This window comes from Phyllobates terribilis, unplaced genomic scaffold (genome assembly GCF_046119375.1).
Source record: "Phyllobates terribilis strain yellow unplaced genomic scaffold, ASM4611937v1 Scaffold_12__6_contigs__length_324123572, whole genome shotgun sequence".
Classification (NCBI taxonomy): domain Eukaryota; kingdom Metazoa; phylum Chordata; class Amphibia; order Anura; family Dendrobatidae; genus Phyllobates; species Phyllobates terribilis.
The window spans coordinates 293,388,758-293,677,115 of NW_027362772.1; the positions used below are offsets into that span (position 1 = coordinate 293,388,758).

The 288,358-nt window shown below is 45.6% G+C and overlaps 3 protein-coding genes and 1 long non-coding RNA gene across 4 annotated transcripts; all 4 read left to right on the forward strand.

The window, feature by feature from the left end:
- Positions 1 to 9,948: 9,948 nt before the first annotated feature.
- On the forward strand, positions 9,949 to 124,937 carry LOC141171632 (indolethylamine N-methyltransferase-like). Its single transcript, XM_073655303.1, has 4 exons — positions 9,949 to 10,166; positions 10,659 to 10,866; positions 124,439 to 124,597; positions 124,809 to 124,937. Exons 1-3 carry the CDS (start codon positions 9,998 to 10,000, stop codon positions 124,476 to 124,478), a joined length of 417 nt encoding a protein of 138 aa, XP_073511404.1. The 5' UTR covers positions 9,949 to 9,997; the 3' UTR covers positions 124,479 to 124,597; positions 124,809 to 124,937.
- Positions 124,813 to 128,870, forward strand: LOC141171631 (indolethylamine N-methyltransferase-like). The gene is made up of 2 exons (XM_073655302.1): positions 124,813 to 125,016; positions 126,580 to 128,870. The coding sequence occupies exons 1-2, from the start codon at positions 124,928 to 124,930 to the stop codon at positions 127,001 to 127,003; spliced, it is 513 nt and encodes a 170-aa protein (XP_073511403.1). The 5' UTR covers positions 124,813 to 124,927; the 3' UTR covers positions 127,004 to 128,870.
- A 12,073-nt stretch (positions 128,871 to 140,943) lies between these two features.
- On the forward strand, positions 140,944 to 181,610 carry LOC141171633 (uncharacterized). The gene is made up of 2 exons (XR_012252365.1): positions 140,944 to 141,222; positions 180,589 to 181,610. It is a non-coding gene; the product is annotated as an uncharacterized lncRNA (long non-coding RNA).
- A 1,327-nt stretch (positions 181,611 to 182,937) lies between these two features.
- Positions 182,938 to 221,030, forward strand: LOC141172727 (indolethylamine N-methyltransferase-like). Its single transcript, XM_073657197.1, has 3 exons — positions 182,938 to 183,175; positions 206,259 to 206,466; positions 219,791 to 221,030. Exons 1-3 carry the CDS (start codon positions 183,025 to 183,027, stop codon positions 220,218 to 220,220), a joined length of 789 nt encoding a protein of 262 aa, XP_073513298.1. The 5' UTR covers positions 182,938 to 183,024; the 3' UTR covers positions 220,221 to 221,030.
- Positions 221,031 to 288,358: the final 67,328 nt, after the last annotated feature.

Below are 288,358 nucleotides of genomic sequence, written 5' to 3' on the forward strand. Positions count from 1 at the left end.
TTCAGGAAAGATTCCTTGGCTACACTTCTATGCTTGTACTGTGGAAACTCAATTCAGCTCAGACATATTTCCAGAAGGTGAAGGGGGAAGCAAAATTGTCATCTTGCAAGAAATTGCGCAAAATTTGCTTTCATCCTTGGTCTAGTTATAAACCATTCATAATATTTGGTTGGAATTATCTCTGCTAAAAAAGATTTCTGCTCAACATAAGAAAATTAAAATAGATTAGAAAATCAGTTGGATATGCAATTGGGCATGAAATTTTGTCTACAACTAGTGTTGAGCGACTAGGTTTCATTAACCCTTTCTGCGAGCACTCAAACATGCTCATGTTCGCTCATCTCTAGTAATAATATCATCCCCAAGAAAATATAAAAAATATTTCAAGGTGCAAATAAAAGGTTGTGGATAGTCTTTAGAGAGTAGGTTTTATTAACCCTTTCTGTGAGCACGCTCGGGTGCTCGCCGAGTATTTTGGCATTCTCGGCATTTCTTTTACTGTCTCGTCGGCTGCAAGTGTCACTGCAGTTAAACAGCTGTGAAACATGCAGAGATTGACTATTGGACAGTCCAACAGTCAATATCTGCATGTGTCACAGCTGTCTAACAGCCGTGACACTTACAGCCGCTGCAACAGTGAAAGAAATGCAGAGCAAACCAAAATACTCGGCGAGCAATCGAGCGTGCTCACCAAAAGGGTTAATAAAACCTACTCTTTAAACACTATCCATAACCTTTTATTTGCACCTTGAAATATTTTTTATACTTTATTGGGGATGATATTATTACTAGAGATGAGCGAACATTTTAATGTTCGGTTAGAAAAAGTTTGCCGAATAGATATTCGCCGAATTTGTTAGTTGAACATTCCCGAACACCATAGGAGTCAATGGGGGGACCAAAAAACTTCATATACAACACCTAAAAAATGGGACCAAAAGCTGCCAAGACACATCAAATTAGGTGTAGACAGCAGGTAAGTGCCATCAATTGACCAAAAGTACAAGTACTGTAATTATTATTACTATGACAGCTTTGTAAATGTTTTTTCCCAGCAATATGCGCTCCTGAAGGATGATGATGGAACTTGATATTCGGATTCAAAGAATTTTTATTTCAAACTAAAATACAACCGGTTTCGACTTCTTTGAGTCTTCCTCAGGTATAACATCATGCATATAAACAGATCTATCTACACACTTTTTATAGCAGATATCCTTGCTTGTCATTTTGGGTGGAGACTGAAAGATCTGTTTTTCAGACACACCCAGATACTCAGATATGCAGGATTTTGCACTCTGAGGAATCTAACAAAACCCATATACTAAATGACTTTCATACAGTTTAAAAAAAAAAAAAAAAAAAAAATTTTTTACACACAAATTTTTTCTTTTTTTTCTCCTTTCCTTCCTTCCTTCACACAGAAAGTATTTTCTTTTCTAAAAAAACTATAAATATAATTATAATTTTACCATATATAAAATGTCTTCTAAAATGTTATTGAACATACTAAAAGTTTGATTTCATACAGAAATGTAAAATCCTGCAAAAATGTACATTATGACAAAATTTAAAACCTTTTCTTTCTTCATATTAAAACCATTATCAAATACAATTTAGTAGAAAAAAAAAAATATATATATATATATATACACATACATACACATATATATATATACATACATACACACATATACACATACATGCACACATGCACATATACACACGAAAAAATATATATATATATGCATGCACATGCATACCTGTCGACATTTGCATGTCAAATACCCTCTATAATATCATTTAATCCATCTGGGTATAATGTACTCAGACGGAAGATCCAATATGATTCTTTCCGGTTTAAATTTTGTACCCTATTAGTACAATTCTCAGGTATTTGCTCCAACGGGGTCACGGAAATATTAAATATTTTATTATGCTTCAAACATAAGTGCCGAGATAAGCTCTGTTTTAAAAACCCATTTTTGGTATTGTGCCTGTGGCCATTCATACGGGATCGTAGGGACTGGATGGTCCGACCCACGTATTGCAGGCCACAGGTACAGGTAATGACATATATTACAAAATCACTATCACATGTTAATTTTTGTGTGATTGCTATAGTTTCACCCGTACTGTACGATGTAATGTACTGAGTCATATGATTGATGATTTTGCAGGTACAACATTTTCGGGAGCCACATCGATGGACCCCCGATTTGAAAGCATCCGTTTTATTTGTCCTAGTTTTTTCTTTTTTCTTAATACATTCCTGTTCCCCATCTTTGGTCATTCTGAGATTACTAGGGGCAATTATACCCTTCACTGTTTGGCCCCTACGAAAGGTAATATTGGGTCTATCTGGTAGAAGTTTTTTCAAAAATGTATCCTTTTTCAACAAGTACCAGTATTTATTTAAAATGTTTCTTATCTCCGTATTACTACGATTGAAAGCGGTAATAAAGTTATACTGCCACCCATCTTTTTTTCTTTCCTTATTCTTATTAATTATCTGCTTGGGCTTTTCTCCTCCTTCCTTCGTTATCCCCTCCTCCACATCCTTATTTTTGTTATTCTCTCTAGATAAGCACTCCTGCTGAGTTCTTGCTAGATTAGTTCTGTATGCTGCCATAATTAATCGTTTTGGATATTTCTTATCTGTAAACCTATTGATCAGAATTTTTGATTGTTCCACATAATCTTCCTTATTTGTATTATTTCTCCTAATTCGACGAAATTGGCTATAAGGAATGTTTTGCTTCCATTTTTGATGGTGTGCGCTCCGAAAATCAAGGAAGCCATTAGTATCAGTTTTCTTAAAGTACGTTTTAGTGCTGATTTTTTTATTTTTATGGGATATTTCTAAATCGAGGAAATTTATTTTTTCTTTATTGACCTGTGCAGAAAACGTGATCCCCCAGTCATTCCTATTTAATGTCGTGATGAATTCTCGAGCTTCAACCTCAGTACCTTTCCAAAAAATGATTAGATCGTCAATATAGCGACGATAATATAATATGTTGTTACAGTGGGGGTGCTGACACAAGGGCGATGAGGACTCAAAGCATCCCATGAAAAGATTTGCAAAACTTGGGGCTACCCGAGTCCCCATCGCTGTGCCAAGCCGCTGTATATACAATTGCCCCTGGAAAGTGAAAAGGTTATGTTCCAATATAAATTTTAGACCCATTATTAAAAATCGTTTCTGATTTTCTGGCATATCTACTATCCCATTCAAATAATGTGAAACTGAATTGATTCCCAATATGTGTTCAATATTGGAGTAGAGAGCATGTACGTCTAAGGTTATGAACATGTAATCTTCTTCCCATGCAAAATGTTCACATTCTTTTATTAATTGACTGGAGTCTAGGAGAAAAGAGGGTAATTTTCTAACTAGATCCTGTAAGTGCAGATCGATGTAATGTGACAGTTGACTGGTTAGTGACCCTATACCCGAAATAATCGGTCGTCCGGGAGGTTTCACAGGGTCTTTATGCACCTTTGGCAGGTGATAAAAGAGGGCTGTATTTGGATTTTTGTTAGTCAGGAATCGTTTTTCCCTTTTATTTATGATGTCTTGTTTGAAGGCAGTGTCTATCAACCTATGATATTCTTCAATACGTTTTTTGGAAGGGTCAACATCTAATTTTTTATAATATTTTGCGTCTGATAATATATTGTATGCTTCCTCCAAATAGTCATCTCGGTCCTGAATGACAATACCCCCTCCTTTATCTGCCCCTCTAATCACGATTTTTTCATTGTCCTTTAGTTTTATTAAGGCTTCTTTTTCTTCCTTTGAAATATTCGTTTTTTGAATAAATCTTTTATTCCTGGTTCTTACTCCAGAACTCATGTTTTCTGTTTTCCCTTTTTGTATGTTTTTCTCTCCAGTCCTATTTAATCCCCGAAATTCCTCGGATACCAAAGCATAAAAAGTATCCAAATGGCTGCCCCGGTGGTGAGTGGGGTTAAAATTGGATTTGGGGCGGACATTTTTATGTATACTATTACTGGGTTGTATGGTATCAGCTTTTTCAATAGTTTTTCCTTCATTCGTATCTTTACACCCTGCTGTTCGATCCATTATAGCAAAATGTCTAATAAGTGTTAATTTGCGGACATATTTATTTAGATCTAGGAATAAATCAAAAGGCCTGGCTCTCTGTGTGGGACAGAAGCCCAGACCTTTAGATAGAATTGCTTCTTCAGCCTTAGAGAGTTGGTATTTAGATAAATTAAATAATTTTATCGTACTGTTCTCTACATTCCCTTCAATATTATTCTTTTTTATACACCTCCTTCTTATGGGGAGACCAGAGTTTTTTTCTTTTCTCCCTCCTCTAGAACCTCTGGTCCTCCTTTTCTTTTTGAGGATTGCAACGGTGTTGGAGGAAAATACTTTGTGATCAGATTCTTCTTTTGTACCTGTATTGGAGACGCTACCAGCGAGCCAGTCTCCAGACTGGGTAAAATGATCTCCGTGGGTGGTCGTGTTGGTCTTGGTACAATCTCTAAAAAAGATATATTTGAATTTGCTGGAGAAGGAGATGGTGCTTGCACTACTGTGGTGTAAAGATTAGGTGATTCAGTGGTGTTATGTGTTGTGAAAATACTATAGTTAGAGCATAATTCAGATATGTGATTCTGTGGTCGTATTATTACCTGTGATTTTGTATTAGACTCTACTAAATTGGGAGAAAGAAAGGAGAAGAGTGAATTGTTGAATTCCTCTTCCTCCATAATTGATATATCTCCCTCAGAATTATGTGTACTAGTCTCCTCGCTAGCTGCCCCATAAATTCTTTTCTTATGTAACGGTAGAGAAATCGCACCTGGAGTGGAAGATATGACCCTAGTATTTTGTTTCTCTGGTTCCAAAATATTATTATTTTTATTCATGTTATTTTTGATATTCATTTTTGGAATAGCCCCTGCTTCCAACGCAGTAAAGGTTCTTTGGGGTTTAAATGAACCCTCCATACGGGCAGAATTAGTCTTAGAATTATAAAAGGTACGCAAACCCTTTACTATTTCATTTTGTTTTTTCAAAAACCTATTATTATCTACCTCTAATGCGGTTCCTATGGAGTTTACCTGACCAGATGTATGATGTTATACCTGAGGAAGACTCAAAGAAGTCGAAACCGGTTGTATTTTAGTTTGAAATAAAAATTCTTTGAATCCGAATATCAAGTTCCATCATCATCCTTCAGGAGCGCATATTGCTGGGAAAAAACATTTACAAAGTGGTATTGCCTATGAAAGCTCTGTCCAGTGCTCTCATCAGCTCCCAGATTTCTGCAGCAAACTGAATGGAAAGAGGAATGGAGTGATCCACTGATTGGATTTACATGCTTTACCTCAAGATACCAAATAGGTGAGTGGATTTATACTGAGTATATACCCTTGGAATCTAACTACTACACTTAGAAGCCTGCGCTTCCTATTTTCTCTCCCTACAATCCCCTCTTGTTTCATTACTATGACAGCGACATTTATTCTGTGGCACTTTAAATGTCAAAAGGGGTCACCGACTGGTACAAGAGGAGAGAGGACCCTGCCTGCGAGGGTGCACAAACATTCTGCAAGGGGTGGGGGAGGATACAGTATGTCAGGGTACAGCTAGTCATTCAGCGGTATGATGGAGAGAGGGTTACTGCAGATTGTACGCTTGTCACAAGACGTGGGTCTTCAGCTTCCTTTTCAAGGTTTCCATGGTAGGTGACAGTCTGATGTTTTGGGGTACAGATTTACACAGTAGCGGAGATGCACCGGACAAATCTTGTATGCGATTGTGACAGGAAGAGATAAGAGGGAAGTAGAGAAGGAGATCATGGAAGGATGGGAGGTTACGTGCAGCTAACTAGTACAGGGAGACTAGGTCACACATTTATGGAGGAAACAGGTTTTCGATAGCTTGGTATGCGAAAGTTAGGCTTTTCAACTGGAATGTCTGGGCAACAGGGAGCCCGCACAGGGATCGACAGAGGGGAGAAGCCTAGGAATAGCGGGGTGACAGATGGATTAATCGGCCAGCACACTTTAGGATAGATTGGAGGGGTGCGAGAGTGGTAGAAGGGAGGCCACAAAGGAGGAGCTTGTAGTAAAAGAGGCGGGAGATGATGAGGGCATGCACTGTTGTTTTTCTAGATGCATTGTTGAGGATTGTGCTGATCCCCGAGATACTTTAAAGTTGGAGTTAGCAGCAAGTGGAAAGGGCTTGGATCTGACGTTTGAAGGACAGATCAGATTCAAGCTTGCGGGACTGGGGAGAGTGGGCAGCCATTCACTTTGATGGATAGGTCAGTTGGGGGGGATGAATGAGATGGTGGAAAGACAATGCATTTGGTATTATCCATGTTAACTTTTTCAAATCTAGCAGAGAAGAAAGATAAAATACAGGGCACACATTGTGAGATTCTGGTTAGTAAGGAGGTGATATCAGGTGCAGAGAGGTAGATCTGTGTGTCATCAGCATAGAGGTGATAATGAAAGCCTTGAGACCATGAGCTGTCCTAGGCTGAAGGTGTAGATGGAGAAGAGCCTGTGTCCAAGAACATTACTTGTGCCCTCCCCAATGCACTTACTGGGAAGGACCACTTAACCACAAACATGTGGACAAGTGAATGTGGCCAGGGACGGTACAGAGCCAGTTCACAGCTTGTCGGTGAGAGTTGTATTTCACCACAGCCATATTCTTTAGTTCAGTGAAAGGACTTGGGAAACCGTATATACTCCAGCTGTCATTTCTCCCAGGAAGTCTCTATTGCAGCTTCTTGCATAAGCAATGGCAGCCCTTCCAACATCAACTCACACTTCTCGTTAGTGCTTAGCCCCAGACAAAGATCTTTCTTTATGCCTTGAATTTAATCACTACAGAGTTGGACAATGGCCTGATCTTCAATGCGTTTTGAGAAATAATGTGAATAAGCAAAGCCACGGTTTAGGCCATTGTAGGTCATTAAGAGAAACTCATACAGCTTTCCCACAGACTGAAAGAGGGGTATCAAGACTTCGAAGACAGGCAAGACTTCCCTGTCCTCCCCAAGAGGACGACTGTCCATGTTCTCCTCCTCATCCTCCTCCGCCTCATTATCACCCAATCCGCATTGAGATGAGATGAGGCTGGGCTGCATAGTTCCTTGCTCCACCTGCAATGCTTTTAATGTCTTTAAATTCTTAGTGGGGTTTTTCCTAAATTTGGTCAGCCGTTCAACTCACTGCATACCCTATAACTGTATAGCAGACTCTCTCCTTTCTAATGGGAACATGTCATACTCGTTACAATTGCCCTGCTCTATGTGTCTTTAAATTGTTAGTGGGGTTTTTCCTAAATTTGGTCAGCCGTTAAACTCACTTGTTAATAATGGGAACAACAAAGCATAGTCGGCTGATGGCTCTCCAACAATAGCGAGGGCCGAGTGCTGGCCTTTTAAGAATAGTAAGGGCCGCCTGATGGCCCTATAAAAAAAGGCTTTGTGACTTTCAGAGTCCCTCCTTCATAAATGAAACAAGATTTGTCTGAAGATATGTCACACACCACATTGCCAGATAAGGTTGTAAAATGTTAAAATTACATTTCCTGGTGAATGCATTTGTCTTAAAAAATAACGTAAAAAAACACAGTAGGATCTTTCTTTAGTATAAAAAACAGAGTCGCCAATGTAAACTCAATGTAATCACAATGTACAGCTCCTGCACCTTCTCCTCCATCTCCAAAATGACCACATCAGTCACAAGCTGACAGCACTGCCTTGGCCAAGCGGCAACAGGCTGTGCTGAAGATAACATGCTTAATGCTTAGGTGACAAACCGCCCAGCGCTGCAGAGTTGTTATAGCTGTAACACAGCAGCCTAATCTGTGGCTCTCACCGCTGAACCTACAGCCAGGCATGGTCAGGTGTGACAATGGGCAGAACCTGGTGACGGAGAAATGACAGCCGGAGTAGATACAGTTTCCCTCTATGCCAGTCCTTTCACAGAGCTAAAGAATATGGCTGTGGTGAAATACAGCTCCCACTGAGAAGCTGTTTCAGATTAAAAAACATTGGACCCACCAGAGGATTTGATTCTGAGGGCTCACCTTTCTCCCCGCTCAAGAGCCCCATTGCAGCTGCAAAGTTAGCGCTATCATGAATTCTCGTGATGTAGAAGCCAGGGCACACCAGAGGTCCTCTGGTGGGACCGTTCAACCCTGCCGAGAAGCAGTCCTGGCTAAGAAAAGTGTGGGGGAAGGTTCCCGGACACTCTATGGCTGCTTTTTTAATGTGGATTGGACGTGCTTATGCATGTTATTTCTAAAACCGCATTGCAGATCAGGCCATTGCCCAACTCTGTATTCATGAAATTAAAGGAGCAAAGAAAGATGTTTATGTATCAAAGCACCACCGACAAGTGCGAGCTGATGTTGGACGGGCTGCCATTGCTTCTGCAACAAGCTGTATTAGAGGGCTTCTGCAACCACCGACATTAGAGGACTTCCTGGGAAAAATGACACCCACGTTTTTGTGGGTAAGCGGTCCTTCCCAGTAAGTTCACTGGGGAGGGCACGGGTAATGTTGTAGGACCCGTGCTTGTGGAAGGCGGAGACGACATCGGGACAAATAGTGGCTGCTGGGGCCAGAGTATGGATACCCGGTCGCCGCCACCATAAGATTGTGAACAGCTTCTGCCTCCACGAGCCTAAAAGGCCACATTTCAAATGTAAGAAGCTGTCAAAAATTTGGCAGTATAGTATTGCAGCCTGTGGGTGGCTGGCGGCATACTTGCGCTTGCATTCCAAGGAATGGGGTAGGGACAACTGAATGCTGCACTGGGATAAGGACGTGGACTGTGATTGTTGCAAGTCTGCAATGACAGTTGCATGGCAGGAGGCATCTTCGCATGCGCCAAGGATTACTTATTATGGGCACACTTTTAGGCAGTGACCTGGGAGTCAGAGATGCTTCCAGGGGTCTTCTTCATGCTGTTTCCATGTCTTTTCAGCACTGTATGCATGTGTCTGATTATGTGTCACACACCACATGGCCAGATAAGGTTGTAAAATGTTAAAATGACATTTCCCAGTGAATTCATTTGTTTTGGTTGAAAGCAATGCAAAAGTGCAAAAACGCATAAAAAATGCTACGTGTGAACATAGCCCAAGGTGTGGAGGAGTATTTTTGGTTTTGGTTATTTATTTTGTCTTATATACAAGTCAGTACCCTGGAAAGGATGTTCCTTAACATATTTCACAGGAAAATCCATTTTGGTTTCATTTTTGTATGTTTTATTGTGAGTCCGTAAAAGTGCCGTAATATTCTGACAACGTTGTTAACAGCAGTGACCTTGGAGTCATAAATGCTTCCACGGGTCTTCCCCATGCTGTTCCCATGTCATTTGAGCACTGTTCCCATCGATTTGGGCAATTTTTAGGCCCTATGCAGGCCACCGGGGGAGCCGTCTGAAAAATGCCCGAGTTTCCCAAAGACTTACATTGGGCTCGTTGCTCAGGTCATGCACCCGAGTATTCCAATTTGCTCGACCCGAGCATCGAGCACCCAAGCATTTTAGTGCTCACCCATCACTCATAGACATATAATTCAGTTAATTGTACGCTATGTTTACTGACCAACCCATCAGCTAGTGTTTATGGTGGTGCTCCGACCACTGTTTTCCAATAAACTGTGCTCTCTGGAAAGGAAAATGGTAAAACATAATAATAAGTATTAACAAACCAGATTACAGGTAAACCTGGCTACAATTCCTGCTTCATTGCTAATCATATTTTATTTTTGAGAAACCCATTGCAATCTAGCTCAACATGCTACAGGGGATTTTTATGTGTATTCTGTAGATCATTTGATTACAATGTTATTGTCTGATCTCATGACTCACTAAATTAATTAATTCATAACCTTTTAACTAATTCTTATTAAGACTCATTGGAGATTAAATCCTGGTAACTATATAAAGATCTTTATCATTGATATAGAAGGAATCACCCTGTCTGATGGTACAAGATTGGACAATGGATTCCAGTACCTACAAACTCTATGATGTACATGGCTTTGATTCCAGAGAAAGTCTTGAGAGTTACTTTTCAGATAAAGATGACATGGTTTTTGGAGAGGATTCCATCAAATTTCCCATTGAAAACCTTGCAAAAACTTTCAAAGAGGGTATGTATCTTAATTTTTCTATCTTAATCTATATATATTGATTACAATTGTAAATAACTAGATACAAATTGAATACATTTCTTTTTTGGAGGATTTTTAAAATTCTGCTACAGTCGCATAAATTATAAATGGAGCTGGGGTTGAATGTGAACATCTGCTTAATTCTGTACAGGGCTACAGATTCCCAGTCTCAGGGATCCAGAGCCTTAATCTCAGGATTAGTGAGGGTCCCAGTTGTCGAACCCCCGGCAGCTAGCAAGTTATCACTTAACCAATTGAAAGAAGATAACTTGCTTTTTGGCACCAAAAAATAAAAATATAAAAAACACTATAAGGTTTAATTTTCTTCCCAGACAAGAGATCTAGTTATTAGTGAGAAAAAATGTATTTAGACAATGACTATTTATAAAGACTATTTAGACAATTTAGACTATTTTTGGGACATTTTAGCTTTCGTTTGCATGTTTTAATGTTTAAAGAATTTTCTTGCAGGTCATGTTAATGGAGATATCTTGATTGATTTCAGTTCTGGTTCTGCGATTCATCAATTGTTTGCAGCCTGTGAGTTTTTCAAACACATCATAGTGCTGAAGATCAGAGACAGATGCATCATGGAGCTGAAGAGATGGGTGGACGAACGTACAGGAGCATTTGACTGGAACCATGCCATAAAACTTCATGCTGTCATAGAAAAAAGCAGGTGAGGTATTTGTCCAAAAATTAGGAATACCAATATCTTTGTCATGGTTGCTTCCAAATTAGGGATATGGCGAGTTTATGAGATATCTAACAGTTTAATGCTGTTTACATTATTTATATTCTATTTAAAATTTTAATTCAGATGTTTGTACTTTTAGCCACCAAAATTAGCCATCATGGTGTTTAAAGTGTAATAAAACCTCCAATTAAGCACCAAAGGTACTCACAAACCACCCACAAATATAAAATTCAAATGTAATTTTATTAGACAAAATTGATAAAAATACATACATTGTAAATTAAGACTTTTAAGGTGTATTAAGAAAGTAGTGGATAGACCACAAAATGAGTATATTTCTCAGATGGATAGCAACATGTAATCAATCTGCTCCAGCATGTGCCAAGGTAAGGTATCTGTACATGTAAAAGTAAAGTTCAAATGCACACACTCCCCTTGAGAAAGCAATACTGCGAAACGCGCGTTAGGGTGTTTTGGTTGGACCCTTCAATATTCATTAATATGGGTAAGCACTAGTGTTGATCGAGCTCTAAAATGCTCGGGTGCTCAAAGCTCGGCCGAGCTCACCTTAATACTCGGATGCTCGACCCGAGCAACGAGCCCAATGTTAGTCTATGGGAGTCCCGAGCATTTTTGCGGCGGCACCCCCGGCAGTCTGTAAAAAGCATAAAAAGTGCCCAAAACGATAGTGGCAGCGAAATTGCTCAACTGACATGGGGACAACATGGGGATTGACCCAGGAAGCATTTCTGACCCCCAGGTCATTGCTGTCAACAAAGTGGTCAGAGGTATTAAGCCACTTTTACGGGCTCACAATAAAACGTTCGAAAACAAAACTGAAACTGTTTTCCTGTGAAATATGTTAAGGAACATCCTTTCCAGGGTAAAGACTTGTGTATAAGGTAAAATAAATAACCAAAAACAAAAATAATCCTCCAAACCTTGGGCTATGTTCACAAGTAGCAAATTTTATGCGTTTTTGCACTTTTGTATTGCTTTCAACCGTGACAAATGCATTCACCAGGAATTGTCATTTTAACATTTTACAACCTTATTTGGCCATGTGCTGTGTGACACATGCATACAGTGCTGAAAACACATGGGAACATCATAAGGAAGACCCCTGGAAGCATCTCTGACACCCAGGTAACTGCCTAAAAGTGTGACCATCCGAAGTGATCCTTGCCGCATCAGAAGATGCAGACTTGCAACTATCCCCGTGCAAGTACTTGTCCCAGGGCAGTGTTCAATTGTACCTCCCCAATTCCTTGCAATGCAAGCGCAAGTATGCAGCCTGCCACCCACCCACCCCCAGGCTGCAATATCATACTGCTTGCTTGCTTGCACTTGAAATTGGGCCTTTTGGGCATGTGGAGGCGGAATCTGGCCACCACGTCATGGCTGCGTCGGCTGCCTCGTATCCATACTCAGTCCCCAGCCGCCCTGCAGCAGAGTGTCCACGCTTGGTCCCCAGCTGCCATGGGGCGACCGGGTGTCCATAGTCGGTCCCCAGCCGCCCCTATTTGTCTCGGTGCGCCTTATACACAAGCGTGCATACCAAAACATTACCTGTGCCCCCCCCAGTGCATTTAGTGGGAAGGATAGCCTAACCACAAACACGTGGACAAGTGAATGTGGCCAGGGATGGTCCATCTCACTGATGCCTTCACACTGGGTTAATATTGTGGAAGACGGGACACAGTTGGACACTGGTATGCAACACGTCCTTCAGACATAGAAGATAGCGGGTCCTGGGTCAATCAGGCTTCAACACAAAGTTCAGAAGGTAGACAGCTGCAGTGGTCGGCCTCCTACACAATGAGTAAATTATTCATGATCATGAGGCCATCCATCTCCTTAGCTTTCTGTTCCTTGGAATGCAAGCGCATGTATGTAGTAGCGGCTAGGCCTGAGGTGGTCAGCGTTTTGGCGCATATCCTACCTCCTCCAAAGATTGCTGGATGTTTTCCTGCTACTATCCCAGTTCTATGACTCTCGTTAAAACAAAGCTTCAGGTGATGAATGATGGATGAGGTGGTGGCAAAGGAGAAAGAGCCGGAGGAACAGGGACCATTCACATCAATCTCAGGCCAGTCAACCACACATGTCTTGTAGGATATGTTTCTGTACCAAAAGGAGCGGTTCGGCTACACAGTTATAGGGCATACAGTGAGTGCAATGCCTACCAAAAATTTCGAGGCACTCCAATGCCCCTTGAAAGTGACATGGAGGTCAGAGGGCCTTAACTAAACAGTTTTTTCCATTTATTGCAACTGGGTCTCCTGTACACTGTTGGCCTAAGCAGTGAATGGAAGGCTTTCCAAAAATTATGAGGAACTACAATGCCCCTTGAAACAGACGTGGATTACAGCGTACTAAAAACCTTCTACCCATTATTGGGGAGTGGGTCTCCCTTAGTGTTCGCCTATGCATTGAAAAGCAAAGGCTGACTAAAATTAGGAGGAAATGCAATGCCCGTTGGAAGAGTCGTGAAGGTTAGAGGTAATTAAAAGCAACATTTCAATGCCCCTTGGAAGAGCTGTGGAGTTCAGAGTGGTTTAACAAGACTGTTTTAATGCCACTTGGAAGAGACGTGGATGTCACAGTAGCTTAAAAAGACTGCTTTAATGCCCCTTGGAAGAGACGTGGAGTTCAGAGTGGTTTATCAAGACGGTTTTAATGCCCCTTGGAGGAGACGTGGAGGTCCCATTGGAATTAAAAGACAATATCAATGCCCATTGGAAGAGTGGTGGAGGTCACAGTGGAATAAAAAGACAATATAAATGCCCCTTGGAAGAGACGTGGAGGTCCCAGTGGAATAAAAAGACAATATCAATGACCCTTGGAAAAGTGGTGGAGGTCCCAGTGGAATAAAAAGACAATATCAGTGACCCTTGGAAGAGACGTGGAGGTCACAGTAGCTTAACAAGACGATTTTAATGCCCCTTGGAAGAGATGTGGAGTTCAGAGTTGTTTAACAAGATGGTTTTAATGCCTCTTGGAAGAGACATGGAGGTCACAGTAGCTTAACAAGACGGTTTTAATGCACCTTGGAAGAGACGTGCAGTTCAGAGTTGTTTAACAAGACGGTTTTAATGCCCCTTGGAAGAGACGTGGAAGTCCCAGTGGAACAAAAAGACAATATCAATGCCCCTTGGAAGAGTGGTGGAGGTCGCAGTGGAAAAAGAAGACAATATAAATGCACCTTGGAAGCGTGGTTTAACAAGACGGTTTTAATGCCCTTGGAAGAGACGTGGAGTTCACATTGGAATAAAAAGACAATATCAATGCCCCTTGGAAGAGACGTGGAGGTCCCAGTGGAATAAAAAGACAATATCAATTCCCCTTGGAAGAGACGTGGAGGTCCCAGTGGAATAAAAAGACAATATCAATGACCCTTGGAAGAGACGTGGAGGTCACAGTAGCTTAACAAGACTATTTTAATGCACCTTACAAGAGCCATGCAGTACAGCATATTAAAAACATTATTCCCATTATTGGGGAGTGGGTCTCCGATAGTCTTTGCCTATGCCTTTCAAACAAAAGCTGCCAAAAGTTAGGATGGAGGAACTTGCAGTGCCCCTTACAAGAGCCATGCAGTACAGCATATTAAAAACATTATTCCCATTATTGGGGAGTGGGTCTCCCATAGTCTTTGCCTATGCCTTCCAAGCAAAACCTGCCAAAAATTAGGACGGAGGAACTTCCAATGCCCCTTACAAGAGCCATGCAGTACAGCATGTTAAAAACACTATTCCCATTATTGGGGAGTGGGTCTCCCATAGTCTTTGCCTATGCCTTCCAAGCAAAAGCTGCCAAAAACTAGGATGGAGGAACTTGCAATGCTCCTTACAAGAGTCATGCAGTACAGCATATTAAAAACATTATTCCCATTATTGGGGAGTGGGTCTCCCATAGTCTTTGCCTATGCCTTTCAAGCAAAACCTGCCAAAAATTAGGAAGGAGGAACTTGCAATGCCCCTTAACAAGAGCCATCCAGTACAGCATATTAAAAACATTATTCCCATTATTGGGGAGTGGGTCTTCCATAGTCTTTGCCTATGCCTTCCAAGCAAAAGCTGCCAAAAATTATGATGGCGGAACTTGCAATACCGCTTACAAGAGCCATGCAGTACAGCATATTAAAAACATTATTCCCATTATTGGGGAGTGGGTCTCCCATATTCTTTGCCTATGCCTTCCAAGCAAAAGCTGCCAAAATTTAGGACGGAGGAACTTGCAATGCCCCTTACAAGAGCCATGCAGTACAGAATATTAAAAACATTATTCCCATTATTGGGGAGTGGGTCTCCAATAGTCTTTGCCTATGCCTTCCAAACAAAAGATGCCAAAAATTAGGACGGAGGAACTTGCAATGCTGGCAACATGGACCAGGGTCACCCTGGTGGTATAGTGGTGGTGGAGGCTAAGAATAAAGAGAAGAGCAAAAAACTGCCAAAATTAGGAAGTGTATACCCATGTGTGGGTGTGAAGTGGTGCATGGGAATACACCTCCCGAAATAACACAGTGGATTTGGCTTTAGGTTACTCTGTTGTCATTTGCTGGTGATGAGAAGTCTGGCCCAATCCAGCCCTTGATAATTTTGATAAGGGATGCTTGTCAGCATTGTCAGTTGACAGGCGAGTGCGCTTATCCGTTATAATTCCCCCAGCAGCACTAAAAACATGCTCCGAAAACACGCTAGCGGCAGGGAAGGCCAGGACCTCCAAGGAATACAGAGTAAGTTCATTACAAGTGTCCAGCTTGGATAAACAATAATTAAAAGGCACACAGGAATCATGGAGGACACTGATACGGTCGGCAAGGTACTCCCTCACCATTTTTTGAAATTTTCCACTCCTTGAGAGAGTTCCCCACGCCTCAGGGTCTGTAAGCTTGGTGGGTCTCAGAAAACTGTCCCAGAATATTGACAGTGTTCCCCTGGCTCTGCTGGATTGGAGTTGCGTCTCTCTTTCCCTGTACGCCTTGGTTGGGCAACGAACTGTGACCTCTGCCACTAGCATGTTCAGATTGGAACTTTTTTAACAGTTCTGCAGCTAGGGCTGGTACTGCCCCATTTTTGTAGACCACTCCACCTCAGGAATAAGAGAGTGAAAGTTCTCCTTGTAGCGGAGGGTCAAAAAGTGTCACCAACCAGTAATGACTGTCACCCAACATTTTGACAATGAGAGAGTCATCATTAAGGCAGCGTAAAATAATGTCAGCCATGCGTGCCAGACTGGTAATGGGCAAGACTTCCGTGTCCTCACCAAGATGACGACAGACCATGCTCTCCTCCTCCACCTCCTCCTCCCCCCTGTCCTCAGGCCACCCACGCTGAACCGACGATATGACAGTTGTACAGGTACTATTGTCTACAGCGCATGATACCAGCTCCTGTACTACCTCCTCCTCCTCCTCCTCTCCTTCATTGTCCCCCAATGCACATTGGAATGAGATGAGGCAGGGCTGTGTGTAATCGCCCGCTACTGCTTCCTAATCCTACTCATCATACTCTGGCTGCAATACTTCCTCTTTAATTCTCTGCAGAGAGCATTGCAAATGACAGACAAGTGGGATGCTGATGCTAATGATGGTATCATCGCCACTCACCATCTTGGTGGACTCCTCAAAGTTTGTCAGGATGGTACATATGTCAGACATCCAGGTCCACTCCTGAGGTCTTATGTGTGGAGTCTGACTTGAATATCGACGGCCTTGTTGCAGCTGGTACTCCACAACTGCTCTCTTCTGCTCACAAATCCTTTGCAACATGTGGAGGGTAGAGTTCTAATGTGTGGGGACATCACACACCAGTCGGTGTGCCGGAAGCTGCAAACGCTGCTGCAACTCAGCAAGGGCGGCGGAAGCTGTAGCCGACTTGCGAAAATGAGCTGACAGGCGGCGTACTTTGACGAGCAGATCTGGCAACTGGGGGTACGATTTAAGAAACCGCTGAACCACGAGGTTAAGCACATGAGCCAGGCATGGTACGTGTGTGATCTCGCCTCGCCTCAGAGCCGCCACCAGGTTACAGCCATTGTCACACATGACCATGCCTGGATGTAGGGTCAGTGGTCTCAGCCACAGATCTGCCTGCTCTTTCATAGCTGTCCACAACTCACAAGCAGTGTGAGGTTTCTCACCTAAGCTTATGAGTTTCAGCACAGCCTGTTGCCGCTTGGCTGAGGCAGTACTGCAGTGCTTGCAGCTTGTAACTAATGTGGTGATATCTGAGATGGAGGCTGAACATGAGTAGGAGGAGGAGGATGCGCAGGAGCTGTACACTGTGGGGGCAACTCTGACTGACATAGAGCCAGCAATCCTCATTGTGGGGAGGATTTGTTCCATCCCAAGGTCTGACTGGGTCCCGGCTTCCACTATGTTTTCCCAGTGTGCCGTCAGGGAGATGTACCGTCCCTGGCCACAAGCACTTGTCCACGTGTCCGTTGTCAGGTGGACTCTCCCAGTAACTGCGTTGTTGAGGGCACGGCAGATGTTTTGGTACACGTGCTTGTGTACTGCGTGAATAGCACACCGGGCAAAACAGTGTCGGCTGGGGACATAAGGTTGCGGAAGGATTCTGTCTCCACCAGCCTAAAATGCAGCATTTCCAACACAAGCAGTCTTGAAATGTGCGAATTTAGGACTGTGGCCTGTGGGGCGTTGTCTGCGTATTTGCGCTTTCGTTCAAAGGTCTGAGATATGGACAATTGAACGCTGCGGTGGGACGTGGATGTGGACGTTGATGCTGTTTCTTGAGAAACTGCCATAACAAGTGAAGACTGAGAGGAGGGGGCATCTTTGCATGCAGTATGGACAGGGGATTGCCTTGCACGCACAACAGGGGGTTCTCTTACACGCACAACAGCGGAAGTAGCAGTGATGAAACCCGCTGACACTGGTCGTTGCCATGTGCCTAATCATGCTGATGTTGGTCAGGCTGGTAATTTTGTCACCCCTGCTGATGCTGGCCTGGCAGGTGGTACAAATGGCCTTTTTTGGGATTATCAGCAGAGTCTTTAAAAATATTCCAGACTCTGGAAGACCTACCGGTTGTACTGGCAACGTCCCTCGTGTTGGTGTTACGGGTAGTGGTTGCCCACCTTCTGTCTACGGGCCACCACACTGCTTCTTCCTGCCTGTTGGGGTACTCTGCCTCGCTCCCCCTGTGTGCTGCTGGCCTTGCTCTGCGTGTCCTCCTGCCACGTTCTGTCAGTTACTAGGTCATCCACCACCTCCTCCTCTTCCACTTGTGCACCACGATCCTCCTCCTCACTTCGTGGCAATTGTGTCTTGTCATCGTCCACCTCTTGTGACAAATTGCCAGCATCGCCTTCCTGTGGCAGTGTCTGTTCAAATATTTGGCCATCGCTACATGTGATCTCCTCTTCCACCACTTCAAGCGGAGCAGGCGAGGGGCCCAGATATGGAAATGGACCAGTGAACAGCTCTTCAGAGTGTCCAACTGTGGGATCAGCTGCTCTCTGACGACACTCGGCATGGTGGGATGAAGAAGCATCAGGGTGAGGGGGAGTATGCTGTCGAGACTCACGGCTACTAACACTTGACCGTGTGGAAGACAGAATGGAGGTGGTGGTGCCCAGGTGACTGGAAGTATTATCTGCTATCCAATTAATAACCTGTTCACACAGATCAGTTCGCAATAGTGGTGTTGTGTGCTTCCCTAGTAATTCGGTTAAGAACTGGGAGCGAGAAGATGTGGCTGTTGGTTGTGGCACATTTTCACCTTGGCCACGGCCCCATCCTCTGCACGCACCATCACCAGACCGTCCAGTCCCACGTCCCTTGCCACGCGCCTTGCCCATTGTAAATGAAGTAAAATAGCTTACACTCGTACTCAATGGCAAAAGTAATAAAAAGGAGATTTGAACCGTTCAACTGCAAAACCACAGTTCTACTTATCTGGCCGAAAACAGACTCTTTTTAACAGATATAACACTGAACACTCACAGACACACTCAATTTTTTTTTTTTGGGGGGGGGGGAATACCAAAAGGTTAATAAGATGGGTATTTGTACAATTTGACTGAGGAAAAAAAAAAAAGAATTTAGATGAAAAAAAAAGATTTTTCCTGGCCCCTGAGTCCTTGGGCTAAGTCTAGCAATTTGAGAAGCAGCACACAGGACTGTAATGCAGTGTTTGTTGGTGTAACCACTGCGTCTCCTATACAGCCTGCCTGCCTGCCTGATATCTAGGATTGATATTAGTCCTGAGAAGGACTGTTTGTTTGATTTTGCAGGCTTTGACCCTACACTACCTATTTCGCAGTATAAATCTCTCCCTATCTCAGCAGCACTCTCCCTACTCTGTCTGATCCGGAGCGACTGTGTCCAAGATGGCGGTGCCCGGTTTTAAATACTCGAGGTGACGCTGTGTGGCCAGCCAATCACTGTAATGCCCACAACCAACATGGCTGCAGCATTACAGTGACCGGCTGGCAGTCCCTGCATGTTCATTGCCTCTGTAAAGAGCGCCAAACATGCAGGGCGGAGACCAGAACTCCCGCCCGAGTAACCCGAAAATGTTCGGTGCTCGCCAAACATCCCGAGTAGTGAGATGCTCGGGCGAGTACCGAGCAGTGTCGAGCATGCTCGCTCAACACTAGTAAGCACTAATGATACCTTGTAAGGATATCACAAGATGTTTGCCTGCCTCTTGCTTGCATTTGCTCTTTACTTTTATATGTACCATTAAATTGCCTCGGTACATGCTGGAGCTGATCGATTCTATGCTGTTATTGATCTGAAAAATATACTTATTTTGTGGTCCATTTTCGATGTATGTTTTTTTTTTCTCTTTTGCTGTATAAAATTAGATTTGAATTTTATATTTATGGGTGGTTTATGAGCATGTTTGGTGCTCAATTGGAGGTTTAATCCCTTAGTGAACATTAATATGTATTTCTATTAACCTGAGAATAGCATCCCCCCATGGGTGAAAATGCAGCAGGTGTTAGCTGTACACAATAGCTGACATATACCCTGCTGTATCAGTCACGATCAGTGTTGACACTAACCATTGCAGTTTAACCCCCCTAGATGCTGCTGTCAACAATGACTATGGCATCTAGATGATTAACAGATTGTGGGGGCTTCCGCTTTAACATCATCGACATCCTGAGTTCATGATTGTGTAGCCCTGATGGTTGCCAAGGCAATTTACGGCCAAATAACGGCTTTAGCGACTGTCAGCTATAGGGGCATGTTCAGATATTAGCAAAATTTAGGTGGTAAAATTAAATATTTTCATTCCTGTCATGTCTTTTTGCATTCATTCCTGAAAAGCACATGATGGGTTAATCAACTACCTAACAGCAGTTTTGAATATGTTGAGGGGTGTTGTATTTAAAATAGTATCACTTTTGGGGTTTTTCCAATGTATACCGTATTTTTTGGACTATTAGAGGCACTTTTTTCCCCCAATATTTCGGAGGAAAATAGGGGTTGCGTCTTATGGTCTGGTGGGGGTAATGTGGGATTGCAGGGCCCTCCAGGAATGCGGCGGTGGTGGTAGCGGCGGCAGCGGTAGCAGCGGCGACATCAGCGGAGGTGAGCGGCTGGGACAGGCACCTGTACCTGGCCGGTACTGGGCCTGGGGCCGATGTCAGGCTGTGAGCGCCGTGCGGCCTGCGCAGGTTTCTGGTGTGCACGGCCATCTTCCTAGAGCTGTGATCTACAGGAAAATGGCCGCCCGAGTCGGCGAATGCACGGATCGGTAACTCCGGCGGCCATTTTCCTGAAGATCACAGCTCTAGGAAGATGGCCACACACACCGGAAATCTGCGCAGTCCGCACGGCTTTGCCGCTCACAGCCCGGCACCGACCGCAGCCCGGTACATCCCCGTCCCCAACCAGAGGCCCCAGCCCAAGACCCCAGCCCCAGCCAGAGTCCCCGGCCTCAACCCCAGCCAGAGGCCCCGGCCTCGACCCCAGACAGAGGCCTTGGCCCCAGCCCCAGCCCGAGGCCTCGGCCCCAGCCCCAGCCAGTGGCCTTGGCCTTGGCCCCTGCTAGAGGCCCCAGCCCCAGCCAGAGGCCTCGGTCCCAGCCAGAGGCCCCGGCCTCGGCCTTGGCCCCAGACCCAGCCAGAGGCCCCATCCCCAGCCAGAGTCCCCAGCCCCAGCCAGAGGCCTCGGCCCCAGCCAGAGGCCTCCGCACAGGAACTGGCCAGGCTAAGGGCATCAGCCGGACACAGGCCCCGGCCTGGCACAGGCTCCACAACATCTGACCTCTTCTGCTGCAGCCACCGACTTACTGAGGGACCCTGCTTCTTGTGACCCTCGCTTCACTGCCCCCCAGGTAAGATACCGTATCTATTCAGACTATAAGATAGACCCCCATCTTATAAAAAATATTTTTTTCTATTTTCCACCCCAAAATTTGGGGTGCGTCTTATGGTCGGGCGCGTCTTATAGTCCGAAAAATACAGTAGGTTCCACAAAGTCACTTTAAAACTGAATAGGTCCCTAGAAAATAAGTTTTGTAAATTTCCCTGAAAAAAGTGAAAAATTGCTGATAAAATTTTAAACCTTCTAACATCCTAAAAAAATGAAAGGATATTTTACAGATGGTGCTGAGGGCTGATATAAAGCAGATATGAGGTGACTGTTATTTATGATCCATTTTGTGTGGTATAACTATCTGGATTAAAGGGATAAACATTCAATATTTGAAAAATGCTTACTTTTTGAATTTTTTGTTACATTTCAGATATCTACTATATAATCGCCTTATCCTGTCTGTCTGTCCGTCCAGGAAATCCCACGTCGCTGATTGGTCCACCATCGGGAGATAAGCGGCGACGCAGCCGGGAGATGACCGGTGCCAACCGATCATCTCCCGGCTGCTCGCAGCAGAAGTACCCCGACCGGCGGTCATCTCCCGGCTTCTTGCAGCGGAAGTACCTGCACAGGCAGCGCCGCTCCCCGGTCCTCACTAACATGGTTCGCTAATTGGTGGCGGCCGGCGGCCGTGTTGGCGCGAAATTTAAAACACCGCTGTCCTGATTGGTCGTGGCCGGTGGCAGCCACCAATCAGCAACGAGCGCAGTCCGGCCGCGAATTGGCGCCGGATTTGAAACACGCTTCGCTGATTGGTCGCACCCACCCGGCCGCGACAAATCAGCGATATTGGCGCGAAATTTAAAACACCGCTTCTCCGATTGGTCGTGGCCAGCCGGCCGTGACCAATCAGCGACTGGCGCAGCCCGGCCATGAATTGGCACCAGATTTGAAACACGCAGGCCACCGTCTGGAGATCAGCGGCGACGCAGCCGGGAGATGACCGGCGCCAGCCGGTCATCTCCCGGCTGCTGGCAGCAGAAGTACCCTGACCGGCGGCCTTGATCTCCAGTCCTCCTTTCACACTTACCGTTGGGAGATCAGTGGCCCTAGCCGCTGATCTCCCGACGGTAGCCGCATGGAGGTCAGCGACGATGCAGCCGGGAGATGACCGGCGCCAGCCGATCATCTCCCGGCTGCTCGCAGCGGAAGTACCCACACAGGCAGCGCCGCTCCCCGGTCCTCACTAACACGGTTCACCAGCCGCGGCCAATCAGCGATATTGACGCCAAATTTAAACACTCTGCTGATTGGTCGTGGCCAACAGGCGCAGCCCGGCAGCAAATTGGCGCCGGATTTGAAACACGCAGGTCACCGTCGGGAGATCAGCGGCGACGCAGCCAGGAGATAACCGGTGCCAGCCGGTCATCTCCCGGCTGGTCGCAGCAGAAGTACCCCGACCGGCGGCCTTATTCCCCGGTCCTCCCTTCACACTTGCCGTCGGGAGATCAGCGGCCCTAGCCGCATGGAGGTCAGCGGCGATGCAGCCGGGAGATGATCGGCGCTAGCCGGTCATCTCCCGGCTGCTCGCAGCGGAAGTACCCGCACAGGCAGCGCCGCTCCCCGGTCCTCACTAACATGGTTCGCTGATTGGTCACGGCCAGCGCGAAATTTAAAACACCGCTGTCCTGATTGGTCGCGGCTGGCGGCCACCACCAATCAGCAACGAGAGGAGTCCGGCCGCGAATTGGCGCCGGATTTGAAACACGCTTCGCTGATTGGTCGCACCTGCCCGGCCGCGACCAATCAGCAATATTGGCGCGAAATTTAAAACACCGACTGGCGCAGCCCGCCGTGAATTGGCACCGGATTTGAAACACGCAGGCCACCGTCGGGAGATCAGCGGCGACGCAGCCGGGAGATGGCCGGTGCTAGCCGGTTATCTCCCGGCTGCTCGCAGCAAAAGTACTTCGACCGGCGGCCTCGCTCCCCGGTCCTCCCTTTACACTTGCCGTCGGGAGATCAGCGGCCCGGAAGTACCAGCACAGGCAGCACCGCTCCCCTGTCCTCACTAACACGGTTCATGACTATTTGTGGCTGCAGCAAGGGTCTCCTGTTCCGCGTACCACGGTGAATGACAGGCTGTGGGCGGGGTTATCCCCCATCCCGTCACACCCGGCATCCACCACACGCGCATTCATTGACAGAGCTGAAGATAAATGGAACTGTAGCACCCTGAGGGCTCGGTTACTACAGACGTATTGCACCTCACCCAGAGGTGTGATATCACACTCTCAGGTAAGGATGGAGTGTGGATCAGGACCCGACACCTGCATGCATTACACCACATTGCCGTGGGGCAGGGCGACCAATGTGCCCCTGAGATGGGCACCACAGTCCTTTTCCCTGGCTGGAGTGGGGGGAGGGAACACTGAGGAAGGGGAACCCTGTGTAACAGGTCTGGGAGGCGAAACCTCTGAGCAACTATACAAGGGGGCGGTCCTTGTAAGGAAGCGGGTGGCTCCCAGGGAAGACGGGCAGGTAGTCACGGCAAGTGACAGGGGCAGTCTCTGGGTAAAAGGGCAGGTAGTCACGGCAAGTGACAGGGACAGTCTCTGGGTAGAAGGGCAGGTAGTCATGGCAAGTGACAGGGACAGTATCTGGGTAGAAGGCGGGTACTCACGGCAAGTGACAGGGACAGTCTCTGGGTAGAAGGACAGCAGGCAGGTGACTGGTGAGCGCTCCCAGGTGAGCGGGCGAGAGTCTCTGGACAGGCAGGTGGTCACGGCAAGTGACGGCAGAGCCTCCAGGTAGGCTAGCAGGCAGGTAGCAGGTGAGCGCTCCCAGGTGAGCAGGCAAGAGTCTCTCTACAGGCAGGTGGTCACGGCAAGTGACGGCGGAGCCTCCAGGTAGGCTAGCAGGCAGGTAGCAGATGAGCGCTCCCAGGTGAGCAGACAAGAGTTTCTGTAGAGGCAGGTGGTCACGGCAAGTGACGGCGGAGCCTCCAGGCAGGCTAGCAAGCAGGTAGCAGATGAGCGCTCCCAGGTGAGCAGACAAGAGTCTCTTGACAGGCAGGTGGTCACGACAAGTGACGGCGGAGCCTCCAGGCAGGCTAGCAGGCAGGTAGCAGATGAGCGCTCCCAGGTGATCGGGCAGACTGGTCCATAGACAGACTGACAGGTGTCGGAAGGCAGACCGTCGGACCGCAGGCTTGCAAGCAGGTAAATTGATATCAGGCAGGTATCAAGCAGGAATCTGACAGGTGACTGGCAGGTAACTGGTAACGGGACCTGAGGGCTGAAGCAGAGTGAAGGCTTTGCAACAACATTGCTCGGGCACCTCCATTTTGGAGGAGGTGCCTTATATATGGTGAAGTCCTCCGGCCATTGGCCGGGGACTCCTTAGGACGGCGCGCGCGGCCCTTTTAAGAGAGGGGGAGCGCGCGCGCGCCCTAAGCACCGTGGCCGGGAAGCAGCGGGCGCTGCCAGCAGAGCGGGAGGAAGACGCCGGGCACGGAGCGGAGAGGTGAGGGGAACAGCGTCCCTGCCTAGCAGGAGGCAGAGACGCCGACGCTACAGTACCCCCCCCTTTAGGCCCCCCTTTTTTAGGCCAGACAGAAATTTATCAAGGATGAGAGGGGCACAGATGTTCTCCCGGGGCTCCCACGTTCTCTCCTCAGGACCAAACCCCCTCCAATCTACCAGAAAAAAGGTTTTTCCTCTTACCCTTTTGGTGACCAGAATGTTCTCTACCTCAAACTCGTTCTCAGCGGAAACCGGAGCAGGAGGCGTACCTGTAGACTTGGAAAAAGAGTTAAGTACCACGGGTTTGAGGAGAGATACATGGAAGGAGTTAGGGATCCGTAAGTTGGCCGGGAGTTTTAATTTATAGGCCACCGGGTTGATGTGTTTGGTAACTTCCAGTGGGCCGATGAACCGAGGCCCTAACTTGTAGGAAGGAATCTTGAGCCGGACATATTTGGACGAGAGCCAGACTTTATCTCCAGGACGGAATTGTGGAGGATCCAGGTGTTTCTTGTCAGCGTGTTTTTTCATCCGCTCGGACGACTGAAGGAGTGCGGATCGGGAACTCTCCCAAATGGAGGAGAATTCGCTAACGAGAGATTCCGCAGCTGGATTGTCCACCGAGGTGGAGACGGGAAATGGGATCCGAGGATGCTGACCAAAGACTTCAAAAAACGGGGATTTGGAGGAAGATTCGCTCTCGTGATTATTGTAAGAGAACTCCGCCCATGGTAGGAGATCCACCCAGTCCGAATGGTGGGCATTAACGAAGTGCCGGAGGAAACTGGTCAGGTTCTGATTGATCCGCTCCACTTGACCATTGGACTGTGGATGGTAAGCGGAAGAGAAGTCCACAGTGACGTCAAGCAACTTACATGTGGCTCTCCAGAAGCGTGAGGTGAACTGAACCCCACGATCTGACACGATGTGGAGGGGCAGGCCATGGAGACGGAAGATGTGGCGGATAAAGTCTTTAGCCAGTTCGGGTGCAGACGGGAGACCCGGCAGGGGAATGAAGTGCGCCATCTTGGAGAAGCGATCAGCGACCACCCAAATGACCGTACAACCGGCAGAGACAGGAAGATCCGTTATAAAGTCCATAGCAATATGCTGCCACGGGGCAGCAGGTACTGGAAGAGGAAGAAGGCGACCGGCTGGCAGGTGTCTCGGAACTTTGTTGCGGGCGCAGGACACACAGGCAGAAACAAAGTCTATTACATCCTTGTGCAGGGTAGGCCACCAGTAATGCCGGGTAATGAGCTGGAGGGTCTTTTTCTGACCGACGTGGCCAGCTAGCTTAGACGAGTGACCCTAGTGTAGGACCTTCTTCCGATCAGGTACTGTTACGAACGTCTTACCGGGAGGGAGACGATTTAGATTCACGGGAGCCACTTGCATTACTCTGGCGGGATCAATGATGTGCTTAGGTTCCTCCTCTAGATCAGATACCAGGAAGGATCGGGACAAGGCATCAGCTTTGATGTTTTAGTCTGCCGGGCGAAAATGAAGAACAAAATCAAAGCGGGCAAAAAGCAAGGACCACCGGGCTTGGCGCGGGTTATGTCTCTGGGCGCTCTGAAGGTAAGCCAAGTTCTTGTGGTCCGTGTAAATTATTACCGGGTGAAGAGCCCCCTCAAGCAGGTAATGCCACTCCTCCAGTGCCAGCTTAATGGCTAACAATTCTCGGTCTCCAATAGAATAGTTGCGCTCAGAAGAGGAGAAGAGTTTGGAGAAAAAAACGCAGGTTACCATTCTTCCGGAAGATGACTTTTGGGTAAGTACCGCCCCGGCTCCGGAGGAGGAAGCGTCAACCTCTAGGAAGAATTGTTTGTTGCCATCCGGACGATGCAGCACCAGGGCGGAGGAGAAGGCCTGTTTTAAGGAAAGAAAGGCCTCCTCAGCTTCGGGCTGCCATCTTCTGGGATTAGTACCCTTACGGGTGAGCGCAGAGATAGGGGCAGTCCGGGAAGAGAAGTGCGGTATGAAGAGGCGGTAATAGTTGGCGAAGCCCAGGAACCGCTGAACAGCCTTCAACCCCTCTGGTCGGGGCCACTTCTGGATGGCAGACAGTTTCTCAGGATCCATTTGTTGGCCGGTCTGAGAGATTATGTAGCCCAGAAATGGAAGAGAGGTCTGCTCAAAGATGCACTTCTCATATTTAGCGTAGAGGTGGTTCTGCCTGAGCCTGAGCAGGACCTGACGAACATCCCTCCGGTGAGTAGGAAGGTCCGGAGAGAAGACCAAGATCTCGTCCAGGTACACCACCACGCAGGAGTAGAGAAGGTCACGGAAGATGTCATTGACCAACTCTTGAAAGACGGCAGGAGCATTACAGAGACCGAAGGGCATTACAAGGTACTCATAGTGGCCGTCCTGGGTGTTGAATGCCGTCTTCCACTCATCTCCCTGACGGATACGGACCAGGTTATACGCCCCACGGAGATCCAGTTTGGTGAAGATTCTAGCCCCCCTCAGGCAGTCAAATAATTCAGGAATGAGCGGGAGGGGGTATTTATTCTTCACTGTAATCTGGTTAAGGCTTCTATAATCTATACATGGACGGAGTGAGCCGTCCTTCTTTTTGACGAAGAAGAAGCCTGCTCCCGCCGGGGAGGTAGATTTCCGGATAAATCCCCGGGCCAGATTCTCCTCAATATATTCTGACATGGACCGGGTCTCCGCTGCGGACAAAGGGTAGATACGCCCACGAGGAGGAGTAGAGCCGGGTATCAGGTCGATTGGACAATCGTATGGTCTATGAGGGGGTAATGTCTCTGCTTCTTTTATATTGAAGACATCCGCATAAGACCAATAGGGAACCGGTAGACCGGGTAGATTGACTGGGGTAGGAGAAGGACGAGCAGGATGAACGTGAACTAGACAAGTCCTATTGCAGTCCTGTCCCCAGCGAAGGACGTCTCTGGTCTGCCAGTCAAGCACGGGTGCATGTTTCTGGAGCCAAGGTAGGCCTAACAAGAGTGCGTGAGAGAGTCCAGGCAGAACATGAAAGGAGATGCTCTCAGAATGCAGCATTCCCACCTGCAGAGTTATGGATTCGGTGATGAGTTGGATGGGATGTGGTAAGAGGCCCCCATCCACGGCGGCGACAGATAAGGGTACAGCTAGAGGTTTGGCGGGAATGCGGTATTTCTCTACCAGAGACTGAGAAATGAGATTTCCAGCAGCTCCTGAGTCAAGTTGAGCCAGTTCGAAATAGCGGTTCTCTCCGCAGGTGAAAGAGACTGACAGCATCAGAGATGGAGAGGGTTTACTTTTGTCTAGGGCGACCTCTCTGAGCGATCCTAGACACAGGCGTTTCCCGACCTCTCTGGGCAGGAACGGATCCGGTGCTCCTTACTGCCACAGTAGAAGCAGCTCCCCTCGGCACGGCGTAAGTCTTGACGGGTTTTGACCATCTTGGTCTGGTCGACCTGCATAGGCTCAGGTGAGTGTGCCTGGGGAGTAACGGAGGGAGTGACGGGTTTCTGGAAGGTGGGGGCTAGACGTGGAAACCTCCTCTCACGGGTGACCTCTTTGGCGCGCTCCTGGAATCGGATGTCAATCCGGGTGGCAAGTCTTATTAAGTCGTCGAGAGTGGTAGGAATGTCCCGACCGGCGAGTTCATCTTTAATACGGCCGGACAGACCCTCCCAGAAGACAGACACCAGAGCATCGTTATCCCAGGCCAGCTCCGAAGCAAGGGTACGGAACCGTATGGCATATTGGCCCTCGGTGAGATCTCCTTGACGGAGGCGTAGAAGAGACGATGCGGATGAGGTCTTCCGTCCGGGTTCGTCGAAGACTTTCCGGAAAGTCATGAGAAATGCTGGCAGGTCGGACACCAAGGGATCTCCTCTCTCCCACAGAGGATTTAGCCAAGCCAGAGCCTCCCCCGTGAGGTGGGACATGATAAAGGCTACTTTGGACCGGTCGGAGATAAACTGGTGGGACAAGAGTTCAAAGAGCAGAGTGCACTGGTTTATGAAGCCCCGAGCTTGAGCTGAGTCACCTCCGAAACGAGGAGGTGCAGAAAACCGGGGTCCAGGACAGGATACCATGGTATTGGTGGGCAGCGGCGCTGCCGGGTTGCGAGTCATGACACTAGCGGTGGTTGCTGGTGGGGCAGACAGAGTGTCCAGGCGAGAGTTGACACTCCGCAGGTGACTCAGGATGGACTCCTGTTGGGACCTCTGACGGGACAGTTCATGACATAGGTCCGAGAGAGAGGGAGCTTTGGTGCCACCGGATTCCATGTCCCGAGCAAACTGTAACGGGTCTGGGAGGCGGAACCTCTGAGCAACTATACAAGGGGGCCGTCCTTGTAAGGAAGCGGGTGGCTCCCAGGGAAGACGGGCAGGTAGTCACGGCAAGTGACAGGGACAGTCTCTGGGTAAAAGGGCAGGTAGTCACGGCAAGTGACAGGGACAGTCTCTGGGTAGAAGGGCAGGTAGTCATGGCAAGTGACAGGGACAGTCTCTGGGTAGAAGGACGGGTACTCACGGCAAGTGACAGGGACAGTCTCTGGGTAGAAGGACAGCAGGCAGGTGACTGGTGAGCGCTCCCAGGTGAGCGGGCTAGAGTCTCTGGACAGGCAGGTGGTCACGGCAAGTGACGGCAGAGCCTCCAGGTAGGCTAGCAGTCAGGTAGTAGGTGAGCGCTCCCAGGTGAGCAGGCAAGAGTCTCTGGACAGGCAGGTGGTCACGGCAAGTGACGGCGGAGCCTCCAGGTAGGCTAGCAGGCAGGTAGCAGATGAGCGCTCCCAGGTGAGCAGACAAGAGTCTCTGGACAGGCAGGTGGTCACGGCAAGTGACGGCGGAGCCTCCAGGCAGGCTAGCAGGCAGGTAGCAGATGAGCGCTCCCAGGTGAGCAGACAAGAGTCTCTGGACAGGCAGGTGGTCACGGCAAGTGACGGCGGAGCCTCCAGGCAGGCTAGCAGGCAGGTAGCAGAAGAGCGCTCCCAGGTGAGCGGGCAGGCTGGTCCATAGACAGACTGACAGGTGTCGGAAGGCAGACCGTCGGACCGCAGGCTTGCAAGCAGGTAAATTGATATCAGGCAGGTATCAAGCAGGAATCTGACAGGTGACTGGCAAGTAACTGGTAACGGGACCTGAGGGCTGAAGCAGAGCGAAGGCTTTGCAACAACATTGCTCGGGCACCTCCATTTCGCCTTATATATGGTGAAGTCCTCCGGCCATTGGCCGGGGACTCCTTAGGACGGCGCGCGCAGCCCCTTTAAGAGAGGGGGAGCGCGCGCGCGCCCTAAGCACCGTGGCCGGGAAGCAGATCGGGAGGAAGACGCCGGGCACGGAGCGGAAGGGTGAGGGGAACAGCGTCCCTGCCTACAGGAGGCAGGGACGCCGATGCTACACCCTGTAGTGCAGGTGCAGGGAGGAAGCAGTTCCTGGGTGCATTGAGAAGGGAGTATAAAAGGTGGGCATCATCTTAGTTCAGTGCAGAGAAGTCTGAGCAGAAGTGACAGGGAGCAGGGGCTCTGCATGAGCTCTGCTCCGGAGGCGGGCCTAGTAACAGAGGCCCAGGCCTGGAAGTGGGAGAAGGAAGGAAGAGGAGCGGAGAAGGCTCCAGGAACGAAGAACGAAGGGATCCCAGTGGTGCGGATGGGCGAGTCGCCACCGCACGCCCGAATCCACCTGCGTGGAGGGGTCAGACAAAAGGGGGAGACCGGTCCCCAAAACTAGTGGAGGCGGAAAACGACCCTCAGCTAGAAACCGGAGGCTGTGACATTTTATGTGGCGCAGCCCCTCGCTACACCCGCTAGGAATGCACCACATAGGGTCAGGGAAACTGGCACCAAGTTTACCAAGAGGAGGCCCGAGGCAGCCGGACAGAAGGGTTGGTAAGAAAGGCCAGACAAAGGACACACAAAGGGGGTCCTGTGAAGCGCTCCAAAGTTATCTGGGAGTCGTCTGAGCCCCTCACCTGGTGAGCACAGTACGACATGGGCAGCCGTTACCTGCAGAAGTGGTTTGGTTAATAAGAACTGTGAGTAAAGGCCCTGGACTGCATCACTGACTCTGTGTCGTTACTGCTGCTGCCCTGCACCATCACCCCTATCCTCCACATACACTGCCCTGAGGCTATACTCCTCCCTTGGGGAGTTATGCTACGCTCTGCTGCACCCACAACACCAGCCTCAGCGGTCTGCCCTGCAGCGGCGGTTCACTCTGACCGCAGTCCACGGGTGGCGTAGTCGGATATTTAAACATCAAAACCACATAAATAGTTCCTCCACTGGTTTGACAGCCCTGAGCCACGGAACCGGGTCGCCGCCACGGAGACTACAACCACCAGCATCCACCAAAAAGGTTCCGGCTCCGGGTGTCTCAAGGCCCAGGGGGCGCATCAGATCATTTTCATCACCTTTCATAATCACCAATGGGACAAGGCAGGGATGTCCTCTGTCCCCTCTCTTATACATCCTAGTGACGGAGCACCTGCTCTCATCAATTCGCCATAACCCCAATATTAGGTGGATTGAGGTGGGAGGCACCGAGTACAAGTGCTCTCTATTTGCTGATGATGTCCTAGTATATATCACTCAATCACATATATCCATCCCTGCTGTTATGGCTGAAATAGATCACTTTGTTACATGGTCAAATTTTAAAATCAATGCAGCGAAGTCTGAGGCCCTCGATGTCTCCCTCCCCAAATCCATACAGGATTCCATCCAGTCCAACTTTCCCTTTGCCTGGCCCTCACAGGGTATCAAATACTTAGGAATTCCTATTCATAGAGACCTCTCCCGTCTATGTTATCTTAATTTTGGGCTCTTTATTGAACAACTCCATACAGACCACGGTTGGCAAGTTAGAACTGTAAGATTCACTACATGAACCACTGGTGTTTTGTGGAAAAGCAAATGTACAATGTGTTCCAAATTATTATGCAAAAAGTGTTTAGTAGAGATGAGCGTTGTTCTACTCGAACTGTTCGCCAATCTCAAATTCGAGCTGTTTTGGGCGGTGTTCGAGCCGGTCGGCGAACACGAACAATTTGAGAAAAATTCGGCTGTTCGAGGTTATGTTCGATAACTGTGCGTGCACCAAAATCATAACTGGATTTTTTCTCAGTAATGATGAAAATTAATGTTAATACGCAGTTTGAGTGTACAGCGGGGCGGGGGGAGGGGCAGGGGATGGATCTCTGCAGGAACAATGAAGATCTCCATTTTTTTTTCTCTTTCCCGCATTTGCAGTGGGGAGGTGCAATCTGTCAGCCTATCAGCAGCGCACACACGGAGCGAAGTGCTTTTTTTCACACAAGCAAGGGCATGTGTGATTGGCAGTGTATGTCACATGTCCTTGCCCTATAAGACCAAGCCATTTTCCCCGTCGCCACTATTTTCTCACTGCTGCAGCTGCGTGTTAGACGGCACCGCTGTTGCTGTGTGCGCTATACCTTGTTAATTTCAAGCCAATTTTCGCACAAATATACAGATAGCTTGGGAGTAGGGAATAGTTGTGATTGCAGTCCTTTTAAGGACTAGGTTACAGCATTTCCTACGACTTTTATCAGGCAGGTCTGTGCTCTTAAATAGATAGATTGTGGGAGTAAAGACTAATTGTAATTGGAGTCCTTTTCAGGACTAGGTTACATCAGTTCCTATCAGTTTTTGCCAGGCAGGTCTGTGCCAGTGCTGTGCAAGTTTTTTTCACAGCATTTGGCTGAATCTAGCAAAGCTAATCCTTTTTGGCCTATTGCAGAGTGTGTTAGTCAGTGGAGTAGCCTATCTGTGTTGCAAGATATACCACCTGTGTATAGAATACCAATTTTTTTACTGCACCTAGTGAAGTAAAATCTTTTGGGCATAGCATCATTCTATTAGTCCATCTATACTGACCTCCATCAGGTTGCAAACTGAATATAATTTTTTTCTGCATCTAGCTCTGAAAAAATATTTGGGCTTCTAGCAGTGTGTGGGACTTGGTCTATTAGTCCATCTATACTGACCTCCATCAGGTTGCAAATTAAAAATAATTTTTTTCTTCATTTAGCTCTGAAAAAATATTTGGGCTTCTAGCAGTGTGTGGGACTTGTTCTATTAGTCCTTCTATACTGACCTCCAGCAGGTTGCAAATTGAATATAATTTTTTTCTGCATCTAGCTCTGAAAAAATATTTGGGCTTCTAGCGGTGTGTGGGACTTGGTCTATTAGTCCATCTATACTGACCTCCATCAGGTTGCAAATTGAATAAAAAAATTTTCTGCATCTAGCTCTGAAAAAATATTTGGGCTTCTAGCGGTGTGTGGGACTTGGTCTATTAGTCCATCTATACTGACCTCCATCAGGTTGCAAATTGAATAAAAAAATTTTCTGCATCTAGCTCTGAAAAAATATTTGGGCTTCTAGCGGTGTGTGGGACTTGGTCTATTAGTCCATCTATACTGACCTCCATCAGGTTGCAAATTAAAAATAATTTTTTTCTGCATCTAGCTCTGAAAAAATATTTGGGCTTCTAGCAGTGTGTGGGACTTGGTCTATTAGTCCATCTATACTGACCTCCATCAGGTTGCAAATTGAATAAAAAAAATTTCTGCATCTAGCTCTGAAAAAATATTTGGGCTTCTAGCGGTGTGTGGGACTTGGTCTATTAGTCCATCTATACTGACCTCCATCAGGTTGCAAATTAAAAATAATTTTTTTCTGCATCTAGCTCTGAAAAAATATTTGGGCTTCTAGCAGTGTGTGGGACTTGGTCTATTAGTCCATCTATACTGACCTCCATCAGGTTGCAAATTGAATTAAAAAATTTTCTGCATCTAGCTCTGAAAAAATATTTGGGCTTCTAGCGGTGTGTGGGACTTGGTCTATTAGTCCATCTATACTGACCTCCATCAGGTTGCAAATTAAAAATAATTTTTTTCTGCATCTAGCTCTGAAAAAATATTTGGGCTTCTAGCAGTGTGTGGGACTTGGTCTATTAGTCCATCTATACTGACCTCCATCAGGTTGCAAATTAAAAATATTTTTTTTCTGCATCTAGCTCTGAAAAAATATTTGGGCTTCTAGCAGTGTGTGGGACTTGGTCTATTAGTCCATCTATACTGACCTCCATCAGGTTGCAAATTGAATAAAAAAATTTTCTGCATCTAGCTCTGAAAAAATATTTGGGCTTCTAGCGGTGTGTGGGACTTGGTCTATTAGTCCATCTATACTGACCTCCATCAGGTTGCAAATTAAAAATAATTTTTTTCTACATCTAGCTCTGAAAAAATATTTGGGCTTCTAGCAGTGTGTGGGACTTGGTCTATTAGTCCATCTATACTGACCTCCATCAGGTTGCAAATTAAAAATAATTTTTTTCTTCATTTAGCTCTGAAAAAATATTTGGGCTTCTAGCAGTGTGTGGGACTTGTTCTATTAGTCCTTCTATACTGACGTCCAGCAGGTTGCAAATTGAATATAATTTTTTTCTGCATCTAGCTCTGAAAAAATATTTGGGCTTCTAGCGGTGTGTGGGACTTGGTCTATTAGTCCATCTATACTGACCTCCATCAGGTTGCAAATTAAAAATAATTTTTTTCTGCATCTAGCTCTGAAAAAATATTTGGGCTTCTAGCGGTGTGTGGGACTTGGTCTATTAGTCCATCTATACTGACCTCCATCAGGTTGCAAATTAAAAATAATTTTTTTCTGCATCTAGCTCTGAAAAAATATTTGGGCTTCTAGCAGTGTGTGGGACTTGGTCTATTAGTCCATCTATACTGACCTCCATCAGGTTGCAAATTGAATAAAAAAATTTTCTGCATCTAGCTCTGAAAAAATATTTGGGCTTCTAGCGGTGTGTGGGACTTGGTCTATTAGTCCATCTATACTGACCTCCATCAGGTTGCAAATTAAAAATAATTTTTTCTGCATCTAACCCAGCCAATAGTTTTGGCCTAATACCACAGTTTGGCCACTCAGCTCTGCTCGTTACCATCCATTGTTTTTTTGTGCAAACAACTCCAGAGTTGTGAATTAGTTAACCACCAAAATGAGTGGAAAAAGGCCTGCTGCTGGTGGAAAGGGGAATAGGCGTGTTGGGAAGAGGAAAAAAGGTTGTGTCCGTGGGGTAGGTGCAGAAGAAAGACCATCTTGCAGCCAAACTAAAATGTCTACTTCTTTTAGCGGACAATGTGATAAGATCCCTCTCTTACGGCCACGCCAATCGCTACAAATTCCAGATGAGGCACAAAAACAGCAGGTGCTTCAACGGATATCAAGTGCTCCTTTAAGTGGGCTCTCCTCCACATCAACTTCAACATCACAAATACTCCAGTCCTCAAAGGTGTCACCCAAATCGCACTTGCTTCCTCACAGCTCCCAAATCTCCAGCTGCCCGTCTGAGTATGAGGTAGAACAGATGGTTGAGTCTGCAGAGCTGTTTACTCATACTATAGCCTGGGAATCAGAGGTCGACTCCAGCGCTTCTGTGAATCCAGACGAGGAAATGATCTGCACTGATGCCCAGAATCTTTATGAGTCGGATCCAGGACCAGACGCAGAAGGTTCTGACCATAATGTAGACCCTCATTCCCAAACTGTAACTCCTGTTGGTGGAGACAATGAGGAAGACGATGATAAGACTCAAATACCTGATTGGAGCGACAACTTTAGTTTTTTGTCAGGGCAGGAACAGGTTGGCTCTGAGGACGACGGGTGTGATAACGCACAGGGTGATGATGATGAGGTCGGAGATCCCACTTACTGTCAACCCACAGTCAGCCAAGAGATGAGGTCAGCAGAGGAGGTGGAGGAAGATGCTAGTGACGACGAGGTCAGGTTGCGCCTTCCTGGACAGAGACGTAGTACTGGAAGCACGTCAACAACTGCATCCTCAAACACAACTCTGCCTCTCACCACAAGTCGTGGTGGCTCTTCAGGTCGCATGGGTGCTAAGCCTTGCATAGCCTGGGCATTTTTTCAGATCGATAAAGATGACCCAACTCGTGTTATTTGTAACATTTGTCAGCAAAAGCTAAGTAGAGGCCAACCACCGTCTGCCATATCTTGTGCATCCGCGGCCTCTTCATCCTCTGTGACTGGGGGGACAGCAGTCACACCTGTTTTGGGGCGCAGACCTGCCACCTCTTTACCCGCAACAGCCAGCGTGATTGGCAGGTCATCATTTTCTTTGGAGGTGGTAACACCAGCTGGTCTTGAGCGCTGTCCGACATCGATAGCACCACCTTTGGATCAAGGCAACCTAACATGTCCGCCTGCATCTTCCTCACAGACCGGCAGTTTGCCGGGGACACCCTTATCAACCCCGTCTAAGCACAATAGCCAGCCCTCGGTCCCTCAGATGTGGACAAGTAAAAGACCATTTCCTCCTAGCCATGAGAAAGCTAAGAGGTTGAATTTCACCATCTGCAAGCTCTTGGCTACAGAAATGCTGCCTTTCCGCCTGGTGGACACAGAGGATTTTCGAGACCTTATGTCCGTCGCAGTGCCCCAGTACCAGATGCCCAGTCGGCACTACTTCTCAAAGAAAGGTGTGCCTGCACTCCACCAGCATGTCGCACACAACATCACCGCATCTTTGAGAAACTCTGTGTGTGACAGGGTGCATTTCACCACAGACACTTGGACGAGTAGGCATGGACAGGGGCGTTACATGTCGCTGACTGGGCACTGGGTAACTATGGTGACAGCAGGACAAGGGGCTGCTGTCCAAGTCTTGCCGTCCCCACGAGTTGTGCGTCAATCCTCTTTATGTCATTTTTCCTCCACTGCTTCTGCCTCCTCAACCTCCTCTCGGTCTTCCACCTGCACCCAAAGCCTGTCTGGTCATGCCACAAGTTTTCTAACTGCGCAGAAGGGATCCTGCACACCTCCTTACTATGCTGGCAGTAGGGCTCAACGTCATCAGGCGGTTTTTACATTGAAATGTCTCGGAAATGTGAGTCACACAGCTGAGGAGTTGTGGTCAGCTCTGGAGAACCAATTTCATGAATGGTTGTCTCCACTGGACCTGAAACCAGGGAAGGCCGTGTGCGACAATGCTGCAAACCTGGGTGCGGCCCTTCGCCGGGGCAATGTCACACACGTGCCTTGTATGGCTCACGTGTTGAACCTGGTTGTCCAGCAATTTTTAGCCCACTATCCCAGACTAGATGGCCTTCTGCAGAGGGCACGGTCGCTGTGTGCTCACTTCCGCCGTTCGCATCCCGCAGCTCAGCGACTTACATCTCTACAGAAGTCGTTGGGCCTGCCACTTCACCGGCTAAAATGCGATGTGCCTACCCGGTGGAATTCAACTCAGCACATGTTGCAGCGACTGTGGCAGCACCGACAAGCCCTGGTGCAATACGTTCTGACGTATAGCCTGGGCCAACGAGATTCAGAGGTGGGGCAAATCACGCTGTAGGAGTGGTCTCAGATCAGGGATCTATGCACCCTTCTGCACAGTGTTGAAATGGCGACGAAGATGTTTAGTGCTGACGATGCCATTATCAGCATGACTATTCCGGTGATTTACATGCTGGAGCACATGTTAAACAGAATTCGGAGTCAGGTGGTGGCACAAGAGGAGGTGGAGGAAGTAGAGGAGGAGAAGTTGTATGCGGAAGGGCTAACATCTGCAAGGTCCAGACGGTCGGCAGCACCAGGGCGGCAGGCATGTGAGGGTGGGGGAGATGATTTTACCAGGGCGCATGGTAGCAGCCAAACTAGTGAGGAAGGTGCAGGAGCCCAGGAAGAAGTGGAGGACGAACTGATGGAAGACTCATCAGATGAGGGAGACCTTGATCACATTTCTGTTGTGCGAGGTTGGGGGGAGAGGACAGAGGAAGGAAGCATGATTGTTACCTCGCCACCAACACAACAGGGACTTGGTGCTCCTGGATGCGCAACACACATGAGTGCCTTCTTGCTGCACTACCTGCAACATGACCCTCGAATTGTGAGAATTAGAAATAATCCTGACTACTGGGTTGCCACACTGTTAGATCCCCGGTACAAAAGTAAATTTGCAGAAATTATTCCTGCCATAGAAAGGGATGCACGCATGCAGGAGTATCAGCAGAGACTGTTGGAGAATCTTACATGTGCTTTTCCACAAAATACCAGTGGTGCACGTAGTGAATCTCACAGTTCCAACTTGGCAACCGTGGGACCGTCAAGTGTTCAGCACTCAAACCGTAACAGAACCACAGTATCTGCTGGTAACATCAATTTTGCGGAATCATTTCACCACTTTTTTAGCCCATCCTTTGCAAGGCCACAGGAGACAAGAAGTCTGACACATAGTCAATGCCTAGAGACGATGGTACAGGAGTATCTCCAAGTAAACATTGAAGCCACGACTGTGTCACTGGACCCTTGCTCTTTTTGGGCTTCCAATCTGGATAAATGGCCGGAGCTCGCCACTTACGTCTTGGAGATCTTGTCATGCCCCGCAGCCAGCGTTCTGTCTGAACGTGTGTTCAGCGCTGCTGGTGGTGTGCTGACAGATAAGCGCACGCGGCTCTCCACTGATAATGTAGACAGACTCACGTTCATAAAGGTGAACAAATCATGGATCCGAAATGACATTTCTACCCCTGTGTCATCCTGGGGAGAGTAAAAGCTTGATGATTGGTTAAAATCACCCTACCAACCGTTTTAAGCTTTCAAATTACTAATCATGTTTATCTGTATCTTGACTGGAAAATAATTTGGGCTTTGTAGCAGTGTGCAGCACTGATCCTATTAGGCCATCTATACTAAAGCTTCACCAGATTTAAAATTAAAAATAATTTTTAGCTGCATCTAGCCCGGAAAATAATTTTGGGGCTCCGAGATGCGCAAGACACATAAGTGCCTTCTTGCTGCACTACCTGCAGCATGACCCTCATATTGTCAGAATTCGAAGTAATCATGACTACTGGGTTGCCACACTCTTAGATCCCCCAAACTTTTCGATCAACCTTTTCATTTTAATAAAGACCAAAAAAATGGTCATTTTTGAAATTATAAGCATTAGCAGGTTGTTCGAAACTGAAATCAAACAGTTTTCAACTCAAAACTTTATTCTAGGTGATGTTACATTTTCACATAGGACCCCTTGTTCGAAAGGAGCTTCTGAACTCTCTCGTCCATTGAATTTGTCAGGTTTTGGATGGTTTCTGCTTCAATTGTTTTGCATGAGGACAGAATACCCTCCCAGAGCTGTTGCTTAGATGTGAACTGCCTCCCGCCATCATAGACACTCCTTTTAATGATGCTCCAAAGGTTCTGAATGGGGTAGAGGTCAGGGGAGCATGGGGGTCACACCATAAGTTTGTCCCCTTTTATGCCCATATCAGCCAGAGATGCAGATGTTTTATGTGCAGCATGAGATGGTGCATTATCATGCAGAAAAATGATCTTGCTGTGAAATACACGGTTCTTCTTCTTGAACCATGGCAGGAAGTGCTGTTTGAGAAAATCCACATACATTATGGAGTTCATCTTTAGCGCCTTCAGGGATCCTAAAGGGGCCGACAATCTCTCTCCCCATGATTCCAGCCCAAAACATTACTCCACCTCCTCCTTGTTGGCGCTGTAGCCGTGTTTGCGTGGGGTGTCCATCAACCAGCCATCCTCCACTCCATCCATCTGGACCATCGAGCGCTGCACGGCACTCATCCGTGAACAAAACTGTTTTGAAATCAGTCTTCATGTAATGTTTGGCCCACTGGAGCCGTTTCTGCTTGTGTGAAGTGGATAGAGGAGGTCGACAGGATGGCGTATGCACAGCTGCAAACCTCTGAAGGACCCTGCATCTTGTTGTTCGGGGGACGTTGGAGGCACAAGCAGCTTCAAAAACTTGTCTGCTGCTATGACAAGGCTTTTTGGCCGCTGCTCTTTCAACCTGACGTAATTGCCTGTAGGAAAGAGTCCCCAATTTGCCCTTATCAGCACGCACACGTGTGTACTGTGAATCAGCTACATACTTCTTGATTGCCAAGACACTTTATCCTGATCATCGCACAATGTTGATTGTAGTCATGCCTTGACCTAAACACTCCACAATTTGTTGCTTCTCAGCAGCCGACACATCCTTTTTCTTTCCCATTTTGGCAGAAAATGTAGGCTGCTTAATAATGTGAGAGAGCCTTCTTAAGTAGTCTTGCCTTTCATTGGACACACCTGCCAAACTAATTAGCACAGGTGTCTGCAATTGCTTACAGTGATATAAAGAGCCCTGACACACATCACCATCAATGAGTTTAACTGACAAACAAACAAATTCTTCCCTTATCACTCCTAAACACTTTTTGCATAATAATTTGGAACGCAGTGTACATGTGCTTTTCCACAAAACACCAGCGGTTCACGTAGTGAATCTTACAGTTCTAACTTGCCAACCGTGCTCTGTATGGAGTTGTTCAATAAAGGGCCCAAAATTAAGATAACATAGATGGGAGAGGTCTCTATGAATAGGAATTCCTAAGTATTTAATACCCTGTGAGGGACAGGCAAAGGGAAAGTTGGACTGGATGGAATCCTATATGGATTTGGGGAGGGAGACGTCGAGGGCCTCAGACTTCGCTGCATTGATTTTAAAATTTGACCATGTAACAAAGTGATCTATTTCAGCCATAACAGCAGGGATGGATATATGTGATTGAGTGATATATACTAGGACATCATCAGCAAATAGAGAGCACTTGTACTCGGTGCCTCCCACCTCAATCCACCTAATATTGGGGTTATGGCGAATTGATGAGAGCAGGTGCTCCGTCACTAGCATGTATAAGAGAGGGGACAGAGGACATCCCTGCCTTGTCCCATTGGTGATTGTGAAAGGTGATGAAAATGTTCTGACGCAACCCCTGGGTCTTGGGACACCCGGAGCCGGACCCTTTTTGGTGGATGCTGGTGGTTGTAGTCTTCGTGGCGGCGACCCGGTTCCGTGGCTCAGGGCGGTCAAACCAGTGGCGGAACTATTTATGTGGTTTTGATGTTTAAATGTCCGACTACGCCACCCGTGGATTGCGGTCAGAGTGAACCTCTGCTACAGGGCAGACCGCTGAGGCTGGTGTTGTGGGTGCAGCAGAGCGTAGCATAACTCCCCACGGGAGGAGTATAGCCTCAGGGCAGTGTATGCGGAGGATGGGGGTGATGGTGCAGGGCAGCAGCAGTAACGACACGGAGTCAGTGATGCAGTCCAGGGCCTTTACTCACAGTTCTTATTATCCAGACCACGTCTGCAGGTAACGGCTGCCCACGTCGTACTGTGCTCACCAGGTGAGGGGCTCAGACAACTCCCAGATAACTTTGGAGCACTTCACAGGACCCCCTTTGTGTGTCCTTTGTCTGGCCTTTCTTACCAACACTTCTGTCCGGCTGCCTCGGGCCTCCTCTTGGTAAACTTGGCGCCAGTTTCCCTGACCCTATGTGTTGCCTTCCTAGCGGGTGTAGCGAGGGGCTGCGCCACATAAAATGTCAGAGCCTCCGGTTTCTAGCTGAGGGTCGTTTTCTGCCTCCACTAGTTCAGGGACCGGTCTCCCCCTTTGGCCTGACCCCTCCACGCAGGTGGATTCGGGCGTGCGGTGGCGACTCGCCCGTCCGCACCCCTGGGATCCCTTCATTCCTCATTCCTGGAGCCTTCTCCACTCCTCTTCCTTCCTTCTCCCTCTTCCAGGCCTGGGCCTCTGTTACTAGGCCCGCCTCCGGAGCAGAGCTCATGCAGAGCCCCTGCTCCCTGCCACTTCTGCTCAGACTTCTCTGCACTGAACTAAGATGGTGCCCACCTTTTATACTCCCTTCTCAATGCACCCAGGAACTGCTTCCTCCCTGCTCCTGCACTACAGGGTTCCCCTTCCTCAGTGTTCCCTTCCCCCACTCCAGCCAGGGACAGGGACTGTCGTGCCCATCTCAGGGGCATATTGGTCGCCCTGCCCCACGGCAATGTGGTGTAATGCATGCAGGTGTCGGGTCCTGATCCATACTCCATCCTTACCTGAGAGTGAGATATCACACCTCTGGGTGAGGTGCAATACGTCTGTAGCAACCGAGCCCTCAGGGTGCTACAGTTCCATTTATCTTCAGCCTAGGTGACGTATTGCGATACAGGGCTGTGATTTTGGCTATAAAAGGGTCCCCTAGACCCCTACCCCAAGCTTTTTAAGAGAATCATATATGGCGTGCCAGGAGACTTTATGGAATGCTTTCTCAGCATCCAACGAGAGTATCTAATTACAAATTTTTAACTGCATCTAGCCCAGGAAATACTTTGTGCCTAGTAGCAGTGTCTGCTAGTCAGCGGATTATCCCGGCTGTTAAGCAAGCTACACCACCTGTAGTTTAGACACTTAATTTTTTCAAAGGAAATGATTCGGGACCATGAGATACTTAGTGAAGAGCATCAGGAGGCACCCCAAGGCATAGGGGCTGGGACTGGCATTAGGATGCCTTGCGGTGGACAGCCGAGCTCGATCCTTATAAAAGCTTTTTAACTGCAGCAGCTTTAGTGGACGCTACTGGAGCTGGAATTACGCGGCTGCTGGCATGAGACTTGCCCTCCAATAGATCCTTGTAAATGGATTTAAAGTGTATTCATTCAAATTAGAGAGACAATTTAAATTAAAAAGCTTAGAGCTGCCTCCACCACAGGGGGGCTCGCTCGACCCACCAGCGGACAGGCACCAGTATTGGGAGAGGGGGGCTGGCCGTCAGGGTTCACCGCGGTTCTGGCACAAACCCGGCGACACGGAGGTGGCACGGGCAGGAGCGGACTGGCCGTGTCGGCTTCTCACTTTTTGGATTTTAGAAGGGCATGACATGCCTATATCTGTGTCTCCCCCTCCTTTTACTCCTCCACCTCTTTTATTTTCGCATGACTATATGTTAGTTATGTCTTCTGAGCAGTTTGTCAGCTTTTGGACACCTTTGAAGGTGTATTCTATGTGTTTCTTTGTGTTTTTGTTTGCCTGCCATTGTTTTTAACGGTGTTCGAAGGTGTTAGACGAACAGTTCGACGAAAAGTTCGGCAAACACACGGGTGTTCGGCGAACCGAACCGAACTCGAACACTACGGGGGTGGCTCAACACTATTGGTAATTTTAAATCTGGTGGAGCTTAGTATAGATGGCCTAATAGAATCAGTACTGCACACTGCTACAATGCCCAAATTATTTCCCAGCCAAGATAAAGATAAACATGATTAGACATTTTAAATCTGGTGGAGCTTAGTATAGATGGCCTAATAGAATCAGTACTGCTCACAGTGGAGAGCCGCGTGCGCTTATCTGTCAGCACACCACCAGCAGCGCTGAACACACGTTCAGAAAGAACGCTGGCTGCAGGACATGACAAGATCTCCAAGGCGTAAGTGGCGAGCTCCGGCCATTTATCCAGATTGGAAGCCCAAAAAGAGCAAGGGTCTAGTGACACAGTCATGGCTTCAATGTTTACTTGGAGATACTCCTGTACCATCATCTCTAGGCGTTGACTATGTGTCAGACTTCATGTCTCCTGTGGCCTTGCAAAGGATGGGCTAAAAATGTTGTGAAATGATTCCGCAAAATTGATGTTACCAGCAGATACTGTGTTTCTGTTATGGTTTGAGTGCTGAACACTAGACGGTCCCACGGTTGGCAAGTTGGAACTGTGAGATTCACTACGTGCACCACTGGTGTTTTGTGGAAAAGCACATGTAAGATTCTGCAATAGTCTCTGCTAATACTCCTGCATGCGTGCATCCCTTTCTATGGCAGGAATAATTTCTGCAAATTTTCTTTTGTACCGGGGATCTAACAGTGTGGCAACCCAGTAGTCAGGATTATTCCTAATTCTCACAATTCGAGGGTCATGTTGAAGGTAGTGCAGCAAGAAGGCACTCATGTGTCTTGCGCATCCAGGAGCACCAAGTCCTGTTGTATTGGTGACGAGGTAACAATCATGCTTCCTTCCTCTGTCCTCTCCCCCAACCTCGCACAACAGAAAAGTGATCAAGGTCTCCCTTATCTGATGAGTCTTCCATCAGTTCGTCCTCCACTTCTTCCTGGGCTCCTGCACCTTCCTCACTAGTTTGGCTGCTACCATGCGCCCTGGTAAAACCATCTACCCCACCCTCACATGCCTGCCTCCTTGGTGCTGCCGACCGCCTGGACCTTGCAGATGTTATCCCTTCCGCATACAACTTCTCCTCTACTTCCTCCACCTCCTCTTGTGCCACCACCTGACTCAGAATTCTGTTTAACATGTGCTCCAGCATGTAAATCACCGGAATAGTCATGCTGATAATGGCATCGTCAGCACTAAACATCTTCGTCGCCATTTCAAAACTGTGCAGAAGGGTGCATAGGTCTCTGATCTGAGACCACTCCTCCAGCGTGTTTTGCCCGACCTCTGGATCTCGTTGGCCCAGGCTATATGTCAGAACGTATTGCACCAGGGCTTGTCGGTTCTGCCACAGTCGCTGCAACATGTGCAGAGTTGAATTCCACCGGGTAGGCACATCGCATTTTAGCCGGTGAAGTGGCAGGCACAACGACTTCTGTAGAGATGTAAGTCGCTGAGCTGCGGGATGCGAACGGCAGAACTGAGCACACAGCGACCGTGCCCTCTGCAGAAGGCCATCTAGTCCGGGATAGTGGGCTAAAAATTGCTGGACAACCGGGTTCAGCACGTGAGCCATACAAGGCACGTGTGTGACATTGCCCCGGCGAAGTACCGCACCCAGGTTTGCAGCATTGTCGCACACGGCCTTCCCTGGTTTCAGGTCCAGTGGAGACAATCATTCATGAAACTGGCTCTCCAGAGCTGACCACAATTCCTCAGCTGTGTGACTCACATTTCCCAGACATTTCAAAGTAAAATCTGCCTGATGACGTTGAGCCCTGCTGCCAGCATAGTAAGGAGGTCTGCAGGATCCCTTCTGCGCAGTTAGAAAGCTTCTGGCATGACCAGACAGGCTTTGGGTGTAGGTGGAGGATGGAGAGGTGGTTGAGGAGGCAGAAGCAGTGGAGGAACTTTGAGATAAAGAGGATTGACGCACAACTCGTGGGAACGGCAAGACTTGGACAGCAGCCCCTTGTCCTGCTCTCACCATAGTTTCCCAGTGCCCAGTCAGCGACATGTAACGCCCCTGTCCATGCCTACTCATCCAAGTGTCTGTGGTGAAATGCACCCTGTCACACACAGAGATTCTCAAAGAAGCGGTGATGTTGTGTGCGACATGCTGGTGGAGCGCAGGCACACCTTTCTTTGAGAAGTAGTGCCGACTGGGCATTTTGTACTGGGGCACTGCGACGGACATAAGGTCTCGAAAATCCTCTGTGTCCACCAGGCGGAAAGGAAGCATTTCTGTAGCCAAGAGCTTGCAGATGGTGAAATTCAACCTCTTAGCTTTCTCATGGCTAGGAGGAAATGGTCTTTTACTTGTCCACATCTGAGGGACCGAGGGCTGGCTGTTGTGCTTAGACGGGGTTGAGAAGGGTGTCCCTGGCAAACTGCCGGTCTGTGAGGAAGATGCAGGTTGACATGTTAGGTTTCCTTGATCCAAAGGTGGTGCTATCGATGTCGGACAGCGCTCAACACCAGCTGGTGTTACCACCTCCAAAGAAAATGATGACCTGCCAATCACGCTGGCTGTTGCGGGTAAAGAGGTGGCAGGTCTGCGTCCCAAAACTGGTGTTACTGCTGTCCCCCCAGTCACAGAGGATGAAGAGGCCACAGATGCACAATATGTGGCAGACGGTTGTTGGCCTGGCCAGCTAGGCCGCATTGTAGCACAGTGAGCTTCCCACTGCAACTTATGCTTCATGTCCATGTGCCGGTTCATGCATGAAGTACTCAAACTATGTATTTTTTGGCCTCTACTTAGCTTTTGCTGACAAATGTTACAGATAACACGAGTTGGGTCATCTTTATCGATCTGAAAATATGCCCAGGCTATGCAAGGCTTAGCACCCATGCGACCTGAAGTGCCACCACGACTTGTGGACAGAGGCAGAGTTGTGTTTGAGGATTCCGTTGTTGACGTGCTTCCAGTACTATGTCTCTGTCCAGGAAGGCGCAACCTGACCTCGTCGTCACTAGCATCCTCCTCCACCTCCTCTGCTGACCTCATCACTTGGCTGACTGTGGGTTGACAGTAAGTGGGATCTCCAACCTCATCATCATCACACTGTGTGTTATCACACCCGTCGTCCTCAGAGCCAACCTGTTCCTGCCCTGACAAAAAACTAAAGTTGTCGCTCCAATCAGGTATTTGAGTCTCATCAACGTCTTCCTCATTGTCTCCACCAACAGGAGTTACAGTTTGGGAACGAGGGTCTACATTATGGTCAGAACCTTCTGCGTCTGGTCCTGGATCCGACTCATAAAGATTCTGGGCATCAGTGCAGATAATTTCCTCGTCTGGATTCACAGAAGCTCTGGAGCCGACCTCTGATTCCCAGGCTATAGTATGAGTAAACAGCTCTGCAGACTCAACCATCTGTTCTACCTCATACTCAGACGGGCAGCTGGAGACTTGGGAGCTGTGAGGAAGCAAGTGCGATTGGGGTGACACCTCTGAGGACTGGAGTATTTGTGATGTTGAAGTTGAGGTGGAGGAGAGCCCACTTAAAGGAGCACTTGATATCCGTTGAAGCACCTGCTGTTTTTGTGCCTCATCTGGAATTTGTAGCGATTGGCGTGGCCGTAAGAAAGGGATCTTACCACATTGTCCGCTAAAAGAAGTAGACATTTTAGTTTGGCTGGAAGATGGTCTTTCTTCTGCAGATGTTACTGTTGCTTTAACACCTACCCCACGGACACAACCTTTTTTCCCCTTCCCAACACGCCTATTCCCCTTTCCACCAGCAGCAGGCTTTTTTCCACTCATTTTGGTGGTTAACTAATTCACAACTCTGGAGTTGTTTGCACAAAAAATCAATGGATGGGAACCGAGCAGAGCTGAGTGACCAAACTGTGGTATTAGGCCAAAAGTATTGGCTGGGTTAGATGCAGATAAAAATTATATTGAATTTGCAAACTGATGGAAGTCAGTATAGAAGGACAAATAGAACAAGTCCCACACACTGCTAGAAGCCTAAATATGTTTCAGAGCTAGATGCAGAAAAATTTTTTTTTTAATTTGCAACCTGGTGGAGGTTAGTATAGATGGACTAATAGAACAAGTCCCACACACTGCTAGAAGCCTACATATTTTTTCAGAGCTAGATGCAGACTAAAATGATAATGAATTTGCAACCTGATGGAGGTTAGTATAGATGGACTAATAGACCAAGTCCCACACACTGCTAGAAGCCTAAATATGTTTCAGAGCTAGATGCAGAAAAATTTATATTGAATTTGCAACCTGATGGAGGTCAGTATAGATGGACTAATAGAACAAGTCCCACACACTGCTAGAAGCCTAAATATTTTTTCATTGCAAGATGCAGATAAAAATTATATTCAATTTGCAACCTGGTGGAGGTTAGTATAGATGGACTAATAGACCAAGTACCACACACTGCTACAAGCCTAAATATTTTTTCAGAGCTAGATGCAGAAAAAATTACATTGAATTTGCAACCTGATGGAGGTCAGTATAGATGGACTAATAGAACAAGTCCCACACACTGCTAGAAGCTGAAATATTTTTTCAGAGCTAGATGCAGAAAAAAATTATATTGAATTTGCAACCTTATGGAGGTCAGTATAGATGGACTAATAGAACAAGTCCCACACACTGCTAGAAGCCAAAATATTTTTTCAGAGCTAGATGCAGAAAAAAATTATATTGAATTTGCAACCTGGTGGAGGTTAGTATAGATGGACTAATAGACCAAGTCCCACACACTGCTAGAAGCCTAAATATTCTTTCAGAGCTAGATTCATAAAAAAATATATTGAATTTGCAACCTGATGGAGGTTAGTATAGATGGACTAATAGACCAAGTCCCACACACTGCTAGAAGCCTAAATATTCTTTCAGAGCTAGATTCATAAAAAAATATATTGAATTTGCAACCTGATGGAGGTTAGTATAGATGGACTAATAGACCAAGTCCCACACACGGCTAGAAGCCTAAATATTTTTTCAGAGCTAGATGCAGAAAAAAATTTATATTGAATTTGCAACCTGATGGAGGTCAGTATAGATGGACTAATAGAAAAAGTTCCACATACTGCTAGAAGCTGAAATATTTTTTCAGAGCTAGATGCAGAAAAAAATTATATTGAATTTGCAACCTGATGGAGGTCAGTATAGGCGGACTAATAGAAGAAGTCCCACACACTGCTAGAAGCCGAAATATTTTTTCAGAGCTAGATGCAGAAAAAAATTATATTGAATTTGCAACCACCTGATGGAGGTCAGTATAACTGGACTAATAGCGCAAGTCCCACACACTGCTAGAAGCCTAAATATGTTTTCAGAGCTAGATGCAGAAAAATTTTTTTTTTAATTTGCAACCTGGTGGAGGTTAGTATAGATGGACTAATAGAACAAGTCCCACACACTGCTAGAAGCCTACATATTTTTTCAGAGCTAGATGCAGACTAAAATGATAATGAATTTGCAACCTGATGGAGGTTAGTATAGATGGACTAATAGACCAAGTCCCACACACTGCTAGAAGCCTAAATATGTTTCAGAGCTAGATGCAGAAAAATTTATATTGAATTTGCAACCTGATGGAGGTCAGTATAGATGGACTAATAGAACAAGTCCCACACACTGCTAGAAGCCTAAATATTTTTTCATTGCAAGATGCAGATAAAAATTATATTCAATTTGCAACCTGGTGGAGGTTAGTATAGATGGACTAATAGACCAAGTCCCACACACTGCTACAAGCCTAAATATTTTTTCAGAGCTAGATGCAGAAAAAATTACATTGAATTTGCAACCTGATGGAGGTCAGTATAGATGGACTAATAGAACAAGTCCCACACACTGCTAGAAGCTGAAATATTTTTTCAGAGCTAGATGCAGAAAAAAATTATATTGAATTTGCAACCTTATGGAGGTCAGTATAGATGGACTAATAGAACAAGTCCCACACACTGCTAGAAGCCAAAATATTTTTTCAGAGCTAGATGCAGAAAAAAATTATATTGAATTTGCAACCACCTGATGGAGGTCAGTATAGATGGACTAATAGAACAAGTCCCACACACTGCTAGAAGCTGAAATATTTTTTCAGAGCTAGATGCAGAAAAAAATTATATTGAATTTGCAACCTGATGGAGGTCAGTATAGATGGACTAATAGACCAAGTCCCACACACTGCTAGAAGCCTACATATTTTTTCAGAACTAGATGCAGACTAAAATGATACTGAATTTGCAACCTGATGGAGGTCAGTATAGATGGACTAATAGAACAAGTCCCACACACTGCTAGAAGCTGAAATATTTTTTCAGCGCTAGATGCAGAAAAAAATTATATTGAATTTGCAACCTGATGGAGGTCAGTATAGATGGACTAATACAACAAGTCCCACACACTGCTAGAAGCTGAAATATTTTTTCAGAGCTAGATGCAGAAAAAATTTATATTGAATTTGCAACCGGATGGAGGTTAGTATAGATGGACTAATAGACCTAGTCCCACACACTGCTAGAAGCCTAAATATTTTTTCAGAACTCGATGCAGAAAAATATTATATTGAATTTGCAACCAGATGGAGGTTAGTATAGATGGACTAATAGACCTAGTCCCACACACTGCTAGAAGCCTAAATATGTTTCAGAGCTAGATGCAGAAAAAATTTATATTGAATTTGCAACCTGATGGAGGTCAGTATAGATGGACTAATAGAACAAGTCCCACACACTGCTAGAAGCCTAAATATTTTTTCAGAGCTAGATGCAGAAAAAAATTATATTGAATTTGCAACCTGGTGGAGGTTAGTATAGATGGACTAATAGACCTAGTCCCACACACTGCTAGAAGCCTAAATATGTTTCAGAGCTAGATGCAGAAAAAATTTATATTGAATTTGCAACCTGATGGAGGTCAGTATAGATGGACTAATAGAACAAGTCCCACACACTGCTAGAAGCCTAAATATTTTTTCATTGCAAGATGCAGATAAAAATTATATTCAATTTGCAACCTGGTGGAGGTTAGTATAGATGGACTAATAGACCAAGTCCCACAGACTGCTACAAGCCTAAATATTTTTTCAGAGCTAGATGCAGAAAAAAATTATATTGAATTTGCAACCTGATGGAGGTCAGTATAGATGGACTAATAGAACAAGTCCCACACACTGCTAGAAGCTGAAATATTTTTTCAGAGCTAGATGCAGAAAAAAATTATATTGAATTTGCAACCTGATGGAGGTCAGTATAGATGGACTTATAGAACAAGTCCCACACACTGCTAGAAGCCAAAATATTTTTTCAGAGCTAGATGCAGAAAAAAATTATATTGAATTTGCAACCACCTGATGGAGGTCAGTATAGATGGACTAATAGAACAAGTCCCACACACTGCTAGAAGCTGAAATATTTTTTCAGAGCTAGATGCAGAAAAAAATTATATTGAATTTGCAACCTGATGGAGGTCAGTATAGATGGACTAATAGACCAAGTCCCACACACTGCTAGAAGCCTACATATTTTTTCAGAGCTAGATGCAGACTAAAATAATACTGAATTTGCAACCTGATGGAGGTCAGTATAGATGGACTAATAGAACAAGTCCCACACACTGCTAGAAGCTGAAATATTTTTTCAGCGCTAGATGCAGAAAAAAATTATATTGAATTTGCAACCTGATGGAGGTCAGTATAGATGGACTAATACAACATGTCCCACACACTGCTAGAAGCTGAAATATTTTTTCAGAGCTAGATGCAGAAAAAAATTATATTGAATTTGCAACCGGATGGAGGTTAGTATATATGGACTAATAGACCTAGTCCCACACACTGCTAGAAGTATAAATATTTTTTCAGAACTCGATGCAGAAAAATATTATATTGAATTTGCAACCTGGTGGAGGTTAGTATTGATGGACTAATAGATTGATGTTATGCCCAAAAGGTTTTACTTCACTAGGTGCAGTAAAAAAAATTGTATTCTATACACAGATGGTGTAGCTTGCAACACAGATAGGCTACTCCACTGACTAACACACTCTGCAATAGGCCAAAAAGGATTTGCTTTGCTAGATTTAGCCAAATGCTGTGAAAAAAACTTTCACAGCACTGGCACCGACCTGCCTGGCAAAAAGTGATAGGAACTGATGTAACCTAGCCCTGAAAAGGACTGCAATTACAATTAGTCTTTACTCCCAACTTATCTATTTAAGAACACAGACCTGCATGATAAAAGTGATAGGAACTGATGTAACCTAGCCCTGAAAAGGACTGCAATTACAATTAGTCTTTACTCCCACAACCTATCTATTTAAGAGCACAGACCTGCCTGATAAAAGTCGTAGGAAATGATGTAACCTTGTCCTTAAAAGGACTGCAATCACAACTCTTCCCTACTCCCAAGCTATCTATAGATTTGTGCGAAAATTGGCTTGAAATTAACAAAGTATAGCGCACAGAGCAACAGCGGTGCCATCTAACACGCAGCTGCAGCAGTGAGAAAATGGTGGCGACGGGGAAAATGGCTGGGTCTTATAGGGCAAGTACATGTGACATACACTGCCAATGACACATGCCCTTGCTTGTGTGACAAAAAGCAGTTCGCTCCGTGTGTGCGCTGCTGATAGGCTGACAGACTGCACCTCCCCACTGTAAATACGGGAAAGAGAAAAAAAAATGGAGATCTTCATTATTCCTGCAGAGATCCATCCCCTGCCCCTCCCCCCACCCCGCTGTACACTCAAACTGCGTATTAACATTAATTTTCAGCCGAATTTTTTTCAAATCGTTCGTGTTCGCCGAACTGCTCGAACGGCTCGAACACCGCCCAAAACAGCTCGAATTTAAGATTGACGAACAGTTCGAGTCTTACACCGCTCATCTCTAATCACAATGTAAAATATCCTTAAAAAAGCTAAAAAGTCTTCCTTTGAACCAATTGAAGCCTGTGGTTGTTTTAGCAGACATTTAATGTATTCAATCAATATTGTTTGAATTCATATTTTTCTCTTTATTTTGTTAATACAAATGGCATTAGACTAATCTCTAATGCCATCAATTACAATTAGCTAATGGTATTCATCCTTTTTCCCACTTCTTTCAGGGGTCAGTTACTAGACAAAGAAGGAAAAGTGAGATCCGCCCTTCAACATGTTGTGTGTAACGGGTCTGGGAGGCGGAACCTCTGAGCTACTATACAAGGGGCGGTCCTTGTAAGGGAGCGGGTGGCGACCAGGCAGGCAGTCACAGCAGGTGACCGGGACAGTCTCTAGAAGAACGGGCAGGAGGTCACGGCAAGTGACCGGGGCAGTCTCTGGATGAACGGGCAGATGGTCACGGCAAGTGACCGGGGCAGTCTCTGGGTGAACGGGCAGATGGTCACGGCAAGTGACCGGGGCAGTCTCTGGGTGAACGGGCAGATGGTCACGGGAAGTGACCGGGGCAGTCTCTGGGTAAAGGGTTGGTACGACCTGTGGCAGCTGATGGTAGACGTGAGCTCCCAGGTGAGTGGGCAGAAGTCTCTGGACAGGCGGGTGGTCACAGCATGTGACGGCGGAGCCTCCAGGTAGGCTAGCAGACAGGCAGCAGATGAGCGCTCCCAGGTGAGCGGGCAGGAGTCACTGGACAGGCATGTGGTCACAGCACGTGACGGCGGAGCCTCCAGGTAGGCTAGCAGGCAGGTAGCAGATGTGCGCTCCCAGGTGAGCGGGCAAGCTGGTCCATAGACAGACTGACAAGAGTTGGAAGGCAGACCGTCGGACCTCAGGCAAGCAGGCAGGTAGTTGATGTGCGCTCCCAGGTGAGCGGGCAAGCTGGTCCTTAGACAGACTGACAGGAGTAGTAAGGCAGACCGTCGGACCTCAGGCTAGCAGGCAGGTAGCAGGATATCAGGCAGGAATAAGACAGCAGACTGGCAGGAATCTGGCAGGTAACTGGCAACGGGACCTGAGGGCTGAAGCAGAGTAGTGAACAGTGCTAGAACATTGCTCGGGCACCTCCATTTTGGAGGAGGTGCCTTTTATATGGGAGGTCCTCCGGCAATTGGCCGGGGACTCCTTAGGACGGCGCGCGCGGTCCCTTTAAGAGAGGGGGAGCGCGCGCGCCCTAAGCACACTGCCGGGGAAGGAGCGCGTGCCGGAAGCAGCGGGGAGAGCAGCGCTGGAGGACGCCGCGCCAGGAGCGGGGAGGTGAGAGGGACGGCGTCTCTGCCTAGAACGGGGCAGAGACGCCGATGCTACAGTACCCCCCCTTTTAGGCCCCCTCTTTTTTTGGCCAGAAAGAAATTTCTCAAGGAGAAGCGGGGCGTTGATGTTCTCCCTGGGTTCCCAAGTTCTCTCCTCAGGACCAAACCCCTTCCAATCTACCAGAAAAAAGGTCTTTCCTCTTACCCTCTTGGAGGCCAGAATACTCTCTACCTCAAAGACGTCATCAGCGGAAACCGGAGCAGGAGGGGCACCTGGATTATTGGAAAAAGAGTTAAAGACAGCGGGTTTGAGGAGAGACACATGGAAGGAGTTAGGAATCCGTAAGGTGGCCGGGAGTTTTAGTTTGTAGGCCACCGGATTTATTTGCCTGAGGATTTCAAATGGGCCGATGAAGCGAGGACCTAACTTGTAGGAGGGTATCTTGAGCCGTACATGTTTGGAGGAGAGCCAAACCTTGTCTCCCGGACGGAATTGAGGCGGATCCAGACGTCTCTTATCAGCATATCTCTTCATCCGCTCGGAGGACAGAAGAAGTGCGGATCTAGTACTCTCCCAAATGGTAGAAAACTCGCTGACAAGAGACTGCGCGGCAGGGTTGTCCACAGAGGCGGAGACGGGAAACGGAATCCGGGGGTGCTGGCCAAAGACAACAAAGAACGGGGATTTGGAAGAGGACTCGCTCTCGTGGTTATTGTAAGAGAACTCGGCCCAAGGGAGGAGGTCCACCCAATCAGAATGGTGGGCATTAACAAAGTGCCGGAGATAGCTGGTAAGGATCTGATTGATCCGCTCCACTTGACCATTGGACTGAGGGTGGTAAGCGGAGGAGAAGTCCAGGGTGGTAGGAATATCCCGACCGGCGAGCTCATCTTTAATCCGACCGGAAAGGCCCTCCCAGAAGACGGACACCAGGGCCTCATTATCCCAGGCAAGCTCAGAAGCGAGGGTGCGGAACCGTATGGCATATTGGCCCACGGTGAGACTCCCTTGACGGAGACGTAGCAAAGAGGAGGCAGATGAGGTCTTTCGTCCCGGTTCATCGAAGACTCTCCGGAAAGCAATGAGGAAAGACGACAGGTCGGACACCAGGGGATCCCCTCTCTCCCACAGGGGGTTAAGCCATGCCAGTGCCTCCCCAGTGAGATGGGACATGATGAATGCCACTTTGGCCCGGTCGGAGATAAACTGGTGAGTCAAGAGTTCAAAGTGCAGGGTGCACTGGTTTATGAAGCCCCGAACTTGAGCGGGGTCCCCTCCGAAGCGAGGAGGTGCAGACAGCCGGGGTCCGAGACAGGATGCCATGGTATTGGTGGGCAACGGTGCTGCCGGGGTGCGAGTCGTGACACTAGCGGTGGTTGCTGGTGGAGCAGACAGTGTGTCCAGGCGGGAGTTGACACTCCGCAGGTGGTTCAGGATGGACTCCTGCTGGGATCTCTGACGGGAGAGTTCATGGTATAGGTCAGAGAGCGAGGGAGCTTGGGTGCCACCGGGTTCCATGGCCCGAGCAAACTGTAACGGGTCTGGGAGGCGGAACCTCTGAGCTACTATACAAGGGGCGGTCCTTGTAAGGGAGCGGGTGGCGACCAGGCAGGCAGTCACAGCAGGTGACCGGGACAGTCTCTAGAAGAACGGGCAGGAGGTCACGGCAAGTGACCGGGGCAGTCTCTGGATGAACGGGCAGATGGTCACGGCAAGTGACCGGGGCAGTCTCTGGGTGAACGGGCAGATGGTCACGGCAAGTGACCGGGGCAGTCTCTGGGTGAACGGGCAGATGGTCACGGGAAGTGACCGGGGCAGTCTCTGGGTAAAGGGTTGGTACGACCTGTGGCGGCTGATGGTAGACGTGAGCTCCCAGGTGAGCGGGCAGAAGTCTCTGGACAGGCGGGTGGTCACAGCATGTGACGGCGGAGCCTCCAGGTAGGCTAGCAGACAGGCAGCAGATGAGCGCTCCCAGGTGAGCGGGCAGGAGTCACTGGACAGGCAGGTGGTCACAGCACGTGACGGTGGAGCCTCCAGGTAGGCTAGCAGGCAGGTAGCAGATGTGCGCTCCCAGGTGAGCGGGCAAGCTGGTCCATAGACAGACTGACAAGAGTTGGAAGGCAGACCGTCGGACCTCAGGCAAGCAGGCAGGTAGTTGATGTGCGCTCCCAGGTGAGCGGGCAAGCTGGTCCTTAGACAGACTGACAGGAGTAGTAAGGCAGACCGTCGGACCTCAGGCTAGCAGGCAGGTAGCAGGATATCAGGCAGGAATTAGACAGCAGACTGGCAGGAATCTGGCAGGTAACTGGCAACGGGACCTGAGGGCTGAAGCAGAGTAGTGAACAGTGCTACAACATTGCTCGGGCACCTCCATTTTGGAGGCGGTGCCTTTTATATGGGAGGTCCTCCGGCAATTGGCCGGGGACTTCTTAGGACGGCGCGCGCGGTCCCTTTAAGAGAGGGGGAGCGCGCGCGCCCTAAGCACACTGCCGGGGAAGGAGCGCGTGCCGGAAGCAGCGGGGAGAGCAGCGCTGGAGGACGCCGCGCCAGGAGCGGGGAGGTGAGAGGGACGGCGTCTCTGCCTAGAACGGGGCAGAGACGCCAATGCTACAGTGTGAAATGTGACCTCGAGAAAGAAGATATGATGGATCCAATAGTCTTACCACCAGCAGATTGTATCATCAGCGCTTGGCTCCTAGATTATATTTGCAGAGATCAGAATGATTGCTTGAGATATCTAAGGAAGCTCTCAAAATTGCTGAAACCTGGAGGAAACATTATATTAATTGGCTGCTTAGATACAACATTTGTAACAATTGGGAAAGACAAGCTATATTTTTTCACATATGATGAGGATTTGATCAGGAATGCTATAGTTGAAGCAGGTTTTGCTATTGACAATTGTAAGGTTAAGAAGAGAACTGCTGTTAGTGACCTTATTGACTATAAGGCCGTCATATTTATTGCAGCTCACAAAGAGAAATAAATCAAAGTACAGTTTAAAAAAACTAAAAGTTGAGTCTGCATGTCAAGATTTGTATGTAACAGTTTAAAACAGAATATATCATACATATATAGCAGGGCTTTATTATATTATTTGCTCAAATGCTGAGAATCCTGGTATTTTCTGTAATTTGTGCTTAGTGCAAGGTACCAGTATATAATAATACTATTGCTCCATTTACAGTATAAAGTGTGTTGTTTATTATGTCTCCCAGTAAATATTTTTCATGTTAATACTTGCAAGGATCTCTATTTAAAAATAAGTCTTCTAGATCTTATGTCATTAATAAATTCAGATTCCTTATTTGTATGAAATAAAGGGGCACCACACACAGTAGACAGCTTTCGGCCAAGTGGTTCAGCTAATAGTTCTTCTGACAGCTATGTTTCCTGACTTATCCATACACAGGAAAACTTTTCCTGTTTTTGTTACAAGAAAGACACTGTCAGATTCCCTTGGTGTTGGCATATCTTATTGAGATAAAAAGGATCCAAAGCTCAAAATAGGATATGCTGGATCCTTATTTTCCTCAGCATCATTTTTTGGGGAGAGTGGGGAGGCTTCATACACTTTAAACTGTTTGCCAAGCCCACAAATATCAGCGGGTTCGGATGACTTTAGTATTTTTTTTAATGTTTTCTTCAGATGATTCTTCTAATCAAATGTAAAATTATTCAATAAGAAATCAGCAACAAAGTACAAGAGATGTTCTGAGACACCCCTTTTATCTCCCATTTTTACTTTTAACATCAAAATGAGGAAAATAGGCATGATCATGGTACCCATGGCGGTACCACAAGTACTATAACAGAATAAAGGAAATAGCTGTGGTTGAAAATGAGATGAAAATCATATTTAATCTCCAAAAATGGTGTTTTCTTTTATCTCAGCCAATTAAATTAAGTGGTTGCTGCTAATAATAGCTGCTCTCTAGTGTGGTTATGCAATTCACCTATTCTTCTAATAACATTTAAAATTATTCAACAAGAAATCTGCAACAAAGTACAAGAAATGTTCTGAGACACCCTTTTTATCTCCGATTTTAACTTTTAATATCAAAATGAGGAAAATAGGCATGACCATGGTACCCATGGTGGTACCACAAGTAGTATAAAAGAATAAAGGAAATTGCTGCTTTGAAAATGAGATTAAAATCATATTTCATTTAAAAAAATGGTGTTTTCTTTAATCTCAGCCAATGACATGAAGTGGTTGCTTCTAATCATAGCTGCTCCCCAGTGTGGTTCATGCAATTCAGCTGTTCTTCTCATACAATCATATTCAGAGTGCCAGGAACAGAATTAAAGGGGTGATCTGAAATCCAAATACATTTTCCTCCTAAATCCTTTTCCATTTAATGTTATAAGCTAAACTATTTTCTAATATACTTAAATTAAAAATTCCCTATCCTTCCCTAACTACACTATCTAACTGCATTTTTTCCTACTTCCATTTTGATGATGCTTTGTTTGAGATCAGCAGTAATGTCCTTAAAGATGATTTCAGGAAATTAGGCTGCAAGCTGAAAGCAAGGACCTCCAAGGTGGTATTCTCTGAAATACTACCGTTACCACGTGCCACGCCAGAGAGGCAACGGGAGATTAGGGAGATAAATAAGTGGCTCAAGAATTGGTGTAGGAAGCAGGGATTTGGGTTCCTGGAGAACTGGGCCGACTTCTCAGTTGGCTACAGACTCTACGCTAGGGACCCACTGCACCTTAATGGGGAGGGTGCAGCTGTGCTGGGGGAGAAAATGACTAGAAGGTTGGAGGAGTGTTTAAACTAGGAATTGGGAGGGAGAGTATTCATTTTATAGGTGGGGAAGATAGTGCAGATGGTGACCTGGGCACAAATAAAGAAATTGGTGGTGGGGTTAGAACAGTCAATAAAGTAAGAAGGAATAGCGGTACAGAGAGATACATAAAATGCATGTACACTAATGCCAGAAGCCTCACCAACAAAATGGAGGAATTAGAATTAATTTTGTTGGAAAATAATTATGACATGGTGGGTATATCTGAGACATGGCTCGACGAGAGCCATGACTGGGCAGTTAATTTACAGGGCTATAGTCTGTTCAGAAATGACCGTACAAACAAGCGAAGGGGTGTGTGTGTTTATATGTAAAATCATCCTTAATACCCATCTTGCGTGAGAATATATGTCAATCTAATGAAAATGTAGAGTCCCTGTGGGTGGAGATAAGGGGAGGTGGAAAAAAAATAAATTACTGATAGGGGTTTATTATAAGTCTCCAAAAATAATGTAAGCAGCGGAGAATATCCTCATAAAGCAAATAGATGAAACAGCGACGCAAGGAGAAGTCATTATTATGGGGGACTTGAACTACAGGTTTCTGTCCCCCAATGTATTTCAGGGTAGTTAAAGCAAAGGTAATAGGTTTTTGACAACTATGAGAGACAATTACCTTCCACAAATGGTTCAGGACCCAACAAGAAGGGGGCACTGCTAGACCTAATATTAACCAATAGGCCAGACCGCATATCAAATATACGAGTTGGGGGTCACTTGGGTAATAGTGATCACAAAATAATAAGTTTTCATGTAAGCTTTAATAAGATGTGTAGTAGAGGGGTTACAAGGACACTAAACTTCAGGAAGGCAAATTTCCAACGGTTGAGAGATGATCTTAGTGCAATAAACTGGGAGGATATCCTGAGACATAAAGCTACACAAAGCAAATGGGAGACATTTATTAACATCCTGAATAGGACCTGTGCACAATATATACCCTTTGGGAATAAACATGCTAGAAATAGGAGGAAACCACTATGGCTAAATAGAGCTGTAAGGGGCACAATAAGTGACAAAAAGAAAGCATTTAGAGAACTAAAGCAAGTAGGTAGTGATGAGGCATTAAATAAATATAGAAAATTAAATAAATTATGTAAAAAAACAAATCAAGGCAGCAAAGATTGAGGCAGAGCAAATCATTGCCAGAGAAAGTAAAAATAACCCCAAAATATTTTTTAACTACTTAAATAAAAAAAAAACTAAAAAATGATAGTGTTGGCCCCCTTAAAAATAGTCTGGGTGAAATGGTGGATGAGGATGAGGAAAAAGCCAATATACAAAATGATTTTTTTTCAACCGTATTTACACAAGAAAATCGCATGACAGAAAACATGATTAGTGATAACAAAAATTCTCCATTAAATGTCACTTGCTTAACCCAGCAGGAAGTACGGCGGCGTCTAAAAATCACTAAAGTTGACAAATCCCCGGGCCCGGATGGGATCCACTCGCGAGTACTGCAGGAATTAAGTAACGTCATAGATAGACCATTATTTTTAATCTTTAAAGATTCCATAATAACAGGGCCTGTACCACAGGACTGGCATATAGCAAATGTGGTGCCAATATTCAAAAAGGGGACAAAAACTGAACTTGGAAATTATAGGCCGGTAAGCTTAACCTCTACTGTGGGTAAAATCCTGGAGGGTTTCCTAAGAGATGCTATAATAGAGTATCTGAAGAAGAATAACCTCATGACCCAATATCAACATGGGTTTACGAGGGACCGTTCCTGTCAAACTAATCTGATCAGCTTTTATGAGGAGGCAAGTTCTGGACTGGACCAAGGAAATGCAGTGGATGTTGTGTATATGGACTTTTCAAAAGCTTTTGATATGGTTCCACACAAAAGGTTGATACATAAAATGAGAACAATGGGGATAGGGGAAAATATATGTCTGTGGGTTAAGAATTGGCTCAGTGATAGGAAACAAAGGGTGGTTATTAATGGAAAACACTCAGACTGGGTCTCAGTTAACAGTGGGGTACCACAGGGGTCAGTATTGGGCCCCCTTCTTTTTAACATATTTATTAATGACTTTGTAGGGGGCATACAGAGTAATATTTCAATATTTGCAGATGACACTAAACTCTGCAGGGTAATCAATACAGAGGAGGACAATTTTATATTACAGGAGGATCTATGTAAACTTGAAGCTTGGGCTGATAAATGGCAAATGAGCTTTAATGGGGATAAATATAAGGTAATGCACTTGGGCAGAGGAAATAAAATGTATAATTATATGCTTAATTGTAAAACACTGGGCAAAACTGTAACTGAAAAAGACCTGGGTGTATTGGTGGACGACAAGCTCACGTTTAGTGGCCAGTGTCAAGCAGCCGCTGCAAAGGCAAATAAAATAATGGGATGCATTAAAAGAGGCATAGATGCTCAAGAGGAGAATATAATTTTACCTCTATACAAGTCATTAGTGCGCCCACACTTAGAATACTGTGTACAGTTCTGGTCTCCGGTGTAAAAGAAAGACATAGCTGAACTAGAGCGGGTGCAGAGAAGAGCGACCAAGGTTATTAGAGGACTGGGGGTCTGCAATACCAAGACAGGTTATTACACTTGGGGTTATTTACTGTGGAAAAAAGAAGGCTTAGGGGTGATCTTATTACTATGTACAAGTATATGAGGGGACAGTACAAAGACCTTTCTACTGATCTTTTTACTCTGAGGCCTGAGACGGGGACAAGGGGGCATCTTCTACGTCTGGAGGAAAGAAGGTTTAATCATAATCACAGACGGGGATTCTTTACTGTAAGAGCAGTGAGACTATGGAACTCTCTGCCGCATGATGTTGTAATGAGTGATTCACTGTTAAAATTTAAGAAGGGCATGGATGCCTTTCTTGAAAAGTATAATATTACCGGTTATAAATACTAGATTCCTTGATAGGGTGTTGATCCAGGGAACTAGTCTGATTGTCGTATGGAGTCGGGAAGGAATTTTTTTCCCCAATGTGGAGCTTAGTGTTTGCCACATGGGTTTTTTGCCTTCCTCTGGATCAACATGTAAGGCTATGGGTTGAACTAGATGGACTTAGTCTTCCTTCAACCTTAAAAACTATGTTACTATGTTAGTAATGAGCCGTCAACAGAGCACACTGTCAGTGTGTAGTGTCAGAATGCCAACCACCTTCTCTTGGGAAAGCGTCTCTGGTCTCTGCATGCCTGATATTCTGACGCCACACACTGACAGTGTGCTCTGCTGCCGTCTCATTACTGCTAATGTGAGTAGATGAAGACAACCATAAGGCAAAAGCCCCCTAAAAAATACCTTTTAATAATAGAATCTAAAAAGGACTATAAACAATCCATAGACAAACAACAAGGATACTCATAATATTAGGACATCAAAAAACAGGTAATGCACCAAAAAGGTGGGAATACAAGATAATCCTGTCCCTATTTTGTCCCTAATCCCTTTCCCTTCCTAGCAGCGGAGGTTGGCACCCTAATTTGTACTTCGTGGCGCCCCCGCTCAACGTCGGTGTCCCTAATGTCCCTACAAAAACCCTTATTTAAATAAACCAAAACTACAATGGTGAGAAAGGGTAAGAAAAAAAGTGAACGTATAGATAAAGAAGCCGATAAGCCTTATTCACCAGTTATAGATGGTCGAATACATATAGTAGGATATACACTGCTCAAAAAAAAAAGGGAACACTGAAATAGCTCATCCTAGATCTGAATGAATGAAATATTCTCATTCAATACTTTGTTCTGTACAAAGTTGAATGTGCTGACACCAAAATCACAGAAAAATCATCAAAGGAAATCAAATTTATTAACCAAAGGAGGCCTGGATTTGGAGTCACCCCCAAATTAAAGTGGAAAAACACACTACAGGCTGATCTAACTTTGATGTAATGTTCTTAAAACAAGTCAAAATGAGGCTCAGTATTGTGTGTTGCCTCCACGTGCCTGTATGACCTCTTTACAACACCTGGGCATGCTCCTGATGAGGTTGCGGATGGTCTCCTGTGGGATCTCCTCCCAGACCTGGACTAAAGCATCCTCCAACTCCTGGACAGTCTGTGGTGCAACGTGACATTGGTGGATGGAGCGAGACATGATGTCCCAGATGTGCTCAATCGGATTCAGGTCTGTGGAACGGGCGGGCCAGTCCATAGCTTCAATGCCTTCATCTTGCAGGAACTGCTGACGCACTCCAGCCACATGAGGTCTGGCATTGTCCTGCATTAGGAGGAACCCAGGGCCAACTGCACCAGCATATGGTCTCACAAGGGGTCTGAGGATCTCATATCGGTACCTAATGGCAGTCAGGCTTCCTCTGGCGAGCACATGGAGGGCTCCAAGGAAATTCCACCCCACACCATTACTTACCCACTGCCAAACTGGTCATGCTGAAGGATGTTACAGGCTGCTGATCGCTCTCCACAGCGTCTCCAGACTCTGTCACGTCTGTCACATGTGCTCAGTGTGAACCTGCTTTCATCTGTGAAGAGCAAAGAGCACAGAGCACCAGTGGCGACTTTGCCAATCCTGGTGTTCTGTGGCAAATGCCTAGCGTCCTGCATGTTGTTGGGCTGTGATCACAACCCCCATCTGTGGACGTTGGGCCCTCATACCACCCTCATGGAGTCGGTTTCTAACCGTTTGTGCAGACACATGCACATTTGTGGCCTGCTGGAGATCATTTTGCAGGGCTCTGGCAGTGCTCCTACTGTTCCTCCTTGCACAAAAGGTGGAGGTAGCGGTCCTGCTGCTTATTTGTTGCCCTCCTATGGCCCCCTCCACGTTTCCTGGTGTACTAGCCTGTCTTCTGGTAGCGCCTCCAGCCTCTGGACACTACGCTGACAGACACAGCAAGCCTTCTTGCCACAGCTTGCATTGATGTGCCATCCTGGATGAGCTGCACTACCTGAGCAACTTCTGTGGGTTGTAGAGTTCGTCTGATGCTACCACGAGTGTGAAAGCACAACCAACATTCAAAAGTGATCAAAACATCAGCATTGGTACTGAGATGTGGTCTGTGGTCTTCACCTGCAGAACCACTCCTTTATTGAGTGTGACTTGATAATTGCCAATAATTTCCATCTATTGTCTATTCCATTTGCACAACAGTATGTGAAATTGTTTGTCAATCAGTGTTGCTTCCTAAGTGGACAGTTTAATTTCACAGAAGTTTGATTTACTTGGAGTTATATTCTGTTGTTTAAGTGTTCCCTTTATTTTTTTAAGCAGTGTATATCAGTGCTCATAAATTTAGGAGCACAATCTATTCCTTGCCATAGCCAGATCCATCAATTTATAGCCAGAACAGTTAATCAGTTTTTAGACACATACTTAGTAGTGTTGAGCGAGCATGCTCGACACTGCTCGGTACTCGCCCGAGCATGACGCTACTTGGGATGTTCGGCGAGCACCGAGCATTTCCGGGTTACTCGGGCGGGAGCTCGGGTCTCCGCCCTGCATGTTTGGCTCTCTTTACAGAGCCAATAAACATGCAGAGATTGCCAGCCAGTCACTGTAATGCCGCAGCCATGTTGGTTGTGGGCATTACAGTGATTGGCTGACCGCACAGCGTCACCTCGAGTATTTAAAATCAGGTGCCGCCATCTTGGACACAGATGGCTGGGATCAGACAGAGTAGGGACAGCGCTGCTAATTTAGGGAGAGATATATAATGCGAAATAGTTAGTGTAGGGTCTGTAAAGGCTGCCAGATCAAACAAACAGTCCTTCTCAAGACTAATATCCATCCCAGATATCAGGCAGGCAGGCTGTATAGGAGACACAGTGGTTATACCAGCAAACGCTGCATTACAGTCCTGTGTGCTCCTGTTGCTGAAATTGCTGGACTTAGCTCCAGGTCTCGGGGGCCAGGAAAAATCCTTTTTTTTAATCTAAATCCTCTTTTTTTTTTCCTCCTTCACACTGTACAAATACCCGTCTTATTAACCTTTTGGTGTCCCCCCCCCCCCTAAAAAAAAAAAAAGGTATATCTCTGATTTTTCAGACACAAATATATCTGTTGAAAATAGTCTGGTGTAGGCCAGAGAAACAGAAGTGTGGTTTTGCAGCTCCATGGTTCAAACCTCTGTATTATCCACATGGGCCATTTAAATCTAAAAAAAAAAACAGTTTGAGTGTGTCGCTCACTGCTCAGCAGCAAACATATATGTTTAAAAAAGTCTGATATACACCAGTAAATTATAACTGTGGTTTGCTGTTCCACGGTAAAAATCTCTATTATCCTGCTTTTGGCTTTTTTTGCCGTAAAAAAAAAAAACTAATAGTGTCTCCCTGATTTTTCAGACACAAATATATCTGTTGAAAATAGTCTGGTGTAGGCCCGAGAAATAGAAGTGTTGTTTTGCAGTTCCACGGGTCAAATCTCTGTATTATCCTGCTTTTGTCATTTTTTGCCGTAAAGAAAAACTAATAGTGTCTCCCTGATTTTTCAGACACAAATATATCTGTTGAAAATAGTCTGGTGTAGGCCAGAGAAACAGAAGTGTGGTTTTGCAGCTCCATGGTTCAAACCTCTGTATTATCCACTTTTGGGCCATTTAAATCTAAAAAAAAACAGTTTGAGTGTGTCGCTCACTGCTCAGCAGGAAACATATATATTTAAAAAAGTCTGATATACACCAATAAATTATAACTGTGGTTTGCTATTCCACGGTAAAAAATCTCTATTATCCTGCTTTTGGCTTTTTTTGCCGTAAAAAAAAAAAACTAATAGTGTCTCCCTGATTTTCAGACACAAATATATCTGTTGAAAATAGTCTGGTGTAGGCCCGAGAAATAGAAGTGTGGTTTTGCAGTTCCACGGGTCAAATCTCTGTATTATCCTGCTTTTGGCTTTTTTTGCCGTAAATAAAAACAGTAATAGTGTCTCCTGATTGTTCAGACACAAATATATCTGTTGAAAATAGTCTGGTGTAGGCCGAGAAATAGAAGTGTGGTTTTGCAGTTCCACGGGTCAAATCTGTGTATTATCCTGCTTTAGGCATTTTTTGCCGTAAAGAAAAACTAAAAGTGTCTCCCTGATTTTTCAGACACAAATTTATCTGTTGAAAATAGTCTGGTGTAGGCCAGAGAAACAGAAGTGTGGTTTTTCAGTTCCACGGTTCAAACCTCTGTATTATCCACTTTTGGGCCATTTGTATCTAAAAAAAAACAGTTTGAGTGTGTCGCTCACTGTTCAGCCGCAAATATATCTATTTGAAATTGTCTGGTATACCCCAGTAAACAATAACTGTGGTTTTGCCATTCCACGGTAAAAAATCTCTATTATTCTGCTTTTGGTATTTTTTCCGTAAAGAAAAACAGTAATAGTTTCTCCCTGATTGTTCAGATTGTTTAAAAGAGTCAGGTGTAGGCCAGAGAAATAGAACTGTGGTTTCCTCTTCCATGGTTCTAATCTTCTTTTTATTACCCTTTTTCCATTGATAGTGCGGGTGTAAGCTATTTTACTTCCTTTACAATGGGCAAGGCGCGTGGCAAGGGACGTGGAACTGGACATTCTGGTGATGGTGCGTGCAGAGGACGGGGCCGTGGCCAAGGTGAAATTGTGCCACAACCAATAGCCACATCTTCTCACTCCCACTTCTTGACCGAATTGCTAGGGAAGCAAAGAACAACACCACAATTGCGAACTGATCAGTGTGATCAGGTTATTAATTGGAAAGCAGGTAATACTTCCAGTTACCTGGGCACCACCACCTCCGGTCTGTCTTCCACATGGTCAACTTTTAGTAGCCGTGAGTCTCGACTGCATACTCCTCCTCACCCTGATGCTCCTTCCTCCCACCATGCCGAGTGTCGTCAGACAGCAACTGATCCCACACTTGGACACTCTGAAGAGCTGTTCACTGGTCCATTTCCAGATTTGTGCCCCTCGCCTGCTCCGCTTGAAGTGGTGGAAGAGGAGATCCCATGTAGCGATGCCCAAATATTTGAACAGCCACTGCCACAGGAAGGCCACGCTGGCAATTTGTCACAAGAGGTGGACGATGACGAGACACAATTGCCACGTAGTGAGGAGGAGGATCGTGGTGTGCAAGTGGAAGAGGAGGAGGTGGTGGATGATCTAGTAACTGACCCAACATGGCAGGAGGACATGAAGAGTGAGGCCAGCAGCACACAGGCTGAGGGAGGCAGAGTACTCCAACAGGCAGGAAGAAGCAGTGTGGTTGCCGCAGAAAGAAGGAGGGCAACCGTTCCCCGTAGCACCAACACGAGGGACGTTGCCAGTACAACCTGCAGGTCTTCCAGAGTCTGGAATTTTTTTAAAGACTCTGCTGATAACCCCAAAAAGGCCATTTGTACCACCTGCTATGCCAGCATCAGTAGGGGTGAAAAAACTACCAGCCTGACCACCACCAGCATGATCAGGCACATGGTAGCAAAGCACCCGACTTTGTGGGGTGAACCACAGGGTCCACGACCAGTGTCAGCCGGTGTCACCGCTGCTTCTTCCGCTGTTGTGCGTGCAATAGAACCCCTGTTGTGTGTGCAAGGCAATCCTCTGTTCATACTGCATGCAAAGATGCCCCCTCCTCTCAGTCTTCACTTGTTATGGCAGTTTCTCAAGAAACAGCATCAACGTCCACGTCCAAGTCCCACCGCAGCGTTCATCTACCGTGTCCTCAACAATGCAGTTACGGGGAGAGTCCACCTGACAACGGACACGTGGACAAGTGCTTGTGGCCAGGGACGGTACATCTCCCTGACGGCACACTGGGTAAACATAGTGGAAGCCAGGACCCAGTCGGATCTTGGGACGGAACACATCCTCCCCACACCGAGGATTGTGGGCCCTATGTCAGTCAGAGTTGCCCCCACAGTGTACAGTTCCTGCACATCATCCTCCTCCTCATGTTCAGCCTCCATCTCAGATATTACCACATCAATTACAAGCTGGTAGCACTGCAGTACTGCCTCAGCCAAACGGCAACAGGCTGTGCTGAAACTCATAAGCTTAGGTGAGAAACCTCACACTGCTTGTGAGTTGTGGACAGCTGTGAAAGAGCAGGCAGATCTGTGGCTGACACCGCTGAACCTACATCCAGGCATGGCCGTGTGTGACAATGGCCGTAACCTGGTGGCGGATCTGAGGCGAGGCGAGATCACACACGTACCATGCCTGGCTCATGTGCTTAACCGCATGGTTTAGCGGTTTCTTAAATCGTACCCCGAGTTGCCAGATCTGCTCGTCAAAGTACGTCGCCTGTCAGCTCATTTTCACAAGTCGGCTACAGCTTCCACCGCCCTTGCTGTGTTGCAGCAGCGCTTGCAGCTTCCGTCACACCGACTGGTGTGTGATGTCCCCACACGTTGGAACTCTACCCTCCACATGTTGCAAAGGATTTGTGAGCAAAAGAGAGCAGTTGTGGAGTACCAGCTGCAACAAGGCTGTCGATATTCAAGTCAGACTCCACACATAAGACCTGAGGAGTGGTCCTTGATGTCTGTCATTTGTACCATCTTGACAAACTTTGAGGAGTCCACTAAGATGGTGAGTGGCGATGACGCCATCATTAGCGTCAGTATTCCACTTGTCTGTCTTTTGCAACGCTGTCTGTAGAGAATTAGAGAGGAGAAATTGCAGCCAGAGTATGACGAGATGGAACAAGAAGCCGTAGCGGACGATTACACACAACCGAGCCTCATCTCATCCCAACGTGCATTGGGGGACAATGAGGGAGAGGAGGAGGAGGAGGAAGAACAGGAGCTTGTATCATGCACTGTAGACGGTAGTACCTGTACAACTGTCATACCTTCGGTTCAGCGTGGGTGGCTTGAGGACAAGGGGGAGGAGGAGGAGGAGGAGGAGGAGGAGAGCATGGTTAGTCATCATCTTGGTGAGGACACCGAAGTCTTGCCTGTTACCAGTCTGGCACGCATGGCTGACTTTGTTACGCTGCCTTAACCGTGACCCTCGCGTTGTCAAAAGTTTGGGTGACAGTCATTACTGGTTGGTGACACTTTTAGACCCCCGCTACAAGGAGAACTTTCACTCTCTTATTCCTGAGGTGGAGAGGTCTACAAAAATGGGACAGTACCAGAAGGCCCTTGCTGCAGAACTATTAAAAAAATTCCCATTTGAACACGCTAGCGGCAGAGGTCACAGTTCGTTGCCCAACCAAGGCATACAGGCGAGAGAGACGCAACTCCAATCCAGCAGAGGCAGGGGAACACTGTCAACGTTATGGGACAGTTTTCTCAGACTCTCCCTTCGAACAGACCCTGAGGCGCGGGGTACTCTCACAAGGAGTGGAAAGTTTCAAAAGATGGTGAGGGAGTACCTTGCCGACCGTACCAGCATCCTCTGTGATTCCTCTGTGCCTTTTAATTATTGGGTATCCAAGCTGGACACTTGGATTGAACTCACTCTGTACGCCTTGAAGGTCCTGGCCTGCCCTGCCGCTAACGTGTTATCGGAGCATGTTTTTAGTGCTGCTGGGGGAATTATAACTGATAAGCGCACTCGCCTGTCGACTGACAATGCTGACAAGCTGACCCTTATCAAAATGACCAAGGGCTGGATTGGGCCAGACTTCTCATCACCACCAAATAACAGCAGAGTAACATAAAGTCAAATCCACTGTGTTATTTCGCGAGGTGTATTCACATGCTCCGCTTCACACCCACACACGGGTATATGCTTCCTCATTTCGGCTGTTTTATGTTCTTCTCCTTATCCTCAGCCTCCACCACCACTATACCACCAGGGTGACCGTGGTCCGTGTTGCCATTATTGAAAGTTCCTCCGTCCTAATTTTTGTCAGCTTTTGCTTGGAAGGCATAAGCAAAGACTGTGGGAGACCCACTCCCAAATTAAGGGAATAATATTTTTAAGATGCTGTACTGTCTGGCTCTTTTAAGGGGCATTAAAACCGTCTTGTTAAGCTACTGTGACCTCCACCACTTTTCCAAGGGGCATTAAAACCGTCTTCTTAAGCTACTGGGACCTCCACGTCTCTTCCAAGGGGCATTCAAACCATCTTGTTAAGCTACTGGGACCTCCACGTCTCTTCCAAGGGGCATTTAAACCGTCTTGTTAAGCTACTGGTACCTCCACGTCTCTTCCAAGGGGCATTCAAACCGCCTTGTTAAGCTACTGCGACCTCCACCACTTTTCCAAGGGGCATTAAAACCGTCTTGTTAAGTTACTGGGAACTCCACATCTCTTTTGAGAGGCATTAAAAGTGTCTTGTTAAGCTACTGCGACCTCCACCACTTTTCCGAGGGGCATTAAAACCGTCTTGTTAAGCTACTGTGACCTCCACGTCTCTTCAAAGGGGCATTAAAAGATTCTTCTTAAGCCACTTTGAACTCCACAGCTCTTCCAAGGGGCATTGAAATGTTGTTTTTAATTACCTCTAACCTCCACGACTCTTCAAACGGGCATTGCATTTCCTCCTAATTTTAGTCAGCTTTTGCTTTCCAATGCAAAGGCGAAAACTAAGGGAGACCCACTCCCCAATAATGGGTAGAAGGTTTTTAGTACGCTGTAATCCACGTCTGTTTCAAGGGGTATTGCATTTCCTCATAATTTTTGGAAAGCCTTCCATTCACTGCTTAGGCCAACAGTGTACAGGAGACCCAGTTGCTATAAATGGAAAAAACGGTTTAGTTAAGGCCCTCTGACCTCATGTCATTTCCAAGGGGCATTGGAGTGCTTCGAAATTTTTGGTAGGCATTGCACTCACTGTATGCCCTATAACTGTGTAGCCAAACCGCTCCTTTTGTTACAGAAACATATCCTACAAGGCATATGTGGTTGACTGGCCTGATATTGATGTGAATGGTCCCTGTTCCTCCTGCTCTTTCTGCTTTGTCACCACCTCATCCATCATTTATTACCTGAAGCTTTGTTTTAACGGGAGTCATAGAACTGGGATAGTAGCAGGAAAACATCCAGCAATCCTCGGAGGAGGTAGGATATGCGCCAAAACGCTGACCACCTCAGGCCTAGCCGCTGCTACATACATGCGCTTGCATTCCAAGAAAACAAAGCAGATGCTAACTTCTATCATCATCATCATGCTCCTCACCTTGGCACTCTCAACTCCCCTGATGGAGAAGCCAAGGCCCACCGGAGGAGTCTGGTTCTCTGGTGGGCTCGTCCAATGCTGCCCTAAAGTAGGCCAGGCTAGGAAAAGTGTGTGGCGGGAAGTTGACAGGAGAAATACGGGTGGCTGGGGACCGTTTATAGACACCCGGCTGCCCCCAGGTGGCTGGGGACCATGTGTGGACACCCGGCCGCGGGGCGGCTGGGGACCGAGTATGGACACCCGGCCGCGGGGTGGCTGGGGACCGAGTGTGGACACCCGGCCGCCGGGCGGCTGGGGACTGAGTATGGATACCAGGCCGCCAACGCAGCCATGACGTGGTGGCCAGATTCCGCCTCCACATGCCTAAAAGGCCCACTTTCAAGTGCAAGCAAGCAGTATGGTATTGCAGCCTGGGGGTGGGTGGGTGGCAGGCTGCATACTTGTGCTTGCATTGCAAGGAATGGGAGAGGTACAATTGAACACTGCTGTGGGACAAGGACTTTAACGGGGATAGTTGCAAGTCGGCAACGACAGGTGCATGGTGGGAGGCATATTCACATGTACCATGAACAGGGGTTTGGCATGCACACAATACAGTGGAATAGGCTGTCCTTCCCACTAAATGCACTGGGGAGGGCACAGGTAATGTTTTGGTATGCGTGCTTAATCCTATGTATAAGGCACACCGGGACAAATAGGGGCGGCTGGGGACTGAGTATGGATACCTCGGTGCCGAAGCTGCCTTGAGGTAGTTGCCAGCTTTGGCTTCCTCCAAACTAAAAGGCCCCATTTCAAGTGCAAGCTAGCAGTATTGTATTGCAGCCTGTGGGTGGGTGGGTGGCAGGCTGCACACTTACGCTTGCATTCCAAGAAAACAAAGCAGATGCTAATTTCTATCATCATCATCATGCTCCTCACCTTGGCACTCTCAACTCTCCTAATGGAGAAGCCAGGGCCTACTGGAGGAGTCTGGTTCTCTGGTGGGCTCGTCCAATGCTGCCCTAAAGCAGGCTGGGCTAAGAAAAGTGTGTGGGGGGAGTTGACAGGAAAAATAGGTGCAGCTGGGGACCGTTTATGGACACCTGGCTGCCCCCAGGCGGCTGGGGACCGTGTGTGGACACACGGCCGCGGGGTGGCTGGGGACCGAGTATGGACACCCGGTCACCACCTGGAGGCTGGGGACCAAGTATGAACACCTGGCAGCCGGGCGGCCGGGGACTGAGTATGGATACCAGGCCGCCAATGCAGCTATGACGTGGTGGCCAGATTCGCCTCCACATGCCTAAAAGGCCCAATTTCAAGTGCAAGCAAGCAGTATGGTAATGCAGCCTGGGGGTGGGTGGGTGGCAGGCTGCATACTTGTGCTTGCATTGCAAGGAATTGGGGAGGTACAATTGAACACTGCTCTGGTAGAAGGACTTGCATGGGGATAGTTGCAAGTCTGCATCTTCTGATGCGGCAAGGATGAATTCTGATGGGCACACTTTTAGGCAGTGACCTGGGTGTCAGAGATGCTTCCAGAGGTCTTCCCCATGCTGTTCCCATGTCTTTTAAGCACTGTATGCATGTGTCACACAGCACATGGCCAGATAAGGTTGTAAAATGTTAAAATGACATTTCCCGGTGAATGCATTTGTCACGGTTGAAAGCAATGCAAAAGTGCAAAAACGCATAAAAATGCTACTTGTGAACATAGCCCAAGGTGTGGAGGAGTATATTTTTGGGGGGTTATTTATTTTATCTTATACACAAGTCTTTACCCTGGAAAGGAAGTTCCTTAACATATTTCACAGGAAAGCAGTTTCAGTATCGTTTTTGAACGTTTTATTGTGAGCCCTTAAAAGTGGCTTAATACCTCTGACCACGTTGTTGACAGCAGTGACCTGGGTGTCAGAAATGCTTCCTGGGGCGATCCCCATGCTGTCTCCATGTCATTTGGGCACTGTCACTATCGTTTTGGGCACTTGTTAGGCTTTTAAAAGACTTCCGGGGATGCCGCCGCAAAAATGCTCGGGTCTCCCATAGACTAACATTGCGCTCGTTGCTCGGGTCGAGCACCCGAGTATCACGGCGAACTCGGCCAGAGCTTCGAGCACCCGAGCATTTTAGTGCTCAACACTAATACTTAGCATTTGCTGTCTAGCTAAATATGGTACCACATGTACAAGACCTCACATCTATAACATAATATGAAAACTAAATGTTCTGACAAAGACATAGCAGTCAAACATAGATATTCATTAGCAGATATTCATTAGTAAGTAAAAAATGACACTCATCATCGATAATCCCTGGTCCCTTACAGACAGTTAGAGATAACAGTCACAAATAAATATTCATTCATAGATAGAGAGTGACACTTATCGTTAGTAGTCCCTAGTCCCAACGCGTTTCCCCCTAGTTTCCACCAGGGTTCATCAGGGGACATGGGGAGGACATCAATCCCTCTCCCCAGATTGCCAGTCAATGCTGCATGTATAAGAATTTGACCGTATACGCTCCTTATATCGAAAAAACGTAACCCCCAAAGATGTTATTAATTAAATTAGCACATGTCTTGCTGCCATCATATGCATATCCGGCATCTACAACCGAATACAGGTCCGTGAACCGCCCGTGGAACACACAGATACGGAAGTGACAATACACTAATGACACCCACTTGAAGTGACGTTGCCGGAATGCATATAAACCCGTGGAACGCACATGGAACGCATGCACCCCGTAGTGACAATGCACTAATTACACCAAACGGAAATGACGTTACCGAAGTAAAGCAGCACATAGCTAAAGATCAGAATTGACGCCCATGCACACACACAACTGCTGATAGTTATCATGATAGCCAGTAAATGTTAACACCAGCCCAAGAAATCCATCCCACATCAGGATGCATCACACAATACGCGCCATATGCTAAAAAATTCAGAAATTATTCAGAGCAAATGAATATAGACGCTGTGTATCAAGGAGTAGAGATGAGCGTTGTTCTACTCGAACTGTTCGCCAATCTCAAATTCGAGCTGTTTTGGACGGTGTTCGAGCCGTTCGGCGAACACGAACAATTTGAGAAAAATTCGGCTGTTCGAGGTTATGTTCGATAACTGTTCGTGCACCAAAATCATAACTGGATTTTTTCTCAGTAATGATGAAAATTAATGTTAATACGCAGTTTGAGTGTACAGCGGGGTGGGGGGAGGGGCAGGGGATGGATCTCTGCAGGAACAATGAAGATCTCCATTTTTTTTTCTCTTTCCCGCATTTGCAGTGGGGAGGTGCAATCTGTCAGCCTATCAGCAGCGCACACACGGAGCGAAGTGCTTTTTTTCACACAAGCAAGTGCATGTGTCATTGGCAGTGTATGTCACATGTCCTTGCCCTATAAGACCCAGCCATTTTCCCCGTCGCCACCATTTTCTCACTGCTGCAGCTGCGTGTTAGACGGCACCGCTGTTGCTGTGTGCGCTATACCTTGTTAATTTCAAGCCAATTTTCGCACAAATCTACAGATAGCTTGGGAGTAGGGAATAGTTGTGATTGCAGTCCTTTTAAGGACTAGGTTACAGCATTTCCTACGACTTTTATCAGGCAGGTCTGTGCTCTTAAATAGATAGATTGTGGGAGTAAAGACTAATTGTAATTGGAGTCCTTTTCAGGACTAGGTTACATCAGTTCCTATCAGTTTTTGCCAGGCAGGTCTGTGCCAGTGCTGTGCAAGTTTTTTTGACAGCATTTGGCTGAATCTAGCAAAGCTAATCCTTTTTGGCCTATTGCAGAGTGTGTTAGTCAGTGGAGTAGCCTATCTGTGTTGCAAGATATACCACCTGTGTATAGAATACCAATTTTTTTACTGCACCTAGTGAAGTAAAATCTTTTGGGCATAGCATCATTCTATTAGTCCATCTATACTGACCTCCATCAGGTTGCAAATTGAATATAATTTTTTTCTGCATCTAGCTCTGAAAAAATATTGGGCTTCTAGCTGTGTGTGGGACTTGTTCTATTAATCAATCTATACAGACCTCCATCAGGTTGCAAACTGAATATATTTTTTTCTGCATCTACCTCTGAAAAAATATTGGGCTTCTAGCTGTGTGTGGGACTTGTTCTAATAATCCATCTATACAGACCTCCATCAGGTTGCAAACTGAATATATTTTTTCTGCATCTACCTCTGAAAAAATATTGGGCTTCTAGCTGTGTGTGGGACTTGTTCTATTAATCCATCTATACAGACCTCCATCAGGTTGCAAACTGAATATATTTTTTTCTGCATCTACCTCTGAAAAAATATTGGGCTTCTAGCTGTGTGTGGGACTTGTTCTATTAATCCATCTATACAGACCTCCATCAGGTTGCAAACTGAATATATTTTTTTCTGCATCTAGCTCTGAAAAAATATTGGGCTTCTAGCTATGTGTGGGACTTGTTCTATTAATCCATCTATACAGACCTCCATCAGGTTGCAAACTGAATATATTTTTTTCTGCATCTACCTCTGAAAAAATATTGGGATTCTAGCTGTGTGTGGGACTTGTTGTATTAGTCCATCTATACTGACCTCCATCAGGTTGCAAACTGAATATATTTTTTCTGCATCTACCTCTGAAAAAATATTGGGCTTCTAGCTGTGTGTGGGACTTGTTCTATTAATCCATCTATACAGACCTCCATCAGGTTGCAAACTGAATATATTTTTTTCTGCATCTACCTCTGAAAAAATATTGGGCTTCTAGCTGTGTGTGGGACTTGTTCTATTAATCCATCTATACAGACCTCCATCAGGTTGCAAACTGAATATATTGTTTTCTGCATCTACCTCTGAAAAAATATTCGGCTTCTAGCTGTGTGTGGGACTTGATCTATTAATCCATCTATACAGACCTCCATCAGGTTGCAAACTGAATATATTTTTTTCTGCATCTACCTCTGAAAAAATATTGGGCTTCTAGCTGTGTGTGGGACTTGTTCTATTAATCCATCTATACAGACCTCCATCAGATTGCAAACTGAATATATTTTTTTCTGCATCTACCTCTGAAAAAATATTGGGCTTCTAGCTGTGTGTGGGACTTGTTCTATTAATCCATCTATACAGACCTCCATCAGGTTGCAAACTGAATATATTTTTTTCTTCATCTACCTCTGAAAAAATATTGGGCTTCTAGCTGTGTGTGGGACTTGTTGTATTAGTCCATCTATACTGACCTCCATCAGGTTGCAAACTGAATATATTTTTTTCTGCATCTACCTCTGAAAAAATATTGGGCTTCTAGCTGTGTGGGACTTGTTCTATTAATCCATCTATACAGACCTCCATCAGGTTGCAAATTGAATATAATTTTTTTCTGCATCTAACCCAGCCAATAGTTTTGGCCTAATACCACAGTTTGGCCACTCAGCTCTGCTCGGTTCCCATCCATTGTTTTTTTGTGCAAACAACTCCAGAGTTGTGAATTACTTAACCACCAAAATGAGTGGAAAAAGGCCTGCTGCTGGTGGAAAGGGGAATAGGCGTGTTGGGAGGGGGAAAAAAGGTTGTGTCCGTGGGGTAGGTGTTAAAGCAACAGTAACATCTGCAGAAGAAAGACCATCTTCCAGCCAAACTAAAATGTCTACTTCTTTTAGCGGACAATGTGATAAGATCCCTTTCTTACGGCCACGCCAATCGCTACAAATTCCAGATGAGGCACAACAACAGCAGGTGCTTCAACGGATATCAAGTGCTCCTTTAAGTGGGCTCTCCTCCACATCAACTTCAACATCACAAATACTCCAGTCCTCAAAGGTGTCACCCCAATCGCACTTGCTTCCTCACAGCTCCCAAATCTCCAGCTGCCCGTCTGAGTATGAGGTAGAACAGATGGTTGAGTCTGCAGAGCTGTTTACTCATACTATAGCCTGGGAATCAGAGGTCGACTCCAGCGCTTCTGTGAATCCAGACGAGGAAATGATCTGCACTGATGCCCAGAATCTTTATGAGTCGGATCCAGGACCAGACGCAGAAGGTTCTGACCATAATGTAGACCCTCATTCCCAAACTGTAACTCCTGTTGGTGGAGACAATGAGGAAGACGATGATAAGACTCAAATACCTGATTGGAGCGACAACGTTAGTTTTTTGTCAGGGCAGGAACAGGTTGGCTCTGAGGACGACGGGTGTGATAACGCACAGGGTGATGATGATGAGGTCGGAGATCCCACTTACTGTCAACCCACAGTCAGCCAAGAGATGAGGTCAGCAGAGGAGGTGGAGGAAGATGCTAGTGACGACGAGGTCAGGTTGCGCCTTCCTGGACAGAGACGTAGTACTGGAAGCACGTCAACAACTGCATCCTCAAACACAACTCTGCCTCTCACCACAAGTCGTGGTGGCTCTTCATGCATGAACCGGCACATGGACATGAAGCATAAGTTGCAGTGGGAAGCTCAGTGTGCTACAATGCGGCCTAGCCGGCCGGGCCAACCGCCGTCTGCCATATCTTGTGCATCCGCGGCCTCTTCATCCTCTGTGACTGGGGGGACAGCAGTCACACCTGTTTTGGGGCGCAAACCTGCCACCTCTTTACCCGCAACAGCCAGCGTGATTGGCAGGTCATCATTTTCTTTGGAGGTGGTAACACCAGCTGGTGTTGAGCGCTGTCCGACATCAATAGCACCACCTTTGGATCAAGGCAACCTAACATGTCCGCCTGCATCTTCCTCACAGACCGGCAGTTTGCCGGGGACACCCTTATCAACCCCGTCTAAGCACAATAGCCAGCCATCGGTCCCTCAGATGTGGACAAGTAAAAGACCATTTCCTCCTAGCCATGAGAAAGCTAAGAGGTTGAATTTCACCATCTGCAAGCTCTTGGCTACAGAAATGCTGCCTTTCCGCCTGGTGGACACAGAGGATTTTCGAGACCTTATGTCCGTCGCAGTGCCCCAGTACCAGATGCCCAGTCGGCACTACTTCTCAAAGAAAGGTGTGCCTGCACTCCACCAGCATGTCGCACACAACATCACCGCTTCTTTGAGAAACTCTGTGTGTGACAGGGTGCATTTCACCACAGACACTTGGATGAGTAGGCATGGACAGGGGCGTTACATGTCGCTGACTGGGCACTGGGTAACTATGGTGACAGCAGGACAAGGGGCTGCTGTCCAAGTCTTGCCGTCCCCACGAGTTGTGCGTCAATCCTCTTTATGTCAAAGTTCCTCCACTGCTTCTGCCTCCTCAACCTCCTCTCGGTCTTCCACCTGCACCCAAAGCCTGTCTGGTCATGCCACAAGCTTTCTAACTGCGCAGAAGGGATCCTGCACACCTCCTTACTATGCTGGCAGTAGGGCTCAACGTCATCAGGCGGTTTTTACATTGAAATGTCTGGGAAATGTGAGTCACACAGCTGAGGAGTTGTGGTCAGCTCTGGAGAACCAATTTCATGAATGGTTGTCTCCACTGGACATGAAACCAGGGAAGGCCGTGTGCGACAATGCTGCAAACCTGGGTGCGGCCCTTCGCCGGGGCAATGTCACACACGTGCCTTGTATGGCTCACGTGTTGAACCTGGTTGTCCAGCAATTTTTAGCCCACTATCCCAGACTAGATGGCCTTCTGCAGAGGGCACGGTCGCTGTGTGCTCACTTCCGCCGTTCGCATCCCGCAGCTCAGCGACTTACATCTCTACAGAAGTCGTTGGGCCTGCCACTTCACCGGCTAAAATGCGATGTGCCTACCCGGTGGAATTCAACTCTGCACATGTTGCAGCGACTGTGGCAGCACCGACAAGCCCTGGTGCAATACGTTCTGACGTATAGCCTGGGCCAACGAGATTCAGAGGTGGGGCAAATCATGCTGGAGGAGTGGTCTCAGATCAGGGACCTATGCACCCTTCTGCACAGTTTTGAAATGGCGACGAAGATGTTTAGTGCTGACGATGCCATTATCAGCATGACTATTCCGGTGATTTACATGCTGGAGCACATGTTAAACAGAATTCGGAGTCAGGTGGTGGCACAAGAGGAGGTGGAGGAAGTAGAGGAGGAGGAGTTGTATGCAGAAGGGCTAACATCTGCAAGGTCCAGACGGTCGGCAGCACCAAGGCGGCAGGCATGTGAGGGTGGGGGAGCTGGTTTTACCAGGGCGCATGGTAGCAGCCAAACTAGTGAGGAAGGTGCAGGAGCCCAGGAAGAAGTGGAGGACGAACTGATGGAAGACTCATCAGATGAGGAAGACCTTGATCACATTTCTGTTGTGCGAGGTTGGGGGGAGAGGACAGAGGAAAGAAGCATGATTGTTACCTCGCCACTAGTGTTGAGCCACCCCCGTAGTGTTCGAGTTCGGTTCGGTTCGTCGAACACCCGTGTGTTCGCCAAACTGTTTGTCGAACACCTTCGAACACCGTTAAAACCAATGGCAGGCAAACAAAAACACAAAGAAACACATAGAAAACACCTTCAAAGGTGTCCAAAAGCTGACAAACTGCTCAGAAGACACAACTAACACATGGAAAAGTGACAAGTACATATAGTCATGCGAAAAGAAAAGAGGTGGAGGAGTAAAAGGAGGGGGAGACACAGATATAGGCATGTCATGCCCTTCTAAAATCCAAAAAGTGAGAAGCCGACACGTTCAGTCCGCTCCTGCCCGTGCCACCTCCGCGTCGCCGGGTTTGTGCCAGAGCCGCGGTGAACCCTGACGGCCAGCCCCCCTCTCCCAATACTGGTGCCTGTCCGCTGGTGGGTCGAGCGAGCCCCCCTGTGGTGGAGGCAGCTCTAAGCTTTTTAATTTAAATTGTCTCTCTAATTTGAATGAATACACTTTAAATCCATTTACAAGGATCTATTGGAGGGCAAGTCTCATGCCAGCAGCCGCGTAATTCCAGCTCCAGTAGCGTCCACTAAAGCTGCTGCAGTTAAAAAGCTTTTATAAGGATCGAGCTCGGCTGTCCACCGCAAGGCATCCTACTGCCAGTCCCAGCCCCTATGCCTTGGGCTGCCTCCTGATGCTCTTCACTGAGTATCCCATGGTCCCGAAGCATTTCCTTTGAAAAAATTAAGTGTCTAAACTACAGGTGGTGTAGCTTGCTTAACAGCCGGGATAATCCGCTGACTAGCAGACACTGCTACTAGGCACAAAGTATTTCCTGGGCTAGATGCAGTTAAAAATTTGTAATTAGATACTCTCGTTGGATGCTGAGAAAGCATTCCATAGAGTCTCCTGGCACGCCATATATGATTCTCTTAAATAGCTTAGGGTAGGGGTCTAGGGGACCCTTTTATAGCCAAAATCACGGCCCTGTATCACAATACGTCACCTAGGCTGAAGATAAATGGAACTGTAGCAAACTGAGGGCTCGGTTGCTACAGAGGTATTGCACCTCACCCAGAGGTGTGATATCTCACTCTCAGGTAAGGATGGAGTGTGGATCAGGACCCGACACCTGCATGCATTACACCACATTGCCGTGGGGCAGGGCGACCAATATGCCTCTGAGATGGGCATGACAGTCCCTGTCCCTGGCTGGAGTGGGGGGAGGGAACACTGAGGAAGGGGAACCCTGTAGTGCAGGAGCAGGGAGGAAGCAGTTCCTGGGTGCATTGAGAAGGGAGTATAAAAGGTGGGCACCATCTTAGTTCAGTGCAGAGAAGTCTGAGCAGAAGTGGCAGGGAGCAGGGGCTCTGCATGAGCTCTGCTCCGGAGGCGGGCCTAGTAACAGAGGCCCAGGCCTGGAAGAGGGAGAAGGAAGGAAGAGGAGCGGAGAAGGCTCCAGGAACGAGGAATGAAGGGATCCCAGGGGTGCGGACGGGCGAGTCGCCACCGCACGCCCGAATCCACCTGCGTGGAGGGGTCAGGCCAAAGGGGGAGACCGGTCCCCGAAACTAGTGGAGGCAGGAAACGACCCTCAGCTAGAAACCGGAGGCTGTGACATTTTATGTGGCGCAGCCCCTCCCTACACCCGCTAGGAAGGCACCACATAGGGTCAGGGAAACTGGCGCCAAGTTTACCAAGAGGAGGCCCGAGGCAGCCGGACAGAAGGGTTGGTAAGAAAGGCCAGACAAAGGACACACAAAGGGGGTCCTGTGAAGCGCTCCAAAGTTATCTGGGAGTTGTCTGAGCCCCTCACCTGGTGAGCACAGTACGACGTGGGCAGCCGTTACCTGCAGACGTGGTCTGGATAATAAGAACTGTGAGTAAAGGCCCTGGACTGCATCACTGACTCCGTGTCGTTACTGCTGCTGCCCTGCACCATCACCCCCATCCTCCGCATACACTGCCCTGAGGCTATACTCCTCCCGTGGGGAGTTATGCTACGCTCTGCTGCACCCACAACACCAGCCTCAGCGGTCTGCCCTGTAGCGGCGGTTCACTCTGACCGCAATCCACGGGTGGCGTAGTCGGACATTTAAACATCAAAACCACATAAATAGTTCCGCCACTGGTTTGACCGCCCTGAGCCACGGTACCGGGTCGCCGCCACGAAGACTACAACCACCAGCATCCACCAAAAAGGGTCCGGCTCCGGGTGTCCCAAGGCCCAGGGGGTGCGTCAGAACATTTTCATCACCTTTCACAATCACCAATGGGACAAGGCAGGGATGTCCTCTGTCCCCTCTCTTATACATCCTAGTGACGGGGCACCTGCTCTCATCAATTCGCCATAACCCCAATATTAGGTGGATTGAGGTGGGAGGCACCGAGTACAAGTGCTCTCTATTTGCTGATGATGTCCTAGTATATATCACTCAATCACATATATCCATCCCTGCTGTTATGGCTGAAATAGATCACTTTGTTACATGGTCAAATTTTAAAATCAATGCAGCGAAGTCTGAGGCCCTCGATGTCTCCCTCCCCAAATCCATATAGGATTCCATCCAGTCCAACTTTCCCTTTGCCTGGCCCTCACAGGGTATCAAATACTTAGGAATTCCTATTCATAGAGACCTCTCCCATCTATGTTATCTTAATTTTGGGCCCTTTATTGAACAATTCCATACAGACCACGGTTGGCAAGTTAGAACTGTAAGATTCACTACGTGAACCACTGGTGTTTTGTGGAAAAGCACATGTACACTGCGTTCCAAAGTATTATGCAAAAAGTGTTTAGGAGTGATAAGGGAAGAATTTGTTTGTTTGTCAGTTAAACTCATTGATGGTGATGTGTGTCAGGGCTCTTTATATCACTGTAAGCAATTGCAGACACCTGTGCTAATTAGTTTGGCAGGTGTGTCCAATGAAAGGCAAGACTACTTAAGAAGGCTCTCTCACATTATTAAGCAGCCTACATTTTCTGCCAAAATGGGAAAGAAAAAGGATGTGTCGGCTGCTGAGAAGCAACAAATTGTGGAGTGTTTAGGTCAAGGCATGACTACAATCAACATTGTGCGATGATCAGGATGAAGTGTCTTGGCAATCAAGAAGTATGTAGCTGATTCACAGTACACACGTGTGCGTGCTGATAAGGGCAAATTGAGGACTCTTTCCTACAGGCAATTACGTCAGGTTGAAAGAGCAGCGGCAAAAAAGCCTTGTCATAGCAGCAGACAAGTTTTTGAAGCTGCTTGTGCCTCCAACGTCCCCCGAACAACAAGATGCAGGGTCCTTCAGAGGTTTGCAGCTGTGCATACGCCATCCTGTCGACCTCCTCTATCCACTTCACACAAGCAGAAACGGCTCCAGTGGGCCAAACATTACATGAAGACTGATTTCAAAACTGTTTTGTTCACGGATGAGTGCCGTGCAGCGCTCGATGGTCCAGATGGATGGAGTGGAGGATGGCTGGTTGATGGACACCCCACGCAAACACGGCTACAGCGCCAACAAGGAGGAGGTGGAGTAATGTTTTGGGCTGGAATCATGGGGAGAGAGATTGTTGGCCCCTTTAGGATCCCTGAAGGCGCTAAAGATGAACTCCATAATGTATGTGGATTTTCTCAAACAGCACTTCCTGCCATGGTTCAAGAAGAAGAACCGTGTATTTCACAGCAAGATCATTTTTCTGCATGATAATGCACCATCTCATGCTGCACATAAAACATCTGCATCTCTGGCTGATATGGGCATAAAAGGGGACAAACTTATGGTGTGACCCCCATGCTCCCCTGACCTCTACCCCATTCAGAACCTTTGGAGCATCATTAAAAGGAGTGTCTATGATGGCGGGAGGCAGTTCACATCTAAGCAACAGCTCTGGGAGGGTATTCTGTCCTCATGCAAAACAATTGAAGCAGAAACCATCCAAAACCTGACAAATTCAATGGACGAGAGAGTTCAGAAGCTCCTTTCGAACAAGGGGTCCTATGTGAAAATGTAACATCACCTAGAATAAAGTTTTGAGTTGAAAACTGTTTGATTTCAGTTTCTAACAACCTGCTAATGCTTATAATTTCAAAAATGACCATTTTTTTGGTCTTTATTAAAATGAAAAGGTTGATCGAAAAGTTTGGGGGATCTAAGAGTGTGGCAACCCAGTAGTCATGATTACTTCGAATTCTGACAATATGAGGGTCATGCTGCAGGTAGTGCAGCAAGAAGGCACTTATGTGTCTTGCGCATCTCGGAGCCCCAAAATTATTTTCCAGGCTAGATGCAGCTAAAAATTATTTTTAATTTTAAATCTGGTGGAGCTTATTATAGATGGCCTAATAGGATCAGTGCTGCACACTGCTACAAAGCCCAAATTATTTTCCAGTCAAGATACAGATAAACATGATTAGTAATTTGAAAGCTTAAAACGGTTGGTAGGGTGATTTTAACCAATCATCAAGCTTTTACTCTCCCCAGGATGACACAGGGGTAGAAAAGTCGTTTCGGATCCATGATTTGTTCATCTCTATGAACGTGAGTCTGTCTACATTATCAGTGGAGAGCCGCGTGCGCTTATCTGTCAGCACACCACCAGCAGCGCTGAACACACGTTCAGACAGAACGCTGGCTGCGGGGCATGACAAGATCTCCAAGGCGTAAGTGGCTAGCTCCGGCCATTTATCCAGATTGGAAGCCCAAAAAGAGCAAGGGTCCAGTGACACAGTCGTGGCTTCAATGTTTACTTGGAGATACTCCTGTACCATCGTCTCTAGGCGTTGACTATGTGTCAGACTTCTTGTCTCCTGTGGCCTTGCAAAGGATGGGCTAAAAAAGTGGTGAAATGATTCCGAAAAATTGATGTTACCAGCAGATACTGTGGTTCTGTTACGGTTTGAGTGCTGAACACTTGACGGTCCCACGGTTGGCAAGTTGGAACTGTGAGATTCACTACGTGCACCACTGGTGTTTTGTGGAAAAGCACATGTAAGATTCTGCAACAGTCTCTGCTGATACTCCTGCATGCGTGCATCCCTTTCTATGGCAGGAATAATTTCGGCAAATTTACTTTTGTACCGGGGATCTAACAGTGTGGCAACCCAGCAGTCAGGATAATTTCTAATTCTCACAATTCGAGGGTCATGTTGCAGGTAGTGCAGCAAGAAGGCACTCATGTGTGTTGCGCATCCAGGAGCACCAAGTCCCTGTTGTGTTGGTGGCGAGGTAACAATCATGCTTCCTTCCTCTGTCTCTCCCCCCAACCTCGCACAACAGAAATGTGATCAAGGTCTCCCTCATCTGATGAGTCTTCCATCAGTTCGTCCTCCACTTCTTCCTGGGCTCCTGCACCTTCCTCACTAGTTTGGCTGCTACCATGCGCCCTGGTAAAACCATCTCCCCCACCCTCACATGCCTGCCGCCTCGGTGCTGCCGACCGTCTGGACCTTGCAGATGTTAGCCCTTCCGCATACAACTCCTCCTCCTCTACTTCCTCCACCTCCTCTTGTGCCACCACCTGACTCCGAATTCTGTTTAACATGTGCTCCAGCATGTAAATCACCGGAATAGTCATGCTGATAATGGCATCATCAGCACTAAAGATCTTCGTCGCCATTTCAAAACTGTGCAGAAGGGTGCATAGGTCCCTGATCTGAGACCACTCCTCCAGCGTGATTTGCCCCACCTCTGGATCTCGTTGGCCCAGGCTATACGTCAGAACGTATTGCACCAGGGCTTGTCGGTGCTGCCACAGTCGCTGCAACATGTGCAGAGTTGAATTCCACCGGGTAGGCACATCGCATTTTAGCCGGTGAAGTGGCAGGCCCAACGACTTCTGTAGAGATGTAAGTCGCTGAGCTGCGGGATGCGAACGGCGGAAGTGAGCACACAGCGACCGTGCCCTCTGCAGAAAGCCATCTAGTCTGGGATAGTGGGCTAAAAATTGCTGGACAACCAGGTTCAACACGTGAGCCATACAAGGCACGTGTGTGACATTGCCCCGGCGAAGGGCCGCACCCAGGTTTGCAGCATTGTCGCACACGGCCTTCCCTGGTTTCAGGTCCAGTGGAGACAGCCATTCATGAATTGGTTCTCCAGAGCTGACCACAACTCCTCAGCTGTGTGACTCACATTTCCCAGACATTTCAAAGTAAAAACCGCCTGATGATGTTGAGCCCTACTGCCAGCATAGTAAGGAGGTGTGCAGGATCCCTTCTGCGCAGTTAGAAAGCTTGACCAGACAGGCTTTGGGTGCAGGTGGAAGACCGAGAGGAGGTTGAGGAGGCAGAAGCAGTGGAGGAACTTTGACATAAAGAGGATTGACGCACAACTCGTGGGGACGGCAAGACTTAGACAGCAGCCCCTTGTCCTGCTGTCACCATAGTTACCCAGTGCCCAGTCATCGACATGTAACGCCCCTGTCCATGCCTACTCGTCCAAGTGTCTGTGGTGAAATGCACCCTGTCACACACAGAGTTTCTCAAAGAAGCGGTGATGTTGTGTGCGACATGCTGGTGGAGCGCAGGGACACCTTTCTTTGAGAAGTAGTGCCGACTGGGCATCTGGTACTGGGGCACTGCGACGGACATAAGGTCTCGAAAATCCTCTGTGTCCACCAGGCGGAAAGGCAGCATTTCTGTAGCCAAGAGATTGCAGATGGTGAAATTCAACCTCTTAGCTTTCTCATGGCTAGGAGGAAATGGTCTTTTACTTCTTCACATCTGAGGGACCGAGGGCTGGCTATTGTGCTTAGACGGGGTTGATAAGGGTGTCCCCGGCAAACTGCCGGTCTGTGAGGAAGATGCAGGCGGACATGTTAGGTTGCTTTGATCCAAAGGTGGTGCTATCGATGTCGGACAGCGCTCAACACCAGCTGGTGTTACCACCTCCAAAGAAAATGATGACCTGCCAATCACGCTGGCTGTTGCGGGTAAAGAGGTGGCAGGTCTGCGCCCCAAAACAGGTGTGACTGCTGTCCCCCCAGTCACAGAGGATGAAGAGGCCGCGGATGCACAAGATATGGCAGACGGTGGTTGGCCCGGCCGGCTAGGCCGCATTGTAGCACACTGAGCTTCCCACTGCAACTTATGCTTCATGTCCATGTGCCGGTTCATGCATGAAGTACTCAAACTATGTATTTTTTGGCCTCTACTTAGCTTTTGCTGACAAATGTTACAGATAACACGAGTTGGGTCATCTTTATCGATCTGAAAAAATGCCCAGGCTATGCAAGGCTTAGCACCCATGCGACCTGAAGAGCCACCACGACTTGTGGTGAGAGGCAGAGTTGTGTTTGAGGATGCAGTTGTTGACGTGCTTCCAGTACTACGTCTCTGTCCAGGAAGGCGCAACCTGACCTCGTCGTCACTAGCATCTTCCTCCACCTCCTCTGCTGACCTCATCTCTTGGCTGACTGTGGGTTGACAGTAAGTGGGATCTCCAACCTCATCATCATCACCCTGTGTGTTATCACACCCGTCGTCCTCAGAGCCAACCTGTTCCTGCCCTGACAAAAAACTAAAGTTGTCGCTCCAATCAGGTATTTGAGTCTTATCATCGTCTTCCTCATTGTCTCCACCAACAGGAGTTACAGTTTGGGAATGAGGGTCTACATTATGGTCAGAACCTTCTGCGTCTGGTCCTGGATCTGACTCATAAAGATTCTGGGCATCAGTGCAGATCATTTCCTCGTCTGGATTCACAGAAGCGCTGGAGTCGACCTCTGATTCCCAGGCTATAGTATGAGTAAACAGCTCTGCAGACTCAACCATCTGTTCTACCTCATACTCAGACGGGCAGCTGGAGATTTGGGAGCTGTGAGGAAGCAAGTGCGATTTGGGTGACACCTTTGAGGACTGGAGTATTTGTGATGTTGAAGTTGATGTGGAGGAGAGCCCACTTAAAGGAGCACTTGATATCCGTTGAAGCACCTGCTGTTTTTGTGCCTCATCTGGAATTTGTAGCGATTGGCATGGCCGTAAGAAAGGGATCTTATCACATTGTCCGCTAAAAGAAGTAGACATTTTAGTTTGGCTGGAAGATGGTCTTTCTTCTGCAGATGTTACTGTTGCTTTAACACCTACCCCACGGACACAACCTTTTTTCCCCTTCCCAACACGCCTATTCCCCTTTCCACCAGCAGCAGGCCTTTTTCCACTCATTTTGGTGGTTAACTAATTCACAACTCTGGAGTTGTTTGCACAAAAAAACAATGGATGGTAACCGAGCAGAGCTGAGTGGCCAAACTGTGGTATTAGGCCAAAACTATTGGCTGGGTTAGATGCAGAAAAAAATTATATTCAATTTGCAACCTGATGGAGGTCAGTATAGATGGACTAATACAACAAGTCCCACACACAGCTAGAAGCCCAATATTTTTTCAGAGGTAGATGCAGAAAAAAATATATTCAGTTTGCAACCTGATGGAGGTAAGTATAGATGGACTAATACAACAAGTCCCACACACAGCTAGAAGCCCAATATTTTTTCAGAGGTAGATGCAGAAAAAAATATATTCAGTTTGCAACCTGATGGAGGTCTGTATAGATGGATTAATAGAACAAGTCCCACACACAGCTAGAAGCCCAATATTTTTTCAGAGGTAGATGCAGAAAAAAATATATTCAGTTTGCAACCTGATGGAGGTCAGTATAGATGGACTAATACAACAAGTCCCACATACAGCTAGAAGCCCAAATATTTTTTCAGAGGTACTGTAGATGCAAATAAAAATTATTTTTAATTTGCAACCTGATGGAGGTCAGTATAGATGGACTAATAGAGAAAGTCCGACACACTGCTAGAAGGCCAAATATTTTTTCAGAGCTAGATGCAGAAAAAAATTAGATTCAGTTTGCAACCTAATGGAGGTCAGTATAGATGGACTAACAGAGAAAGTCCCACACACTGCTAGAAGGCCAAATATTTTTTCAGAGCTAGATGCATACAAAAAATTATTTTGAATTTGCAACCTGATGGAGGTCAGTATAGGTGGACTAATAGAACAAGTCCCACACACTGCTAGAAGGCCAAATATTTTTTCAGAGCTAGATGCAGAAAAAAATTATATTCAGTTTGCAACCTGATGGAGGCCAGTATAGATGGACTAATACAACAAGTCCCACACACAGCTAGAAGCCCAATATTTTTTCAGAGGTAGATGCAGAAAAAAATATATTCAGTTTGCAACCTGATGGAGGTCTGTATAGATGGATTAATAGAACAAGTCCCACACACAGCTAGAAGCCCAATATTTTTTCAGAGGTAGATGCAGAAAAAAATATATTCAGTTTGCAACCTGATGGAGGTCAGTATAGATGGACTAATACAACAAGTCCCACACACAGCTAGAAGCCCAAATATTTTTTCAGAGGTACTGTAGATGCAGATAAAAATTATTTTTAATTTGCAACCTGATGGAGGTCAGTATAGTTGGACTAATAGAGAAAGTCCGACACACTGCTAGAAGGCCAAATATTTTTTCAGAGCTAGATGCAGAAAAAAATTATATTCAGTTTGCAACCTGATGGAGGTCAGTATAGATGGATTAATAGAACAAGACCCACACACAGCTAGAAGCCCAATATTTTTTCAGAGGTAGATGCAGAAAAAAATATATTCAGTTTGCAACCTGATGGAGGTCAGTATAGATGGACTAACAGAGAAAGTCCCACACACTACTAGAAGGCCAAATATTTTTTCAGAGCTAGATGCAGAAAAAAATTATATTCAGTTTGCAACCTGATGGAGGTCTGTATAGATGGATTAATAGAACAAGACCCACACACAGCTAGAAGCCCAATATTTTTTCAGAGGTAGATGCAGAAAAAAATATATTCAGTTTGCAACCTGATGGAGGTCAGTATAGATGGACTAATACAACAAGTCCCACACACAGCTAGAAGCCCAAATATTTTTTCAGAGGTACTGTAGATGCAGATAAAAATTATTTTTAATTTGCAACCTGATGGAGGTCAGTATAGATGGACTAATAGAGAAAGTCCGACACACTACTAGAAGGCCAAATATTTTTCAGAGCTAGATGCAGAAAAAAATTATATTCAGTTTGCAACCTGATGGAGGTCAGTATCGATGGATTAATAGAACAAGACCCACACACAGCTAGAAGCCCAATATTTTTTCAGAGGTAGATGCAGAAAAAAATATATTCAGTTTGCAACCTGATGGAGGTCAGTATAGATGGACTAACAGAGAAAGTCCCACAAACTACTAGAAGGCCAAATATTTTTTCAGAGCTAGATGCAGAAAAAAATTATATTCAGTTTGCAACCAGATGGAGGTCTGTATAGATGGATTAATAGAACAAGACCCACACACAGCTAGAAGCCCAATATTTTTTCAGAGGTAGATGCAGAAAAAAATATATTCAGTTTGCAACCTTATGGAGGTCAGTATAGATGGACTAATACAACAAGTCCCACACACAGCTAGAAGCCCAATATTTTTTCAGAGGTAGATGCAGAAAAAAATATATTCAGTTTGCAACCTGATGGAGGTCTGTATAGATGGATTAATAGAACAAGTCCCACACACAGCTAGAAGCCCAATATTTTTTCAGAGGTAGATGCAGAAAAAAATATATTCAGTTTGCAACCTGATGGAGGTCAGTATAGATGGACTAATACAACAAGTCCCACACACAGCTAGAAGCCCAAATATTTTTTCAGAGGTACTGTAGATGCAGATAAAAATTATTTTTAATTTGCAACCTGATGGAGGTCAGTATAGTTGGACTAATAGAGAAAGTCCGACACACTGCTAGAAGGCCAAATATTTTTTCAGAGCTAGATGCAGAAAAAAATTATATTCAGTTTGCAACCTGATGGAGGTCAGTATAGATGGATTAATAGAACAAGACCCACACACAGCTAGAAGCCCAATATTTTTTCAGAGGTAGATGCAGAAAAAAATATATTCAGTTTGCAACCTGATGGAGGTCAGTATAGATGGACTAACAGAGAAAGTCCCACACACTACTAGAAGGCCAAATATTTTTTCAGAGCTAGATGCAGAAAAAAATTATATTCAGTTTGCAACCTGATGGAGGTCTGTATAGATGGATTAATAGAACAAGACCCACACACAGCTAGAAGCCCAATATTTTTTCAGAGGTAGATGCAGAAAAAAATATATTCAGTTTGCAACCTGATGGAGGTCAGTATAGATGGACTAATACAACAAGTCCCACACACAGCTAGAAGCCCAAATATTTTTTCAGAGGTACTGTAGATGCAGATAAAAATTATTTTTAATTTGCAACCTGATGGAGGTCAGTATAGATGGACTAATAGAGAAAGTCCGACACACTACTAGAAGGCCAAATATTTTTCAGAGCTAGATGCAGAAAAAAATTATATTCAGTTTGCAACCTGATGGAGGTCAGTATAGATGGATTAATAGAACAAGACCCACACACAGCTAGAAGCCCAATATTTTTTCAGAGGTAGATGCAGAAAAAAATATATTCAGTTTGCAACCTGATGGAGGTCAGTATAGATGGACTAACAGAGAAAGTCCCACAAACTACTAGAAGGCCAAATATTTTTTCAGAGCTAGATGCAGAAAAAAATTATATTCAGTTTGCAACCTGATGGAGGTCTGTATAGATGGATTAATAGAACAAGACCCACACACAGCTAGAAGCCCAATATTTTTTCAGAGGTAGATGCAGAAAAAAATATATTCAGTTTGCAACCTGATGGAGGTCAGTATAGATGGACTAATACAACAAGTCCCACACACAGCTAGAAGCCCAATATTTTTTCAGAGGTAGATGCAGAAAAAAATATATTCAGTTTGCAACCTGATGGAGGTCAGTATAGGTGGACTAATAGAACAAGTCCCACACACTGCTAGAAGGCCAAATATTTTTTCAGAGCTAGATGCAGAAAAAAATTAGATTCAGTTTGCAACCTGATGGAGGTAAGTATAGATGGACTAATAGAATGATGCTATGCCCAAAAGATTTTACTTCACTAGGTGCAGTAAAAAAATTGGTATTCTATACACAGGTGGTATATCTTGCAACACAGATAGGCTGCTCCACTGACTAACACACTCTGCAATAGGCCAAAAAGGATTAGCTTTGCTAGATTCAGCCAAATGCTGTGAAAAAAACTTGCACAGCACTGGCACAGACCTGCCTGGCAAAAACTGATAGGAACTGATGTAACCTAGTCCTGAAAAGGACTCCAATTACAATTAGTCTTTACTCCCACAACCTATCTATTTAAGAGCACAGACCTTCCTGATAAAAGTCGTAGGAAATGCTGTAACCTAGTCCTTAAAAGGACTGCAATCACAACTATTCCCTACTCCCAAGCTATCTGTATATTTGTGCGAAAATTGGCTTGAAATTAACAAGGTATAGCGCACACAGCAACAGCGGTGCCGTCTAACACGCAGCTGCAGCAGTGAGAAAATGGTGGCGACGGGGAAAATGGCTTGGTCTTATAGGGCAAGGACATGTGACATACACTGCCAATGACACATGCCCTTGCTTGTGTGAAAAAAAGCACTTCGCTCCGTGTGTGCGCTGCTGATAGGCTGACAGATTGCACCTCCCCACTGTAAATGCGGGAAAGAGAAAAAAAAATGGAGATCTTCATTGTTCCTGCAGAGATCCATCCCCTGCCCCTCCCCCCACCCCGCTGTACACTCAAACTGCGTATTAACATTAATTTTCATCATTACTGAGAAAAAATACAGTTATGATTTTGGTGCACGAACAGTTATCGAACATAACCTCGAATTGCCGAATTTTTCTCAAATTGTCCGTGTTCGCCGAACGGCTCGAACACCGCCCAAAACAGCTCGAATTTGAGATTGGCGAACAGTTCGAGTAGAACAATGCTCATCTCTACTCGCCACCAACACAACAGGGACTTGGTGCTCCTGGATGCGCAACACACATGAGTGCCTTCTTGCTGCACTACCTGCAACATGACCCTCGAATTGTGAGAATTAGAAATAATCCTGACTACTGGGTTGCCACACTGTTAGATCCCCGGTACAAAAGTAAATTTGCAGAAATTATTCCTGCCATAGAAAGGGATGCACGCATGCAGGAGTATCAGCAGAGACTGTTGCAGAATCTTACATGTGCTTTTCCACAAAATACCAGTCGTGCACGTAGTGAATCTCACAGTTCCAACTTGCCAACCGTGGGACCGTCAAGTGTTCAGCACTCAAACCGTAACAGAACCACAGTATCTGCTGGTAACATCAATTTTGCGGAATCATTTCACCACTTTTTTAACCCATCCTTTGCAAGGCCACAGGAGACAAGAAGTCTGACACATAGTCAACGCCTAGAGACGATGGTACAGGAGTATCTCCAAGTAAACATTGAAGCCACGACTGTGTCACTGGACCCTTGCTCTTTTTGGGCTTCCAATCTGGATAAATGGCCGGAGCTAGCCACTTACGCCTTGGAGATCTTGTCATGCCCCGCAGCCAGCGTTCTGTCTGAACGTGTGTTCAGCGCTGCTGGTGGTGTGCTGACAGATAAGCGCACGCGGCTCTCCACTGATAATGTAGACAGACTCACGTTCATAAAGATGAACAAATCATGGATCCGAAACGACTTTTCTACCCCTGTGTCATCCTGGGGAGAGTAAAAGCTTGATGATTGGTTAAAATCACCCTACCAACCGTTTTAAGCTTTCAAATTACTAATCATGTTTATCTGTATCTTGGCTGGAAAATAATTTGGGCTTTGTAGGAGTGTGCAGCACTGATTCTATTAGGCCATCTATAATAAGCTCCACCAGATTTAAAATTACTAATCATGTTTATCTGTATCTTGACTGGAAAATAATTTGGGCTTTGTAGCAGTGTGCAGCACTGATCCTATTAGGCCATCTATACTAAAGCTTCACCAGATTTAAAATTAATAATAATTTTTAGCTGCATCTAGCCCGGAAAATAATTTTGGGGCTCCAAGATGCGCAAGACACATAAGTGCCTTCTTGCTGCACTACCTGCAGCATGACCCTCATATTGTCAGAATTCGAAGTAATCATGACTACTGGGTTGCCACACTCTTAGATCCCCCAAACTTTTCGATCAACCTTTTCATTTTAATAAAGACCAAAAAAATGGTCATTTTTGAAATTATAAGCATTAGCAGGTTGTTAGAAACTGAAATCAAACAGTTTTCAACTCAAAACTTTATTCTAGGTGATGTTACATTTTCACATAGGACCCCTTGTTCGAAAGGAGCTTCTGAACTCTCTCGTCCATTGAATTTGTCAAGTTTTGGATGGTTTCTGCTTCAATTGTTTTGCATGAGGACAGAATACCCTCCCAGAGCTGTTGCTTAGATGTGAACTGCCTCCCGCCATCATAGACACTCCTTTTAATGATGCTCCAAAGGTTCTGAATGGGGTAGAGGTCAGGGGAGCATGGGGGTCACACCATAAGTTTGTCCCCTTTTATGCCCATATCAGCCAGAGATGCAGATGTTTTATGTGCAGCATGAGATGGTGCATTATCATGCAGAAAAATGATCTTGCTGTGAAATACACGGTTCTTCTTCTTGAACCATGGCAGGAAGTGCTGTTTGAGAAAATCCACATACATTATGGAGTTCATCTTTAGCGCCTTCAGGGATCCTAAAGGGGCCGACAATCTCTCTCCCCATGATTCCAGCCCAAAACATTACTCCACCTCCTCCTTGTTGGCGCTGTAGCCGTGTTTGCGTGGGGTGTTCATCAACCAGCCATCCTCCACTCCATCCATCTGGACCATCGAGCGCTGCACGGCACTCATCCGTGAACAAAACAGTTTTGAAATCAGTCTTCATGTAATGTTTGGCCCACTGGAGCCGTTTCTGCTTGTGTGAAGTGGATAGAGGAGGTCGACAGGATGGCGTATGCACAGCTGCAAACCTCTGAAGGACCCTGCATCTTGTTGTTCGGGGGACGTTGGAGGCACAAGCAGCTTCAATAACTTGTCTGCTGCTATGACAAGGCTTTTTTGCCGCTGCTCTTTCAACCTGACGTAATTGCCTGTAGGAAAGAGTCCTCAATTTGCCCTTATCAGCACGCACACGTGTGTACTGTGAATCAGCTACATACTTCTTGATTGCCAAGACACTTCATCCTGATCATCGCACAATGTTGATTGTAGTCATGCCTTGACCTAAACACTCCACAATTTGTTGCTTCTCAGCAGCCGACACATCCTTTTTCTTTCCCATTTTGGCAGAAAATGTAGGCTGCTTAATAATGTGAGACAGCCTTCTTAAGTAGTCTTGCCTTTCATTGGACACACCTGCCAAACTAATTAGCACAGGTGTCTGCAATTGCTTACAGTGATATAAAGAGCCCTGACACACATCACCATCAATGAGTTTAACTGACAAACAAACAAATTCTTCCCTTATCACTCCTAAACACTTTTTGCATAATAATTTGGAACGCAGTGTACATATGCTTTTCCACAAAACACCAGTGGTTCACGTAGTGAATCTTACAGTTCTAACTTGTCAACCGTGGTCTGTATGGAATTGTTCAATAAAGGGCCCAAAATTAAGATAACATAGATGGGAGAGGTCTCTATGAATAGGAATTCCTAAGTATTTGATACCCTGTGAGGGCCAGGCAAAGGGAAAGTTGGACTGGATGGAATCCTATATGGATTTGGGGAGGGAGACATCGAGGGCCTCAGACTTCGCTGCATTGATTTTAAAATTTGACCATGTAACAAAGTGATCTATTTCAGCCATAACAGTATGGATGGATATATGTGATTGAGTGATATATACTAGGACATCATCAGCAAATAGAGAGCACTTGTACTCGGTGCCTCCCACCTCAATCCACCTAATATTGGGGTTATGGCGAATTGATGAGAGCAGGTGCTCCGTCACTAGGATGTATAAGAGAGGGGACAGAGGACATCCCTGCCTTGTCCCATTGGTGATTGTGAAAGGTGATGAAAATGTTCTGATGCACCCCCTGGGCCTTGGGACACCCGGAGCCGGACCCTTTTTGGTGGATGCTGGTGGTTGTAGTCTTCGTGGTGGCGACCCGGTTCCGTGGCTCAGGGTGGTCAAACCAGTGGAGGAACTATTTATGTGGTTTTGATGTTTAAATGTCCGACTACGCCACCCGTGGATTGCGGTCAGAGTGAACCGCCGCTGCAGGGCAGACCGCTGAGGCTGGTGTTGTGGGTGCAGCAGAGCGTAGCATAACTCCCACGGGAGGAGTATAGCCTCAGGGCAGTGTATGCGGAGGATGGGGGTGATGGTGCAGGGCAGCAGCAGTAACGACACGGAGTCAGTGATGCAGTCCAGGGCCTTTACTCACAGTTCTTATTATCCAGACCACGTCTGCAGGTAACGGCTGCCCACGTCGTACTGTGCTCACCAGGTGAGGGGCTCAGACAACTCCCAGATAACTTTGGAGCGCTTCACAGGACCCCCTTTGTGTGTCCTTTGTCTGGCCTTTCTTACCAACCCTTCTGTCCGGCTGCCTCGGGCCTCCTCTTGGTAAACTTGGCGCCAGTTTCCCTGACCCTATGTGGTGCCTTCCTAGCAGGTGTAGCGAGGGGCTGCGCCACATAAAATGTCACAGCCTCCAGTTTCTAGCTGAGGGTCGTTTCCTGCCTCCACTAGTTTCGGGGACCGGTCTCCCCCTTTGGCCTGACCCCTCCACGCAGGTGGATTCGGGCGTGCGGTGGCGACTCGCCCGTCCGCACCCCTGGGATCCCTTCATTCCTTGTTCCTGGAGCCTTCTCCGCTCCTCTTCCTTCCTTCTCCCTCTTCCAGGCCTGGGCCTCTGTTACTTGGCCCACCTCCGGAGCAGAGCTCATGCAGAGCCCCTGCTCCCTGCCACTTCTGCTCAGACTTCTCTACACTGAACTAAGATGGTGCCCACCTTTTATACTCCCTTCTCAATGCACCCAGGAACTGCTTCCTCCCTACTCCTGCACTACAGGGTTCCCCTTACTCAGTGTTCCCTCACCCCACTCCAGCCAGGGACAGGGACTGTCGTGCCCATCTCAGAGGCATATTGGTCGCCCTGCCCCACGGCAATGTGGTGTAATGCATGCAGGTGTCGGGTCCTGATCCACACTCCATCCTTACCTGAGAGTGAGATATCACACCTCTGGGTGAGGTGCAATACCTCTGTAGCAACCGAGCCCTCAGGGTGCTACAGTTCCATTTATCTTCAGCCTAGGTGACGTATTGTGATACAGGGCCGTGATTTTGGCTATAAAAGGGTCCCCTAGACCCCTACCCCAAGCTTTTTAAGAGAATCATATATGGCGTGCCAGGAGACTCTATGGAATGCTTTCTCAGCATCCAACGAGAGTATCTAATTACAAATTTTTAACTGCATCTAGCCCAGGAAATACTTTGTGCCTAGTAGCAGTGTCTGCTAGTCAGCGGATTATCCCAGCTGTTAAGCAAGCTACACCACCTGTAGTTTAGACACTTAATTTTTTCAAAGGAAATGCTTCGGGACCATGGGATACTCAGTGAAGAGCATCAGGAGGCACCCCAAGGCATAGGGGCTGGGACTGGCAGTAGGATGCCTTGCGGTGGACAGCCGAGCTCGATCCTTATAAAAGCTTTTTAACTGCAGCAGCTTTAGTGGACGCTACTGGAGCTGGAATTACGCGGCTGCTGGCATGAGACTTGCCCTCCAATAGATCCTTGTAAATGGATTTAAAGTGTATTCATTCAAATTAGAGAGACAATTTAAATTAAAAAGCTTAGAGCTGCCTCCACCACAGGGGGGCTCGCTCGACCCACAAGCGGACAGGCACCAGTATTGGGAGAGGGGGGCTGGCCATCAGGGTTCACCGCGGCTCTGGCACAAACCCGGCGACACGGAGGTGGCACGGGCAGGAGCGGACTGGCCGTGTCAGCTTCTCACTTTTTGGATTTTAGAAGGGCATGACATGCCTATATCTGTGTCTCCCCCTCCTTTTACTCCTCCACCTCTTTTATTTTCGCATGACTATATGTACTTGTCACTTTTCCATGTGTTAGTTATGTCTTCTGAGCAGTTTGTCAGCTTTTGGACACCTTTGAAGGTGTTTTCTATGTGTTTCTATGTGTTTTTGTTTGCCTGCCATTGGTTTTAACGGTGTTCGAAGGTGTTCGACGAACAGTTCGACGAACAGTTCGGCGAACACACGGGTGTTCGACGAACCGAACCGAACTCGAACACTACGGGGGTGGCTTAACACTATCAAGGAGGTAATGCAAGATATCAATGTAAATGGTAAGGGGGAATTAGGTATCTGATCATAGTATAACTAAAGTGATATCCACATAATTCACTGTCTTTCATCATTCACAGAGCATTCAAAGCAGTTTAGAATAGGGATTAAAAAGTCCCCAAGAAAAAACAAATACACAATTCACCACAATGGGCATATATGCATGGTGGTCCATAGACCAGTACCATAGAAGCTGGTTCTAATTTGGCCCTTAATATCACATTACGGATTCAGACGAAGCTCGAGAAGCTCAACTGTTCATTAATGCCCCCAGGGGCCATTTATTCCATCCAAAAGCTCCATCTGGCTTCCCGTTGGAGTATTTTTTTATTCCAGTCCCGCTGTCTGACTGACTGTGCCACCACTTCAAGGACCCTAAATGACATGCATCCCACATCACCTCCATGTTTAGATAATATATGCCTGGCGAGTGGTGTATCTCTGTTATGTCTCATGTCTCCAAGATGCTAACCTATCGGAACACGCAGTTCGCGTTTCGTTTTTCCTATATAGTCCATTGGACATGTGCAGGTGCAGAGTTACACCACTCCTGACGTTCTGCAATTGGCAAAGTCTCTCATTTCATATGTGCGTTTGGTCACTGCACTTACAAAGTTTTTCAATGGTGTAACAAATTTACAAAAAGAGCAGTGACCACATCTAAACATACCCTTGGACCTATTCCGTAGCCATGTGGTGTCCTTCCTCTGCGGAGTGAAGTGGCTGTGGAATACTATATCCTTCACAGACCTCCCCCTCCTAAATGTAACTGAAGGTGTTTTAGAGACCAAGCCTGCCACATCCGGATCCGCTAGGAGGATCCCCCAGTGTTTTTCAAGAATTCCCATAACTTTATTTGACTGATCATCATAGGTTCCTATCAATCGCGTAAGAGATTCAAAGCTAGATCTGTCTCTAGGGGTGAGGAGGGATGATCTATTATCCTAGCGTGTTGATATGCCTTGTCTATAACTCCTTCAGGGTATCCCCTACTCAGAAACCTGTGAGACAAATCACACGACTCGGACTGGAAATCATTCCACGAGGAGCAGTTCCTCTGCACCATAAGGAACTGTCCCTTAGGGATGCCTCTTTTTAAAGGTGGAGGATGGAAACTCCCCCAATCTAGAAGGCTATTGGTTGCAGAAGTTTTGGGATTCAGTGAAGTTTTTAAAGTACCATCGCCATTTCTCGAGATCTTTAAGTCAAGGAAGGAGATCTCTTCCACTCCCACCTCACATGTAAAGGATAGTCCAATGAGGTTAGTATTCAGATGTGGTACAAATGTCCGAAAGGATGCCTCGTCCCCTGCCCATAGGACCAGGATGTCGTCAATATATCTACCTCAGAAAAGTATTCGTGGGGCCCATGAGTCATCCTCGTCCCTAAACACAATAGTATCTTCCCAACAACCCAGGAGCAAATTAGTGGAAGTGGGGGCACACGGGCTCCCCATCGCTGTGCCCCTGAGTTGGTGGTAATATTTTCCATTGTACAGGAAGAAATTGTGTCGCAGGACAAAATGCAAGAGTTCTAGGAGAACTTTGTTGTGTGGCCCTAAATGTGTCCCTCAACTTTTCAGATAATATTCAGCAGCTGCTAGACCCACCTCATGTCGAATGCTACTATATAGGGCCTCAACGTCAATTGAGGCCAGGATATTATTAAAGTCAATGGACACGCCTTCCAATTTATACAGAAGATCCATCGTATCTCTCAAATACGATGAAAGGGCCAAAACAAAAGGTCTCAGGACTTTGTCCAAATATACACTAGAATTCTGACATAGGGCATCGATCCCTGCAACAATGGGTCGTCCCTTAAGGGGGTTAATGCCCTTATGTATCTTTGGAAGTGCATAAAATGTAGCTGTAACGGGCCATTTTGGTAGGAGAAAATCATATTTATTTTTCGAAAGCAGATTCATTGCCAATGCACACGACAAAATCTTAGATACTCCCACCATATATTCCTTGGTGGGATCTTTCCGTAAAGCTTCATATGTAGACACATCTGATAGGAGTCCCTGGCACATTTCAATGTGCTGAGTGTCATCCAAAACGACAATGTTACCGCCCTTATCCGAGGGCTTCAAAACTATTGCATTATTTATATTCAGTGATTCCAAAGCCCTTTTCTCAGTCAGAGACAGATTGGAACGTGCTGGTTCATATCTTGGGTTAATATTACGGATCTCTTCTGAGACTAATTTCAGAAATATATCGATGCCCCATATGTCACCGACCGGGGGCATCTTACTACTCCTAGGTTTGAGATCAGAGAAGGGTCCAAGGCCAACACCCCTCCATCCCTCCTCTGATAATTCTGATAGTGTTATTACGTCTGGGAGATCTTCCAAAGATTTGCCCAATTGTTGGCACTTAAATCTGTCGTTGTTCAGAAAAAACTTTCTCAATTTTAATTTTCTGGTGAAGAGGTTAATATCCTTTATCCAAGAGAAATGATCAAACCTCGTTGTTGGAACAAACGTGAGCCCTTTCCGAAGAACAGACCTCTCACAGAGGTCCGTAATATTAACCCAAGATATGAACCAGCACGTTCCAATCTGTCTCTGACTGAGAAAAGGGCTTTGGAATCACTGAATGTAAATAATGCAATAGTTTTGAAGCCCTCGGATAAGGGCGGTAACATTGTCGTTTTGGATGACACTCAGTACATTGAAAAGTGCCAGGGACTCCTGTCAGATGTGTCTACATATGAAGCTTTACGGAAAGATCTCACCAGAGTGGTGTTGGCTTTGGACCCTTCTCTGATTTCAAACCTAGGAGTATTAAGATGCCGCCAGTCGGTGACATAGGGGGCATCGATATATTTCTGAAATTAGTCTCCGAAGAGATCCGTAATATTAACCCAAGATATGAACCAGCACGTTCCAATCTGTCTCTGACTGAGAAAAGGGCTTTGGAATCACTGAATGTAAATAATGCAATAGTTTTGAAGCCCTCGGATAGGGGCGGTAACATTGTCGTTTTGGATGACACTCAGTACATTGAAAAGTGCCAGGGACTCCTGTCAGATGTGTCTACATATGAAGCTTTACGGAAAGATCTCACCAAGGAATATATGGTGGGATTATCTAAGATTCTGTCGTGTGCATTGGCAATGAATCTGCTTTTGAAAAAGGAATATGATTTTCTCCTCCCGAAATGGCCCGTTGCAGGTACATTTTATGCACTTCCAAAGATACATAACAGCATTAACACCCTTAAGGGAAGACCCACTGTTGCAGAGATCGATGCCCTATGTCAGAATTCTAGTGTATATTTGGACAAAATCCTGATATCTTTTGTTTTGGCCCTTCCATCGTATCTGAGAGATACGATGTATCTTCTGAATAAATTGGAAGATGTGTCCATTGACTCTAATACTATCCTGGCCTCAATTGAAGTTGAGGCCCTATATAGTAGCATTCGACACCAGGTGGGTCTAGCAGCTGCTGAATATTATCTGAAAAGTAGAGGGACACATTTAGGGCCACACAACAAATTTCTCTTAGAACTCTTGGATTTTGTCCTGCGACACAATTTGGTTCCGTACAATGGAAAATATTACCACCAACTCAGGGGCACAGCGATGGGGTGCCCATGTGCCCCCACTTACGCTAATTTGCTCCTGGGTTGGTGGGAAGATACTATTGTGTTTAGGGACGAGGATGCCGTCTGGGCCTCTCAAATACATTTCTGGGGTAGATATATTGACTACATCCTCGTCCTATGGGCAGGGGACGAGGCATCCTTTCGGAAGTTTGTAGCACATCTGAATACTAACCTCATTGGACTATTATTTACATGTGAGGTGAGAGTGGGAGAGATCTCCTTCCTTGACTTAAAGATCTCGAGAAATGGCGATGGTACTTTAAAAATTTCCCTGTATCGCAAACCTTCTGCGACCAATAGCCTTCTGGATTGGGGGAGTTTCCATCCTCCACCATTAAAAAGAGGCATCCCTAAGGGACAGTTCCTTAGGGCGCGGAGGAACTGCTCCTCGTGGAATGATTTCCAGTCCGAGTCGTGTGATTTGTCTCACAGGTTTTGGAGTAGGGGATACCCTGAAGGAGTTATAGACAAGGCATATCAACACGCTAGGATAATATATAGCTCATCCCTCCTCACCCCTAGAGACATATCTAGCTCTATATCTATTACACAATTGATAGGCACCTATGATGATCAGTCAAATAAAGTTATGGGCATTTTTGAAAATCACTGGGGGATCATCCGAGCGGATCCGGATGTGGCAGGCTTGGTCTCTAAAACACATTCAGTTACATTTAGCAGGGGGAGGTCTGTGAAGGATATAGTTGTCCACAGCCACTTCACTGCGCAGAGGAAGGACACCACATGGCTGCGGAATAGGTCCAAGGGTATGTTTAGATGTGGTCACTGCTCTTTTTGCAAACTTGTTACACCATCGAAAAACTTTGTAAGTGTAGTGACCAAACGCACATATGAAATGAGAGACTTTGCCAATTGCAGAATGTCAGGAGTGGTGTATCTCTGCACATGCACGTGTCCAATGGACTATATTGGAAAAACGAAACGCGAACTGCGTGTTCGGATAGGTGAGCATCTTGGAGACGTGAGACATAACAGAGATACACCACTCGCCAGGCATATATTATCTAAACATGGAGGTGATGTGGGATGCATGTCATTTAGGGTCCTTGAAGTGGTGGCACAGTCAGTCAGACAGGGGGACTGGAATAAAAAAATACTCCAACGGGAAGCCCGATGGAGCTTTTGGATAGAATTAATGGCCCCTGGGGGCATTAATGAACAGTTGAGCTTCTCGAGCTTCGTCTGAATCCATAATGTGATATTAAGGGCCAAATTAGAACCAGCTTCTATGGTACTGGTCTATGGACCACCATGCATATATGCCCATTGTGGTGAATTGTGTATTTGTTTTTTCTTGGGGACTTTTTAATCCCTATTCTAAACTGCTTTGAATGCTCTGTGAATGATAAATGACACTTAATGATGTGGATATCACTTTAGTTATACTATGATCAGATACCTAATTCCCCCTTACTATTTACATTGATATCTTGCATTACCTCCTTGATACACAGCGTCTATATTCACTTGCTCTGAATAATTTCTTAATTTTTTAGCATATGGCGCGTATTGTGTGATGCATCCTGATGTGGGATGGATTTCTTGGGCTGGTGTTAACATTTACTGGCTATCATGATAACTATCAGCAATTTTGTGTGTGAATGGGCGTCAATTCTGCTCTTTAGCTATGTGCTGCGTTACTTTTGTAACGTTATTTCCAGTTGGTGTCATTAGTGCATCGTCACTTCCGGGTGCGTGCGTTCCATGTGCGTTCCACGGGTTTATATGCATTCCGGCAACGTCACTTCCGGTGGGTGTCATTAGTGTATTGTCACTACCGTATCTATGTGTTCCACGTGCGGTTCACGGACCTGTATCCAGTTGTAGATGCTGGATATGTATACGATGGCAGCTAGACATGTGCTATGTTAATTAATAACATCTGTGGGGGTTACGTTTTTTCAATATAAGGAGGGTATACGGTCAAATTCTTATACATGCAGCATTGACTGGCAATCTGAGGAGAGGGATTGATGTCCTCCCCCGGTCCCCTGATGAACCCTGGTGGAAACTAGGGGGAAACGCGTTGGGACTAGGGACTACTAACGATAAGTGTCACTCTCTATCTATGAATGAATATTTATTTGTGACTGTTATCTCTAACTGTCTGTAAGGGACCAGGGATTATCGATGATGAGTGTCATTTTTTACTTACTAATGAATATCTATGTTTGACTGCCATGTCTTTGTCAGAAAATTTAGTTTTGACATTATGTTATAGATGTGAGGTCTTGTACATGTGGTACCATATTTAGCTAGACAGCAAATGCTAAGTATGTGTCTACAAACTGATTAACTGTTCTGGCTATAAACTGATGGATCTGGCTATGGCAAGGAATAGATTGTGCTCCTAAATTTATGAGCACTGATATATATCCTACTGTTAGGAGGGCGGTTGCAGACAACTTTATTTTAATGGAACGCAACCGACCCCGGGGTCCTCGATGCAGCCTGGAGAACTGCTGCCGAACACTTTCCAGGTGGAAAGGCAAGCGACAACTAAAATGTTAAACCCCTCCCGTGTTTCTTCACACAGGAATGGGTCAGCGGTACGCTCTATCTCCGTTAACTGCACGGAGGGAGAGCGACCGACGACGCACCTAACTACTATCTTAGCCCTTCGTGTTAATGCACACGGAAGGGTAAGATGGTTTGCACAATCTCCAAGAACCGCAGGGAGACGTGTGACCGTGGGAGAAGCAGTAGCCCTGTCTTTGATACAGGCGCTGCGCTATGGGGAATGGCGCTAAAGCGGTTCACACAATCTCCAATAAACGCAGGGAGACGTGTGACCGGACTAGGAGCAGTAGTTCTGTCTTCAATACAGGAGCTACGCTATAGGAGACGGTGCTAGTATGTGGGTGTGATACCCGCCGGGTATTCGTGCACTCAGCCGGCGTGCTACCGGACTGAGCAAACCCGCTCTATATGGCTCAAGCTACCTGCCTGCAAAAGGCTAAGGCTCTTAGAGGAGCCCAAGAGTTTCAGCGTGCACACCACAAACAACCAGCTCAAAAGATATGAGCGCGCCGCCATGTTTGTGGGCGGGCCTTTTAAAGACTAAGCCCTGCCCACCGACGCGCCATTGGTGACGTTACCCGTGAACCAATCAGGCGGTGCCAGGTCACCGGGTCAGGTGGGTGCCAAACCACCAATCATGATCCGCCAGGTCACAGACATGCTCAGTGCGGCAAACTCTGGACTTAGACTCCGCAAGCCCTGTCTCTCTCTGCAACCCAGGCTTAACATGGTTAGGCACAACTACCTGGGCGTTGGGGCTGACGACGATGCTGAGCAGCATCAGCCCCGGCTGGACTGAAATTGGAGACTACAGAAGGTCCTGGACCCATTTCGAATCCAGCACCAGACCGACACCTCACACCTACTATATGTATTCGACCATCTATAACTGGTGAATAAGGCTTATTGGCTTCTTTATCTATACATTCACTTTTTTTCTTACCCTTTCTCACCATTGTAGTTTTGGTTTATTTAAATAAGGGCTTTTGTAGGGACATTAGGGACACCGACGTTGAGCGGTGGCGCCAGGAAGTACAAATTAGGGTGCCAACCTCCGCTGCTAGGAAGGGAAAGGAATTAGGGACAAAATAGGGACAGGATTAATCTGTATTCCCACCTTTTTGGTGCATTATCAGATTTTTGATGTCCTAATATTATGAGTATCCTTGTTGTTTGTCTATGGATTGCTTACAGTCCTTTTTAGATTCTATTATTAAAAGATATTTTTTAGGGGGCTTTTGCCTTATGGTTGTCTTTGTCTATTTGGCCCCTTTTTTGATATTTTGTCTAGGTGTTTAATCAATTTTCTATTATGGCTGGTTTTCTATCAGGCCCTCTTGATACAAATAAATGGATCGATGATGCTCGAGAGGTTTTTTCTGAAGCTCAATTGGAGAATAGCTCTTCAGCAACCCTTACCTTATTAGCTGTGTTTATTGAGCTCCTTGGTGCTTTCAAACACAACATTAAATCCTGGTGGGAGGTCCAATCCCTTGATAATTAAATCAAACATAAAATAGTTCCAAGAGGCCTGAGAACACATATCGCACCAGCACCAAGGTGCAGAACTCCAGGCCTTTTGTCTAGGTGGGAGGAGGAGTCAACAGCCTCCTCAGTGAGGTTCATGCAGATTCTGCTGAGTGAGGAAAAAATTACATTAGAAAAAACCTCTATAAGATTGAAAGATCTAACTGAGGAAGTGCTGAAACATAAGTCTAATCCTGATTTCACTAATAAAGAGGCGAATTTAAAAACTGCAGTTGAATGTTCCCAACTAAACATCAAAGATAGAAAGCATAAGAGGTTTGTGAGAGACTGTGCAGACTTTCGTGAGAAGCGGGCATATCCGGGCCTAAGTGAGGGGACTAATTTCCCTGTAGATATCTCTTCCTCTGATATCGAGTCATCAGACACTGAAGGGGGAACAAGGCACCTTGGTGCCAAGACCAATCAGAGAGGCAGTGGACGAGAGAGGAGGGGCTATCAAAGGAAATGGTAAGGACAAAATCTGGAACAAAGAGGGGGCAGTCTGGCATCTCCATCTGCACTATCCTCTTCTTCCTCGTCTTTTTTAGAAACAAGGGGTTTCCTTCCCTACAAACTGCGGGAACGCACTGGGCCCCAAACATACAGGTAGTGGATAGTAGAACCAATGATTCATCAGAAGGTAGTGAGAACCAGATAGTCAATTTATCCTCCTATATTCTGTCTGATTGTGAGAGGTCTGTTCTCCGGAAAGGGCTCACATTTGTTCCAACAATGAGGTTTGATCCTTTCTCTTGGATAAAGGATATTAACCTCTTCACCAGAAAATTAAAATGGAGAAAGTTTTTTCTGAACAACGACAGATTGAAGTGCCAACAATTGGGCATATCTTTGGAAGATCTCCCAGACGTAATAACACTATCAGAATTATCAGAGCAGGGAAGGAGGGGTGTTGGCTTTGGACCCTTCTCTGGTCTCAAACCTAGGAGCAGTAAGATGCCCCTGGTCGGTGACATAGGGGGCATCGATATATTTCTGAAATTTGGCTCAGAAGATATCCGTAATATTAACCCAAGATATGAACCAGGACATTCCAAAAATGTCTCTGACTGAGAAAAGGGCTTTGGAATCACTGAATGTAAATAATGCAATAGTTTTGAAGCCCCCGGATAAGGGCAGTAATATTGTCGTTTTGGATGACACTCAGTACATTGAAATGTGCCAGGGACTCCTATCATATGTGTCTATATATGAAGCTTTACGGAAAGATCCCACCAAGGAATATATTGTGGGATTATCTAAGATTCTGTCGTGTGCATTGGCAATGAATCTGCTTTCGAAAAAGGAATATGATTTTCTCCTCCCAAAGTGGCCCGTTACAGCTACATTTTATGCACTTCCAAAGATACATAAGGGCATTAACCCCCTTAATGGAAGACCCATTGTTGCAGGGATCGATGCCCTATGTCAGAGTTCTAGTGTATATTTGGACAAAATCCTGAGACCTTTTGTTTTGGCCCATCCATTGTATCTGAGAGATACGATGGATCTTCTGAATAAATTGGAAGGCGTGTCCATTGACTCTAATACTATCCTGGCCTCAATTGACCTTGAGGCCCTATATAGTAGCATTCGACACGAGATGGGTCTAGCAGCTGCTGAATTTTATCTGAAAAGTAGAGGGACACATTTAGGGCCACACAACAAATTTCTCTTAGAACTCTTGCATTTTGTCCTGCGACACAATTTTTTCCTGTTCAATGGGAAATATTACCACTACCTCAGGGGCACAGCGATGGGAAGCCCATGTGCCCCCACTTCCGCTAATTTGCTCCTGGGTTGGTGGGAAGATACTATTGTGTTTAGGGACGAAGATGTCGTCTGGGCCCCACGAATATTTTTCTTGGGCAGATATATTGACGACATCCTCGTCCTTTGGGCAAGGGACGAGACATCCTTTTGGACGTTTGTAGCACATCTGAATACTAACCTCATTGGACTATCCTTTACATGTGAGGAGGGAGTGGAAGAGATCTCCTTCCTTGACTTAAGGATCTCGAGAAATGGCAATGGTACTTTAAAAACTTCACTGTATCGCAAGCCTTTTGCGACTAATAGCCTTCTAGATTGGGGGAGTTTCCATCCTCCACCTTTTAAAAGAGGCATCCCTAAGGGACAGTTCCTTAGGGTGCAGAGGAACTGCTCCTCGTGGAATGATTTCCAGTCCGAGTCGTGTGATTTGTCTCACAGGTTTTGGAGTAGGGAATAGCCTGAAGGAGTTATAGACTAGGCATATCAACACACTAGGATAATAGATAGATCATCCCTCATCACCCCTAGAGACAGATCTAGCTCTGAATCTATTACACGATTGATATGGACCTATGATGATCAGTCAAATAAAGTTATGGGCATTCTTGAAAAACACTGGGGGATCCTCCGAGCGGATCCGGATGTGGCAGACTTGGTTTCTAAAACACTTTCAGTTACATTTAGGAGGGGGAGTTCTGTGAAGGATATTGTTGTCCAAAGCTACTTCACTCAGCAGAGGAAGGACACCACATGGCTACGGAATAGATCCAAGGGTATGTTTAGATGTGGTCACTGCTCTTTTTGTAAATTTGTTACACTATCAAAAAACTTTGTAAGTGCAGTGACCAAACGCACATATGAAATGAGAGACTTTGCCAATTGCAGAACGTCAGGAGTGGTGTATCTCTGCACATGCACATGTCCAATGGACTATATTGGAAAAAACAAAACGCGAACTTAATGTTCGGATAGGTGAGCATCTTGGAGACGTGAGACATAACAGAGATACACCACTCGCCAGGCATATATTATCTAAACATGGAGGTGATGTGGGATGCATGTCATTTAGGGTCCTTGAAGTGGTGGCACAGTCAGTCAGACAGGGGGACTGGAATAAAAAAATACTCCAACGGGAAGCCCGATGGATCTTTTGGATGGAATCAATGGCCCCTGGGGGCATTAATGAACAGTTGAGCTTCTCGAGCTTCGTCTGAATCCGTAATGTGATATTAAGGGCCAAATTAGAACCAGCTTCTATGGTTCTGGTCTATGGACCACCATGCATATATGCCAATTGAGGTAAATTGTGTATTTGTTTTTTCTTGGGGATTTTTTAATCCCTATTCTAAACAGCTTTGAATGCTCTGTGAATGATAAATGACACTGAATTTTGTGGATAAGACTTTAGTTATGCTATGATCAGATACCTAATTCCCCCTTACTATTTACATTGATATCTTGCATTACCTCCTTGATACACAGCGTCTATATTCATTTGCTCTGAATGATTTCTGAATTTTTTAGCATATGGAGTGTATTGTATGATGCATCCTGATGTGGGATGGATTTCTTGGGCTGGTGTTAATATTTACTGGCTATCATGATAACTATCAGCAATTGTGTGTGTGCATGGGCGTCAATTCTGCTCTTTAGCTATGTGCTGCGTTACTTTGGTAACGTCATTTCCGGTTGGTGTCATTAGTGCATCGTCACTTCAGGGTGCGTGTGTTCCATGGGTTTATATGCATTCCGGCAACGTCACTGCCGGTGGGTGTCATTAGTGTATTGTCACTTCCAGATCTGTGCGTTCCACGTGCGGTTCACGGACCTGTATCCGGTTGTAGATGCTGGATATGTATACGATGGCAGCTAGACATGTGCTATGTTAATTAATAACATCTGTGGGGGTTAAGTTTTTTCGATATAATGAGGGTATACGGTCAAATTCTTATACATGCAGCATTGACTGGCAATCTGGGGAGAGGGATTGATATCCTCCCCCGGTCCCCTGATGAACCCTGGTGGAAGCTAGGGGGAAACGCGTTGGGACTAGGGACTACTAACGATAAGTGTCACTCTCTATCTATGAATGAATATTTATTTGTGTCTGTTATCTCTAACTTTCTGTAAGGGACCAGGGATTATTGATGATGAGTGTCATTTTTTACTTACTAATGAATATCTGCTAATGAATATCTATGTTTGACTGCCATGTCTTTGTCAGAAAATTTAGTTTTGACATTATGTTATAGATGTGAGGTCTTGTACATGTGGTACCATATTTAGCTAGACAGCAAATGCTAAGTATGTGTCTACAAACTGATTAACTGTTCTGGCTATAAACTGATGGATCTGGCTATGGCAAGGAATAGATTGTGCTCCTAAATTTATGAGCACTGATATATATCCTACTATATGTATTCGACCATCTATAACTGGTGAATAAGGCTTATCGGCTTCTTTATCTATACGTTCACTTTTTTTCTTACCCTTTTTCACCATTGTAGTTTTGGTTTATTTAAATAAGGGCTTTTGTAGGGACATTAGGGACACCGATGTTGAACGGGGTCGCCACAAAGTACAAATTGGGTGCCAAACTCCGCTGCTAGGAAGGGAAAGGAATTAGGGACAAAATAGGGACAGGATTAATCTGTGTTCCCACCTTTTTGGTGTATTACCTGATTTTTGATGTCCTAATAGTATAAGTATCCTTGTTTTTTGTCTATGGATTGTTTACAGTCCTTTTTAGATTCTATTATTAAAAGGTATTTTTAGGGGGCTTTTGCCTTATGGTTGTCTTTGTCTATTTGGCCCCTTTTTTGATATTTTGTCTAGGTGTTTAATTAATGTGAGTAGATGAGAAAGTGCGCGGTCATTGTGGCCATTGCACAGTGAACATTGTGCAGGGACTAGCTCAGCCCCTGAATCTAGCATCATTGATAATGCTTTATTTCAGGGAGGGAACAGAGGCTGCGGTAGCATGCACTGGGATTCTCAAATGAAGCATCAAAAAGGAATTAGAAAAAAAATGTTAGAAAGTGTAGTTGGGAAGGATAGAGAAATGTTAACTCAAGTATATTAGAAATTTGTTTAGATTATGGTATTAAATAGATGGGATGTCAGAGATGTAACTCACACACGTTCCTGGTGCCGTGCTTCTCATTGTGCTTGCCACTCTGCTTTTCCTCATGTCAGGCGACTGCACTCCTCATGTAGCACTTTCCAAGACCCTGCTGGAATTTAACCCTGCTGTGTCCCGCAATCTTTGAATTCTCCAGCCAATCACCAACCAGCAGGTGCTGTGTTAGACAGCGCCATCCTCCATACCTTGCCTGATATTAGGTTCTAGTGTCTTTTGTCTCTAGCTTCCTGCTAAGGTGTACCTCTGTTTAGTATACTCTGTTGTTGACCTGGTTTGTCTATTTGTCTGTTATGAGATATCTCCATTCTTGACCCAAGCTTTGTTTATAAACCCGTGCTGCCTGCTCTGACCCCAGTCCACCTGACAACGCATCTGTCTCACCCCTCTGTACCTCGCATACCTGATCTGACCCGTAAGTCAGCTGCTGCAGGTCCTTGCACTGCCCTAGAGTGGCACCAGGTGGTTATCCTGCGGCCCGAGCCTATTTTCACCATCAGAGGTGCTAGTGAAGACCCGGCAGCCACTTAATCATGCCCCTCCAGGGAAAGCCCAGCCAGTGGCACAGTAAGTCCACACCCACCAGATTTGCATGGGGATCTAGGACCAAAACTTTTGTGAATTTTAGACCACCCCTTTAAGGTGTGCAATACAGTAATCATTTCAATGTGACTTTGTATGTTAAAGATATACTTTGCTGTCTCGAGTATTTGATGCGTTCTCAAGATCATCATGTGCTTTTATTATTTGTTAAAAATTACTTCCTTAAGCAAAAATACTGCATATTCTAATCGACAAATAAATTATAAAAATTCATGCTGTAGGAATACTTTGCTGTTATTGTTTAATCAGTTCTCATGACTATCATGTGCTGTCATTATTTTTTGAAAATGACAAACAAAAATATTGCTCATTCTAAATGACAAATAAATCATAAAAGGTCAGATGATTACATAGACTTACTGCATCATTGGAAGTTAAAAATTGCTAACATGGGACAACATTTGAGAAAAAAACACAGTAAAAAGATACAGCTTTATCAACACCAGGTCAGATTACCAATGCACCAGCAGGATGCAGCAGACCCCCATGACAAAGGCGGGGGCAGCACAGGTGCAAAATACTGATGCAAACAGCCACTCACTGACCTACCAATTCATGGAGTTGGTGGCTGTGTAGTATTAAACATACGCACAGATGGGGATTATTAGATAGATTTAATAGTATGGGTGTCATCAATAGGCTGTAAGCCAGACACTATGCATCACATGTATCTGTGTGACTGGCGTCCTATACAAGCCGCATCTGTGTGCATGTTTAATACTATACATCTACCCCCTCCATGAATTGGTAGGTTTGGGAGTGGCTGTTTGTATCAGTATTTTGAGCCTGTGCTGTCCCCGCCTTTATCATTGGGGTCTGCTGTATCCTGATGGTGCATTGGTGATCTGACCTGGTGTTTTGGAGGCTGTATCTTTTTCCTGTGATATATAATTGAAAGTCGAGATGTTTGCAAAATATAATGTATTAGTGGCTGTGTTGAAAGGCAAATGAAAACAAAATGACTATTACAACCCCTCGTAAATTGACAACAACAATGAAAATGACAAGGCACTACTTGGAGGGAATAAATTTGGAACCAGGACGATAATCATGAGTAGAAGGAGAGTTCGAGCCCACCCGAAATGCCTGCACATAGGAATTGCCACCACTACAACCACCATCACAATTTTCAGACATTGTTGAGCCTCTGTTACGATACTGGCGTAGCACTGCTGGAGTCCAGTGGCCGAAGGAGCACAAGCAGTAACAGCAAGCAGTGGTAGAAGTTCTTGGAGCTAGCAATGAGTTGTAGGAAACAAACCGTAGATATGTAAAAACAGTCTAGGGAAGACAGTTCAGGAGCTGGAGACTGGAGCTAGGCTAAAATAGCTAGACACAATACTCAAGCAATGAGTGAGAGCTCCATGTGGCTTTAAGTAAGCCCAAACAGGAAAAAAGATGGATTCCATAGATTCAGAATCCACCATCTTAGTAAAAGGCAATTGCAGAACATAACAGCAACCTCCAGTGGTAAGGAGTAAAATTACAGCACAATTATTAAAGTGAACCATAGCAGCCACTCGTGGTCAAACTATAGAAGAGCAGCAGAAATCCTGACAGCCTCATACACCAACAGCAAGTGTTGCATCATCAACATCAGGGCTTACCTGTCACACCGGTTCAAGGAAATGCAAGCTATGTGGTGCAAAATAGGGGAAAACTCCTGGAAAGAGGTAAATGGAGCCCTTACGATAGGGAGAGGTGAGGAGGGAGACCCTTAAACACTCACCTGAGACAGAAGCCTGCACTCTCTATCGTCCCTAGATGGGTCCTTCCCATCTAGGGACCCACATGCCCACATACTCACATGCGATCACATGCCTAAGCGCTGGCTAGCCATGACCTAACCCTCACTAATGAGTAGGGCAGCAAGACACTAGTCTCACTACTACAGTAAGAAAACACAGGGAAGGAGACAAACACGGAGAAATCAAACAACAAATGGAACATCACAGCTTTAACTGGATCAACTTCTCCAGGGTGATCAGCATAGAAAACCTATAACTGGCATAAGATACAGCTAGGAGTGAGTTTAAATAATAGAAGGGAGTGGCAGCAAGATGCAGCAGCTGAGATTAGAGCCATATGGAAACCCAGCAGGATCAAAAAGGAATGCTTAACCCCTTCACTACTAAGTGAAAATCAATCCACTCCACTCAAGTTAATAACCGTGCAGACTCAAAAGAGGACCTTTGATCTGCCAATGTGACCTTCTGATCCCAGACACCCAAAAAGTCTCGGCAGGACATGGTACATTTGTGACATTACTGCAGAGCAAGTAGCACGTGTTGCACCATGAGCACCAGGGTTTACCGCAAAGCAAGTAGATCTTTTGGTGATTCTTGCTGTTTATTATGATCTTGATCTTTCCCACGACGGAATCGTCATTGTCATTCCTGATTTGACTAGCAGTGATCTCTATGTGGGAAATGTCCTGAGTAGTGTTGATCGAGTATGTTCTATTAACCCTTTCGCCGAGTATGCTCGGGTCGAGCTCCGAGTATTTATAGCTGCTCGGTGATAAGGTTGAATCACTCCCGTGTGCATGATTTTCAACAGTTTGACAGTTTTATTACATGGGCGGAATGTGTAAGAAATAGACATTCCTCTCATGTAATAAAACTGTCAAACAGTCACAAATCATGCACACGGGAGTGATTCAACCTTATCACCGAGCAGCTATAAATACTCGGAGCTCGGCCCGAGCATACTCGGACAGATCATACTCGCTCAATCCTAGTCCTGAGCTCTTTGCCAGCCCACCATCTAATGTTTTGATGGTGCTCTGACCACTGTTTTCCACTCTAGAAAGGAAAATGGTAAGACATATCCAGATTAAAGGTCAACCTGACTGCAATTCCAGATTCATTGCTAATCATATGCTATTGTTGAAACTCCACTAAATCAAGATTATTACTCATAACCTGATAATTATTTTTTTGACTCTTTGTAAATTGAATCCTTGTGACTATATAAAGACCTTTATCACTGGTGTAGAAGGAGTCACCCTGTCGGTGATTCAAGATTAGACAATGGATTCCAGTATCTTTAAGCTCTATGATGTTCATGGTTTTGATAATAGGGAAGGTCTGGAGTAGAGATGAGCGTTGTTCTACTCGAACTGTTCGCCAATCTCAAATTCGAGCTGTTTTGGGCGGTGTTCGAGCCGTTCGGCGAACACGAACAATTAGAGAAAAATTCGGCTGTTCGAGGTTATGTTCGATAACAGTTCGTGCACCAAAATCATAACTGGATTTTTTCTCAGTAATGATGAAAATTAATGTTAATACGCAGTTTGAGTGTACAGCGGGGTGGGGGGAGGGGCAGGGGATGGATCTCTGCAGGGACAATGAAGATCTCCATTTTTTTTTCTCTTTCCCGCATTTGCAGTGGGGAGGTGCAATCTGTCAGCCTATCAGCAGCGCACACACGGAGCGAAGTGCTTTTTTTCACACAAGCAAGTGCATGTGTCATTGGCAGTGTATGTCACATGTCCTTGCCCTATAAGACCCAGCCATTTTCCCCGTCGCCACCATTTTCTCACTGCTGCAGCTGCGTGTTAGACGGCACCGCTGTTGCTGTGTGCGCTATACCTTGTTAATTTCAAGCCAATTTTCGCACAAATCTACAGATAGCTTGGGAGTAGGGAATAGTTGTGATTGCAGTCCTTTTAAGGACTAGGTTACAGCATTTCCTACGACTTTTATCAGGCAGGTCTGTGCTCTTAAATAGATAGATTGTGGGAGTAAAGACTAATTGTAATTGGAGTCCTTTTCAGGACTAGGTTACATCACTTCCTATCAGTTTTTACCAGGCAGGTCTGTGCCAGTGCTGTGCAAGTTTTTTTCACAGCATTTGGCTGAATCTAGCAAAGCTAATCCTTTTTGGCCTATTGCAGAGTGTGTTAGTCAGTGGAGTAGCCTATCTGTGTTGCAAGATATACCACCTGTGTATAGAATACCAATTTTTTTACTGCACCTAGTGAAGTAAAATCTTTTGGGCATAGCATCATTCTATTAGTCCATCTATACTGACCTCCATCAGGTTGCAAATTGAATATAATTTTTTTCTGCATCTAGCTCTGAAAAAATATTGGGCTTCTAGCTGTGTGTGGGACTTGTTCTATTAATCCATCTATACAGACCTCCATCAGGTTGCAAACTGAATATATTTTTTTCTGCATCTACCTCTGAAAAAATATTGGGCTTCTAGCTGTGTGTGGGACTTGTTCTATTAATCCATCTATACAGACCTCCATCAGGTTGCAAACTGAATATATTTTTTTCTGCATCTACCTCTGAAAAAATATTGGGCTTCTAGCTGTGTGTGGGACTTGTTCTATTAATCCATCTATACAGACCTCCATCAGGTTGCAAACTGAATATATTTTTTTCTGCATCTACCTCTGAAAAAATATTGGGCTTCTAGCTGTGTGTGGGACTTGTTCTATTAATCCATCTATACAGACCTCCATCAGGTTGCAAACTGAATATATTTTTTTCTGCATCTACCTCTGAAAAAATATTGGGCTTCTAGCTGTGTGTGGGACTTGTTCTATTAATCCATCTATACTGACCTCCATCAGGTTGCAAACTGAATATATTTTTTTCTGCATCTACCTCTGAAAAAATATTGGGCTTCTAGCTGTGTGTGGGACTTGTTCAATTAATCCATCTATACAGACCTCCATCAGGTTGCAAACTGAATATATTTTTTTCTGCATCTACCTCTGAAAAATTATTGGGCTTCTAGCTGTGTGTGGGACTTGTTCTATTAATCCATCTATACAGACCTCCATCAGGTTGCAAACTGAATATATTTTTTTCTGCATCTACCTCTGAAAAAATATTGGGCTTCTAGCTGTGTGTGGGACTTGTTCTATTAATTCATCTATACAGACCTCCATCATTTTGCAAACTGAATATATTTTTTTCTGCATCTACCTCTGAAAAAATATTGGGCTTCTAGCTGTGTGTGGGACTTGTTCTATTAATCCATCTATACAGACCTCCATCAGGTTGCAAACTGAATATATTTTTTTCTGAATCTACCTCTGAAAAAATATTGGGATTCTAGCTGTGTGTGGGACTTGTTGTATTGGTCCATCTATACTGACCTAAATCAGGTTGCAAACTGAATATATTTTTTTCTGCATCTACCTCTGAAAAAATATTGGGCTTCTAGCTGTGTGTGGGACTTGTTGTATTAGTCCATCTATACTGACCTCCATCAGGTTGCAAACTGAATATATTCTTTTCTGCATCTACCTCTGAAAAAATATTGGGCTTCTAGCTGTGTGTGGAACTTGTTCTATTAATCCATCTATACAGACCTCCATCAGGTTGCAAACTGAATATATTTTTTTCTGCATCTACCTCTGAAAAAATATTGGGCTTCTAGCTGTGTGTGGGACTTGTTCTATTAATCCATCTATACAGACCTCCATCAGGTTGCAAACTGAATATATTTTTTTCTGCATCTACCTCTGAAAAAATATTGGGCTTCTAGCTGTGTGTGGGACTTGTTGTATTAGTCCATCTATACTGACCTCCATCAGGTTGCAAACTGAATATATTTTTTTCTGCATCTACCTCTGAAAAAATATTGGGCTTCTAGCTGTGTGTGGGACTTGTTGTATTAGTCCATCTATACTGACCTCCATCAGGTTGCAAACTGAATATATTTTTTTCTGCATCTACCTCTGAAAAAATATTGGGCTTCTAGCTGTGTGTGGGACTTGTTGTATTAGTCCATCTATACTGACCTCCATCAGGTTGCAAACTGAATATATTTTTTTCTGCATCTACCTCTGAAAAAATATTGGGCTTCTAGCTGTGTGTGGGACTTGTTCTATTAATCCATCTATACAGACCTCCATCAGGTTGCAAACTGAATATATTTTTTTCTGCATCTACCTCTGAAAAAATATTGGGCTTCTAGCTGTGTGTGGGACTTGTTCTATTAATCCATCTATACAGACCTCCATCAGGTTGCAAACTGAATATATTTTTTTCTGCATCTAGCGCTGAAAAAATATTGGGCTTCTAGCTGTGTTTGGGACTTTTTCTATTAATCCATCTATACAGACGTCCATCAGGTTGCAAACTGAATATATTTTTTTCTGCATCTAGCTCTGAAAAAATATTGGGCTTCTAGCTGTGTGTGGGACTTGTTCTATTAATCCATCTATACAGACCTCCATCAGGTTGCAAACTGAATATATTTTTTTCTGCATCTACCTCTGAAAAAATATTGGGCTTCTAGCTGTTTGTGGGACTTGTTGTATTAGTCCATCTATACTGACCTCCATCAGGTTGCAAACTGAATATATTTTTCTCTGCATCTACCTCTGAAAAAATATTGGGCTTCTAGCTGTGTGTGGGACTTGTTCTATTAATCCATCTATACAGACCTCCATCAGGTTGCAAATTGAATATAATTTTTTTCTGCATCTAACCCAGCCAATAGTTTTGGCCTAATACCACAGTTTGGCCACTCAGCTCTGCTCGGTTCCCATCCATTGTTTTTTTGTGCAAACAACTCCAGAGTTGTGAATTAGTTAACCACCAAAATGAGTGGAAAAAGGCCTGCTGCTGGTGGAAAGGGGAATAGGCGTGTTGGGAAGGGGAAAAAAGGTTGTGTCCGTGGGGTAGGTGTTAAAGCTACAGTAACATCTGCAGAAGAAAGACCATATTCCAGCCAAACTAAAATGTCTACTTCTTTTGGCGGACAATGTGATAAGATCCCTTTCTTACGGCCACGCCAATCGCTACAAATTCCAGATGAGGCACACAAACAGCAGGTGCTTCAACGGATATCAAGTGCTCCTTTAAGTGGGCTCTCCTCCACATCAACTTCAACATCACAAATACTCCAGTCCTCAAAGGTGTCACCCCAATCGCACTTGCTTCCTCACAGCTCCCAAATCTCCAGCTGCCCGTCTGAGTATGAGGTAGAACAGATGGTTGTGTCTGCAGAGCTGTTTACTCATACTATAGCCTGGGAATCAGAGGTCGACTCCAGCGCTTCTGTGAATCCAGACGAGGAAATGATCTGCACTGATGCCCAGAATTTTCATGAGTCGGATCCAGGACCAGACGCAGAAGGTTCTGACCATAATGTAGACCCTCATTCCCAAACTGTAACTCCTGTTGGTGGAGACAATGAGGAAGACGATGATAAGACTCAAGTACCTGATTGGAGCGACAACTTTAGTTTTTTGTCAGGGCAGGAACAGGTTGGCTCTGAGGACGACGGGTGTGATAACGCACAGGGTGATGATGATGAGGTTGGAGATCCCACTTACTGTCAACCCACAGTCAGCCAAGAGATGAGGTCAGCAGAGGAGGTGGAGGAAGATGCTAGTGACGACGAGGTCAGGTTGCGCCTTCCTGGACAGAGACGTAGTACTGGAAGCACGTCAACAACCGCATCCTCAAACACAACTCTGCCTCTCACCACAAGTCGTGGTGGTTCTTCAGGTCGCATGGGTGCTAAGCCTTGCATAGCCTGGGCATTTTTTCAGATCGATAAAGATGACCCAACTCGTGTTATCTGTAACATTTGTCAGCAAAAGCTAAGTAGAGGCCAAAAAATACATAGTTTGAGTACTTCATGCATGAACCGGCACATGGACATGAAGCATAAGTTGCAGGTGGAAGCTCAGTGTGCTACAATGCGGCCTAGCCGGCCGGGCCAACCACCTTCTGCCATATCTTGTGCATCCGCGGCCTCTTCATCCTCTGTGACTGGGGGGACAGCAGTCACACCTGTTTTGGGGCGCAGACCTGCCACCTCTTTACCCGCAACAGCCAGCGTGATTGGCAGGTCATCATTTTCTTTGGAGGTGGTAACACCAGCTGGTGTTGAGCGCTGTCCGACATCGATAGCACCACCTTTGGATCAAGGCAACCTAACATGTCCGCCTGCATCTTCCTCACAGACCGGCAGTTTGCCGGGGACACCCTTATCAACCCCGTCTAAGCACAATAGCCAGCCCTCGGTCCCTCAGATGTGGACAAGTAAAAGACCATTTCCTCCTAGCCATGAGAAAGCTAAGAGGTTGAATTTCACCATCTGCAAGCTCTTGGCTACAGAAATGCTGCCTTTCCGCCTGGTGGACACAGAGGATTTTCGAGACCTTATGTCCGTCGCAGTGCCCCAGTACCAGATGCCCAGTCGTCACTACTTCTCAAAGAAAGGTGTGCCTGCGCTCCACCAGCATGTCGCACACAACATCACCGCTTCTTTGAGAAACTCTGTGTGTGACAGGGTGCATTTCACCACAGACACTTGGACGAGTAGGCATGGACAGGGGAGTTACATGTCGCTGACTGGGCACTGGGTAACTATGGTGACAGCAGGACAAGGGGCTGCTGTCCAAGTCTTGCCGTCCCCACGAGTTGTGCGTCAATCCTCTTTATGTCAAAGTTCCTCCACTGCTTCTGCCTCCTCAACCTCCTCTCGGTCTTCCACCTGCACCCAAAGCCTGTCTGGTCATGCCACAAGCTTTCTAACTGCGCAGAAGGGATCCTGCACACCTCCTTACTATGCTGGCAGTAGGGCTCAACGTCATCAGGCGGTTTTTACATTGAAATGTCTGGGAAATGTGAGTCACACAGCTGAGGAGTTGTGGTCAGCTCTGGAGAACCAATTTCATGAATGGTTGTCTCCACTGGACCTGAAACCAGGGAAGGCCGTGTGCGACAATGCTGCAAACCTGGGTGCGGCCCTTCGCCGGGGCAATGTCACACACGTGCCTTGTATGGCTCACGTGTTGAACCTGGTTGTCCAGCAATTTTTAGCCCACTATCCCAGACTAGATGGCCTTCTGCAGAGGGCACGGTCGCTGTGTGCTCACTTCCGCCGTTCGCATCCCGCAGCTCAGCGACTTACATCTCTACAGAAGTCGTTGGGCCTGCCACTTCACCGGCTAAAATGCGATGTGCCTACCCGGTGGAATTCAACTCTGCACATGTTGCAGCGACTGTGGCAGCACCGACAAGCCCTGGTGCAATACGTTCTGACGTATAGCCTGGGCCAACGAGATTCAGAGGTGGGGCAAATCACGCTGGAGGAGTGGTCTCAGATCAGGGACCTATGCACCCTTCTGCACAGTTTTGAAATGGCGACGAAGATGTTTAGTGCTGACGATGCCATTATCAGCATGACTATTCCGGTGATTTACATGCTGGAGCACATGTTAAACAGAATTCGGAGTCAGGTGGTGGCACAAGAGGAGGTGGAGGAAGTAGAGGAGGAGGAGTTGTATGCGGAAGGGCTAACATCTGCAAGGTCCAGACGGTCGGCAGCACCAAGGCGGCAGGCATGTGAGGGTGGGGGAGATGGTTTTACCAGGGCGCATGGTAGCAGCCAAACTAGTGAGGAAGGTGCAGGAGCCCAGGAAGAACTGGAGGACGAACTGATGGAAAACTCATCAGATGAGGGAGACCTTGATCACATTTCTGTTGTGCGAGGTTGGGGGGAGAGGACAGAGGAAGGAAGCATGATTGTTACCTCTCCACCAACACAACAGGGACTTGGTGCTCCTGGATGCGCAACACACATGAGTGCCTTCTTGCTGCACTACCTGCAACATGACCCTCGAATTGTGAGAATTAGAAATAATCCTGACTACTGGGTTGCCACACTGTTAGATCCCCGGTACAAAAGTAAATTTGCAGAAATTATTCCTGCCATAGAAAGGGATGCACGCATGCAGGAGTATCAGCAGAGACTGTTGCAGAATCTTACATGTGGTTTTCCACAAAATACCAGTGGTGCACGTAGTGAATCTCACAGTTCCAACTTGCCAACCGCGGGACCGTCAAGTGTTCAGCACTCAAACCGTAACAGAACCACAGTATCTGCTGGTAACATCAATTTTACGGAATCATTTCACCACTTTTTTAGCCCATCCTTTGCAAGGCCACAGGAGACAAGAAGTCTGACACATAGTCAACGCCTAGAGACGATGGTACAGGAGTATCTCCAAGTAAACATTGAAGCCACGACTGTGTCACTGGACCCTTGCTCTTTTTGGGCTTCCAATCTGGATAAATGGCCGGAGCTAGCCACTTACGCCTTGGAGATCTTGTCATGCCCCGCAGCCAGCGTTCTGTCTGAACGTGTGTTCAGCGCTGCTGGTGGTGTGCTGACAGATAAGCGCACGCGGCTCTCCACTGATAATGTAGACAGACTCACGTTCATAAAGATGAACAAATCATGGATCCGAAACGACTTTTCTACCCCTGTGTCATCCTGGGGAAGGTAAAAGCTTGATGATTGGTTAAAATCACCCTACCAACCGTTTTAAGCTTTCATATTACTTATCATGTTTATCTGTATCTTGACTGGAAAATAATTTGGGCTTTGTAGCAGTGTGCAGCACTGATCCTATTAGGCCATCTATACTAAAGCTTCACCAGATTTAAAATTAATAATAATTTTTAGCTGCATCTAGCCCGGAAAATAATTTTGGGGCTCCGAGATGCGCAAGACACATAAGTGCCTTCTTGCTGCACTACTTGCAGCATGACCCTCATATTGTCAGAATTCGAAGTAATCATGACTACTGGGTTGCCACACTCTTAGATCCCCCAAACTTTTCGATCAACCTTTTCATTTTAATAAAGACCAAAAAAATGGTCATTTTTGAAATTATAAGCATTAGCAGGTTGTTAGAAACTGAAATCAAACAGTTTTCAACTCAAAACTTTATTCTAGGTGATGTTACATTTTCACATAGGACCCCTTGTTCGAAAGGAGCTTCTGAACTCTCTCGTCCATTGAATTTGTCAGGTTTTGGATGGTTTCTGCTTCAATTGTTTTGCATGAGGACAGAATACCCTCCCAGAGCTGTTGCTTAGATGTGAACTGCCTCCCGCCATCATAGACACTCCTTTTAATGATGCTCCAAAGGTTCTGAATGGGGTAGAGGTCAGGGGAGCATGGGGGTCACACCATAAGTTTGTCCCCTTTTATGCCCATATCAGCCAGAGATGCAGATGTTTTATGTGCAGCATGAGATGGTGCATTATCATGCAGAAAAATGATCTTGCTGTGAAATACATGGTTCTTCTTCTTGAACCATGGCAGGAAGTGCTGTTTGAGAAAATCCACATACATTATGGAGTTCATCTTTAGCGCCTTCAGGGATCCTAAAGGGGCCGACAATCTCTCTCCCCATGATTCCAGCCCAAAACAATACTTCACCTCCTCCTTGTTGGCGCTGTAGCCGTGTTTGCGTGGGGTGTCCATCAACCAGCCATCCTCCACTCCATCCATCTGGACCATCGAGCACTGCACGGCACTCATCCGTGAACAAAACAGTTTTGAAATCAGTCTTCATGTAATGTTTGGCCCACTGGAGCCGTTTCTGCTTGTGTGAAGTGGATAGAGGAGGTCGACAGGATGGCGTATGCACAGCTGCAAACCTCTGAAGGACCCTGCATCTTGTTGTTCGGGGGACGTTGGAGGCACAAGCAGCTTCAAAAACTTGTCTGCTGCTATGACAAGGCTTTTTTGCCGCTGCTCTTTCAACCTGACGTAATTGCCTGTAGGAAAGAGTCCTCAATTTGCCCTTATCAGCACGCACACGTGTGTACTGTGAATCAGCTACATACTTCTTGATTGCCAAGACACTTCATCCTGATCATCGCACAATGTTGATTGTAGTCATGCCTTGACCTAAACACTCCACAATTTGTTGCTTCTCAGCAGCCGACACATCCTTTTTCTTTCCCATTTTGGCAGAAAATGTAGGCTACTTAATAATGTGAGACAGCCTTCTTAAGTAGTCTTGCCTTTCATTGGACACACCTGCCAAACTAATTAGCACAGGTGTCTGCAATTGCTTACAGTGATATAAAGAGCCCTGACACACATCACCATCAATGAGTTTAACTGACAAACAAACAAATTCTTCCCTTATCACTCCTAAACACTTTTTGCATAATAATTTGGAACGCAGTGTACATGTGCTTTTCCACAAAACACCAGTGGTTCACGTAGTGAATCTTACAGTTCTAACTTGCCAACCGTGGTCTGTATGGAGTTGTTCAATAAAGGGCCCAAAATTAAGATAACATAGATGGGAGAGGTCTCTATGAATAGGAATTCCTAAGTATTTGATACCCTGTGAGGGCCAGGCAAAGGGAAAGTTGGACTGGATGGAATCCTATATGGATTTGGGGAGGGAGACATCGAGGGCCTCAGACTTCGCTGCATTGATTTTAAAATTTGACCATGTAACAAAGTGATCTATTTCAGCCATAACAGCATGGATGGATATATGTGATTGAGTGATATATACTAGGACATCATCAGCAAATAGAGAGCACTTGTACTCGGTGCCTCCCACCTCAATCCACCTAATATTGGGGTTATGGCGAATTGATGAGAACAGGTGCTCCGTCACTAGGATGTATAAGAGAGGGGACAGAGGACATCCCTGCCTTGTCCCATTGGTGATTGTGAAAGGTGATGAAAATGTTCTGATACACCCCCTGGGCCTTGGGACACCCGGAGCCGGACCCTTTTTGGTGGATGCTGGTGGTTGTAGTCTTCGTGGCGGCGACCCGGTTCCGTGGCTCAGGGTGGTCAAACCAGTGGCGGAACTATTTATGTGGTTTTGATGTTTAAATGTCCGACTACTCCACCCGTGGATTGCGGTCAGAGTGAACCGCCGCTGCAGGGCAGACCGCTGAGGCTGGTGTTGTGGGTGCAGCAGAGCGTAGCATAACTCCCCACGGGAGGAGTATAGCCTCAGGGCAGTGTATGCGGAGGATGGGGGTGATGGTGCAGGGCAGCAGCAGTAACGACACGGAGTCAGTGCTGCAGTCCAGGGCCTTTACTCACAGTTCTTATTATCCAGACCACGTCTGCAGGTAACGGCTGCCCACGTCGTACTGTGCTCACCAGGTGAGGGGCTCAGACAACTCCCAGATAACTTTGGAGCGCTTCACAGGACCCCCTTTGTGTGTCCTTTGTCTGGCCTTTCTTACCAACCCTTCTGTCTGGCTGCCTCGGGCCTCCTCTTGGTAAAGTTGGCGCCAGTTTCCCTGACCCTATGTGGTGCCTTCCTAGCAGGTGTAGCGAGGGGCTGCGCCACATAAAATGTCACAGCCTCCGGTTTCTAGCTGAGGGTCGTTTCCTGCCTCCACTAGTTTCGGGGACCGGTCTCCCCCTTTGGCCTGACCCCTCCACGCAGGTGGATTCGGGCGTGCCGTGGCGACTCGCCCGTCCGCACCCCTGGGATCCCTTCATTCCTCGTTCCTGGAGCCTTCTCCGCTCCTCTTCCTTCCTTCTCCCTCTTCCAGGCCTGGGCCTCTGTTACTAGGCCCGCCTCCGGAGCAGAGCTCATGCAGAGCCCCTGCTCCCTGCCACTTCTGCTCAGACTTCTCTGCACTGAACTAAGATGGTGCCCACCTTTTATACTCCCTTCTCAATGCACCCAGGAACTGCTTCCTCCCTACTCCTGCACTACAGGGTTCCCCTTACTCAGTGTTCCCTCCCCCCACTCCAGCCAGGGACAGGGACTGTCATGCCCATCTCAGAGGCATATTGGTCGCCCTGCCCCACGGCAATGTGGTGTAATGCATGCAGGTGTCGGGTCCTGATCCACACTCCATCCTTACCTGAGAGTGAGATATCACACCTCTGGGTGAGGTGCAATACCTCTGTAGCAACCGAGCCCTCAGGGTGCTACAGTTCCATTTATCTTCAGCCTAGGTGACGTATTGTGATACAGGGCCGTGATTTTGGTTATAAAAGGGTCCCCTAGACCCCTACCCCAAGCTTTTTAAGAGAATCATATATGGCGTGCCAGGAGACTCTATGGAATGCTTTCTCAGCATCCAACGAGAGTATCTAATTACAAATTTTTAACTGCATCTAGCCCAGGAAATACTTTGTGCCTAGTAGCAGTGTCTGCTAGTCAGCGGATTATCCCGGCTGTTAAGCAAGCTACACCACCTGTAGTTTAGACACTTAATTTTTTCAAAGGAAATGCTTCGGGACCATGGGATACTCAGTGAAGAGCATCAGGAGGCACCCCAAGGCATAGGGGCTGGGACTGGCAGTAGGATGCCTTGCGGTGGACAGCCGAGCTCGATCCTTATAAAAGCTTTTTAACTGCAGCAGCTTTAGTGGACGCTACTGGAGCTGGAATTACGCGGCTGCTGGCATGAGACTTGCCCTCCAATAGATCCTTGTAAATGGATTTAAAGTGTATTCATTCAAATTAGAGAGACAATTTAAATTAAAAAGCTTAGAGCTGCCTCCACCACAGGGGGGCTCGCTCGACCCACCAGCGGACAGGCACCAGTATTGGGAGAGGGGGGCTGGTCATCAGGGTTCACCGCGGCTCTGGCACAAACCCGGCGACACGGAGGTGGCACGGGCAGGAGCGGACTGGCCGTGTCGGCTTCTCACTTTTTGGATTTTAGAAGGGCATGACATGCCTATATCTGTGTCTCCCCCTCCTTTTACTCCTCCACCTCTTTTATTTTCGCATGACTATATGTACTTGTCACTTTTCCATGTGTTAGTTATGTCTTCTGAGCAGTTTGTCAGCTTTTGGACACCTTTGAAGGTGTTTTCTATGTGTTTCTATGTGTTTTTGTTTGCCTGCCATTGGTTTTAATGGTGTTCGAAGGTGTTCGACGAACAGTTCGACGAACAGTTCGGCGAACACACGGGTGTTCGACGAACCGAACCGAACTCGAACACTACGGGGGTGGCTCAACACTAGTCTGGAGAGTTATTTTTCAGATAACAAACACATAGCCTTTGGAGAGGATTCCATAAAATTGCCCATCTTACAAAAACTTTCACAGAGGGTATGTACTTTAATCTTGTTCTATTTCTTATGGTTACAATTGTAAATAACCAGATACAATTTGGGAAAATTTCTTTTTTAGGAGGCTTTTTGGCTTTCTGCAGCAGTCTCATAGACAATGAATGGAGCTGGGATTGAACATGCGCACATCCACATCATTCTGTACGAGTCTACACATCCCCTATTCTTGGAGATCCACAGCTTCAATCTAAGGATTACTGATGGTCCCAGTTGTCGAATCGTAAGCAATCAGCAAGTTGTAGTTGTCCTTATTCCATGAACAGAGAATAACTTGGTTTTATTTTAGTAAATAACACCTTGTTTTAGTTTTCTTTCCAGATTTCAGAGAATTATTTTTTAGTGGGAGAAATGCATGTAGATAATGGGAAATCCTGTTATTTCAGATTTTACCTTTTGTTTGCATGTTTCACCATTTAGAAATTTTCTTGCAGGTCATGTTACAGGAGACATCTTGACTGACCTCGCTACTAGTTACGTGATTCATCATCTGTTTGCAGCCTGTGACTTTTTCAAGCACATCATCGTGCTAAAGTTCAGAGACAGATGTATCATGGAGCTGAAGAGATGGGTGGACGAACGTACAGGAGCGTTTGATTGGGGCCATGCCGCAAAACTCCATGCTGAGATGGAAGAAAGCAGGTGAGGTATTTGTAAAAAAATTGTCATGGTTGCTTTCAAAATAGGGATATGAAGGTGAATTTATAAGATATAAAATAGTATATCTGCTATTTAACTTATTTATATTCTATTAAAAATCAGATTTCAAATGTCGCTACCTTTATCTACTCAGATCCAGATTAGCCATCATGTTACTACACATTAAAGGGTAATGTTGGGAGAATATAACAAGACACATTATGTTTGATCCGTAAGGGTGCGTTCACATTGCGTTTTTCCATCCACTTGTTGGTCCCATCAGGACTTATATCCGAAGGTATAAGTTTGGAGAAATCAATTGTATAGCCAAAAAGCCAAAAGATACTTATGTAGTAAACATAAGCCAATGTGCAGAAACATAGCAAACACAGTAGTTGACCTTTGCAGTGGACAAATGTCCAAAGAGTAAATCATCCTTAAAAAAGCTAAAACCTTTGTTAAGTCTTCCTTTGACCTAATAGAAGCCTGTGGTTGTTTCACAAGACATTAATTTAATGTATTAAATCAGTATTGTTTGAATGTATGTGTCAGGTGTTTGCTGGATCTGAAATTAGTTCAGAATCATCAGTGAATTCTGTGGTCTCCTATTTTGGTCCAGCCAGGGCAGATGCTGCTCAGCATCACCATCAGTCCCAACGCCTAGCTGGTACACGAGATGTACAAGTTGTCTCTCGGATCTTTGTTCCTAGTAATGTTAAGCATCGGTTGCGGAGGGGAACAGGCCTACTACAGCCTAAATCCAGGATGAACTGCACTGAGCATGCCCGTGACATGGCGGACCGTGATTGGTGGTTTGGTGTCAGCTGATCCGGTGACCTGGCACCACCTGATTGGCCGCAGGTGACGTCATCAGTAGTGCGACCAATAATGCGACGGTGGGCAGGGTTTAGTCTTTAAATAGCCTGCCCACAAACATGGCGGTGCACTCTGATCATTGAGCTAAGGTTGTGTTACTGTGTGGACGCTTGTCTGTTTGGGCTCCACGTGCTCTCTTGCAGCTCTAGCTTCGGACAGGCAGGTTTAGCTGGGGATAGGCAGACTTAGCTGGAGGCCGTTTGACAGTCTGGCTCTGACAAGGGGGTCTCTATATACCCCGAGCAGACTGTGGACTCCGTATTCCTGGCACCGCCTGTTAGCCACCTGGAGAGATACTCCGCAGTCTGGTAGCACACCGGCTGGGAGCACGTATTCGTCTCTGTGGAGTTAACAGGGCTGCGGCTACACTGTTTGTCGCACATCTCTCGTGCAGTTAACAGAGATAATGCGAATCCCTTTTCCCGTCTCGGTGTGCAGTAACACTGGAGGGATTAATATATTAATTGGTTGTTTTACCTTCTTGCCTGGAAGGTGTTTGGCCGCAGTCTTCCAGGCTGCATCGCGGACCCCGGGTTCGGTTGCTTTCCATTATTAATAAAGTTGTTTGCAACCGTCCCCATAACAGTATGCTTTTCTCTTCGTTTTGTTAGTACTGATTTAACCACTAATCTCCAATGCCATCCTTTACAATGGACAAAACACTTTAATCCATTTTTCCATTTCTTTCAGTGATCAGCTACTGGACAAAGAAGGAAAAGTGCGATCAGTCCTTCATCATGTTATGAAATGTGACCTCGAGAAAGAAGATATGATGGATCCGATCATCTTGACACCAGCAGATTGTGTCATCAGTGCTTGGCTATTAGGTCTTATTAGCAGAGATCAGAATAATTACGTGAGATATCTCAGGAAGTTCTCAAAGTTGCTGAAACCTGGAGGACACATTATATTAGTTGGCTCCTTAAATGCAACATATTTCACAGTTGGGAAATACAAGCTATATTATTTCACATATGATGAGGATTTGGTCAGGAATGCTATAGCTGAAGCAGGTTTTGTCATTGACAATTGTAATGTTAAGAAGAGAACGGCTGTCAGTGACCTTACTGACTATAAGGCCGTCATATTTATTGCAGCTCACAAAAAGAAATAAATCGAAGTAAAGAAACCTAAAAGTTGAGTCTGCATGTTAAGATCTCTATATAATAGTTTAAAACAGTATATAACAAATATAGAGTAGGGGTGGATTAAGAGTAGCAAGGGCCCTGGGCAGTTTAGAAGGTGCGGGCCCCCCCCCCCACACACACCTGATGTACCACGTCACATGATCCCCTGTGATAGTTCAGGTGAAATTAATTTGGCACAATATTAATATATTAATTATAATAATTTTTTTTAGGCTGTGTGCCCACTATGCGTTTTTTAAGCGTTTCCACAGCGGCAATTCCGCTGCAGAAACGCTTAAAAAACACTTGGCAGACGGTCTGCCATGTTCCCCAATGATAATCCGCATGTGCTTTGCACATGCTGCGGAAATTTCCGTTACGGATTATCATTGCGGAAAAAAACGCAGCACTACCAATTATTTTGCGAAAGCGCGGCGTTTTCGCCCCCATTGACTAGCATTGGAATGCATGGAATCCGCATCACTTCATCTGTACATGCGGATTCCATGCGTTTCAATGTGCGTACGGTACCCGGGGCTGGAGGGCAGGAGACTCTCCACCGGACCCGGGTACCATAGAACCTGTAAAAAAAGGAATAAAATAAAAAAGAAATATTATACTTACCTTCTGATGGCCCCCGGTGTCTTTATCCGATTCGTCCTGGCTTGCCGGCAGCTCGTGGTAGACTAAAGGACCTGTGGTGATGTCATTTAGTCATGTGACGGGTCACGCGACCGCTGACGTCGGCAGACCATCAGAAGGTAAGTATATATTTATTTTTTATTTTTTACCATTCTTTTATGGTCACACTATATAAATCCATGCCGGTTGCATGGATTTATATAGTGTGACCAAGTTGTCAAGTACTTTTCCAAGTGATGCTAAAATTGTTTGGAAAGCGCTTGACAACCCGCATGCAGAAATGCATGTGAAGAACGCTTCACATCCGCATGTCCCTGGCAGGAAAAACACATGTACAATCCGCATGCGTTTTTTCTGCCAGGGAGATGCAGAAATGCTCAGGAAAAATCCGGAGCATTTCTGAATCGTGGGCACATAGCCTTACATTAATTGTATGGCTTAATATTGAGCACGTAGTCATCTATACACAGCGGGAGGCCGCACGTATCCATCTATACACAGCAAGAGGCCACACGTAGCCATCTATACACAGCAGGAGGCTGCACGTAGCCATCTATACACAGCGGGAGGCCGCACTTAGCCATCTATACACAGCAGGAGGCCCCACGTAGCCATCTATATACAGCATGAGGCCGCACGGTGCCATCAGTGCACAGCGGGAGGCCACATGTAGTCTTCTATACACAGCGGGAGGCCGCACGTAGCCATCTATACACAGCAGGAGGCCGCACATAGCCATCTATACACAGCAGGAGGCCACACGTAGCCATCTATACACAGCAGGAGGCCGCACATAGCCATCTATACACAGCGGGAGGCAGCACGGTGCCATCAATACACAGCGGGAGGCCACACGTAGCCTTCTATACACAGCGGGAGGCCGCACGTAGCCATCTATACACAGCAGGAGGCCGCACATAGCCATCTATACACAGCGGGAGGCCGCACGGTGCCATCAATACACAGCGGGAGGCCGCACGTAGCCTTCTATACACAGCGGGAGGCCCCACGTAGCCATCTATACACAGCGGGAGGCCGCACGTAGCCGTCTATACACAGCAGGAGGCCGCATGTAGCCATCTATACACAGCAGGAGGCCGCATGTAGCCATCTATACACAGCAGGAGGCCGCACGTAGCCATCTATACACAGCAGGAGGCCGCACGTAGCCATCTATACACAGCAGGAGGCCGCACATAGCCATCTATACACAGCAGGAGGTCGCACGTAGCCATCTATACACAGCAGGAGGCCGCATGTAGCCATCTATACACAGCAGGAGGCCGCATGTAGCCATCTATACACAGCGGGAGGCCACACGTAGCCATATATACACAGTGGGAGGCCGCACATAGCCATCTATACACAGCAGGAGGCCGCACGGTGCCATCTATACACATCAGGAGGCCGCACGTAGCCATCTATATACAGCGGGAGGCCGCACGTAGCCATTTATACACAGCAGGAGGCCGCACATAGCCATCTATACACAGCAGGAGGCCGCACGGTGCCATCTATACACATCAGGAGGCCGCACGTAGCCATCTATATACAGCGGGAGGCCGCACGTAGCCATCCATACACAGCAGGAGGCCGCACGTAGCCATCTATACACAGCAGGGGGCCGCACGTAGCCATCTATACACAGCAGGAGGCCGCACATAGCCATCTATACACAGCAGGAGGCCGCACGTAGCCATCTATGCACAGCGGGAGGCTGCACGGCTCCATCTATACACAGTAGGAGGCCGCATGGCACCATCTATACACAGCGGGAAGCTGCATGCAGTCACGCACACACACAAACATATACAGACATATACATACATACACGCATAAACACATTGAAACACAAAAATACATATAAACAGACATCACACAATGATATCTGCCTGCGCACACACACACACAATCACTCACACACTCACTCTCACACACTCTCTCACACACACACACACACACACACACTCACACACACTCACCATCCCCCGGCTCGGCTCCAGTCCTCCAGCTCTTCGGTGCAGCAGTGCAGCGCGCACTGCGTGACGTCAAACTAGCAGAAACGGCCGCGCACAGGGCCGTGTCTCCGAGCAGTGATGCGGCCGGGCCAGCACACAGGGAAGTTAACAGGTGCAGTGCTGGCCCGGCTAAAGAAGAAGTAGCGGCCGTGTCCCGCTGCTGGGGGAGCGGTCCGGGCCTCTTACTGCTGGTATGTGCCACGGCGCCACACATATTATAATGAGGCAATCTCGCCATGGACCCCCCGGAGCCCCGGGTCCTCTGGAGCCCCGTGGCCCCAGGCGGTAGCCCAGATTGCCCTCATTATAATCCTCCTATGTAGCAGGGCTTTATCTATGATATTATTTGCTCAAGTTCTGAGAGTCCTGGTAATTTCTGTAATTTGTGTTTAGTGCAAGGTGCTAGTATATAATAATATTATTGCTCAGTCTACAGAATAAAATGTTTCATGTATTACGTGTCCTAGAAAATCATTTTCATATAAATACTTGCAAAGATCCCTATTTTAAAATAAGTGCTCTAGATCTTATATCATAAATGCATTCAGATTCCAAAAATCCTAAATATGAAATATAGGGGCACCACACACAGCAGACAGGTTTCGGCCAAACGGTTCACCTAATCATTCTGATGGCAGTAGAGATGAGCGGTGTTCGACTAGAACTGTTCGCCAATCTCAAATTCGAGCTGTTTTGGGCGGTGTTCGAGTTGTTCGACGAACCCGAATGATTTGCAAAAAATTCGGCTGTTCGAGGTTATGTTCGATAACTGTTCGTGCACCAAAAGCGTGTCCTGCATGTCTGGTGCTATTTAGAGCACCAATCATGCAGGGATTGTCTGCCACTCACTGTAATGCCACAGCCATGGTGGTTGTGGCATTACAGTGATTGCCCAAATCGATGGGAACAGTGCCAACAGTGAAACATGAAAAGCCGGCAATTCAGCAGCGGCATACACCGGTACCCGACAATTTAGAACCGAAAGAATAGAGCTTCACACATAGATTAGATAGATATAAACATGTCAGCCACATATATACGAAGTACAGTGAAAGTGCTGCTTACTGTACTTGTCATTTAGCGTAAAGGATTTATCAAAAAAAATAATAGTGTTTTCATGCACCGTCTCTTTAAAAAAGCCGGCCGGCAATTCAGCATCTGTACCCGACAATTTAGAATAGAAGGAATAGAGAATCACACATAGATTAGATAGATAGAAACATGTCAGTCACATATATATGAATTACAGTGACAGTGTTGCTTACTGTACTTGTCATTTAGTATAAAGGATTTATTAAAAAAAATAATAGTGTTTTCATGCACCGTCTCTTTAAGAAAGCCGGCCGGCAATTCAGCATCTGTACCCGACAATTTATAACAGACAGAATAGAGCTTCACACATAGATTAGATAGATAGAAATAAGTCAGTCACATATATATGAAGTACAGTGACATTGTTGCTTACTGTACTTGTCATTTAGTGTAAAGGATTTATTTAAAAAAATAATAGTGTTTTCATGCACCGTCTCTTTAAGAAAGCCGGCCGGCAATTCACCATCTGTACCCGACAATTTATAACAGACAGAATAGAGCTTCACACATAGATTAGATAGATAGAAACATGTCAGTCACATATATATGAAGTACAGTGATAGTGTTGGTTACTGTACTTGTCATTTAGTATTAAAATAAAGGATTTATTATTAAAAAAATTGGCGTGGGGTTCCCCTTAATTTTAGTCTCTAGCGGAGGTTAAGCAGACAGCTGGGGCAGATGTTTGAAGCCTGGGAAGGGGGTAATACCCACGGAGCTTCCCAGGCTACTAATATCAGCCCCCAGCTGAATACATAGCCTTTACTAGCTATTAAAATGGGGGACCCCCCCCAAAAAATGACGTGGGGTCCCCCCTAATTTAATAGCTAGCAAAGGCTAGGCATACAGCTGGGGGCTGATATTAATAGCCCAGGAAGGGAGCCATGAATATTGGCCCCCTCCCAGGCTAGAAACACCAGCCGTCAGCCGCCCCAGAAATGGCGCATTCATAGGATGCGCCAATTCTGGCACTTAGCCTCGCTCTTCCACGCTGCCCTGGTGCGGTGGCAGGGGGTAATAGGGCTGGGGTTGATGTCAGCTTATAATGCCAGCTGACATCAAGCCCAGGTTAGTAATGGAGAGGCGTCTATAAGACACCCCCATTACTAACCCCATAGTCAAAGTTAAAAAAAACACAAACACCCAGAATAAAGTCCTTTAATTGAAATAAAGACACAATTCTTTATTGTTCTAAATTAAACCATACTTACCGTCACGCCCATTCCAGCTGAAGCCAACGATCTCCTGTAATAAAAATAAAATAATAAAGCAACATCATCCTTACCTTTCCATGGTTCCCACGACAGCTTCAGCTCTGCTACATCGAGATGACAGGCTGGACCGCAGCAGAACGCCGCCATCCAGCCTGTCATCCCGCAGACACTGAGAAGAGCAGGCTTGCTTGCGCTCCACATTGTCTCTCTGTGACGGCATAAAGATGAGCCGAGGTCATGTCCAATGAACTCGGCTCACCTCATGCACGTCACTGACAGCGTGGGAGAATTCTCACGCTGAAGCGCTGAGTGCAGGAGAATTTTCCCACGCTGTCAGTGAGGTGCATGAGGTGAGCTGAGTTCATTGGACATGAGCTCACCTCATGCACGTCACTGACAGCGTGGGAGAATTCTCCTGCACTCAGCACTTCAGCGTGAGAATTTTCCCACGCTGTCAGTGACGTGCATGAGGTGAGCCGAGTTCATTGGACATTAACTCGGCTCATCTGGATGCCCTCTCAGAGAGACACTGTGGAGCGCAAGCATGCCTGCGCTTCTCAGTGTCTGCAGGATGACAGGCTGGATGGCAGCGTTCTGCTGCGGTCCAGCCTGTCATCTCGATGTAGCAGAGCTGAAGCTGTCGTGGGAACCATGGAAAGGTAAGGATGAGGTTGGTTTATTATTTTTCTTTTATTGCAGGAGATCGTTGGCTTCAGCTGGAATGGGCGTGATGGTAAGTATAGTTTAATTTAGAACAATAAAGAATTGTGTGTTTATTTCAATTAAAGGACTTTATTCTGGGTGTTGTGTTTTTTTTAAATACTTTACTAGAAATTCATGGCGGTCATGTCTAATACTGGCGTGACCCCATGAATTTTGGGCTTGGGGCCAGCTGATAATACCAAGCTGGCCCTAACCCCTTTATTACCCAGTGAGCCACCGCACCAGGGCCCTGGATGAGTTGGGTACAGCGCCAGAAGATGGCGCTTCTATGAACGCGCCATTTTCCGGGGTGGCTGCGGACTGCAATTTGCAGCGGGGGGGGCCCAGAAAGCTTGGGCCTCCCTGCGCTGCAGATTCCAGCCCCCAGCTGCCTAGTTGTACATGGCTGGACACAAAAATAGGGCGAAGCCCCACGTATTTTTTTTTTAATTATTTCATGAAATTCATGAAATAATTAAGAAAAAAAGGCCTTCCCTATATTGTTGTGTCCGGCCAGGTACAAATAGGCAGCTGGTGGTTGGGGGCAGCCCATTCCTGCCTGCTGTACCTGGCTGGACACAAATATAGTGTGAAGCCCCACTTCAATTTTTTTTAATTATTTCATGAAATTCATGAAATAATTAAGAAAATAAGGCCTTCCCTATATTGTTGTGTCCGGCCAGGTACAAATAGGCAGCTGGTGGTTGGGGGCAGCCCATTCCTGCCTGCTGTACCTGGCTGGACACAAATATAGTGCGAAGCCCCACTTCAATTTTTTTAAATTATTTCAGGAAATTCATGAAATAATTAAAAAAAAATTGACGTGGGGCTTCGCACTATATTTGTGTCCAGTCAGGTGCAGCAGGCAGGAACGGGCTGCCCCCAACCACCAGCTGCCTATTTGTACCTGGCCGGACACAACAATATAGGGAAGCCCTTTTTTTCTTAATTATTTCATGAATTTCATGAAATAATTAAAAAAAAAATACGTGGGGCTTCGCCCTATTTTTGTGTCCAGCCAGGTACAACTAGGCAGCTGGGGGCTGGAATCTGCAGCGCAGGGAGGCCCAAGCTTTCTGGGCCCCCCCCGCTGCAAATTGCAGTCCGCAGCCACCCCAGAAAATGGCGCGTTCATAGAAGCGCCATCTTCTGGCGCTGTACCCAACTCATCCAGGGCCCTGATGCGGTGGCTCACTGGGTAATAAAGGGGTTAGGGCCAGCTTGGCATTATCAGCTGGCCCTAAGCCCAAAATTCATGAGGTCACGCCAATATTAGACATGACCACCATGAATTTCTAGTAAAGTATTTAAAAAAAACACAACACCCAGAAAAAAGTCCTTTAATTGAACTAAACACACAATTCTTTATTGTTCTAAATTAAACCATACTTACCGTCACGCCCATTCCAGCTGAAGCCAACGATCTCCAGAAATAAAAGAAAAATAATAAAGCAACATCATCCTTACCTTTCCATGGTTCCCATGACAGCTTCAGCTCTGCTACATCGAGATGACAGGCTGGACCGCAGCAGAACGCTGCCATCCAGCCTGTCATCCCGCAGACACTGAGAAGCGCAGGCTTGCTTGCGCTCCACAGTGTCTCTCTGTGAGGGCATCCAGATGAGCCGAGTTAATGTCCAATGAACTCGGCTCACCTCATGCACGTCACTGACAGCGTGGGAAAATTCTCCTGCACTCAGCGCTTCAGCGTGGGAGAATTCTCACACTGAAGCGCTGAGTGCAGGAGAATTCTCCCACGCTGTCAGTGACGTGCAGGAGGTGAGCTGAGTTCATTGGACATGAGCTCACCTTATGCACGTCACTGACAGCGTGGGAAAATTCTCCTGCACTCAGCGCTTCAGCGTGGGAGAATTCTCACGCTGAAGCGCTGAGTGCAGGAGAATTCTCCCACGCTGTCAGTGACGTGCAGGAGGTGAGCTGAGTTCATTGGACATGAGCTCACCTTATGCACGTCACTGACAGCGTGGGAGAATTCTCCTGCACTCAGCGCTTCAGCGTGAGAATTTTCCCACGCTGTCAGTGACGTGCATGAGGTGCGCCGAGTTCATTGGACATGAACTCGTCTCATCTTTATGCCGTCACAGCCAGACACTGCAGAGCGCAAGCATGCCTGCGCTTCTCAGTGTCTGCGGGATGACAGGCTGGATGGCGGCGTTCTGCTGCGGTCCAACCTGTCATCTCGATGTAGCAGAGCTGAAGCTGTCGTGGGAACCATGGAAAGGTAAGGATGATGTTGCTTTATTATTTTTCTTTTATTGCAGGAGATCGTTGGCTTCAGCTGGAATGGGCGTGATGGTAAGTATGGTTTAATTTAGAACAATAAAGGATTGTGTCTTTATTTCAATTAAAGGACTTTATTCTGGGTGTTTGTGTTTTCTTTTAACTTTGAATATGGGGTTAGTAATGGGGGTGTCTTATAGACGCCTCTCCATTACTAACCTGGGCTTGATGTCAGCTGGCATTATAAGCTGACATCAACCCCAGCCCTATTACCCCCTGCCACCGCACCAGGGCAGCGTGGAAGTGACGCGCCCCTGGGCCTGTGTCGCGCTGCGTTGCGCATGCGGGAGCTTACCCGGAGCCGGATCTGTTGAGGGTTGTAGTCTCGTGGCGGTGACCCGGTCCATGCCCAGGGAGTCAAACTGAGCGGCGATGTATCAGCGGTAGATGTTGGACGACTACACCACCCGTTGAGTATAGCTAAGGAGCTGCTGCTGCAGGGCAGACCGCTGAGGCCGGTGGTAGGATTGTGCAGCGTGATAGTATAACCCCCAACGGGAGGGGTATGGCCTCAGGGCAGCCGACGTGGATGATGGGGGTAGCAGGAACCACTCGGAGACGGTACGGTGTAGTTCAGGGTCTTTACTGGTGTCAAAGATAGACCCTCCCGGAGTACTGGCTAGCGATTGGGGCCTGGTCAGTCCTTGAGCAGATGGGATCTCCCCTGGCCAGGCGGAGTTGTAGGCCTCCCAAACTAACTGTACTCTTCTGGCTACCTTGCTAGAGGCGGGTATAAGTAGCCCACGTCCCTGAGTGTACCGTGTGGTGCTCACCCGTATGGCCGGTGACTCGGGGCCTTCTAGTAGCTTCCGCTCCACGACGGCGGTGCTGGTCCCACGCGTGTGACCGTGCCTTCGGGTTTCTTGGCCAGAGGATCTGGAATCCCCTACCTGACGGATTCTGCTGCTGGGTAGGAGTTAGTCCCCACAGCCTCGGACTCCGGATCCGGTAAGAAATCTTCTCAGTCAGGGCGAGCTCTGCAGCTGCCAGCCCCTGACTCCTTGTAACACTGCTCCCACAGAGCTCCTGATGTTCTGTTCCTATATTTGCTTCTTTTCTCTGTCTCTACTTCTTCTCTACTCACTAACCCTGCCTCAGCCCTAGGTTTATATAGGGGAAGTCCTTCCCCTCCCAGGACTGGGCAGGAGGTGTGGCATGCATAGGATTCCTGACCAAGAGACCTCCCACCTGCTCTCAGACGTAATATCTCTATCACTGTGGCAACCAGACCCCTGGGGTGTCACAGAAGAGCGAGGCTAAGTGCCAGAATTGGCGCATCCTATGAATGCGCCATTTCTGGGGAGGCTGACGGCTGGTGTTTCTAGCCTGGGAGGGGGCAAATATTCATGGCTCCCTTCCTGGGCTATTAATATCAGCCCCCAGCTGTCTGCCTAGCCTTTGCTAGCTATTAAATTAGGGGGGACCCCACGTCATTTTTTTGGGGGGGTCCCCCATTTTAATAGCTAGTAAAGGCTATGTCTTCAGCTGGGGGCTCATATTAGTAGCCTGGGAAGCTCCGTGGGTATTACCCCCTTCCCAGGCTTCAAACATCTGCCCCAGCTGTCTGCTTAACCTCCGCTAGAGACTAAAATTAAGGGGAACCCCACGCCAATTTTTTTTAATAATAAATCCTTTATTTTAATACTAAATGACAAGTACAGTAACCAACACTATCACTGTACTTCATATATATGTGACTGACATGTTTCTATCTATCTAATCTATGTGTGAAGCTCTATTCTGTCTGTTATAAATTGTCGGGTACAGATGCTGAATTGCCGGCCGGCTTTTTTAAAGAGACGGTGCATGAAAACACTATTTTTTTTTTAATAAATCCTTTACACTAAATGACAAGTACAGTAAGCAACATTGTCACTGTACTTCATATATATGTGACTGACATGTTTCTATCTATCTAATCTATGTGTGAAGCTCTATTCTGTCTGTTATAAATTGTCGGGTACAGATGCTGAATTGCCGGCCGGCTTTTTTAAAGAGACAGTGCATGAAAACACTATTATATTTTTTAATAAATCCTTTACACTAAATGACAAGTACAGTAAGCAACACTGTCACTGTACTTCATATATATGTGACTGACATGTTTCTATCTATCTAATCTATGTGTGGGGCTCTATTCCTTCTTGTCTAAATTGTCGGGTACCGGTGTATGCCGCTGCTGAATTGCCGGCCGACTTTTTTAAAGAAAGCGTCTTCTGAGCAGTTTGTCAGCTTTTGGACACCTTTGAAGGTGTTTTCTATGTGTTTCTATGTGTTTTTGTTTGCCTGCCATTGGTTTTAACGGTGTTCGACGGTGTTCTAAGGTGTTCGACGAACAGTTCGACGAACAGTTCCTCGAACATCCCGGTGTTCGACGAACCGAACCCGAACACTACGGGGGTGGCTCAACACTAGATGGCAGCAATTTTTCCTGACTTATCCATACATAGGAGAACTTATCCTGCCAAAAGCTTCTCTTTTCTCTACAAGAGAGACATTGCCAGATTCCCTTGTGTTGGCTTATCTCATCGAGATAAAAAGTATTTGTAGTTCAAAATTGGACATGCTGGATCCTTATATTTCTCAGCTTCTTCTGTTGTGGGAGAATGGGGAGGCTTCATATTCTTTAAACTGTTGGCCGAGCAAACAAATATCCGCGGTTCAGCCGACTTTAGTCTAATTTGTATAATGTCCTTTACTGTAGACTTATACTTATGCTGATACATGGCTTGATTATGTGGAATATCATGGGATCCTGGCTTCTTTTGATCAAAGACAATTTTATTGCTTTTTTGTTTCCTAATTACATGTTTACATGGTAAAATTTCCATTTCACATTACACTGTTTATGATTTTGATTGATCTTTCAGGCAATCATATTGAGCGTGATCAACCATATATCAGCAACTACACCGAAGCAGTGACCAAAAGCAAATAACATCATATTTTTTAAAAATATCTGCTTTTGATGAATTTTTTACAGCCTTTCGTGCCATGAAATGAGCCAATCATCTAAGGTAGATGATTGCTCTGCTATTTTTTAGTAAAACACTTTTAATAAATATCAATATTTGCTAATTTGCAAAACATTACCTACATAATTTCAGCATTACCTATTTGCAACAATGTTTCAACAATTAACAAATATGCTGTAACTGTCATCAATATACAGTATATATATAAAAAAAATCTAATGATATTCTTTTTTCTATATTGTAAAAATTAATCCAATCAAAGTACTTAATAAAAAAAAACAATATTGAAAAGCACAAGAATAATTTAGTAAGTATTTTTTTACTTAAATGTTTTCTACAGATCATTCTTATAATCAAATGTAAAAGTATTCAACAAGAAATCTGCAGCAGAGTATGAAAGCTGTTCTGAAGCACCCTTCCTATCTCCAATTAGTAACTTCTCATATCAAAATGGGGAAAGTAGGCATGACCATGGTACCCATGACAGTACCATAAGTAGTTGGCATATATAACTATAAAAGCGTAGAGAAAATAGCTGTGGTTGAAAATTAAATTAAAATCATATTTAACTTAGTAAAATATTGTAAATTTGTCCAACTCTAGATATGTTGTTTCTAAAGATCCACAAGAAAAAATAGTTCTAAATTGTATTAATTAAAGCTTGATAGCTATACATCAAAATAACATCAACATACTTTAACAACATTATTAAGATAAAGATTGGTGTAACCCCACATGAATCATGCTGTGGCTGTCTACAGTCACTTTTGTTGCAACCCAAATGTAACATAAATGTTGAACACTCTTATGGACCCTTGCCTGAGACATGAAAAACATATAAGGAACACTTTTTATGATAATTTTTTTTTCACTCTGAAGATGAAAAAAATTAAATCTAAATTTAAACTCACTGAACAAAATGGCAGGGCTTTAAGTGGCCAAAGAAAACAGATCATTGTAGGCGTAAACCACTGACCAGAAGGCCATCTAATGTTTATGAACTTTTTCCAGATTTTCCAGAGAAATTAGATCCATGAAAAGTTCTTCTTCTCACCAATCCAGCCCCTCTACCCATCACCATTACCTGTCCAGTCCTTGCTGCAGCTACAGACTACCTTTACTCATGCTGAAATCCGCGGGGCTCTTATGCTGAGCCAGAACTTCTGGGTTTGATTGTTCTGCCCAACCATGGAAAAGGTCAAATAATCTTGCTGTCACGGTGTGTACTGTCATTGTGTGTGCAGATGCGCCAAATTCTCTGAGGCCTAATCAAAGCCTGAAGTCCCATCTCAGCATGAGAGGCCAAGGTAATTCAAGGCTATTGACATGCGGTCACAGCAATTTTCTGACATCAGAATATGTGCTGCGGCTGTAACGCTATTGATGGCATCCCTGCATGGTTCCCCTTCCCCCTCCATGCAGGGACAACGGCATACTTACCGCCTCAGCCACGCGGTGTGGTCTCCCCTGTGTGCTGTCTGCTTCTTCCTATACTGAGTCCCAGCAGCGTAGCTAGGGTGAGCATGCGAGAGCTCCCCTGCTCTTGAAGAGGCAGCGCGCATATGGTAGAATGCCCCCAGCCTTAGTTGGGAAAGATTCAGTAAAATTGTGCACCTGCACATAGCTGAGAGGCATCTTGTTTAAAAGGCACCCTCCACAATAGGGAGGCCCCAAGCAACACAATCAGTTATTAGGCAGTGTGGTGTTCTACTAGTGAGGTTGTGAAATTCCTGGTCCTAATGTGACCAGTAATGAACCCTAGGTCCCTGGTCCTGGTGCTGCCAGTCCTGAACCCAAAGTCCCTTCTCCTAGTGTGGCAAGTGCCTGGACCTCGTCCCCTGGTCTGAATCAGTATCCGAGACCTGTGAGTCTGAATGTGTGCCTATCCGAGTACACGGTATATCCAGACTGCTACAACCAGTCTCGAATCAGCCCTGTCTGAGATTGTTCTGCAAAGGATCCTGAACCTAGTAGTCTGAACGGAGCCCTAGTCCTATTGGTGTCTGCTTACCTGACCCCTGTTGTCAGCAGCTGCAGTACTGGGGACTGCCTTGGAGTGGTACCTGGAATGCAGCTAAGCCTGATTCCACCATCCTGAGCTCCAATGAACACCTGGTAGCCGCTTATCTGCACCCCTCCTAGGTAAGCTTGGCTCCGTGGCACAGTGGATATGCGAGCCATGTGCGCCACCTGCATGCATAACAGTGGCCTTACAATGCACACTCTAGGCCAAGACTTCAAGTAATGATTAGGCCCCAGGATGATCCTTCACAAGCGCAGGGTCATCAAAAGCCTACTCATGGCCGAAATTCCCAGCCTAGTGTGCAAAATTTACAGACTTTCTGTGCGAAGTAATGGTAAAAAATGGACACCAAGGATGGTACAGGGTTAGTGACCAGTGGAAGTGAGTGGGGAGGTGAGTACTGGTTGTTTTTTTCTGTTTTACATCTTATGTTCATTATTCTCTGGGGTCTCTCCAGATCCAAGAGCATAATATGGGACATACAATTCACAGACAATAAATGTATTGCCAATCAAATATCCCGGTAAAATCCACTGGATTTGGCCAATTTGAATCTCATCAGATCCGCTCATCTCTAGTAGCTAGATCTTTCGCTTATGACTATGGGTATTATTAATGTGCTATACTGTATATGAATTGTATGTCTCATATTAGTTTTACATTGTATAGGGAATTAATAATAGTTACTGATTGATCGTGTGCCGATTTATCAAATTTTAATCAATACCTATTTTATTCCGTTGAGCAGTGGCCAAAGAAGTACAGCTTTGAATCAATTGGCTAACGCGCTTCACTCTATCCTATGCCTGATCATTCTTTCTTTTTAAGCAGCCATTGCAGACTGACAAATAAACAAGTTTGTGGAGATGTTTTTCCCATTGTTCATTTTACTAAAAAACTGTTTTGGCTTATAAAGATCATTAAGATCATAACGCTCAATATTTGATCCCATGACTGATTCATTAAGGTGAAAACTCATGACTTGAAATGAATCCTCACACTCTTTGTAAATTGATTCCTCGTGAAGAAATAAAGTCCTTTAGCACCGATGTAGAAGAAATCACCCTGTCTGTGATACAAGATTACACGATGTCTTCCAGTCCCTATAAGCGCTACCATGTAGATGATTTTGATTCCAGAGACAATTTGGAGAAAAAAATTTCAGCTAGACCAGAGATGGTCTTTGGGGAGGATTCCCTACAATTTCCCCTTGAAAATTTTTCAAAACCTTTAAAGAGGGTATGTAGTACAGATCTTATTCTTTCCATTATTTTATTTGTTTTATTGTAAATAACTAGATACAAATTGGGCATTTTCAGTTTTTTAGGGGTTGAGTAATTAGAGGGAACATGCTGCATCTATCTTATCCAGAAAAGGAAGCAGAAAAAACTCTGGACATTGAATATTATAAAGAGTATAAATGATCTTTCAGTTTAGTAGAGTTATTGTTTTTTCTATTATATGACATACTGTATATCCTTCATTTTTCATCAGTTTTGCCCTTTTTAGGCTCTATCTCTAGTTTTTTGGTTGTCTCAAAACTAATAGATGAGAAGTAGCTGCTTCTATGTCTTCCATACACAACACAATATAAGTGATTCTAGTTCTACTCCCTCTTTAGCACATTTTCAAAAGCAACAGCAAAGAAAACACATGCAGCCATGATGAGAAATGTAGAACTCAAAACTAGGGTGAGCTAAAACTCTCACTAGAAAGTGACAGCATCCTTGTGTGTTTCTTTTCCTCTCTAACTCTTTTTTAAAAATGGATAATAAAGTGCCAGGGCCTGTATGAACCAGAACTTTTACCTGCTGATTTTCCAAATCTAATGCAAGTATATGGGGAAAAATCACACATAAATCTCAGCGGACATGCAAGAGGACATGCTGACATGTTGAAAATTTGCATCGGAGGTCAGTTTACAGTAAGTAAAAAAAGCCCAGCAAGCATGAGATTTCTATAAATCCGATCCATCACACTGCCTCCACCATGTTTTACAGAGGATGTGCTTTGCTTTGGATCATGAGCCATTCAAACCCTCCACTATACTTTTTTCTTTTCCATCATTCTCATACCGGTTGATCTTAGTTTCATCTGACCTGTGAATGATTTTCCAGAACTGGGCGTCTTCTTTAGATCATTTTTGGCAAAGTCTAATCTAATTTTTCTATTTTTAAGGCTCATAAATGGTTTGCACCTTGTGGTGAACCCTCTGTTTTTGTGCTCTTTATGGTAGACTTAGATACTGAAACACTGACATCTTGGAGAGTGTTCTTCAGTTGGATGCATGTTGTGAAGGGGTTTTTCTTCACCATGGAAAGGATTCTACAATCATCCACCACTGTGGTCTCCCGTGGATGTCCAGGCCTTTTTGAGTTCCCAAGCTCACCAATGCACACTTTTTTGGCAGAATTTACTAAACTGTTGATTTGACCACTCCTAATATTTCTGCTATCTCTCTAATGGATTTATTTTTTTTCATTATAATGATGGTCTGTTTCTCTTTCATTAAGATCTCGTTTGTTTGCATGTTGTGGTTTCACAGTAAGAGTTTTCAAATTCAAATACCACACCTGCAATCAGCTCCAGACCTTTTACCTGCTTAATTGATGATATATTAACAAGGGGAAAGCCCATCCAGCCCATTAAAGAGCTTTTGAGATAATTGTCCAATTACTTTTGGTCCCTTGAAAAAAGAGGCAGCTACATATTAAAGAGCTGCAATTCCTAAACCCGTTCTCAATGAGGATGTGAATTCCTCAAATTAAAGCTGAGAGTCGGCACTTTAAGTGCATATTGATTATATAACTGGATCTGGAATATGTTTTGGAAAACAACTAAAATGCCAACATTTGTGTCACTGTCCAACTATTTCTGGACCTAACTGTATATTTCCAGGTAGAAAAGGGATTAAAGTGAATATATTAAAAAAACAGTTTTAAAATTTCCATCCAGAGTTAACCCCTTCGCAACCCTGGGATTTTCCTTTTATGCATTTTCGTTTTTTGCTCCCCTTGTTCCCAGAGCCATAGCGTTTTTATTTTTTGGTCAATATGGCCGCATGAGGGCTTATTTTTTTCAGGATGAGTTCTACTTTTCAATGCCATTACTAGATTTACCATATCGTGTATGGGAAAACGAGAAAAAAATTCCAAGTGTGGTGAAATTGCAAAAAAAGTGCAATACCACAGTTTTTTTTTTATTTTTTTACCACGTTCACTGAATGCTAAAACTGACCTTCCATTATTATTCTCCAGGTCATTACGAGTTAGTAGACACCAAGCATGTATAGGTTCTTTTTATTTAAGTGGTGAATAAAAAATCCAAAGTTTGGTAAAAAAAAAATAGCGCCATATTCTAAGACCTGTAGCGTCTCCATTTTTCGGGATGTGGGGCCGGGTGAGGGCTTATTTTTTGCGCACCGAGATGTAGTTTTTATTGATACCATTTTGGGGTAGATCCGATGTTTCCATCGCCAGTTATTGCATTTTATTGCAATATTGTGGCGACCAAAAAACTTAATTCTGGCATTTAGAATTTTTTTCTCATTACGCCGTTTACCGATCGGATTAACTATTTTTTTATATTGATAGATCGGGCAATTCTGAACGCGGCGATACTAAATATGTTTATGTAGTTTTTTTTATTATTTTATTTTGTATGGGGCGAAAGGGGGGTGATTTAAACTTTTATATTTTTTTAAATTTTTTTAATATTTTCAAAAACATTTTCTTTTCACTTTTTGCTTGTTTCTATAGTCTCCATATGAGACTAGAAGCAGCACTTGTCTGATTGCCTCTGCTACATACAGATGATCAGCAGATCACCTGCATGTAGCAGAAATGCTCCTGTGCTATGAGCGCCGACCACTAGGTGGCGCTCATAGCGATCAGCACATGACAACCACTGGGGTCTGCTGCAGACCCAGGGTTGTCATGCCCACCCATCAGTGACCCGCGATCACGTGACGGGGTCACCGATGGGCGGGGTAAGTGACGCGCTTCCGGCGCGGCGATGTTAAATGCCGCTGTCAGAGATTGACAGCGGCATTTAACATGTTAACAGCCACGGGTGGATTACGATTCCACCCGTGGCTGTTGCGGGCACATGTCAGCTGAAATAATCAGCTGACATGTGCCCGGTTCAGTGTGGGCTCAGCGCCGAAGCTCGCACTGAACAGGGGGTGACAGCCTGGTGCGTACTATTACGTCACAGGCTGTAAAGTGAATATATATCAGAGCTAGGCAGACAGGCAGTGTATGTGGCAGACTGCAGTGTATAATACAGCACGAGGGTCCATTCCTATTCTGTCTGCTCCTGCTGTTACAGATATTTCTAGAAATAGCCAAAGGTATCCGGGGCCAGGGATAATTATTTTTTTGATCTTAATCCTGATTATTTGCTTAAAAAGCAATCCAGAGAACACAATTTTTGTGCTCCATTTGCTTGTTGCCACAGCAGAATACAGCCAGATTCTTTCCATATTACAGCTACACCGCGTGCAGAATTATTAGGCTAATGAGCATTTTGATCACATGATACTTTTTATACATGTTGTTCTACTCCAAGCTGCATAGGCTTGAGAGCCAACTACCAATTAAGTAAATCTGGTGATGTGCATCTCTGTAATGAGGAGGGGTGTTGACTAATGACATCAACACCCTATATAAGGTGTGCTTAATTATTAGGCAACTTCCTTTCCTTTGGCAAAATGGGTCAGAAGAGAGATTTGACGGGCTCTGAAAAGTCCAAAATTGTGAGATGTCTTGCAGAGGGATGCAGCAGTCTTGAAATTTCCAAACTTTTGAAGCGTGGTCACCGAACAATCAAGCATTTCATGGCAAATAGCCAACAGGGTCGCAAGAAGCGTGTTGGCCAAAAAAGGCGCAAAATAACTGTCCATGAATTGAGGAAAATCAAGCGTGAAGCTGCCAAGATGCCATTCGCCACCAGTTTTGCCATATTTCAGAGCTGCAAAGTTACTGGAGTATCAAAAAGCGCAAGGTGTGCGATACTCAGGGACATGGCCAAGGTAAGGAAGGCTGAAAAACGACCACCTTTGAACAAGAAACATAAGATAAAATGTCAAGAATGGGTCAAGAAATATCTTAAGACTGATTTTTCAAAGGTTTTATGGACTGATGAAATGAGCGTGACTCCTGATGGGCCAGATGGATGGGCCAGAGCCTTGATCAATAAAGGGCAGAGAGCTCCACTCCGACTCAGATGCCAGCAAGGTGGAGGTGGGGTACTGGTATGGGCTGGTATCATCAAATATGAACTTGTGGGACCTTTTAGGGTTGAGGATGGAGTGAAGCTCAACTCCCAGACTTACTGCCAGTTTCTGGAAGACAACTTCTTCAAGCAGTGGTAAGGAAGAAGTCAGTATCGTTCAAGAAAAACATGATTTTCATGCAGGACAATGCTCCATCACATGCATCCAACTACTTCACAGCGTGGCTGGCCAGTAGAGGTCTAAAAAAAGAAAAAATAATGATATGGCCCTCTTGTTCACCTGATCTGAAACCCATAGAGAACCTGTGGTCCATCATAAAATGTGAGATCTACAGGGAGGGAAAACAGTACACCTCTCTGACCAGTGTCTGGGGGCTGTGGTGGCTGCTGCACGCAATGTTGATCGAAAACAGATCAAGCAACTGACAGAATCTATGGATGGGAGGCTGTTGAGTGTCATAATAAAGAAAGGTGGCTATATTGATCGCTAATTTTTTTGATTTTTGTTTTTGCATGTCAGAAATGTTTATTTCTAAATTTTGTTCACTGATATTGGCTTACCTGGTGAAAATAAACAAGTGAGATGGGATTATATTTGGTTTTTATTAAGTTGCCTAATAATTCTGCACAGTAATAGTTACCTGCACAAACAGATATCCTCCTAAGATAGCCAAATCTAAAAAAAAAAAACACTCCAGCTTCCAAAAATATTAAGCTTGGATATTTATGAGTCTTTTCAGTTGATTGAGAACATAGTTGTTGATCAATAATAAAAATAATCCTCTAAAATACAACTTGCCTAATAATTCTGCACACAGTGTATATAAATCCAGAAATTTGTAGTGAACGTGGAAAATATTGGCCTCCATTTAAATTTTGTTGCAGTGTGTTAGTGAAGGTATTGACACCTGGTCGCTGTGAAAAATAGTAACCTACAGGCCAGCTATTTAAAATTGTGGTTTTCCATCACACATAACACATATAAGTGTGCTCCAAATTCAGCCATTTCAGGCCTCCATTTAAATTTTGTTGCAGTGTGTCAGTGCGATGGAGAAGCCAAGGCCCACCGGAGGAGTCTCCGATTCTCTGGTGGGCCCGTCCAACCATACCGAGAAGCAGCCCTTGCTAAGAAAAGTGTGGGAAGGTTCCCGGACACTCTATGGCTGCATCTTTTAATGTGGATTGGACATGCTTAATTGAATGTTATTTCTGAAACCGCATTGCAGATCAGACCATTGCTTAATTCTGTAGTCATCAAATTAAAGGGCAAAGAAAGATGTTTGTGTCGAAGCACCACCAACAAGTGCGAGCTGATGTTGGACGGGCTTCTGCCATTGCTTATGCGCCAAGCTGCATTAGAGGGCTTCCTGGGAGAAATGACACCCAGAGTAGATACGGTTTCCCAAAAGTCAGTCCTTTCACCGAGCTAAAAAATATGGCTGTGGTAAAATACAACTCTCACAAAAAGTTGTGGACTGGCTCCGTACCGTCCCTGGACACATTTACTTGTCCACTTGTTTGTGGTTAGGCGGTCCTTCCCAGTAAGTGCACCGGTGAGTGCAAGGGTAATGTTGTGGGACCTGTGCTTGTGGAAGGCGGAGACGATACCGAGAGAAATAGTGGCGGCTGGGGACCGAGTATGGACACCCGGCTGCCGCCGCCATGAGGTTGTGATAGACTTCCGCCTCCACGAACCTAAAAGGCCACATTTGAAGTGCCAGCAGCGACCCAGAAATCTGGCAGTTTACTATTGCGGCCTGTGGGTGGCTGGCTTGCTGCGTACTTGCGCTTGCATTCCAATTAACAGAAAACTTGTGGTTAGGTGATATTTCCCACCCAAGTCCACTGGGGAGGGCACAGGTAATGTTATGGGACCCCTGCTTGTGGAAGGCGGAGATGACAACGGGAGAAATAGTGGCGGCTGGGGACCTAGTATGGACACCCGGCAGCCGCCATGAGTTGGTGGACAGCTTCTGCCTCCACAAGCCTAAAAAGACTCATTTCAAGTGCAAGCAGCTGTCAAAAATTTGGCAGTATATTATTGCAGCCTGTGGGTGGGTGGGAGGCTGGCTGAATATTTGCACTTGCATTCCAAGGAATAGGGAAGGGACAACTGAACGCTGCACTGGGACAAGGACGTGGACTGTGATTGTTGCAAGTCTGCAAAGACAAGTGCATGGCGGAAGGCATCTCTGCATGCGCCAAGGATCACTTTTGATGGGAACACTTTTAGGCAGTGACCTGGGAGTCAGAAATGCTTCCAGGGGTCTTCCTTATGCTGTTCCCATGTCATTTGAGTACTGTTCCCATCGATTTGGGCAATTTTTAGGCCCTCTGCAGACCACTGGGGGGAGCCGCCTGAAAAATGCTTGAGCTTCCCATAGACCTACATTGGGCTTGTTACTCGGTCTGAGCACCCGAGTATTCCAATTTGCTCGACCCGATCAACGAGTACCATAGCTTTTTAGTGCTCGCTCATCACTATTAAGAAACAAAATTAATACTGGGTAGAAGATTTTGTTTTTAAATAATACAGAAAATCCCTTTTTTGTGACTTTTCCAATCATGTGTTTAATTCAGACTTTTTTTTGCAGGTAATATAAATGGAGATATTTTGATTGATATCAGTCCCATTTCCATGGTTCATCATTTGTTTGAAGCCTCTAAGTTTTTCAAACACATGTGGCACCCCAGGGGTCTGGTTTCCACAGTAACAGCGATGTTATGTCTGAGAGCAGGTGGGAGGTCTCTTGGTCAGGGATCCTATGCATGCCACACCTCCTGCCCAGTCCTGGGAGGGGAAGAACTTCCCCTATATAAACCTGGGGCTGAGGCAGGGTTAGGAAGAAGAGTAGAGAGAAGAAGAGAAGCAGTAATAGGAAAGAAAGACGAGGAGCTCTGTGGGAATCGTGCTAAGAAGAGGTCAGGGGCTGGTAGCTGTAGAGCTCGCCCTGATCGAAGCTTTCTCACCGGACCCGGAGTCCGAGGCTGTGGGGACTAACTTTTACCCAGCAGCAGAATCCGTCAGGCAGGGGATTTCCGGTCCTCTGGCCAAGAAACCCGAAGGCACGGTCACACGCGTGGGACCAGCACCGCCGTCGTGGAGCGGAAGCAAATAGAAGGCCCCGAGTCACCGGCCATACGGGTGAGCACCACACGGTACACTCAGGGACGTGGGCTACTTTTACCCGCCTCTAGCAAGGTAGCCAGAAGAGTACAGTTAGTTGGGAAGGCCTACAGCTCCGCCTGGCCAGGGGAAATCCCATCTGCTCAAGGACTGACCAGGCCCCATTCGCTAGCCAGTACTCCGGGAGGGTCTGTCTTTGTCACCAATAAAGACCCTGAACTACACCGTACCGTCTCCGAGTGGTTCCTGCTACCCCCATCATCCGCGTCGGCTGCCCTGAGGCCATACCCCTCTCGTTGGGGGTTATACCATCTCCGCTGCACAACTGTGTCACCGGCCTCAGCGGTCTGCCCTGCAGCGGCGGCTCCATAGCTGCATTCAACGGGTGGCGTAGTCGTCCAATATCTACTGCTACGTACACCGCCACTCAGTCTGACTCCCTGGGCACGGACCGGGTCACCGCCACAAGGACTACCACCCCTAATAGATCCGGCTCCGGGTAACCCCTGCGTGCGCAACGCTACACCAGAAAGCAGGCCCAGGGGCGCGTCAGCTTTTGGCGTAGTCGGCAGGATCACGTGCCCGCAACCACCGGGTACTGCGTGCCTGAAAAAGAGACTTTTTAACTTACCTGTGGTGAAGATTCCCGCCATCCGGCGCCATCTTCGGCCTTCTTCCCGCCATGCGTGGAGTTTTCCCGCCATTGGACGCCATCTTGAGGACGCCGCGCGGGAAGAAGAGGGGCGTGGACTCCGAAAGCGCGCGAGAACTGAAGCCCCGCCTCACGTCCGGACGCTGCGTAAGGTCCTGGAAGGAGCCCAGCCGACGCCGACGTCACAGGAGCGCGACGGAAGGTCCTCAACCCTGACGATCCACTGCGGAGCCGCGGCCTACGGAAGAGGATCATCGCAAGGTAGGCCACGGTCCACTAGGGGGGAGAAGGATGTCGGATACGGAGGAGAGCTTCACCGCTCCAACCCCCGCCAGCGCCACCGCTGTTGCGGTCATGCCTTTCACCATGCCCTATATCCCGGGGGCAGCCTGGCTACCCCAGTACTCAGGGGAGTCACATACCCTGCATGACTTTAGAGAAAAGCTGGATAGCCTCTTCCAGGTGTACCCCCTCACAGAAGAGCAAAAAGTGAGCATTCTGGTGGCCCAATTAACCGGGGCAGCCCAAAGGGAGGTAAAGTCCTGGCCACCTGGGGGGAGGACTGTCGCAGGGATACTAACCCGGCTGAGGGACACCTTTGATACCCGCACCTCAGCCGAGATCAAGCTTAGATTCTACGGGTGCAAGCCGCGAGCACAAGAGAGTATAAGGGACTATGCTCTGAACCTACAAGAGGCCCTGAGAGCCATTAAGCAGACCGACCCTGACGGCGTGGGAGACGAGGACAGGCTGTTGACTGAACAATTTATAGAGGGTTTATATTGCAATGCCCACCGAACTCAGTTGCGGGCAATGGCCTTACAGGACCCTCATCTGGGATTTGCACAGTTCAAGGACAGAGCCATCCGGGTGCTCCGAGAACCAGCACCAGGTGGCGTTGTGACCCACAGACGCCCCACTACCACTTACCACCAGGAGGCGGCGCCCTTGTCGGCAGGGCCTGTGGGAACTGATGCGCAGGCTTTGAGCAATGACTCGGCTCCAGACCTGCACCATCAGGTCCAAGAGCTAGCTAAAAGCGTTGCTGCGCTAACCCGAACTGTGCAGTCTTTACAGGTTTCCACTTCGGGGAAGAGCCAGCTGGCATCCGGACCGGAGGACATCCCGTGGCGTCGACCAAGGAGGACCCCACCGGCCAGAGGAAGACCCAGCGACCGATACAACGAGGACGGACAACCCATCTGCCGCCACTGCAATCAACCCGGACATATGGCAAGGTATTGTCCTTTAAACTGGCCCAACCTAGGGTAGAGGGCCAACCCCTAGGAAAAAGATCATCAGGCCCATCGAACTGGCGTGACAAATACGTGGGAGGACGTCCAGTCTTGCCTGTGGTACTGGATAGCATTCCTATGAGTGCCCTACTGGACACCGGGTCACAGGTCACCACCATCCCGTACATGCTCTTCAAGCAGTACTGGAATGACTCGGATATAACCCGCTACCCTGACGACGACTTGAGTATCATCGCCAGCAATGGTCAGCCCGTGCCACAGATCGGATTTAAAGAGGTGACCATTAAAATCGGTAGAGTCGAACTGGCAGCACAGGGACTGATCATTGTAGACATTGACAAACACGAGAGTCACCCAAAGATAACTCTAGGAACTAATGTGATTGAAAATTGTCTTGCAGAAGTGATTTTCATTTTACAGCAGGTTGCCAAGAACGCCAGCTCCGGCGAGCAGCGAGTGCTCCAGAAAGAGATCCGGGCACTGATGCGACAGCAACAGGTGGAACTCTCCGGTGGTGAGATTGGTAGCGTGAGAATGTGTGACCCTTTTCCTATTGCCATGCCCCCAAAAAGTGAAATGATGATTTGGTGCCGGGCAGCTATTGGTCTGAGAGGTAGAGATTACCAGGCAATGGTAGAACCAGTTTACTCAGACAGTAGGCCCACCATTTTGACAGCACGGGGGGTGGTCAATGTACGCCATGGGAGGGTGCCCGTTCGCGTAGTGAATATCGGGAAGAGGGAAATATACCTGCCCAGGTATGCCACGCTGGCCAAATTGTATACCATCAATCGAAATTCCATACAGTCCATAGAACCCTTGCCTCCATCTTCTCCGGAGGAAGGTAACGGCTCTGAGAAGACAATGGAGGACTGGTGTCAGCAACTACATTTGGGTACTGACTCCACTCCCTCACACCAGAAACAGGGAGTCTATCGGGTGGTTCAAGAGTATGAGAGAGTGTTTAGTAAACACCCGTTAGACTTCGGGCGAGTCAAGGGGGTAGAACACCACATCCCCACGGGAGATCATCCTCCCATAAAGGAGAGATACCGACCCGTACCCCCTGCACATTACCAACACGCCAAGGGGATGCTCAGAGACATGAAGGAGGCTGGGGTAATCAGGGATAGCTGTAGCCCCTGGGCAGCTCCACTAGTCTTGGTTAAAAAAAAAGACAACACCATGAGAATGTGTGTAGATTACCGGAAAATCAACCATATCACCCACAAAGATGCGTACCCACTACCAAGGATAGAGGAGTCTTTGGCTGCTTTAAGATCTGCTAATTTCGTCTCCACTTTGGATCTTACTAGCGGGTACTGGCAGGTTCCTGTAGCAGAGGCGGACCGGGAGAAGACCGCATTCACCACCCCGATGGGACTTAGCGAGTTTACCTGCATGCCGTTCGGACTCTGCAACGCACCAGGAACCTTCCAACGGTTGATGGAATGCTGTCTGGGACACCTAAACTTCGAGACGGTCCTGCTATACCTGGACGATGTCATCGTCTATTCCAAAACCTACGAGGATCACCTGAAACACCTGGCGGAAGTGTTCGAAGCTCTGGCAAACTACGGCCTAAAGGTGAAACCCTCCAAGTGTCACCTCCTGAAACCAAAGGTGCAGTACCTGGGACACGTGGTGAGCGCTGACGGAGTGGCTCCTGACCCTGATAAGATCACAGCAATTAAGGAATGGCCAAGTCCCTCCAGTGTAAAGGAAGTGCGGCAGTTCCTAGGGTTGGTAGGCTACTACCGCAGATTCATTCCCGGTTTCACCAAAAAGGCAGCTCCTATGCAGGACCTCCTGATAGGCCAGTCCCGGAAGGCCAAGAACCAGAAGCCGCCCTTCAGATGGGAGAAGTTAGAAGAAGAGTCCTTCTGCCAGCTGAAGATGGCCCTCACGGGGGATGAAATTCTGGCGTACCCTGATTATAGCCAGCCCTTTATCCTCTACACCGACGCCAGTAACATTGGGCTAGGAGCCGTACTGTCCCAGATCCAGCAGGGGAAAGAACGGGTAATTGCTTACGCCAGCCGAAAACTGAGACCCACCGAAAGAAACCCTGAGAATTACAGCTCATTCAAGCTGGAGTTCCTGGCAGTGGTGTGGGCAGTCACCGAACGCTTTAAGCACTACCTCGCCTCTTCCCGGTTCACCGTGTACACGGATAACAACCCGTTGACGCATCTGGACACGGCAAGGCTCGGTGCCCTGGAGCAGAGATGGATGGCCCGCCTATCCAACTATGAGTTCACAATCAAATGCCGGGCAGGACGCTCCAATACCAACGCGGACGCCCTGTCTAGGATGCCAAACCTACCAGACGAGGGTGAGGATTCAGAAGATTTGGAAGAGGTTGAACTCCCTGCGTTCCACCGTCATGGGACTGTCCAGTATTCCCACCGTGTAAGGGGTAAGCAAGCCGCTACGTTCAACCCCTTACCTCACTACAACTGGGCGGAAACGCAAGACAGTGACCCTGCCGTCCGGCTGGTGAAGGAGATGCTGACTCAGCCAGAAGCTCGCCTTGACCCGGACGCTCCGGAGGAGACCAAGCAACTGTGGGCTGAGAAGAGTCGACTGTTCCTTTACAAGGGGAAGTTGTGCCGCAGAATGGTTAACTCCCGGACGCATGAACTGGTCTGGCAAGTAGTGGTGCCAAGAAGGGACGCAGCTATGGTGATGGAGGCATACCACGACGGGGCTGGGCACTTCGGATGGAAGAAGCTGGAGTTCCTGCTGCGCGGGCGGTTCCATTGGGTAGGCATGAGAGGAACCATCGAGAGGTGGTGCAGAGACTGTGGCCCATGCAACCTAAGAAGGAAGGACCGTGCCAGCCAGAAGACCCCCCTTCAGTCCATCGTCACCCGGCAGCCGTTGGAACTGGTGGCCTTGGATCATGTAAAACTGACCCCAAGCAGAAGTGGCTACGTCTACGCATTAACCATCGTGGATCACTACTCCCGGTTCTTGGTTGTCGTCCCCGTCAAGGACTTAACGGCTCAAACAGCAGCTAGAGCCTTCCAGCAGCACTTCTGCCGTCCACACGGCTACCCAGAGCAGGTGCTGACGGACCAGGGACCTGCCTTTGAAGCGGAGGTCTTCCAAGAATTCTGTACTCTGTATGGCTGCCGGAAGATCAGGACGACACCCTATCATCCGCAAACTAATGGACTTTGTGAGAAAATGAACCAGGTGGTGATAGATCTTCTAAAAACATTGCCCCTGGAAGAACGCAGTCTGTGGCCTGAGAAGCTGCCCGACCTGGTGGATCTATACAACTACATCCCTGTAGGTTCCACCAACTGTACCCCGGCTTACCTAATGAGGGCAAGGCCTGGTAAGCTACCTGTTGACCTGGAGATGGGAGTCCTGACACCCGAGGACACTTCACCGGAAGCAGACTGGGACACAGAGAGGCAGCAGCAGTACCGAAAAGTACAGGAGAGCGTGGAGCGAAGTCTCTGTCTGGCTAGGGAAAGACAAGAGAAAACTTACAACCAGTATGCTCCCGCTGTTCCCCTGGTACCCGGAGAGCAGGTCTTGAAGAGGAAGAGACGGCTCCACAAGTTGGACGACCAGTGGGAGAAGGACCCGTACACCGTACTGCCCTCAAGCCACGACAACCCAAAGGTTTGTACCATCAGTAAAGACGGAGGGGAAACCACAGCCATTGTATCCCGGGATCACCTGAAGAAGTGTCCCGAACAGCTACGGAACCCAGAAGGGGAACAAGAAGACCCTCGACCCGTAGAGGAAAGGGAAGTTATGGTTAGTACTGTGCTCGGAGACTTCCCTCGGTCCTGGACTCAAGTCAATGGTGCAGTTGTGGTACCCGTCCTCACGTTCCTCCAACCAGCATCCCAAGTGCCTACGGAGCAACAGGTAGAGCTGGGAGAGCAGCCGGTCCAGGAGGCAAGAGACTCCACACAAGCAGAACAGGAGGATCAACCCTCTGCTTATAGTGAGCCTGCCGTACCCCTAGTGAGCCAAAGAGCCCGTAGACAGCTGCCCAGTTTACCCTTGACAGCTCCTACACCCTGTAGTTCAGGGCCAGACAGTCAGCTCCGTAGGTCCACTAGGGCCACTAGAGGCCAGTTACCCGCACGTTGGAGGATTTGAAGTGTTTACCGGGAATCCTTGTACAATTGGTTGGAGCGTAACCTAGGAATGGACTAAAGACTGTTAAGGACTCGGGGCAGGACAGACCCCTACCTGGTTACGTCTCCCTGTTTGGTGAAATGGACACCTTGCTTTTCTTCAAAACTGCACCCGGTTGCGGACACGCCGTAACCATCTTTATGTGTTTTTCTTATTGTATTATTATTGTTTATACCTTGTTATGTTTTTCTAAAAATATGTTTAGTCCCGGAGTACTAAATTTCACTAGGGGGGAATGTGGCACCCCAGGGGTCTGGTTTCCACAGTAACAGCGATGTTATGTCTGAGAGCAGGTGGGAGGTCTCTTGGTCAGGGATCCTATGCATGCCACACCTCCTGCCCAGTCCTGGGAGGGGAAGAACTTCCCCTATATAAACCTGGGGCTGAGGCAGGGTTAGGAAGAAGAGTAGAGAGAAGAAGAGAAGCAGTAATAGGAAAGAAAGACGAGGAGCTCTGTGGGAATCGTGCTAAGAAGAGGTCAGGGGCTGGTAGCTGTAGAGCTCGCCCTGATCGAAGCTTTCTCACCGGACCCGGAGTCCGAGGCTGTGGGGACTAACTTTTACCCAGCAGCAGAATCCGTCAGGCAGGGGATTTCCGGTCCTCTGGCCAAGAAACCCGAAGGCACGGTCACACGCGTGGGTCCAGCACCGCCGTCGTGGAGCGGAAGCAAATAGAAGGTCCCGAGTCACCGGCCATACGGGTGAGCACCACACGGTACACTCAGGGACGTGGGCTACTTTTACCCGCCTCTAGCAAGGTAGCCAGAAGAGTACAGTTAGTTGGGAAGGCCTACAGCTCCGCCTGGCCAGGGGAAATCCCATCTGCTCAAGGACTGACCAGGCCCCATTCGCTAGCCAGTACTCCGGGAGGGTCTGTCTTTGTCACCAGTAAAGACCCTGAACTACACCGTACCGTCTCCGAGTGGTTCCTGCTACCCCCATCATCCGCGTCGGCTGCCCTGAGGCCATACCCCTCCCGTTGGGGGTTATACCATCTCCGCTGCACAACTGTGTCACCGGCCTCAGCGGTCTGCCCTGCAGCGGCGGCTCCATAGCTGCATTCAACGGGTGGCGTAGTCGTCCAATATCTACTGCTACGTACACCGCCACTCAGTCTGACTCCCTGGGCACGGACCGGGTCACCGCCACAAGGACTACCACCCCTAATAGATCCGGCTCCGGGTAACCCCTGCGTGCGCAACGCTACACCAGATAGCAGGCCCAGGGGCGCGTCACACATTATATTGCTGAAGGCCAGAGACATATGCATCTTGGAGGTAAAAAGATGGATGGACGAACGTATAGGTGCATTTAACTGGAGCCATGCTGCAAAATTGCATGCAGATATAGGAGAAAGCAGGTGAAATATTTGTCAAATAATTACGAAAATCAACCACCTTGGACATAGTTACTTCCATTCTAGCAATATGAACGCAAATTTAGGAGACGTTTACACAGTATATCTATTATTTATCTGATATAGTGTTTATTGAAATGACATTTCTAATATCCATGGAATAGTCTGCATTTATTCACCCAGATCATAATTCTCAATCTTAAGTGTTTTATAATAAGAGTTGTTCTAACAGCACAGTAAGGCACATTGTGTTTAGTATGTAGAATGAAGATGTGCATCAAGAGTATTCTCCTGTGTATATCTTTGATAGATACCACAGAATAACCAGTGACTTATGGTTGCCATTGGCCACAATCCAGTAGTAAAGAAATTAGTTAACCAAACTCAAGCAACAAATAACATTCTTTCGTCCTCTTCCGCATAAATAACAGCCTGTGGCTACTGTCGGTGTTTACCCCCAGAACTTTGACAGGACATACATTAACCATATTTCATTAGTCATGATGGAAATCAGGGCTTTTCCTGTACACAGAAAAGGCTTAAAGGGAACCTGTCTTGTTCTCAAACACTATTAACATGCAGATATAGGGTTAATATGCAGGTTAATAATGTTGCAATGCTGCCTGATGGCTACCTCTCTGAAAGTACAGCTACTGGGAGAAAATTAACTTTACTCCTCCTGGAGCCACAAGCTTGCCGTCATAGAGGTGTGCACAGAGTGGCTTCAGTACCCTCTTCTCAGCCATTTCCAGCAGTGGCTATAGACACACCCTGGCACTAAGATTGACAGCTCGCTCTACAGCACATCGGTGCAGAACAACCTGTCAAAGTGCCGCTCCTTACAGTATAGAGAGCAGTGATGGAAGCCACTCTTGGCATGATTCTTTGAGTGAAAGCTTGTGGCTACTGGGAAGAATATAGTTAATTTTCTCTTGCTTTCAATAAAGTGGTCAGGCAGCATTATAATACTATAAACCAAAAGAAGAAAGATCAATGTCGCGGTAAAGGTATCATGTGGAGTAGTATCCATAGAAAATGTAACACTGAAGAGAGATCAGAAAAAACAGGAAAAGGGAGATATATTGTGGTATCAAAATAACTAGTTTATTCAACATTTAATCATAGATAATATATACTTGGTGGACAATCTGCTAAAAAGATATATTGATACTACATGCCACTCCATTGTGTCATCACTTCTGTAATATAGTATAGTTATAGATACAGAGGCATGCAAAAGTTTCGGCACCCCTGGTCAAAATTACTGTTATTGTGAACAGTTAATCAAGATGAACATGAAATGATCTCTAAAAGGCCTATAGCTAAAAATGACACATTTTCTTTGTATTTTAGGCAAAAAAAATATATATAGTCATTTAAAAATTACAAAAAAAGAAAATGGGCTAATACAAAAGTACAAAACTTTGACCAAGTTTTCAGACCTTAATTAGCCTGTTAGGGTTATGACTTGTTTACTATCATTGTTACGAAAGGCCAGGTGATGCAAATTTCCCAGCTTTATAAAAACCCAGCCTCCTCTGACCTTGTGCCAAAAAATAGCAGCTATGGATTCTACTAAGCAGCTGCCTAGCACTCTGAAAATGAAAATGGTGGAGGCCCTCAAAGCAGGAGAAGACTATAAGAGGATAATTTTCAAGTTGCCACTTTCCTCAGTTCGAAATGTAATTAGGAAATGGTAGTTAATAAGACCAGTGGAGGTCAAGATAAGGTCTGGAAGACCAATCAAAATTTCAGTGAGAGCTGTTTGTAGGATTGCTAGATAGGCAAATCGGAACCCTATCCATTTTCCTATGTTTTCTGATCTCTTTTCAGTAATTACATTTTCTGTGGATAACTACTCCACATGATACCTTAACCACAAGATTGATCTTTCTGCTTTTGGTTTATAATACTACTACTACATAGGATATAATGGGAGAAATTATATATTATATGAGAATTTTTTAAGTTGTTGATATTATAATACTATTTACCTGAAGAGTACGCCTATAACAAGATATTAATAGCATTTGTGGATAATGACAGGTTTCCTGTAACTTTTTCCTGATATATAACATACCGTTCCCGCAAATGGACGTATTAGTACATCATGGCGATCGTGCCCTCACGATCTCTGCTGGGAACTCAGCTTAAGTGATAGCCGAGACCTGGCTCTCACAGCCAGGAGTAGTGCTCGCACAGCCTCGGGCTGTTTAGCCCTCTAAATCCCACAATCAATAGGGATCACAGCTTTTAGAAGGCTGGGAGAGGGAGGAGGCTCCGTCTCCCACTGATTGGCACCCCTGTGATGCCATTGCTGGGGCCGATGGTGTTATGATCTGCAACATGTACTAAGGAAAGATAGGGGAAGGCTGTCCCTACAGTAAGACTAAGCTAAATCCCTACGATGTAGCGGGCTGCCTGTTCCTAGCGAACAGACCCGCCTTAGTCCTTGGCCAGTCTGAACAAAGACCTATAGCATAAAGGTAGGGGTCCCTAAAAGAACTAAGGACTGGGACAAAAATGGGACACCTCCTAAAAAGAGAAGTTGTTGCAGAACACAAAAAGACAAACTGACAAAAAGATACTAAAGGTCCCAGAAGGACCAAGCGAACTGACAGAGAAAGGCACCAAAGCTCCAGGCTAGAGAAACAAATACTGAAGTCCAGCACAGCCAAAACGGCGGAGCTGGAATATAAAGGCAGATGGTCACGTGACCGCAAAACACAAGATGGAAAAAACAAACAGGAGGGTTCTGACAGTACCCCCTCTTTTATGAGGATCCTCCGGATCCTCCAGGCCCAGGCCTATCCGGAAACCTCTTGTGGAGAGCTTCAACAAGCCTAGGAGCAGAGACATCATCCATCCTTAGCCAGGAGGAGTTGTCTTCGGGACCAAAAACCCTTCCAGGAGACAAGATACTGTAATCTCCCTCTATGCCATCTAGAATTCAAGATACGAGAAATTTCATATTCGCAGTCTTCCACCACAGGGGGAACTGTGACAGTGGCATCCCTATCTGATACATCAGACTTTTTCCACAAGGAAACATGAAACACAGGATTAATCTTCCAGGAAGTAGGGACTTCCAACCTAGCAGCAGACGGGTTAATAACTCGAAGCACTTTAAATGGACCAACAAACTTAGGACCCAGTTTTTTAGAGAGAATCCTCAACCGCAGGTTCTTCGAGGGCAACAAAACCATGTCACCCACAGTAAACAAAACCTCCTTACATTTTCTGTCAAAATACTTCTTGGACTTCTTGTTAGCCTCTTGAAGGTTGCAATGTACATTAGTCCAAACTCTCTCCAAATCACCGGAAAAATTCTCCTCCTCCGGCACCGCCGACCCTAATTTGGAGAAATAACCTAAAGACGGATGTCTCCCATTACAACAAAAAAAAGGAGAACACGCAGCAGAGGAGGATGTATGATTGTTAAGAGCAAATTCTGCGAGAGGCAGAAACTCAGACCACACCTCTTGATTGTCCGCCACAAAACAACGCAAAAATTGTTCAACATCCTGGTTCTTTCTTTCAGTCTGTCCATTAGACTCAGGATGATAACCAGACGAAAATGACAAATGGACTCCCAACCTGTCACAAAAAGCACACCAAAAGCGAGCCACAAACTGAGGTCCTCTATCAGAAACAATATCTGTGGGAACACCATGGAGCTTGACAATCTCCTTAACAAACGCCTTAGCAAGTGTCTTGGCGCAGGGCAACTTAATGAATGGAACCAAATGACACATCTTACTAAGACGGTCCACGACCACCCAGATGACAGTAAAACCCTCAGACACAGGAAGATCAGTAATAAAATCCATTGTGAGATGCGTCCAAGGTGCACTAGGAACCTCCAGAGGGCAAATCAACCCCGCAGCAGGAGTATGTGAAGCCTTTGACCTAGCACACACAGTACATTGACGCACCCACTTGATGACTTCCTTCTGCCATCCAGGCCACCAAAAACTGCGACTGATAAGTCTCTTAGTTTCCGAAATTCCTGGATGACCTGCCAACCGAGACTCATGACACTCCACAAACAAATCTCTCCTAAAGGCTCTAGGCACGATCAACCTCCCATAGGGAGTGTTAGATGGAGCATCATCTTGAGCTTTCAGAATCCCATTCTCCAAAATGGAGTCAAATGCCGCCACCACAACTCCTTCCTGTAAAATGCTCTCCTCCTCCTCGGCACCGACCGTAGGAGAGAAGCTGCGAGATAAAGCATTGGCTTTAACATTCTTAGTACCAGGGATATAGGTAACAGAAAAATGAAACCGAGGAAAAAAAAGTGCCCACCCAGCTTGACGGGCATTCAAGCGCTTGGCAGCATCCAGATAGATAAAATTCTTATGATCTGTAAAAACCTGAATAGGAAATCTAGCGCCTTCCAAAAAATGATGCCAATGTTCAAATGCGAGTTTAATAGCCAGAAACTCCCGATTTCCAACATCATAATTCAGTTCGGCTTCCGAAAAATTTTTCAAAAAGAAGGCACAAGGATGTACTCCACCCTTGTTGTCCTGAGACAAAACTGCTCCGACTCCCACCGATGAAGCATCGACCTCGACCACACAAGGCTTGGTCTCATCAGGCTGCATAAGAATAGGGGCAGAACTGAACCTCTCTTTGAGATATTCCTGCACAGCCTGAACCTTCACCGGGTCCATCTCAAAGCCCTCACTGGAGACCATGTAGCCCAAAAAATTAATTTTCTGCACAGCAAACTCACACTTCTCCTTTTAGCAAACAGTGAAAATTCACTCAATAACTGCAAAACTTCAAGTACACTCTGCCAATGGGACTCTAAATCTGGTGAATAAATCAAAATTTCATCCAAATACACAACCACATTCTTACCAATCAAAGGTCTCAGGATGTCATTAATAAAGTTCTGAAAAAAATGCAGGTGCATTGGTAAGACCAAAAGGCATCACCAGATTCTCAAAATGACCTACCGGAGTGTTAAAAGCAGTTTTCCATTCATCACCCTCCTTCACTCTTAACAAATTGTATGCCCCCGGAGATCACTTTTAGAGAACCACTTGTTTAACCAGTTAGTGGGGGCCAAGTCAGGAATTAACGGCAATGGGTAGGAATTGCGTACGGTAATCTAATTAATTTCACGAAAATCCAGACATGGACGTAAACCCCCATGCTTTTTTTTAACAAAGAAAAATCCAACTACCACAGGTGACTTAGAAGGTCTAATGTGAACAGCAGCCAGGCTAGTCTGTATGTACTCCTCCAATGCCTTTCTTTCAGGAATAGTCAGATTAAACAAGCGACTCTTGGGAATAGTAGCTCCAGGAACAAACTCAATGGCGCAATCATAATCCCTATGAGGAGGTAAAACTTGCGACTCCTCCTCTGAAAAAAACTTCCAAAAATCTTGAATAGGTACCGGCAATTCCCCTTTTTCCATAGCCGCAATGCGACCATTACAACATTTATCATAGTACTTCGGACTCCAAGACTTAATCACATTAGTAGACCAGTCCAGCAAAGGATTGTGCAGTTTTAACCAAGGCAAACCTAAAACGACCAGAGAGGGTAAATTATCTAATACAACCAAGTTCAAAATTTCTTGGTGAACTCCATTGATAGTGAGGGGAAATGCAGAAACCTTGTGAATAATACATTTCAAGGGAGTGTTATCAATAGCAATCACAGAAATAGGTGATGACAAAGGTTTGGATTTCAATTTAAGGTTTTCCAAAAACCCTTTATCAATCACATTAAATGTTGAACCACAATCCACAAATACCTGAAATTCAATCAAATTTTCCTGCAAAGTAGTACTCCCAGAAAGAAATACTCCTGCAGAGCGTAAACAAGCTATACCGGCATACCTGACTTTTTTTTTTCTTTACTTAAACGAAGCTCACAATACTTAATCAAATGGTCAGCTTTACCACAATAAAGACACAATCCCTCGACGAACCTCCAGTCTCTTTCATGAGAGCGGAGTGACATCGCCCCAACCTCCATCGGTTCTCCGCTGTCAGATCAGATTTTCTGGGGACTAGGACCTGACATTACAGGAGTCTTTACCTCGTTTTCCCTGGACCTCAGTCTCCTGTCCACACGAACAGCTAACTGCAAGGCATCCTGCAGAGTCTCAGGTGCGGGGAATGCAATAAGCAAATCCTTAACCCTTTCACTCAGACCAGCAAGAAATAAACATTTCAGCGCAGGATCATTCCATTTAACTTCTGAAGCCCATCTCCTGAAGTGTGTGCAATAATTTTCAACATCACCTGACCGCTGATTCAAATGCCTGATTTCTGCCTCAGCAGATGAGACTCAGTCAGGATCATTATATAATAGACCCATAGCAGAAAAAAATTCTTCTACAAACCTTAAACATGGATCATTAGGTTGGAGAGAAAAAGCCCTCCCCAGTGGTTCATTGCGCAAAAGTGACATAATAAGACCGATGCGCTGTGATTAGTGTTGAGCGAGCACTAAACTGCTCGGGTGCACGAAGCTCAGGCCGAGCTCACCATGATACTCGGGTGCTCAACCCGAGAAACGAGCCCAATGTTAATCTATGGGAGACCCGAGCATTTTTGCGGTGGCACCCCCGGCAGTCTGTAGAAAGCCTAAAAAGTGCCCAAAACGAAAGTGACAGTGCTCAAAAGACATGGGGGCAGCATGGGGATCGCCCCTGGAAGCATTTATGACCCCCAGGACACTGCTGTCAACAACGTGGTCAGAGGTATTAAGCCCCTTTTACGAGCTCACAATAAAACGTTCAAAAATGAAACTGAAACGATTTTCCTGTGAAATGTGTTAAGGAATTTCCCTTCCAGGGTAAAGACTTGTGTATAAGGTAAAATAAATAACCAAAAACAAAAATACTCTTCCACACCTTGGGCTATGTTCACAAGTAGCATTTTTAATGTGTTTTTTGCACTTTTGTATTGCTTTCAACCGTGACAAATGCATTCACCAGGAAATGTCATTTTAACATTTTACAACCTTATCTGGCCATGTGCTGTGTGACACACGCATATAGTGCTGAAAAGACATGGGAACAGCATGGGGAAGACCCCTGGAAGCATCTCTGACTACCAGGTCACTGCCTAAATTGTGCCCATCAGAAGTGATCCTTGCCACATCAGAAGATGTAAACTTGCAACTATCCCCGTGCAAGTCCTTGTCCCAGGGCAGTGTTCAATTGTACCTCCCCCATTCCTTGCAATGCAAGCGCAAATATGCAGCCTGCCACCCACCCACCCGCAGGCTGCAATACCATACTGCTAGCTTTCACTTGAAATGGGGCCTTTTAGTTTGGAGGAGGCCGAAGCTGGCCACTACCTCATTGCTGCTTCGGCAGCGAGGTATCCATACCCAGTCCCCAGCCGCCCGGCGGCCAAGTGTCCACGCTCGGTCCCCAGCCACCAGGGGGCGGCCGGGTGTCCATACACGGTCCCTAGCCGCCCCACGGCAGGGTGTCCACACACGGTCCCCAGTCGCCTGGGGGCAGCCGGGTGTCCATAAACGGTCCCCAGCTGCCCCTATTTCTCCTGTCACCTTCTCACACACTTTTCTTAGCCTAGCCTGCTTTAGGGCAGCATTCGACGAGCCCATCAGAGAACCAGACTCCTCCGGTGGGCCCTGGCTTCTCCATCTGGAGAGTTGAGAGTGCCAAGGTGAGGAGCATGATGATGATGATGATAGAAGTTAGCATCTGCTTTGTTTTCTTTTAATGCAAGCGTAAGTGTGCAGCCTGCCACCCACCCACCCCTAGGCTGCAATGCCATACTGCTAGCTTGCACTTGAAATGGGGCCTTTTAGTTTGAAGGAGGCCGAAGCTGACCACTACCTCATGGCTGCTTCGGCGGCCTGGTATCCATACTCAGTCCCCAGCTGCCCGGTGGCCGGGTGTCCATAAAAGGTCCCCAGCCGCCTGGGGGCGGCCGAGTGTCCATAAACGGTCCCCAGCCGCCCCTATTTCTCCTGTCACCTTCCCCACACTTTTCTTAGCCTGGCCTGCTTTAGGGCAGCATTGGAAGAGTCCACCAGAGAGCCAGACTCCTCCGGTGGGCCCTGGCTTCTCCATCAGGGGAGTTGAGAGTGCCAAGGTGAGGAGCATGATGATGATGATAGTAGTTAGCATCTGCTTTGTTTTCTTTTAATGCAAGCGTAAGTGTGCAGCCTGCCACCCACCCACCCCCAGGCTGCAATGCCATACTGCTAGCTTGCACTTGATATGGGGCCTTTTAGTTCGGAGGAGGCCAAAGATGGCCACTACCTCATGGTGTGGAGCCCAGCTGCGCTTGGTACCACAGATCCTAGAGGGGTGCATTACCGGATTTCTCCACAAGAGGCCCCCACAACACACACACACCTCCACCTTCCACCTCAGACTACCAGAGGGAGCCCATTAGGGATATAAATAGGGAAGGTGGAGCCAGGCAGCCCAGTGATTCAGCAGTTCCTGTTCAGACACAGGAGGAATCAGTGCAGTCGAGCCAGAGCCTAGCAGTTCCTGCAGAAAGAGTTCAGTATAGTCTGTATAGTGAGTCCAGACTAGAACTCACAGAGCTCAGGATAGAGAGCTGGGAGTGTGCCGACACTCTGAGAGCGGCGATGAAGAGCAGCGTCCTGGCTGCAGTGTGTGTAGCCTAGTGAGGGCCCGAGCATGGCCGAAGGCGAGTGGAAAGTGAGTAGCAGTGGGGGCAAAGGAGCTTACCCATCTCATCCCGAAATATATACCGGACACCGGGTCCGAGCTTACTGGGATCTCTATGACCCAGTAAGACATAACCAGAATCCCTGGAGAACTACAGGTCCCAGGTTCAACAGAGAGCTGATACGTAACAGAGCCAGGAGACACATAAGCCCCGTAAGCTGGGAGCGTGCACTCCAAGAGAAGGCCCTACCACAACGTCAGTCGGTGCAGGATAGAGATAAAGTTAGGCCTAGCTCCAGGCAGGTCAGAAACCTGAGGCAAGCAACAGGAGGCCCTACACCCGCTCATTGGGGAGGATCCTGGTATGCACCCTTCACCCTACAGTGCTCCGGGATGTGCCTGAATTTCCATCAGTAAAAGGTACTGAAGTGGCTACCGTGTCCGTCCCCGTTCTTGCTCTGACCCGGCTGGGTCTCGCCTGTCCTGCATCCCCAAATCCGTACGCTGAACTGAGGCCTAGCTCCACCTGTGGGAAGCTATACCATCAAGCTGCCTTATCACCGGCCTCAGTGGACTGCCGCAGCGCTGGTGATTCTCACCAGAAACCACAGGTGGCGTCACGAACTTTCATAGAGTTAACAAATAATCCCCTTTTAAAAGCTGACCCCAGTGTACGGGCCCGGGAGCCGACCACCGCGACATCCCCAAAGGCCAGGCAAAGGCCTGGGTACCGAGTAGTCCCCATCCCTCTGGGCGGCGTGTCAATGGCTGCTTCGGCAGCCTGGTATCCACACTCAGTCCCCAGCCACCCGGCGGCTGGGTGTCCATAAACAGTCCCCAGCCGCCCCAATATCTCCTGTCACCTTCCCACACTCTTTTCTTAGCCTGGCCTGCTTTAGGGCAGCATTGGACGAGCCCACCAGATAACCAGACTCCTCTGGTGGGCCCTGGCTTCTCCATCAGGTGAGTTGAGAGTGCCAAGGTGAGGAGCATGATGATGATGATAGAAGTTAGCATCTGCTTTGTTTTCTTGGAATGCAAGCGCTTGTATGTAGTTGCAGCTAGGCCCGAGGTGGTCAGCGTTTTGGTGCATATCCTACCTCCTCCGAGGATTGCTGGATGTTTTCCTGCTACTATCACAGTTCTATGACTCCCATAAAACAAAGCTTCAGGTGATAAATGATGGATTAGGTGGTGGCAAAGGAGAAAGAGCAGGAGGAACAGGGACCATTCACATCAATATCAGGCCAGTCAACCACACATGTCTTGTAGGCTATGTTTCTGTACCAAAAGGAGCAGTTAGGCTACACATTTATAGGGCATGCAGTGAGTGCCATGCCTACCAAAAATTTAGAGGCACTCCAATGCCCCTTTTAAGTGACATGGAGATCAGAGGGCCTTAAATAAACCATTTTTTCCATTTATAGCAACTGGGTCTCCTGTGCACTGTTGACCTAAGCAGTGAATGGAAGGCTTTCCAAAAATTATGATGAACTGCAATGCCCCTTGAACAGACGTGGATTACAGTGTACTAAAAACCTTCTACCCATTATTGGGGAGTGGGTCTCCCATAGTTTTTGCTCATGCATTCCAAGCAAAAGCTGCCAAAAGTTAGGACGGAGAAACTTGCAATGTCCCTTACAAGAGCCATGCAGTACAGCATATTACAAACATTATTCCCATTATTGTGGAGTGGGTCTCCCATAGTCATTGCTTATGCCTTCCAAGCAAAAGCTGCCAAAAATTAGGACAGAGGAACTTGCAATGCCCCTTACAAGAGCCATGCAGTACAGCATATTACAAGCATTATTCCTATTATTGGGGAGTGGGTCTTGCATAGTCTTTGCTTATGCCTTCCAAGCAAAAGCTGCCAAAAATTAGGAGGAAATGCAATGCCCGTTCGAAGATTCGTGGAGGTTAGAGTTAATTAAAAACAACATTTCAATGCCCATTGGAAGAGCTGTGGAGTTCAGAGTGGTTTAACAAGACGCTTTTAATGCCCCTCGGAAGAGACGTGGAGGTCCCAGTAGCTTAACAAGATGGTTTTAGTGCCCCTCAGAAGAGACGTGAAGGTCGCAGTAGCTTAACAAGACGGTTTGAATGCCCCTTTGAAAAGTGGTGGAGGTCACAGTAGCTTAACAAGACAGTTTTAATGCCCCTCGGAAGATACGTGTAGGTCTCTTTAGCTTAACAAGACAGTTTTAATGCCCCTTGGAAAAGTGGTGGAGGTCACAGTAGCTTAACAAAACGGTTTGAATGCCCCTTGGAAAAGTGGTGGAGGTCGCAGTAGCTTAACAAGACGGTTTTAATGCCCCTTACAAGAGCCATACAGTACAGCATCTTAAAAACATTATTCCCATTATTGGGGAGTGGGTCTCCCATAGTCTTTGCTTATGCCTTCCAAGCAAAAGCTGCCAAAAATTAGGAGGAAATGGAATGCCCTTTCAAAGAGTCGTGGAGGTTAGAGTTAATTAAAAACAACATTTCAATGCCCCTTGGAAATGTGGTGGAGGTCACAGTAGCTTAATAAGATGGTTTGAATGCCCCTTGGAAAAGTGGTGGAGGTCACAGTAGCTTAACAAGTCGGTTTTAATGCCCCTTGGAAAAGTAGTGGAGGTCGCAGTAGCTTAACAAGACGGTTTTAAAGCCCCTTACAAGAGCCATACAGTACAGCATCTTAAAAACATTATTCCCATTATTGGGGAGTGGGTCTCCCATAATCTTTGCTTATGCCTTCCAAGCAAAAGATGCCAAAATTTAGGATGGAGAAACTTGCAATGCCCCTTACAAGAGCCATGCAGTACAGCATATTACAAACATTATTCCCATTATTGGGGAGTGGGTCTCCCATAGTCTTTGCTTATGCCTTCCAAGCAAAAGCTGCAAAAATTAGGACGGAGGAACTTGCAATGCCCTTTACAAAAGCCATGCAGCACAGAATATTACAGACATTATTTCCATTATTGGGGAGTGGGTCTCCCATAGTCTTTGCTTATGCCTTCCAAGCAAAAGCTGCCAAAAATTAAGAGGAAATGCAATGCCCGTTCGAAGAGTCGTGGAGGTTAGTGTTAATTAAAAACAACATTTCAATGACCCTTGGAAAAGTGGTGGAGGTCACAGTAGCTTAACAATACTGTTTGAATGCCCCTTGGAAAAGTGGTGGAGATCACAGTAGCTTAACAAGACGGTTTTAATGCCCCTTGGAAAAGTGGTGGAGGTCAGATTAGCTTAACAAGACAGTTTGAATGCCCCTTAGAAAAGTGGTGGAGGTCGCAGTAGCTTACAAGACAGTTTTAATGCCACTTACAAGAGCCATACAGTACAGCATCTTAAAAATTTTATTCTCATTATTGGGGAGTGGGTCTCCCACAGTCTTTGCTTATGCCTTCCAAGCAAAAGCTGCCGAAAATTAGGACGGAGGAACATGCAATGCCCCTTACAAGATCCATGCAGTACAGCATATTACAAACATTATTCCCATTATTGGGGAGTGGATCTCCCATAGTCTTTGCTAATGCCTTCCAAGCAAAAGCTGAAAAGATTAGGAGGAAATGCAATGGCCGTTCAAAGAGTCGTGGAGGTTAGAGTTAATTAAAAACAATATTGCAATGCCCCTTGGAAGAGCTGTGGAGTTCAGAGTGGTTTAACAAGACGCTTTTAATGCTCCTTGGAAGAGACGTGGAGGTCCCAGTAGCTTAACAAGACAGTTTGAATGCCCCTCGGAAGAGACGTGGAGGTCGCAGTAGCATAACAAGACGGTTTTAATGCCCCTTGGAAAAGTGGTGGAGGTCACAGTAGCTTAACAAGACGGTTTTAATGACCATCGGAAGAGACGTGGAGGTCCCAGTAGCTTAACAAGATGCTTTTAATGCCCCTCGGAAGAGACGTGGAGGTCACAGTAGCTTAACAAGACGGTTTTAATGCCCCTTACAAGAGCCATACAGTACAGCATCTTAAAAATTTTATTCTCATTATTGGGGAGTGGGTCTCCCACAGTCTTTGCTTATGCCTTCCAAGCAAAAGCTGACAAAATTAAGGACGGAGGAATTTTCAATAATGGCAACACGGACCACGGTCACCCTGGTGGTATAGTGGTGGTGGAGGCTGAGGATAAGGCGAAGAACATAAAACAGCCGAAATGAGGAAGCGAATACCCATGTGTGGGTGTGAAGCGGTGCATGTGAATACACCTCCCGAAATAACACAGTGGATTTGACTTTATTTCTCTGCTGTCATTTGGTGGTGATGAGAAGTCTGGCCCAAACCAGCCCTTGTTCATTTTGATAAGGGTCAGCTTGTCAGCATTGTCAGTTGACAGGCGAGTGCGCTTATCAGTTATAATTCCCCCAGCGGCACTAAAAACACGCTCCGATAACACGCTAGCGGCAGGGCAGGCCAGGACCTCCAAGGCGTACAGAGCGAGTTCATTCCAAGTGTCCAGCTTGGATACCCAATAATTAAAAGGCACAGAGGAATCACGGAGGACGCTGGTACAGTCGGCAAGGTACTCCCTCACCTTCTTTTGAATCTTTCCACTCCTTGTGAGAGTACCCCGCGCCTCAGGGTCTGTCCGAAGGGAGGGTCTGAGAAAACTGTCCCAGAACGTTGACAGTGTTCCCCTGCCTCTGCTGGATTGGAGTTGCGTCTCTCTCGCATGTACGCCTTGTTTGGGCATCGTAATGTGACCTCTCCTTCTAGCGTGTTCAGATAGGAATTTTTTTAACAGTTCTGCAGCAAGGGCCTTCTGGTACTGCCCCATTTTTGTAGACCTCTCCACCTCAGGAATAAGAGAGTGAAATTTCTCCTTGTAGCGGGGGTCTAAAAGTGTCACCAACCAGTAATGACTGTCACCCAACTTTTTGACAATGCGAGGGTCACGGTTAAGGCAGCGTAACATAAAGTCAGCCATGCGTGCCAGACTGGTAACGGGCAAGACTTCCATGTCCTCACCAAGATGACGACTGGCCATGCTCTCCTCCTCATCCTCCTCCCCCCTGTCCTCAGGCCACCCACGCTGAAACAACGGTATGACAGTTGTACAGGTACTACCGTCTACAGCGCATGATACAAGCTCCTGTTCTTCCTCCTCCTCCTCCTCTCCCTCTTTGTCCCCCAATGCATGTTGGGATGAAATGAGGCTGGGCTGTGTGTAATCGCCCGCTATGGCTTCTTGATCCATCTCATCATACTCTGGCTGCAATGCCTCCTCTTTAATTCTCTGCAGAGAGCGTTGCAAAAGACAGACAAGTGGAATGCTGACGCTAATAATGGCATCATCGCCACTCACCATCTTGGTGGAATCCTCAAAGTTTGTCAGGCTGGTACATATGTCTGACATCCAGGTCCACTCCAGAGGTCTTATGTGTGGAGTCTGACCTGAATATCGACGGCATTGTTGCAGCTGGTACTCCACAACTGCTCTCTTCTGCTCACAAATCCTTTGCAACATGTGGAGGGTAGAGTTCCAATATGTGGGGACATCACACACCAGTCGGTTTGACGGAAGCTGCAAACGCTGATGCAACACAGCAAGGGCGGCGGAAGCTGTAGCCGACTTGCGAAAATGAGCTGACAGGCGGCGTACTTTGATGAGCAGATCTCGCAACTCGGGGTATGATTTAAGAAACCGCTGCACCACAAGGTTAAGCACATGAGCCAGTCATGGTACGTGTGTGATCTCGCCTCGCCTCAGAGCCGCCACCAGGTTACGGCCATTGTCACACATGACCATGCCTGGATGTAGGTTCAGCGGTCTCAGCCACAGATCAGCCTGCTTTTTCACAGCAGTCCACAACTCACAAGCAGTGTGAGGTTTCTCACCTAAGCTCATGAGTTTCAGAACAGCCTGTTGCCACTTGGTGGAGGCAGTACTGCATTGCTTCCAGCTTGTAACTGATGTGGTGATATCTGAGATGGAGGCTGAACATGAGGAGGAGGAGGAGGATGATGCGCAGGAGCTGTACACTGTGGGGGCAACTCTGACTGACATAGGGCTCGCAATCCTCGGTGTAGGGAGGATGTGTTCCGTCCCAAGGTCTGACTGGGTCCCAGCTTCCAATATGTTTACCCAGTGTGCCATCAGGGAGATGTACTGTCCCTGGCCACAAGCACTTGGCCACGAGTCAGGTGGACTCTCCCAGTAACTGCGTTGTTGAGGGCACGGCAGATGTTTTGGGACACGTGCTTGTGTAGTGCGGGGATGGCACACAGGGCAAAATAGTGTCGGCTGGGGAACGAGTACCGAGGAACGGCCACCGCCATAAGGTTGCGGAAGGATTCCGTCTCTACCAGCCTAAAAGGCAGCATTTCCAACGCAAGCAGTCATGAAATGTGCGAATTTAGGACTGTGGCCTGTGGGGCTTTGGCTGCAAATTTCCGCTTTTGTTCAAAGGTCTGGGATATGGACAATTGAACGCTTTGGTGGGACGTGGACGTGGATGTTGATGCTGTTTCTTGAGAAACTGCCATAACAAGTGAAGACTGAGAGGAGGGGGCATCTTTGCATGCAGTATGGATAGGGGATTGCCTTGCACACACAACAGGGGGTTCTATTGCACGCATAACAGCGGAAGAAGCAGTGGTGACACCCGCTGACACTGGTCGTGGACCCTGGGGTTCACCCCACAAAGTCGGGTTCTTTGCTGCCATGTGCCTGATCATGCTGGTGGTGGTCAGGCTGGTAGTTTTATCACCCCTGCTGATGCTGGCATGGCAGGTGGTACAAATGGCCTTTTTGGGGTTATCAGCAGAGTCTTTAAAAAAATTCCAGACTCTGGAAGACCTACAGGTTGTACTGGCAACGTCCCTCGTGTTGGTGTTACGGGGAACAGTTGCGTGCCTTCTGTCTGCTGCCACCACACTGCTTCTTCCTACCTGTTGGGGTACTCTGCCTCCCTCACCCTGTGTGCTGCTGGCCTCGCTCTGCATGTCCTCCTGCCACGTTGGGCCAGTTACTAGATCATCCACCACCTCCTCCTCTTCCGCTTGCGCACCACGATCCTCCTCCTCACTTCCTGGCAATTGTGTCTCGTCATCGTCCACCTCTTGTGACAAATTGCCAGCGTCGACTTCCTGTGGCCGTGGCTGTTCAAATATATGGGCATCGCTACATGGGATCTCCTCTTCCACCACTTCAAGCGGAGCAGGCGAGGGGCACAAATCTGGAAATGGACCAGTGAACAGCTCTTCAGAGTGTCCAAGTGTGGGATCAATTGCTGTCTGACGACACTCGGCATGGTGGGAGGAAGGAGCATCAGGGTGAGGAGGAGTATGCGGTCGAGACTCATGACTACTAAGATTTGACCGTGTGGAAGACAGACCGGAGGTGGTGGTGCCCAGGTAACTGGAAGTATTACCTGCTATCCAATTAATAACCTGTTCACACTGATCGGAATACTGGTGTTGTTCTGTGCTTCCCTAGTAATTCGGTCAAGAAGTGGGAGCGAGAAGATGTGGCTGTTGATTGTGGCACATTTTCACCTTGGCCACGGCCCCGTCCTCTGCACGCACCATCACCAGAACGTCCACTTCCACGTCCCTTGCCATGCGCCTTGCCCATTGTAAAGGAAGTAAAATAGCTTACCCTCGCACTATCAATGCAAAAAGGGTAATAAAAAGTATATTAGAACCGTGGAAGAGGAAAACCACAGTTCTATTTCTCTGGCCTACACCCTACTCTTTTAAACACGCTGAACAATCAGGGAGAGATTATGACTGTTTTTCTTTACGGAAAAAATACCAAAAGCTGAATAATAGAGATTTTTTACCGTGGAATGGCAAAACCACAGTTATTGTTTACTGGGGTATACCAGACAATTTTAAATAGATATATTTGCAGCTGAACAGTTAGCGGCATACTGAAACTTTTTTTTTTAGGTAAAAATGGCCCAAAAGTGGATAATACAGAGGTTTGATCCGGGGAACTGCAAAACCACACTTCTATTTCTCTGGCCTTCACCAGACTATTTTCAACAAATATATTTGTGTCTGAAAAATCAGGGAGACACTATTAATTTTTTTTTTTACGGCAAAAAATGCCAAAAGCAGGATAATACAGAGATTTGACCCGTGGAACTGCAAAACCACAGTTCTATTTCTCGGGCCTACACCAGACTATTTTCAACAGATATATTGGTGTCTGAACAATCAGGAGACACTATTCCTGTTTTTCTTTACTGAAAAAATACCAAAATCTGGATAATAGAGATTTTTTACCGTTGGACGGCAAAACAACAGTTATAATTTACTGGCGTATACCAGACTATTTTAAGCAGATATATTTGTGTCTGAACAATCAGGAGACACTATTACTGTTTTTCTTTACGGCAAAAAATGCCAAAAGCAGGATAATACAGAGATTTGACCCGTGGAACTGCAAAACCACAGTTCTATTTCTCGGGCCTACACCAGACTATTTTCAACAGATATATTTGTTTCTGAACAATCAGGAGACACTATTACTGTTTTTTTTTTATGGCAAAAAATGCCAAAAGCAGGATAATAGAGATTTTTTACTGTGGAACGTCAAAAACCACAGTTATAATTTACTAGTGTATACCAGACTTTTTTAAATAGATATATTTGCCACTGAACAGTGAGCGACACACTCAAACTGTTTTTTTAGGTAAAAATGGCCCAAAAGTGGATAATACAGAGGTTTGAACTGTGGAACTGCAAAACCACACTTCTATTTCTCTGGCCTACGCCAGACTCTTTTAAAAAAATATATTTGTGTCTGAACAATCAGGGAGACACTATTACAGTTTTTTTTACGGCAAAAAATGCCAAAAGCAGGATAATAGAGATTTTTTACCGTGGAATGGCAAAACCACAGTTATAATTTACTGGTGTATGCCAGACTTTTTTAAATAGATATATTTGTGGCTGAACAGTGAGCGACACACTCAAACAGGTTTTTTTTAGGTAAAAATGGCCCAAAAGTGGATAATACAGAGGTTTGAACCGTGGAACTGCAAAACCACACTTCTATTTCTCTTGCCTACACCAGACTCTTTTAAAAAAATATATTTGTGTCTAAACTGTCACAGGCACTCTTTTTTTTAGGAGGGGGGGACACAAAAAAGGTTAATAAGATGGGTATTTGTACAGAGTGAAGGAGGAAAAAAAAAGAGGATTTAGATGAAAAAAAAAGGATTTTTCCTGGCCCTCGAGACTTGGAGCTAAGTCCAGCAATTTCAGTAACAGGAGCACACAGGACTGTAATGCAGCGTTTGCTTGTATAACCACTGTGTCTCCTATACAGCCTGCCTGCCTGCCTGATATCTGGGATGGATATTAGTCCTGAGAAGGACTGTTTGTTTGATCTGGCAGCCTTTACAGACCCTACACTATTTTGCAGTTTATATCTCTCCCTAAATCAGCAGCGCTGTCCCTACACTGTCTGATCCCAGCCGCCTGTGTCCAAGATGGCGGCGCCCGGTTTTCAATACTCGAGGTGACGCTGTGCGGCCAGCCAATCAATGTAATGCCCACAACCAACATGGCTGCGGCATTACAGTGACTGGCTGGCAATCCCTGCATGTTCATTGGCTCTGTAAAGAGCGCCAAACATGCTGGGCGGAGACCTGAGCTCCCGCCCGAGTAACCCGGAAATGCTCGGTGCTCGCCGAATATCCCGAGTAGCGTGATGCTCGGGTGAGCACCGAGCAGTATCGAGCATGTTCGCTCAACACTAGCTGTGATTAATTCCCAGAGGACCTTGGTCTCAAACGAAAATATAATAAACAAGCATTTTTACAAGCATTTTTAGAGCTCTTACTGTCGCTCTTATTCACTCTCGTCTGGACTACTGCAACTCTCTTCTGATTGGTCTCCCTCTTACCAAAATTTCCCCTCTCCAATCCGTCCTGAATGCGGCAGCCAGGGTCGTATTTCTGTCCAGCCGCTTCACCGATGCCTCCACCTTGTGCCAGTCATTACACTGGTTACCCATTCGCTACAGGGTCCAATATAAACTCATTGCTCTCACCCACAAAGCTCTCCACAGTTCTGCACCACCTTTTATCTCCTCTCTCATCTCAGTCTATCGTCCTACACGTGCCCTCCATTCCACAAATGACCTAAGACTAACATCCCCAATTATCCGAACCTCGCACTTCCGTCTCCAAGACTTCTCTCGTGCTGCACCAGTTCTCTGGAATGCTCTACCCCAGATGATCCGATTGATGCCTAGCCCCGATGTCTTCAAGCGCGCTTTAAAAACCCATCTGTTTAAACAAGCCTACCACCTCAAATACCCAGTAAACTAACTTTCCCCTGTTCCCTCCTAAATATTATTCAGAATCTGCTCCCTACTGTTCATCTAGCTCTACACCCTCCATGCACACGATAACTGCACTCGGTAATTGAGTATTGCACTTGAACATACAGGCTGATGAATGGATCATACAGCTTTATATGATAATCCCGACTTATAATTATTATAATTGCCAGACCTGAAATAACAAGCACTTTCCACCTATTGTGTCCCCCCATTTCCTTGTAGAATGTAAGCTTGCGAGCAGGGACCTCACTCCTGATGTAACTGTTTAAACTGTCTCACCTTGTGTTGAATTTATTGTTTGTACATGTCCCCGCTTAATTGTAAAGTGCTGCGGAATATGTTGGCGCTATATAAATAAAAATTATTACTATTATTAATTATTATTATTTTTAAGGGAAAAAAAATCTTGCTGTTTACCATAAAAAACATCAAGCAGTCCTACCTTGGGTTCAACAAAATGCGCTCCAGAACAGCTACTCACGTGTTGCTGAAGCTCGGCCACCTCCAGAGACAATCCCTGTAGGCGTTGAGCCAAATCCTGGATGGAAACCATACTGATCCTCGAATTTCTTTCCTTTTAGTTTTTTGGGCTGGACTTACTGTTATGATCTGCAACATGTACTAAGGAAAGATAGGGGAAGGCTGTCCCTACAGTAAGACTAAGCTGAATCCCTACGATGTAGCGGGCTGCCTGTTCCTAGTGATCAGACCCGCCTTAGTCCTCGGCTAGTCTAAAGAAAGACCTATAGCATAAAGGTAGGGGTCCCTAAAAGAACTAAGGACTGGGACAAAAATGGGACACCTCCTAAAAAGAGAAATTGTTGCAGAACACAAAAAGACAAACTGATAAAAAAGTATTAGAGGTCCCAGAAGGACCAAGCGAACTGACAGATAAAGGAACCGAAGCACCAGGCTAGAGAAACAGACAAACACTGAAGTCCAGCACAGCCAAAAGGGCGGAGCTGGAATATAAAGGCAGATGGTCTTGTGACCTCTAAACACAAGATGGAAAAAAACAAACAGGAGTGTTCTGACAGATGGTTGTCATGACAGCAGGAGGTCATATGACGAAATCCTGATCTGTCAGCTACAGTGAGTCTGTTAGACCATGATAGGAGCATGGTCTAACAAGCATTTGTCAGTGTAATATTGACAGATATAACGCATTGCAGTGCTGGTGCACTGCAATGCATTGTAACAGCAATAATAAATAAAAGTAAAAAAAGTTAAAGTCCCATATAGGGTCTAAGAAAAAGTGACAACAAAAAATGTTCAAACAAATTGTAAAAATCTTTTTTTAAAAATCACAAATTAAAGAACAAAAAAATTGAAAAAAAAAATCAATAAATAAGTATTTTTATGTAAAAACAAAAATAAAAAAAAGTACAAACATTTGGTATCACTGCATCTGAAATGGCCTGATCTATAAAATTGTCTATCTTCTTAACCCCTTCAGTGAGCACTGTAAAAAAATAAATTAAAAAAAGCGGTCAAAAATCATGCTTTTTCATTAAACTGCCGGAAAAAAAGTGGAATAAGATGCAATCAAAAAGACGAATGTAAATAAAAATGATATAGCTGGAAAATGTTATCTTGTCCTGCAAAAACAAGCCCCCATATAGCTCCATCAGCAGGAAAATAAAAAAGCTATAGCTGTCTGAATGTAGTGATGTAAAAACAATTATTTTTTCTATAAAATTGTTTTTATTGTGTAAAAGCAGCAAAACATAAAAAAATTATATAAATGTGGTATCGATGTAATCGTACTGACCCGAAGAATAAATCTGCCTTATCAATTTTATCACATGGTGAATGGCATAAAAATAGAAAAGAAAAATCAATTACTGAATTTCTGTTTTTTGTTCATTCTGCCCCCCAAAGATTGGAATAGAGAGCAATCAAAAAATGTTATGCGTCTGAAAATGGTACCAATAAAAGCGTCAGCTCATCCAACAAAAAAATAAGCTTCACATTACTCCGTCAGCAGAGATACTGAAAAAATATAGCTCTCAAAATATAGTGATGCAAAAACTTTTTTTGTAAAATAAAAAGCGTCTTTCAGGCCCCCTTCACACATCCATTTTTTTATGTCTTTATTCAGTCCTTTTTTAAGGACGGCAAATACGAACACACACACACCCATTGTATTGAATGGTGTTGCGTACATGTCAGGTTTTTTAAACAGACTGTGTGTCTGTGTGAAAAACCCGCAAACATGTACTTTTTTTTATACATCGTGGGCAAAATGTGTGCCGCACACATGCACACTGATGACACACAGATGACATCCATGTGTCATCAGTGTGACACATACCTGAATGAAAAGATCTGGCAGCATGCTGCGGCATCTGTGCAAAGCAGTACAGTTAGCTCTGTTCCCAGCTCTCATCATTGTCACCTGGTATCCCTGTGATCAGCGCGACCAGGCAACAATGATGGAAGTCGGAGTCAACAACTGCTGTGTGTGTATATCGTGTATGAAATAAATAAATAAATAAAAAATGGCGTGGGGCTCCCTTCTTTTTTTTCTTAACCAGCTGAGGGAAAGTTGACAGCTGGGGGCTGCTCTTAATATTCTGGGAAGGGGCCAATAACCATGAAGGTTCCCAGGCGTTTAATAACAGCTCAGAGCTGTTTGTTTAGCCTTTACTGGTTAGTAAAAGGGCAACCCCCAAAATTGACGTAGGGTCCCCCTATTACTAACCAGCAAAGGCTAAACAGACAGTTGCAGGGTGATATTAATAGGCTGGGAAGGGGTCATGGATATGCCCCCCTCCCAGACTAAAAAAATCAGCCCTCAGCCACTCCAGAAAAGGCGCATCCATTTCTGTGGTGGCATTTTCATCACCGTCACCGCTCGTCACTGCAGCCACGTTCTCATTCTCAGCTTAATGTCTCCCAGCTGGCATTGTGTGTGGTCACATCACTGATGTGACCACTCACCAAGCCATCCGGATCATTGTGGAACATCAACATGAATGGATTATCAGCAGACAGGTGAGGATGACTTTGATTTTTTATTTTATGGTAAATAAATAAATAAAAGAGGGTTATTGTGGGGGAGTGTTTTTTTTCAGTTACATAACTTGTCTCTGCGTCTATCTTTTTTAATTTTGACTATGGGGTTAGTAATGGGGGAGTCTGATAGACACACCTCTACATTACTAACCCCTGAGATTGATGGCAGCAGACATAAAACTGCTAAAATCAACCCAAAACTATTATTCCACTTGCTATTGCACCAGGGCAAGAGGGAAGATCCGAGGATAAGGGCCAGATTTGGTGCATCTAATGGATGCACCATGTCTGGGGCAGCTGAGAGCTAATGTTCTTAGTCTGGGAAGGGACCAAATGCATGGCCCCTTCCCAACCTATTAATATCACCCCGCAGCTGTCTGTTTAGCCTTTGCTCGTTAGTAAAATAAGGGGGGACTGCACATAATTTTTTTTTCGGTTACCCTTTTGACTAACCAGTAAAGGCTAAGCAAGCAACTGTGAGTTGTTATTAATAGCCTGGGAACCTTTATGGCTATTTGCCACTTCCCAGAATATTAACACCAGCCCCTAGCTGTCAGCTTTCTCTCAACTGGTTAAGAAAATTAAGGGAGACTCCATGGCGTTTTTATTTATTTATTTAACCAATATATACAAGTGCAGAAAAATAAGTACACAAAGCACTGATTATAAATTACACTGACATATTTCTTTCTTTCTTTCTATCTATCTATCTATCTATCTTGTTCCTCATCGCTATCTATCTCTAAACATCTTTAATACATAAAACTCTTTAATTTCTCTGCTAAATTTCATTGCATATGTGTCACACTGACAGCACACAGACACATGGTCACGGACACACGGTTTTACATGGATGTCATACGAATGTCACACGGAAGGCACACGGACATGGACCACGGATCTCACCGGTATTGTTTTTTCCAGTACCGGAATCACCAGGATGTGTGAAGGAGGCCTTAGTGTGTGACAACAGCCAAACAGAAAAAAAACGATGTAAATCTGATGTAGCTGTAATCTCACCGACCCAAAGAATAAAGTCATCTAATCACTTATACAGCACAAAGAATGGCGTAAAAAATAAATAAAACTAATTCTTGACATGCTGATGATTTGTTTTTTCTGCTTCCCAAATATCGAGTAAGGCTCGGCTCACATTCATCCAGTGCTCTGCGCTGAGCGCTTACACCGGGGTTTCCGTGTAAATCTCTGAATTATATGATTCAGACAGAACCCCCAGAGGAAGATTCCCTATAATGAGGCAGATGGCGGCACAGTGGGCTCTGTCTGACCTATCATCTGCCAGTGTCCGTCTTTGCAAGTGTGCATAAAAGCTTGGTCAGGCAGAGTTTTATGCACATCTGAAAAGAAGGACACCATTGAACAGAGGCTAGACAGAGTGTGGAGTAATTCCACTGCCTCATTATAATGAATGGATTCATCAGAGGTTTCATATGAATCACGTATTTCAGAGATTTAGGCTAAGGTCACACTATCGGTATTTGGTCAGTGTTTTACATCAGTATTTGTAAGCCAAAATGAGGTGAGGAACAATCAGAGAAAAAGTATAATAGAAACATGTGCACCACTTCTGCTTTTTTGACCCAATTCTAGTTTTGGCTTACAAATACTGATGTGAAATACTGAACAAATACTAATAATGTGACCATAACCTAAGATGGAAACCCTGATGTAAGCACTCAGCGTCGAGCACAGGATAAATGTGAACTGATACAAAATGTTCTGTACCCCAAAATGGCATCAGTAAAAGCTTAAACTCAACCCACAGAAAACAAGTCCCCACTTAGGTCCGTCACCTGTTAATAGAAATATAGGGGGTGTCCAAGATACAGGTAGCACAAAGGCACTGAAAAAACAATATGGCTCCTGCCAAAAGCAATCCAGCCAAATCCAAATGACCCCCTTCCTTCTGAGCCCCACAATGTGGATAAACCGCAGTTAGCATTCACATGTTTGACATTAACGTAATGAGGAAAATCCACTTAATTTACGGGTGCATGGCTCCAAAAGCACAAGATGGGAGGCACAATGTATGGGCACTATAATATATTGGGTACTACGATGATATATTTTCATTTTTTGCTGTGCAACTTCCACTGCATGTTTGTTTCTGGAAAACGCCCATAGTGTCAAAATCATCACTACACCCATAGAGGAATTCTCAGATGGGTGTAAATTCCCATGAGGGGTCACTTGAGGGGAATTTACTCTGTTTAGGCATATCAGAGGCTCTGCAAATGCAGTCCTCAAACTATTTTAGAATAATCTGAACCGCAAAAGTCAAATAACACTCCTTACCTCCCGTTTCCTGCCATGTTGAAATCAGTTCTGTACAGCCTTATATGGGGTATTACCACTTTCAGGAGAATTTGTATAACAAATTATGGGGCCTTTTTTACCCATTTTCCTTTGTGAAAATGAAAATTCTGGGGCTAAAACAGTATTTTAGTGATATAAATGTAATTACTGTATTGTTTCTTCACCACAGAATGGTATAAAAGTCTGTGACACACCTGTGGTGTCAATATCTTCACTGCATCCCCTGATGTATTCACTAGGGGTGTAGTTTGTTAAATGTTGTCACTTATAGAGAGCTCTGCTGTTCTAGCACCTCTGGGGCTCTGCCAATGTGATATGAGATTGGCAAACTATTCCAGCAAAACTTGCATTTCAATATGGCGCTTCTTTCCATATGGCACTTGTACTGAGCAAGGCAGCACCCATCTAGTCGGATTGTTGTTTTAGACCAGACAACCCCTTTAACTAACTGGCGAGCTTTAGTGTCATGATGTACAATACCGACTGTGGTAATGGCATGTTATTCAACTTTCCAATTTTTTTCAGTGATCTGTTACATGGCAAAGAAAGAAAAGTGCCATCAGCCCTTCAACATGTTGTGAAATGTGACCTTGAGAAAGAAATTATGATGGATCCAATCGTCTTACCTCCAGTAAAATTGTCTCATCAATGCTTGGCTGCTGGATCTTGTCTGCCAAAACAGAGATGATTTCATGAAATATCTGAGGAAGTTCTCAAGGATGCTGAAATCTGGGTGTCACCGCTTGTTATTAGGCTGCTTAGAGACAACATACCTCATAGGCGGGAAAGACAAATTCCATTATTTCACATAAAATGAGGATTTTACCAGGAAATCTGTAGTTGAGGCAGGTTTTGTTATTGACCGCTGTGTGGTTAAGAAGAGAACGGTTGTCTGTGACCTTATTGACCATAAGGCCGTCATATTCATTGCAGCTCACAAAGCAAAGTCAGAGTAGAAACTAAATCTCAGAGTTTTGCAGAAAGCCTTTAAACAAAATGTAAAATTTATAAGAGGGCTTCTTCTATCAGACCATTTACATAGCGGGATTTGTAGAGAATTATGACAATTTGCCTAGTTTGTACCTAGTGCATGACCCAAATGTAAAAAAAATGTTTCTAATTACGATGTCTCCAATATGAAAAGTGCTGCACATCTTGTGGCTCTAGCGTGTAAAGTGTTAGCTCTTATGGTCATTGGGGTCCTTTTTCTCTCTTTTCTGTAGAGTGTAAGCTATTATGGACAGCAGGGTTCTCTCCTCCACCCACTTATATTTTCCAAGCAATTTTATGCTTCCAGTATTGAGATTTGCATGAATTTATTCGCCAGATAATTAGAAATTCAAAAGATCTGCTCATCTCTACTTCTAGGTCATGTATTATAAATATATTTAAAGTTACTTGCCCTGAGACCTAACCTGATCATCTGGATCATTATAGGAGCCTGATATCATGGATTCATTTTCTTTTCTTATTGTTGAATTTCATTGATTTGATTCTTAATTTCTTTCTATGAATAATGAAATAAAATAAAGCATATTACATCTAAATGTTTGTGTCTCTCTCGGGTGCCATTTATAAGCAATAATCATTTTCATTGAGATAAACTTAATATAAACCATATTTCAACATCTGCATACAACCTGTAACCAAAATCATATCAGATCACGTCAGATTTTTGACAAATGCTTTAGAGCAGACTTCATACGGCATCTAAAACTTGATTGCAGCAACTTTGTAAAGTATGCAGTATAAAGCGTGGATCTCCTACGGACCAGAACAAGCAACAATATCATAATAATATCCTTTATGCGGCTTTTGATCAGGTGTTGAACTTTAGTGGACCACTTTCAATAACTTTCAAAATTTGATTTCTATTTAAAACACTACCAATTTAGCATCAATATTAACTATTGGTAACAAGTAGTGATGAGCCAGTATGTTCTGTTAACCGTTTCGGCGACCATGCTCAAGTGCTCACCGAGTATCTTCAGGAATGCTCGGTGTTATGTTTTCCTCACTCAGTGCTCATGATTTACGACTGTTTGACAGCTTTAATATATGTGAGGAATGCCTAAGAAACAGGGTCCATTGCATGTTCTTTCTGCTGCTGGAACTCCTATCAATAGCCCTAGATATCAGGGCTAATAATATTCTTTTTGCTCTTAATCCTAATAATTTCCGTGAAAAGCAATATAATACACCATTTTTACTGCTCCATTTGCTTGTTAGCAGCATACTGCCAGATTTGGTGGATTTGAATTGCATTGCTGTATTGTGGAAGCAGAGAAACTTGTCCATCATCTCAGGTGGTCAAATATTACTGCAGTATTAATTTTCTTTACTCCATTTAAAGTCTTCTACTTGCATGTCAAAAATATATTCACACTTGTTCGCTGACCAATATATATATACCCTCACTGGGCAAAAGAATTGGTCATCAGATGTGATCAAATACTGCGGTATTAATCCTGATTTTTTTTTTCAAGCTGTAAAATATTATAGTCCAGTTAAAATGGGCAAGGCGCGTGGTAAGGGACGGGGAAGTGACACATGACAATAATAGTTACTAATTGATTGTGTGCCGATTTATTAAATTATAATAAATATCACTTTTATTCCGTTGAACAGTGGCCAAAGAAGTGCCGCTTTGAATCAGTTGGCTACCATGATTCATTCTATCCTATGCCTGATCATTCTCTTTTTTAGCAGCCATTGCAGACTGACAAACATGTTTGTGGAGACGTTTTTCCCATTGTTCATTTTACTAAATAAATGTTTTGGCTTATAAAGATCATGATATATAAATGTTTTTATTTGATCCCATGACCGTCTCACCAAGGTGATAACTCATGACATGAAATTAATTCTTATATTCCTTGTAAATTGATTCCTGGTGATGATATAAAGTCCTTTAGCACCGGTGTAGAAGAAATCACTCTGCCTGTGATACAAGATTACACGATGGATTCCTGTCCCTCTAAGTGCTACCATGTAGATAGTTTTGATTCTAGACAAAATTTGGAGACTTATTTTTCAAATAAACCAGACATGGTCTTAGCGGAGGATTCCCTAAAATTTCCCCTTGAAAATCTTTTCAAAACCTTTAAAGAGGGTATGTAGTACATATCTTAATCTTTCATTTTTATTTCTTCTTTTTCATGTTATATTAATAACTTTTTGTTAATAACTAGATACAAATTGGAGATTTCAGTTTTTTGGGGGGTGAATGATTACAGGGGGAAAGCTGCATCTATCTTATCAGCAAAAAGAAGCAGAGAAAGCAATGGTTGTTGAATATTATGAAGAATATAAATGATCTTTCGGTTTAGTAGAGTTATTGTTTTGGCTATTATATGACATATTATACAGCATGCATTTTTCATGAGTTTTCCTCTTTTCAGGCTTTATCTCTATTCTTTGGTTGTCTCAAAACTAATAGATGAGAAGTAGCTGCTGTTATGTCTCCCGTATACAGTACTCTACAAGTGATTCTAGTTCTCCTCTCTCTTTAGTAGAGATGAGCGTTGTTCTACTCGAACTGTTCGCCAATCTCAAATTCGAGCTGTTTTGGGCGGTGTTCGAGCCGTTCGGCGAACACGAACGATTTGAGAAAAATTCGGCTGTTCGAGGTTATGTTCGATAACTGTTCGTGCACCAAAATCATAACTGGATTTTTTCTCAGTAATGATGAAAATTAATGTTAATACGCAGTTTGAGTGTACAGTGGGGTGGGGGGAGGGGCAGGGGATGGATCTCTGCAGGAATAATGAAGATCTCCATTTTTTTTTCTCTTTCCCGCATTTACAGTGGGGAGGTGCAATCTGTCAGCCTATCAGCAGCGCACACACGGAGCGAAGTGCTTTTTTCACACAAGCAAGGGCATGTGTCATTGGCAGTGTATGTCACATGTCCTTGCCCTATAAGACCAAGCCATTTTCCCCGTCGCCACCATTTTCTCACTGCTGCAGCTGCGTGTTAGACGGCACCGCTGTTGCTGTGTGCGCTATACCTTGTTAATTTCAAGCCAATTTTCGCACAAATCTACAGATAGCTTGGGAGTAGGGAATAGTTGTGATTGCAGTCCTTTTAAGGACTAGGTTACAGCATTTCCTACGACTTTTATCAGGCAGGTCTGTGCTCTTAAATAGATAGATTGTGGGAGTAAAGACTAATTGTAATTGCAGTCCTTTTCAGGACTAGGTTACATCACTTCCTATCAGTTTTTGCCAGGCAGGTCTGTGCCAGTGCTGTGCAAGTTTTTTTCACAGCATTTGGCTGAATCTAGCAAAGCTAATCCTTTTTGGCCTATTGCAGAGTGTGTTAGTCAGTGGAGTAGCCTATCTGTGTTGCAAGATATACCACCTGTGTATAGAATACCAATTTTTTTACTGCACCTAGTGAAGTAAAATCTTTTGGGCATAGCATCATTCAATTAGTCCATCTATACTGACCTCCATCAGGTTGCAAATTGAATATAATTTTTTTCTGCATCTAGCTCTGAAAAAATATTTGGGCTTCTAGCAGTGTGTTGGACTTGTTCTATTAGTCCATCTATACTGACCTCCATCAGGTTGCAAACTGAATATAATTTTTATCTGCATCTAGCTCTGAAAAAATATTTGGCCTTCTAGCAGTGTGTGGGACTTTCTCTATTAGTCCATCTATACTGACCTCCATCAGGTTGCAAACTGAATATATTTTTTTTCTGCATCTACCTCTGAAAAAATATTGGGCTTCTAGCTGTGAGTGGGACTTGTTCTATTAATCCATCTACACAGACCTCCATCAGGTTGCAAACTGAATATAATTTTTTTCTGCATCTACCTCTGAAAAAATATTTGGGCTTCTAGCTGTGTGTGGGACTTGTTCTATTAGTCCATCTTTACTGACCTCCATCAGGTTGCAAACTGAATATAATTTTTTTCTGCATCTAGCTCTGAAAAAATATTTGGCCTTCTAGCAGTGTGTGGGACTTGTTCTATTAATCCATCTATACAGACCTCCATCAGGATGCAAACTGAATACAATTTTTTTCTGCATCTACCTCTGAAAAAATATTTGGGCTTCTAGCTGTGTGTGGGACTTGTTCTATTAGTCCATCTATACTGACCTCCATCAGGTTGCAAACTGAAAATAATTTTTTTCTGCATCTACCTCTGAAAAAATATTTGGGCTTCTAGCTGTGTGTGGGACTTTCTCTATTAGTCCATCTATACTAACCTCCATCAGGTTGCAAATTAAAAATATTTTTTTGTCTGCATCTAGCTCTGAAAAAATATTTGGCCTTCAAGCTGTGTGTGGGACTTGTTCTATTAATCCATCTATACTGACCTCCATCAGGTTGCAAACTGAATATAATTTTTTTCTGCATCTAGCTCGGAAAAAATATTTGGGCTTCTAGCTGTGTGTGGGACTTGTTCTATTAGTCCATCTATACTGACCTCCATCAGGTTGCAAACTGAAAATAATTTTTTGTCTGCATCTAGCTCTGAAAAAATATTTGGCCTTCTAGCAGTGTGTGGGACTTTCTCTATTAGTCCATCTATACTGACCTCCATCAGGTTGCAAATTAAAAATAATTTTTACTGCATCTACATCTGAAAAAATATTTGGGCTTCTAGCTGTGTGTGGGACTTGTTCTATTAGTCCATCTATACTGACCTCCATCAGGTTGCAAACTGAATATAATTTTTTTCTGCATCTACCTCTGAAAAATATTTGGGCTTCTAGCTGTGTGTGGGACTTTCTCTATTAGTCCATCTATACTGACCTCCATCAGGTTGCAAATTAAAAATAATTTTTTGTCTGCATCTAGCTCTGAAAAAATATTTGGCCTTCTAGCAGTGTGTGGGACTTTCTCTATTAGTCCATCTATACTGACCTCCATCAGGTTGCAAATTCAAAATAATTTTTTGTCTGCATCTAGCTCTGAAAAAATATTTGGCATTCTAGCAGTGTGTGGGACTTTCTCTATTAGTCCATCTATACTGACATCCATCAGGTTGCAAATTCAAAATAATTTTTTGTCTGCATCTAGCTCTGAAAAAATATTTGGCCTTCTAGCTGTGTGTGGGACTTTCTCTATTACTACATCTATACTGACCTCCATCAGGTTGCAAATTAAAAATAATTTTTTGTCTGCATCTAGCTCTGAAAAAATATTTGGCATTCTAGCAGTGTGTGGGACTTTCTCTATTAGTCCATCTATACTGACATCCATCAGGTTGCAAATTCAAAATAATTTTTTGTCTGCATCTAGCTCTGAAAAAATATTTGGCCTTCTAGCAGTGTGTGGGACTTTCTCTATTACTACATCTATACTGACCTCCATCAGGTTGCAAATTAAAAATAATTTTTATCTGCATCTAGCTCTGAAAAAATATTTGGCCTTCTAGCTGTGTGTGGGACTTGGTCTATTAGTCCATCTATACTGACCTCCATCAGGTTGCAAATGAAAAATAATTTTTATCTGCATCTAGCTCTGAAAAAATATTTGGCCTTCTAGCAGTGTGTGGGACTCATTGTATTAGTCCATCTATACCAAGCTCCACCAGCTTTTAAATTAATAATAATTTTTAGCTGCATCTAGCCCTGAAAATAATTTTTCTTCCCAATAGTGGTAGCAATAGAAATATGGGGCGCGCGCCTGGCTTACAAAAATATACGCTTCATAACAAAAAACACCAGCCTAGCGCACTGCATTAATAAGATGGCATCATCGTCTCCCCCAGTGCTAGGCCGACTACCCAGGCTAGCGCTCCTGTGCCTAAAACACAATGTATGGGTCCGCGCTAGCCACTATGCTGAGGGGTCTAAAGCTGCTGCTAACGCTTTATAACAATTCAATTGGCAGATTTTCACTGAGCTCTTCCACAACGCCCACCCATCGGGCAACAGTTGCCCACCTTCCCTACGGGATCTAGTGGCGAATAGTTGATGCCATTAATCAGAGCGTCAGTTGCCCCGTCGACGTGGCAAGCATACGGTAAGGCATGGGAAGAGTGGACACGACTAGTAGCAGGCAGACGGGTTGACCAATGTGAACAAGCCAGATCACAAGTCACCATAGAATTTCTCCACCAGCTAATTATGAGGGGCATATCAGGGGCGTCAGCGCAGCGGTGTCTGACCGGAGTAGCATTTCACTTCCAACTACTGAACTGGGGAGATGTGACAAAGGTTCATCATCAGACTATTCATAAAAGGGTGGAAAAGGGGTCACCGCCACAGTGACTACAACCCCCAGCGTCTACCGGCCCAGGGGGCGCGTCAACTTCATAGGTCCCTGATCTGAGACCACTCCTGCAGCATGATTTGCCCCACCTCTGGATCTCGTTGGCCCAGGCTATACGTCAGAACGTATTGCACCAGGGCTTGTCGGTGCTGCCACAGTCGCTGCAACATGGTCAGAGTTGAATTCCACCGTGTCGGCATATCGCATTTCAGCCGTTGAACTGGCAGGCCCAACGACTTCTGTAGAGATGTAAGTCATTGAGCTGCGTGATGCGAACGGCGGAAGTGAGCACACAGCGACCGTGCCCCCTGCAGAAGGCCATCTAGTCCGGGATAGTGGGCTAACAATTTATGGACAACCAGGTTCAACACGTGAGCCATACAAGGCACGTGTGTGACATTGCCCCGGCGATGCAGCATTGTCGCACACGGCCTTCCCTGGTTGCAGGTCCAGTGGAGACAACCATTCATGAAACTGGGTCTCCAGAGCTGACCACAACTCCTCAGCTGTGTGACTCACATTTCCCAGACATTTCAAAGTAAACACTGATGCCTTGAGCCCTGCTGCCAGCATAGTAAGGAGGTGTGCAGGATTCCTTCTGCGCAGTTAGAATGCAGGTGGCATTACCAGACAGGCTTTGGGTGCAGGTGGAGGACCGAGAGGAGGTTGAGGAGGCAGAAGCAGTGGAGGAACTTCGAGATAAAGAGGATTGACGCACAACTCGTGGGGACGGTAAGACTTGGACAGCAGCCCCTTGTCCTGCTGTCACCATAGTTACCCAGTGCCCAGTCAGCGACATGTAACGCCCTGTCCATGCCTACTCGTCCAAGTGTCTGTGGTGAAATGCACCCTGTCACACACAGAGTTTCTCAAAGAAGCGGTGATGTTGTGTGCGACATGCTGGTGGAGCGCAGGCACACCTTTCTTTGAGAAGTAGTGCTGACTGAGCATCTGGTACTGGGGCACTGAGACGGACATAAGGTCTCGAAAATCCACTGTGTCCTCCAGGCGGAAAGGCAGCATTTCTGTAGCCAAGAGCTTGCAGATGGTAAAATTCAACCTCTTAGCTTTCTCATGGCTAGGAGGAAATGGTCTTTTACTTTTCCACATCTGAGGGACCGAGGGCTGGCTGTTGTGCTTAGATGGGGTTGAGTAGGATGTCCCCGGCAAACTGCCGGTCTGTGAGGAAGATGCAGGCGGACATGTTAGATTGCCTTGATCCAAAGCTGGTGCTCTCGATGTCAGAGAGCGCTCAACACCAGCAGGTGTTTCCACTTCCCAATGAACTGATGACCTGCCAATCACACTGGCTGTTGCAGGTAAAGAGGTGGCAGGTCTGCATCCAAAAACATGTGTGACTGCTGTCCCCCCAGTCACAGAGGATGAAGAGGCCGCGGATGCACAAGATGGGGCAGACGGTGGTTGGCCCAGCCTGCTAGGCCGCATTGTAGCACAGTGAGCTTCCCACTGCAACTTATGCTTCATATCCATGTGCCGGTTCATGCATGAAGTACTCAAACTATGGATTTTTTGGCCTCTACTTATGTTTTGGTTACAAATATTACAGATAACACGAGTTTGGTCATCCTTATCATTCTGAATAAATGCCCAGGCTATGCAAGGCTTAGAGCCCATGCGACCTGAAGAGCCACTACGACTTGTGGTCAGAGGCAGAGTTGTGGTTGAGGATGCAGTTGTTGACGTGCTTCCAGTACTCCATCTGTGTCCAGGAAGGCGCAACCTAACCTCGTCGTCAATAGCATCTGTGACGCCCCGCTGTGCTTGGTATCACATATCCTAGAAGAGTGTATTGATGGAATCCTCCACAAGAGGCCCCCATAAACATTCACACATCTCCACCTTCCACCTCAGACCAGCAGAGGGAGCCCGTTAGGGATATAAATAGGAAAGGTGGAGCTAGGCAGTTCAGTTCCTCTGAAGAGTTCCTGCAGTAGAGAAGCCTAAGAGAGGTCAGTCTGCAGTGGAGCTCAGTCTAGTCTAGAGAACTAGACTAGAACTCTAGTCTAGAGTTAATAGTTCAGCAGTGGAGCACGAGGCTCCTGCTAACTAGATTCTAGTTTGAAATAAAAATTCTTTGAATCCGAATATCAAGTTCCATCATCATCCTTCAGGAGCGCATATCGCTGGGAAAAAACATTTACAAAGAGCTAACTAGATTCAGTAAGGCATAACCGGAATCCCTGGAGAACTACAAGTCCCAGAATGGCTAAGGTGCTGATACGTAACAGAGCCAGGAGACGCTTAGGCCCCGCATAGTGGGAGCGTGAACTCCAAGAGAAGGCCCTACCACAAGGTCAGCCAGCGCAGGACAGAGACAAAGTTAGGCCTAGCTCCAGGCAGGTCAGAAACTTACTACGCAGAGGCAAGAAACAGGAGGCCCTACACCCACTCATTGGGGAGGATCCTGATATTCACCCTTCACCCTACAGTGCTCCGGGATGTGCCTGAATTTCCTCCAGTAAAAGGTACTGAAGTGACTACCGTGTCCGTTCCCGTTCTTGCTCTGACCCAGCTGGGTCTCGCCTGTCCTGCATTCCCCCTGCATACGCTGCCCTGAGACCTAGCTCCACCTGTGGGGAGCTATACCATCGAGCAGCCTTATCACGGGTCTCAGTGGACTGCTGCAGCGCTGGTGCTTCTCACCAGATACCACAGGTGGCGTCACAAACTCTTATAAAATTAACAATTATCCACTCTTTTAAAGAGTGACCCCAGGGTACGGGCCAGGGAGCCGACCACCGCAACATCCCCAAGGCCAGGCAAAGGCCCGAGTACCGAGTCATCCCCATCCCCTGGGCTAGTCACATCCTCCTCCACCTCCTCCGTTGACCTCATCGACTGGCTGACTGTGGGTTGACAGTAAGTGGGATCTCCAACCTCGTCATCATCACCCTGTGTGTTATCACACCCGTCGTCCTCAAAGCCAACCTCTTCCTGCCCTGACCGAAAAGTCAAGTTGTCGCTCCAATCAGGTATTTGAGTCTCATCATCGTCTTCATCATTGTCTCCACCAACAGGAGTGACAGTTTGGGAACGAGGGTCTACATTATGTTCAGAACCTTCTTCATCTGGTCCTGGATCCGACTTATAAAGATTCTGGGCATCAGTGCAGATCATTTCCTCGTCTGGATTAACAGAAGCTCTGGAGCAGACTTACGTTTCCCAGGCTATAGTATGAGTAAACAGCTCTGCAGACTCAACCATCTGTGTTACCCCATACTCAGACGGGTAGCTGGAGACTTGGGAGCTGTGAGGAAGCAAGTGCGATTGGGGTGACACCTCTGAGGACTGGAATATTTTTGATGTTGAAATTGAGGTGGAGGAGAGCCCACTTGAAGGAGCACTTGATATCCGCTGAAGCACCTGCTGTTTTTATGCCTCATCTGGAATTTGTAGCGATGGGCGTGTCCGTAAGAAAGGGATCGTATCACATTGTCCACGAAAAGAAGTCGACATCTTAGCTTGGCTGGAAGATGGTCTTTCTTCTGCAGATGTTACCCCCCCCCACTGCGGGGGGGCTCGACCCACCAGCGGACAGGCACCAGTATTGGGAGAGGGGGGCTGGCCTTCAGGGTCCACCGCGGCTCTGGCACAAACCCGGCGACACGGAGGTGGCACGGGCAGGAACGAACTGGCCGTGTCGGCTTCTCACTTTTTGGATTTTAGAAGGGCATGACATGCCTATATCTGTGTCTCCCCCTCCTTTTACTCCTCCACCTCTTTTCTTTTCGCATGACTATATGTACTTGTCACTTTTCCATGTGTTAGTTATGTCTTCTGAGCAGTTTGTCAGCTTTTGGACACCTTTGAAGGTGTTTTCTATGTGTTTCTATGTGTTTTTGTTTGCCTTCTATTGGTTTTAACGGTGTTCGAAGGTGTTCGACGAACAGTTCGACGAACAGTTCGGCGAACACACGGGTGTTCGACGAACCGAACCGAACTCGAACACTACGGGGGTGGCTCAACACTACTCTTTAGCACATCTTCAAAAACAACAGCAAAGAAAACATCATACAGCCATACTGAGCAATGTAGAAATCAACACTAGGGTGAGATAAAACTCTTACTAGAAAGTGGCAGTATCTTTGTGTGTTTCTTTTCCTCTCTAACTCTTTTTCACTCAGCACACCAATATATAAGGGTTTCCTGCTCTTCTGTCTTTATGTACCAAATATTCAGAAGCAACATAAAATTAATCTTTATACAGTAGTAATTAACACTTTAGCTGTGAATTCATCACTAGGGTGAGAAAAACAATAACAAAAAAGCGGCAGCATCTGTGTGTGTTTCTTTGCCTTTTGTACATGATGAGATAAAATCATGGTTAGTAGAGGTTATTTTCTGTATTTCTCCAATAATATGAATAAATGGCCAACCGGATACAATTTTTCAGGACACAAACAGGTTTCGCACTTTCTCTAGGGCTTTATCTGTCCTTAGGTCAAGATGTTGTGCAGTGCCTTTTAAACTTTTCTTCACAGCGTCATAATTTCCAAAATAACAACATGCAAAAAACAATTATATTGTCATAAAAACCTGCTCCTGGAATGACCATAGACTGGGCCCGCTTGTATTCTGCAATGACATTCCAAAACATCAATGCAGAGTAGAACAGCTACCCAGAAACTTTCCCATAGAGAAGACACAGATTGTTTATTACAGCACTGTGTATGGGGAGTGAACAGGAGCTGATTGGTCATGAGAGAATCAGACAGCACTTCTATGCTCCCAGCAGACTTCATTTCCTTTATTACTAGAGCTAATAAACCAGTCCCAGTTACAAAGGATATAGGATGACAATAAAAATATTGAAATACCCCTGTAGCAAGGCCAGGTAGATGAGGGTTAAGTCCTAGCATTGCAGGTCTTAATTAGGAGTGCATCTGCGGTATTTTGCCAAGAACCAAGAAATAGGTTCAGGGTATGCTGCTGGTGAGTCAGTCGGTCTGCTGGATGTCATAGAATGATAGAATGTTAGAGTTGGAAGGAACCTCCGGGGTTATCATGCCCAACTCCCTGCTCAATGCAGGACCCACTAAACCATCTCAGAACAGATGTCTGACTAGCCTCTGACTGAAGACTTCCATTGGAGGAAAACTCACCACCTCTCGTGGCCGTCTGTGGCCGTCTGTTCCACTCATTGATCACCTCACTGTCAAAAGGTCTATTCTGTATCTTCTCCCTTTCAGTTTCATCACTTTGCTTCTTGTGTTTCCATGTACAAATGAGAATAAGCATGATCCCTCTACACTATGTTACCCCTTAAGATATTTGTAGATAGCTATTACGTCTCCTCTTAGCCTTCTTTTTTGCAAGCTAAACATTCCCATATCCTTTAACCGTTCCTTATAGGACATATTTTTCAGTCCGCTCACCATCTTGGTAGCTCTTATCTGAACTTGCTCCAGTTTTTCGATGTCTTTTTTAAAATGTGGTGCCCAGAACTGGACACAGTATTTCAGATGAGGTCTGACTAAGTAGGAGTAGAGGGGGATAATTACTTCCCATGATCTAGATCAATGTTTCTCAATTACAGTCCTCAGGACCCCCAAACAGATCAGGTTTTCAGGATCTCCTTAGTATTGCACAGGTGATAGAATTATTATCAAGGCATCAAAAAATGCCACAAGTTCTATCAACTGTTCAATACTAATGAGATCATGAAAACCTGATCTGTTTGGGGGTCCTGAGGACAGGAGTTGAGAAACACTGATCTAGATTCTATGCCTCTCTTTATACATCCTACAACTGTGTTTGCCTTTTTTGCTGCTGCAACACACTGTTGACTTGACTCATGTGGGGTCTGTGATCTATTAGTATACCCAAGTCTTTTTCACATGTGCTGTTGCTTAGTTCTATTCCTCCCATTCTGTAGAAGTAATTTTTGCTCCTCTGATTGCCCACTTCTGTAGCAGTCTTCAGAATATTGGTGCATCCTGGCTATATGAAACCATGATTAGTGTTTGCAGCAGTCACAGCCACCTATATAATGTATATATTGCAGTCAGCTCCTATATGATGTATACACTGCAGTCACAGCCAGTATATGGTGTATACACTGCAGTCAGCCCCCTATATGATATATACACCGCAGTCAGCCCTTATATGATGTATATGTAGCACCCCGAGGGCTCGGTTGCTACAGAGGTATTGCATCTCATCCAGATGTGCGATATCTCACTTCCAGGTAAGGATGGAGTGTGGATCAGGACCCTGCCACCTGCATGCATTACACCACATTTCCGGGGGACAGGGCGACCGATATGCTCCAAGCAGAGCGCGACAGTCCCTGTCCCTGGCTGGAGTGGGGGGAGGGAACACCGAGAAAGGGGGAACCCTGCAGTGCAGGAGCAGGGAGTGAGCAGTTCCTGGGTGCACCTAGAGGGAAGCATAAAAGGTGGGCACCATCTTAGAACAGTGTTCAGTCTGAGAGAAGAAGTGACAGAGCAGGGCCTCTGTGGAGCTCAGCTCCGGAGGCGGGCCTAGCCTGCGAGGCCCAGCCAGCACTGAAAGAGTGAGAAGAGAAGAGAGAGTTCAGTCAGACAGAAGAAGAGGGAGCAGGAGGTGGGAGCAGAGGCTCTGCATGGGCTCTGCTCCGCAGGCAGGCCTAAGAGAAAGGCCGGAGCCTGGAGAAAGCAGAAGGAAGGAGAAGGAAGGAAGAGGAGTGGAGAAGGCTGCAGGAACAAGGAAAGAAGTCACCCCAGGGGTGTGGACCGGCGGGTAGCCACCGCACGCCCGAATCTGCCTGCATAGATGGGTCAGGCCAAAGGGGGAGACCGGTCGCAGAAACTAGTGGAGGCGGGGAACTACCCTCAGCTAGAAACCGGAGGCTGTGACATTTCACGTGGCGCAGCCCCTCGCTACACCCGCTAGGAAGGCACCATATAGGGTCAGGGAAACTGGCGCCAAGTTTACCAAGAGAAGGCCCGAGGCAGCCGGACAGAAGCGAGGTCACTGACGGGGTATGACAGGCCTGAGAAAGGACACACAAAGGGGATCCTGTGAAACGCTCCGGAGATACCTGGGAGTCAGCCGAGCCCCTCACCTGGTGAGCACAGTACGACATGGGCAGCCGTTACCTGCAGAAGTGGTCTGGATAATAAGAACTGTGAGTAATGACTCTGGACTGCACCACTGACTCTGTGTCATCCCTGCTACTCCTGCACCATCACCCCCATCCATACACTGCCCTGAGGCTACACTCCTCCCATGGGGAGTTGTACTACACTCTGCTGCACTCACAACACCAGCCTCAGCGGTCTGCCCTGCAGCGGCGGTTCATCCTGACCGCAATCCACGGGTGGCGTAGTCGGACATTTAATATCATAAAAAACACACATATAGACTGCCACTTGGGTTGACCACCCTGAGCAATGGACCGGGTCACCGCCACGCGGAGACTACAACCCCCAGCATCCCACAAAAGGCCCGGTTCCGGGTTCCCCACACGGCCCAGGGGGCGCGTCAACTTTTGGCGTAGTCGGCAGGATTTCGTGCCGGCCACCAACGGGTACTGCGTGCCTGATAAGAGACTGTTTCACTGTATTAAATATGGCGCCCGCCCCAGCAGAACGGACGCCATAATGTGCACGCCAAAAGACAACAGGAAACCACCTCCCATCGTAGGTGAGGTCCCAGAATGGCGCCAAAGACGGAGCCCACCCCCATCAGCCATGAGTGCGGCTGTAGAGATGTCCATCAACGTGGGGGGGCCGCCCCTAAGAGTGATTGTCAGAAGATTGCCCCAGGACCTCCCCCAACAGGGGCGGAAAGAGAAGAAAACCGGGGGGGCAGGGTGTGGTTTGGATCAGTCTCGGCAGACCACACCCGGAGATGGCGAGCAGCACCGACTCCAGCACCCTGACGGGTGGCTTGCTGCAGGCCATCGCGGCCCCGTACAGCCTCAGGGAGCTGATGGCGCAGCTCCCTGGAGAAGACCCGGAGTTCCTCCGAACGGCGTTGGAGGATTTGGACCGGAGGATGGTCCAGGCTCAGGGAGAAGCTGTATCGGAGTGGAGAGAGGAGATGGCCCGGCGGGTCGCGGCCCAGCAGCACAGGACGCCGCCAGCACTGGCCAGCGAGCCAGCCCCTGAGGACGAGGAGCGGAGGCCGGAAGCTGAGAGCAGCGCAGCCCTGGAAGCAGGTAAGGGGGACAGCCCTACCACCAGCCCTGATGCCACCAACCTGCCTCTGGACCCTGTCGCGGAGCCAGATGTCCCGGGCGTTGCTGCGCCTCCCCCGCTCCCGCCTCCGGCACGTAGGCCCCAAGCTGTGAGCCCCGCCGCCGGATCAAGTCCCAGACCGTGCCCCCTGACCCCGGGTGCGGTCGGAAGCAGACCGTTCTAGGCCCGGTCGCAAGGCCTGACCTCCCCAGGCGTCTCCGAACCGCGTGCGCCTCAGGTCCCGAAGCCACCACCCCTTGGGACCGACCTGTACAGCCAGCTCGCCGGACCCGATGGAGAGCCGGTCCCTGTGCCAGAGGGATGGGTTCACCCCAGTCAGCGGTAGAACCTGTCCACAGAGGCCGAGGCCCCGCTTGCTCCGCTCCTGCCCGTGCCACAGCCAGTCGCCATCCCTCAGCTCCCGAAGGAAGAGGTCCAGATCGAATGGGACCAGACCGGGGAGGATCTGATGGGGTTTGCGCAGGAGACGCGGGCGGCCGCAGCTCGCAGGCAGGAGTTCTGTGAGCGGGAAATTAGGCAGCTTGAAAAAGAAGAGCTGGTGCGGCGCCAGAAGAGGGAGCAGCTGCAGGCCCAGAGCGCGGAGGAGAAGACACGAACCCGCCAAAATCCCCAAGCTTCACGCGGTCCTAAAACTGCTGGGACCGTGGTAAAGTTCCACCAAGAGAAAGGGTGGGGGTTCGTCAGGGACTCTACCACAGCCACAGACCTCTATGTTGACAGGAGGGATGTGGAGGGTCACCTGCCAGCGGGTCACCCGAAACGGGAGTTGTTCTCGGGAGATCGGGTAATATACACCCGACATCGAGGCCTGAAAGGGTGGTACGCCCTCAATGTCCAGAGGGTGGAGGAAGAGCACTACCGTGAGCACTATTACCCAGAGGACCCGGACGGGTCTGAAGAGTATGGCGAGGAGGAGGAAAGTCAACAAGGACATCGCTACTAATGGGCGACAATCTAATGTGAATAGTTACCCGCCTGGGTGAAAAGTTAAAGAACATGCCGCCTTCCGGAGTATGAGAAGTTTGCCGGATTACAGAAAAGTTTACCCGGTTAAGGGTTGTTGTGAACGTTTGTGTGTTTATTAGAGTTACCCGAAAAGGGTCTGTGAGTAGTAGCCGGTTGAGGACTGGGAGCAGCCAACTTTTGTGAACTATCTGGCCGAGGACTGGGAGCGGTCAACTTTGTAAATAATTGCACTTCTTAAAGTGCCCCCTACTGGTTTTATAGGAAACTACAACAACTGACCTCAGAACTAAAACCCGTTAGAGGTGGCCGAAGACGAGGTCCAGCATCTGGATCAGATTTGCCCTGCAGCCAACCCAGGGCCTTCGTTGAGGGTTTACGAACGGGTCCCTCATGTTTATCTGTTACTTGCTTGCAAGGTTGCGCCTTGTTAAAAAAAAATGGACACCTGGTCGCAAGTTGCACCGCGGCTAGTGCAAGAGAGTCCACTTGAAAATGTTTTATATGAAAGGTTTTATATAGCGAAATGCTTTGTATGATGCTTTACATGATATTTGATAAAAGAGTTCCAGTGATATTAAAAGTGCACTTATATTGGTGAAAAGAGAAAATGTTTCCCATAAAGGGAAGTGATATGCAGTTGACAGTTTAAAAAAAAAAAAAAAACTTTTTGCATGTCCTATTGTATTGTCTTTTGCTTTGTTCAAGCCCGCGGACATGCTGTGATTTACCAGGGGGGAATGTAGCACCCCGAGGGCTCGGTTGCTACAGAGGTATTGCATCTCATCCAGATGTGCGATATCTCACTTCCAGGTAAGGATGGAGTGTGGATCAGGACCCTGCCACCTGCATGCATTACACCACATTTCCGGTGGACAGGGCGACCGATATGCTCCAAGCAGAGCTCGACAGTCCCTGTCCCTGGCTGGAGTGGGGGGAGGGAACACCGAGGAAGGGGGAACCCTGTAGTGCAGGAGCAGGGAGAGAGCAGTTCCTGGGTGCACCTAGAGGGAGGCATAAAAGGTGGGCACCATCTTAGAACAGTGTTCAGTCTGAGAGAAGAAGTGACAGAGCAGGGCCTCTGTGGAGCTCAGCTCCGGAGGCGGGCCTAGCCTGTGAGGCCCAGCCAGCACTGAAAGAGTGAGAAGAGAAGAGAGAGTTTAGTCAGACAGAAGAAGAGGGAGCAGGAGGTGGGAGCAGAGGCTCTGCATGGGCTCTGCTCCGCAGGCAGGCCTAAGAGAGAGGCCGGAGCCTGGAGAAAGCAGAAGGAAGGAGAAGGAAGAGGAGCGGAGAAGGCTCCAGGAACAAGGAAAGAAGGGACCCCAGGGGTGTGGACCGGCGGGTAGCCACCGCACGCCCGAATCTGCCTGCGCAGATGGGTCAGGCCAAAGGGGGAGACCGGTCGCCGAAACTAGTGGAGGCGGGGAACTACCCTCAGCTAGAAACCGGAGGCTGTGACATTTCACGTGGCGCAGCCCCTCGCTACACCTGCTAGGAAGGCATCATATAAGGTCAGGGAAACTGGCGCCAAGTTTACCAAGAGAAGGCCCGAGGCAGCCGGACAGAAGCGAGGTCACTGACGGGGTATGACAGGCCTGAGAAAGGACACACAAAAGGGGTCCTGTGAAACGCTCCGGAGATACCTGGGAGTCGGCCGAGCCCCTCACCTGGTGAGCACAGTACGACATGGGCAGCCGTTACCTGCAGAAGTGGTCTGGATAATAAGAACTGTGAGTAAAGACCCTGGACTGCATCACTGACTCTGTGTCGTCCCTGCTACTCCTGCACCATCACCCCCATCCTCCGCATACACTGCCTTGAGGCTACACTCCTCCCGTGGGGAGTTGTACTGCACTCTGCTGCACTCACAACACCAGCCTCAGCGGTCTGCCCTGCAGCGGCGGTTCATCCTGACCGCAATCCACGGGTGGCGTAGTCGGACATTTAATATCATAAAAAACACACATATAGACTGCCACTTGGGTTGACCACCCTGAGCCACGGACCGGGTCACCGCCACGCGGAGACTACAACCCCCAGCATCCCACAAAACGCCCGGTTCCGGGTTCCCCACACAGCCCAGGGGGCATGTCATATACACTGCAGTCAGAGCCCCCTATATGATGTATACAATGCAGTCACAGCCCATTATATGATGTATACACTGCAGTCACATTCCGCTATATGATGTATACATCGTCAATGATTTTTAGAAAAAAGCAATCAAGTTAGACAGTGTAAGAGATGTATGCAATGAGAATGAACACTCATTTACTGCTAATGATAGCTGTACTTGGAATAGGGACAGGTGCTTGGTAACAGCGGTATCAATAGGGAACAGATTTCTTTTTTTTGCTTGCAGCTGCAAGAGTATAAGGCAATAAGCCCTGTCTGGATGCATGTAATATGCTATCCATAGTGCGATAGCTCACCCGTACACGAATGTCAGATAAGAAAATATTGTAGAATATAGAATCAATTTTAATTAGCCTTCCCATTATTTAGGAGAGGGTTTCCTAGACTGTTATTGCGTATGCAGTTTGTGCAAAGGCTGCCAAAAATTAGGACGCACTCCAATGCCAATTTGAAGAGACGTAGTGGAAGGCCTCAGTAAAAAAAATTCTTTCCATTATTAAGTAGTGGGTCTCCTAGACTGGTAATGCCCATGAACTAAGTGCATGGGCTGAAAACATTTACCCCTGCTGGGTATACATATATATTTTATAGAATGTTAGAGGTAGGCCTCTAAAAATAGTTCCTATGGGTATCATAAACAATTAAAAAAGTTATTTGGGTGTTGCATGATGGTCACCCTGTTGATATGGTGATGGAGAATGAGGAGAAGGATAAAGAGTAGAATGATAAAATAGAAGAAATCATGAAGTGTATACCCATGTCTGGGTGTGAAGAGGTGCATGGGAATAGACCCTCCCAAAAATAACACTGGATTTGGGTTTATGTTCTGCTGCTATCATCCGGAGACGTTGAGAAGTCTGGACCAATCCAGCCCTTGCTCTTTTTGATAAAAGTCAGCATGTCAGCAATTTCCTTTGACAGGCGGATGTGCTTATTAGTTATTATATGTCTGGCGGCACTAGAAACCTGCTCTGACAAAACGCTAGTAAAAGGGCAGCCAGGACATACTAGGTGTAGAGAGCCAGTTCATACCACATGTCCAGCTTGGATACCCAATAGTTGAAAGGCACAGAGGAATCACGGAGGACACTGGGACGGTCACCAAGGTACTCCTTCAGCATCTTCCAAAGCTTTTCCTTTCTTGTCAGAGTACCCCACGATCAGGGTTTGTGCGCTGGGGGTTCTGAGAAAACTGTCCCAAACCTTTGACAGTGTTCCCCTGCATCTGCTGCATCTGGTTTGTGTCTCCCTAAAGTGCGGGTCTAGAAGTGTGACCAACCAGTAATTAGTGTTGGCTAAAATGTGTACAATGGGAGGGTCACAGGAAAGGCAGTGGAACATAAACTGAGCCATGTGTGCCAGACTGCCAACAGACAAGACTTCCCTGTCCCCACTAAGAGGACAATAGTCCATGTTATCCTCCTCATCTACCTCCTGGTCCTCCTCCTTCCCCTCTTCTGGCCATCCACGCTGATCAGATGGTATGAATATGGTGTGAATAGTACTGTCTGTAGCACCAGACCAGACCAGAACCAGCTCCTTTTCCTCCTCCTCCGCCTCCTATTCCTCCTCTTCATTAGCACCCTATCCGCATTGAGATGAGATTAGGCTGGGCTGTGTAGTATCACCCTTTATAATTCCTTGATCCATCTCATTGTGCTCTACCTGCAATGCCTCCTCTTTATTTGTGAACAACGAGCGTTTCAGTAGACAGAGAAGTGGGATGGTGACACTAATTATGGCATCATCGTCACTCACCATCTTGGTCGAGTCCTCAAAGTTTTGGAGAATGGCACAGATGTCAGAAATCCATGCCCACTCATCAGCTCTTATGTGCAGAGGCTGACCAGAATACCGACGGGCGTGTTGAAGCTGGTACTCAACAACTGCCCTCTGCTGCTCACAAATCCTTACCAACATATGCAATTTTTCGTTCCAATGAGTAGTGACATCACACATAAGTCTGTGAGGTGGAAGATGCAGATGCTGCTGAAGCATTGCCAGGGTGGCAGGAGAAGTAGCTGACTTTCTGAAATGGGCACACTTTCACAACAGCTCAGGCACATCTGGATAGGTTTTGAGAAACCGCTTAACCACTAAGTTGAGCATATGGGGCAGGCATGGTACATGTTTGAGGTTCCAAGCTTCAGAGCCACTGCTAGGTTCCGGCCATTATCACACATGACCATGCCTGGCTGTAGATTCAGTTGTGTGAGCCACGGATCTGCTTGCTCTGTTACCTCATTCAACAACTCTTCAGCCGTGTGCGGTTTGTCACCTAAGCAGATAAGCTTCAGCAGAGCCTGTTGCCGCTTGGTCGAGGCAATGCTGCAGTGCTTCCAGCTTGCGACTGATGTGGTCATTTTGTTGATAGAGGCTGAAAAGTAGAAGGAGGAGATGCAGGAGCTGCAGAATGTGAGAGCAACCCTGATTGACCAAGGGCACCTTGGCATCGGGAGGACGTGCTAGTATCCAGGGTCCGACTAGGTCCCGGCTTCCACAATATTAACCCAGTGTGCCATCAGTGAAATGTACCATCCCTGGCCACAAACACTTGTCCACGTGTCCATGGTTAGTTGGATCTTCCCAGTAACTGCATTAGTGAGGGCACGGGTAATGTTCTGGGACACATGCTTGTGTAAGGCGGGGAAGGCACACCGGAAGAAATAGTGGTGGCGGGGGACCAAGTACCAAGGGACAGCCATTGTCATGAGGTTGCGGAAAGCTTCTATCTCCATGAGCCTAAAAGGCAACATTTCCAGTGCAAGCAGTTGAGAAATATAGCAATTTAGTATTGTAGCCTGTGGGTGGGTGGCTGCATATTTGTCCTTGTGTTCCAAGGACTTGGGTAGAGACAATTGAATGCTGCGCTGGGACAAGGACGTGACTGTGGTTGCTGACAGTGATGGTTGCAAGTTTGCAATGACAGGTGCATGGTGGGAGGCATCTTCACCTGCATCAAGGACAGGGGATTGTTACACACGCACAACAGTGGAGCATGCAGGGATGTCACCCACAAACATCACCTCTGGACCCTGGTGTTCAACCCAACAAGTTGAGTGCTTTCCAGTCATGTGCCTGAGCATGCTGGTGGTGGTCAGGCTGGTAGTTTTGCTGCCCTTGATGATGCTGGCACTGGCATAGCACTTGTTGCAAATGGCCCTTTTTGGGTTAACTTGACAGTCTTTAAGAAAGAACCAGACACGAGAAGGCCTAACAGTTGGTGTGATGCCTTCAGGAGATGGTGTTTTTCCTCAACTCGCTAGCCCACCCTGAGAGATGGGGGTACTCGGAACCGGGCCTCCAGGTGGTAGGTGGATGCAGTCGTGGCCCAGGCCCGGCCCGTGCCTAGGGTCGTCACATCAAAATAAGGGCTAGAAGGGACGGTGGTAATCGAGTGGATTAAATGACTACGCCACCTGTGGTTTCTGGTGATCTTCCACCAGCGCTGCGTTCAGTCCTCTGAGGCGGGATGTCATGGCAGCAGCAGATGGTACTACTCCCCACAGGTGGAGCAGGGCCTCAGGGCAGAGAAGAGGGATAAGGGGAGTCATAGTGGGTGATGTGGTGCGGTGTGGTGCCGCGCTGGAATAAGGAACTGGAGGCACGAATGAAGTCTTCCAAGCTTTACTCACTCTCTTAAGCATCAGCTGTAAGGCTTCTCCTCACTCCTCACGGCGCGCTGCGGCCACCAGGAAGGGGGTTCAACACACTCCGGGTAGTTCGGGTGCAGGAATCAGAACCCCCGCACCAGAGTGTTCCTGGACTTTCCCACTAGGTCCTCTCCTGTCTGAATGTGGTGCGTGTTGTAAGGCTGAGTCTCCCTCTGGCTATACACAGAACAAGGGTACGGGTGGCGACTCTGCTCCGTCCGTTACCCGGTGGGATCCACTGAGCTTCCGGGCTTCTCTGACTAAGACTTGAAGTGACAGAGTCAGATATCGGGGGCCGGTACCCCTCTTTCAGCAGGAGACCCTCTGACTAGGCCAGAATGAGGGTAGCAGGTGGCGTACGCCGCTCCGTCCGCATCCCCTGGGATCCTTTTGCCTGTGGAGCTTTTCTCCTCTACTCCCCTCCAGGCCTTCTTAGGTAGGGACCTTGACCGGGTAGAGACAACCATTAACTCTAGCCTGCTCCTCGCCTCAAGGCCAGAGCACGAGGACCATGTATCTTCAGTCAGCTGCAGGTTCACACAGAAAGCCACGTTCAGTGATGAAGATCACAATCAAAGACCATAAGCCCAAGATGGCCGTTTATTAAATATGAATTTTGTGGTGTAACCTCTAAGTGCATCCTCCACCCTCACCCACTACTAGGTACCCCCTATCTTTGGTTCCCCCCCATCTCCTCTTATCCCGGCTGGGGCAGCACCCTGGTGCATATAAGCTTGCAAAAAATGTCAGTTATTACCACAGTAATATTTGATCACATCTGATGGCAATTTTTTTTAGGCAGTGCCACGATAGCGATGGTATTGGTCAGCGACCAAGTGTGGATATGTTTTGAACGCACAACTGCCACACTTTTAATGGAGTATAAAATTTGTCAGCTTCCAAGAAAATTAAGGATTAATACTGCAGTAATATTTGACCACCTGAGATGATGGACAAGTTTCTCTGGTTGCACAATACAGCAATGCTATTCAAATCAACCAAATCTGGCTGTATGCTGCTAACAAGGAAACGGAGAAGTAAAAATGGTGTATTATATTGCTTTTCACGAAAATTATCAGGATTAAGAGCAAAAAGAATATTATTAACCCTGATGTCTAGGGCTGTTGATAGGAGTTCAAGTAGCAGAAAGCACGTGCAATGGACTCTATTCTGTACTATACTAGGTCTCCACAAACTCTGCCTAACTAGTGCTATAAGCAGAATTAATATTCATCAGAGTGAGTCGTTACAAGGATTGTAGATTATAACAGTGGTGTGGAATCCCTGTTTAAAATAAATACCAATTCTCTCCCTCGCTCAGCTGCAGCTCTCCTTACTCTGCCTGTTTAACAGATAGACTGTGACGAGCATAGGATCATGGTTCTTATATGGACCTGATGACGCTATGCAGCCAGCCAATCACTGTAATGCTACAACCAACATGGCTACGACATTACAGTACTGTCAGACAATCCTTGCATGGTAATTGTATGCCTAATATGCGCCAAACACGCAGGGTGGAGACTCGAACTCCCAACCGAACATTCAAAAAATACTGGCCGAGTACCAAGCATCTGTGATGCTCAGGCGAGTAACAAGTACTGACTAGCATCACTAATCACTTTTGGTTTATTATTTTTTATGTTCATGTGGGCAAATAAAAAAATATTGGAAAACCTGTTTAAATTGGTTATCTCAAGTATGGATGTTATCGAATCGCTGGTGATTAAAATCGCTGTGACTCACATGATCTTGAGAACCGGAGCCCTGAAAACCACCATGTAAATGGAGCTCTGGTTGATCATGCACACTGCTTTGCCATTGACATGTAGCTCTTGAAATATCTCCTTTAAGAAAGTGCTGAAGGCCATGACAAAGTAAAGCAGAATTCAATGATCGCGGTAATGGGTGTTATAGTATGTGTGCTGGTGACTGTGGTGAGGTTTTTATTCCAGGGCTGCTTTTTTGACCCAGTCTCGCCCTGCACACACCATCCATCACACGGCCTCTATCTTGTTTTTTAGAGGATGTGCTGTGATTTGGACCATGAGCCTTTACAAGCTTTATTCATACTTCCTTCTTCCCATAATCCTTGTACAGGTTGATCTTAGTTTCATCTGACCTATGAATGCTTTTCCAGAACTGGGCGGCTTCTTTAGATGACTTTTGGTAAATTCCCAAGCTCACCAGTGTGCTCTTTTTTGCAGAATGTACCAAACTGTTGATTTGGCCAATCCAAACAATTCTAATATCTCTCTGATAGATTTCTTCTTTTTTTCAGCCTAATGGTGGTCTGTCTTACTTCCATTGAGAGCTCATTTGACTTTATATTGTGGGTTCACAGCAACAGCTTCCAAATGCAAATCTCACACCTGGATGATATATTAACAAGGGAAAAGCATATACAGACCATTAAAGAGCTCTTGAGATAATTGTCCAATTGCCTTTGGTCCTTTGCAAAAGAGGCAGCTCTATAGTATAGACCTCTAATTCCTAAACCTTTACTACAATTAGGATGTGAATATCCTCAAATTAAATCTGAGAGTCTGCACTTTATTACTATTATTTATTATTATAGCACCACTTATTCCATGGCACTTTACATGTGAAAAAGGGGTATACATACAAGAACAATTACAATAATCTTGAACAAAATGTGACGGAGACTGGTACAGGAGGAGCGAGGACCCTGCCCATGAGGGCTCACAGTCAACAAGGGATGGGTGAGGATACAGCAGGTGAGGGTAGAGCTGGTCGTGCAGTGGTATTGGTGGTGTGGTGGTTACTGCAGGTTGTAGGCTTGTCGGAAGAGGTGGGTCTTCAGGCTCTTTTTGAAGGTTTCCACGGTTGACGAGAGTCTGATGTGTTGGGGTAGAGAGTTCCAGAGTAGGGGAGAAGCACGGGAGAAATCTTGTATGCGATTGTGGGAGGAGGAGATTAGAGGGGAGTAGAGAAGGAGATCTTGTGAGGATCGGAAGGTTGTGTGCGGGTATGTAGCGGGAGACTAGGTCAGAGATATATGGAGGAGATAGGTTGTGAATGGCTTTGTATGTCATGGTTAGGGTTTTGAACTGGAGTCTCTGGGCAATGGGGAGCCAGTGAATAGATTGACAGAGAGGAGAGGCCAAGGAATAGCGCGAGGACAGGTGGCTTAGTCGGGCAGCAGAGTTTAGGATGGATTGGAAGGGTGCGAGAGTGTTGGAAGGGAGTACACAGAGCAGGAGGTTGTAGTAGTCAAGGCAGGAGATGATGAGGGCGTGCACTAGTGTTTTTGCAGATTCATGGTTGAGGAATGTGCGGATCCGGGAGATATTTTTGAGTTGGAGTCGGCAGGAAGTGGAAAGGGCTTGGATATGTGGTTTGAAGGAGAGTTCAGAGTCCAGGGTTACTCCAAGGCAGCGAGCCTGAGGGATTGGGGAGAGTGGGCAGCCATTGACGTTGATAGATAGGTCAGTTGGGGGGGTTGAACGAGATGGCGGAAACATGATGAATTCTGTTTTGTCCATGTTAAGTTTTAGAAATCTAGCAGAGGAGAAGGATGAGATAGCGGACAGACATTGTGGGATTTTGGTTAGTAAGATGATATCGGGTCCAGAGAGGTGGATCTGTGTGTCATCAGCATAGATGTGATAAGGAAAGCCATGAGACTCTATGAGCTGTCCCTGGCCTAAGGTGTAGATGGAGAAGAGCAGGGATCCTAGAACTGAACCTTGGGGGACACCGACAGATAAGCCCTTATTGATTAGATAACTGAATCTGGAATGTGTTTTGTTAAACAATTAAAAAGCCAAAACTTGTGTCACTGTCACATTTCTGGACTTAACTGTATATGGCCAAGAAGAAAAGGGATTAAAGTGAATATAGTAAAAGATAAGTTTTAATATTTCCATCCAGAGTTAAGAAACAAAATTGATACTGAGTAGAACAATTATTTTTAAAATAATACAGAGAATCCCTTTTTTGTGACTTTTCCATCCGTGTGATTTATTCAGATTTTTTTTCCAGGTCACATAAATGGAGATATTTTGATTGATATCAGTCCAAGTGCCATGATTCATCATTTGTTTGCAGCCTGTGAGTTTTTCAAACACATCATAGTGCTGAAGAGCAGAGACAGATGCATCTTGGAGCTGAAGAGATGGGCAGACGAACGTACAGGAGCGTTTGATTGGAGCCATGCCACAAAACTGCATGCAGACATAGGAAAAAGCAGGTGAGGTATTTGTCAAAAAAATTAGGAAAAACTTGCAGCCATTGACATATCATTTGAAGGCAAAAATAGGAGATGTTTGCAGAGTAAATCTATTATTTTTCTGATATAGTTTATTGAAATGACATTTCTAATATCCATGGACTATTCTGCGCTAATTCATCCAGATCAAAATTCTTAAGTGCTGTATATTAACCAATTCACGACTGTCCACTGTATATAAACGTCGGTGTTGCCTGGGCTCTGGGCAGCGCTGACATTTCTAAATGGTTGGTGGTCCCGTAGTGCTCAGGACCCCCAGGGTCCTGCAAGTGCTGCAAGTGCGGTGCGGAGCGATAGCTCTGACAGGGGACATCATCGGGACCTGATTGGATCAGGTCCCAATGATGTTAACCCTTTGATATCTTCTAGATGCCGCGATCCATAGCGATCTTGGCATTTAGAAGATAGTGAGAGGAGAGGGGGTCGTCCACTTACCTTTCCGACAGCCCCTGTGATGCGTGAGTGGACCAGTCGTTGTAATGGCAGCCAGAGGTCACATGACCACCTCCGGGTCTGCCATGCACGATGTCCTGCTAGGCTCGGCCAGCAGCTAAAGTCTAGCAGGAGATACTGACAGTGTAAAATTGTCAGCTGAGCTCTCATGCAATGCAATACAATGCTATTGCACTGCATGAGACCAATGATCAGAAAAATAAAAATTGAAGTCCCATACAGGGATTAAGTAAAAATAAAAAAAAATCTAAAAATGTTTTCAAACTGTTAAAAAAAAAATAAAATAAAAAAAATATTAAACCAATAAATCCATATAATTATGCAAAAACAAAAAAGTACACATATTTGGTATTGCCGCGTCTGGAACAACCTGATCTATAAAACTGTCACACTAATTAACCCCTTCTGTGCACACCGTAAAAAAAAAATGGAGCAAAAAACTATGCTTTTTCATTATATTGCCAAACAAAAAGTGGAATAAAATGCAATCAAAAAGCCAAATGGAAATAAAAACAGTACCACTGAAAACGTTATCTTGTCCTGCAAAAAAAAAGCCGCCATACAGCTCCATCAGCCGAAAAATAAAAAAGTTATAGCTCTCAGAATAAAGCGACGCAAAAGAAAATATTTTTTTCTCCAAAATAGTTTTGTTGTCTAAAAGCACTAAAACATAAAAAACTATATAAGTGTCGTGTCGCTGTAAACATACTGACCCAAAAAATAAAGCTGCCTTATCAATTTTACCACACCCAGAAAGGCATAAAAAAAAACCTCAAAAAACAAATCCTGAATTGCTGTTTTTTGTTCATTTTACCTCCCAAAAAAGGAATAGAAAGCGATCAAAAAATGTCACATATCCAAAAATGGTACCAATAAAAATGTCAACTCGTCCCGCAAAAAACAAGCCATCACATGACTCTGTCGGACGAAATATGGAAAAATTATAGCTCTCAAAATATGGCGATGCAAAAACTATATTTTGCAAAAAAAAACGTCTTTTAATGTGTGACAGCTGTAAATCATAAAAACCCAATATGAATCTGGTAGCACTGTAATTGCACCGACCAGAAGAATAAAGTCATCTAATCACTTATATCGAACGAGGAACGGCGTAAAAAATAAATAAAAACAATTCTTCACCTGCTGCTGATTTGTTTATTATGTCTCCCAAAGATTGCATTAAGGCTCTGCTCACACTTATCCTGTGCTCTGCGCTGAGCGCTTACTCCGGGGTTTCCATGTAAATCTCTGAAATACGTGATTCAGACAGAACCCCTGGTGGAAGATTCCCTGTAATGATGCACTGTGGATGCCGTCTGGCCTGTGATCCCACGGTATCAATTTTTTAGGCGTAAATAAAAGTGCGGTTGCAACAGTTTTGTGCACTCTGAAAAAAAGGACACCGCTAAAATGAGGCCAGATGGAGTCCAGAGTAACTCAGCTGCCTAATTATAGTGAATGGATCCCGCATGGGTTTCATTTGAATTACATCGCTTGGAGATTTAGATGGAAACCCCGATGTAAGTGCTCAGCCTAGAGTACCGGATAAACGTTATGTAAAATGTTCCCAATAAAATCTTCAACTCAGTCCTCAAAATAAGCAAGTCCCCACTCAGGTCCGTCATTTGTTAAAAATATAAGGGACTTCCAAGTTACTGGTAGCACAAAGGCTCTGGAAAAGCGAAATGGCCCTTGCCCCCCAAAATAAATACAGAAAATTTTGTGCTCCCAAATCCAAATGCCTCCCTCCCTTCTGAGCCCCACAATGTGCCTAAACTACATTTAGAGTCCACATGTTTGGCATTCCTCTAGCGATGAGAGCCTGCCTAATTTACAGGTGCATGTCTCCAGAAGCATGAGCTGGGCACAACGCACTGGTCACTACAGCGTACTGGTCACTTCAACAGCAGTTTGAAATTTTCACTCAGCAACATCCGCTGCTGCTTGTTTCTGGAAAAGACCCATGGAGTCAAAATTATCACTACACCTGTAGGTAAATTCCCAAAGGGGTATAATTTCCAAAATGGGGTCACTTGAGGGGATATTCTGCTTTTCTAGCACTTAGGGGCTGTGTATATGGAGTCCGCAAACTATTCTACAATAATTTGTTCTCCAAGAGTCACATAGCGCTCCGTCCCTCCTGGGTCTTGCCGTATGGCTAAGCGATACTGTACAGCCACATATGAGGTATTGTCACGTTTAGAAGAAATTGTGTGACACATTTCGGCACCATTTTTACCCATTGCCCTGTGTGAAAATGTAAAATCTGAAGCTAAAACAATTTTTTTGTGGTAAAAATATAATTCTTTTTTCTTCACTGCCCAATGGTATAAATTTAAAAATTAAAAAATACTCACTACTTCCCTGCATGAATTCCTTGAGAGGTGTAGTTTACAAAATGGGGACACTTGTGGGGATTTCTGCTGTTTCGGCATGTCAGCGACTCTTCAAATGTGACATCGTGTCTGCAACCTATCACAGCCAACATAGCGCTACTTTCTCTTCCAAGCCCTGCCGTGTGCCAAAGCAGTGGTTTTCCTCCACATATGGGGTATCGGCGAACTCAGGAGAAATTCCACAACAAATTTCATTACATGGCGTGCGCTGATTATTCAAACAAATTTTACATTCAAAAAGTCAAATGGAGCTCCTTTCCTTCCGAACCCTGCTGTGCGCCCAAACAGTGGTTTTCTCTCATCATCATATCAGCGTGTTCAAGAGAAATTGCACTACAAATTTTGGGGTCCATTTTTTCCTGTTACCCTTGTGAAAATAAAAAAAATGGGGTCTAAAGTAACATTTTTGTGAAAAAAAGTAAAATGTTCATTGTTTTCTTCCACATTCCAAAAATTCTGGTGAAGCACCTAAAGGGTTAATAAACTTCTTGAATGTGGTTTTGAGCACCTTGAGGGGTGAAGTTTTTAGAATGGTGTCACTCTGGGGTATTTTCTGTCATAAAGGCCCCTTAAAGTCACTTCAAATAAGATGTGGTCCCTAAAAAATGGTTTTGCAAATTATAATGGAAAAATGAGAAATCGCTGGTCAAATTTTAACCCTTATAACTTCCTAACAAAACAAAATTTTGGTTCCAAAATTGTGCTGATGTAAAGTAGACATGTGGGAAATGTTATTTATTAATTATTTTGAGTGACATATCTCTCTGATTTAAGGGCACGAAAATTCAAAGTTTGAAAATTGCTAAATTTTCAAAATTTTCGCCAAATGTTTGTTTTTTTCACAAATAAAGGCAAGTCATATCGAAGAAATTTTACCACTGTTATGAAGTACAAGATGTCATGAAAAGACAATCTCAGAATCAGTGGGTTCCGTTGAAGCGTTCCAGATATATTACCTTATAAAGTGACAGTGGTCAGATTTGAAATAATTGGCCTGGTCACGAAGGCGAAAACAGGCTCTGTTGTTAAGAGTTGGCTTCTAACAGTACAGGGCTCTTTAGAGAGCCAATGAACATGCAGGGATTGCCTGCCATGCACTGTAATGCCGTATCCATGTTGGTTGTGGCATTACAGTGATTGGCTGGCCGCACAGCATCATAAGGTCTATATCAGACCTGGCGCCACCATGCTCGTCACAGTTACTCCGGATCAGACAGTGTAGGGAGAGCTGCTGCTGCTGTGTCAGGGAGAGATCTGATTGTGCATTAGGTAGTGTAGGGAGAAAAAACGTACATTACACATATCCATCTTAACAAACAGTCCTTCTGAGGATTAATCCATCTGCAGAGATATCAGGCAGGCAGGTAGTATAGGCAGGCAGGGTATATAGCAGACTGCAGTGCATATAGCACAAGAGGCTCCATTCCAATTCTGCCTTCTGCTGCTCTTAGATATTTTTATACAAAGACCCAGGGCTCAGGGGCCAGGAACACTTTTCTTTGGAACTTAATCCTCATTATTTGCTTAAAAAGAAATCCAGAGAACACCGTTTTTCTGCGCAATTTGCTTGTTTTGGGAGAGGTGCTCCTGCGTCAGGGACAGATTTGCTTGTGTATTAGGTAGTGTAGGGAGAAAAACCATACATTACACATATCCATCTTAACAAACAGTCCTTCTGAGGACTAATCCATCTGCAGAGATATCAGGCAGTCAGGGTGTATAGGAAGGCAGTGTTTGTAGCAGACTGCAGTGCATATAGCACAATAGGCTCCATTCCAATTCTGCCTTCTGCTGCTCTTAGATATTTCTATACAAAGGCCAGGTCTCAGGGGCCAGGAATACTTTTCTTTGGATCTTAATCCTCATTACTTGCTTAAAAACCAATCCAGAGAACACCATTTTTTCTGCGCCATTTGCTTGTTGGCACTGCTGAATACAGCCAGGTCCTTTCCATATTAGAGCACTAGAAATCCAGCTATTTAAAACTATGTTTTCTCCATCAAACGGATCTCATATATGCTCGCTCATCACTACACATCAGTGCTGGAAGCAACGGCTCAGCTCACTTGCTCCTCCTGTTCATCATCACCACCATAGGCAACCGCCCCCGGGCAGGAATCCTCAATGAATCCTCAATAATTGACCTACAATGAATGTTTCTCGGGCCCTTTGGGATGAGGGCTGGGCCTCGGCTCTGGGGTTCCGGATCTTGACTAGTGCAGATCTGGCCTTTGGATCTTGCCTGGTGCAGCTCTGGATCCCGGATGCTGCCTGGTGCGGCCTAGTTCTAGCATCTTGACTGGCGCCATCTGGATTCTGTTTCCAGATGTACCACAACCCTTTAGTTCAAGCTCCCTGTCACAGCCTGGCACCTCGGCCTCAGCTTCCTTCTTAGCACATGCCCTGCCTGTCTCTCTTGTTGGCGCCAAATCTCTTCCCGCCTTGATGAACTGGCCCCTTGTATTAAGGAACTGTGTCATTAAGGTTACCTGACTTGTCCCTCCTGAAACTCTTCCTCCTCTGGTTGGTTCTGTGGGTCCCATTTAGACAGTAGGTGGCAGTCTTTAGTCACAAATCATCAACTCCCTTGCAATGTCATCACAGGTGCCCATGACATCAGGAGGTCATATGATGATTTCCTGATCTGTGAGCTATGGTGAGCCTGTTAAACCATGCCAGAAGCATGGTCTAACAATCATTTATCAGTGTAATACTGACAGGTTTAATGCATTGGAAAAACAAAAAAGTACAAATATTTTGGTATTGCCGCATCTTGAATTACCTGATCTATATAACGGTTACATTAATTAACTTCTTTAGTGAATATCGTAAAAAAAAAAATAAAAAAAAATTTAATCAACCGCCGAAAAAAGTGGAATAGCACGATCAAAAAGGCGAATGTAAATAAAAATGGTATAGCTGAAAACATAATCCTATCCTGCAAAAAAAAAAGCTAAAAAGCTACCATACAGCTCTATCAGCAGGAATAAAAAGTTTTAGCTCTCAGAATACAGCGATGCAAAAATAACCATTTTTTCTATAAAATACCTTTTATTGTGTAAAAGTGTCAAATCATAAAAAAATTATATAAATGTGGTATCGCGCAAATCGTACTGACTATTGATGAGTGAGCATGCTCGTTACTCGAGATTTACGAGCATGCTCAGCTGTTTTCCAAGTATTATCAGCGTGCTTGGGGTGTTATGATAGAGTCTCTCGTGTGCATGATTTGCAACTATTTAACAGATTATGTGAGGAATGCCTGTTTCTTAGGCATTCCTCACATGTATTAAAGCTGTCAAACAGTCGCAAATCATGCATACGAGAGACTCAAACATAACACCCTGCACGCTGAAGAAACTTGGAAAACACCCGAGCATGCTTGCTGAAAGGGTTAACAGAACATACTCGCTCATCACTAGTACTGACCAAAAAGAATAAAGCTGCCGTATCACTTTTACCACAAGGTGAACAGTATTAAAATAAAAATTCAAAAGCAATTCTTGAATTTCTGTTTTTTGCTTTTTCTGCCTCCCAAAGATTGCAATAAAAAGCGCTCAAAAAATATAATTTGCCCAAAAGTAATACCAAAAAAGTGTCAGCTCATCCTGCAAAAAATAAGCCCTCCCATCACTCTATCAGCAGAAATACAAAAAAATGATGGCTCTCCAAATATGGGGATGTAAAGACTTTTTCTTGCAAAAAAACAACCATTTTTTAGTGTGTGATAGCAGCCAAACATAAAAATTCAATGTAAATCTGTCACTGCTGTAATCGCATCAACCCGAAGAAAAAGTAATCTAATCACTTATATGGCACAAGGAATGGCATAAAAAACAAATAAAACTATTTTTTGACCTGCTGTTGATTTGTTTATTCTGCCTCCCAAAGATCACAGTAAGGCTCGTGAACTGATACAAAATGTTCTGTACCCCAAAATGCCACCAATAAAAGCTTCAACTCAACCTACAAAAAATAAGTCCCCACTCGGGTCCGTCACCTTTTAACAAGTTACTGGTAGCACAAAGTCACCGGAAAAGCAATATGGCTCCCACCAAAATAAATCCAGTGAAAACTGCGCTCCCATGTCTCCAGAAGCATAAGCTGGGCTGCACAATGTATGGACACTACAATGGCATATTTGCAATTTTTGCATAGCACTTTATTCTGATAATCGGGGAGGAGCATTTTGGTCCTGTGATGTTGTTACTAGAGATGAGCGGTGTTCGACTAGAACTGTTCGCCAATCTCAAATTCGAGCTGTTTTGGGCGGTGTTCGAGTTGTTCCACGAACCCGAACGATTTGCAAAAAATTCGGCTGTTCGAGGTTATGTTCGATAACTGTTCGTGCACCAAAAGCGTGTCCTGCATGTCTGGTGCTATTTAGAGCACCAATCATGCAGGGATTGTCTGCCACTCACTGTAATGCCACAGCCATGGTGGTTGTGGCATTACAGTGATTGCCCAAATCGATGGGAACTGTGCTCACAGTGAAACACGAAAAGCCGGCAATTCAGCAGCGGCATACACCGGTACCCGACAATTTAGAACCGAAAGAATAGAGCTTCACACATAGATTAGATAGATATAAACATGTCAGCCACATATATACGAAGTACAGTGAAAGTGCTGCTTACTGTACTTGTCATTTAGCGTAAAGGATTTATCAAAAAAAATAATAGTGTTTTCATGCACCGTCTCTTTAAAAAAGCCGGCCGGCAATTCAGCAGCGGTAACCAACAATTTAGAATAGAAGGAATAGAGAATCACACATAGATTAGATAGATAGAAACATGTCAGTCACATATATATGAAGTACAGTGACAGTGTTGCTTACTGTACTTGTCATTTAGTGTAAAGGATTTATTAAAAAAAATAATAGTGTTTTCATGCACCGTCTCTTTAAGAAAGCCGGCCGGCAATTCAGCATCTGTACCCGACAATTTATAACAGACAGAATAGAGCTTCACACATAGATTAGATAGATAGAAACATGTCAGTCACATATATATGAAGTACAGTGATAGTGTTGGTTACTGTACTTGTCATTTAGTATTAAAATAAAGGATTTATTATTAAAAAAATTGGCGTGGGGTTCCCCTTAATTTTAGTCTCTAGAGGAGGTTAAGCAGACAGCTGGGGCAGATGTTTGAAGCCTGGGAAGGGGGTAATACCCACGGAGCTTCCCAGGCTACTAATATGAGCCCCCAGCTGAATACATAGCCTTTACTAGCTATTAAAATGGGGGACCCCTCCAAAAAAATGATGTGGGGTCCCCCCTAATTTAATAGCTAGCAAAGGCTAGGCAGACAGCTGGGGGCTGATATTAATAGCCCAGGAAGGGAGCCATGAATATTGGCCCCCTCCCAGGCTAGAAACACCAGCCGTCAGCCGCCCCAGAAATGGCGCATTCATAGGATGCGCCAATTCTGGCACTTAGCCTCGCTCTTCCACGCTGCCCTGGTGCGGTGGCAGGGGGTAATAGGGCTGGGGTTGATGTCAGCTTATAATGCCAGCTGACATCAAGCCCAGGTTAGTAATGGAGAGGCGTCTATAAGACACCCCCATTACTAACCCCATAGTCAAAGTTAAAAAAAACACAAACACCCAGAATAAAGTCCTTTAATTGAAATAAAGACACAATTCTTTATTGTTCTAAATTAAACCATACTTACCGTCACGCCCATTCCAGCTGAAGCCAACGATCTCCTGTAATAAAAATAAAATAATAAAGCAACCTCATCCTTACCTTTCCATGGTTCCCACGACAGCTTCAGCTCTGCTACATCGAGATGACAGGCTGGACCGCAGCAGAACGCCGCCATCCAGCCTGTCATCCCGCAGACACTGAGAAGAGCAGGCTTGCTTGCGCTCCACATTGTCTCTCTGTGACGGCATAAAGATGAGCCGAGGTCATGTCCAATGAACTCGGCTCACCTCATGCACGTCACTTACAGCGTGGGAGAATTCTCACGCTGAAGCGCTGAGTGCAGGAGAATTTTCCCACGCTGTCAGTGAGGTGCATGAGGTGAGCTGAGTTCATTGGACATGACCTCGGCTCATCTGGATGCCGTCACAGCGAGACACTGAGGAGCGCAAGCATGCCTGCTCTTCTCAGTGTCTGCAGCATGACAGGCTGGATGGCAGCGTTCTGCTGCGGTCCAGCCTGTCATCTCGATGTAGCAGAGCTGAAGCTGTCGTGGGAACCATGGAAAGGTAAGGATGAGGTTGGTTTATTATTTTTCTTTTATTGCAGGAGATCGTTGGCTTCAGCTGGAATGGGCGTGATGGTAAGTATAGTTTAATTTAGAACAATAAAGAATTGTGTGTTTATTTCAATTAAAGGACTTTATTCTGGGTGTTGTGTTTTTTTTAAATACTTTACTAGAAATTCATGGCGGTCATGTCTAATACTGGCGTGACCCCATGAATTTTGGGCTTGGGGCCAGCTGGTAATACCAAGCTGGCCCTAACCCCTTTATTACCCAGTGAGCCACCGCACCAGGGCCCTGGATGAGTTGGGTACAGCGCCAGAAGATGGCGCTTCTATGAACGCGCCATTTTCCGGGGTGGCTGCTGACTGCAATTTGCAGCCGGGGGGGGGGCCCAGAAAGCTTGGGCCTCCCTGCGCTGCAGATTCCAGCCCCCAGCTGCCTAGTTGTACCTGGCTGGACACAAAAATAGGGCGAAGCCCCACGTATTTTTTTTTTAATTATTTCATGAAATTCATGAAATAATTAAGAAAAAAAGGGCTTCCCTATATTGTTGTGTCCGGCCAGGTACAAATAGTCAGCTGGTGGTTGGGGGCAGCCCGTTCCTGCCTGCTGTACCTGGCTGGACACAAATATAGTGCGAAGCCCCACTTCAATTTTTTTTAATTATTTCAGGAAATTCATGAAATAATTAAAAAAAAATTGACGTGGGGCTTCGCACTATATTTGTGTCCAGTCAGGTGCAGCAGGCAGGAACGGGCTGCCCCCAACCACCAGCTGCCTATTTGTACCTGGCCGGACACAACAATATAGGGAAGCCCTTTTTTTCTTAATTATTTCATGAAATAATTTAAAGAAAATTGACGTGGGGCTTCGCCCTGTTTTTGTGTCCAGCCAGGTACAACTATGCAGCTGGGGGCTGGAATCCGCAGCGCAGGGAGGCCCAAGCTTTCTGGGCCACCCCCGCTGCAAATTGCAGTCCGCAGCCACCCCGGAAAATGGCGCGTTCATAGAAGCGCCATCTTCTGGCGCTGTACCCAACTCATCCAGGGCCCTGATGCGGTGGCTCACTGGGTGATAAAGGGGTTAGGGCCAGCTTGGCATTATCAGCTGGCCCTAAGCCCAAAATTCATGGGGTCACGCCAATATTAGACATGACCACCATGAATTTCTAGTAAAGTATTTAAAAAAAACACAACACCCAGAAAAAAGTCCTTTAATTGAAATAAACACACAATTCTTTATTGTTCTAAATTAAACCATACTTACCCTCACGCCCATTCCAGCTGAAGCCAACGATCTCCTGAAATAAAAGAAAAATAATAAAGCAACATCATCCTTACCTTTCCATGGTTCCCATGACAGCTTCAGCTCTGCTACATCGAGATGACAGGCTGGACCGCAGCAGAACGCTGCCATCCAGCCTGTCATCCCGCAGACACTGAGAAGCGCAGGCTTGCTTGCGCTCCACAGTGTCTCTCTGTGAGGGCATCCAGATGAGCCGAGTTAATGTCCAATGAACTCGGCTCACCTCATGCACGTCACTGACAGCGTCGGAAAATTCTCCTGCACTCAGCGCTTCAGCGTGGGAGAATTCTCACACTGAAGCGCTGAGTGCAGGAGAATTCTCCCACGCTGTCAGTGACGTGCAGGAGGTGAGCTGAGTTCATTGGACATGAGCTCACCTTATGCACGTCACTGACAGCGTGGGAGAATTCTCCTGCTCTCAGCGCTTCAGCGTGAGAATTTTCCCACGCTGTCAGTGACGTGCATGAGGTGCGCCGAGTTCATTGGACATGAACTCGTCTCATCTTTATGCCGTCACAGCCAGACACTGCAGAGCGCAAGCATGCCTGCGCTTCTCAGTGTCTGCGGGATGACAGGCTGGATGGCAGCGTTCTGCTGCGGTCCAGCCTGTCATCTCGATGTAGCAGAGCCGAAGCTGTCGTGGGAACCATGGAAAGGTAAGGATGATGTTGCTTTATTATTTTTCTTTTATTGCAGGAGATCGTTGGCTTCAGCTGGAATGGGCGTGATGGTAAGTATGGTTTAATTTAGAACAATAAAGGATTGTGTCTTTATTTCAATTAAAGGACTTTATTCTGGGTGTTTGTGTTTTCTTTTAACTTTGACTATGGGGTTAGTAATGGGGGTGTCTTATAGACGCCTCTCCATTACTAACCTGGGCTTGATGTCAGCTGGCATTATAAGCTGACATCAACCCCAGCCCTATTACCCCCTGCCACCGCTACAGGGCAGCGTGGAAGAGCGAGGCTAAGTGCCAGAATTGGCGCATCCTATGAATGCGCCATTTCTGGGGCGGCTGACAGCTGGTGTTTCTAGCCTGGGAGGGGGCCAATATTCATGGCTCCCTTCCTGGGCTATTAATATCAGCCCCCAGCTGTCTGCCTAGCCTTTGCTAGCTATTAAATTAGGGGGGACCCCACATCATTTTTTTGGGGGGTCCCCCATTTTAATAGCTAGTAAAGGCTATGTATTCAGCTGGGGGCTCATATTAGTAGCCTGGGAAGCTCCGTGGGTATTACCCCCTTCCCAGGCTTCAAACATCTGCCCCAGCTGTCTGCTTAACCTCCGCTAGAGACTAAAATTAAGGGGAACCCCACGCCAATTTTTTTTAATAATAAATCCTTTATTTTAATACTAAATGACAAGTACAGTAACCAACACTATCACTGTACTTCATATATATGTGACTGACATGTTTCTATCTATCTAATCTATGTGTGAAGCTCTATTCTGTCTGTTATAAATTGTCGGGTACAGATGCTGAATTGCCGGCCGGCTTTTTTAAAGAGACGGTGCATGAAAACACTATTATTTTTTTTAATAAATCCTTTACACTAAATGACAAGTACAGTAAGCAACACTGTCACTGTACTTCATATATATGTGACTGACATGTTTCTATCTATCTAATCTATGTGTGAGGCTCTATTCCTTCTTGTCTAAATTGTCGGGTACCGGTGTATGCCGCTGCTGAATTGCCGGCCGGCTTTTTTAAAGAAAGCGTCTTCTGAGCAGTTTGTCAGCTTTTGGACACCTTTGAAGGTGTGTTCTATGTGTTTCTATGTGTTTTTGTTTGCCTGCCATTGGTTTTAACGGTGTTCGACGGTGTTCTAAGGTGTTTGACGAACAGTTCGACGAACAGTTCCTCGAACATCCCGGTGTTCGACGAACCGAACCGAACCCGAACACTACGGGGGTGGCTCAACACTAGTTGTTACCCTATATATCCTAGCTATTCAGCAATACAGGGCAGGAATTATTTAGGTATGGATTGTGCCTCCTCTCCTAGCAGCATTGTGGTATTTTAATGTTTTTTCTATATGTGTTAAATAAAGAAATATTGTTTGGACATTAAGACTTTGGTCTATTGGGCTTCTTTTTAAGCTCAGGTTGTGTGACATTGTGATTTATATGGAGTTCAAGTCTGATATTAATTATAGGATACCTTGTGAGTATAATATTATTTATATCAGCATACTCAATAGAAATTGCACAACAAACTGTATAGTTCAAGTTCTCCTGTTACCTTTGTATAAATGAAAAAATTGGGGCTAAATGAACATTTTGATGGGAAAAAAATGTTCATTGTTTCCTTCCATATTGCTTTAATTCCTGTGAAGCGCTTAAGTTATTAATAAACTTCTTCAATGTAGTTTTGAGCACTTTGAGGTGTACAGTTTTTAAAATGGTGTCCATTTTGGCTATTTTCTGTAACATTGCCCCTTTACAGTCACTTCAAACGTGATGTTGTCCCTAAAAAAATGGTTTGTAAATTTTTCTGTAAAAATTAGAAATTGCTGAAAATTTTTTAACCTTCTAACTTTCTACCAAAAATGATGCTAATGTAAAGTAAACATGTGGAAAATGTTATTAATTAATTAATGTGTACAGTATGAGTAACTGGTTTAAAAATCAAACAATTTTATGTTTGAAAATTGTAGAATTTTCTACATTTCTGCCAGAATTCAAATATTTTCACAAAAAAAAGCAAAAAAATATCAAATTAAATTTACCATTAACATAAAGTACAATGTGTCTCGAAAAAACAATCTCAGTCACTGTGATTCATTGAAGAGTTTTCAAAGTTATTAGCACATAAAGTGACACTAATCAGAATTTTAAAATTTTGCCTTGTTAGGAAGGTGAAAACAGACTGTGGGAAATTAATGTTATTCAAATTTCAAATTTTTTTTTCAGTGATCTGTCCCAGGACAATGAAGGCAAAGTGCGATGCTGCCTTCAACATGTTGTGAAATGTAACATCGAGAAAGAGAATATTACGGATCCGATCATTTTACCACTAGGAGATTGTATCATCAGCACTTGGCTCCTAGACATTATCTGCCAAAATGGAGATGATTATGTTAGATATCTCCAGAAGTTCTCAAGATTGCTGAAACCTGAGGGTCACCTCATATTACTTGGGGTATTAGATGCAACATACTTCACAGTTGGGAAAGACAAATTCCAATATTTCACATATGATGAGGATTTTGCCAGGAAATCTGTAGTTGAGGCAGGTTTTGTTATTGACCGCTGTGTGGTTAAGAAGAGAACGGTTGTCTGTGACCTTATTGACCATAAGGCCGTCATATTCATTGCAGCTCACAAAGCGAAGTCAGAGTAGAAACTAAATTTCAGAGTTTTGCAGAAAGCCTTTAAACAAAATGTAAAATTTATTACAGGGCTTCTTCTATCAGATGATTTACATAGCGGGATTCGTAGAGAATCATGGCAATTTGCTTAATTTGTGCCTAGTGTATGACACAAGTTTAAAAAATGTGTTTCTAAATACAGTGTCTCCCCTATAAATGCTGCACGTCTTGTAGCCCTAGAGTGTAAAGTGTAAGCTCTTATGGTCAGCGGGTCCTCTTAGTCTCTTTCCTGTAGAGTGTTAGCTCTTATGGTCAGCGGGGTCCTCTCTCTCTCTATCCTGTAAAGTGTAAGCTCTTACGGTCAGCGGGGTCCTCTTAGTCTCTTTCCTGCAGAGTGTTATCTCTTATGGTCAGTGGGGTCCTCTTTCTCTCCTATAGAGAGTAAGCTCTTACCATCAGTGGGGCCCTCTTTCTCTCTTTTCTGTAGAGTGTAAGCTCTTACGGACAGCAGGGTCCTCTCCTCAGCCCACTTGTATTTTCCAAGCAATTTTATGCTTCCAGTATTGAGATTTGCATGAATTTATTCGCCAGATAATTCGAAATTCAAAAGATCTGCTCATCTCTACTTCTAGGTTATGTGTTATAAATATATTTAAAGTTCCATTAGAAATGGGAAGTTGCTGTGGACTTTACCTTGCACTGAGACCTAACCTGATCATCTGGATCATTATAGGAGCCTGACATTTTGGAATCATTTCCTTTTCTTATTGTTGGATGTCATTGTTTTGATTCTTAATTTCTTTCTATGAATGATGAAATAAAATTAAGCATATTACATCTAACAGTTTGTGTCTCTCTCGGGTGTCATTTTTTTTACTTTGTTGCTCGATTGTACAAACATTGATTTATAAGCAATAATCATTTTCTTTGAGATAAACTTGATATAAACCATATTTCAACATAACATCTGCGTACAACCTGTAACTAAAATCAGATCATGTCAGGTTTTTGACAAATGCTTTAGAGCAGACTTCATACTACATCTAAAACTTGATTGCAGCAACTTTGTAAAGTATGCAGTATAAAGCGTTGATCGCCTACAGACCAAAACAAGCAACATTACCATAAATATACGCTTTACGCGGCTTTTGATCAGGTGTTGAACTTTAGTGGACCACTTTCAATAACTTTCAAAATTTGTATTCTTTATAAAACACTACCAATTTAGCATCAATATTAACTATTGGTAACAACATTACAACTATTGTAACATGTTATTGATGTTTTTTTTAGAAAGAAATAAATGAAAGGAAATATTGTAGTTCCATATTGTAAAAATAAAATCTGACAAAAATGTTTAATGAGAAAGTGAAGGAGGAGAAAATTCCGGGTAATTATTGATAGATATTTATTTCTATTCTAAAACCTTTCAAAGTTTTGTCTTTTGCAATTTAAATCACAAAAAAAGAATCTTTATCAGATTATGTATTGTTTACACCCACCCCATATACCTTCAATACTCATTTGTCACATAAAGAAAGAGAAAAAGAATACAGACAGTTTTAGATAATAGATAGATAATAGAATTTACAATAGATATCGCTCATGTAATGTAAGAAGTGAAATCTTCGGCATTGTACTATATCTATATTTCTCTGCAGTATCTGTGCATCATGAATCGTGAAAATATACATAGCATGGGATAAAATTTAACCTTTATTGAAAAGTTAATTAAAAAGGCCCAAAGTGCAAAAGTGCATACATGAATACAAGACGTACCATAAAGTACTAAGAAAAAAATGTAGATAGGAGAAATTCGCCTGCGGTACAGACGATCCTATATCAAAAAAAATGGTCGGTAATAACCTATGAAAGAGCACTTCTCAGTTAAAATAGAAGATTTTTCAAAATATTACCAATGATAAAGTCCACAAAACGACCATATCCTCTCTAGCATAGTTCCCATCAGTCAGTAAACCAGGTCAGAGTGCGATATATTGAGCAGATATACATCTTCTAACTGACTTAAAGGGATAGTACAGGCTAGCTTAGTACATCAGAAAATCAGCCAGATTTTAAGAACAATAGAAGGAATAACATTCAGTTTTTGATCAAAGCATATCACCACATATAAATATTGCCACTTCGTGGTGTATTTCCAGTTTTTTTTCAACGCATATCACCAAAGCATATCACCACATATAAATATTACCACTTCGTGGTGTATTCTCTGTTTTTTATCAACGCATATAACCACAAATAAATATTACCACTTCATGGTGTTAAAGAGATATCATATAATCAAAGAGGAAACTTATAAACTTATCTGATCCTCCATTAGTGATGGGCATGAAGTCTTATACAGGTGGGCTCCCGACGCATTTCCCTTTTGTCATCAGGGGAGTAAAAGTGCCCATAATCATGCCCCCATTCATTGGATATGTTAAGTGGCTGCTACGTTATTAAGACTGATATGGTGCCTCTTATATACATGCGTTACATTTCCGGGTATGACGTCACATCCAATGCACGATCAATCAGGACGCAAAAAAATGACAACATCCGGTCTGTGGAACGCACATGGAACGCACCATTCCCGCGCATGCGCAAATGATATTCAAGGACTTCCTCCTAGATATCCCATGTTAGCGATGGGCGTATTTAGAACACACATGCTCTCTATGGTAACGCACCAGACGCGGAGCTCATTCCAATATATCAGCGTCCTAAAGTAATATAGTGAGCCTAATGCAACCAACCAATAGGATCACACCAGATCACATACCACAAAGTAATGTGCAGTACCTAGTCACAGTGTAAAATAGATAAGTGCGCAAAAAGGAGACACAGGATCACCAAGGCCAGAATAGATAAGGGAGGAACATAGTATATAAATGTATATTAAAAATGTATATTAAAAATGGGGGTCACTGAGCTTGCATGGACCCATAATAACATATGGCAAGGTGGGAAAAGGAGAAAGAAAAGAGGATCTAACATGTCCCTAATATGCAACTAAGGGCTAACTGACCCTACCTAACGCGGAGGTTGGCACCCTATGGGAAACGAGAATGGCTCCCCCACTCATCGACGGCTGACCCTCTCTTACAAAAACCCTAAAAGGCCCTCTGTCTACAAAAAAGAATTGAAAGATAGTTGTTCATTGAGGCCTAATGGTTGCAATGTCTTGAGCCAAAAGATCCATTTGCATTCTTTTTGTAGGATTTTTTGGTCCCAGTTTCCACCTCTTTCGGAGGGTACAATCCTATCAATTCCCATAAACTGGATATAATTGACATTACCCTCATGATTATCATTCACATGATTCGATACCGGGGTGTCACGTTTATTAACAATATCGCGGACATATTCTCTTATTCTCTTCCTAAATTCCCATCTTGTCTTTCCCACATATTCCATACCACACCGGCATGTGGCTTTGTATATCACTCCTGTGGTCCAGCAGTTAATAAAATGTCGTATGGTGTATTCCTTCCCGGTCACATTCCCCACGAAGGACCTACCCTTCTTCACAGATTTGCATGCACAGCAATTCCCACATTTGTAGCAGCCTTTAATTTGATTACCCAACCATGATGGATCAGGAGTCTCCTTGAAAAAACTGTGTACCAGCCTATCCATGAGTGACCTGCCCTTACGAAAGGTGATTTGAGGAAAGGGGCCCACAGTCTCTCTAATGTCTGCATCCATGAGTAAAACAGGCCAGTGACGCTTCAGAATCTCCTTGACCCCTTTGGCCCCACTAGAAAAAGTAGTAATGAACCTAGAAATACTGGCCTCTTCCCTAGTAATCTTCGGGGTTAACAGGGTCTTGTGATCTTTAGCCAATGAGTTATTGTAGGCTTCAGAAAGAATATATTTAGGGTAGCCTCTCTCAAGAAAACATCCATGTAGGTCATTGGCCTGTTTTTTGAAAGTACTGAGATCTGAGCAATTTCTACGTATCCTTAAATACTGTCCTTTCGGAATTCCTCTTTTCAGAGGACCAGGATGACCACTCTCCCACCTCAAGAGAGAATTTGTGGCCGTACGTTTTCTATAATTGCTAGTGCTCAATTCACCATTGTCACTTCTCTGAATGCAGACATCTAGAAACGGCAGTTTATTGTAGTCACACTCAAATCTAAATCGTAAACCAATGTTATTTGTGTTGAGTTGTGCAACAAATCACCAAACAGAGATTCAAATCCCGTCCAAATGATAAAAATGGCATCAATATAGCGCAGCCAAACAATGACATTGTCACTCAGAGGGATGGCTGGTTCACAGAAGACCATAGTTTCCTCCCACCAGCCCAGGAACAGGTTAGCATACGAGGGGGCTCAAGGGCTCCCCATCGCGGTACCCCTGAGCTGGTGGAAGTACTTCCTGTCAAATAGAAAAATATTTTTTGTGAGACAAAGTTCAAGAGAACGCAAGACAAAGGAATTATGTCTGCTAAATTGACGACCTCTAGTACTCAGGTAGTGGTCTATTGCTTGTAATCCCATCGCATGTGGAATGGAAGTATATAATGCTTCTACGTCAATGCTGCATAGTAACATATCCAGTTCAAGACAGATCCCATCTATTTTGCTCAGAAGGTCTGTGGTATCGCTGACATGCAAGCTCAGTGACCCCATGAATGGTTTAAGTATGTGATCAAGGTAAATACACAGATTTTGTGTGAGACTGTTGGTACCCGCCACTATAGGTCGACCCTTTAGGTGGTTACAACCTTTATGGATCTTGGGCAAACAATAAAAAGTGGCCATAGTCGGGTATTGTGGGTAGAGAAAATCTCTTTCCTCACTGTCCAAAACTCCAGTGGCAACCCCCTCATTAACCAAAAGTCTCAGCTCCCTCATAAGACCTATATTGGGATTAGTGGCTATAACTTCATAGCTCGTGTGATCATTAAGTAATGTCATACATAAATTCTTATAGTCCACAGTAGTCATCACTACTATATTCCCACCTTTATCAGATTGTTTAATAGTAATATTGGTGTCATTTGCAAGATTGCAAAGACTCTGCATTTCAAGTTTCGTTAATTTTTTTCTAGAAGAAGATTTTGTGGAAGATAAGTCCATAATATCTTTAGTAACAAGATCAAGAAAGACGTCTATAGAACCACGGTCACCAGATACTGGAGACATGTTTTTACTTTTATTTTTAAGGGGTGTAAAAGGACCATTCCCATAAAAGCACAATCACGATCTCCCAAATGGTAAAGGAGCCTCACACCCACCTCAGGAGTACCGCGATGGGGAGGCCTTGTGCCCCCTCGTATGCTAACCTGTTCCTGGGCTGTCGGGAGGAAACTATGGTCTTCTGTGAACCAGCCATCCCTCTGAGTGACAATGTCATCGTTTGGCTGCGCTATATTGATGACATTATTATTATTTGGAGGGGATCTGAATCTCTGTTTGGTGATTCTGTTGCACAACTCAACACAAATAACATTGGTTTACGATTTATATTTGAGTGTGACTACAATAAACTGCCATTTCTAGATGTCTGCATTCCGAGAAGTGACAATGGTGAACTGAGCACTAGCAATTATAGAAAACCTACGGCCACAAATTCTCTCTTGAGGTGGGAGAGTGGTCATCCTGGTCCTCTGAAAAGAGGAATTCCGAAAGGACAGTATTTAAGGATACGTAGAAATTGCTCAGATCTCAGTACTTTCAAACAACAGGCCAATGAACTACGTGGACGTTTTTTTGAGAGAGGCAACCCTAAATATATTCTTTCTGAAGCCTACAATAACTCATTGACTAAAGATCGCAAAACCCTGTTAACCCCGAAGATTACTAGGGAAGAGGCCAGTATTTCTAGGTTCATTACTACTTTTTCTAGTGGGGCCAAAGGGGTCAGGGAGATTCTGAAGCGTCACTGGCCTGTTTTACTCATGGATGCAGACATTAGAGAGACTGTGGGCCCCTTTCCTCAAATCACCTTTCGTAAGGGCAGGTCACTCAAGGATAGGTTGGTACACAGTTTTTTCAAGGAGACTCCTGATCCATCATGGTTGGGCAATCAAATTAAAGGCTGCTACAGATGTGGGAATTGCTGTGCATGTAAATCTGTGACGAAGGGTAGGTCCTTCCTGGGGAATGTGACCGGGAAGGAATACACCATACGACATTTTATTAACTGCCGGACCACAGGAGTGATATACAAAGCCACATGCCGGTGTGGTATGGAATATGTGGGAAAGACAAGACGGGAATTTAGGAAGAGAATAAGAGAACATGTCCGCGATATTGTTAATAACACCCCGGTATCGAATCATGTGAATAATAATCATGAGGGTAATGTCAATTATATCCAGTTTATGGGAATTGATAGGATTGTACCCTCCGAAAGAGGTGGAAACTGGGACCAAAAAATCCTACAAAAAGAATGCAAATGGATCTTTTGGCTCAAGACATTGCAACCATTAGGCCTCAATGAACAACTATCTTTCAATTCCTTTTTGTAGACAGAGGGCCTTTTAGGATTATTGTAAGAGAGGGTCAGCCATCGATGAGTGGGGGCGCCATTCTCGTTCCCATAGGGTGCCAACCTCCGCATTAGGTAGGGCCAGTTAGCCCTTAGTTGAATATTAGGGCCATGTTAGATCCTCTTTTCTTTCTCCTTTTCCCACCTTGCCATATGTTATTTTGGGTCCATGCAAGCTCAGTGACCCCCATTTTTAATATACATTTTTAATATACATTTATATGCTATGTTCCTCCCTTATCTATTCTGGCCTTGGTGATCCTGTGTCTCTGCTTGCGCACTTATCTATTGTATACTGTGACTAGGTACTGCACATTACTTTGTGGTATGTGATCTGGTGTGATCCTATTGGTTGGTTGCCTTGGGCTCACTAGATTACTTTAGGACACTGATATATTGGAAGGAGCTCCGCGTCTGGTGTGTTACCATAGAGAGCATGTATGTTCTAAATACGCCCATCGCTAACATGGGATATCTAGGAGGAAGTCCTTGAATATCGTTTGCGCATGCGCGGGAATGCTGCGTTCCATGTGCGTTCCACAGATGTTGGAATTTTTTTGCGTCCTGATTGATCGCGCATAGGATGTGACATCATACCCGGAAGTGTAACCCTAATTTCAGTGTGCAGCATGTATATAGGAGGCACCATATCAGTCTTAATAACGCAGCAGCCACTTAACATATCCAATGAATGGGGGCATGATTATGGGCACTTTTACTCCCCTGATGACAAAAGGGAAATGCGTCGGGAGCCCGCCTGTATAAGACTTCATGCCCATCACTAATGGAGGATCAGATAAGTTTATAAGTTTCCTCTTTGATTATATGATATCTCTTTAACACCATGAAGTGGTAATATTTATTTGTGGTTATATGCGTTGATAAAAAACAGAGAATACACCACGAAGTGGTAATATTTATATGTGGTGATATGTTTTGGTGATATGCGTTGATAAAAAACTGGAAATACACCACGAAGTGGCAATATTTATATGTGGTAATATGCTTTGGTCAAAAACTGAATGTTATTCCTTCTATTGTTCTTAAAATCTGACTGATTTTCTGATGTACTAAGCTAGCCTGTACTATCCCTTTAAGTCAATTACAAGATGTATACCTGCTCAATATATCGCACTCTGACCTGGTTTACTGACTGATGGGAACTATGCTAGAGAGGATATGGTCGTTTTGTGGACTTTATCATTGATAATATTTTGAAAAATCTTCTATTTTAACTGAGAAGTGCTCTTTCACAGGTTATTAACGACCATTTTTTTGATATAGGATCGTCTGTACTGCAGGCGAATTTCTCCTAACTACATTTTTTTCTTAGTACTTTATGGTACGTCTTGTATTTATGTATGCACTTTTGCACTTTGGGCCTTTTTAATTAACTTTCCAATAAAGGTTACATTTTATCTCTATGCTATTTATTTTTACAATAAATTGGGTACCACTTTAGCTATTTCTGCATCATGAATCGTGGTATGTGTTAAAGGGGCCCACTGAGACTCTTTCGCCCGGGGCCCACAAAAACCTGGAGCCGGCCCTGGTCATTGACTAAAACCGTGTTCATCAGACGTGAGCCTATATTACTGCACTAATAATCGGCAATTTTTTTGGAGCATTCCAAATATTACACTCCAGTTAAAATCTGCCTGTTCTGTGTTGTTCAACCTATTCATGCTTGGTCACTGACCAATACCACACTACAAGGCCACTGCCTACAACCGTGGTAATCACATGTGATCTGATATTTCTGTGGTAATAATACAGACATTTTGTATAGCGTGCCCAATATTACACTCCACTTCAAGTCTGCCAGGTGTGTGTTGTTGAACCTATTCACACTTGGTCGCTGACCAATACCACACTACAAGGCCACTGCCTAAAACTGTGGTTGTCACAAGTGATCCCATATTACTCCGGTAACAATACAGACATTTGTGGAGCATGCCAAATATACTCCATTTCATGTCTGCCAGCTGCTTATTGTTGAACCTATTCACACTTGGTCACTGACCAATACTACACTACAAGGACACTGCCTAAAACCTGGGTCATCACACTTGTGTCCATATTAATGTGGTAATAATAAATACATTTTGTGGAGCGTGCCAAATATTATACTCCATTTAAAATGGGCAAGGCGTGTGGCAAGGGACAAGGAAGTGGACGTCATGGTGCACTCAGAGGCCGAGGCCATGGGCAAGATGAATCTGTGCCTGCTGGAGGAGCACAACCAGCACCCACATCATGTCGAACTACCGTCCTGTCCCAATTTGCAGTCGGCCGCGGAACACCATTGTTGAAGCCAGGTAGTGTGAAATGGTTGTTGGATAGCATATAATGCTTCCAGTCAGTTTGCCACCACCACCATCACCCTGTCTTCCACAAGGTCCAGTCTCAGTAGCTGTGAGTCTGAACCACATATTCCTCATCCTGATCCTCCTTCCTCCCATCATGCCAAGTGCCCGGAGACAAATGATCACACACACTTGGTCACTTCGAAGAGCTGCTCACTTTTCGATTTATAGATTCTTGCTTCTCACCCTGCTCGTTTCAAGCTGGGCAAGATGAGATCACATGTAGTTATGCCCAAATAATTGAGCAGCCACGGTCACACGAAGGCGATGGTGGGAAACTGTCGCAAGAGATGGATGATGATGATGAGACACAATTGCAAGTCAGGAGGAGGACCAGGGTGCGTACGTGGAAGACGAGGTGGTGGACGATGAAGTCACTGACCCAACCTGGCAAGGTGACATGCATAGCAAGGACAGCAGCACACAGGGGAGGGAGGTTTAGCACCACAACAGGCAGGAACAAGCAGTGGGGTGGCCACAGACGCAAGGCGAGCAACTGTTACCCAGAACACCAACAAGAGGGAAGTTGCCTGTCCAACTGTTAGGTCTTCCAGAGTCTGTCTCTTTTTTAAAGACTGTCCATATAACCCCAAAAGGCCATTTGCAATCTCTGCCATGCCAGCATCAGCAGGGGCAGCAAAATTACCATCCTGACTACCACCAGCAATCTGAGGCACATGACAGCAAAACACCCGACTAGCTGAACCAAACACCAGGGTCCAGAAACAGTGATTGCGGGTAACACCACTGCCTGCTCCACTGTTGTGCATGCTTGCAAATCCCCTGTCCATGGCACAGGCGAAGATGCTTCCTGCCCTGTACCTGTCGCTACACACTTGCAACCACCACCATCAGCAACCACGTCCTTGTCCCAGCACAGCGTTCAGTTGTCCCTATCCCATTCCTTTGAACACAAGCGCAAATATGCAGCCAACGACCTACAGGACACAATACTAAAACCCACATTTCTCAAATGCTTGCACTGGAAATGTTGCTTTTTAGACTGGAGGAGACAAAATCTTTCCGCAACCTGATGGCGGCGGTATCCAGACATCACTATTTCTACTTGTGTGCCATCCCCACCTTACACAAGTACGTGTCCCACAACATTATCCATACCCTCAACAACACAGTTATTAGGAAGGTCTACCTAACCAAGGACACATGGACAAGTGCTTGTGGACAGGGACTGTAAATCTCGTTGACTGCACACTGCGTTAATACAGTGAAAGCTGGGAGCCAATCGGACCCTGGGATGGAACACATCCTCCCGATGCCGAGGATTGCAGGTCCTGGGTCAATCAGAGTTGCCCCTACATTATACAACTCTTTCACCTCCTCCTCAGCCTCCATCTCTGAAATGACCAGTTCAGTCAGAAGCTGTTTTCAGTAACCAGTAGAATGATGTGCTTTACCAAAAAGCTCTATCTTCATCTCATCTGTCAACGAGATGCTTTCCCAGAAAGATTTTGGCTTACACACATACATTTTGGCAAACTGCAGTCTAGCTTTTTTATGTCTCTGTATCAGCAGTGAGGGCTTCCTGGGTCTCCTGTATAGAGTTTCATTTCATTCAAATGTCGACGGATAATTCGCACTGACACTGATGCATCCTGAGCCTGCAGGACAGCTTGAATTTCTTTGGAACTTGATTGGGGCAGCTTATCCACCATCCAGACTATCCTGCATTGCAACCTTTCATCAATTTTTCCCTGCATCCACATCCAGGGAGATTAGCTGCAGTGCCATAAGTTGTAAACTTATTGATTATGTTGCAAACTGTGGACAAAAAACATCAAGATCTCTAGAAATGGACTTGTAACCTTGAGATTGTTGATATTGTTCAACAATTTTGGTTCTCAATTCTTCTGACAGTTCTCTTCTCCTCTTTCTGTTCTCTATGCTTAGTGTGGCACACACGGGCACACAGTGCAAAGATTAGTCAACATCTTCCCTTTTTATCTGGTTTCAGATATAATTTTCATGTTGTCCACACCTGTTACTTGAGACAGGTAAGTTTAAATGAGCATCACATGCTTGAAACAAAGTTGTTTACCCACAAATAAAGAAAGGTGGCAACAATTTTGTCCAACCCATTTTTGGGGTTTTGTGTGAAATGATGTTCAATTTGCCTTTTTTTCTGTTTAAAAAGGAATTAAACACGTGTATAACAAACCGTGCGTAAGTACATTAATTTTCTGGGAGAAATACTTCATTTTCATCACTTATTTTTGCATGGAAGTTGTCTTTAATGCGCATTAATTTTTTGGATACTAGTGCCTTTTTGTACACTTCCCCTTTTCCTCTTAAATTTTCATGTTTTGGGGTGTAAGGCACAAAAACCTAGTTTATCAGTAGTGCCGGTCTTGTCTTTTTCCCTACTGTCTGCAGATAGAGTTTCTGATTTGGTTTCTTATTCAACATCATGTTGCTAGGCTCATTAAAGGATATTGACTTGGAGGATTGCTACTTCCAACAGGAGACACTGGAGTTTCTTCTTCTCTGAAGAGGCTATTTGCATAACTAAATTATGTAGTCATGCTATCACATATTTTATTCTATAGGTCAGTGGCCAAGTCAGTACATCACATAATCATTCATTCAATATTTGCCTCATGGTAGATCATTATCTCTTTTTCATAAACCATTGAAAATTGACATATAGACAAGTTACTGTTTTTCTTTATATAAAGATCACTTGATCACCATATGTATGTATAATCCCATGACTTGCTTATGAAAATTTCAACTTATGACCTGAAATTAATTCTTACTGACACTCTTTGTAAATTGATTCCGGCTGATAACACTGATTTATATATTTTCAGAAGTTGTCAGGTTCAGTTATGACATGAGCCATTTCTTAATAGTTTTGACCTGAATTCAAATCTGACAATGAAAATGTTTAGTTGTCTCTTGTTTCTATGATATCAAAGAGTTTTCCTTTTACTGCTACATATAATTAATGCATAAAAGTTTCAGTACTTTGAAACATTATTATTTTTGAAAATATAAAGATACAGAATATTTTGTTTTGCCAACTTCCAGATATTTATTGAAGGGAAACTTAGCAACAATTCAAATAACTAAAACCTGTCTAAACACCGCTGCGAATTATAAACAGATAAAGAAATTGCACTACAAAATCTGTTCCTCATTCAGTGGCAAGTCTTTTTTGCTTGTCTCTTGTACTCCTACAACAGATCATATCTTACAGTTGTCCAACATGGTAATCTGCAAACATTGATGGATTCCATTTTCCTTGATATCTTTTCTTCATTGACGCAATATCTTCGCCAAATCTCTCACTGTGCTTGTCACTTACTGCTCCGCAGTTTGGTGGAAAAAAGTCCAGATGCAAATGTAAGAAATTAATCTTTCATGACATGTTACAACCAAGATACTTATATGTTATGAGGAAATTTTCCACCAACTCTTCAGTTATCTGCTCTTGATTTTCCCTAAAAATGAGTTTCCACTAAAGCGAATGCTACTCCTGCAACTTTTCATTGCATTCCAACAAATGGGGAAACTTTTCATCTTGAAGAAGCTTACAAATCAGATGTTAAATAAAGACTCCTTCCTTTATCTTTACTTCACTTGGACATTTATCAAAGTGATACTTGAATGCTTTTACATTTTTATTCATTGCCTTTACAAAGATTTTCATTAGGTCCAGCTTGATATGCAATGATGGTAATAAAATCGTATTTGGGTCAACAAGTGCTGGATGCAGGGCTTTTTTACTCTTTCCTGGCTGAAGTGAATGTCGGAGAGGACATTCTCTTTTATCGCAGTGATATGCTCTTGTACAACTGTCCCACTCACACAGAAAGCAGCAGCACTTTGTCTATCCACCCTGGAGACCAAGTAAGAGGGCAACCACTTTAAAGTCACCACAGAGGGGCCACAAATGTTGGTCATATTTCAGGCACTTCAATAGCTGTTTCATGTTGTCATAGGTTTCTTTCCTGTGGATGGTAAAACCAACTGGAATTGAAGGCAGCGCATTGCCATTATGCAGCAAGATGGCTTTTAGGCATGTTTTGGACAAATCGATGAAGAACCTATGAAGAACCTCCATTCCTCTTGAATATGAATTATCTTCAGAGCTTCCATTAAACTGTTGATGTTGTTGCATACCAGAAGATCACCCTCCATGAAAAAGCATTGGATAAGATCTTTATCATGGTTACAGAACAAAGAAAGCCGAACATTGCCTGTTATGAAATTCCACTGTTGTAGCCGAGAGCCTAAGAGCTCAGCCTTACTCTTGGGCAGATCCAAATCTCTAACAAGATCATTCAGTTCACTTTGTGGAATAAGGTGTGGTTCAATTGGAGGTTGCTGACAGAAAGGCTGGGTCGTGAGAGGAAGATGCTTCATGACACCAAGCACCCTCTTCTTCCTCACTTGACTCAACTCAACTAAAAATGTTTCTTTTGCTTCTGAAACCGGCAGTTCTTTTGAATGTGGTATTGGACGTATTGCAGATGGAATGTTTGGATACTGTAAAATCCACTTTTTCCTCCTTAAAATTCCTTTTCGAATGGGTAGCAACCGTCAGAAATAACAAATGGTAGTCTGATCGGTTGGCTCTCTCTTCAGATCATTGGGACTGCAGAAGGCATAGTGTTAGGCGCCGGGCGGTTGCTGGATCTAAAATAGGTTCAGAATCATCAGTGGATTCGGGGGTCTCCCATTCAGGTTCTGCTGGGGCTGATGTTGCACAGCATCGCCATCGGTCCCAACGCCTAGCTAGTGCACGAGATGTGCAAGTTGTATCTCGGGTGTTTGTGCCTAGCACTATGAAGTATAGGTTGCGGAGGGAGTCAGGGCTCCGGCAGTCTAAGTCCAAGATGCATCACACTGAGCATGCCCGTGACATGGCGGACCGTGATTGGTGGATCATGAACCAGCTGATCCGGTGACTTGGCACCGCCTGATTGGTCACAGGTGACGTCACCAATGGTGCGACAGTGAGGCAGGGCTTAGTCTTTAAAAGGCCCGCCCACAAACATGGCGGCACGCTCAGATCATTGAGCATGATGCTGTTGTGTGGACGTCTGTGCTCCACAAGTAGTTTCCGCTAGGCAGGTTAGCTCCATAGAGGCAGGCTAGTGAAAGTAGGCAGGTAGCTTCGCCTTGCAGTCTGGCTTTGTCAGAGGGGGTCGCCTTACACCCCGAGCAGCCTGCAGACATCCTACTCTCTCTAGGCTCCTGTGGACCATGTGTAGAAACACTCCTCTGTCCGGTAGCATGCAGGCAGAGGGCACGTACCCGTCGGCATGAGTCACACGCATCTTAGCGCCAACTCCTACTGCGTAGCGCCTGTATCGAAGACAGGGCTACTGCTTTTCCCCCAGTCGCACGTCTCCCTGCGGTTCTTGGAGATTGTGTGAACCACTGAAACCCGCTCCGTGTGCTTTAACACGGAGTGGTTTATCAGTTAAGTAGGTGCTATCCCAGTCGCTCTTCTCCTGTGCAGTTAACGGAGATAGAGCGAACCGCTATACCCGTTCCTGTGTGCAGAAACACGGAAGGGTTTAACATTTAAGTTTGTCGCTTTCCTTTCCACCCGGGAGGTGTTCGGCAGCAGTCCTCCAGGCTGCATTGCGGACCCCGGGGTCGGTTGCGTTCCATTTTATTAAAGTTGTTTGCAACCGGCCCCTTAACAGTATCTGAGCGCCAGGGTCTTGCCGAACATGGCCGACAATCAGCAGCTGCAGTGCTATATACAGCAACTGGAGATCAGACTTAGGTCTCTGGAAGAAGCTGCCCCGGTTGCTGATACCACTGCAGTAGCTACCCAGGCGGCTTCTCTAGCAGCCAATATGATTAACTCGGCTGCCACCACTGCAAGTGATCCATTACCCCGCTTTGCCCTCCCGGAAAAATTTTCTGAGGACAGTAAATTCCGCAGGGGTTTTATTAATTTATGCTCCAGACACTTGGAGATGATGGAGGCACGATCTCCCTCAGAGAGAGCCAAAGTGGGTTATGTCATCTCGTTGCTCTCCCACAGTGCTATGGAGTGGACTACTCCACTGTGGGAGCAGAATGATCTGGTTGTGGCTAATGCAGGTCTTTTCCTTAGGACCTTAAAAAGTGTTTTCCTGGAGCCTCAGGTCACGCATGATATGGCTCTTAAGCTGCTTGCGTTGACCCAGGGTTCGGCCACTGCCAGCCACTATGCCATTCAGTTCGGAACCTTTGCGGCTGAACTGGATTGGCCTGAGTGGTCGCTAATCCCGGTGTTTTGGAGGGGACTGGCTGGGCATATTAAAGATGCTCTAGCTACCAGGGAGGTTCCAACCTCTCTGGAAGAGTTTATCACTCTCGCTAACCGGATAGCTCTGCGTCATGCAGAACGCAATTTAGAGCTCGAGGTTACCAGACCTCGGTTTCGGTTGGCACCCTCTTTCTCTAGGCCTATCTCCAAACACGCGGCTCCCGTTCCAGAGCCTGAGGCTATGGATATATCCCGGGCTATGTCTAAACCCCCCCGTTCCCGACCTGCACATCTCTTGGAGTACCCCGTTAATAAGGTTTCCAAGCGGTCGGGAAACGAGGGAATCTAACCGCCGTTGGAGGGGGTGTGTTAGATTCTGGGATTTCTTCCTCCAGATTACTGTATGAGGTGACATTGTCCTTCGGAGACACCATGATTACTGCCAAGGTGTGGGTGGATTCTGGAGCCGATGGCAATTTCTTGTCATCTACATTTGCCCAGAGGCATGCCATTCCTCTTGAGTTACTGCCAAGGGCAATGAACATCAGGGTGGTCAACGGTTCTCCGCTGGACACACAAATCACTCACCAGTCAGCCCCCCTCACCATGTCGTTTCCTCATGGTCACCGGGAGGTATTCTTTTTCCTTATTATCCCCGGGGGATTAGATGAGGTGCTATTGGGTCTGCAGTGGCTACGTCGCCACTCTCCACACATTGATTGGAGTACAGGGAGAATTCCTTCCTGGGGTAAGGATTGTGTGCCTCAATGTATGGTTACAGCTGCCCGGGGGGTAGTCTCGGAACCATCTCTTGACTTGTCCACTCTACCTGAGCAATATCGGAGTTTCGCGGACGTCTTTTCCAAAAAGGCTGCAGAAACTCTGCCTCCCTACCAATAGTATGACTGCCCTATTGATTTGGTTCCCGGTGCGGAGCCTCCACGCGGTAGGGTTTACCCCCTGTCTGTACCTGAGACCCAGGTCATGTCTGACTATATCAAAGAGAACTTGGCCCGGGGGTTTATCAGAAAATCGGTCTCTCCTGCGGGAGCGGGGTTTTTCTTCGTCCAGAAGAGAGAGGGTGATTTACGTCCCTGCATAGATTATAGAGGACTGAATGCCATCACCATCAAGAATAAATACCCTCTACCCCTGATTTCTGAACTTTTTGACAGGTTGCGAGGGGCTAACATCGTCACTAAATTGGACCTGCGAGGGGCGTATAATCTTGTGCGAATCTGTGAAGGTGACGAGTGGAAAACTGCCTTTAATACTCGTGATAGTCATTACGAGTATCTCGACATGCCCTTCGGATTATGCAATGTCCGGCGGTTTTTCAAGATTTTGTCAATGATATCTTTCGGGATTTTCTGCTATCTTCCGTGGTAGTCTATCTTGATGATATCCTTATTTTTTCCCCGGACCTCTCCACACACAGAGAGGATGTTCACAGGGTTTTTGAACATTTGTGAGCAAATTCTTTATATTGAAAGCTGGAGAAGTGTCAGTTTGAACGAGAGTCTCTACCTTTCCTGGGCTACATCATATCCAGTAAGGGATTGGCTATGGATCCACAAAAGTTGGTAGCTGTACAGAACTGGCAGGAGCCTCATTCTCTTAAAGCAGTACAAAGCTTCATGGGATTTATTAATTACTACCGGCAGTTCATACCACATTTTTCCACACTGGTGGCTCCCTTGGCCGCTTTAACCGGGAAGGGTGCCAATCCCAAGATTTGCTCTAAGGAGACATCCGAGGCGTTCCAGGAGATTAAATCCTATTTCTCTAAAGCTCCTATTCTCCATTGGCCGGATGTGAATAAGCCATTCTTTCTGGAGGTCGATGCCTCCTCTGTCGGAGCAGGAGCGGTTCTCTCTCAAAAGAATGAACAGGGTCAGACAAGGCCATGTTTTTTCTTCTCCAAGACCTTCTCTCCAGCAGAGAGAAATTATACTATTGGTGACAAAGAATTACTGGCTATTAAGATGGCTTTTTCAGAATGGAGGTACCTCTTGGAGGGAGCTAAACATCCTTTTGTGGTTTATTCCGATCATAAAAACCTTTCGTACCTACAGACGGCGCAGCGTCTTAACCCGAGGCAGGCCAGGTGGCCTCTTTTCTTTTCCCGATTCAATTTTTCCATTCATTTTTTAAAAGGGGAAAAGAATCCCCGGGAGGATGCATTGTCCTGGTCTATGGATACGGCTGAGGACGAGGACGAGCCCAGGCTTATTGTTCCGCCAGAGTGTATGCGGACAGTGGCTCCAGTGTCCCTAAACCAGGTTCCTCCCGGGAGGACGTTCGTCCCTCCTAATTTTCAGAATGAAGTACTGTCCTGGGCACATGCCTCTAAGATCGGAGGTCATTTTAGGGTCAGACGTACCATGGAGCTTCTCCAACGGTCGTATTGGTGGCCTTGGTTGTCCCAGGACAACGTTAAGGAATATGTCCAAGCATGTGTCTCCTGTGCGAGAAATAAATCGTCCCGTCAGAGGCCAGCTGGTCTTCTTCATCCGTTACCCGTGGCTGATAGACCTTGGGAGCTGGTAGGGATGGATTTTATTGTTGAGTTCCCTAAGTCCCGGGGAAACACGACAATATGGGTGGTGTCTGACCATTTCTCTAAGATGGTTCACCTGGTTCCTCTGCCTATGGTTCCTTCTTCCCGGGTTCTGGCATCACTGTTCATTCGTCACGTTTTCCGTCTTCACGGAATGCCTGATAGGATTGTCTGTGACCGGGGTCCACAGTTTTCCTCCAGGTTTTGGAGGGAATTGTGCAACTTGCTCACCATTGAACTGAATCTCTCTACTGCCTATCACCCGGAGAGTAATGGCTTGGTGGAACGCACTAACCAGACGCTTGTGACATACTTGCGTCAGTTCGTTTCGGCCAATCAGAATGACTGGTCGATATTGCTCCCCTGGCCTGGGTTTGGCATAAACAACGAAGTGGCGGATTCCACAGGTCAGACTCCGTTTCTCCTAAATTATGGCCAACATCCGCGAGTCCCGGTCCCTATGCCGGTTTCCTCTGTGGAACCTCGGGTCAGAGATTGGGCCCTGGAGGCACAGGAGGTTTGGGATTGTACCCAGAAGGCTATATTGGCTTCAAAGAATCGGATGAGAGAGTCGGCTGACACTCATCGCCGTCCGCCCCCCGTATTCTCCCCGGGCGACAAAGTGTGGCTCGCAGCTCGTAATATCAGAGTCTGCGGGGAATCCACTAAGTTTGCCCCCCGTTTTATTGGTCCATTCAGAATTTTAGCCCAGGTAAACCCTGTAGTGTACGGGCTACAGTTGCCACGACACATGAGGATTCACGACACGTTTCATGTGTCACTTTTAAGCCGGTTCGCCTGACAAAATTCTCGGAACCCCAACCTGCTCCTGACTTCAGGGGGGATGATTTTGAGGTTCAGGCGATCGTGGGGTCCAAGATGGTCCGTGGGAAAAAACATTACCTCGTACACTGGAGGGGCCACGAATCTGAGGATCGTTCCTGGGAACCAGTGGACCATATTCATGCTCCCCTACTCATTGAAGAATATGAGCATCAAGTGGAGGGGGAGGTTAGAGGGGGGGATAATATTAGGTGCCGGGCGGTTGCTGGATCTGAAATGGGTTCAGAATCATCAGTGGATTCGGTGGTCTCCCATTCTGGTTCATCCAGGGTTGATGTTGCACAGCATCACCGTCGGTCCCAACGCCTAGCTAGTGCACGAGATGTGCAAGTTGTATCTCGGGTGTTTGTGCCTAGCACTATGAAGTATAGGTTGCGGAGGGAGTCAGGGCTCCGGCAGCCTAAGTCCAAGATGCATCACACTGAGCATGCCAGTGACATGGCGGACCGTGATTGGTGGTTCAGGAACCAGATGATCCGGTGACCTGGCACCGCCTGATTGGTCACAGGTGACGTCACCAATGGTGCGACAGTGGGGCAGGGCTTAGTCTTTAAAAGGCCCGCCCACAAACATTGTGGCGCGCTCAGATCATTGAGCATGATGCTGTTGTGTGGACGTCTGTGCTCCACAAGTATTTTCCGCTAGGCAGGTTAGCTCCATAGAGGCAGGCTAGTGAAAGTAGGCAGGTAGCTTCGCCTTGCAGTCTGGCTCTGTCAGAGGGGGTCGCCTTACACCCCGAGCAGCCGGCAGACTTCCTACTCTCTGTAGGCTCCTGTGGACCACGTGGAGAAACACTCCTCTGTCCGGTAGCACGCCGGCAGAGGGCACGTACCCTTTGGCGTGAGTCACACGCATCTTAGCGCCAACTCCTACTGCGTAGCGCCTGTATCGAAGACAGGGCTACTGCTTTTCCCCTTGTCGCACTTCTCCCTGTGGTTCTTGGAGATTGTGTGAACCGCTGAAACCCATTCCGTGTGCTTTAACACGGAGTGGTTTATCAGTTAAGTAGGTGCTATCCCGGTCGCTCTTCTCCCGTGCAGTTAACGGATATAGAGCGAACCGCTATACCCGTTCCTGTGTGCAGAAACACGGAATGGTTTAACATTTAAGTTTTTCGCTTTCCTTTCCACCCGGGAGGTGTTCGGCAGCAGTCATCCAGGCTGCATTGCGGACCCTGGGGTTGGTTGCGTTCCATTTTATTAAAGTTGTTTGCAACCGCCCCCTTAACACATAGATTGCCTCTTCCCATGAAACCACTAGGTGAGATGTGATGCACATCTATTGCAAATGTGTGAAGCACAACTCATGTCCTGATCTCCTATTCTGCAGCCAAAATACAGGTTGTAGGTTTTCCTTATCATGGTAGTCAAGTTTTGCCTTTGTGATACAAGAGTGACTTCTCCGCATATGTAGCAAAAACATTCCACTTTGTTAATTCAAGAATGAGATACAGTACAGACCACAAGTTTGGACACACCTTCTCATTTAAAGATTTTTCTGTATTTTCATGACTATGAAAATTCTACAATCACAAGGAAGGCATCAAAACTATGAATTCACACATGTGGAATTATATACTTAATAAAAAAGTGTGAAACAACTGAAAATATGTCTTATATTTTAGTTTCTTCAAAGTAACCACCTTTTGCTTTGATGACTGCTTTGCACACTCTGGGCATTCATTTGATGAGCTTCAAGAGGTAGTCACCGGAAATGGTCTTCCAACAATCTTGAAGGAGTTCCCAGAGATCCTTTCCTGGGGCGGTCCTCATGTGAGCCAGTTTCTTTGTAGCGCTTGATGGTCTTTGCAACTTGGGACACTTTCAAAGTTTGCCCAATTTTTCAGACTGACTGACCTTCATTTCTTAAAGTAATGATGGCCACTCGTTTTTCTTTACCTAGCTGATTTTTTCTTGCCATAATACAAATTCTAACAGTCTATTCAGTGGGACTATCAGCTGTGTATCCACCTGACCTCTGCACAACACAACTGATGGTCCCAACCCCATTTATAAGGCAAGAAATACCACTTATTAAACCTGACAGGGCACACCTGTGAAGTGAAAACCATTTCCGATGACTACCTCTTGAAGCTCATCAAGAGAATGCCAAGAGTGTCCAAAGCAGTCATCAAAGCCAAAGGTGGCTACTTTGAAGAACCTAGAATATAAGACATATTTTCAGTTGTTTCACACTTTTTTGTTGGGTATATAATTCCACATGTGTTAATTCATAGTTTTGATGCCTTCAGTGTGAATGTACAATTTTCAAAGTCATGAAAATACAGAAAAATCTTTAAATGAGAAGGTGTGTCCAAACTTTTGGTCTGTACTGTATGTCTGAAAAAAACCTTATAGAAACCTGTCAATATGCTAAGAAACTAAGCTAAGAAATTCTAAAACTGCATACCTTACTTAAAGAACATTTATAAAAGTATGTGATGCAACTGTAATTTGGATGACGTCATTGGAGCTGAGTTGACGTTTTTTGCTTGGTTGCCATAAGATGTTAGAATACTGAAGGCTCAATAGAGTAAATAGATGATGTAATAGAAGAGCTATTAACAATGCAATAATAAGGATGAAATAATAAAGGTATAATTTTCTTATGAGCCCGCATGAATGGTGTCATAAGAAATTACAATGTCCTCTAGATCTTGAAAATTAGAGCCAAATCAGCAAATTTAAGTATTCTATATGAGGAGACTTAAATGCCTTGCATGGTCCTCTGGGAAATTATCCCTAATATGTAAATTGTCTCTTTAGAGAGGAAGAGTACTTGAATTTTATTAAGTAGCAATCCTACAAGTCATTATCGACCCTTTAAATGAGCCTTGAAATATGATGTAGGATAAAAGTCAAATCAGAATCTCAATTTGTAGACATGGTGTTTCTGGGTATTGCCCATTTTTTTTTTGTGCTCTGTAATCTCCAGAGATCTGAAAAAACATGTTCAGGATGATAAAGAGTTAAAAGGGTTCATGTCAGTACATTTAAATCTGCTATAATAGGGCACCTTTTGGTTTACCAGTTTATGTTTATACCATTTCTAACAGTGTAGTATGTGCTGAGATATGCTTCTTCCATAAACCCACTAAAGTAAAAGCTGAAGTTTCTTTCTTTTTACTTCAAATGTTTTCCACAGATCTTTTTCCTCACCTAATATAAAGGTAGGCAACAAGAAATCAACAAAAAGTACAATATCTGTTCATACCTACTCTTTATGACATACCTTACTAACTTCTCATATGAGAATGGGGAAATTAGGCATGAATATGGGACCCATAGCGGTACCACATGTCTAATTAACACATATAAAATCTGGGGAAAAAAAGAAATGCTTGTCATAAAATTAGATTAAAATCACTTTTAGCTTAGAAACATAAATAAATCTTTTCTACTGTAGATATAGTTTTTACCAGGGTTCACAAGAAAAATATAATCCTAAATTCTAAGGATTAAAGCTTGATGGCAGTACATCAGTTTACAACATATTCATCATACTTTTACAACATTGTCAGATGTACGCAAGTGGAACAATTGCTGTGTCAATCATCTGACACGCAGCTCATTCTACAGAAAAGAAATGGACTAACACCTCCTATAAAAGAAACAAGTGTAAACAGGTGCCAGTTGTTGCGACTATGCTGTGTGCAAATGTACAAGTGCAGCAGTGCACTGTATGCGCTAACATATATACAAACATTAAATATGTGAAATTTAAACTGTATTACTGCAATATATATTACACTTATAAAATAAAGGCACTTCACAGACAAATTGGCCCACTTGGATCTTTCCTGCCCTTTAAATTAATAACCTTCAGGCCCAGGAGAGGCATACCTGTTTGGAAAGGTTGAAGAGCAGAAAAGAAAGCTTATATTTAGCAGTCGATGTGGATGATGAGTATGGTGATGACATCAATCAGGTACTATTAAAGAATGCAGCTTTGCTACCAGAAACATGAGCATAAAGTGATTGGTGTAGACAAAAAAGTAAATATTGCAGATAAATGAATCCTAAGGAATAAGATTATTAAATAAACTCACTTCATCATAAGCAGATAGTCAGGAAGTCAACAAAACATAGTGGCTTCATGACTGTTTGCTGTTCAGTATAATGCAAAGCGGCAGGTGTTAATCCACATGAGTTGCCTCAGCAAGGCTGGCTATGGCAGTCTACAGTCATTTTGGAGACAGCTCGACTGTGATATAGTTGTTGGAGCATCTCATGGACTCTGTCATGGTTAAAGATCAAAATTGATCATGTTAGTGTGCACATACTGCAACCAGCAATTGTGCTCAACAACCAGCAAGCATATGGTGAAACAAATTATGTTAAACCTTCAGCTGAAAGAGTCATGGACAGAATGTTTCAGTAGTGATTATAAAATTTTTGGTAATGTGCATACCTGTATTCTGACTGCTATTCTGCCACCGCCAATCATGCACAATACCAATAATAACAAAAAGCAAAGGAATAAAGAAGTAGATAATACAGGTGCATCTCACTAAATTAGAATATAATCACAAAGTTAATTTATTTCAGTTCTTAAGATAATAATAATGAGTAACAATCGCGCTGGTCCACTGGGATCAGGAAATAAAGAGAGTATGCATACAATTAAAAGACTATTTATTGATTGAATATATTAATTATTTTTAAAATATAAAATTATAGAATAAAAGTATGAATTTAAAAGGATAAGGTGCACTGTGCTGTTGATGTATAGAGTATCAGTCAGAGAGGATTATGAAGCTTCTGGGGAATCCAGAGCCCTTGGGAACCTCCTGACAAGTCAGCATCTTAAAACCACTCAATATAGTACGGTGTATATGGTGCCCCCTACTACCTGCTGCAGGCACACTGTGTGACTTATCAGAGCCCCTAACCCCGTTTTTGATTATTTCAGTTCTTCAATACAAAAAGTGAAACTCATATATTATATAGAGTCATTACAAACACAGTGATCTATTTCAAGTGTTTATTTCTGTTAATGTTGATGATTATGGCTTACAGCCAATGAAAACACATTATCTCAGTAAATTAGAATACTTTATAACAACAGCTTGAAAAATGTTTTTAAAATCCTAAATGCTGGCCTACTGAAATGCATGTTCAGTAAATGCCCTCAAAACTTGGTTGGGGCTTCTTTTGCATCAATGCAGTGTGGTATGGAGGCGATCAGCCTCTGGCACTGCTGAGGTGTTATGGAAGCCCAGGTTGCTTTGATAGCAGCCTTCAGCTTGTCTGCATTGTTGGGTCTGGTGTCTCTCATCTTCCTTTTGACAATACCCCATAGATTCTCTCAAGACCTCAAGCATCTTGGATTGTGTGTCTCTCTACTCTTCCTCCAGACTCTGGGACCTTGATTTCCAAATCAAAATTGGAACTCTGGGACCTGGTGGAACGAGTCTAATAGGCATCAGGTGTTTGCTGGATCCAAAATGGGTTCAGAACCATCAGTGGATTATGTGGTCTCCCATTCCATTCCAGCCAGGGCTGATGCTGCTCAGCATCATCATCAGTCCCAACGCCTAGCTGGTCCACGAGATGTACAAGTTGTCTCTCGAGTCTTTGTTCCTAGCAACATGAAGCGTAGGTTGCGGAGGGAAACAGGGCTGCTACAGCCTAGGTCCAGGATTCACTGCACTGAGCATGCCCGTGAAATGGCAGACCGTGGCAGACCGTGATTGGTGGTTTAGGAGTCAGCTGATCCGGTGACCTGGCACCGCCTTATTGGTCGCGGGTGACGTTACCAATAATGCGACGGTGGGCAGGGCTTAATCTTTAAATAGCCTGCCCACAAACATGGCGGCGCGCTCTGATCATTGAGCTATGATGGTGTTATTGGGTGGACGCTTGGTCGTTTGTGCTCCACATGTGCTTTAGCTTCTGTCAGGCAGGTTTAGCAGGGGATAGGCAGTCTTAGCTGGAGGGAGGAAGGTAGCTTCGTCTGACAGTCTGGCTCCGACAAAGGGGTCGCCATACATCCCGAGCAGTCTGCAGACGGCGTAATCCTGGCACTGCCTGTAAGCCACGTGAAGAGATACTCCTCAGACCGGTAGCACGCCGGCTGGGAGCACGTATACGCCAGCGTGAATCACACACGCATCCTAGCACCTGCTGTATAGTCCCTGTGCTGTAAACAAGGCTACAGATACATTATTTATTGCACATCGCTTGTGCAGTTAATGGAGTGCAAATCCCTATTCCCGTTCCGGTGTGCAGTTACACGGAAGTGATTGTTATTTCAGTTGGTTGTTTTACCTTCTTATTGGGAAGGTGTATGGCCGCAGTCCTCCAGGCTGCATTGCGGACCCCAGGTTCGGTTGCTTTCCATTATAAATAAAGTTGTTTGCAACCCTCCCCTTAACAGTGTCAATGACTGCCTTCTGGACATCTGTCAAGTCATCAGTCTTCCCTATGATTGTGGAGCCTACTGAAACAGACTAAGGGACCTTAGTCTGCTTAGGAAGCCTTTTCAGTTTTTTTTTGTTAATTATTTTAATTTACTGGGATAATGACTTTTGTGTTTTCATTGGCTGTAAGCCATAATCATCAACATTAACAGAAATAAACACTTGAAATAGATCACTCTGTATGTAATGACGCTAGATAATATATGATTTTCACTTTTTGGATTTAAGAACTGAAATAAATTAACTTTTTGATGATATTCTAATTTTGTGAGATGCATCTGTAAGTACCTACTCGCTCACTCAGATGTCTCCAAAGATTATGATCCACAGGTGGATTTGTAGGTAAATCCAAGAGCAATCCATAAATAGCAGAAATATGACCAAAGGAACAAATTATCTTACCCTTTTATGCCCTACGAAGACCCTAGATTCTGTTACAACTTTTTCCATTCCTCCCAGATGTGTTGCCGCTGGCAGTAAAACCAATCTCATCAGTGGGATACAGTGCATTAGAGTTAAATAATGATGATAATAATAAATGTTAAGTAATGGTATCAAAGAGCTAATGATTCATTTAAAAAAGTCAGGTGGTACTACCAAACTGGCTTAATCACAAGTAGCAGTCAATGAAAGTTAAGTTTTATGGATTAATTTTGCTGTGATTCTTGATTTAGATAGAAATCACAAGATATTTAAAATCACTATTCCTGATTTATGTTCAGGGAGTTACTTAGTCTAGTGGCCACTCAGAAACATTTTCATTAGTGGGAATTTGTCATAAATTAGTAGAAAATTACGGTTCAAAACTGAGCGAATTATTTACACATTTAAACATCCATTCTGCATCTACGTGTTGTCGTAGACATGGAAAAATTATGTAAGTAATTATTTTTATGATAAGATTATTTTCCATGTTAAATTGTGTAATGAAGGAGGAAATCCAGCTCTACAAACAGATTCTTCTTTATATTCAAGCAAAGTTCATACAGAGGATATAGGAGAGTGTGAAAGCAAATAGAGTAACACTGGTATTGCTCAGACATCACGCATCGTCATGATTAAGGGCGTGTTTACACCTGAAATGTGTGACGTCTGCGCAATACCAGCATTAATCTATTTGCCTTTACACTCTACTATGTCCTCTGTATGAACTTTGTTTGAATATAAAGAAGAATCTGTTTATAGGGCTGGATTTCCTCCATCAGTACTAAATTATTCAGACCGTGTCCGAGCCCTAAACAGATTGGGTTACCATGAACGGTGAACTGGAATCTATGTACTTTATTGTTAAAAATTATGCAGTGAAGATTAAAAAATAAGTTAACAGTGATGAGCGAGCATGCTCGCCACTGCTCTGCACTCGCCAGAGCATCTCAGTACTCGAGATGCTCGGAGCTCGATGAGTACTTGCGCGATGTTCGGGCGGGAGCTCGGGTCCCCGTCCTGCATGTTTGGCGCTCTTTAGAGAGCCAATGAACATGCTGGGATTGTCTGCCACTCACTGTAATGCCACAGCCAGAAGATCAGAGGGCCTCCTGAAAACAATGTTCCCACTATTAGGAAGTGAGTCTCCCATTGTGTTTGCCTATGTAGTGAATGCAAGGGTTGCCAAAAATTTGGAGGCACTCCCATGCCCCTTGGAAGAGATGTAGAGGAGGGCCTCCTGAAAAATTTTTTTCCCATTATTAGGAAGTGGGTCTCCTATTGAGTTTGCCTATGCAGTGAATGCAAGGGTTGCCAAAATTTGGAGGCACTCCAATGCCCCTTGGAAGAGACGTAGAGGAGGGCATCCTGAAAAAAAAGTTCACATTTTTAGGAAGTGGGTCTCCCATTGTGTTTGCCTAAGCAGTGAATGCAAGGGTTGCCAAAAATTTGGAGGCACTCAAATGCCCCTTGGAAGAGACGTGGAGGTCAGAGGACCTCCTGAAAACAATGTTCCCACTATTAGGAAGTGGGTCTCCCATTGTGTTTGCCTATGCAGTGAATACAAGGGTTGGCAAAAATTTGGAAGCACTCCAATGCCCCTTGGAAGAGACGTAGAGGAGGGCCTCCTGAAAAAAAATGTTCACATTAGTAGGAAGTGGGTCTCCCATTGTGTTTACCTATGCAGTGAATGCAAGGGTAGTGTTGAGCCACCCCCGTAGTGTTCGAGTTCGGTTCGGTTCGTCGAACACCCGTGTGTTCGCCGAACTGTTCGTCGAACTGTTCGTCGAACACCTTCGAACACCGTTAAAACCAATGGCAGGCAAACAAAAACACATAGAAACACATAGAAAACACCTTCAAAGGTGTCCAAAAGCTGACAAACTGCTCAGAAGACACAACTAACACATGGAAAAGTGACAAGTACATATAGTCATGCGAAAAGAAAAGAGGTGGAGGAGTAAAAGGAGGGGGAGACACAGATATAGGCATGTCATGCCATTCTAAAATCCAAAAAGTGAGAAGCCGAGACGGCCAGTCCGCTCCTGCCCGTGCCACCTCCGTGTCGCCGGGGTTTGTGCCAGAGCCGCGGTGAACCCTGACGGCCAGCCCCCCTCTCCCAATACTGGTGCCTGTCCGCTGGTGGGTCGAGAGAGCCCCCCTGTGGTGGAGGCAGCTCTAAGCTTTTTTATTTAAATTGTCCCTCTAATTTGAATGAATACACTTTAAATCCATTTACAAGGATCTATTGGAGGGCAAGTCTCATGCCAGCAGCCGCGTAATTCCAGCTCCAGTAGCGTCCACTAAAGCTGCTGCAGTTAAAAAGCTTTTATAAGGATCGAGCTCGGCTGTCCACCACAAGGCATCCTAGTGCCAGTCCCAGCCCCTATGCCGCGGGGTGCCTCCTGATGCTCTTCACTAAGTATCCCGTGGTCCCGAAGCATTTCCTTTGAAAAAATTAAGTGTCCAAACTACAGGTGGTGTAGCTTGCTTAACAGCCGGGATAATCCGCTGACTAGCAGACACTGCTACTAGGCACAAAGTATTTCCTGGGCTAGATGCAGTTAAAAATTTGTAAGTAGATACTCTCGTTGGATGCTGAGAAAGCATTCCATAGAGTCTCCTGGCACGCCATATATGATTCTCTTAAAAAGCTTGGGGTAGGGGTCTAGGGGACCCTTTTATAGCCAAAATCACGGCCCTGTATCACAATACGTCACCTAGGCTGAAGATAAATGGAACTGTAGCACCGAGGGCTCGGTTGCTACAGACGTATTGCACCTCACCCAGAGGTGTGATATCTCACTCTCAGATAAGGATGGAGTGTGGATCAGGACCCGACACCTGCATGCATTACACCACATTGCCGTGGGGCAGGGCGACCAATATGCCCCTGAGATGGGCACGACAGTCCCTGTCCCTGGCTGGAGTGGGGGGAGGGAACACTGAGGAAGGGGAACCCTGCAGTGCAGGAGCAGGGAGGAAGCAGTTCCTGGGTGCATTGAGAAGGGAGTATAAAAGGTGGGCACCATCTTAGTTCAGTGCAGAGAAGTCTGAGCAGAAGTGGCAGGGAGCAGGGGCTCTGCATGAGCTCTGCTCCGGAGGCGGGCCTAGTAACAGAGGCCCAGGCCTGCAAGAGGGAGAAGGAAGGAAGAGGAGCGGAGAAGGCTCCAGGAACGAGGAATGAAGGGATCCCAGGGGTGCGGACGGGCGAGTCGCCACCGCACGCCCGAATCCACCTGCGTGGAGGGGTCAGGCCAAAGGGGGAGACCGGTCCCCGAACTAGTGGAGGCAGGAAACGACCCTCAGCTAGAAACCGGAGGCTCTGACATTTTATGTGGCGCAGCCCCTTGCTCCACCCGCTAGGAAGGCACCACATAGGGTCAGGGAAACTGGCGCCAAGTTTACCAAGAGGAGGCCCGAGGCAGCCGGACAGAAGTGTTGGTAAGAAAGGCCAGACAAAGGACACACAAAGGGGGTCCTGTGAAGCGCTCCAAAGTTATCTGGGAGTTGTCTGAGCCCCTCACCTGGTGAGCACAGTACGACGTGGGCAGCCGTTACCTGCAGACGTGGTCTGGATAATAAGAACTGTGAGTAAAGGCCCTGAACTGCATCACTGACTCCGTGTCGTTACTGCTGCTGCCCTGCACCATCACCCCCATCCTCCACATACACTGCCCTGAGGCTATACTCCTCCCGTGGGGAGTTATGCTACGCTCTGCTGCACCCACAACACCAGCCTTAGCGGTCTGCCCTGTAGCGGCGGTTCACTCTGACCGCAATCCACGGGTGGCGTAGTCGGACATTTAAACATCAAAACCACATAAATAGTTCCGCCACTGGTTTGACCGCCCTGAGCCACGGAACCGGATCGCCGCCACGAAGACTACAACCACCAGCATCCACCAAAAAGGGTCCGGCTCCGGGTGTCCCAAGGCCCAGGGGTGCGTCAGAACATTTTCATCACCTTTCACAATCACCAATGGGACAAGGCAGGGATGTCCTCTGTCCCCTCTCTTATACATCCTAGTGACGGAGCACCTGCTCTCATCAATTCGCCATAACCCCAATATTAGGTGGATTGAGGTGGGAGGCACCGAGTACAAGTGCTCTCTATTTGCTGATGATGTCCTAGTATATATCACTCAATCACATATATCCATCCCTGCTGTTATGGCTGAAATAGATCACTTTGTTACATGGTAAAATTTTAAAATCAATGCAGCGAAGTCTGAGGCCCTCGATGTCTCCCTCCCTAAATCCATATAGGATTCCATCCAGTCCAACTTTCCCTTTGCCTGGCCCTCACAGGGTATCAAATACTTAGGAATTCCTATTCATAGAGACCTCTCCCATCTATGTTATCTTAATTTTGGGCCCTTTATTGAACAATTCCATACAGACCACAGTTGGCAAGTTAGAACTGTAAGATTCACTACGTGAACCACTGGTGTTTTGTGGAAAAGCACATGTACACCGCGTTCCAAATTATTATGCAAAAAGTGTTTAGGAGTGATAAGGGAAGAATTTGTTTGTTTGTCAGTTAAACTCATTGATGGTGATGTGTGTCAGGGCTCTTTATATCACTGTAAGCAATTGCAGACACCTGTGCTAATTAGTTTGGCAGGTGTGTCCAATGAAAGGCAAGACTACTTAAGAAGGCTCTCTCACATTATTAAGCAGCCTACATTTTCTGCCAAAATGGGAAAGAAAAAGGATGTGTCGGCTGCTGAGAAGCAACAAATTGTGGAGTGTTTAGGTCAAGGCATGACTACAATCAACATTGTGCGATGATCAGGATGAAGTGTCTTGGCAATCAAGAAGTATGTAGCTGATTCACAGTACACACGTGTGCGTGCTGATAAGGGCAAATTGAGGACTCTTTCCTACAGGCAATTACGTCAGGTTGAAAGAGCAGCGGCAAAAAAGCCTTGTCATAGCAGCAGACAAGTTTTTGAAGCTGCTTGTGCCTCCAACGTCCCCCGAACAACAAGATGCAGGGTCCTTCAGAGGTTTGCAGCTGTGCATACGCCATCCTGTCGACCTCCTCTATCCACTTCACACAAGCAGAAACGGCTCCAGTGGGCCAAACATTACATGAAGACTGATTTCAAAACTGTTTTGTTCACGGATGAGTGCCGTGCAGCGCTCGATGGTCCAGATGAATGGAGTGGAGGATGGCTGGTTGATGGACACCCCACGCAAACACGGCTACAGCGCCAACAAGGAGGAGGTGGAGTAATGTTTTGGGCTGGAATCATGGGGAGAGAGATTGTCGGCCCCTTTAGGATCCCTGAAGGCGCTAAAGATGAACTCCATAATGTATGTGGATTTTCTCAAACAGCACTTCCTGCCATGGTTCAAGAAGAAGAACCGTGTATTTCACAGCAAGATCATTTTTCTGCATGATAATGCACCATCTCATGCTGCACATAAAACATCTGCATCTCTGGCTGATATGGGCATAAAAGGGGACAAACTTATGGTGTGACCCCCATGCTCCCCTGACCTCTACCCCATTCAGAACCTTTGGAGCATCATTAAAAGGAGTGTCTATGATGGCGGGAGGCAGTTCACATCTAAGCAACAGCTCTGGGAGGGTATTCTGTCCTCATGCAAAACAATTGAAGCAGAAACCATCCAAAACCTGACAAATTCAATGGACAAGAGAGTTCAGAAGCTCCTTTCGAACAAGGGGTCCTATGTGAAAATGTAACATCACCTAGAATAAAGTTTTGAGTTGAAAACTGTTTGATTTCAGTTTCTAACAACCTGCTAATGCTTATAATTTCAAAAATGACCATTTTTTTGGTCTTTATTAAAATGAAAAGGTTGATCGAAAAGTTTGGGGGATCTAAGAGTGTGGCAACCCAGTAGTCATGATTACTTCGAATTCTGACAATATGAGGGTCATGCTGCAGGTAGTGCAGCAAGAAGGCACTTATGTGTCTTGCGCATCTCGGAGCCCCAAAATTATTTTCCGGGCTAGATGCAGCTAAAAATTATTTTTAATTTTAAATCTGGTGAAGCTTATTATAGATGGCCTAATAGGATCAGTGCTGCACACTGCTACAAAGCCCAAATTATTTTCCAGTCAAGATACAGATAAACATGATTAGTAATTTGAAAGCTTAAAACGGTTGGTAGGGTGATTTTAACCAATCATCAAGCTTTTACTCTCCCCAGGATGACACAGGGGTAGAAAAGTCGTTTCGGATCCATGATTTGTTCATCTTTATGAACGTGAGTCTGTCTACATTATCAGTGGAGAGCCGCGTGCGCTTATCTGTCAGCACACCACCAGCAGCGCTGAACACACGTTCAGACAGAACGCTGGCTGCGGGGCATGACAAGATCTCCAAGGCGTAAGTGGCTAGCTCCGGCCATTTATCCAGATTGGAAGCCCAAAAAGAGCAAGGGTCCAGTGACACAGTCGTGGCTTCAATGTTTACTTGGAGATACTCCTGTACCATCGTCTCTAGGCGTTGACTATGTGTCAGACTTCTTGTCTCCTGTGGCCTTGCAAAGGATGGGCTAAAAAAGTGGTGAAATGATTCCGCAAAATTGATGTTACCAGCAGATACTGTGGTTCTGTTACGGTTTGAGTGCTGAACACTTGACGGTCCCACGGTTGGCAAGTTGGAACTGTGAGATTCACTACGTGCACCACTGGTATTTTGTGGAAAAGCACATGTAAGATTCTGCAACAGTCTCTGCTGATACTCCTGCATGCGTGCATCCCTTTCTATGGCAGGAATAATTTCTGCAAATTTACTTTTGTACCGGGGATCTAACAGTGTGGCAACCCAGTAGTCAGGATTATTTCTAATTCTCACAATTCGAGGGTCATGTTGCAGGTAGTGCAGCAAGAAGGCACTCATGTGTGTTGCGCATCCAGGAGCACCAAGTCCCTGTTGTGTTGGTGGCGAGGTAACAATCATGCTTCCTTCCTCTGTCCTCTCCCCCCAACCTCGCACAACAGAAATGTGATCAAGGTCTCCCTCATCTGATGAGTCTTCCATCAGTTCGTCCTCCACTTCTTCCTGGGCTCCTGCACCTTCCTCACTAGTTTGGCTGCTACCATGCGCCCTGGTAAAATCATCTCCCCCACCCTCACATGCCTGCCGCCCTGGTGCTGCCGACCGTCTGGACCTTGCAGATGTTAGCCCTTCCGCATACAACTCCTCCTCCTCTACTTCCTCCACCTCCTCTTGTGCCACCACCTGACTCCGAATTCTGTTTAACATGTGCTCCAGCATGTAAATCACCGGAATAGTCATGCTGATAATGGCATCGTCAGCACTAAACATCTTCGTCGCCATTTCAAAACTGTGCAGAAGGTTGCATAGGTCCCTGATCTGAGACCACTCCTCCAGCGTGATTTGCCCCACCTCTGAATCTCGTTGGCCCAGGCTATACGTCAGAACGTATTGCACCAGGGCTTGTCGGTGCTGCCACAGTCGCTGCAACATGTGCAGAGTTGAATTCCACCGGGTAGGCACATCGCATTTTAGCCGGTGAAGTGGCAGGCCCAACGACTTCTGTAGAGATGTAAGTCGCTGAGCTGCGGGATGCGAACGGCGGAAGTGAGCACACAGCGACCGTGCCCTCTGCAGAAGGCCATCTAGTCTGGGATAGTGGGCTAAAAATTGCTGGACAACCAGGTTCAACACGTGAGCCATACAAGGCACGTGTGTGACATTGCCCCGGCGAAGGGCCGCACCCAGGTTTGCAGCATTGTCGCACACGGCCTTCCCTGGTTTCAGGTCCAGTGGAGACAACCATTCATGAAATTGGTTCTCCAGAGCTGACCACAACTCCTCAGCTGTGTGACTCACATTTCCCAGACATTTCAATGTAAAAACCGCCTGATGACGTTGAGCCCTACTGCCAGCATAGTAAGGAGGTGTGCAGGATCCCTTCTGCGCAGTTAGAAAGCTTGTGGCATGACCAGACAGGCTTTGGGTGCAGGTGGAAGACCGAGAGGAGGTTGAGGAGGCAGAAGCAGTGGAGGAAAAATGACATAAAGAGGATTGACGCACAACTCGTGGGGACGGCAAGACTTGGACAGCAGCCCCTTGTCCTGCTGTCACCATAGTTACCCAGTGCCCAGTCAGCGACATGTAACGCCCCTGTCCATGCCTACTCGTCCAAGTGTCTGTGGTGAAATGCACCCTGTCACACACAGAGTTTCTCAAAGAAGCGATGATGTTGTGTGCGACATGCTGGTGGAGCGCAGGCACACCTTTCTTTGAGAAGTAGTGCCGACTGGGCATCTGGTACTGGGGCACTGCGACGGACATAAGGTCTCGAAAATCCTCTGTGTCCACCAGGCGGAAAGGCAGCATTTCTGTAGCCAAGAGCTTGCAGATGGTGAAATTCAACCTCTTAGCTTTCTCATGGCTAGGAGGAAATGGTCTTTTACTTGTCCACATCTGAGGGACCGAGGGCTGGCTATTGTGCTTAGACGGGGTTGATAAGGGTGTCCCCGGCAAACTGCCGGTCTGTGAGGAAGATGCAGGCGGACATGTTAGGTTGCCTTGATCCAAAGGTGGTGCTATCGATGTCGGACAGCGCTCAAGACCAGCTGGTGTTCCCACCTCCAAAGAAAATGATGACCTGCCAATCACGCTGGCTGTTGCGGGTAAAGAGGTGGCAGGTCTGCGCCCCAAAACAGGTGTGACTGCTGTCCCCCCAGTCACAGAGGATGAAGAGGCCGCGGATGCACAAGATATGGCAGACGGTGGTTGGCCCGGCCGGCTAGACCGCATTGTAGCACACTGAGCTTCCCACTGCAACTTATGCTTCATGTCCATGTGCCGGTTCATGCATGAAGTACTCAAACTATGTATTTTTTGGCCTCTACTTAGCTTTTGCTGACAAATGTTACAGATAACACGAGTTGGGTCATCTTTATCGATCTGAAAAAATGCCCAGGCTATGCAAGGCTTAGCACCCATGCGACCTGAAGAGCCATCACGACTTGTGGTGAGAGGCAGAGTTGTGTTTGAGGATGCAGTTGTTGACGTGCTTCCAGTACTACGTCTCTGTCCAGGAAGGCGCAACCTGACCTCGTCGTCACTAGCATCTTCCTCCACCTCCTCTGCTGACCTCATCTCTTGGCTGACTGTGGGTTGACAGTAAGTGGGATCTCCGACCTCATCATCATCACCCTGTGCGTTATCACACCCGTCGTCCTCAGAGCCAACCTGTTCCTGCCCTGACAAAAAACTAAAGTTGTCGCTCCAATCAGGTATTTGAGTCTTATCATCGTCTTCCTCATTGTCTCCACCAACAGGAGTTACAGTTTGGGAATGAGGGTCTACATTATGGTCAGAACCTTCTGCGTCTGGTCCTGGATCCGACTCATAAAGATTCTGGGCATCAGTGCAGATCATTTCCTCGTCTGGATTCACAGAAGCGCTGGAGTCGACCTCTGATTCCCAGGCTATAGTATGAGTAAACAGCTCTGCAGACTCAACCATCTGTTCTACCTCATACTCAGACGGGCAGCTGGAGATTTGGGAGCTGTGAGGAAGCAAGTGCGATTTGGGTGACACCTTTGAGGACTGGAGTATTTGTGATGTTGAAGTTGATGTGGAGGAGAGCCCACTTAAAGGAGCACTTGATATCCGTTGAAGCACCTGCTGTTTTTGTGCCTCATCTGGAATTTGTAGCGATTGGCGTGGCCGTAAGAAAGGGATCTTATCACATTGTCCGCTAAAAGAAGTAGACATTTTAGTTTGGCTGGAAGATGGTCTTTCTTCTGCACCTACCCCACGGACACAACCTTTTTTCCCCTTCCCAACACGCCTATTCCCCTTTCCACCAGCAGCAGGCCTTTTTCCACTCATTTTGGTGGTTAACTAATTCACAACTCTGGAGTTGTTTGCACAAAAAAACAATGGATGGTAACCGAGCAGAGCTGAGTGGCCAAACTGTGGTATTAGGCCAAAACTATTGGCTGGGTTAGATGCAGAAAAAAATTATTTTTAATTTGCAACCTGATGGAGGTCAGTATAGATGGACTAATAGACCAAGTCCCACACACTGCTAGAAGCCCAAATATATTTTCAGAGCTAGATGCAGAAAAAAATTATTTTCAATTTGCAACCTGATGGATGTCAGTATAGATGGACTAATAGACCAAGTCCCACACACTGCTAGAAGCCCAAATATTTTTTCAGAGCTAGATGCAGAAAAAAATTATTTTTAATTTGCAACCTGATGGAGGTCAGTATAGATGGACTAATAGACCAAGTCCCACACACTGCTAGAAGCCCAAATATTTTTTCAGAGCTAGATGCAGAAAAAAATTATTTTTAATTTGCAACCTGATGGAGGTCAGTATACATGGACTAATAGAACAAGTCCCACACGCTGCTAGAAGCCCAAATATTTTTTCAGAGATAAATGAAGAAAAAAATTATTTTTAATTTGCAACCTGATGGACGTCAGTATAGATGGACTAATAGACCAAGTCCCACACACTGCTAGAAGCCCAAATATTTTTTCAGAGCTAGATGCAGAAAAAAATTATTTTTAATTTGCAACCTGATGGAGGTCAGTATAGATGGACTAATAGACCAAGTCCCACACACCGCTAGAAGCCCAAATATTTTTTCAGAGCTAGATGCAGAAAAAAATTATATTCAATTTGCAACCTGCTGGAGGTCAGTATAGAAGGACTAATAGAACAAGTCCCACACACTGCTAGAAGCCCAAATATTTTTTCAGAGCTAAATGAAGAAAAAAATTATTTTTAATTTGCAACCTGATGGAGGTCAGTATAGATGGACTAATAGACCAAGTCCCACACACTGCTAGAAGCCCAAATATTTTTTCAGAGCTAGATGCAGGAAAAAATTATATTCAGTTTGCAACCTGATGGAGGTCAGTATAGATGGACTAATAGAATGATGCTATGCCCAAAAGATTTTACTTCACTAGGTGCAGTAAAAAAATTGGTATTCTATACACAGGTGGTATATCTTGCAACACAGATAGGCTACTCCACTGACTAACACACTCTGCAATAGGCCAAAAAGGATTAGCTTTGCTAGATTCAGCCAAATGCTGTGAAAAAAACTTGCACAGCACTGGCACAGACCTGCCTGGCAAAAACTGATAGGAACTGATGTAACCTAGTCCTGAAAAGGACTCCAATTACAATTAGTCTTTACTCCCACAATCTATCTATTTAAGAGCACAGACCTGCCTGATAAAAGTCGTAGGAAATGCTGTAACCTAGTCCTTAAAAGGACTGCAATCACAACTATTCCCTACTCCCAAGCTATCTGTATATTTGTGCGAAAATTGGCTTGAAATTAACAAGGTATAGCGCACACAGCAACAGCGGTGCCGTCTAACACGCAGCTGCAGCAGTGAGAAAATGGTGGCGACGGGGAAAATGGCTTGGTCTTATAGGGCAAGGACATGTGACATACACTGCCAATCACACATGCCCTTGCTTGTGTGAAAAAAAGCACTTCGCTCCGTGTGTGCGCTGCTGATAGGCTGACAGATTGCACCTCCCCACTGCAAATGCGGGAAAGAGAAAAAAAAATGGAGATCTTCATTGTTCCTGCAGAGATCCATCCCCTGCCCCTCCCCCCGCCCCGCTGTACACTCAAACTGCGTATTAACATTAATTTTCATCATTACTGAGAAAAAACCCAGTTATGATTTTGGTGCACGAACAGTTATCGAACATAACCTCGAACAGCCGAATTTTTCTCAAATTGTTCGTGTTCGCCGACCGGCTCGAACACCGCCCAAAACAGCTCGAATTTGAGATTGGCGAACAGTTCGAGTAGAACAACGCTCATCTCTATGCAAGGGTTGCCAAAAATTTGGAGGCACTCCAATGTCCCTTGGAAGAGATGTGGAGCAGGGCCTCATAAAAAATGTTCCAATTAGAAAGGAGCGGGTCTCCTATACTTTTAATGCCCATGCACTAAGTGTATGGGCTGACAAACATTTACCCCTGGGGGGTATACATGAACATACTGTCTACATTTTCTTTATTATGGGCATCATAAACACCCTTTAAAAAAATTATGTGGGTGTTGCATCACGGACCACGGTCACCCTGGAGATGTGGTGGAGGTTGAGGGGTAGGAGGAGGACAAGAGCAAATAGCCAAAATCAGGAAGCGTATACCCATGTGTGGGTGTGAAGAGGTGCATGGGAATACACCTCTCAAAAAAAGACACTGGATTTGTGTTTATGTTATGCTGCTATCTTTTGGTGGTGTTGAGAAATCTGGCCCAATCCAGCACTTGTTCATTTTTATAAGAGTCAGCCTGTCAGCATTTTCAGTTGACAGGCGGATGCGCTTATCAGTTAGAATTTCACCAGCGGCACTAAAAACCCGCTCTGATAAAACGCTGGTGGCAGGGCAGGCCAGGACCTCCAAGATGTAAAGAGCCAGTTCATTCCACGTATCCAGCTGGGATACCCAATAATTATAAGGAACAGAGGAATCATGGAGGATGTTGGTACAGTTGGCAAGGTACTCCCTCAACATCTTCCCAAACGTTGCACTCCCTGTGAGAGTACCCCGCGCGTCAGGGCCTGTAAGATGGGAGGGGCTGAGAAAACTCTCCAAGAACTTTGACAGTGTTCACCTGTCTCTGCTGGATTGGAGTTGTGTCTTTCTCGCCTGCACTCCTTGGTGTTCAACGAACTGTGAACTCCGCAGCCAGAGTTTTCAGATGGGAATTTTTTTAATAGTTCCACAACAAGGACCTTCTGGTACTGCCCTATTTCTGTAGACATGTCCGCCTCAGCAATAAGAGATATAAAGTTCTCCTTGTAGCGTGGCTCTAGAAGTGTCACCAACCAGTAATGACTGTCACCCAAAATTTTGAGAACGCGAGGGTCATGGGAAAGGCAGCGTAACATAAACTCAGCCAGACTGCTAAAAGGCAAGACTTCTGTGTCCTCACCAAGAGGATGACTGACCATGCTCTCCTCCACTTCCTCCTCTCTGTCCTCTGGCCATCCACGCTAAACAAGATGACATGACAGTTGTGCAGGTAGTACCGTCTGTAGCGCATGAAACTAGCACCTGTTCTTCCTCCTCCTCATTGTCACCCAATCCACGTTGGGATGAGATGAGGCTGGGCTGTGTGTAATCACCCTGTATGGTTCCTTGCTCTATCTCATCGTGCTCCTCCAGCAATGCATCCTCTTTGATTGTGAGCAGAGAGCATTACAGAAGACAGAGAAATTGGATGGTGATGCAAATTATGGCAACATCGCCGCTCACCATCTTGGTGGAGTCCTCAAAGTTTTGGAGTATGGTACATATGTCTGACATCCATGTCCACCCCTGAGGTCTTATGTGCGGAGTCTGAACTGAATACCGACGGCCTTGTTGATGCTGGTACTCAACAAATGCCCTCTTCTGCTCACAAATCCTTCCCTACATCTGCAGTGTAGAATTACAATGCGTGGGGACATCACACACCAGTCTGTGAGCCGGAAGATGCAAACGCTGCTAAAACACGGCAAGGGCGGCTGAAGCTGTAGGTGACTTGCTTAAATGGGCACACAGGCGGCATACTTTAACAAGCCGATCAGGCAACTCTGGGTAGGATTTGAGAAACCGCTGAACCATGAGGCAGTCCAGACTCACGGCTACTGACACTTGACCGTGTGGAAGACAGGTTGGTGGTGGTGGTGGTGGTGATTAATTGACTGGAAGCATTATCCGCTATCCAACCAATAACCTTTTGACACTTCTCTGGGTTCAATAGTGGTGTGCTGCGGTTCCCTAGGAGTTGAGACAGGAAGGTCGGGTGAGAAGATGTAGGTGTTTGCTGAGGCACAATTTCAGCTTGCCCATGGCCTCGGCCTTTGCATGCACCATCACCATCACCATCATGTCCAGTTCCCCGTCCCTTGCCAATTTTAAATGGAGTACAATATCTTCCACGCTCACTACAAATGGCTGAATTTGGAGCGAAGTTATATTTAAACCGTGTGATGGAGAAACCACAGTTTTAAATACCTGGCCTGTAATTAACTATTTTGAACAGCAAACCAGTATCAAAAACTTTGCTGACACACTGAAAAAAAATTATAATGGATGCCAGAAATGTCAGAATTTTCAGAAAACGTATATGTGATCCGTGTGATGGACAAACCACAGTTTTAAATACCTGGCCTGTAGGTAACTTTTTTAAACAGCAAACCGGTGTCAAAAACTTTGCTGACACACTGGAAAAAAATTAGAATGGAGGCCAGAAATAGCAGAATTTTCAGAAAACGTATATATGATCTGTGTGACGGACAAACCACAGTTTTAAATACCTGGCCTGTATGTAACTATTTTGAACAGCAAATCAGTGTCAAAAATTTTGCTGACACATTGAAAAAAAATTTGAATGGATGCCAGAAATGGCAGTATTTTCAGCGCAATTATATGTGATCCATGTGATGAAGAAATTACAGTTTTAAATAGCTGGATTTTTAGCGCTGTAATATGGAAAGGACCTAACTGTATTCTGCCGTGCCAACAAGCAAATGGCGCAGAAAAACGGTGTTCTCTGGATTGCTTTTTAAGCAAATAATGAGGATTAAGATCCCAAAAAAATTATTCCTGGCACCTGAGACCTTGGCCTTTGTCTAGAAATGTCTAACTGCTGGATTAGTTCTCAAAAGGACAGTTTGTTGAGGTGGATATGTGTTTCTAATATAGTTTGGTACACCTACACTGACTAGAAACAAGCAAATCTCTCCCTAGCTCAGCAGCACCTCTTCCTACACTGCCTGATTGCGGAGTGACTGTAACGAACACAGCGACGCCAGGTCTGATATAGACCTGATGAAACTGTGCGGCCAGTCAATCACTGTAATGCCATAACCAACATGATGGGAGGGGACCCGAGCATCTGCCCGAGCATCTCGAGTACTGAGATACTCGGGCGAGTACCGAGTACTTGCGAGTATGCTCGCTCATCACTATCCCTGACCGCTCTTTCCTCTACAATGTGTGCTCTGGAAATAAAATAGTTAAAACAATAAGGATTAGTGAGCCTAATTTCAGAACCACTTGACTGCAGATCTTAGAAGGTTTAACTCTTAAAAAGGTTATCCACTACTTTCAGTTAGATGACCTATCCACAGGATAGGACAATCATGTCTGATCGGTAGAGGTGCACACTCTGCACCCCCGCCAATTAGCTGTTCCCGGTGTCGTCTGGAACTGCTCAGTTATGGAGTTGCACAGCGCAGCTCCGTCTACCGTATAGTGGCTGCAGCTAGATACTGCACATCCTTTTCCTATTAATTTGAATAGAGGCGGGTTGTCCATCAATGGACAACCTCTTTAACTATCATTTACAGAGCATCCACCTTAGAGGGCACAATGGTCCCTATTTTTCCAAGTATCACATTCTCAGGATAAAAAAGAAGGGATTTTTTGGATGTATACTTGGTTGGTGAGATGTAGAAGAAATCTTCACTCTTTGTTAAAAGTGGAAGAAAAAGCACACAACTCTTTGATTACGACCCAATTTATTTTAGCACATTAGCAAAAACATAAATGAAACTAGAAAAAAAACTAGATTATATTGCAGCCTCATTTGTAGAAGACAGTTTTTGCTTAGATATTTTCTTAAAGAGGTTGTCCACTACTTTTAGATTGATTTAGACTGATGAAATATCAATCTGATTGGCTGGGGTCCAACACCCGGCACCCCAACGATCAGCTATTATCAGTGTCTGTGGTGGCCGTCACTGGCAGGGAGCACTCATTTGCGGAGCTGGCTGTCTTTTGAATATGGCCGCCGCAGGGTACTTCACATCCGCCTCCTATTGATTTGAATATGAAGCGGATGTGCAATACCAAGCCTTGACCACTACCACAAGACGACGCTGCTTCGTAAGTAAGTACTTCTGGCTGATGGCTGCCGACATCGATAACAGCTGATAAGCGGGGGTGCAAAGTGTTGACCCCGGCCAATCAAACATTGATGACCTATCCTGAGGATAGGTCACCAATGTAAAAGTGGTGGACAACCTCTTTAATGCTGTTGACATGTAGTCACAGCAATTTTGTGATATCTTAATATGTGCTGTGTGTGTTTACGATGCCGGGACTTCCATCCATAATTAGGCATAGAATGATCCTCCACAAGCACAGGTATAACGAAAGCCTACTCATGGCCAGAATTCCCAGCCTAGTGTGAAGTTATCCAGAGTTTCAGCGTGAAGTAACGGTAAAAAAGGGACATCGAGGACGATATGTGGTCAATGACTTGGGGAGGTGAGTACCGGTAGCCTTTTTGTTCTACATCTTATGTTCATTATACTCTGGGGTCTCTCTAGACCCCTAAAGAGCTAGTTTCATGCACTATAGACGGTACTACCTGCACAGCTGTCATACCGTCTGTTCAGCGTGGAAGGCCAGAGGACAGAGAGGAGGAGGAGGAAGAGAAGGAGGAGGAGAGCATGGTCAGTCATCCTCTAGGTGAGGACACGGAAGTCTTGCCTGTTAGTAGTCTGGCACGCATGACTGAGTTTATGTTATGCTGCCTTTCCCATGACCCTCGCATTCTCAAAATTTTGGGTGACAGTCATTACTGGTTGGTGGCACTTTTAAACCCACGCTACAAGGAGAACTTTATATCTCTTATTCCTAAGGCGGACAGGTCTACAAAAATTGGGCTGTACCAGAAGGCCCTTGTTGCGGAACTAATAAAAAAATTTCCATCTGAAAAAGTTGGCTGCAGAGGGCACACTTCGTTAGACAACCAAGGAGTACAGGTGAGAGAGACACAACTTCAATCCAGCAGAGGCAGGGGGACACTGTCAAAGTTCTGGGAGAGTTTTCTCAGACCCTCCCATCGCACAGGCCCTGAGGTGTGGGGTACTCTCACAAGGAGTGAAAAGTTTGGGAAGATGCTGAGGGAGTACCTTGCCGACTGTACCAACGTCTTCCGTGATTCCACTGTGCCTTATAATTATTGGGTATCCAAGCTGCATACATGGAATGAACTGGCTCTCTATGCCTTGGAGGTCCTGGCCTGCCCTGCCGCCAGCATTTTATCAGAGCAGGTTTTTAGTGCCGCTGGTGGAATTATAACTGATAAGTGCATCCGCCTGTCAACTGATAATGCTGACAGGCTGACTCTTATTAAAATGAACAAGGGCTGGATTGGGCCAGACTTCTCAACACCACCGAATGATAGCAGCGTAACATAAACTCAAATCCAGTGTCTTTTCTTGGGAGGTGTATTGAAGTGCCTCCAAATTTTTGACAGCCCTTGCATTCACTGCATAGGCCAATGCTATGGGAGACTCTCTCTTTTCTAATGTGAATTTGTCGTTACTGTGGCCTTGGGGTTTTTCCTAAAATTGGTCAGCTGTTGGACTCACTGCATACCATATAACTGTATAGCAGACCCTCTCCTTTCTAATGGGAACATGTCGTACCTTGTTACTCTGGCCCTGCTCTATGTGTCTTTAAATTCTTAGTGGGGTTTTTCCTAAAATTGGTCAGCCGTTGGACTCACTGCATACCCTATAACTGTATAGCAGTCTCTCTCCTTTCTAATAGGAACATGTCATACTTGTTACTGTGGCCCTGCTCTATGTGTCTTTAAATTCTTAGTGGGGTTTTTCCTAAAATTGGTCAGCCGTTGGACTCACTGCATACCCTATAATTGTATAGCAGACTCTCTCCTTTCTAAATGGAATTTGTCGTTACTGTGGCCCTGCTCTATATGTCTTTAAATTCTTAGCGGGTTTTTTTCCCAAATTTTGGCAGTAAGGGCCGTTTGATGTCCCTATAAAAATAGGCTTTATGGCTTTCAGAGTCCCTCCATCATAAATAAAACAGGATGTGTCTGGTGATGTGTCACACACCACATTTCCAAATAAGGTTGTAAAATGTTAAAATGACATTTCCCGGTGAATGCATTTTTCTTAAAAAATAACATAAAAAAACAATACAATAGCATCTTTCTTTAGTATAAAAAACAGTGTCACCAATTTCACCTCAATGTAATCACATTGTTCAGCTTCTGCACCTCCTCCTCCATCTCCGAAATGACCACATCAGTCACAAGCTGACAGCACTGCAGCACTGCCTTGGCCAAGCGGCAACAAACTGTGCTAAAGATAACATGCTTAATGCTTAATTGACAAACCGCCCAGCAATGCAGAGTTATTGAAAGCTGTAACACAGCAGCCTGATTTGTGGCTCTCACCGCTGAATATACAGGCAGGCATGGTCGGTGTGACAATGGGCGCAACCTGGTGACGGAGAAATGACAGCCAGAGTAGATACGGTTTCCCCCTATGCCAGTACTTTCAACGAGCTAAATACAACTCTCAGCAAAAACAGCTGTAGACTGGCTCCGTACCGTCCCTGGCCACATTCACCTGTCCATGTGTTTGTGGTTAGGCGGTCCTTCCCAGTAAGTGCACTGGGGAAGGCACGGGTAATGTTGTGGGACCTGTACTTGTGGAAGGCGGAGATGATACTGGGAGTAATTGTGGCAGATGGGGACCGATTTTGGACACCCAGCCGCCACTGGCATGAGGTTGTGAAAAGCTTCCATCTCAGCAAGCCTAAAAGGCCATATTTCAAGTGCAAGCAGCTGCCCATAAATCTGGCTGTTTAGTGTTGCGGCCTGTGGGTGGGTGGGTGGCTAGCTGCATACTTGTGCTTGCATTCCAAGTAACAGAAAACTAAGCAGATGGTTGCCTCTATCATCATCATGGCCTCACCTCGGCACTATGAACTCTCCTGAAGGAGTAGCCAGGGCCCACCGGAGGAGTCTCCGATTCTCTGGTGGGCCTGTCCAACCCTGCCGAGAAGCAGCCCTGGCTAAGAAAAGTGTGGGGGAACGTTCCCGGACACTCTATGGCTGCTTTTCTAATGTGGATTGGACATGCTTATGCATGTTATTTCTTAAACCACATTGCAGATCAGGCCATTGTCCAACTCTGCATTCAAGAAATTAAATGCGCAAAGAAAGATGTTTGTGTGTCAAAGCACCACCGACAAGTGCGAGTTGATGTTGTATGGGCTGCCATTGCTTCTGAAACAAGCTGCATTAGAGGACTTCCTGGGATAAATGACACCCAGGGTAGATACGGTTTCCCTCTATGCCAGTCCTTTCACTGAGCTAAATACAACTCTCAGCAAAAAAAGCTGTGGACTGGCTCCGTACCGTCCCTGGCCACATTCACCTGTCCACGTGTTTGTGGTTAGGCGGTCCTTCCCAGTAAGTGCACTGGAGAGGGCACGGTAATGTTGTGGGACCCGTGCTTGTGGAAAGCAGAGACGATACCGGGAGAAATAGTGGCGGCTGGGAACCAAGTATGGACACCTGGCCACCACCGGCATGAGGTTGTGAAAAGCTTCCACCTCCACGAGCCTAAAAGGCCACATTTCAAGTGCAAGCAGCTGTCAAAAATTTGGCAGTATAGTATTGTAGTATTGCAGCCTGTATGTGGGTGGCTGGCTGCATACTTGCGCTTGCATTCCAAGGAATGGGGTAGGGACAACTGAACTCTGCACTGGTACAAGGACATGGACGGTGATTCTTTCAAGTCTGCAACGACAGGTGCATTGCGGGAGGCATCTTCGCATGCGCCAAGGATTACTTATGATGGGCACACTTTTAGGCAGTGACCTGGGAGTCAGAAATGCTTCCAGAGGTCTTCCCCATGCTATTCCCATGTCTTTTCAGCACTGTATGCATGTGTCTGATGATGTGTCACACAACACATGGCCAGATAAGGTTGTAAAATGTTAAAATGACATTTCCCAGTGAATGTATTTGTCTTTGGTGAAAGCAATGCAAAAGTGCCAAAACGCATCAAAAATGCTACATGTGAACATAGCCCAAGGAATGGTTTAGGCCCTCTGCAAACTGCCGAGGGGAGCCGCCTGAAAAATGCTCGAGTTTCCCATAGACTTACATTGGGCTCGTTGCTCAAGTCGAGTACCCCAGTATTCAAATTCGCTCGACCTGAGCAATGAGTACCCGAACATTTTAGTACTTGCTCATCACTACACTTGAGGTTACATCTTTTGTGCCACATTGTAACTGAGATTATGAATATATACTGATATTTGTTTGCAATAGATTGCGGTCATTTCGTTGGTTATTTATATCTTTCTATCAACTATGACTGTCATAGCTTTATACCTATTATTCAATTGAGTTGTCACCTAGCCACAACTTGTCTTGTATCTTAGACCTCCATAGAGATACCTTTAATATGTTTTTATGCTTGTATCAATAAAGTATTCGTGTTTTATTAATCCTCTTGGTGAGCTGGATTTACTCAATTTTTTCTTTGTGCCATATTAATTGGGAGTACATAACCTTTCTACTATATTTCACTTATGGGGGGAAGTCTCTATTAGACCATGTTCTCAGCTCTATAGACTTACTGATGCTTTGTAGGGATGAGTGATCGTGCTCGGTGATATTCGGATATCACTCAAGTATTTGGGTGCTTGAATGGGCTCGTTACTTGGCAAGCATTGGGCGGTGCCCAATTTCAAACTTGAATCCCCGTCCTGCATGTTTGGCGCCTGTTAGGCATCCAGTAAGCATGCAGAGATTGCCTGCGTGACACTGTAATGCAGTAGCCATGTTGGTAGTGGCATTGCTTTGATTTTGTGGCCGTTTGACATCATCAGAGATAATAAAATGACAGTCGCCGCCAGGCTCGGCACACTGACACCATTGCACAGCTTGTGACAGTTCATATTAGTGGGAGAGAGTGCTTTTCCAGGCCTGTGTGTGCACAGTATATCGAATCAGAGTCCTGTAGTGTTGATACTGGTGCTGAATCTGAACCATCATACTAAAAGCCCTTGTCAGGGCTAATCCTTTGCTTTGCTGTTTATATCACATGCATTCTGCATATATTCTAGGGAGGGAGAGAGAGTTGCAGGAGCAGTGAGAGTGGCAAAATACAGTCTGTAGGCAGGAATTAGGGCATTGCCGTCCCTGGCAAAATATATAGCTGCGGTAGTTGTTTCTTTTGTATGTGAAAAAATGTAATATATTGTGATTCATAGAGTATTACATGCTTTGTGGTACATTTTAGTGTTATATAACACTCAAAAAATTGTTGAAATTTTTTTCTGGATTAAATTACTCACCCATACAGTATTCGGGGTGAGTAGTTTAATTTTAACAGGCTCAGGGGTGAAAAGGTTAAAGGGGTTGTCCAGTTTAAAACGACAAGTCTGTAGTCACTCTATATAATCCTTTCAGTGCTCCTGCTGGGTACGGCGGCCATGTGACCACAAAAATGCATTATGCACTTGCATTGAGCGAAGCAGCACCCATCTAATCGAATTGATGTTTTAGACCGGAAAACCCCTTTAACTAACCGGCGAGCTCTAGTGCCATAATTTACAATATTGACTGTAAGAAAAACACGTTATTCAACTGTCCAATTTTTTTCAGTAATCTGTTACTGGACAAAGAAGAAAAAGTGCGATCAGCCCACCAACAAGTTGCAAAATGTGACCTTGCGAAAAAAAATATGATGGATCCGATCATCTTACCATCAGCAGATTGTATCATCAATAGTGTTGAGTGAGCATGCTCGACACTGCTGAGTACTCGCCCGAGCATCTCACTACTAGTGTTGAGCCACCCCCGTAGTGTTCGAGTTCGGTTCGGTTCGTTGAACACCCGTGTGTTCGCCGAACTGTTCGTCGAACTGTTCGTCGAACACCTTCGAACACCGTTAAAACCAATGGCAGGCAAATAAAAACACATAGAAACACATAGAAAACACCTTCAAAGGTGTCCAAAAGCTGACAAACTGCTCAGAAGACATAACTAACACATGGAAAAGTGACAAGTACATATAGTCATGCGAAAATAAAAGAGGTGGAGGAGTAAAAGGAGGGGGAGACAAAGATATAGGCATGTCATGCCCTTCTAAAATCCAAAAAGTGAGAAGCCGACATGGCCAGTCCGCTCCTGCCCGTGCCACCTCCGTGTCGCCGGGTTTGTGCCAGAGCCGCGGTGAACCCTGATGGCCAGCCCCCTCTCCCAATACTGGTGCCTGTCCGCTGGTGGGTCGAGCGAGCCCCCCTGTGGTGGAGGCAGCTCTAAGCTTTTTAATTTAAATTGTCTCTCTAATTTGAATGAATACACTTTAAATCCATTTACAAGGATCTATTGGAGGGCAAGTCTCATGCCAGCAGCCGCGTAATTCCAGCTCCAGTAGCGTCCACTAAAGCTGCTGCAGTTAAAAAGCTTTTATAAGGATCGAGCTCGGCTGTCCACCGCAAGGCATCTTACTGCCAGTCCCAGCCCCTATGCCTTGGGGTGCCTCCTGATGCTCTTCACTGAGTATCCCATGGTCCCGAAGCATTTCCTTTGAAAAAATTAAGTGTCTAAACTACAGGTGGTGTAGCTTGCTTAACAGCCGGGATAATCCGCTGACTAGCAGACACTGCTACTAGGCACAAAGTATTTCCTGGGCTAGATGCAGTTAAAAATTTGTAATTAGATACTCTCGTTGGATGCTGAGAAAGCATTCCATAGAGTCTCCTGGCACGCCATATATGATTCTCTTAAAAAGCTTGGGGTAGGGGTCTAGGGGACCCTTTTATAGCCAAAATCACGGCCCTGTATCACAATATGTCACCTAGGCTGAAGATAAATGGAACTGTAGCACCCTGAGGGCTCGGTTGCTACAGAGGTATTGCACCTCACCCAGAGGTGTGATATCTCACTCTCAGGTAAGGATGGAGTGTGGATCAGGACCCGACACCTGCATGCATTACACCACATTGCCGTGGGGCAGGGCGATCAATATGCCTCTGAGATGGGCACGACAATCTCTGTCCCTGGCTGGAGTGGGGGGAGGGAACACTGAGGAAGGGGAACCCTGTAGTGCAGGAGCAGGGAGGAAGCAGTTCCTGGGTGCATTGAGAAGGGAGTATAAAAGGTGGGCACCATCTTAGTTCAGTGCAGAGAAGTCTGAGCAGAAGTGACAGGGAGCAGGGGCTCTGCATGAGCTCTGCTCCGGAGGCGGGCCTAGTAACAGAGGCCCAGGCCTGGAAGAGGGAGAAGGAAGGAAGAGGAGCGGAGAAGGCACCAGGAACGAGGAATGAAGGGATCCCAGGGGTGCGGACAGGCGAGTCGCCACCGCACGCCCGAATCCACCTGCGTGGAGGGGTCAGGCCAAAGGGGGAGACCGGTCCCCGAAACTAGTGGAGGCAGGAAACGACCCTCAGCTACAAACCGGAGGCTGTGACATTTTATGTGGCGCAGCCCCTCGCTACACCCGCTAGGAAGGCACCACATAGGGTCAGGGAAACTGGCGCCAAGTTTACCAAGAGGAGGCCCGAGGCAGCCGGACAGAAGGGTTGGTAAGAAAGGCCAGACAAAGGACACACAAAGGGGGTCCTGTGAAGCGCTCCAAAGTTATCTGGGAGTTGTCTGAGCCCCTCACCTGGTGAGCACAGTACGACGTGGGCAGCCGTTACCTGCAGACGTGGTCTGGATAATAAGAACTGTGAGTAAAGGCCCTGGACTGCATCACTGACTCCGTGTCGTTACTGCTGCTGCCCTGCACCATCACCCCCATCCTCCGCATACACTGCCCTGAGGCTATACTCCTCCCGTGGGGAGTTATGCTACGCTCTGCTGCACCCACAACACCAGCCTCAGCGGTCTGCCCTGCAGCGGCGGTTCACTCTGACCGCAATCCACGGGTGGCGTAGTCGGACATTTAAACATCAAAACCACATAAATAGTTCCGCCACTGGTTTGACCACCCTGAGCCACGGAACCGGGTCGCCGCCACGAAGACTACAACCACCAGCATCCACCAAAAAGGGTCCGGCTCCGGGTGTCCCAAGGCCCAGGGGGTGCATCAGAACATTTTCATCACCTTTCACAATCACCAATGGTACAAGGCAGGGATGTCCTCTGTCCCCTCTCTTATACATCCTAGTGACGGAGCACCTGCTCTCATCAATTCGCCATAACCCCAATATTAGGTGGATTGAGGTGGGAGGCACCGAGTACAAGTGCTCTCTATTTGCTGATGATGTCCTAGTATATATCACTCAATCACATATATCCATCCATGCTGTTATGGCTGAAATAGATCACTTTGTTACATGGTCAAATTTTAAAATCAATGCAGCGAAGTCTGAGGCCCTCGATGTCTCCCTCCCCAAATCCATATAGGATTCCATCCAGTCCAACTTTCCCTTTGCCTGGCCCTCACAGGGTATCAAATACATAGGAATTCCTATTCATAGAGACCTCTCCCATCTATGTTATCTTAATTTTGGGCCCTTTATTGAACAACTCCATACAGACCACGGTTGGCAAGTTAGAACTGTAAGATTCACTACGTGAACCACTGGTGTTTTGTGGAAAAGCACATGTACACTGCGTTCCAAATTATTATGCAAAAAGTGTTTAGGAGTGATAAGGGAAGAATTTGTTTGTTTGTCAGTTAAACTCATTGATGGTGATGTGTGTCAGGGCTCTTTATATCACTGTAAGCAATTGCAGACACCTGTGCTAATTAGTTTGGCAGGTGTGTCCAATGAAAGGCAAGACTACTTAAGAAGGCTGTCTCACATTATTAAGCAGCCTACATTTTCTGCCAAAATGGGAAAGAAAAAGGATGTGTCGGCTGCTGAGAAGCAACAAATTGTGGAGTGTTTAGGTCAAGGCATGACTACAATCAACATTGTGCGATGATCAGGATGAAGTGTCTTGGCAATCAAGAAGTATGTAGCTGATTCACAGTACACACGTGTGCATGCTGATAAGGGCAAATTGAGGACTCTTTCCTACAGGCAATTACGTCAGGTTGAAAGAGCAGCGGCAAAAAAGCCTTGTCATAGCAGCAGACAAGTTTTTGAAGCTGCTTGTGCCTCCAACGTCCCCCGAACAACAAGATGCATGGTCCTTCAGAGGTTTGCAGCTGTGCATACGCCATCCTGTCGACCTCCTCTATCCACTTCACACAAGCAGAAACGGCTCCAGTGGGCCAAACATTACATGAAGACTGATTTCAAAACTGTTTTGTTCACGGATGAGTGCCGTGCAGCGCTCGATGGTCCAGATGGATGGAGTGGAGGATGGCTGGTTGATGGACACCCCACGCAAACACGGCTACAGCGCCAACAAGGAGGAGGTGGAGTAATGTTTTGGGCTGGAATCATGGGGAGAGAGATTGTCGGCCCCTTTAGGATCCCTGAAGGCGCTAAAGATGAACTCCATAATGTATGTGGATTTTCTCAAACAGCACTTCCTGCCATGGTTCAAGAAGAAGAACCGTGTATTTCACAGCAAGATCATTTTTCTGCATGATAATGCACCATCTCATGCTGCACATAAAACATCTGCATCTCTGGCTGATATGGGCATAAAAGGGGACAAACTTATGGTGTGACCCCCATGCTCCCCTGACCTGTACCCCATTCAGAACCTTTGGAGCATCATTAAAAGGAGTGTCTATGATGGCGGGAGGCAGTTCACATCTAAGCAACAGCTCTGGGAGGGTATTCTGTCCTCATGCAAAACAATTGAAGCAGAAACCATCCAAAACCTGACAAATTCAATGGACGAGAGAGTTCAGAAGCTCCTTTCGAACAAGGGGTCCTATGTGAAAATGTAACATCACCTAGAATAAAGTTTTGAGTTGAAAACTGTTTGATTTCAGTTTCTAACAACCTGCTAATGCTTATAATTTCAAAAATGACCATTTTTTTGGTCTTTATTAAAATGAAAAGGTTGATCGAAAAGTTTGGGGGATCTAAGAGTGTGGCAACCCAGTAGTCATGATTACTTCGAATTCTGACAATATGAGGGTCATGCTGCAGGTAGTGCAGCAAGAAGGCACTTATGTGTCTTGCGCATCTCGGAGCCCCAAAATTATTTTCCGGGCTAGATGCAGCTAAAAATTATTATTAATTTTAAATCTGGTGAAGCTTTAGTATAGATGGCCTAATAGGATCAGTGCTGCACACTGCTACAAAGCCCAAATTATTTTCCAGCCAAGATACAGATAAACATGATTAGTAATTTGAAAGCTTAAAACGGTTGGTAGGGTGATTTTAACCAATCATCAAGCTTTTACTCTCCCCAGGATGACACAGGGGTAGAAAAGTCGTTTCGGATCCATGATTTGTTCATCTTTATGAACGTGAGTCTGTCTACATTATCAGTGGAGAGCCGCGTGCGCTTATCTGTCAGCACACCACCAGCAGCGCTGAACACACACGTTCAGACAGAACGCTGGCTGCGGGGCATGACAAGATCTCCAAGGCGTAAATGGCTAGCTCCGGCCATTTATCCAGATTGGAAGCCCAAAAAGAGCAAGGGTCCAGTGACACAGTCGTGGCTTCAATGTTTACTTGGAGATACTCCTGTACCATCGTCTCTAGGCGTTGACTATGTGTCAGACTTCTTGTCTCCTGTGGCCTTGCAAAGGATGGGCTAATAAAGTGGTGAAATGATTCCGCAAAATTGATGTTACCAGCAGATACTGTGGTTCTGTTACGGTTTAAGTGCTGAACACTTGACGGTCCCACGGTTGGCAAGTTGGAACTGTGAGATTCACTACGTGCACCACTGGTATTTTGTGGAAAAGCACATGTAAGATTCTGCAACAGTCTCTGCTGATACTCCTGCATGCGTGCATCCCTTTCTATGGCAGGAATAATTTCTGCAAATTTACTTTTGTACCGGGGATCTAACAGTGTGGCAACCCAGTAGTCAGGATTATTTCTAATTCTCACAATTCGAGGGTCATGTTGCAGGTAGTGCAGCAAGAAGGCACTCATGTGTGTTGCGCATCCAGGAGCACCAAGTCCCTGTTGTGTTGGTGGCGAGGTAACAATCATGCTTCCTTCCTCTGTCCTCTCCCCCCAACCTCGCACAACAGAAATGTGATCAAGGTCTCCCTCATCTGATGAGTCTTCCATCAGTTCGTCCTCCACTTCTTCCTGGGCTCCTGCACCTTCCTCACTAGTTTGGCTGCTACCATGCGCCCTGGTAAAACCATCTCCCCCACCCTCACATGCCTGCCGCCTTGGTGCTGCTGACCGTCTGGACCTTGCAGATGTTAGCCCTTCCGCATACAACTCCTCCTCCTCTACTTCCTCCACCTCCTCTTGTGCCACCACCTGACTCCGAATTCTGTTTAACATGTGCTCCAGCATGTAAATCACCGGAATAGTCATGCTGATAATGGCATCGTCAGCACTAAACATCTTCGTCGCCATTTCAAAACTGTGCAGAAGGGTGCATAGGTCCCTGATCTGAGACCACTCCTCCAGCGTGATTTGCCCCACCTCTGAATCTCGTTGGCCCAGGCTATACGTCAGAACGTATTGCACCAGGGCTTGTCGGTGCTGCCACAGTCGCTGCAACATGTGCAGAGTTGAATTCCACCGGGTAGGCACATCGCATTTTAGCCGGTGAAGTTGCAGGCCCAACGACTTCTGTAGAGATGTAAGTCGCTGAGCTGCGGGATGCGAACGGCAGAAGTGAGCACACAGCGACCGTGCCCTCTGCAGAAGGCCATCTAGTCTGGGATAGTGGGCTAAAAATTGCTGGACAACCAGGTTCAACACGTGAGCCATACAAGGCACGTGTGTGACATTGCCCCGGCGAAGGGCCGCACCCAGGTTTGCAGCATTGTCGCACACGGCCTTCCCTGGTTTCAGGTCCAGTGGAGACAGTGCCCAGTCAGCGACATGTAACGCCCCTGTCCATGCCTACTCGTCCAAGTGTCTGTGGTGAAATGCACCCTGTCACACACAGAGTTTCTCAAAGAAGCGGTGATGTTGTGTGCGACATGCTGGTGGAGCGCAGGCACACCTTTCTTTGAAAAGTAGTGCCGACTGGGCATCTGGTACTGGGGCACTGCGACGGACATAAGGTCTCGAAAATCCTCTGTGTCCACCAGGCGGAAAGGCAGCATTTCTGTAGCCAAGAGCTTGCAGATGGTGAAATTCAACCTCTTAGCTTTCTCATGGCTAGGAGGAAATGGTCTTTTACTTGTCCACATCTGAGGGACCGAGGGCTGGCTATTGTGCTTAGACGGGGTTGATAAGGGTGTCCCCGGCAAACTGCCGGTCTGTGAGGAAGATGCAGGCGGACATGTTAGGTTGCCTTGATCCAAAGGTGGTGCTATCGATGTCGGACAGCGCTCAACACCAGCTGGTGTTACCACCTCCAAAGAAAATGATGACCTGCCAATCACGCTGGCTGTTGCGGGTAAAGAGGTGGCAGGTCTGCGCCCCAAAACAGGTGTGACTGCTGTCCCCCCAGTCACAGAGGATGAAGAGGCCGCGGATGCACAAGATATGGCAGACGGTGGTTGGCCCGGCCGGCTAGGCCGCATTGTAGCACACTGAGCTTCCCACTGCAACTTATGCTTCATGTCCATGTGCCGGTTCATGCATGAAGTACTCAAACTATGTATTTTTTGGCCTCTACTTAGCTTTTGCTGACAAATGTTACAGATAACACGAGTTGGGTCATCTTTATCGATCTGAAAAAATGCCCAGGCTATGCAAGGCTTAGCACCCATGCGACCTGAAGAGCCACCACGACTTGTGGTGAGAGGCAGAGTTGTGTTTGAGGATGCAGTTGTTGACGTGCTTCCAGTACTATGTCTCTGTCCAGGAAGGCGCAACCTGACCTCGTCGTCACTAGCATCTTCCTCCACCCCCTCTGCTGACCTCATCTCTTGGCTGACTGTGGGTTGACAGTAAGTGGGATCTCCAACCTCATCATCATCACCCTGTGCGTTATCACACCCGTCGTCCTCAGAGCCAACCTGTTCCTGCCCTGACAAAAAACTAAAGTTGTCGCTCCAATCAGGTATTTGAGTCTTATCATCGTCTTCCTCATTGTCTCCACCAACAGGAGTTACAGTTTGGGAATGAGGGTCTACATTATGGTCAGAACCTTCTGCGTCTGGTCCTGGATCCGACTCATAAAGATTCTGGGCATCAGTGCAGATCATTTCCTCGTCTGGATTCACAGAAGCGCTGGAGTCGACCTCTGATTCCCAGGCTATAGTATGAGTAAACAGCTCTGCAGACTCAACCATCTGTTCTACCTCATACTCAGACAGGCAGCTGGAGATTTGGGAGCTGTGAGGAAGCAAGTGCGATTGGGGTGACACCTTTGAGGACTGGAGTATTTGTGATGTTGAAGTTGATGTGGAGGAGAGCCCACTTAAAGGAGCACTTGATATCCGTTGAAGCACCTGCTGTTTTTGTGCCTCATCTGGAATTTGTAGCGATTGGCGAGGCCGTAAGAAAGGGATCTTATCACATTGTCCGCTAAAAGAAGTAGACATTTTAGTTTGGCTGGAAGATGGTCTTTCTTCTGCAGATGTTACTGTTGCTTTAACACCTACCCCACGGACACAACCTTTTTTCCCCTTCCCAACACGCCTATTCCCCTTTCCACCAGCAGCAGGCCTTTTTCCACTCATTTTGGTGGTTAACTAATTCACAACTCTGGAGTTGTTTGCACAAAAAAACAATGGATGGGAACCGAGCAGAACTGAGTGGCCAAACTGTGGTATTAGGCCAAAACTATTGGCTGGGTTAGATGCAGAAAAAAATTATATTCAATTTGCAACATGATGGAGGTCTGTATAGATGGATTAATAGAACAAGTCCCACACACAGCTAGAAGCCCAATATTTTTTCAGAGGTAGATGCAGAAAAAAATATATTCAGTTTGAAACCTGATGGAGGTCAGTATAGATGGACTAATGCAACAAGTCCCACACACAGCTAGAAGCCCAATATTTTTTCAGAGGTAGATGCAGAAAAAAATATATTCAGTTTGCAACCTGATGGAGGTCTGTATAGATGGATTAATAGAACAAGTCCCACACACAGCTAGAAGCCCAATATTTTTTCAGAGGTAGATGCAGAAAAAAATATATTCAGTTTGCAACCTGATGGAGGTCTGTATAGATGGATTAATAGAACAAGTCCCACAAACAGCTAGAAGCCCAAATTTTTTTCAGAGGTAGATGCAGAAAAAAATATATTCAGTTTGCAACCTGATGGAGGTCTGTATAGATGGATTAATAGAACAAGTCCCACACACAGCTAGAAGCCCAATATTTTTTCAGAGGTAGATGCAGAAAAAAATATATTCAGTTTGCAACCTGATGGAGGTCTGTATAGATGGATTAATAGAACACGTCCCACACACAGCTAGAAGCCCAATATTTTTTCAGAGCTAGTTGCAGAAAAAAATATATTCAGTTTGCAACCTGATGGAGGTCTGTATAGATGGATTAATAGAACAAGTCCCACACACAGCTAGAAGCCCAATATTTTTTCAGAGGTAGATGCAGAAAAAAATATATTCAGTTTGCAACCTGATGGAGGTCAGTATAGATGGACTAATACAACAAGTCCCACACACAGCTAGAAGCCCAATATTTTTTCAGAGGTAGATGCAGAAAAAAATATATTCAGTTTGCAACCTGATGGAGGTCAGTATAGATGGACTAATACAACAAGTCCCACACACAGCTAGAAGCCCAATATTTTTTCAGAGGTAGATGCAGAAAAAAATATATTCAGTTTGCAACATGATGGAGGTCAGTATAGATGGACTAATACAACAAGTCCCACACACAGCTAGAAGCCCAATATTTTTTCAGAGGTAGATGCAGAAAAAAATATATTCAGTTTGCAACCTGATGGAGGTCAGTATAGATGGACTAACACAACAAGTCCCACACACAGCTAGAAGCCCAATATTTTTTCAGAGGTAGATGCAGAAAAAAATATATTCAGTTTGCAACCTGATGGAGGTCAGTATAGATGGATTAATAGAACAAGTCCCACACACAGCTAGAAGCCCAATATTTTTTCAGAGGTAGATGCAGAAAAAAATATATTCAGTTTGCAACCTGATGGAGGTCTGTATAGATGGATTAATAGAACAAGTCCCACACACAGCTAGAAGCCCAATATTTTTTCAGAGGTAGATGCAGAAAAAAATATATTCAGTTTTCAACCTGATGGAGGTCTGTATAGATGGATTAATAGAACAAGTCCCACACACAGCTAGAAGCCCAATATTTTTTCAGAGGTAGATGCAGAAAAAAATATATTCAGTTTGCACCCTGATGGAGGTCAGTATAGATGGACTAATACAACAAGTCACACACACAGCTAGAAGCCCAATATTTTTTCAGAGGTAGATGCAGAAAAAAATATATTCAGTTTGCAACCTGATGGAGACCAGTATAGATGGACTAATACAACAAGTCCCACACACAGCTAGAAGCCCAATATTTTTTCAGAGGTAGATGCAGAAAAAAATATATTCAGTTTGCAACCTGATGGAGGTCTGTATAGATGGATTAATAGAACAAGTCCCACACACAGCTAGAAGCCCAATATTTTTTCAGAGGTAGATGCAGAAAAAAATATATTCAGTTTGCAACCTGATGGAGGTCTGTATAGATGGATTAATAGAACAAGTCCCACACACAGCTAGAAGCCCAATATTTTTTCAGAGGTAGATGCAGAAAAAAATATATTCAGTTTGCAACCTGATGGAGGTCTGTATAGATGGATTAATAGAACAAGTCCCACACACAGCTAGAAGCCCAATATTTTTTCAGAGGTAGATGCAGAAAAAAATATATTCAGTTTGCAACCTGATGGAGGTCTGTATAGATGGATTAATAGAACAAGTCCCACACACAGCTAGAAGCCCAATATTTTTTCAGAGGTAGATGCAGAAAAAAATATATTCAGTTTGCAACCTGATGGAGGTCTGTATAGATGGATTAATAGAACAAGTCCCACACACAGCTAGAAGCCCAATATTTTTTCAGAGCTAGGTGCAGAAAAAAATTATATTCAATTTGCAACCTGATGGAGGTCAGTATAGATGGACTAATAGAATGATGCTATGCCCAAAAGATTTTACTTCACTAGGTGCAGTAAAAAAATTGGTATTCTATACACAGGTGGTAAATATTGCAACACAGATAGGCTACTCCACTGACTAACACACTCTGCAATAGGCCAAAAAGGATTAGCTTTGCTAGATTCAGCCAAATGCTGTGAAAAAAACTTGCACAGCACTGGCACAGACCTGCCTGGCAAAAACTGATAGGAACTGATGTAACCTAGTCCTGAAAAGGACTCCAATTACAATTAGTCTTTACTCCCACAATCTATCTATTTAAGAGCACAGACCTGCCTGATAAAAGTCGTAGGAAATGCTGTAACCTAGTCCTTAAAAGGACTGCAATGACAACTATTCCCTACTCCCAAGCTATCTGTAGATTTGTGCGAAAATTGGCTTGAAATTAACAAGGTATAGCGCACACAGCAACAGCGGTGCCGTCTAACATGCAGCTGCAGCAGTGAGAAAATGGTGGCGACGGGGAAAATGGCTTGGTCTTATAGGGCAAGGACATGTGACATACACTGCCAATGACACATGCCCTTGCTTGTGTGAAAAAAAGCACTTCGCTCCGTGTGTGCGCTGCTGATAGGCTGACAGATTGCACCTCCCCACTAGAGATGAGCGTTGTTCTACTCGAACTGTTCGCCAATCTCAAATTCGAGCTGTTTTGGGCGGTGTTTGAGCCGTTCGGCGAACACGAACAATTTGAGAAAAATTCGGCTGTTCGAGGTTATGTTCGATAACTGTTCGTGCTCCAAAATCATAACTGGATTTTTTCTCAGTAATGATGAAAATTATTGTTAATACGCAGTTTGAGTGTACAGCGGGGTAGGGGGAGGGGCAGGGGATGGATCTCTGCAGGAACAATGAAGATCTCCATTTTTTTTTCTCTTTCCCGCATTTGCAGTGGGGAGGTGCAATCTGTCAGCCTATCAGCAGCGCACACACGGAGCGAAGTGCTTTTTTATACACAAGCAAGGGCATGTGTCATTGGCAGTGTATGTCACATGTCCTTGCCATATAAGACCAAGCCATTTTCCCCGTCGCCACCATTTTCTCACTGCTGCAGCTGCGTGATAGACGGCACCGCTGTTGCTGTGTGCGCTATACCTTGTTAATTTCAAGCCAATTTTCGCACAAATCTACAGATAGCTTGGGAGTAGGGAATAGTTGTGATTGCAGTCCTTTTAAGGACTAGGTTACAGCATTTCCTACGACTTTTATCAGGCAGGTCTGTGCTCTTAAATAGATAGATTGTGGGAGTAAAGACTAATTGTAATTGGAGTCCTTTTCAGGACTAGGTTACATCAGTTCCTATCAGTTTTTGCCAGGCAGGTCTGTGCCAGTGCTGTGCAAGTTTTTTTCACAGCATTTGGCTGAATATAGCAAAGCTAATCCTTTTTGGCCTATTGCAGAGTGTGTTAGTCAGTGGAGTAGCCTATCTGTGTTGCAAGATATACCACCTGTGTATAGAATACCAATTTTTTTACTGCACCTAGTGAAGTAAAATCTTTTGGGCATAGCATCATTCTATTAGTCCATCTATACTGACCTCCATCAGGTTGCAAATTGAATATAATTTTTTTCTGCATCTAGCTCTGAAAAAATATTGGGCTTCTAGCTGTGTGTGGGACTTGTTCTATTAATCCATCTATACAGACCTCCATCAGGTTGCAAACTGAATATATTTTTTTCTGCATCTACCTCTGAAAAAATATTGGGCTTCTAGCTGTGTGTGGGACTTGTTCTATTAATCCATCTATACAGACCTCCATCGGGTTGCAAACTGAATATATTTTTTTCTGCATCTAGCTCTAAAAAAATATTGGGCTTCTAGCTGTGTGTGGGACTTGTTCTATTAATCCATCTATACAGACCTCCATCAGGTTGCAAACTGAATATATTTTTTTCTGCATCTACCTCTGAAAAAATATTGGGCTTCTAGCTGTGTGTGGGACTTGTTCTATTAATCCATCTATACAGACCTCCATCAGGTTGCAAACTGAATATATTTTTTTCTGCATCTACCTCTGAAAAAATATTGGGCTTCTAGCTGTGTGTGGGACTTGTTGTATTAGTCCATCTATACTGACCTCCATCAGGTTGCAAACTGAATATATTTTTTTCTGCATCTACCTCTGAAAAAATATTGGGCTTCTAGCTGTGTGTGGGACTTGTTCTATTAATCCATCTATACAGACCTCCATCAGGTTGCAAATTGAATATAATTTTTTTCTGCATCTAACCCAGCCAATAGTTTTGGCCTAATACCACAGTTTGGCCACTCAGCTCTGCTCGGTTCCCATGCATTGTTTTTTTGTGCAAACAACTCCAGAGTTGTGAATTAGTTAACCACCAAAATGAGTGGAAAAAGGCCTGCTGCTGGTGGAAAGGGGAATAGGCGTGTTGAGAAGGGGAAAAAAGGTTGTGTCCGTGGGGTAGGTGTTAAATAGAGATGAGCGTTGTTCTACTCGAACTGTTCGCCAATCTCAAATTCGAGCTGTTTTGGGCGGTGTTCGAGCCGTTCGGCGAACACGAACAATTTGAGAAAAATTCGGCTGTTCGAGGTTATGTTCGATAACTGTTCGTGCACCAAAATCATAACTGGATTTTTTCTCAGTAATGATGAAAATTAATGTTAATACGCAGTTTGAGTGTACAGCGGGGTGGGGGGAGGGGCAGGGGATGGATCTCTGCAGGAACAATGAAGATCTCCATTTTTTTTTCTCTTTCCCGCATTTACAGTGGGGAGGTGCAATCTGTCAGCCTATCAGCAGCGCACACACGGAGCGAAGTGCTTTTTTTCACACATGCAAGGGCATGTGTCATTGGCAGTGTATGTCACATGTCCTTGCCCTATAAGACCAAGCCATTTTCCCCGTCGCCACCATTTTCTCACTGCTGCAGCTGCGTGTTAGACGGCACCGCTGTTGCTGTGTGCGCTATACCTTGTTAATTTCAAGCCAATTTTCGCACAAATATACAGATAGCTTGGGAGTAGGGAATAGTTGTGATTGCAGTCCTTTTAAGGACTAGGTTACAGCATTTCCTACGACTTTTATCAGGGAGGTCTGTGCTCTTAAATAGATAGGTTGTGGGAGTAAAGACTAATTGTAATTGGAGTCCTTTTCAGGACTAGGTTACATGAGTTCCTATCAGTTTTTGCCAGGTAGGTCTGTGCCAGTGCTGTGCAAGTTTTTTTCACAGCATTTGGCTGAATCTAGCAAAGATAATCCTTTTTGGCCTATTGCAGAGTGTGTTAGTCAGTGGAGTAGCCTATCTGTGTTGCAAGATATACCACCTGTGTATAGAATACCAATTTTTTTACTTCACCTATTGAAGTAAAATCTTTTGGGCATAGCATCATTTTATTAGTCCATCTATACTGACCTCCATCAGGTTGCAAATTAAAACTAATTTTTATCTGCATCTACAGTACCTCTGAAAAAATATTTGGGCTTCTAGCAGTGTGTGGGACTTGTTCTATTAGTCCATCTATACTGACCTCCATCAGGTTGCAAACTGAATATATTTTTTTCTGCATCTACCTCTGAAAAAATATTGGGCTTCTAGCTGTGTGTGGGTCTTGTTCTATTAATCCATCTATACTGACCTCCATCAGGTTGCAAACTGAATATAATTTTTTTCTGCATCTAGCTCTGAAAAAATATTTGGCCTTCTAGTAGTGTGTCGGACTTTCTCTATTAGTCCATCTATACTGACCTCCATCAGGTTGCAAATTAAAAATAATTTTTATCTGCATCTACAGTACCTCTGAAAAAATATTTGGGCTTCTAGCTGTGTGCGGGACTTGTATTAGTCCATCTATACTGACCTCCATCAGGTTGCAAACTGAATATATTTTTTTCTGCATCTACCTCTGAAAAAATATTTGGCCTTCTAGCAGTGTGTCGGACTTTCTCTATTAGTCCATCTATACTGACCTCCATCAGGTTGCAAACTGAATATATTTTTTTCTGCATCTACCTCTGAAAAAAGATTGGGCTTCTAGCTGTGTGTGGGTCTTGTTCTATTAATCCATCTATACTGACCTCCATCAGGTTGCAAACTGAATATAATTTTTTTCTGCATCTAGCTCTGAAAAAATATTTGGCCTTCTAGTAGTGTGTCGGACTTTCTCTATTAGTCCATCTATACTGACCTCCATCAGGTTGCAAATTAAAAATAATTTTTATCTGCATCTACAGTACCTCTGAAAAAATATTTGGGCTTCTAGCTGTGTGCGGGACTTGTATTAGTCCATCTATACTGACCTCCATCAGGTTGCAAACTGAATATATTTTTTTCTGCATCTACCTCTGAAAAAATATTTGGCCTTCTAGTAGTGTGTCGGACTTTCTCTATTAGTCCATCTATACTGACCTCCATCAGGTTGCAAATTAAAACTAATTTTTATCTGCATCTACAGTACCTCTGAAAAAATATTTGGGCTTCTAGCAGTGTGTGGGACTTGTTCTATTAGTCCATCTATACTGACCTCCATCAGGTTGCAAACTGAATATAGTTTTTTCTGCATCTACCTCTGAAAAAATATTTGGCCTTCTAGTAGTGTGTCGGACTTTCTCTATTAGTCCATCTATACTGACCTCCATCAGGTTGCAAACTGAATATAATTTTTTTCTGCATCTAGCTCTGAAAAAATATTTGGCCTACTAGTAGTGTGTCGGACTTTCTCTATTAGTCCATCTATACTGACCTCCATCAGGTTGCAAATTAAAAATAATTTTTATCTGCATCTACAGTACCTCTGAAAAAATATTTGGGCTTCTAGCAGGGTGTGGGACTTGTTCTATTAGTCCATCTATACTGACCTCCATCAGGTTGCAAACTGAATATAGTTTTTTCTGCATCTACCTCTTAAAAAATATTGGGCTTCTAGCTGTGTGTGGGTCTTGTTCTATTAATCCATCTATACTGACCTCCATCAGGTTGCAAACTGAATATATTTTTTTCTGCATCTACCTCTGAAAAAATATTTGGCCTTCTAGTAGTGTGTCGGACTTTCTCTATTAGTCCATCTATACTGACCTCCATCAGGTTGCAAATTAAAAATAATTTTTATCTGCATCTACAGTACCTCTGAAAAAATATTTGGGCTTCTAGCAGTGTGTGGGACTTGTTCTATTAGTCCATCTATACTGACCTCCATCAGGTTGCAAACTGAATATAGTTTTTTCTGCATCTACCTCTGAAAAAATATTGGGCTTCTAGCTGTGTGTGGGTCTTGTTCTATTAATCCATCTATACTGACCTCCATCAGGTTGCAAACTGAATATATTTTTTTCTGCATCTACCTCTGAAAAAATATTTGGCCTTCTAGTAGTGTGTCGGACTTTCTCTATTAGTCCATCTATACTGACCTCCATCAGGTTGCAAATTAAAAATAATTTTTATCTGCATCTACAGTACCTCTGAAAAAATATTTGGGCTTCTAGCAGTGTGTGGGACTTGTTCTATTAGTCCATCTATACTGACCTCCATCAGGTTGCAAACTGAATATAGTTTTTTCTGCATCTACCTCTTAAAAAATATTGGGCTTCTAGCTGTGTGTGGGTCTTGTTCTATTAATCCATCTATACTGACCTCCATCAGGTTGCAAACTGAATATATTTTTTTCTGCATCTACCTCTGAAAAAATATTTGGCCTTCTAGTAGTGTGTCGGACTTTCTCTATTAGTCCATCTATACTGACCTCCATCAGGTTGCAAATTAAAAATAATTTTTATCTGCATCTACAGTACCTCTGAAAAAATATTTGGGCTTCTAGCTGTGTGCGGGACTTGTATTAGTCCATCTATACTGACCTCCATCAGGTTGCAAACTGAATATATTTTTTTCTGCATCTACCTCTGAAAAAATATTTGGCCTTCTAGTAGTGTGTCGGACTTTCTCTATTAGTCCATCTATACTGACCTCCATCAGGTTGCAAATTAAAACTAATTTTTATCTGCATCTACAGTACCTCTGAAAAAATATTTGGGCTTCTAGCAGTGTGTGGGACTTGTTCTATTAGTCCATCTATACTGACCTCCATCAGGTTGCAAACTGAATATAGTTTTTTCTGCATCTACCTCTGAAAAAATATTTGGCCTTCTAGTAGTGTGTCGGACTTTCTCTATTAGTCCATCTATACTGACCTCCATCAGGTTGCAAACTGAATATAATTTTTTTCTGCATCTAGCTCTGAAAAAATATTTGGCCTACTAGTAGTGTGTCGGACTTTCTCTATTAGTCCATCTATACTGACCTCCATCAGGTTGCAAATTAAAAATAATTTTTATCTGCATCTACAGTACCTCTGAAAAAATATTTGGGCTTCTAGCAGGGTGTGGGACTTGTTCTATTAGTCCATCTATACTGACCTCCATCAGGTTGCAAACTGAATATAGTTTTTTCTGCATCTACCTCTTAAAAAATATTGGGCTTCTAGCTGTGTGTGGGTCTTGTTCTATTAATCCATCTATACTGACCTCCATCAGGTTGCAAACTGAATATATTTTTTTCTGCATCTACCTCTGAAAAAATATTTGGCCTTCTAGTAGTGTGTCGGACTTTCTCTATTAGTCCATCTATACTGACCTCCATCAGGTTGCAAATTAAAAATAATTTTTATCTGCATCTACAGTACCTCTGAAAAAATATTTGGGCTTCTAGCAGTGTGTGGGACTTGTTCTATTAGTCCATCTATACTGACCTCCATCAGGTTGCAAACTGAATATAGTTTTTTCTGCATCTACCTCTGAAAAAATATTGGGCTTCTAGCTGTGTGTGGGTCTTGTTCTATTAATCCATCTATACTGACCTCCATCAGGTTGCAAACTGAATATATTTTTTTCTGCATCTACCTCTGAAAAAATATTTGGCCTTCTAGTAGTGTGTCGGACTTTCTCTATTAGTCCATCTATACTGACCTCCATCAGGTTGCAAATTAAAAATAATTTTTATCTGCATCTACAGTACCTCTGAAAAAATATTTGGGCTTCTAGCAGTGTGTGGAACTTGTTCTATTAGTCCATCTATACTGACCTCCATCAGGTTGCAAACTGAATATAGTTTTTTCTGCATCTACCTCTGAAAAAATATTTGGCCTTCTAGTAGTGTGTCGGACTTTCTCTATTAGTCCATCTATACTGACCTCCATCAGGTTGCAAATTAAAACAAATTTTTATCTGCATCTACAGTACCTCTGAAAAAATATTTGGGCTTCTAGCTGTGTGTGGGATTGTTGTATAAGTCCATCTATACTGACCTCCATCAGGTTGCAAATTCAAAATAATTTTTTTCTGCATCTAACCCAGCCAATAGTTTTGGCCTAATACCACAGTTTGGCCACTCAGCTCTGCTCGGTTCCCATCCATTGTTTTTTTGTGCAAACAACTCCAGAGTTGTGAATTAGTTAACCACCAAAATGAGTGGAAAAAGGCCTGCTGCTGGTGGAAAGGGGAATAGGCGTGTTGGGAAGGGGAAAAAAGGTTGTGTCCGTGGGGTAGGTGTTAAAGCAACAGTAACATCTGCAGAAGAAAGACCATCTTCCAGCCAAACTAAAATGTCTACTTCTTTTAGCGGACAATGTGATAAGATCCCTTTCTTACGGCCACGCCAATCGCTACAAATTCCAGATGAGGCACAAAAACAGCAGGTGCTTCAACGGATATCAAGTGCTCCTTTAAGTGGGCTCTCCTCCACATCAACTTCAACATCACAAATACTCCAGTCCTCAAAGGTGTCACCCAAATCGCACTTGCTTCCTCACAGCTCCCAAATCTCCAGCTGCCCGTCTGAGTATGAGGTAGAACAGATGGTTGAGTCTGCAGAGCTGTTTACTCATACTATAGCCTGGGAATCAGAGGTCGACTCCAGCGCTTCTGTGAATCCAGACGAGGAAATGATCTGCACTGATGCCCAGAATCTTTATGAGTCGGATCCAGGACCAGACGCAGAAGGTTCTGACCATAATGTAGACCCTCATTCCCAAACTGTAACTCCTGTTGGTGGAGACAATGAGGAAGACGATGATAAGACTCAAATACCTGATTGGAGCGACAACTTTAGTTTTTTGTCAGGGCAGGAACAGGTTGGCTCTGAGGACGACGGGTGTGATAACGCACAGGGTGATGATGATGAGGTCGGAGATCCCACTTACTGTCAACCCACAGTCAGCCAAGAGATGAGGTCAGCAGAGGAGGTGGAGGAAGATGCTAGTGACGACGAGGTCAGGTTGCGCCTTCCTGGACAGAGACGTAGTACTGGAAGCACGTCAACAACTGCATCCTCAAACACAACTCTGCCTCTCACCACAAGTCGTGGTGGCTCTTCAGGTCGCATGGGTGCTAAACCTTGCATAGCCTGGGCATTTTTTCAGATCGATAAAGATGACCCAACTCGTGTTATCTGTAACATTTGTCAGCAAAAGCTAAGTAGAGGCCAAAAAATACATAATTTGAGTACTTCATGCATGAACCGGCACATGGACATGAAGCATAAGTTGCAGTGGGAAGCTCAGTGTGCTACAATGCGGCCTAGCCGGCCGGGCCAACCACCGTCTGCCATATCTTGTGCATCCGCGGCTTCTTCATCCTCTGTGACTGGGGGGACAGCAGTCACACCTGTTTTGGGGCGCAGACCTGCCACCTCTTTACCCGCAACAGCCAGCGTGATTGGCAGGTCATCATTTTCTTTGGAGGTGGTAACACCAGCTGGTGTTGAGCGCTGTCCGACATCGATAGCACCACCTTTGGATCAAGGCAACCTAACATGTCCGCCTGCATCTTCCTCACAGACCGGCAGTTTGCCGGGGACACCCTTATCAACCCCGTCTAAGCACAATAGCCAGCCCTCGGTCCCTCAGATGTGGACAAGTAAAAGACCATTTCCTCCTAGCCATGAGAAAGCTAAGAGGTTGAATTTCACCATCTGCAAGCTCTTGGCTACAGAAATGCTGCCTTTCCGCCTGGTGGACACAGAGGATTTTCGAGACCTTATGTCCGTCGCAGTGCCCCAGTATCAGATGCCCAGTCGGCACTACTTCTCAAAGAAAGGTGTGCCTGCGCTCCACCAGCATGTCGCATACAACATCACCGCTTCTTTGAGAAACTCTGTGTGTGACAGGGTGCATTTCACCACAGACACTTGGACGAGTAGGCATGGACAGGGGCGTTACATGTCGCTGACTGGGCACTGGGTAACTATGGTGACAGCAGGACAAGTTGCTGCTGTCCAAGTCTTGCCGTCCCCACGAGTTGTGCGTCAATCCTCTTTATGTCAAAGTTCCTCCACTGCTTCTGCCTCCTCAACCTCCTCTCGGTCTTCCACCTGCACCCAAAGCCTGTCTGGTCATGCCACAAGCTTTCTAACTGCGCAGAAGGGATCCGGCACACCTCCTTACTATGCTGGCAGTAGGGCTCAACGTCATCAGGCGGTTTTTACATTGAAATGTCTGGGAAATGTGAGTCACACAGCTGAGGAGTTGTGGTCAGCTCTGGAGAACCAATTTCATGAATGGTTGTCTCCACTGGACCTGAAACCAGGGAAGGCCGTGTGCGACAATGCTGCAAACCTGGGTGCGGCCCTTCGCCGGGGCAATGTCACACACGTGCCTTGTATGGCTCACGTGTTGAACCTGGTTGTCCAGCAATTTTTAGCCCACTATCCCAGACTAGATGGCCTTCTGCAGAGGGCACGGTCGCTGTGTGCTCACTTCCGCCGTTCGCATCCCGCAGCTCAGCGACTTACATCTCTACAGAAGTCGTTGGGCCTGCCACTTCACCGGCTAAAATGCGATGTGCCTACCCGGTGGAATTCAACTCTGCACATGTTGCAGCGACTGTGGCAGCACCGACAAGCCCTGGTGCAATACGTTCTGACGTATAGCCTGGGCCAACGAGATTCAGAGGTGGGGCAAATCACGCTGGAGGAGTGGTCTCAGATCAGGGACCTATGCACCCTTCTGCACAGTTTTGAAATGGCGACGAAGATGTTTAGTGCTGACGGTGCCATTATCAGCATGACTATTCCGGTGATTTACATGCTGGAGCACATGTTAAACAGAATTCGGAGTCAGGTGGTGGCACAAGAGGAGGTGGAGGAAGTAGAGGAGGAGGAGTTGTATGCGGAAGGGCTAACATCTGCAAGGTCCAAAAGGTCGGCAGCACCAAGGCGGCAGGCATGTGAGGGTGGGGGAGATGGTTTTACCAGGGCGCATGGTAGCAGCCAAACTAGTGAGGAAGGTGCAGGAGCCCAGGAAGAAGTGGAGGACGAACTGATGGAAGACTCATCAGATGAGGGAGACCTTGATCACATTTCTGTTGTGCGAGGTTGGGGGGAGAGGACAGAAGAAGGAAGCATGATTGTTACCTCGCCACCAACACAACAGGGACTTGGTGCTCCTGGATGCGCAACACACATGAGTGCCTTCTTGCTGCACTACCTGCAACATGACCCTCGAATTGTGAGAATTAGAAATAATCCTGACTACTGGGTTGCCACACTGTTAGATCCCCGGTACAAAAGCAAATTTGCAGAAATTATTCCTGCCATAGAAAGGGATGCACGCATGCAGGAGTATCAGCAGAGACTGTTGCAGAATCTTACATGTGCTTTTCCACAAAATACCAGTGGTGCACGTAGTGAATCTCACAGTTCCAACTTGCCAACCGTGGGACCGTCAAGTGTTCAGCACTCAAACCGTAACAGAACCACAGTATCTGCTGGTAACATCAATTTTGCGGAATCATTTCACCACTTTTTTAGCCCATCCTTTGCAAGGCCACAGGAGACAAGAATTCTGACACATAGTCAACGCCTAGAGACGATGGTACAGGAGTATCTCCAAGTAAACATTGAAGCCAC

Coding starts and splice junctions, on each gene's coding strand:
- LOC141171632 (XM_073655303.1), top strand. CDS start 9,998: ATGGTACAAGATTGGACAATGGATTCCAGTACCTACAAACTCTATGAT. Junction 10,167..10,658: donor TGCAAAAACTTTCAAAGAGG/GTATGTATCTTA, acceptor ATTTTCTTGCAG/GTCATGTTAATGGAGATATC. Junction 10,867..124,438: donor GCTGTCATAGAAAAAAGCAG/GTGAGGTATTTG, acceptor TTTCTTTTTTAG/GAGGCTTTTTGGCTTTCTGC.
- LOC141171631 (XM_073655302.1), top strand. CDS start 124,928: ATGGAGCTGAAGAGATGGGTGGACGAACGTACAGGAGCGTTTGATTGG. Junction 125,017..126,579: donor GCTGAGATGGAAGAAAGCAG/GTGAGGTATTTG, acceptor CATTTCTTTCAG/TGATCAGCTACTGGACAAAG.
- LOC141172727 (XM_073657197.1), top strand. CDS start 183,025: ATGGATTCCTGTCCCTCTAAGTGCTACCATGTAGATAGTTTTGATTCT. Junction 183,176..206,258: donor TTTCAAAACCTTTAAAGAGG/GTATGTAGTACA, acceptor TTTTTTTTCCAG/GTCACATAAATGGAGATATT. Junction 206,467..219,790: donor GCAGACATAGGAAAAAGCAG/GTGAGGTATTTG, acceptor TTTTTTTTTCAG/TGATCTGTCCCAGGACAATG.